Source organism: Papio anubis, chromosome X (assembly GCF_008728515.1).
Source record: "Papio anubis isolate 15944 chromosome X, Panubis1.0, whole genome shotgun sequence".
Lineage (NCBI taxonomy): Eukaryota > Metazoa > Chordata > Mammalia > Primates > Cercopithecidae > Papio > Papio anubis.
The window spans coordinates 52,346,290-52,634,647 of record NC_044996.1 but is presented as its reverse complement, the minus strand read 5'-3'; the positions used below and the strand labels follow the sequence as shown (position 1 = coordinate 52,634,647).

Sequence of the window (288,358 nt, the reverse complement as noted above, 5' to 3'; positions counted from 1 at the left end):
TCTCACTGCTGTAGAAAATCTCAGCAAACTTCAAATATGGGCAAAGTGGGAGATGGCCTCTGCAAAATGTTAATGTTTAATTATCAAATTGCTATTAGACTAAAGAAGCGGTTTGGGGAAGATGCAATGCAATTGCACTGTTAGTGACTTCAGTGACAATTGAATACTAAATTGGAACTCAAATGGGATTTTTAGTACAAAAGTCACCTTTGTGAGTCACAGTCCAGCTGGCCAAGGGTTACCCTTAAAGACTCATTTATGATTTCATTTTTCCAATGTGTACAATTTACTCAATTCATGAGTATCCTTGTTGACATGAAACACACTGAGTTTGGGTACACAAAATTAATCATTCATTTGCATTTAAAAATTCTTTCCAAACAATTCTTCCTAAGCTGATGTCATGAAGCTGATTGGACTTGTACCAAATACTGAAAGCCAATATTACTATATTTGTATGGAATTTCTAGAACTAGTGAATGCCAACTCAGGGATTCCTTATAATGTTTCTTAATATGAAGCCTTATCTTTGGACATCTGAAGGCCAAACCTATGAACCATCAATTAACATAATTTGACTTATCAAGACAAATATAGTAGTGTTTGAGGTAAAGGGTATATCTCTCAAGTAAACAGGCTAACAAAATAAGAAAAATATATTTAGCAAAGCTCTTGGTTTGGGTTCCCCCAAGAACAGATCCTGAGATAAAACTCAAGAGCAGTATGTTTTTTGGGAGCTGATCCCAGGAAATACCCACAGAAAAGTGGGGAAGTGAGGCAAGGAAGGGAAAGAAGCCAATATAAAAGGGCAACAAGAGCTCAATCTTGGTGTGGGACTCTGAAGAAATTTATTCCAACTGAGGACCAAGGAATTATAATATTTACCCACAAAATTCCCCTCAGACTTTGGTTGAAGGATGTTTCCAGGGCCATTAATTCTCTGGCACTTCAGGCTTGCTTTGCATCTAGGACAAGTGCTCCCACAGGCAAACAAAAAAAAAAAAAAATCCTCAGGCAGATAGTCAAGGGCATAAGCAGTCTCCAGGATGTATTGAGATGAGTGTCAAGAAATATGGATAGGGCACCACAGTGGCTGTTACACTCAAGCAGCAACATCAGAATAACCTGGAATCTTGTTCGAAATGCAAAATCTCAGGCACCACTTCATCTCCATGCACATTAAAATTTGAGAGGTGCTATGGTATGAGATACATAGATTAGATAGATAGATAGATAGATAGATAGATAGATAGATAGATAGATAGACAGGCAGACAGAAACAACCCCTCTCAAATAGAACCAACTACATCTACATGCTATTTTGAGCCAAAAGAAGCAAAAGAACAATCTGGAATTCTAATAAAGGAATCCCTTTTTGGTTGCCCACTAACATGCTTTGTCAGAGCCAATTAATCTAAAGTCCCACAAACATCAGAAGGGCAAGAAAGTGCCCCTGCAGATGCAGAAATTTCTATAGTTTCAATACCTGAAGGGTGTGGGGCTACTGCCAAGAGGCTGCCTAGGGTTTTAGCACCTTGTCTCCAAGCCGAAAACTAGTCAAGACCATCATAGTAAGTATTTCTTAATAAACTATTTCCATAATGATAGTTATTCTGATCCAAATCTGATTCATTTTCTTACGAAGTATATTAAAAATGCATCACAATGAGAAAATGTTGACCTGAGTACAAACTTAAAAGCAGCAACTGACATTGTTAGGCTCTTCAGGCTCCCTAAATAATCCCTCAAAGCAAGAAGAATGCTGCAGATCACCTAGAAATAATTGTCAATGCTAGGTCTTCCATATATATACAAGGAAGTTGGGGATGAGAGAAGGCTCTGCTAACCCATAGAAAGTGAATAAAGTCTAAGAGGGACTACAGTCTGGGAATTAGCATCTGGAAAGCATACTGAGTTAACAAGCCCAAGATCATGGGGTAAGAAGCTTCAGATGGAAGGTATCTGTTACATAGGCAACCAGCCACCCACAAGGAGGACACATCATACTGAAATCTGAATTGTAATTTCGGTTACAAACTTCAGTGCATTTTTCAGCACGTTTTAATTGCATTATAACACACTGTTACCTCTATAAGGAAACTATAAAATTATCATAAACATGACATATAACATGTATTGAGTATTTATATGCCACACGTATGCACTTGCATGCTTCCACTCTCATGTAATTCTCAACCTGATGAGGTGAGGTGCTATAATTAATTCCTATGTTATAGATGAGGAAACTGAGACTGAAAGAAGATAGGTAACACACTTTCCCACTGTTACACAATTATCAAATTGTCCAGTGAGGATTTGAACACCAAACCTATGGTGACTCTGAAACCCACACACTTATGCCCAAGACTCTTCTATTTCATTATAAGATATTCTCTCCTTTATTAGTGAACCAGTCATATTTGAAAAACCAGCCCATCACAAGTCAAAACAGGTTTAAAAATCATTGGACTACCATTGAAATTCGAACTGGAGGAGTTTCTTTTCTGCTGAGTTTGTTTTAATGTCAAAAGCAGATGATTTCTCCTCAGTGCACCTTCATCTCTGGATACACAAAACATTATCTATAGCAACATTACTCATACAAAATGTGGGAGATTAGTTGGTTCTACTACCTTTTAGGGGCTGCTCATTCCCTTCAGGCTTCAATATGTCATTTGAAATCTGGCCCTGGATTTAGTTGAAAAGGGCCTAAACTTTCATAGTCAACCAAGGGAAAAGATTGAAGTCATGAAGAGAGCACAAAGTACCCTGAATTCTTAAGTTTGGTTTCCTGTTCAGGTTTCCTGTTAAACTGCAGGAAAAAAAAAGAAAGAAAGAAATGCAGAGAGGTAACATAAGGGCTCTGAGGAGAGACCAGTAGTTCTACGAAAATCCCACCATGGAACATGTGTCAAAATATGCTGATACCCTAAAAAGTACAAATGTAAAATAATAGACATTTAGACAGAGTTTTACAGATTTCTAAATAGGGGAACATTAGCAAAAGAATTCAGGTAAAATAGATAAATTTATCTTTTGCTTTAAAGCCTTACTGACTCAGAACTTGGTCAAACAAGTTTGATTTTTTGAAACAAAGAGAACCAGAAAAAAGTGTGGAAAAGAGTTAGCTAAAGACTATAAGAAAGGGAAGGGGGCCAGAGGATCAGGTGGAGAAAGAGCAAAGGGGAAAAGAAGAATAAGTAACTGGAATAGTTGGGGCAGGAGGAAGAATATACTCAATTTAGTAGCTTTTAATGAAGTTGTCCAACATTTAAGTCCAGCAACATATGGTTAAGCAAAACATCAACTTATCAAAGTAAATACTTGTTACAGAATTATTATTATATATAAGGTATTCCGTATTTTTTTTAAATCAAGAAGAGTACATTAAGCAGAAAAGTGTTTGAGGGTATTTCAGGAGAAAAGTGAAACTCCCAGGAAACCTGATAAAATGAGACTATTTGTGGGGATGGGGACAGAGTTTAGAACAGAGTCAAGACAGAGAAAACAAGTCAGTAGCTGTTTCTGAAGAGTCAAAAGGCACAGAAACAATACTATAGAAACTTGACTTAGAAGTGCAGGTGGATTAATGGCCACATTCAGCATACTGCATGTGGCATTGCCTGTATTTATTTTCATGCTGGTAAAGGGTCCAAGTTACAAATCCAAAAGCCTCACAATCTATTAAGCCTCATGATCACTGCAGGACTGAATGCAAGAAGCATACACGGGCTCAGTCCATTAGCCTCCAAGGCCCCAACCACACCTAGACATCCCAGAATGTCTTGACTTTCCCTGAGGGGAACCTGGTAACAATGGCTCAGGCCCATCAAATATGTCCCAAAGTAACACAGGAGGCACTTCTCTGAATACAAACAGCACAAGATCCGCAAGTACTATTATTCTCCATTCCTCACATTTATCACCCTCTTGGAAGGCTAGTATAATTGAGAGTGTACTATTATACATGAATGCGTCTCTGAGATCAAAGTCCAGAGAAACCAGTATCTGCATTATTTTCTCTAGTGCTCACCCAATCTACCTGAGAAAGGGAACTTGTAAGTTTCAGCAACTTTTAAGTAACTTTCCAATAAAAAATTCAGGGGAAACGTGCTATTAATAATGATATCTAGTTTTATGGGACTGATGTAAGAACAGATGGGGCGCGGGTGTTCAAGGAAGCATCCGTGTGCAAGTGTGAAACTGCAGAGAGGTGTGAAGAGGCACCTCGTCTTCCCCTATGTAAGGGCTTCTGTGGGCATCTGTCACAGTCTCGTCTGAGAATTCACTGAGGAAACTTGGGAGTAGAACCCTCAGAGGGCACCTGAGGGAGTCCTGCTGCTTACTGGAAAAAAGAAAAAATAGAGAACCAAATCGGAGACAATCCCACAAACTCCCAGGACATTAATTGAGAGGAAGTGGAAAGAGAAACCAAATAAGAGGTGATTTAATGAAATTTGTTGCTTCCTTTAAACTCCAAAATTATCTGAAATGTTGAAGGCTTCAGATGCATCTGCCAAATGGAACCACATAGTGCCTGAGTGCAGGCCAAGCCTGAACTCTAAGCAATTTATATCAGTAGAAAACACTACAGTGAAGAGCAGCCATACTCTCATTTGGCCAGGCACTGTGAAGATCGCCAATACAAAACAGCATTTGCTCTATGAAGTGTCTTTAGCAAAACCAAAACCTTCCATCTTAAAGCAAGCTTATGGTCTTTTTAAAACTGTATATTATTTCATGGCAGCTTTGAGTCAGAGTAATTTGCCCACAGGTAAAATGGTTAAATGTTTTAGATACTTTATTTTTCTGGTTTAAAGGATATCAGAAGAAAGAAAACAAAAACCAAAAGGAAGGGAATTCTGAGAAAGGGACCAAACAATGTCCCCGGTTAGGGAAGAAAAAAAATCTTTAGCCATAGCTGGCTACAAAGTAGCCTCTAGAGTAGACACTGCATCCCAGTACCCTGTACACACATAGCAGTATCACAACTACTCTTGCTAGCTGTCCAGGGAACTATTTGGTTCAAAATAGTTTGATTCTACCAGTGCCCAAATCCATGATTGGCTGTAAAATCCAAACTGAACTCTAGAAATGGAAAAATTTACCTTGACAGCATAGGGCAATTTTGAAAAACTCAACAAATTATGGAACATAATATTTCTGAAGATGATAAAATACAAGAGGGATAACACTATTTTATATACACCCAGTATAAATGCATATCATCCAAGCATCTAAATTCATACTATCCTTGGCTATAAATAAGTAAAAACCAATATAAATAATATGTCAATTGTGTTCTAATGATCAAAATCACTGATGGTACAAATATCTCAAAATCCATAACTGGAATTAACGGGAAAATGCCCACTTAACAGTCCTATAGTTGACCAATGGCTGTTCTTAGCAAAGAAACAAGGTTACTCGAGTTATCATTTATCACTTCTGTGCAGCCTGGATTCCTAGGAATTCTCTTGGGAGTTTCAAGGGGCCTGTACATCATCAGCCAATTAGAAAGTGATAGCCAATTAAAGAGAGTTCAATCAATAACTTTGCTTTAAATCTGACCACAGAACCATTGTCTGTTCCTTTCTTTGGAAATAGGAATGATTGAACTCCCTTTTCCCACAGGACAAGCATGAGGAACCATTGCAAATCACTCTGCTCTTACATTCTACATCAATAGTTGCAATGATAATGATTGTGTTGGTTTATAGCATGAATATTGAACCTAGTGTTTTTCCAAGGAGGCTCTCACAAACCACTAAATCATTTCCCTACCTCACACTCGCTTAATTTAGAAGTTTTTGTTCTGGGCATTTGAGCAGCTAGAACATTTTAACAATTAATTACCCTAACCTCACAGTGCTGCCTTCCACTCTTATAGAAGACTCTCCTCTCTCGGGGATCAGGATACATGTTTTTCTACCTTTCTTTATGACTATCTTCTCTTTGCCCCTAGACCACATATCCACATTCTTCAAGGTCTTTGGTACCACACTCTCTGTCAGTCACTGTACCTTAACTCCAGTCATTGGCCTGTATGTCTTAGCCATGCTATAAGCCCAACCATATAGCCCACAGTTCCTTGAGCTCTTTCACTCCAAGGACTTTCTCCTCCATTTCATTTTAGAAACCTACTCCCAGGGCCACACTCTGGACTTCATCTCCGACCAGAACTGCTCCACTTCAGAAATCTTGAATACCAAATTGACCTTTTCTTGAGGACTAACTCTTGTTTATTAATCTCACTCCATGATTCTTACTTCGCCTGTTCCTCATCTTCTTTGAGTTCCACAATCCTATGACCCTTCTGTTTTGGTCGATATATTGGTCCATTTCTGGCTTCACTTCCTTCCTTCCCCAGCCTCAAGTTTACAATCCAATCTGTAAGCATTCTTTTGCCAATACCCTCAAATATACTGCCTTCTTAGGCGATTCTACCAAGACTATCTTGTAAACCTCTAGCCTTTATTCAATCCAACCACCTACTTTCTCTATTCCTACATTGAGGCATCTGAGCATGACTAGATTTAAAAATCATACAAATGTGTTGGTGTTCTGAAAAATGATTGTCTCCAAACTAAGGCATTAGTTAATTACTCCATAGGTGTCCAACAATTCTTCTAAATATCTTTGGTCCAAAATTCCACTTATTAAAAAAGGAGAGAATGGTTATTGTCTCTACATTTTCACCTCCTATTTCACCCTTCAGTCTGATACAATCTTACTTCTGCCCTTAGAAACAGCTTTAGCTTATTTTACTCATTATTCTTTTTTTTTTTTTTTTTTTTTTTTTTTTTTTTTTGAGATAGAGTCTCACTCTGTTGCCCAGGCTGGAGTGCAGTGGCAGTATCTCAGCTCACTGCAACCTCTGTCTCCCCGGTTCAAGTGATTCTCCTGCCTCAGCCTCCCAAGTAGCTGAGACTACAGGTGCATGCCACCATGCCCAGCTAATTTTTTATTTTCAGTACAGATGGGGTTTCACCATGTTGACCAGGCTGGTCTTGAACTCCTGACCTCAAGTTATCTGCCCACCTCAGACGCCCAAAGTACTGGGATTATAGGTGTGAGCCACCGTGCCAGGCCTGCTCATCATCCTTGAGGGCAAGAATGAAGGTTTCTTTGTCTCTCAGAGATAAAGCATAATAATATCAAAAATAGCGTAATGTCAGCGTGCATCACTGGCATTTTACTGAATAAGGAATGGAGACCAAAAGAAGAGAGGTGACTTTTCCAGAATGTGTGACCATTCCATGTGTTTAGGTATATATGTCAATGTTTGACAACAGATCAATATAAAGATGGTAAAATAAGGAGAATGGAACATTAAAAAGAGTCTTATACTTCATAGTTTGTGCTCTCAACACCTAGTGAGAGTGACCAGAGCTAGATTTAAAGAATGCAAGCATGGCATGGATACTGAGTCCTAATGAATCTGTGTGGGTCTTACCCAGTTGGAAATTCATTTTGCTTCACTCATCCATGTGATCAGGATCCAAATAATCCACTCCACTTTCGGGCTTCCCTTAATTCTTTTATTACTATAAAATTATTCCACTCCATCCACTCATTGACCAATAATCATGGAAGAGTATCCTGGAATACCTTACACTTTCAGCAGGTGCCAAGAGCAGAAACTATGAAGTATAAGGTTCTTTTTAATGTTTCATTCTCCTTATTTTGCCACTTTACATTAATCTGTTGTCAAGCATTGATATGTATGCTTAAGCACATGGAATGTTCACACACTCTGGTAAAGTCAACTCTCCTCATTTGGTCTCCATTCCTTACTCAGTAAAACGCCAGTGATGCACACTGACATTATGCCATGCCAGCCCGGAGCACCCTAAAGTTATAACTGTACCCTTTCCTTTATGTAAATGATACAAACCCCCATAGTCAGAGAATCATGCCTGGGAATGAGATGGCATAAGTTTCCTCTCTAAATCTATGTCAAATCAGCTTCTCACTGCATCTTAGAGGTATCAAAAGGCTTTTTCTTTGCGAAGCCATGTCAGAACTTTCTCTTTTCTCTTGGATAATTTTTCATTTAGCATTCCATTGCTTTAACTCAGCACACCATTCATTTAAGGGTCAACGGGCACAGGTACACTTTTCTTTAGGCAAGGTAAATTAAGTCTATTTATAAGCTCTTGAACCAATGAATTTTCACAGTAGGTTGCTCCAGAGTCATTTAGCTCAAGATTCTGTGTAATTGTGATACATTGAGACAAGTCTCTACTGAACACTGGGGTTCAGTACAAAGTGCATTGTAGTTGCAGGTGCTGATGTGAGACTTAAAGGACTGGACTGAGCCTGAGTGAAATTTCTCCCCAGGAAAGTGCCTCTCTAAAACTCTGAGTCATCCAAAGTTAGGAGAGTTTCAAAGGAAGCTCAGAGGGCGAAGAGTAAAAAATAACAGAGTTAATTAGGAGGGCTATTACCACAGGAAGCTTTGGGCAGGCAGAAACCCCGGTTAAACAGACTCCCAGACATAAATCACCAGTGCTTACCAACTACATAGGCAAGTTGGCAGGCTTTACAAAAGACATGGTTGGGTTCCCAAGCCATACCACTTGAGAGTCAGAAATGGTGTAAAATGAGGAAGCACGGTAGCAGCTGAGATAGCCAAATTGCGAAAGCAATGGTCCCCTGGAGATTCAGCTATGCGGAGCAGGAGGCAGGCAGCAGTTAAATCATTCTTCAGTGGGTGTTTGTGCCTCACGATTTAACAGACTTAGAATTGTACACATTTTTATAAATTTTCAATTCAGCCACTGGATTATGTTCTTCCTAATTTGGTACTTCAAGTGTTAGTTTCTCCTCTGGAAATTCCTCTGCCCTGTGACTGTCTACAGGGAGCATGACCAGAGGAGCCACCTGGAGGCAGATAGGCCAGCTGTAAACTCAGGTTTAGGATTCCAGGCACAGCCCTCTAGGAGATTACCTTCTGATTCATTTACAGTTTTCCCCAGACTAATACCTCTTGGGAAACCTGGGGCTGTCTCCTGCCCTTAGGCACTGTGTTGTAACTCCTAAAAGACAGCTCCTTTGAGCAGGTCTGCACTTGCTTTTGTGTCACTAATGGAGGACTGGATTTCCTCATGCCCTAAGAATCTTTTGGGAGGAGAGATGTTTGGGCCTCCCTCCTCCTCCCTTGAAAGTCCTTCCTTCTTTATCCAGGCTTCCTACACAGATTGTTTTCTCACTATCCTTTTCTAATATCCTCAACGAAACCTTCTCCAGCTACCTCAGCTCACATAGAATTCTTCCTCTCCTAAACAGCTATGACACTTAGGGAAGCAATGTGGCACAGTGAGAAAAAAAGAAAACTTTGGAGTCAAACAAGCCTGAACTTGAATGCCAGCTCCAGCATTCCCTACCCATGTAACTTTGGAAAAGTCGTTTCATCTCACTAAAGGTCAGCTCTCTTATATGTAAAGTGAACATAACCGCAGTCCCTATTTCACAGGGATTTATAAAGACTAAATAAAAATCACAGCAACCATCACTTATGTTGACAATGTGTTAAACTCTTTTGTAAGTACATTGCATATATTAATTCATTTATTGCTTTTTTATTGAACTTTAAGTTCTGGGGTGCATGTGCAGAACGTGCAGGTTTGTTACATAGGTATACACGTGCCATGGTGGTTTGCTGCACCCATCAACCTGTCATGTACATTAGGTATTTCTCCTAATGTTATCCTTCCTCTAGCCTCCCAACCTCCAACAGGCCCCAGTGTGTGACGTTCCCCTCCCTGTGTCCATGTGTTCTCACTGTTCAGCTCCCACTTATGAGTGAGAACATGTGGTGTTTAGTTTTCTGTTCCTGTGTTAGTTTGCTGAGAATGATGGTTTCCAGCTTCATCCATGTCCCTGCAAAAGACACGAACTCATCCTTTTTTATGGCTGCATAGTAGTCCACGTTATGTATGTGCCACATTTTCTTTATCCAGTCGATCATTGATGGGCTTTTGGGTTGGTTCCAAGTCATTGCTATTGTAAATAGTGCTGCAGTAAACATACGTGTGCATGTCTCTTTATAGTAGAATGATTTATAATCCTTTGGGTATACACCCAGTAATGGGATTGCTGGGTCAAATGGTATTTCTGGTTCTAGATCATTGAGGAATTGCCACACTGTCTTTCACAATGGTTAAACTAATTTACACTCCCACCAACAGTGTAAAACCATTCCTATTTCTCCACATCCTCTCCAGCATCTGTTGTTTCCTGACTTTTTAATGATCACCATTCTAACTGACATGAGATGGTATCTCATTGTGGTTTTGATTTGCATTTCTCTAATGACGAGTGATGAGCTTTTTTTCATATATTTGTCGGCTGCATACATATCTTCTTTTGAGAAGTGTCTGTTCATATCCTTTTCATAGGGTTGTTTGTGCTTTTTTTTTTTTTTTTTTTTTGTAAATTTAAGTTCTTTGTAGATTCTGGATATTAGCCCTTTGTCAGATGAATAGATTGCAAAAATTTTCTCCCATTCTGTAGGTTACCTGTTCACTATGATGATAATTGCTTTTGCTGTGCAGAAGGTCTTTAGTTTAATTAGATTCCATTTCTCATTTTTGACTTTTGTTGCCATTGCGTTTGGTGTTTTAGTCATCAAGTCTTTGCCTATGCCTATGTCCTGAATGGTATTGCCTAGGTTTTCTTCTAGCGTTTTCATGTTTTTAGGTCTTACATTTAAGTCTTTAATCCATCTTAATTTTTGTATAAGGTATAAGGAAGAAATCCAGTTTCAATTTCTGCATATAGCTAGCCAGTTTTCCCAACACCATTTATTACATAGGGAATCCTTTCCCCATTGCTTGTTTTTGTCAGGTTTGTCAAAGATCGGATGGTTGCTGATGTGTGGTGTTATTTCTGAAGCCTCTGTTCTGTTCCATTAGTTTATGTATCTGTTTTGGTACCAGTACCATGCTGTTTTGGTTACTGTAGCCTTGTAGTATAGTTTGAAGTCAGGTAGTGTGACGCCTCCAGCTTTGTTCTTTTTGCTTAGAATTGTCTTGGCTATGCGGGCTCTTTCTTGGTTTCATATGAAATTTAAAGTAGTTTTTTCTAATTCTGTGAAGAAAGTCAATGGTAACTTGATGGGAATAGTATTGAATCTATAAATTACTTTGGGCAGTATGGCCATCTTCAAAAAATTGACTCTTCCTACCCATGAGCATGGAATGTTTTTCCATTTGTTTGTGTCCTCTTTTATTTCCTTGAGCAGTGATTTGTAGTTCTCTTTGAAGAGGTCTTTCACATCCCTTGTAAGTTGGATTCCTAGGTATTTTATTTTCTTTGTAGCAATTGTGAATGGGAGTTCACTCATGATTTGGCTCTCTGCTTGTCTATTACTGGTGTATAGGAATGCCTGTGATTTTTGCACATTGATTTTGTATCCTGAGATTTTGCTGAAGTTGCTTACCAGTTTAAGATTTTGGGCTGAGATGATGGGATTTTCTAAATATACAATCGTGTCATCTGCAAATGGAGACAATTTGACAATTTGACTTTCGTTCTCTTGCCTGATTGCCCTGGCCACAACTTCCAATACTATTTTGAATAGGAGTGATGAGAGAGGGCATCCTTGTCCTGTGCAGGTTTTCAAAGGGAACGCTTCCAGTTTTTGTCCATTTAGTATGATATTGGCTGTGGTTTTGTAATAAATAGCTCTTATTATTTTGAGGTATGTTTCATAAATACCTAGTTTATTCAGAGCTTTTAGCATGAAGGGGTGTTGAATTTGTTGAAGGCCTTTTCTGCATCTATTAAGATAATCATGTTGTTTTTGTCATTGGTTCTGTTTAAATGAAGGATTACATTTATTGATTTGCATATGTTGAACCAGCCTTGCATCCTAGAGATGAAGCTAACTTGATCATGGTGGATAAGGTTTTTGATGTGCTGCTGTATTTGGTATGCCAGTATTTTATTGAGGATTTTCGCATCAACGTTCATCAGAGATCTTGGCCTGAAATTTTGTTGTTGTTGTGTCTCCACCAGGTTTTGGTAACAAGATGATGCTGGCCTCATAAAATGAGTTAGGAAGGAATCTCTCTTCTTCTATTGTTTGGAATAGTTTCAGGAGGACTGCTACCAGCTTCTTTTTTGTAGCTCTGGTAGAAATTGGCTGTGAATCTGTCTGGTCCTGGATTTGTTTTGGTTGGTAGGCTATTAATTACTGCCTCAATATCTGAACTTGTTATGGTCTATTCAGGGATTCGACTTCTTCTTGATTTAGTGTTCAAAGGGTGTATGTGTCCAGGAATTTATCCATTTCTTCTAGATCTTCTAGTTTATTTGTGTAGAGGTGTTTATAGTATTCTCTGATGGTAGTTTGTATTTCTGTGGGATCAGTGGTGATATCCCCTTTATCATTTTTATTGCATCTATTTGATTCTTCTCTCTTTTCTTCTTCATTAGTCTGGCTAACGGTCTATCTATTTTGTTTACCTTTTCAAAAAACCGCCTCCTGGATTCATTGTTTTTTTGAAGGGTTTTTCACGTCTCTAACTCCTTCAGTTCTGCTCTGATCTTAGTTATTTCTTGTCTTCTGCTTGCTTTTGAATTTGTTTGCTCTTGCTTATCTAGTTCTTTTAATTGTGAAGTTAGGGTGCCAATTTTAGATCTTTCCTGCTTTCTCTTGTGAGCAGTAAGTGCTATAAATTTCCCTCTAAACATTGCTTTAGCTATGTCCCTGACATTCTGGTATGTTGTGTCTTTGTTCTCATTGGTTTCAAAGAATTTATTTATTACTGCCTTAATTTCATTATTTACCCAGTAGTCATTCAGGAGCAGGTTGTTCAGTTTCCATGTAGTTTTGCAGTTTTGAGTGAGTTTCTTAATACTGAGTTCTAATTTGATTGCACTGTGGTCTGAGAGACTATTATGATTTCTGTCTTTGTATTTGCTGAGGAGTGTTTTACTTTATGTGGTCAATTTTAGAAAAAGTGTGATGTGGTGCTGAGAAGAATGTGCATTCTGTCAATTTTGGATGGAGAGTTCTGTAGATGTCTAATAAGTCCACTTGGTCCAGAGCTGAGTTCAAGTCCTGAATATCCTTGTTAATTTTCTGTTTTGTTGATCTGTCTAATATTGACAGTGGGGTGTTAAAGTCTCCCACTATTATTGTGTGGGAGTCTAAGTCTCTTTGTAGGTCTCTAAGGACTTGCTTTATTAACTTGGCTGCTCATGTATTGGGTGCATATATATTTAGAATAATTAGCTTTTCTTGTTGCATTGATCCCTTTACCATTATGTAATGCCCTTCTTCATCTCTTTTGATCTTCGTTGGTTTAAAGTCTGTTTTAACAGAGACTAGGATTGTAAATCCTTTTTTTTTTTTTTTTTTTTTTTTGCTTTCTATTTGCTTGGTAAATATTCATCCATCTTTTTATTTTGAGCCTACGTGTGTCTCTGAATGCGAGATGGGTCTCCTGAATATAGCACACCGATGGGTCTTGACTCTTTATCCAATTTGCCAGTCTGTGTCTTTTAATTGGAGCATTTAGCCCATTTACATTTAGGTTAATAGTTATGTGTGAATTTGATCCTGTCATTATGACATTAGCTGGTTATTTTGCCCGTTAGTTGATGCAGTTTCTTCATAGTGTCGATGGTCTTTACAATTTGGTACGTATTTGCAATGGCTGGTACTGGTTGTTCCTTTCCATGTTTAGTGCTTCCTTCAGGAGCTCTTGTAAGGCAGACCTGGTGGTGACGAAATCTCTCAGCATTTGCTTGTCTGTAAAAGATTTTATTTCTCCTTTGTTTATGAAGCTTAGTTTGGCTGGATATCAAATTCTGGGATGAAAATTCTTTTCTTTTAGACGATTGAATATTGGCCCCCACTTTATTCTGCCTTGTAGGGTTTCTGCAGAGAGATCTGCTGTTAGTCTGATGGGCTTCCCTTTGTGGGTAAACTGATCTTTCTCTCTGGCTGCCCTTAACATTTTTTCCTACATTTCAACCTTGATGAATCTGATGATTATGCATCTTGGGGTTGCTCTTCTCAAGGCGTATCTTTGTAGTGTTCTCTGTATTTCCTGAATTTGAATGTTGGCCTGTCTTGCCAGGTCGGGGAATTTCTCCTGGAAAATATTATGAAGAGTGCTTTCCAACTTGGTTCCATTCTCCCCATCACTTTCAGGTACACCAATCAAATGCAGGTTTGGCCTTTTCACATAGTACCATATTTCTTGGAGGCTTTCTTCATTCCTTTTCAATCTTTTTTCCCTGATCTTGTCCTTATGCTTTATTTCATTAAGTTGATCTTCAATCTCTGATACCCTTTCTTCCACTTGATCAATTCAGCTATTGATACTTGTATATGCTTCACAAAGTTCTCATGCTGTGTTTTTCAGCTCCATCAGGTTATTTAAGTTCTTCTCTAAACTGGTTATTCTAGTTATCAATTCATCTAACCTTTTATCAAGGTTCTTAGCTTCCTTGCATTGGGTTAGAACATGCTCCTTTAGCTCAAAGGAGTTTGTTATTACCCACCTTCTGAAGCCTACTTCTGTCAATTTGTCAAACTCATTCTCCATCCAGTTTTGTTCCCTTGCTGGTGAGGAGTTGTGATCCTTTGGAGGAGAAGAGTCGTTCTGGTTTTCAGAATTTTCAGCCTTTTTGCTCTGGTTTCTCCCCATCTTTGTGGATTGATCTACCTTTGGTCTTTGATGTTGGTGACCTTTGGATGGGGTTTCTGAGTAGACGTCCTTTTTTAGATGTTGATGCTATTCCTTTCTGTTTGTGAATTTTCCTTCTAACGGTCAGATCCCTCTGCTGCAGTTCTGCTGGGGTTTGCTGGAGGTCCACTCCAGACCCTGTTTGCTTGGGTATCACCAGCAGAGGCTCCAGAACAGCAAAGATTGCTTCCTGTTCCTTCCTCTGGAAGCTTCATCCCAGAGGGGCACCTGCCAGATCCCAGCTGGAGCTCTTCTGTATGAGGGGCCTGTCGACCCCCGCTGGGAGGTGTCTACCAGTCAGGAGGCACGGGGTTCAGGGACCCATATGAGGAGGCAGTCTGACCATTAGCAAAGTTCGAATGCTGTGCTGGGAGATCCACTGCTCTCTTCAGAGCTACCAGGCAGGGACCTTTAAGTCTGTTAAAGCTGCACCCACTGCTTCCCCTTCCCCCAGGTACTCTGACCCAGGGAGATGGTGGTTTTATCTATAAGCCCCTGACTGGGCTGCTGCCTTTTATTCAGAGATGTCCTGCTCAGAGAGGAGGAATCTAGAGAGGCAGTCTGGCCACAGCGGCTTTGCTGAGCTGCGGAGGGCTCCTCCCAGTTGGAACTTCCCTGTGGCTTTGTTTACACTGTGAGGGGAAAACCGTCTACTCAAGCCTCAGTAATGGCAGACACCCGTCCCCCCACCAAACTCGAGTGTACCAGGTCGACTGTAGACTGCTTTGCTGGCAACGAAAATTTCAAGCCAGTGGATCTTAGCTTGCTGGGCTCCATGGGGGTGGGATCCACTGAGCTAGACCACTTGGTTCCCTGGCTTCAGCTCCCTTTCCAGGGGTGTGAATGGTTCTGTCACACTGGCATTCCAGGCGCCATTGGGATATGGGGGGGGGGGGGGACTTCTGCAGCTAGCTCAGTGTCTGCCCAAATGGCCGCCCAGTTTTGTGCTTGAAACTCAGGGTCCTGGTGGCGTAGGAACCAGAGGGAATCTCCTGGTCTGTGGATTGTGATGACCATGGGAAAAGTATAGTATCTGGGCTGGAGTGCATCATTTCTCATGGCACAGTCCCTCATGGCTTCCCTTGGCTAGGGGAGGGAGTTCCCCGACCGCTTGCACTTCCCAGGTGAGGCATCACGCCACCCTGCTTCAGCTCACCCTCCGTGGGCTGCTCCCATTGTCTAACCAGTCCCGATGAGATGAGCTGGGTACCTTGGAAATGCAGAAATCACCCACCTCCTGCATTGATCTCACTGGGAGCTGCAGACCAGAGCTATTTCTATTTGGCCATCTTTCCAGCCTCCCTAATTCATTTATTTCAGAGGCACAGAGAGGTTAAGTAACTTCCCTGGGTCACACAGCTGGTGGGTAGAGAGAGGAGTTGAACCTCGGAATCTAGTAACCACAGCTCATGACCTTTAACCTCTACATTATAATGATATGCTATATATGTGAAGGATTTAACAAGGAGCCCCACAAATAATGGATGATCAAGAGGGATAAAGAAGCCCCCTACCTGTTTGTCCACAGGAAACCACAGTGTATACTATAGAAAGAATACAGACTTTGGAGTAGGAGGCAAAATTCCAGATCTGTTACTACCTGTGTTACTAAAACAAAGTCACTCTTCCTATCTCAACTCCACCTTCCTCATCTGCAAAATGGGACTGATCATAGCACCAACTTCATATGATTGCTGTGAGGAACTAATGGCCTGTGTAGATGCTCAGCAATTGCCTGTTTACTTCCTCATTGTTTGTATCTATCATTTGACACTTATGCTGCCTCAGATTGCTGCTTCTCTCCTGGTTTGTGGGTCCTATCTCTCCGGGTCTATGATAAGCCCTTAAGGACTAAGACCATACTCTAAGCCTCTTGATAACCCTTTAGCATAATGCTATGCCCATTAAAAGTCCTCATTAATTGAATTCTTAACCTCCGCTGGGCATGTACTCAGACAGGCACTATGCTATGTTCTCAAATGCATTATCTTCTTCAAGTCTCACAACTATTGTCTGTGTTTGTTGATGAATTTTATGTTTTCAGGCATAAAATCTCCACCGAGAAAAGAGACATGCCCTTTTCTTTCAGACTAATTTCAATGGGTGAGGATAATTTCAGAGTCTTCCAAACCCCTTTGTTGGCTAGTAGAAATAAAACTTCTTTTGCCCTCCCCTCTAGATACCCTTGACTTACTGAGATTTTCTAAACAATCGTCAGTGTTTGTGCAGGTGGGAGCCAAGTTCTTTTTCTGGGGTTCAGCTGCATGAATCACCTTGAGATTCTTTTCACTGGACCTTTGCCCTCAGCTCTTTTTCTCCCCCTTTTGTTTTATTCATCATATTCAAACCTCAGAGGACACGCAAGGCAGGGCTGTGTGACAATACTAATTCTTAGCATATGTGGGGCCAAAAAGAAAAAATTGCAAATTGTGTGTAAAGAAATTAACCCTGGAGCATTATCTGAATGGACTGAGGAGTCATAATGCAGACATGTTGAACCATGTATCTGTGCTTATTATTTTCATGATTGTGGCTTCATAATTGTTTCTGATGAAAAGCAAGGAAATGAAAATTCAACATTGAAACATAAATTAAAGGATTTACTTTCCCAGACAAAGGGGTGAAAATAAGTGGGTTTGCTGCTATTGAATTCAAAGAAATTGAACTCAGCTTCTCTCTGTAGTTCAAGTTTCCAGCAAATGATTTACAGTGTAAATGTAGCAGGGGTTTTTCCTGAACAAATGGTTGTGTATTGTGAATACGATAAATTAAGGATAATATTTTTCTTCTAAACCTACAAGTAAATAACTTCCCATCATGTTTCCCTCTGTACTGCAGTTCTCTTTCCATGTGTGGAATGTGTTGCTTTGGAACAAAATCGTGGAAACCAGCATCTATTCGAGTGGTGTGCAATCACAATGGGCGGAGGAGTGCAGTAATGCAGTGTGGTGCTTTAAATGAGTTCAGGTTAATACCACAACTTAGGAATATCAATTTATATTACTTACATTAAGGCTAAGCTATTGAACGTAGCAGTTATAGGTAGCAGGCATTGGAAGCCACACATCGAGCAAGATCTGCTTAAAGAGTCACCTGCAGTTGTTGTTTTTATCCCCTTGGCTCTGGATTGAGATGCTAAGTACCCATTACCAGAATAATCTAATCCAATTGTACCACTTCTAATTACTGAAACTGTCACCATTAATGGGTACCTGTGATCCACCACGCTCTTCAATAGACATTTTGCTTATCTTGCTGCATTTAATCCTTACGAGAACCATGCAAAGTAGACATTATGATGTTAACTTTATAGATTTGGCAACTGACAGACAGAAAGGTTAAGTAACTTACCCAAGCTCACACAGCTTCTAAGTTATACTGCAAAGATTGGACCAGATCTGTTTGAATGCAAAGCCTGTGCCCTTTCCAGTGTGACATGCTGCCTTGGCTCTACTGGGGCAGAGAAATGGAATGATCACTTTCAGCAGTACCCTTGACCTTCTGACTGAAAGAAGGTTCCACACCATCTCAAGAACTCCTTCTGCTCGGATTTGGTGGGAAAAAGACAGCATTATGGTTGCAATGTGGGTTTTAACATTAGATAAACCTGGAAGTTCTCCAGTTCTACCACTTGCTAGTTGTGGGATCTTAGATAACATACTTATCTCTGGGACTTGGTTTACTCACCTGAAAAATGAAGATAATAATGCTATGGCATATCCTACAGAAATTGCAATACAGATTAAGTGGCATCATGCATGTTAACTATCTGACGTAGTACCTGGCATATACTAAGTGCTCAGTAAATCTTAGCTATCATTATTAGTGTATTATATAATATCTTCATGTATAAAGTAAAGGATTTCGCTCTTTCTCCTCAACTTGAAGCTATGCCTGTCTTAGCACTCTAGCATAAATGCAACTGTGGCTGGTATTTGCCCCCTAGCACCCCTGGAAGCTATGTTTCAGCTATAAAGCATGGCAGTTGTAATATTGCCTCAGATGCTCAAAGATCTTTGAAAGTGCCACATCAGAGGAAAATCCTTAGAGAAACAAGGGTCTCAGATTTTTAAACCTAACATAAGATTTTTCTCCCAAAATAACCAAATTCACTGAATCAGCCCTTCAATTCACCTACCTTAGGCATCCACCCAAATTTCAGAATTCTTTCTTGTAGCCATGCTCCCTGAGAACCTCTTCATTGGGTCATAATCCAAACAGATATTTAAGTCTCCTCCACAATACCCTTTTAGGTTGCTGTTACAAAGAGCTGCTCCTTTTCAAACACATTGCCAAGAACCAAATTCTTAGGCTGACTTACTTCATTCTGTATAAAAACCTGAGTTCCTAGCCCTGATACTGAAATATTTAGTGTGCGTGTACAGCACAGTCATACCTAGCATTTATTTTTAATTGCCATAGGATTATTTTTGCTATAAAGCAACTGTACAGTTTGTATTTCAACAAGGTAAGCAGAAGCAGTGCTTAGAAAGAATGAGCTTCATCCCCAGGATCAAACAACTTAGCAAGGTTGAGTCAAATGGCCAATTTATAAAACTCCATTTCAGAAATGTTAAGGGAAACATTAGAAGAAAAGTAAAGTGCTGGGAAAGTGAGAGACCACTCTAATTTTATTACAGCTGCAACCATATACATTAAGCCTTTAGGACAAAGAAAAGTCATTTAATAATGCCACCCCTAAAAGCTGTAGCACGGTATATAACTAGCAATCTGTCTTCTATAGCCACTCCCTAGGAAAAAAAGAGGGTGTGTCAAATGACAACTAGTACCCTGAACTCAGTGGGAAGACCAAATGGACTCAACAGGCAATCTCCAACCTTTCACTCTGCTTCAGACTGAGGAGCATCCTCCAGTTCTTCCAATGTAGCAGCTTTCTCTCTCCTCCAGCCTTCACACGAACTGTTCCCTTTGCCTAAAATATTCTTGCTCTGCGCCATCATCTGTTTCACTCTTACTCACTTTTCTGATCTCATTTAAAATGTCACTTTCACCAAAAACTTTCCCTGACCACCCCCTCCCCACAACTCTGGGTTTGTTAATACTGCTTTATGTAACCAGAATGCTATATACTATCCCTGTCAGAGCACAGTTCATATCACACTGTATTATCATTGCTAATTTGTTTGCCTAATCATCCATTTTAAGCTGTAAGTTCAATAAAGCAGAGACAATGAGTTCCTTTTTCACTATTATATCTCAGTGCCTAGCACAGTGCCTAGGAAATAAATATTTATTCAATTGAATATAACTGTACTTGAACTTCCATAGATAAGAAAGCTGCCAAAATAGTAAATTTATGATTGGGAAATTTAACCTTCTTTGGCAATACAGTGTAAAAGTTATGAAATAGATTTTAGAGTCAGTCAACCAGACTATAAGCTTCACAAGGGCAGTTACCATAACTGTCATATTCTCTACTACATCCCTAGCCCATCGAACAGTGTTGAGGAATGATGAAAGTTCAGTAAATATTCACTGAATGAAGGAATAAATTGATAGCTCTCATTTTAGACAGTTTCTCCCAATCAGGAAAAGTTCATTGCCTTGGAACATAAGGGGATCCCCACCAGACCCTAACACGAAATCTACCTCCTCCATGGAGTTCCTACCTCCACTACCCCGACTTAACAGGAATCTTTATACCACACTGAATGAAGTCAGAAGGCAAACTTATAAAATGTGAACATTACTACAAAGCTTAGAAGAAATAGTCAATAGAATGGATGACCAAATCAAGATTCAGAATGATCTCAATAAACCAGAATAAAATGCCTAAATGAAAAAGATTCAATTTAACTGAAATATGAGCTAAGTCCAGCATTCAGGTTCAAAATATCAATTTTGCAAGTACAGCATAGGGAGAGACCAGTCTTGACAGCAGTTTGTGTGAAACAGACCTAGGGATTTTAGTTGGCCTCAAGATCAATATGAGCCAGCAGTGAGATCTGACTGCTAAAGATGCTGGTACAATCTAAAGCTACACTAGTAGAAGTATTTTATCTGCTTCACAAAAAGCAATTGTCCCACTGTACCCTGTTACAGTCCAACCATATGTGTGATATTGTTTTCAACATTTTAAGAACAACATTTACAAACTGATTAAGTTCAGAGTAGATCAACTAGAATGATGACAGAATGTAGAAAATATAGTATATAACAGATAGCTAAAGGACCTGGGGACATATACACTGAGAACAGAAAATCTAAGATCAAGGAATGTAGCAGCATTTCTAGGAAAGATGAAAGAAACAGGTGGTAAGGAGTGGTGAGGGGCATGTGTAATTTGAGAAAGTCCCATCAATACGTCAAATACACACACAATCTACCATACCCACGCCACATACATGGCTGAGGACTACCGTCCCTGAGGAAATAAACCAGCCAGCTGAATATTAGAGGAGGGCAATTCTAAAACTAATGTTATAATGCTATTATAGCTGAAGCAATATAACAATGCAACAGCTTCTTATGAGGCAGAGGTCCAGTATCATTGGAAATATTTAAACAGAAACTGAATGCCCACTCTCAAAGATACTAAAAAGCAAATTGTTTTGGAGTCAGATGTTGGAGAAGATGCCTTGAATAACCCCTCCATGTTGCAAAGATAATAATGATTCTATGTCCTCCTACTTCTCCTAATCCCTAAATCAGGAGTGTCCAAACTTTTACATTCTCTGAGCCACACTGGAAGAAGAAGAATGGTCTTGGGCCACACATAAAATACACTAACAATAGTTGATGAGCTAAAACTATCACAAAAAAACTCATAATGTTTTAAGCAAGTTTACGAATTTGTGTTGGGCTGCACTCAAAGCTGTCCTGAGTGGACAAGCTTGCTTTAAATCTTCCAATTAATTCTATTCCTCTGGCAATTAACATCCATTTCTTTGAATTGTATTATATAAGACCTTCATAAGGGTGAAATCTATGCTAGTTTAGAGGTAGATTCTATGGCCACTTGCAGAGTAGGCCTCCAAATGTATAGTGAACAAATAAATCCTTGAATTTATCTTCTGCACAGCAAAGGAAACAATCAACAGAGTGAAGAGACAACCTCTTGAATGGGAGAAAGTATTTTCACTATTCATCTAACAAGGGATTCCTATTTAAAATATACAAGTAGTTCAAACAACTCAAAAGCAAATACATAAATAATAATTTCATCAAAAATGTGCAAAAAATCTGAATAGACATTTCTCAAATAAACATATACAAATGGCCAAGTATATAGAACAGAAATGCTCAGCATCACTAATCATAAGGAAAACGCAAATCAAACACAATGAGATATCATCTCAACCAAGTTAGAATGGCTATTGCCAAAAAGACAAAAAATAACAAATACTGCCAATGATTCAGAGAAGAGGGAGCTCTCATACACTGTTGGGGGAAATGTAAATTAGTGCAGCCATTATGGAAAACAGCATGGCAGTTCCTCAAAAAACTGAAAAAACTAAAGCTAGAACTACCATATGATCCAGCAACCCGCTATAGGGTATTTATCAAAAAAAAAAAAAAAATGGAAATCAATATATCAAAGAGATATCTCACTTCCATGTTTAATGTAGCATTATCCACAATAGCCAAGATATGTCCATCAGCAGATGAATGAATAAAGAAAATGTGCTGGCCAGGAGCGGTGGCTCACGCCTGTAATTCCAACACTTTGGGAGGCCGAGGCAGGCGGATCACAAGGTCAGGAGTTCGAGACCAGCCTGGCCAATATGGTGAAACCTCGTCTCTACTAAAAATAAAAAAATCAGTTGGGCATAGTGGCAGGTGCCTGTAGTCCCAGCTGCTTGAGAGGCTGAGGCAGGAGAATCGCTTGAACCTGGGAGGCAGAGGTTGCAGTGAGCCAAGATCGTGCCACTGCACTCCAGCCTAAGCAACAGAGGGAAACTCCGTCTCGAAAAAAAATAAAATAAAATAAAATGTGCTATATTTACACAATGGAATACTATTCAGCCATAAAAAACAATGAAATTCTGTCATTCTTGGCAACATGGATGAGCCTGGGAAGACATTATGTTAAGTGAAATAAGTCTGGCACAGAAAGACAAATACCACATGCTCTCACTTACATTTGGGAGCTAAAAGAGGTCGAGTTCATAAATAGTAGAATTATGGTTATAAGAAGCTAGAAATTGGGGGAGGGAAGGACAGGGAGAAGTTAGCTAATGGATACAATGCTATAGCTAGATAGGAGGAATAAGTTCTAGTATTCTACAGCCCTACAGGGTGACTACAGTTAATACTAATTTATTGTAATTTTTCAAACACCTAGAAGAGATGATTTTGAATGTTCCCAACACAAATAATAAGTGTTTGAGGTTACGGATATCCCAATTACCCAGATTTGATCATTACACATGGTATACACAAATCTCTGCACCCCTAAATATGTAAAACTATTACTTGTCAATTAAAAATAAAAATACAAAAAAATAAATAAATAAGAGGGCCGGGTGCAATGGCTCATGCCTGTAATCCCAGCACTTTGGGAGGCCAAGGTGGGCGGATCACCTGAGAGCGGGTGTTCGAGACCAGCCTGGCCAACATGGTGAAACCACATCTCTACTAAAACTACAAAAATTAGCCAGTCATGGTGCTGGGCACCTGTAAACGCAGCTACTCGGGATGCTGAGGCAGGAGAATTGCCTGAGCCGAGGAGGTGGAGGCTGCAATGAGCCGAGACCATGCCACTGCACTCACACCCGAGCGACAGAGCAAGACTCTGTCTCAAAAAAAAAAAAAAAAAAAAAAAAAAAAATTAAGAGGTTTCAGAAAACTGAGTGTTAACATTTGCTGGAAAGACACTGGGTTTGGATTCCGAATACCTGGGTTCTAGACCCTGTTCAGTAACATATTATCTTTTGACTTTTGTCAAATCATTTGAAATTGATTAATCTCTATTTTTCATCTTCAAGGTAAGAATAAAAAATGTTTTCCCTGGCCATCCCATGGAGTAATCATTAATTGAGACAGTATATCATAAACTTTAAGATTTAAAAGTGTTTCATAACCTGTAAAGCACCAGGCATCATTCAACCCACTGGTGTATGAACAAATGGCTAACTACCTCTCTGGCAAATTTCTATTGCTATCAATATCACTATTACTCCTCATCCCACCCACCTCCAGTCTCACTCCAAGAACATGTAAACTTTCCAGTGGCTCAAGCCATTTGATACTTCTTCCTATGAGGCTCTATTCCTCTCCCTCCTTCTAAATACAAGTACAAATAACTTTTTAATGTTATTAAATCTAAAGGTGTTTTTTTAATTTTTATTTTAGGTTCAGGGGGTACATATGAAGGTATAGGTATCATTACTTTTGCACCAACTGAATAACTTTTTGAGTAATCGCCATACTGCTTTCCACAATGGTTGAACTAATTTACACTCCCACAAACGGTGTATAAGTATTCCCTTTTCTCCACAACCCAGCCAGCATCTGATATATTTTGACTTTTTGGTAATAGGCATTCTGATTGGTGTGAGATGGTATCTCATTGTGGTTTTGATTTTCATTTCTCTAGTGCTCGGTGATATTGAGCTTTTTTTACATATACTTCTTGGCCTCATATATGTCTTCAAAGGTCTAATAACCAACAACTATAAGGAACTTAAAGCAAATTTATGAAAGAAAAACAAACAACCACAATAAAAAGTGGGCAAAGAATGGGAACTTCTTAACAATGTGTTGAAAGAAAAAACCATTTGGTAATGGAAAATGGGTGGTTCCCCTACAGCCTTTGCAGCCTGTCTTTTAAGAACCTTCTTCACCACTATCAAAACCATTAGCCAGGCTCCCAATTTCCTCCTCCTATTCCTATGCTAATTAGGATGGCCATTACTGCATCTCCCAGTCTTCCCCTCCTCAGACAGCCCCTTGGGCCTCCTTTCCTTTCCTCTTCACTTTAGTAGCTGACTGACTCTGGCTCTCTTCTGAAAACTGTTTCTTGGAAATGCTGTGAAAAAAATTTTCCAGGCTGAAGTATTAAACACTGACAGCATGTCCTTTCTCTCCTCCTTTTCTGGGAGCTGTCCATTGACAGAGATCAAATGCCTTCTTATCCCAAAGGAATGAGCCACTAGGGGACAGGATTGTCATTATTTGATGACACACAGAGCTTTTCATGAAATTTTTTACATAGGCAACAATAGGTGAAACCGTCTTTGCAAAATTATGACTGAGGCAGTGAAAGAGATCTAACTTAACTGACTCTATCTTGCTTCTAACCTCCAAGCTGTCCTTGTTCATTCCTGGGCGTCAGCTGAACTAACTTTCGGTTTATAGTTTAAACAAAGATGGCAACAGCCCTTTCCCAAAGCAGACCTCCTTCCTGCCTGGGGACTAGGTTGCCTTCTTAGGACTAACATTTGCCACAAGATTGGAAATTATGGGTTTGAAGTCATGCGGCTGGAGGCTACAAGATTCCGACCCTCCCTAAACTACTCCTGAGATCAGTGCTTGAGATATTTTGCAGACCCTGTACTTGCTGGATCAGCTGGCACCACCCAGATCAATGAACTGGCTCATTTGATCTTGTGGCCTCCACCCAGGAACTGACTGAGAGTAAGAAGACAGCTCCCGCTCCCTGTGATTTCATCTCTGACCAATCAGCACTCCTGGCTCGCCGGCTTCCCCCCACCTACCAAGTTATCCTTAAAAACTCTGCTCCCCAAATGCTCAGAGAGGCTATTTGAGTAATAATAAAACTCCAGTCTCCTGCACAGCCAGCTCTGCATGAATTACTCTTTCTCTATTGCAATTCCCCTGTCGTGATGAATCAGCTCTGTCTACACAGTGGGCAATTTGAACCCCTTGGGTGGTTACATGGGGATAAACTACTCTGAAAAGAGATCCTCCCCTAGTGCATCTCTACTCTCTGAGCTCAGTCACCTTGGGGTTGTATCTAAGTATACAGGGTTGGCCACATAAGCTAGTCTTGGGTTTGAAAACTTTGGTAACTGAGAGCACCGAGATCCCAGTGATCTGTAGGTTGTAGTTTGAATAATAAAGTAAGGGCATGTGCCCCTTCAATTCTTCCTCTCTATGATTTTCTGAGATGAACATGGCACATGTAATGTCACCTGTTATGCAATGTAAATTTGTGAATATGAGGCTCCACATAGCAACAGGATTCAGTGAACAACTCTAAAGAAACACAAATATTTAAAGTGATGTGAAGAGGAAGTCTCACCAACAATTGCAGATTTTAAAAATTGTACTTGAATTTGCCCTTGGCAAGGTTTCATATTTAGACACTAATACAATTTAAACAATTTTCACAACCTTTTAACTTAAGAAATAATTCTTTGTATTTAACTTGTCCCTCTGCTTACTCTTGTAAAGTCAACTGAATAATGGAAGAATAAATTAAATGATGCAACCAGCTGTGTATCTCAAATCACATTCATCTCCTTATACAGACAGGGACAGTTCTAAACTTACATAAGTTGCTCCAGACAAATTTATTAATATAGAGTTTGTGGCAGCATCTGCTATAAAAAAAAAAGTTATGTTTTTTTAAAAATGTTCATAATATATGAACTCTCATGTCGAAAAATTCCTCTTCACTTTATGGTCTATTCCAGGACTGCAGAGAATCATCTACAGACTCATAAGGTTCACATTCTAGCCTCACCTCTGTCATTACCAGTTGTGGGATCCTAGGAAATTACTTTTTTTCGCTATGCCTCACTTTCTTCAACTGTAGAATGAATGTAGTTGGACTAAGTCAATTGTTCCCAAATAATAGTCCATAGACAGATACCAGTTTGTGATAAAACATTTATCAGTCCTTTCTGAGCAAAAAAAAAAAAATGCATTAATACAATGTAGTAAGGTTTTCATTAAGCTACATTTACTCAATTTAAAAAATTCTGAATGTGTGGCTTTATTGGTATAAAGTCCATTATTTTATGATACAGTGGTGAGGAAAACGGTAATTTTTTAAATAATGTCTCTACTTGGGAAAATTGAAAGTTGTTAAGTCTATATCAGCTCTCATGTTTTCATTTTTAAAATGGTTTTGGTACATTACAATCAAATGTCAATTGGATGGTATCTAAGATCCCTTCTAGCTTTAAAACTCCTAGGATTATACATCATGTAGCCCTTTCTTGCCCAGGCTTTGCCATTCTTTTAGGGCCACATTCAAAAGTTTTACCTTCAGAACCACTGTATTGAGCACTTACCTCAACAACAACTCCAAGAGATACTGAAGGAATCTGTTAAATAAATAAATAAATAAATAAATAACCGGTGGGTCTCCTTTATCCCCTCATTGCAAATCCCAATAATCTATAATCTGCAACCTCCAAATGTTGGCCATGTCCCATATTGAAGGTCTCAACTATAGCTCATATTACACAGACACACACAAACACACACACACACACACACACACACAGAGGGAGACAGAGAGAGAGAGAGAGAAAGAGAGAGAAGATTCCACATTTCCTACACCAAAAAGATTTGGGGATCCCAGTGGTTATGCCTTAAAATATTTCTGGCCCCAAAAAGTCACGTCTTTCTCAATGCTACACACTACCCAGCTTACCAGGTTTACCCAGCTTGCCCTCACCGCAGTAACCACATATACCTTTTAATCCACAATGATACACCACCTCACGTAAGTGCAAAGGTTTATGCTTTTTATAAACCTTTTCTATATTTTATCTTGTTGGAGTTATCCTATATAAACTGAGCTTACCAGACGAGCAAGACAGGTCACTGACATGACATGTATTACATAAAATCAAAGAATAGTTACCACTATCCCCAAAAAAGTCTCTATTATCCTGATTTAAAGTAGTCCTTCGAAAATGTCCCAGTTTACTCTCAGAGACTCAAAAGAGAAATAAACTTTTATTGTTTTTGTTTGTTTAAAGCACATTTTTAAAAACACAGCTCCAAGTCGAGTTTTTCCTGGCTTAGTGTTGAATCAAGTCTGGTTTTGCTGTTTTTGAGAACACGTCTCCCACAAAGAATTTCTAGAAAGTTGTAAGACATTAGCCTCCTGGCTGGCCAAGGAGTTTTCAAGACGAAAAAGAACATCAGAAACCTCGAATGAGGAAGCACTGGGAGTGAAATGGGCAAGAAAGGGATTCTCTGATGTCCTGTTTCAAAGACATTTGAAATGATCAGGAATCTCCTTCTCAATGCAGAGCCTTTGAAACCAAAGTTGCAATTCAGGATGGAAGCAGTATTAGGGGAAGGAAAAAAAAAAAAAAAAAAGAGCTTCCATTAATCACCCTGTTCCAACAGGGTGAAAAGCTAGTGACTAGGAAAGTTTCTTGCCAGTGACTTTGTGACCTGTCTCAACTTGCCATTCTTTGCTTCTTTCTGCCATACAATGAAGAAAAGAATCACCAGAATCAACAGAGTATTTTGTTGCATGGTAGCCCCACAGAATGGCAGCCAGCACAGTGCCTGACATATTGGGGACATTCAAAGTTTTGTTGCCTAGTCATGGACAGAGGATAACCATATATTTACTATTCAAACTGGGACGTGTTTTGAATGTGAAAGTTCCAGCTATTAGTTACTATTACATGTGGACGGCAAGTTTAATCTACAACTGTCCCCAGGCAAACCAGCACATGTGATCCCTGTAGTCATGAAGAATAGGATTCAGATGGTGGATTTAATTTCAGACAGTGCTGACTAAAAAGAGGCTACCGTTCGACTCTGGAGAAGTCAGGTGATTGCTTAAGGATGGCCAGATGTTCTCCAAAGAGAACTCAAGAATGTCTGAGCATGTCTCTAATTTTAGGTTTATGTTGTTTTTAATTATGTAAAACTGCTGATTAAGATAGACAACTGTCACAGCACAGAATTTAAAGTATGTAAACGATTAAACTGTATTATCATATTACCAAGAGTATATAACAGGAAAAAACTTTCCATTGGAGAGCCAGTGGTCTCAAGAGGACATGAAAATTGTTTCTCCCCCAGCAACCCTCCAAAACAGCTCACTCTACTGACAATAAGTTAACTTACACCAAGATGCATATAGCTCCTACTGAATGCCCTTGAACCAAGTCTTCAGGAACCCCATGATTAGTAGAGTTGAAGGCTAGGCCTTCCAACCCTTCTTTATAAGAAACTGAAAGGTGCAATGGATTCATAATGAAACCTCCATAGCATCTGACCCTCTCTCAGAATATGTCCAATAGAAATCTTTCTGAATCAAGAGACAGCCTACCACCTAGTCATGCAGTAGCCATTTTCCTAGCAATCTTTTCAGCATCCTCAGAAAAAAGCTTGTCAATCAAGTTGATCAGAGAATCTACTCTGCAAGCAAAGGCAAAGACCACTTGACCAACCAGCAGCCACTTGGCAACATTTCAAGGCTGGGTCCAGAAGAGCTGGAAGCAATTCAATCCTTGATTTTAGAATCAAGGAATCCCAACAGTTTGAACAAAATTGGGAGTGGTTTTTCCAGATCCCTCAGGGAGAAGACAGTGTCCCTGTTTGTTAACATCAGGATTTATGTTGTTCAAAGCCAACACAACTTGAGGATAAAGAAAAATGCACCTAGATATGTAAACCCAGTAAACATCCTCAGTTCTGTACTGCGAAGTGGATATTGGCAAAGAAAATCTTTAAATTACCCTCATAGCATGTGTCTCCTTGGCAAAGCACCAAATGTCCCTTTCTTCAATAGCCAAACTAATGAGGAAAAGATACATTCACAGATGGCAACAAGACCTGTATTGAGCTAATCATTATAATCCTCTCTCCCACAAATGCTTTTACCATACATCAAGCAACTATCAACATGCCAGAAAAATACCCAGAAGGTGAGTAGCAGAAGGAAATGTGGTCTGACTGGTCAAAAGTCTTGACAGTTATTGCTAAGTATTTAAGAGTGGGCTTAAACATTCATAGTTCCTAACCTTACATGTAAGGCCAGCTCCTGACTGACTACATAGTTTGCTAATTCTCCCCTCCTAGCCACTCCCTCTTCAAGTCACCTGGAGCTATACCAAAGCTGATAAGACTTGCTTATTTCTGATAAACTAAATACTAATAATATTACTTCTCTGTTGATTTATATTTTCCTTTTTAACAAGTTTTTTTGGTGTATAATAGTCGTACACATTTTAGGGGTATATGATATTTTGATACCTGTATATAATGTATAACGATCAAATCGAGGTAACTGGGATACTTATCACATCAAACATTTATCTTTCTTTGTTTTAGGAACATTCCAAACTTCTCTTTTAGCTATTTTAAAATACACAATAAATTGTTAGCTGTAATTTCTCTACTGTACTATCTAATACTAGAACTTATTCCTTCTACTTAACTGTATTTTAGTACCCATTAAACAACTTCCCTTCATTCCTCCCTTCCCCCTTGCCTTCCCATCCTCTAGTAACCACTATTCTACTTTCTGACTCCATGATATCCAGTTTTTTAGCTTTCCCCTATGAGTCAGAACATGTGATATTTGTCTTGCTGTGCCTGGCTTATTTCACATAACATAATGACCTCCAATTCCATCCATGTTGCTACAAATGACACATTTCACCTGATTTATGTAGTAATTCCATTGAATATATGTACCATATTTTCTTTATTCATCTGCTGATGAACATTTAGGTCGATACAATATCTTGGCTATTGTGAATAGTGCTACAATAAACTGAGTGCAGATATGATAAAATATTAGTGCAGGTACCTCTTCAATATATTGGTTTCCTTTATTATGGATGTATTATACCCAGCAGTGGAATTACTGGATCATATGGTAGCTCTATTTTTAGTTTTTCTGAGAGACCTCAATACTGCTCTCCATAGTGGTTGTACTAATATACATTTCAACCAGCAGTATATAATAGTTCCCTTTTCTCCACACCCTTGCCAGCATTTGTTATTTTTTCATCTTTTTGCTAATAGTCAACTTGCCTTTAAAGATAAGATTAACTAGAGTAGGGTTAGATATGGCACAGCCTGATTTTAAGGTAAATGTCAACAGAATGGCAGCCAAAATTCTACCTTTTTCAGCAACTCACTAATTTCTGTTAAGAAAGTTACTTTACCTCCTTATATTCTCTTCTGTACAATGGAAGCTTTAAAGTAGATGACCTAAAACTGCACTTCCAATATTGACAGTCTAAGTTAATATTAGTCAGAAAGAATATTTATCTATAGAGAAGGCTGACCCTGTTCACAAGTTTTATTTGTGTAGACACCCAGGACCACTCCCACCCCATATACACCAAAATCCATATACTTGGATGATAGTTTCAGCCATGCCACTAGGTCATCTTGGGTAACTCACTTAACTTCTCTGGGTCTTTCTCTTTCTCTGTAAAATAAAGGAATAAAATGTAGCAGTAATTTTCAAATGATATTCCATGGTGGCCTTAGATTGCACATCCCTATAGCTACAAATGCCTCGAGATCTGCTACTAGAGAAGGCAAGAGGAAAAACAAGAGGAAAGCCAGTTGTGTGAGACTCTTGAACATCTGTCCCTGTCATGACAGAACAGCTCTGCTTTCATCTATATTATATTTTTTGTCTGAGTAAAATTTCTTTTGAAAAGGGGGTTCACCGTGTGAAAAATAAAATAAAATCCATAGGACTATTTGCTCCCTGAGTTTTGTTTTACAAAGAGTAAGCACTTAGTATTTGTTAAATGAATGATTCTATAGTTCTAAACCAGGTGTTAGCAAGCTTTTTCTGGACAAGTTACAGATAGTAAATATTTTAGGCTTTGTGTGCCATAAGGTCCCTGTCATACTGCTCAACTCCGCCATTGTAGTGTGGAAGCAGCCTCCTTGGACAATACATAACCAAATTAGCACGGGTGGCTGCGTTCCAATAAAACTTTATTTATAGACCATGAAATTTGAACTTTATGAAATTTTCATGTGTCATAAAATAGTATTCTTCTTTTGATTTTTTTTCAACCATTTTAAAACATAAAACCATTCTTAGTTTACAGGTTATATAAAAACAGGTGGTGGGCCTGATTTGGCCCATGAACAATAGTGTTCTGACTCCTATTCTGAACCATCTGTACCCACATGGTATTAAAAAGAAAATCAGAAATAACCACACCATTAAAGGCCACGATCAGTAAATAAACTTAAGAAAAATATTTACTTACAGCTAAACTGATCTCTCCCTGATGTTATCCACAATACAGTCTGAAAAATGAAAGCACTGGAGTCAAACAGACATGAGTTCACAGCCAGGTCTGCTATTCACCAGCTTTGTGACCCAAACAATTTATTTAACCTCTCTGATCCTTAACTCCCCCATCTGTCATGTAGAAATAAAGGTCTTTTACATTCTGCTTGAGGGAATGTAGTACAAATTATTTGGAGAGCAATTTGGCAAAATCCATGAAAAGTATAACTACATCTACTCTTTCACCAGGCAATTCCACTGCTAGGAATTTAACGCAAAGATATATTTGCAAAGGTATGCCAAGATAAATGTACAACATTGTTCACTGAAGTCTTATTTACACTAGTACAAAAACAGGAAACAACCCAAATGTCCCTTTATAGGGGACTGATTAAATAATGAAATCTGTGTGTGATCACCTGCTATGTAATCATTAAAAGAATGAGGTAGATCTGTATTACAGGCTAAGCAATGAGGTAGATCTGTATTAGAGGCTAAGAAACTATCTTCAAAGAAGACTATTAAATGGTTTTTAAAAGGTACAAAATCATAAATTAATAATAATTGTATTTGTTAAATAATTGTTTAATGGTGATGATAATGTTCCTATTTCATAGCATTGCTATGAGGATTAAACAAGACAGTGCATGTAAAAAATAGTGATTTAAGCTTTTTGAGGGCAGGGACTTTTTAATCCTTGTATTCCCTGCAGCACGTAGCACTATTCTTGACACATAAAAGGGTCCTAAATAAAGTTGTAGGAGACAATGTCTTATAGATTAAGGGCATGGAATTTCATGTTAGGCAGACCTGGATTTGAATCCTAGTTTTGCCATTTATTAATTGTGTAACCTTGAACAAGTCAATTAACCTTTTTGTTCATCAAATTCCTCACCTGTAAACTGGGGGTAGGGAGTAGAATAAAATATATCTTATAAGGCTATTGTGAAGCTTAAATCTGATAACATTTATAAACTACCTCTCATATAGGCTTTAGTGGATATTCTCTATTTATGCCTCTATATCCATTCTCCACCTTCTCTGCTCTGCTCCAGGCCTCAAGAAGATATGGACTACATCAGTTGGGCCCCTTTGCCCTCAGGCTTTCAGGTGATTCCAACCAATGGGAGACACTGGCAAGAAATGAGAAGGTGAGAGGAGATAAAGGTCAAATTATCTGTTCTGCCCACTCTCTGCCAGGCTGTGATTTGGCAGTTCCTATCAGGTGGCCCTATCATTAAGGATCCTCTCTCCAGATTTCAGTAGCACAATTTTCTCCTCTTGTCTCTTCGTGCCGTTCCTACTATTGTTAGTCTCACGGCACTTCACCATCCCTTAACCCTGTTCATATCTCTATAAACACTCCCTTCATCAGTCTCTCTTCCATTGCCCTTTGAGCATGCCATATGTTTCCTATAGAACCATGACTAACAAATACCTTCTAAGTAAATATTTTTGACCCCAACTTTCTAAATACACATTTCTCAACATGCTGCTTTTCACTTCTCTAATCTAGAAATAACTGTCTCAAGATACACTGCAGGTCCAAATCAATCATCTTAGCAGAAAGCTCTTTCTCTGTCCAAACCTGAATGATCCTTCATTGAAGAATTAGCAAATATAACAAACCCCATAAAGTTTTAGCCTCATGTTTGCAAATGTTTGCAATTCATCTAAGCAAGGGAGAAGTGGGAAACCTGTCTACTAGATTTAACAGGAAACTCTTGGTATGAATTGGTTGACTCCTCTGAGGCCAAAAAATCTCTTTCCTTTATCTTTGGGAGTTGCAGTTCTGCTTTCGTGTATCTATGCACCAGGCCAATAACAACCTACAGCTACGTAACCCCTGAGCAAACTTTTAAAAGCAGTTGTTGATAATAGAAAAACCAGAGACCTAACATACAAAACTTATTGAAATTTTTATTTGTTTGTTTCCTTGCTTACTTGTTTGTGTAAGTAGGATAATGTGTTGGTAAAAAGGTGGGGAATAGATAAACTCTTGCTAATGACTGGTAAGAGTAACATATGCTATTGGTAAACCCTTTTAGGAAAGTGAAATGAAAAATAAGTATTAGCATTCAAAATGAGTAAGACATTTGGTACATTTGATTAAGTAATTTCTGAAGAAACAGCAACAAACTAAAATACATATGTACAAGAATATCCTTGCAAAATTATTTATTAAAATATCTCCAGGACAAAATAAGGAAATTAATTGAATAAAATATAATAATGCATACAACTGAGCATTACATAGTAATTTAAAAGTATATTCTCAAATAATATTTAGAGTTATTAAAAATGTTCATCATCACACATGGACATGGCAGGGAGAACCACACACACTGGGGCCTGTCGGGTACGGGGCAGGAAGAGAATCAGGAAGAATAGCTAATGCATGCTGGGCTTAATACCTAGGTGATGGGATGGTCTGTGCAGCAAAACCACCATGTCACACATTTACCTATGTAACAAACCTGCACATCCTGCACAGGTACCCTGCAACTTAAAATAGAAGTTGCAGAAGAAAAAAAAAGTTCATCATCTAATATTAAGTATTAAAAAATCAGGGCACAAAACTGTACCTAAAGTAGAATTTGAGTTTTTAAATCTGCATATATGCATATATGTGTATATATATGTGCATACATATATGTATATACTCCATATATGTACACATATATAGAAAGTGTGTGTGTATATATATATAGCAGCAGGCAGAATAATGGCCCCCAAAAAACGTTCACCTCCTAAACCTTGGAATCTGGGAAAAGGAACTTTGTAAATGTGATTTGGGTTAAGGAATTTAATATGAGAAGATTATCCTGGATTATCAGGTGGGTTCAATCTAATCATGTGTGTTCTTAAGAGTAGAAGAGGACAGCAGAAGAAGAGAGACAGAGGGAGATATGACTACAGAAGAGTGGTCCAAGAAATGAGGCGTTGCTGACTTTGAAGATGGAGAAAGGCGGCCACAAGTCAAGGAATGCAGACATCCTCTTGAAACTGGAAAAAAACAAGGAAATGGATTCTCTCCTAGAGGTTCTAGATAGAAACACCGTCCTGCTGACACATCAATCTTAGTCCAACTAGATCCATTTCAGACACATATATATACACATACTGAAAGGATACTCACTAAAAGGAAGTAACAGTTATCTCTGTTTGGTGTGGTTATAGATGGGTATGTTGCTCTTTATTTTTCTTTTTTCAATTACAAAATATTTCAGGTACAAAATAGATTTAGGTATAGATATATAGATAGTATATATTTGTATATGCATGCACATATATAAGTACACACACACACACACACACACACACAAAGTTTTACCAACCACCCCTTGGATATATTTTCCTAATCCATTGCTCCTTTCCTCCCTGCCACTCCAAATCTTAGCTACTTATTATCTTTATTTTGGTGTTTAATATTTTCATGTATGCTTTTAAATGTCTACTAAATGGACACGTAGTATAATCTAGGAACAATATTCAGTATTTTCATTTGTTTAACTTTATATAAATTACATTATAGTCTATGTATTATTTTACCACTTGCATTTTTTATTCAAAGTGTTTTGTCAGGCTTACTCATTTTCATACATATAGTTCTAGAGTATCCACTTTCAGTGACATTTCACTTTTGGTACCATGACCACACCACACCATTGTGTAATTATACCGGAATTTATTTAATCATTCTCTTGTTCATGTACATTTAGGATGCTTCTAATATTTTACTATTAAAACAATGCTTCCAAAATTGACAAATGACAATCTAATTAAACTAAAGAGCTCTGCACAACAAAAGAAACTATCATCAGGGTGAACAGGCAACCTACAGAATGGGAGAAAATTTTTGCAATCTACCCATCTGACTAAGGTCTAATATCCAGAATCTACAATGAACTTAAACATAATTACAAGAAAAAAAGACAAACCACCTCATCAAAAAGTGGGCAAAGAATATGAACAGATTCGTCTCAAAAGAAGACATTAATGTGGCCAACATATGTATGAAAAAAAGCTCAACATCACTGACCATCAGAGACATGCAAATTAAAACTGCAATGAGATACCATCTCATGCCAGTCAGAATGGCGATTATTAAAAAGTCAAGAAACAATAGATGCTGGAGAGGCTGTGGAGAAATAGGAACACTTTTACACTGTTGGTGGGAATGTAAATTAGTTCAACCATTGTGGAAGGCAGTATGGAGATTCCTCAAGGATCTAGAACTAGAAATACCATTTGACCCAGCAATCCTATTACTAGCTATATACCCAAAGGATTATAAATCATTCTATTTATAAAGACACATGCACATGTGCATTTACTGCAGAACTATTTACAATAGCAAAGACATGGAACCAACCCAAATGCCCATCAATGATAGAGTGGATAAAGAAAATGTGGTACATATACACCATGGAATACTATGCAGCCATAAAAAGAAATGAGATCACGTCCTTTCCAGGGATATGGATGAAGCTGGAAGCCATCATCCTCAGCAAACTAATGAGAGGTGACAATGTGCTAGCAGCCCTCATTCTCGGCACCTCCTCGGCCTTGGCATTCACTCTGGCAGTGCTCGAGGAGCCCTTCAGCCCCGGTGCAGGATCCACTAGGTGAAGCCAGCTGGGCTCTTGAGTCTAGTGGGGACTTGGAGAACCTTTATGTCTAGCTAAGGGATTGTAAATACACCAATCAGCACTCTGTGTCTAGCTCAGGGTTTGTAAATACACCAATCAGTACTCTGTGTCTAGCTCAGGTTTGTAAATACACCAATTGGTACTCTGTATCTAGCTAACCTAGTGGGGACTTAGAGAACTTTTCCATCTAGCACTCTGTGTGTAGCTCAAGGATTGTAAACACACCAATTAGCACTCTGTGTCTAGCTCAGGGTTTGTGAATACACCAATCAGTACTCTGTATCTAGCTAACCTAGTGGGGACTTGAAGAACTTTTCTGTCTAGCACTCTGCATCTAGCTAAAGGATTGTAAATGCACCAATCAGCACTCTGCATCTAGCTCAGGGTTTGTAAATACATCAATCAGCACCCTGTGTCTAGCTCAGGGTTTGTGAATACACCTATCAGTACTCTATACCTAGCTAACCTAGTGGGGACTTGGAGAACTTTTATGTCTAGCTAGAGGATAGTAAATGCACCAATCAGCACTCTGTCAAAACAGACCAATCAGCTCTCTGTAAAATAGATCAATCAGCTCTCTGTAAAATGGACCAATCAACAGGATGTGGGTGGGGTCAGATAAGGGAATAAAAGCAGGCTGCCCGAGCCAGCAGTGGCAACCCGCTCAGGTCCCCTTCCACCCTGTGGAAGCTTTGTTCTTTCTCTGTTTGCAATAGATCTTGCTGCCGCTCACTCTTTGGGTCCACGCCGCCTTTAAGAGCTGTAACACTCACCACGAAGGTCTGCAGCTTCACTCCTGAAGCCAGGGAGACCACGAACCCACCGGGAAGAATGAACAACTCCAGACGCGCCACCTTTAAGAGCTGTAACACTCACCATGAAGGTCTGCAGCTTCACTCCTGTCAGTGAGACCACGAACCCACTGGGAAGAACAAATAACTCCAGACACACCATCTTTAAGAACTAACACTCACCGTGAGGGTCCACGGCTTCATTCTTGAAGTCAGCGAGACCAAGAACCCACCAATTCTGGACACACTAACACAGGAACAGAAAATCAAACATTGCATGTTCTCACTCATAAGTGGGAGTTGAACATTGAGAACACATGGACACAGAGAGGGGAATAACACACACCAGGGCCTGTTGGGGGGTGGGGAGTAACGGGAGGAAACTTAAGAGGATGGATCAATAGGTGCAGCACACCACTATGTATACCTACGTATAGGTAAACCACACATACACCTATGTAACAAACCGTCACATTCTGTACATGTATCCTGCTTTTTTTTTTTAGGAAAAATAAAAAACAGGATTAAGAGAAAAAGAATTAATAAACACACACACATGCAAAGGCTCTGTGCCGTTTGGTGATCTAATGCTTCAGTGAACAATCTTAAAAACAAGATATCAGCACCTAATGAAATTTCTTAGGATGTGAACCCATCATCCAGTTAGAACTTCTAGGAGGCTTTGTTTACTCTGTGATGGGTAAATCGCCTACTCAAGCCTCAGTAATGGTGGATGCCCCTCCCCTCACTAAGCTCAAGCATCCCAGATCAATTTCAGACTGCTGTGCTGGCAGCCAGAATTTCAAGCCAGTGGATCTTAGCTTGCTGGGCTCCATGGGGGTGGGATCTGCTGAGCTAGACCACTTGGTTCCCTGGATTCAGCCCCCTTTCCAGGGGAGTGAACAGTTCTGTCTCGCTGGCATTTCAAGTGCCACTGGGGTATGATAAAGATTTTTAAAAAAAACAAAAAAAAAAAAACAAAAAAAAAACCTCCTGCAGCTAGCTTGGTGTCTGCCCAAATGGCCGCCACGTTTTGTGTTTGAAACCCAGGGCCCTGGTGGCTTAGGCACCCAAGGGAATCTCCTGGTCTGCAGGTTAGGCACCCAAGGGAATCTCCTGGTCTGCAGGTTGTGAAGATTGTTGGAAGAGCATAGTATCTTGGCCGGAGTGCACTGTTCTTCAATGCACAGTCCCTCACGGCTTCCCTTGGCTAGGGGAGGAAGTTCCCGATCCCTTGCACTTCCCGGATGAGGCAATGCCCCACCCTGCTTCGGCTCATTCTCCGTGGGCTGCACCCACTGTCTAACCACTCCCAATGAGATGAGCTGGGTACCTCAACTGGAAATGCAGAAATCACCCACCTTCTGGATTGATCTCGCTGGGAGCTGCAGACAGGAGCTGTTACTATTCTGCCATCTTGCTAGCCACTGCCTATTTGCCAGCTCTTCTTACATCTTACTCCCTCTTTCTGAATTCACTGTTGTTCATTATTTCAACCTCACTTTGAAGCCATTATTCAACTTTCTTCCGACTTCTATTGTTGCTGTTCAGAATTCTGCTGTCAGACTAGTCTGTCATTCCTTGCTGTTAAACAGTCCTGTTTCTCTGCTACCTTTTAAGCTCTTCTTTGTCCTTGATGCTCTGTAGTTGCACCATGACGAGTCAAAGTAAAAATTTATTTCTACTCTTCCTGCTAGGGATCCATTATACTTCCACAATGTGGATTCAATTCTTTACTCAATGCTATAAACTTCTTAGTCATTATTTCCTTGAATTTTGTTTTCCCCTTATTCTCTATTCTCTCTGTGTAATGTCAATCATATATATAATATGAATGTGTGCGTATAAATTTGGCATTTCATGTGTTTTTATTATAAATACACACACACACACCCCTTCTCTATGTCTCTTAACCTTAGTTTTGTTTCCCATCTATGTTTCATTCTGGTTAATTTCATCTAATCTCTTTCAGTTTAATTATTTCTCTTTTGAGCTGCCTCTAATTTGCTATGATATCTATTGAGGACTTTTTAAATTTCAATGTCTATATTTTTATTTTGGATATTCTATTATTTATAATCTACCTGTTTATATAGTTTCTTATTATTACCTTTAATGTTTTTCAGTCCTTTATCTTATTTCTGTCATGGTTCTAAACATTCTAACTTGATGGGACTCTATAGGATCGTTCTATTTTATGATATTCTTGGGATTCTAATCCTGCTTCTTATCATACTTCCGCATCTCATGGTAGCGCGGTTTTTGTTTCATTTTGTTTCGTTTTATATGATATTGGGTGGCAAGCTCTTCTTCAGCAGGACATTACATATAAAACTCTTTTGCAGCCTGGTTTTATCACTGTCCTGGAAACAATTCTATGTTGAATTTTTTGCCTTGCAGGTGCCTAACTAAACTCTGCAGGTAGTGTAAATTAAAACGCTGGACCTATGAGAGTCACAGACCTGTTGATAGAAATTTTCAGCAGAAACTTTTTTCTCACCCAGATCCAACACAAAGATAAGCTTCTTTGTTGTTTCTTAGTATTACGGCATGTATTTTTTTTTTCTCACTCACCATGCCTTAAGGTTGTAACCCTTCAAAGTTACGGCTTTAGGTGAGAGGCACTTTTCCTTACTCAAGGTTTTATCTCTTCTCCCCAAATACATGTTAACTATAAAAAAATAAATACATAAATAAGCTTTTAGACTGAGCCTGATACACCCTCTACCTCTTAGTCCATTTTGTGTTTCTGTAACAGAATGCTTGAGGTTGGATAATTTGTAATGAAAAGAATGTTTAGCTCACAATTCTGTAGGCTAAGTACAAGAAGCATGGTGGTGCCAGCAGCTGCTCAGCTTCTGGTGAAGGCTACATGCTAGGTCAAAACATAGTGGAGAAGGTCAAAGGAGAGGTAGTCACATGCTAAATGAGGGGCATCTTGGCTTTATAACCACTCACTCTGGAGAGAACTAACCCATTCCACAAGAACTAACCAAGTCTTGCCAGAGCGAGAACTCACCACCGCGAGAACTCACCACCGCAAGAACTCACTACAGTAAGAATGGCACCAAGCTATTCATAAGGGATCTGACCCCATGACCTAAACACCTCCCATGAGGCCACACCTCTCAACGCTACCAGTTTGGGGATTAAATTTCAACATGAGTTTTGGTGGGGACAAACTCAAATCATAGCAACCCCCTTCGAGGACATCCACATCACAAAATATGTGTTTACCCCTCAATTTTTAGCTCCCACTTTATTTCTGGACCCTAGAAATATTCTCCACTTATTTGAGAGATAAGTTACATATTTAATAGGTGGCTTGTTATGATTTATCTAACATTTCTAGAACCTTCCTAGAGCATACTCATAGTATCTAATTTGCATGAAGTCCTTCAATATTGTTAAAAAAAATTTTTGATTCATTTTAAAAGAAAAGCTAGATAGAAACATAAATGAAAGTTTAAAATAATACTGAAATAGGAAAGGCTTTTCTAATGAAGATACAAAACACAGAATCTCTGAAGAAAATATTTGACACATTTAGCTACATAAAAATTAAAACCTTCTGTATGGCAAAGAACAATTACTATTAAAAAGGCAGAAGACAAATGAAAAACTAAGAACAAATATTTGCTATGTTGTTGACAGAGAAAAACGGTTAATTTCTTTCATATTCAAAGAGCTCTTAAAATTCATTAAGAAAAACATATTAATAGATAATGTGTGGTTCACAGAATAAGAAATGCAAATCACAAGTAAACATACAAATACATATTCAACCTCACTTGTAATTAAATGCAAAATAAAACATGATATCACTTTTCCACCCATCAAGTTGTCAAAGACTGTGAAAATATCAATATCTTGAAAGCCATATATGGGTATATGTATGTGTACAAATATTATATATGCACAGAAAGTTTCTGGAAAACTTAACAGTGACTACTGACTACTACTGAGTAAGGATAGGTGGGAAAGGAAGAGAATTTTACTTTTCACCTTTCTCTTTAAAATTCGGATTTTAAACAATAACAAGAATTACTTTTGAAATGAAAACAGAAATTATAAGAAAAATAACAACAAAATAAATGCCAAAAGGAATAGGGCTGCACTGCATACACACATGGAAGCAAAGAGGAAACGAAGCGAGAAGGCTGAGATCTAAGCAAGCACTGAGCTACTGTGGTTTTTGGCTGCTTCTAGAGATACTGCCCAAATAGAGATGAGAGACAAAGTGGCTATGAAGCTACAGGCTCTTCAAAGGGAAAAGTAATGGCTAATTAGCCCATGCTTATTAGTATGGCAAAACTGTTGCCACATTCCATCCTGCACTGTAATTCATTGTGTTAATTTGACTATTTTCATTTTCATGTACATTAATTGTAATTGTGTTCTTTCAGTCCTTTTCTGAGGAATACAGGTGGCAGCCATCATCATTAGCTATTTACCAAGTGCACAGACATATTGAAAAGATTTGTTAATATAAAAAAGGAAGAAAAGAAAACAGACATTTGTTAGCAAGAATTATGTTTTCAGAAATTCAAACATGATTGAATCCCTTTCTCTTCCAGCTCAACCTGTAAGCCCTTAATCTCAATCCAAATGTTCAAGCTCCTCTAAGATATTGCCCTTTCATTTTCATAAAGCATACAGTACACAGGTTGAGAAGAAAGGGAAAAGCTTTGTCATCAAATTGGGTTCCAATCCAGGCTCTCCAACTTTCTAGTTGTGTGAGCTTGAATAAATTGCTTAAGTTATCTGAGTTCCAAGCACAGTTTCCTCATTTGTAAAATGGAGATTATGAAAGCACCTACAGGGGTATTAGAAGAACTGAACAAGACGACTAGCTTGTAAAGCACTTAGTACAGTGCTTGGCAAATGGTAAACAATCCATAAATGTGAATGACAAATCAATGGCATATTAAGGACCCAGAACCATGTTACGATGATGTAAGGGATATTCTCATCTTTTACAACGCTGTTGTGTAGAACACGCAAATTCCAAGCTTTAGCTATTGAAACCATATATTGCTGATTGGTAAGTACTCAGTCAACCTCACCCTCAAAATAAAAATGTTCAGCAGCCCGAAAGTACAAAGCTCCTCTTGTCAACAATGGGTCCACTAAGGCAACATTTTCAAAAGGTGGTGGGAGGGGACATCGTGGGCACGGAAAGAAAAGGAAATTCAGCAAGTGAGAAAAACCAGGCCTTCAGTAGGACTGAATAGTCCAAATCTACAACACTGATTATTCTCATGGCATATGATCCAAAAACAAGTCACTAATTACACTTTTACAGCTTCATAAAGCCAGGCCTACAACTATTTGATTTTGTTGATTTTCCATGGGCTACCCAGCCAGCCAGGTAATCCCTGCAGAACAGTAAAGGCCACCACTTCCACAGGTGTTTCCCAGAAAAACAAAAATACATCAATCAAGTGGCTTACACATAGAAAACAACTGCCTCTGCTGATGCTGGAGGTGGTGGTGATGATGATGATAATGACTACATCAACTGCTAATGAAATCCAGGAGTGTTCTTACAATGTCCTTATAACAAAATTGTGACTAGTAAAAATCTCATAGAAGCACAAAGTGTTAGAGCGTCAAAGGACATTAGGTCTCTTAAAGTGTGGTCTGCGGCTTACAGATATCAGAATTACTTGGGGGTGGGTACCTGTTAAAATGCAGATTCCTGAACTCACTTGAGTTCAGATATATTCATTTTCATCAAGCTTTCTGGGTGATTCTTACGTCTAAAGTATGAAAGCATGCCTTTAAAGACCATAATTTCATTTTTCAAAAGATAATCTTCAATTAGGTAGAAAGTTACCAGCCATGGAATAACAACAACAAAAAAACAACCATGCTTCTTGAAAGCAGGATAAGAAAAAAGCATGCGTGTAAAATCAGACAAATCTGTGTTCAAATTGCACTTGTGCTAAGTAAAGCCAAACTTACATGACCAACTAATTTTCAACAAGGGCACCAAGAGGAGACAACAGGGAGAAGATAATGTCTTCAATAAATGGTGCTCGAAAAACTGGATCTCCACATGCAGAAGAATGAAATTAGACCCTTGTCTTACACCATACACAAAAATCAACTCAAAATGGATAAAACACCTAAATATAAGACCTGAAATCATAAAATTCCTAGAGGAGAACATAGGGGGAAAGCTCCTTGACACTGGCCTTGGCAATAATTTTTACATATATATATTACATATTATAATATACGTATAAATATATAAAAATATATACATTTTTGCTTTTGGAGCCTGAGCTTTTGGTGTGTGGGATATATATATATTATATTGTAAAGCACGTAGTACAGTGTTTGGCAAATGGTTAACAATCCATATATATTATATTTATATATTTATAAATATATTTTTATATAATATTTATATATAAATATAATATATTTATATATAAATATAATATATTAAATATAATATATAACAATATAATATATATAATAATATATATATCTCTCACACACCAAAAGCTCAGGCTACAAAAGCAAAAATAAAGAGGACTACATCAAACTAAAAACCTTCAGCACAACAAATGAAACAATCAATAAAATGAAACGGCAACTTACAGATTGGGAAAAAAAATATTTGCAAACCATATATCTCATAAGGGATTAATAACCAAACTTTATAAAGAACTCATACAATTTCATAGTAGGGAAACAAACCCAATTTCAAAATGGGCAAGTGATCTGAATAGACACTTCTCCAAAGAAGACATAAAAATGGCCAACAGGTATATGAAAAGGGACTCAACATCATTAATTATCAGGGATATGCAAATCAAAACCACAATGAGACACCACCTCACACCCATTAAGATGGCTATTATCAAAAAGTCAAGAGACAACAAATGCTGGCGACAGTGTGGAGAAAAGGGAACTCTAGTATACCACTGGAGGGAATGTACATTGATGTAGCCATTATGAAAAACAGTATGAATGTTCCTAAAGAAATTAAAAATAGAACTGCTATATGTCCCAACATTCCCTCTTCTGGGCATATGTTCAAAGAAAATGAAATCATCATCTCATAAAGATATCTGCACTCCAAAATTCAATGTAGCATTATTTACAATAACCAATCTATGTAAACAACCTAAGTGTCCATTAACAGATGAATAAAGAAACTGTGGTACATATACACAACAGAATATTACTCAGCTTTTAAAAAGGAGATCTTGCCATTTGCCACAACATGGATGAGACTGAAGGACATTATAACAAGTGAAATAAGCCAGACATAGAAAGATAAGTATTTCCTGATCTCATAGTGGAATCTAAAATAAAACTCAAATATACAGAGAAAATAAAACTGGTTACCAGGGGTAGGATTGGAGGATGAAATGGAAACTCATTTCCTTCTCTGATGTAGATCAGAGGTTGCAAAGTAACAGATACATAGGATGAGTAAGTCTAGAGATCTAATGTACAACATGAAGACTATATAGTTAATAAAATTGTACTGTAATTGAGATCCTTGCTAAATTACTAGACTCTAGCTGCTATTGACACAAAAACAAAAACAAAAACAAAAAAAGGTAACAATGTGAGACAGTGGATATGTTAATTTGCTTCACCATTGTATTAGTCCATCATCGCATTGCTGTAAAGAAATACCTGAGACTGGCCAGGGGTGGTGGCTCACGCCTGTAATCCCAGCACTTTGGGAGGCTGAGGCAGGCGGATCATGAGGTCTGGAGATCGAGATCATCCTGGCTAACACGGTGAAACCCCATCTCTACTAAAAAAAAAAACACAAAAAGTTAGCCAGGCGTGGTGGCGGGCACCTGTAGTCCCAGCTACTCGGGAGGCTGAGGCAGAAGAACGGCATGAACCTGGAAGGCGGAGCTTGCAGTGAGCCGAGATCGCGCCACTGCACTCCAGCCTGGGCGACAGAGCGAGACTCCATTCCAAAAAAAAAAAAGAAAGAAAGAAAGAAAAATACCTGAGACTCAGTAATTTATAAAGAAAAGAAGTTTGATTGGCTCACAGTTCTGAAGGCTACACAGGAAGCATGGTGGCATCAGCTTCTAGGGAGGCCTTAGGCAGCTTTTACTCATGGCGGAAGTAAAAGTGAGAGATCTTACATGGCAGGAGTAGAAGCAAGGAAGGGAGAAGGGGGAGGTGCCATATACTTAAATGACCAGATCTCACAAGAACCCATTCACTATTACGAGAACAGCACCAAGGGGATGGTGCTGAACCATTCATAAAGGATCCAACCCCACGATCAAATCACCTCCCAACATGCCCAACCTCCAATACTGGGGATTACACTTCAATATGAAATTTGGGTGGGGACACAGATCCAAACCATATCAACCATAGGAGCCTTTTTACTATCTATATGTATCCCATAACAGTGCATTGTGTACCTTAAATATACACAATAAAATTTATTATTTAAAAAAACAAATTGTACCTGGGATACTTATGGTTTGGTCTTGGGTAAACTACTTAATCTTGTAACCCTCTGTTTTTCAGTTGCAAAAAGTATAGATGAGATGATCTACTTCATGGGATTGTTTCACAAACTGAATAAGATCATATGTGTAAAGCACATAGCACATATTAGGTGTTCAATGTTACTTCTTTAACACCATATGAGCTGAGTATATCTGAAAGAAAAGGAAGTTAATATAGTATATATTGTGTGCTCTCTATGTGCTGGTACTTTACATACATGTAAGCTTCACAAACCAGGGATCTTTGTTTACTTTGTTCACTGATTTATTTTGCCCACTGATGCCTAGAATAGGGCCTTGAATAAGGTACGTGCAAAATAAGGAATATTTGATGTAGACATCCTCCCTCTTCTCTGAGTCTCATGTCATCCTGGATAGTGAAAAGATGGGGATGTGGAAGGTTAGGGTAAACTTCAGGAATGGGGTAAAAGGAAAGGTTGTTGTACATATCATCCATAAGAAATAGTGTTTTTGTGTTATATATCTGGGGACAGCTATTTTGACACCTTGAACTAACAATATAGGGCCATAAATGGTTGGTGTCAAGTGTGGAGAGTAGACAGTTGCTTTAGGAAGTAACTCAGCAAGGCCTTGTGCAGAAAACTATATTAGGGCTTCGTCTTTAAACATCGGCCGAATTCGATAGAAAGGCAGTAGGATTCAATAGAAAGGCAGTAGGATTCAGATAAGCAGAGCTATGCAGGAATTCTCTCTACCACATCCATGACAGTTTGCCATCTCACCTCTATTTAAACTCTTTCAGGGACACAAAGGTCATTCATTACCTGACTAGGCAGCCCCTTTTTTTTTTTTTTTTTTTTTTTTTTTCCTGAGCAGCTCTGATTGATTCCTTTGCCAAACTAAGTCTGCCTCTTCATAACTTCAGACATTACTCTTATATCTGCCCTCTGCAGCTCCAAAGAATGTCTACTCACTTTCCCACATGGCGACCCTCCACATTTTAGAAGGCAGTTCTTCAGTCCTCCTGAGTCAGGCAAAAGTGAGGAAGACATTCTTTCCTTAAATTAATGTACAATATGCCCAAGCCCAGTAGACTCAGGAACATCCCCATCCCAGTGCAGCCCACCCAAAGGGGAAAGCATTTCTGAAAAAATAAAATAGACACAGAAATGGGCCTGGTAAAATAATCACTGCTAAAAACAGCAACTTGCTGGGTGGCCTCCAATTCAAAAAAGCAAGCAGCTAGCACAAATGTGTTCAAGTGAGGAACTGGGAAAATGGATCCATTTTCTCTTCAGCAATTATTCTTTATGAAATTGAAAAATCTCTCACAATCTTCCATATTATACACTAATTATTACCTGATGCTGAGGCCAGTAGAGGCTCCTTAACTGAAAATTCCTAAAGAAAGCAAAAGCCCCTCCCTTCCACCCATAGATGCATTTTCACTGTCTTGAGCCCAGGTTTATTTGTCCTAGGAATCTAGAGGAAAACTGGAGTGGAACAGATGAACCTGAAACATTCGTTTTCATGAGATGACAAGGGAAATAACTGCACTCACAGAATTTCACAGCAAATCTGACAGAATGTTGAGGATGTGAAGAATTTTACAAGAAATATGAACATTATCAAAAGTAGCATATTTCTGTGAAATTCTCTAAAATTCAGCTATACTCATCTTACAAAGAAATTGGTCACAACCTAATGAAACAGATTTTTAATCTTATACTCTCTCTATGCAGCTTTCATTTATAGTTTAACAGTTTTAGTGAAGAGCTCATATCACATGATTTACCAAGCAGATCCATATTTCCTAGATGGATTGTAGGTACTGCTTCTCTCCACAAACCAGCTGTATCCTAACTTTCCAACTGCAGCTTTAATTCTACTCCTTCACAAATCAGTCTGTTGGCCATGTTCCAAAAATGCTCAGTGCTTTCCTACCTCTTCAACTTTCCCTAGTGACTTCTTCCACCAGAAAAGTCTCGTTCTCTTGCTTCTACCTCTCTACACTCCTGGTTCTTTCAAGATCCAGCTCAAATTATTCTTCCTCCATGAACTGTCCATCATTCTTTCATCCCAGCCATTTCTGAGTTCTCACAGTAATCTATCTATCGTAGCGTAGGACTAAAGCACATTTTAGTATCGGAGGGAGAGGGACAAGATGATGCTAGAATTCAAGGGGGAAAACCTTAAAGGTCAAAAGCCAAACCAACTGCTACATCACAATGACCAAAGCTAGAATTAGAGTTAATGAATAGAATATATTTATTCAACAAATATCTACTGAGTACTCCTTATGCGCCAGTACTTATAGCACAAACAAAGTCGGGGGAGGAAGCAGTAACACCCAAGAGAAGCAAGCAGACATTGACCAAATAATCATACAAATAGAGACCACACAAACATCTTTTGCTTGAGCATCTGGATGGATGGTGGTACCATTTACCGAGTTGAGGAAAACTGAGAGAGATGTCAGTTGGGGTGGAACTCTGGGAACTAAAGAGTTCAATTTTGGTCACTTAGTTTGAGAAACCTGTGCAACATCCAGGTGGAGGTGTCAAGTAGGCAATTGGATATACAAGTCAGGGACTCAGAAGACAGGTCAGGGGTAGAAATAAAAGGAACAGTAAAAGTCAACAACTAGAAAGTCAAGAGACAGTTGAAAGCAAGTGAAATGGGGCCACTGCAACCAATTCTGTAAATGTCAAGAGTCTCAAAAGGTACTTTTTCTACATTGGTGACAGGCTTTGCAGGGTCAGAAGCAGAATCTCAAAAACAGCCAAGCCACGCTTATGGTGCTTATCATATTCACCTTTTCTTACCATTATATATGGACTAGACTTGTCTCAAATCTCCTATTAGACTTTGGTTGGGGATGGAGAGGAGGCCAAATAAATTCCACTCCTCTGAATTCTGAGCCAATTGCATAGTAGGCAAAAGAGGTCAGGCTGGTAAAAACTAAAATGTCACCTCTTTCACTGCTGAAGTCTAGAGTCAAGGGCATAGCTTAGATGGGCTTCCTAATTCTGAACCCCAGAATTTGACAGACTTAACCACCCAGTCACAAATGGCACTGGAAGTCAGCAAGCCTCCCCATGTGGGGACCTGCACCTATACGAGTTAAGGCATGCAGGAGCAGCCTAGAATGTGTGTTTCCTGCAAGGCTGCTGGCTCTCAAATGGAAGCAGAAGGGCACAGCTGAGCCTCACCTGCCTAGTACCTTCTCTCAAACTCATCAGTCAGAGTAGTCACCAATTCCCCCCAGGAAAGGAGCAGGTTAGAAGGCAGAGAGAGGCCAGGAGTGTTATACTGATGAGATATTACTCCATATACAAGCAAACATCAGGAGTGGGGAATACGTGAACCTCCTTAACAGACCTGAAGCTCCTGGGGGAAGGCAGGGCTGGAACTTTGTACCTCTGTGTATCTCCAAAGTACCCCTCATAGTGCCATGCTACAACAGATGCCAAATAAATACCGAATAAAGGAATGGTGCCAGAAGCACTGTGTGTATGTTATGGGCCTCCTTCATTCAAAACTCAGCTTAAAATTTTCCTCCTCAGGGAAGCCTTTTCTTACTGACCTTGCTTCAGTAGGTCACCTCTTCATTCTGGGCTTCCACAGCCTCTCCCTATTCTAGTTGCACCACATTAATTTGCACTTATTTGTATGCTGTTTCACAAATGTTCTTGTAAGTCATTTGCTATCCCCTTAAAAATACATCTTTGCTCACACCTGTAATCCCAGCACTTTAGGAGGCCAAGGCGGGTGGTGGATCACAAGGTCAGGAGTTCAAGACCAGTCTGGCCAACATAGTAAAACCCCATCTCTACTAAAAATACAAAAAATTAGCCAGATGTGGTGGTGTGCGCCTGTAATCCCAGCTACTAGGGAGGCTGAGGCAGGAGTATCACATGAACCTGGGAGGCAGAGGTTGCAGTGAGCCGAGATCACGCCATTGCACTCCAGCCTGGGCAACAGTGCAAGACTCCATCTAAAAAATAAAAAATGAAAAAAAAATACATCTTTGCTCAACTAGATAGCAAGCTCCCTGTAATCATGCATCCTATTATTCCCCCTCAGCTGTGTGCCTAGAAGAGTGAGGAACACACAGTGGGAGCTCAGACAGTGCCATGACTAGCATTGCTAATTGTTGAGGTTGTCAGTCTTCTTTGAGAAATGGAGTGCAGTAACCTCCAAGACAAAAGAATCTGCGCTGGGGCTCTGACTTCTGTACTGGATGCATTTCTACTGTTCTTCTGTACTAGGCTCTCAGAACAAGATTCCTCACCTACTGCCTTTTTCTATCCATCACAAAGGAGCACATAAAGAATGACAGGCTCCAAACAGACTGAGCTTCTTCCAGCCCTTTTGCGCTGAAGGAACACTCCACAGTGACAGGCTTTTGAAGGAGATGACAAAGAGAAGCCCCAAAATGAAAGCTGATGACAGAGATTTGTCTGCATGAAGTTGGTCTTACCTTAATTCCTCTGTGAGCTGAGTTATGGAGCAATCACAGGTCACACAAACTGATAATGCATTCGATAGGGCATTAAAAATAGCAGATAGGAAAAGTTCTAGAAATAAGCTTTTACTCCATTGGAATTCGTAGAAGACAGGACTAACCCAGCAGATATTAACTGAAATGCCAGCTCTAAAACTATGAGCCTTCTAATTCCTAGTCCCAAATTGACCTTGCCCACTGTAGAATGATTTGGCATATGCAAAGAGTAAATTAAAAATAAACTCCACAAGGAAGGTGCAGCTTCAACAGGACTTTGATATGAAAATATTTAATGGGATCAAAGTTCACGTCTTAGTGTGTCTATGCATCATGCTGCCAATGTGTGCTATGTATGTGTGTTAAATAGGAGAAGTGGGAAAGTGATTAAGGGCAGACTCGTTGTATATGATTGGGGGAGTAATTATTCTGATCTGGAAATATATAAAATATCACAGCTGGAAAACTTTAGCAAACACCAAATTCAAAACCCCTATTTTATAACTAAGGAAAATCAATCAAGAGGCAGAGAATTATTAGTTCTCAAACCCAGGCCTTTAATTTCTAATGTGTGTCTTTCTGCTCTCTATAAGAAGGGAACTTGTAGAGAGTACACTATTTAATGGGACAGTTCTCAACTGATATGCCCTTTTAATCACATAAACTGTAGTAATGATATATTTTCATCATTTTTTCCTCCATAGTAACTCCACAGCCACTATCCATATTATTTTTGCCATGTAAATTGCAAGACGGTACGCTGCATCTTGCCATCTTGCAAATGCTGAAAGGACAGTGACAAAATTATCTTTACAATTTCACAGAGCTCATTATAAACTCCAGTATTCGACCTTTGTTCTGTAGGTGATATATAAGATTTGACTTTAGGGTAAAAATTAACCCATCTCTACTGCCTCCCTGAATATGCTGTGTGTTTTCTTTACATTATACCTTGACTCCTGCTATTCCTTTGCCTGGAATATCTTCTTACCATCCTAGCCCATCCGCATCCGGATCTATTGCAGGCTGGTACAAAACAGTTGCGGTTTTTGCCATTAAAAATAATTTCAAAAACCGCAATTACTTTACTTTTTCACCAACCTAATATCAAAATTCTGGCTCTTTTTCATGGCACATATTAAGTATTACCTTTATATGGAGCCGTCTCTAATGCCAGGCTCTCAAACAAAACAATGCCTTTCTTCATTGAAGCTACAGAGTCCACCATGTATACTATCCTGAAGTATCTGTCACATTCTCTCTTTTATGGTGGCCATTCATTGTGGCAAACAATGTTGGTCACATACTCAACAACAATTTCCTCTACTTCTTGCTAAAAGAAACCTTGGTCAGAGGAGCAATGTGCTCAGTCCCAGAGAATGAATTATAATGTATGTAAGCCAAATATGATTATTCCATTTTCCTTTGCTGTACAATCTCTATTCCAACCTCCCTCACAGTAAGGGGTGACCATATGAAAAAATTCTGACCAATAAGGCTCAGAACTGTGAAAGGTCAGAGATCTTACCCTACTTATAAGCTAACAAGTTAGCCTGCCATAGTGATGTAATGGCAGAAAGCACACAGCTCCTGGGACAGAGACAAAGGACTTCACCACTCATAGCAACAGCAGTAACCAGAGTATCAGCATTTTCTTAAGCCAATTCTCCAGTCCCCAATTCCCACACGTTGATACAAACAGGGCCACAGGACACCTGCATACTCAGTGGATTATGCTACAGGAGAGGAAACCTAAGTATAGAAAACCCAAATATTTTTTGATAGGCAGTAAGCATGTTTGATATTTGCCCTGGAAGAAGGCATTATCTCTATCTTCCACAGCTATTTACTATATAGGCATCCTTGAAAAAAGTAGTCCAGAACAAAAGCTATCAGTATCTCTGTTCACAAGATGTGCTGAAATACAAGTGATGATTGTCTCTTATGTCTCCTAACAGAGACATAAGCAGAAATATGCTGTAAAGGCTTGTGTGATTTTTCTCCATAATAAAAAGAAAATGGCCCAGAACCAATATCACCACACACAGAGTCAACAGCAGGGCCTGCCCCTCAATTCTCCCCTCCTAGCTGCTTGTGGTGAACACCCACAGACAGGCAGGTACCCCAGCAACCACTAGCACCCTGATGCAGCCAATGAGCATGCACCCCACTGTGCTGCCACAATGGCTACTGCTGGCACATGCAACAAGGATGAAACCTGCTGTCATCACACTACAAAACACTTTGGCTCACACCACCCACCAAAGTGTAGTGACCAGTGCTCCAGGAGCACCTCAGCATGCCCCCCACCCCCACCGCTTCGAGGGCAGTGGATTCCCAATCTCAAGGAGCCAGAAAACAAAGTCAGGGGAGAATACAAGTCCCCCAGAGTTAGAGCATGCAGTCTAGGAGTTGGAAGATGAGCACTGTCCCCCTAAAATCTTCCAGAAATGAAGCCAGTCAGCTGAATTTACCTTATAACACAACCAAACCCTCAAGGTTATCAAATAAGATAAAAGAAAAAGAACCCATCCAAAGGTCAGCTGCCTCAAAGATTGAAGGTAGATAAGTCCACAAATATGAGAAAGAACCAAAGCAAGAACCCTGGCAACTCAAAAAGCCAGAATGCCTTCTTTCCTCCGAATAACTGCACCACCTGTCCAGCAAGCATTCTGAATTAGGCTGAGATGGCTGAAGTGACAGAAATAAAATTGAGAATGTGGATAGGAAAGAAGACCATTGAGCTAAAGGAATACATTTGAAACTCAATCTAACGAAGCTAAGAATCAAGATAAAACAATGTAGGAGCTGACAGATAAAATAGCCACTATAGAAAAGAATGTAACTGACCTGATAGAGCTGAAAAACTCACTACAAGAATTTCAAAAATGCAATAATAAGTATCAATAGCATAATAGACCAAGTGAAGGAAAGAATCCCAGAGCTTGAAGACTGTCCTTCTGAAGTAAGACAGTCAGATAAGAATAGAGAAAAAAACAATTAAAAATGATCTAAACCTCTGAAAAATGTGTGAATATGTAAAGAGACAAAACCTATGACTCATTGATGTCCCTGAAAGAGATGGGGAGAATGGAACCAACTTGGAAAACATATTTTAGTATATCATCCATGAGAACTTTCCCAAATCAGTTAGGCCAACATTCAAATTCAGGATATACAGAGAACCCCAGTAAGATACATCACAGGGAGATCATCCCTAAGACACAATCATCAGACTCTGCAAGGTCAAAATGAAAGAAAAATGTTAAAGGCAGCTAGAGAAAGGTCAGGTCGCCTACAAAGGGAAGTCCATCAGACTAACAGCAGACCTCTCAGCAGAAACTACAAGATAGAAGAGATTGGGGGCCAATATTCTACATTCTTAAAGAAAAGAAATTCCAACTCAGAATTTTACATCTGGCTAAACTAAGCTTCATATGCCAAGGAGAAATAAGATCCTTTTCAGACAAACAAATGCTGAGGGAATTTGTTACCAGCAGATCAGCCTTACAAGAGCTCCTGAAGGAAGCACTAAATATGGAAAGGAAAGGCCATCACCAGCCTCTAAAAAAGACACTGAAGGACACAAAACAGTGACACTATAAAGCAACTTCATAAACAAAACTTCAAGATGACCAGCTAACATCATGACAGGATCAAATCCACAAATATCAATAATAACCGTGAATGTAAATGTGCTAATTGCCCCCAATTAAAAGATACAGAATGGCAAGCCAGATAAAGAACTAAGACCCATTGGTATGCTGTCTTCGAGAGACCCATCTCACATGCAATGACACACATAGGCTCAAAGTAAAGGGATGGAGGAAAATGTTACCAAGCAAATGGAAATCAGAAAAAGGCAGGGGTTGCAATCCTAGTTTCTGACAAAACAGACTTAAACCCACAAAGATCAAAAACAAAGAGAAGGACATTATTACATAATGGTAAAGGGTTCCATTCAACAAGAAGATCTAACTATCCTAAATATATATGCACCCAACACCGGAGCACCCACATTTCTAAAGCAAATGCTTAGAGACCTTCAAACAGACTTAGACTCCCACACAATAATAGTGGGAGACTTTAACACCCTACTGACAATGTTAGACAGATCATTGAGTAAGAAAGTTAACAAAGATATTCAGGACCTGAACTCAGCACTGGATTACATGGACCCAATAGATATCTACAGAACTGTCCACCCCCTCAAAAAACAGAATATACATTTTTCTCATCGCCACACAGCATGTACTCTGAGATTGATCACATAATCAGAAGTAAAACACTCTTCAGCAAATACAAAGGAACTGAAATCATAACAATCTCTCAGACCACAGGACAATTAAATTAGAAATCAAGACTAAAGAATTCACTCAAAACCATACAATTACATGTAAATCGAATAACCTGCTCCTGAATGACTTTTGGGTAAATAATGAAATTAGGGCAGAAATCAAGAAGTTCTTTGAAACTAATGGGAACAAAGATACAACATACCAGAATCTCTGGGATACCGCTAAGACAGTGTTAAAAGGGAAATTTATAACACTACATGTCCACATCTAAAAGTTAGAATGATCTCAATTTAAGAAGCTAACATCACAACTAAAAGATCCAGGGAACCAAAAACAAACAAACCCCAAAGCTAGCAAAAGACAAAAAATAATCAAAATCATAGCTGAACTGAGGAGACTGAGACATGAAAAAACATTCAAAAGATCAGTGAATCTAAGAGTTGGTTTTTGGAAAAAAACATTAATAAAATATATAGACCTTTAGCTACACTAACAAAGAAGAAAAGAGAGAAGATTCAAATAAACAAAATCAGAAACAACAAGGGAAAAATTTATACTGACCCCACAGAAATACAAACAACCATCAGAGAATATTATGAACACCTCTAAGCACATGTATTAGAAAATCTAGAAAAAATGGATAAATTCCTGGACACATACACCCTCCCAAGACTGAACCAATAAGAAATTGAGTGCCCAAACAGACTGATAATGAGCTCTAAAATTGAATCAGTAATAAATAGCATATTAACCCAAAAAAAGCCCAGGACCAGACCAATTCACAGCTGAGTTTTACCAGATATACAAAGAAGAGCTGGTACCACTCCTGCTGAAACTATTACAAAAAATTGAGGAGGAGGGACTCCTCCCTAACTCAATCTATGAAGCCAGCATCATCCTGATACCAAAACCTGGCAGAGACACAACAAAAACAGAAAACTTCAGCCAATATTCTTGATGAAAATTGATGGAAAAATCCTCAACAAAATACTGGTAAACCAAATCCAGCAGTACATCAAAAAGCTTATTCATTACAATCAAGTAGGCTTTATCCCTGAAATGTAAGGTTGGTTCAACACATGCAAATCAACAAACGTGATTCATCATAAACAGAACTAATGACAAAACCACATAATGATCTCAATAGATAAAGACTTTTGATAGAATTCAACACCCCTTCATATTAAAAACCCTCAATAAACTAAGTATTGAAGGAACATACTTCAAAATACTAAGAGCCATCTATGACAAACCCACTGGATGTACAAAAGCTGGAAGCATTCCCCTTGAAAACTGGTACCAGACAAGGATGCCCTCTCTCACCACTCCTATTCAACATAGTATTGGAAGTCCTGGCCAGAGTAATCAGGCAAGAAAGAGAAAGAAAGGGCATCCAAAAAGGAAAAAAGGAAGTCAAACTATTCCTGTTTACAGAAGACATGATCCTATATCTAGAAAACCCCATAGTCTTGGCCCAAGAGCTCCTTCAGCTAATAAACAACTTCAGCAAAGTCTCAGGATACAGAATTAACATACAAAAATCACTAGCACTCCCGTACACCAAGAACAGTCAAACCAAGAGCCAAATCAGGAATGCAATCCCATTCACAATTGCCACAACAAATATATAATACCTAGGAATACAGCTAACCAGGGAGGTGGAAGATCTCTACAGGAGAACTACAAAACACTGCTCAAAGAAATCAGAGATGGCAAAAACAAATGAAAAAGCATTCCAATCTCATGGAGAAGAAGAGTCAATATCGTTTAAAATGGCCATATTGCCCAAAGCAATTTATAGGTTCAACAGTATTCCTATCAAACTACCAATGATATGCTTCACAGAACTAGGAAAAAAAAAAAACTATTTTAAAATTCATGTGGAACCAAAAAGGAGCCCAAATAGCCAAGGCAATCCTAAGCAGAAAGAATAAAGCGGAAGGCATCATGCTATCTAACTTCAAACTGTAGAACAGTGCTACAGTAGCCAAAACAACATGGTACTGGTAGAAAAACAGACACAAAGACCAATGGAACAGAATAGAAAACCCAGAAATAAGGCCACTCACCTAAAACTATCTGATCTTTGAAAAATCTGACAAAAAATAAGCGATGGGGAAAGAATTCCCTATGCAATAGATGGTGCTGGGATAACTGGCTAGCCAAATGCAGAAGATTGAAACTGGCCCCCTTGCTTACACCATATACAAAAATTAACTCAAGATTGAGTAAAGACTTAAACGTAAAACCCAAAAGTAAAAACTAAATTTAAACCCAAAACTAAATTTAAACACTTAAATGTAAAACCCTGGAAGACAACCTAGGCAATATCATTCTGAACATAGAATGAGCAAAGATTTCCTAATGAAGATGCCAAAAGCAATTGCAACAAAAGCAAAAATTGGCAAATGAGATCTAATTAATCTAAAGAGCTTCTGCACAGCAAAAGAAACTATCAACTGAGTGAACAGACAATGTACAGAGTGGGAGAAAATTTTTGCAATCTACGAATCTGACAAAAGTCTAATGTCCCACATCAATAAAGTACTTAAACAGATTTACAAGACAAAAAAACAAACAACCCCATTAAAAAGTGGGCAAAGGACATGAACAGACACTTTTCAAAAGAAGACAAACATGCAGCCAAGAATCACATTTAAAAAAGTTCAACATCACTGATAATTAGGGAAATGCAAATTAAAACCACAGTGAGATACCATCTCACACCAGTCAGAATGGCTATTATTGATAACTAAAAATCAGCAGATGCTGATGAGGTTGTGGAGAAAGTAATGCTTGTGCACTGTTGCTGGAGTGTAAATTAGTGCAACCATTATGGAAGACAGTGCAGTGAGTCCTCAAAGACCTAAAAACGTAAATAGTATTTGACCCAGCAATCCCATTACTGGGTACATACCAAGAGGAATATAACTCATTCTATCATGAAGACACAAGCACATGTATGTTCACCGCAGCACTATTCACAATAATAAAGTCATGGAATCAACCTAAACACCCATCAATTATAAACTGGATAAAAGAAATGTGGTACATATACACCATGGAATACAATGCAGCCACGAAAAAGAAAAAGCTCACGTCCTTTTCAGGGACATGGATGGACCTGGAGGTCGTTATCCTTAGCAAACTTGTACAGGAACAGAAAACCAAATACTGCATGTTCTCACTTACAAGTGGGAACTAAATGATGAGAACACAGGGACAGGTAGAGGGAAACAACACACACTGGGCCTGTCAGAGGATGTAGGGTAGGAGAAGGGGGAGGATCAGAAAAATAACTAATGGTACTCTACTTAATACCTGGGTGACAAAATAATCTGTACAATAAACCCCCCATGACAAGTTTGACTATATAACAAACCTGCACTTGTACCCCCAAACTTAAAACAAAATTTAAATTTAAAAATAAAATATAAAAATAATAAATAAATAAAACAATGTGATAGAGAAAACAAAAGAAAGAAAAAGAAAATGTTGCAAAAATAAAGCCCCTTCATTTCTTCCCTGTTTAGAACACTTGCTTGTGAGAATATGATGCTTACTTAATTCTTCTGCAACCATCTTCAAACTAGAGAAAGGCAAAAAGAATCCCAAGGATTCTACCCCATGCCCAGGGATTACGGAGCTGCTGAAATGTCCCTGGAATTACCTACTTCCAGGCTTACTGGTAAGTAATAATATAATGGCCTTATGGCTTAAACCATTCTTCATTGAGTTTTCTGGTATGTGCAAGCAAAAGTGTCCAGCCTGAAACATTTTTCATAGGTCTTATTATTCATTCATTTACTGAAAGCAAGAAGTATATCCAATATAATCATTAAGACAGACATAGATTTGAATTCTTAGTCTACAATTGACTAGCTGTAGTTTTAGATTGTCATCTAACTTCTCTAAGCCTCAGTTTTCATGTCTGTAAAATGAGTATAGTAATAACATAAGCTACATCAAAGAGTTTTTGTGATAATTAAATGAAAAAAATAAATGACAAGTACTTATCCTAACTCCCAGCACACAGTAAACACTAAATAAAAGATAGCTATTAATATTTGTCTGTTCTCTTATATATGGCCTAGGATAGAGCCATGTATAGAGTTGGAAGAATCTGTAAAATGAGTCATACAGAGTTACACAGCTTGTGACTTAAACAAAATTACTTCACAACTCTCAGGCCTAAAGAGAAATAGGAAGAAAATAGCTAAATAAAACCTCTGGATAATCTACCAAATTCATATTTGTCAATATTTTAAATTCCTAATCTTACTGTTCACTGAATATTTTTGAATACAAATTTTCTCAGTTATAACAGTAGTATATAGTCAGCGTAGAAAATTTTAAAAAAATACCAAAAAAGTAAAAATAAAAATCAGGAAAAAAATCAGTCATAGCACCACCACTCAAACTCAGTCATTGTTATCATTCAGTTGCATTTCCTTCCCTCCTTTTCACTGTGTGTTTACATACATACTTTTAAATATGATTGTGTTCACTCTATGTATAAAGGCTTGTACTCTTTTTTTCCCCAGTTAATACTGAAACGTAAGTATTTCTCCCATGTTATTAAAACCTCCTTGTGAACACATTTTTAATGACTGCCTGATAGCACATGTGGATATGCCATAATGAACTTAAACATAGTCCCACACTCTCATACACTTTGGTTGTGTTCAATATTTGGCTACAATAAATAAGTTACAATAAGCTTATCTGTGCCTAAAACTTTACCTACCTTATATAACTCCCTGAGGATATACAGATTCCCAGAAGTTGAATAATCACATCAAGGGGTATAAACACTGCCACATTGTTTGCCAAAAGTTGTACCAATTTATAGTCTGGCCAGCAACATATGAGTGCGCCTATTGTATCATACTTTCTTCGGCTCTAGGTATTTTCATTTTCCCTTCTTTACTATTTTGATTTGGGGGGGTGGAATCTCAATATTCTAATTTGCATTCCTTTGATTATCATTGAAGCTAAACATTTTTCCATGTTACCACTGAATCTTTTGATCAGAGATGCTGACATGTTATACACATCTTACTGATTCATACTTCCTTCATTCCTAGTCTGGAAGCAATCCCCAGAAGAAGGTGGCAAAAACAATAACCAGTAAAAGCCTCAGAGGTGCAAGTTAGCACCTAAATAACTTGATTTGATTGTACAAATAATTGGCTAGAGGTTCTCATTCTCACAATGGTTCCCTGCTTCCAGGTCTGCCCCTCATAAATATTCCAGTTACTGGCTCAGCTATATCTGAGGTGGGTAGAAAGTGAGGTACTTTCCCCCTATCTCTGGGTTTCATAAACATAACCTATAAATGGCTAATTAAAGAACAAGCAAGAAGTGCCTGCTTTGAAAACCTCAAATTAGAAGATGTTGCATAACAGGTACTTAAATCAGTCATCATGCTTGCTTTTAACTTTCCTTACCACTAAGAGGCTTCAAAATTTACAAGGAGTGCAGGACATATGTAAACCTATGTGCATTATGACCTGACATATTTCTCACACTTGCCTCTCACCCCACCTCCCTTACAGCCACAAAGTAGTCAGTGGCATGTCCTGAAGTATGATTTAAACTGACCTCACTGGCTCACCACTCTGTATCAGAAGACTTGGGGGGAAGGAAAAGATGTGCAGCTACTCAATGAGTGCTTCTCTTGGGTGAACGCCTGTGCTTTGATATTTAGGAAAGAGACCTCGACAATCCTTCCACCAATTCTGCCTGCATAGCATGAGAAATACCTTGCAGTTCCCTATAAAGTTGTAGGTGCCTACTAGTCAGGTTTGTCACAATGGCCATCCATCCTGACCCAGCCATATGACTTTCCTGCATGAAGAAGATGGCTGTGCCCCAAATGTCCCTGCATTTGAGGGTGTTTGACTTCTGAGAATCAACATGAGAAGAAAGTTAAAGCTATTTGGCATATGATGAAAAAAATTCACTTCTGCTTGATCCAGATTCCTTTTGCTTGGCTTCCAAAGTTTAACTGGATCCAAGAACCAGCCAACATCATTTTCCAAAGCAAAGACACTGTTGTGTTAGGTAGGCAACACAACAGATCAACATGACAGGAGAAACCACCGAACGCATTTTAAGATCCCAGCCCATTTGCACTTATCCAGCTTGACATAAAGTCAGCACAAGCTTGAATCTTCTTTGAAGCATAACGAGCATTCTTTTATGCAGCTCACTGAAATCAAGAGTGTGAGACTTATAATGGAGGTATCAAACCACAATCATTTTCAGGAATAAATCCCCATAATATATACTTGCTCTGAGGCTGCATTTCCTTTATCATACTATCTTGGTCTGACTATCATGTCCCAGCCCACTTTTTCTCTGAACAGCCCTCTGATTCACCGCTGGAATGTCAGATAAGGAAAAGCCAGGAAATTATGAACTCACCCTCCAGGAAGCATGTCGCAGTTGGACTCAAAGAGATGTAACTTCCATTGAGAAACCCATTTTTTGCCCTCAGTTGATAACCTTAACTTTCTTCTGTCTTTATTGTTAAAAATACAACTTTCTGTCCTGGTGAGAGTAGAGTGACTGGTTTGGGTGCCAGTACCCATGTCACAGAAGTGATTCTGTTTTGGCTTAACACACATATTCAGAACCAGAACTCAGTGTCTGGCACTTGCTTAACATGTAGAAAATGTTGAATTGAATTGAACTGAACCACATAAAACTGAATGGAATTAAATATAATTCATTTGGTTTGGATGTATTAAATGAGGCCTTTTCTTTCACATATATGACAGCCTTCCAAGTGTCCTATTTCAACCTTCCTCAAACAACCTGAGAATAACCAAATGACCAATAGAATATAGTATATATGAAGAACAAAGATAAAGCTAGGTTTTTATTTTTATAACGATAACCATCGAAGTAAAAGAGAAGGATAATTGCATAATTGGCACAGAAAGCTAAGAGCCTAAGGAAACCTTGGCTTTGGAAAGCATCATGAACAGGACAAAGTTTGTCCTCAGAACCAATGACCTCTCCATCCTAGGCTCTCCTATGGCCCTCTCAATCTTCCCATACTGAGTACTTTCATGGGATCTCTTCTACTCCTTTCCCCACAAAAAAAAAATCAATGTCAATAAAGGATGAAATGCACAGACTCATGCTAAGAAGGAAGTTATCAAAAAGTCTTGAAAACATCAGCCCTCTCAGTGATGCTTACATGTTATAAGGACTTAAAAGCTTATCTTAAAGGGGTAAAGTGGAGTATCAGCAGTCAACAGTTGGGGAGAAACAAAGTTAGAAATTTGGGGGTTTTGTTTGTTTTTCTCTGATTTGTTTTTTAATTAGGCCAATAGCTTAACCCCGTGGTTTTCAGCTCCCTCATGATGGAAAAAGTTTGTGGTTTACAAATCAGACAACTTCCCATGGAGGCTCTTCTAGTTAACTATCTGAAGGCCACCCAGACTGAATATCACTTTGGTTCCTTAAATTGTCTATGCTGTCTAGGCTGAGATGTTTGAGAGTGCATTTCTAATTGGTAGTGATGTTTGCAGTTGCTGGCAAGATAGCCTAATAGGAACAGCTCCAGTTTGCAGCTCCCAGTGAGATTAACGCAGAAGGTGGGTGATTTCTGCACTTCCAACTGAGGTTCCTGACTCATATCATTGGGACTGGTCAGACAGTGGGTACAGCCCACAGAGGGCAAGCCGAAGCAGGGTGGGGTGTTGCCTCACCCGGGAAGCGCAAGGGGTGAAGGAACTCCCTCCCCTAGCCAAGGGAAGCTGTGAGGGACTGTATCTTGAGGAACACTGCATTCCAGCCCAGATACTACACTTTTCCCATGGTCTTCGCAACCTGCAGACCAGCAGATTCCTCTGGGTGCCAACACCACCAGGGCCCCGGGTCTCAACCACGAAACTGTACGGCCATTTGGGGATACTCTGAGGTAGCTGCAGGAGTTTTTTTCATACCCCAGTGGTGCCTGGAATGCCAGTGAGATAGAACTGTTCACTCCCCTGGAAAGGGGGCTGAAGCCAGGCAGCCAATTGGTCTAGCTTAGCAGATTCCACCCCCACAGAGCCCAGCAAGCTAATATCCACTGGCTTGAAATTCTGGCTGCCAGCAAAGCAGTCTGAAGTAGACCTGGGATGCTCCGGCTTGGTGGGGGGAGGGGTGTACGCCATTACTAAGGTTTGAGTAGATGGTTTTCCCCTCACAATGTAAACAAGCCTCTGGAAAGTTCGAACTGGGCGGAGCCCACCACAGCTCCGCAGAGCCACTGTGGCCGGACTGCCTCTCTAGATTCCTCCTCTCTGGGCAGGGCATCTCTGAAACAAAGGCAGCAGCCCCAGTCAGGGGCTTATAGATAAAATTCCCATCTCCCTGGGACAGAGCACCTGGGGGAAGGGGTGGCTGTGGGCACAGCTTCAGCAGACTTAAATGTCCCTGCCTGACAGCTCTGCAGAGAGCAGCAGATCTCCCAGCACAGCGCTAGAGCTCTGCTAAGGGACACACTGCCTCCTCAAGTGAGTCCCTGACCCCCATGCCTCCTGACTGAGAGACACCTCCCAGCAGGGATCAACAGACACCTCATACAAGACAGTTCCAGCTGGCATCTGGCGGGTACCCCTCTGGGACAAAGCTTCCAGAGGAAGAAACAGGCATCAATCTTTGCTGATCTGCAGCCTCCACTGGTGATACCCAGGCAATTGGTCTGCAGTGAACCTCCAGCAAACTCCAGTAGACCTGCAGCAGAGGAGCCTGAGTGTTAGAAAGAAAACTAAAAAACAGAAATGAAGAGCATCAACACCAACAAAAAGGACATCCACACAAAAACCCCATCCGAACGTCACCAACATCAAAGACCAAAGGTAAATGAATCCATGAAGATGAGGAAAAACCAGCGCAAAAAGGCTGAAAATTCCAAAAACCAGAACACCTCTTCTCCTCCAAAGGATCACAACTCCTTGTCAGCAAGGGAACAAAACTAGACAGAGAATGAGTTTGACAAATTGACAAAAGTAGGCTTCAGAAAGTGGGTAATAATGAACTCCTCCGAGCTAAAAGAGCTAAAGCAGCATGCTCTAACCCAATGCTAGAAAGCAAAGAACCTTGAAAAAAGGTTAGAGGAATTGGTAACTAGAATAACCAGCTTAGAGAAGAACATACATGACCTGATGGAGCTGAAAAACAGCACAAGAACTCTGTGAAGCATACACAAGTATCAATAGCAAAATCAATCAAGCAGAAGAAAGGATATCAGAGATTGAAGATCAACTTAATGAAATAAAAGGTAAAGACAAGATCAGAGAAAAAAAGAATGAAAAGGAACAAACAAAGCCTCCAAGAAATATGGGACTATGTGAAAAGACCAAACCTACATTTGATTTCTGTACCTGAAAGTGATGGGGAGAATGGAAACAAGTTGGAAAACACTCTTCAGGATAGTATACAGGAGAACTTCCCCAAACTAGCAAGGCAGGCCAACATTCAAATTCAGGAAATACAGAAAACACCACAAAGATACTCCTCAAGAAGAGCAACCCAAAGACACATAATTGTCAGATTCGCCAAGGTTGCAATAAAGGAAAAAATGTTAAGGGCAGCCAGAGAGAAAGGTCGAGCTACCCACAAAGGGAAGCCCATCAGACTAACAGCAGATCTCTCTGCAGAAACCCTACAGGCCAGAAGAGAGGGAGGCCAATATTCAATGGTCTAAAAGAAAAGAATTTTCAGCCCAGAATTTCATATCCAGCCAAACTAAGCTTCATAAGTGAATGAGAAATAAAATCCTTTACAGACAAGCAAATGCTGAGAGATTTTGTCACCACCAGGCCTGCCTTACAGGAGCTCCTGAAGGAAGCACTAAATATAGAAAGGAAAAACCAGTACCAGCCACTGCAAAAACATACCAAATTGTAAAGACCACCAACACTATGAAGAAACTGCATCAACTAACAGGCAAAATAACCAGCTAGCATCATAATGACAGGATCAAATTCACACATAATAATATTAACCTTAAATGTAAATGGGCTAAATGCCCCAATTAGAAGACACAGACTGGCAAATTGGATAAAGAGTCAAGACCCATTGGTGTGCTGTACCAAGGAGACCCATCTCACATGTAAAGACCCACAGGTTCAAAATAAAGGAATGGAAGAATATTCACCAAGCAAATGGAAAGCAAAAAAAAGCAGCAATTGCAATCCTAGTCTCTGACAAAACAGGCTTTAAACCAACAAAGATCAAAAAAGACAAAGAAGGGCATTACATACTGGTAAAGGGATCAATGCAACAAGAAGAGCTAACTATCCTAAATATATATGCACCCAAAACAGGAGCATCCAGATTCATAAGGCAAGTTCTTAGAGACCTACAAAGAGACTTAGACTCCCACACAGTAATAGTAGGAGACTTTAACATCCCACTGTCAATATTAGACCGATCAACAAGACAGAAAATTAAAAAGGATATTCAGGACTTGAGCTCAGCTCTGGACCAAGCAGACCTAATAGACATCTACAGAATTCTCCACTACAAATCAACAGAATACACATTCTTCTCAGCACCACATCACAATTATTCTAAAATTGACCACATAATTGGAAGTATCACCACTGATCCCACAGAAATACAAACTACCCTCAGAGAATACTATAAACACCTCTATGCAAATAAACTAGAAACTCCAGAAGAAATGGATATATTCCTGGACACATACACCCTCCCAAGACTAAACCAGGAAGAAGCTGAATCGCTGAATAGAGCAATAACAAGTTCTGAAATTGAGGCAGTAATTAATAGCCTACCAACCAAAAAAAGCCCAGGACCAGGATTCATAGCTGAATTCTACCAGAGGTAGAAAGAGGAGCTGGTACCATTCCTTCTTCAACTATTCCAAACAACAGAAAAAGAGGGACTCATCCTGATACGAAAACCTGGCAGAGACACAATTAAAAAAAAGAAAATTTCAGGCCAATATGCCTGATTAACATTGATGTGAAAATCATCCAAAATATACTGGCAAACCAAATCCAGCAGCACATCAAAAAGCTTATTCACAACGATCAAGTCGGCTTCATCCCTGGGATGCAAGGCTGGTCCAACATACGCAAATCAATACACATAATCAATCACACAAACAGAACCAATGACAAAAACCACATGATTATCTCAACAGTTGCAGAAAAGGCCTTTGATAAAATTCAACACCCCTTCATGCTAAAAACTTTCAATAAACTAAGTATTGATGGAATGTATCTCAAAATAATAAGAGCTATTTATTACAAAACCACAGCCAATATCATACTGAATGGGCAAAAGCTGGAACCATTCCTTTTGAATACTGGCACGAGACAAGGATGTCCTCTCTCACCACACCTATTCAACATAGTATTAGAAATTCTGGCCAGGGCAATCAGGCAAGAAAAAGAAATAAAGGGTATTCAATTAAGGAAAGAGGAAGAGAAATGGTCTGTTTGCAGACGACATGATGGTACATTTAGAAAATGCCATCATCGTAGCCCAAAATCTCCTTAAGCTGATAAGCAACTTCAGCAAAGTCCCAGGATACAAAATCAATGTGCAAACATCACAAGCATTCCTATACATCAATAGAGAGCCAATTGTGAGTGAACTCCCACTCACAATTGCTATAAAGAAAATAAAATACCTAGGAACACAACTTACAAGGGATGTGAAGGACCTCTTAAAGGAGAACTACAAACCACTGCTCAAAGAAATAAGAGAGGACACAAATAAATGGAAAAACATTCCATGCTTATGGATAGGAAGAATCAATATCACGAAAATGGCCATACTGCCCAAAGTAACGTACAGATTCAATGCTATCCCCCTCAAGATACCATTGACTTTCTTCACAGAATTAGAAAAAAACTACTTTAAATTTCATATAGAACCAAAAAAGAGGCCGCATAGCCAAGACAATCCTAAGCAAAAAGAACAAAGCTGGAGGCATCACGCTACCTGACTTCAAACTATACTACAAGGCTACAGTAACCAAAACAGCATGGTACTGGTACCAAAACAGATATATAGACCAATGGAACAGAACAGAGGCCTCAGAAATAATGCCACACATCTATAACCATCTGATCTTTGACAAACCTGACATGTTATAAAACAGCAATGGGGAATGGATTTCCTACTTAATAAATGGTGTTGGGAAAACTGGCTAGTCATATGCAGAAAACTGAAACTGGACCACTTTTTATACTTTATACAAAAATTAACTCAAAATGCATTAAAGACTTAAATGTAAAACCTAAAACCATAAAAACCCTACAAGAAAACCTAGGCAATACCATTCAATACACAGGCATGGGCAAAGACTTCATGACTAAAAGACCTAAAGCAATGGCAACAAAATCCAAAATTGACAAATGGGATCTAATTAAACTAAAGACCTCCTGCACAACAAAAGAAACTATCATCAGAGTGAACAGGTAACCTACAGAATGGGAGAAAATTTTCCAATCTATCCATCTGACAAAGGGCTAATATCCAGAATCTACAAGAAAAAAACAAACAACCCTATCAAAAAGTGGGTAAAGGATATGAACAAACACATATCATCAGAAGACATTTATGAGGCCAAAAAACATGAAAAAAAGCTCATCATCACTAGTCATTATAGAAATGCAAATCAAAACCACAATGAGATACCATCTCACTCCAGTTAGAATGGCGATCATTACAAAGTCAGGAAACAACAGATGCTGGAGAGGATGTGGAGAAATAGAAACGCTTTTTTTTTTTTTTTTTTGAGACGGAGACTCGCTCTGTCACCCAGGCTGGAGTGCAGTGGCCGGATCTCAGCTCACTGCAAGCTCCGCCTCCCAGGTTCACGCCATTCTCCTGCCTCAGCCTCCCAAGTAGCTGGGACTACAGGTGCCTGCCACCACGCCCGGCTAGTTTTTTGTATTTTTTAGTAGAGACGGGGTTTCACCGTGTTAGCCAGGATGGTCTCGATCTCCTGATCTCGTGATCCACCCATCTCAGCCTCCCAAAGTGCTGGGATTACAGGCTCGAGCCACGGCGCCTGGCCAATAGAAACGCTTTTACACTGTTGGTGGGACTGTAAATTAGTTCAACCATTGTGGAAGACAGTGTGGTGATTTCTCAAGGATCTAGAACCAGAAATACCATTTGATCCAGCAATCCCATTACTAGGTACATACTCAAAGGATTATAAATCATTACACTATAAAGACACATGCACATGTATGCTTATTGCAGCACTGCTCACAATAGCAAAGACTTGGAACCAACCCAAATGCCCATCAATGATAGACTGGATAAAGAAAATGTGGCACATATACACCATGGAATACTATGCAGCCATAAAAAAGGATGAGTTCATGTCCTTTGCAGGGACATGGATGAAGCTGGAAACCCTCATTCTCAACAAACTAACACAGGAACAGAAAACCAAACAACACATGTTCTCACTCATAAGTGGGAGTTGAACAATGAGAATACATGGACACAGGGAGGGGAACATTACACACCAGGCCCTGTTGTGGGGTGGGGGCCTAGGGGAGGGATAGCATTAGAAGAAATACCTAACGTAGATGACGGGTTGATGGTTGCAGCAAACCACCATGGCACGTGTATACCTATGTAACAAACTTGCACGTTCTGCACATGTATCCCAGAACTTAAAGTATAATTAAAAAAACAAAGAGTTAGTAGTAAAGTAAACCAAATATATCCTTGAATTGCCTTATTCTCTTACCCCACATAATCTAAGTTGTGCACTTGGCAATCCCCCACAGTAAACTGGTTCCTTTGTCTACTCCCAAAAGGCACTTACTCTATTTAGACTAGATAGAATGAACTCTTAGCCATAGCTAATTTAGGGATAGGAAAATTGCCGACGAGTTTACTCTTGAATGTACTCTTGAATAGGAATCGAAAGAGGAAAAAAGCGGTGAAAAAAGAGGAATTTTTTCTTACAAAAAGATGAGGAAAAACTCACTCTTCCTGCTAGTAAGGCTTACTACATAGATACAGTAATCAAGACAGTGTGGTATTGGCAGAAGGATAAACACATAGGTCAACAGAACAAAACACAGAAGCAAGAAATAGACCCCACAAATATGCCCAACTGATTTTGACAAAATGCAAAAGTAATTCAATGGAAGAAGAATGGGTGCTAGACTTCTCAACAAATGGAGTTATAGTAATTGGACAACTATATATCTATTGGCAAAATAATAACAAAAGAAAACATCTTTGGGATTTAGGGCTAGACAAGAGTTACTAGACCTGACACCAAAAGTATGGTCCATAAAAAGAAAAATTGATAAATTGTACCTCATCAAAATTAAAACCTTTTGTACTGAAAAAAAAAAAAAAAACAAGCAAAAACAATGTTCACGTAAAAAGACAAATTACATACTCGAAGGAAATATTTGCAACTACCTATCTGACAAAGGGCCTCTATCCGGAATATATAAGGAAATTTCAAAACTCAATACTAAAAATACAACAATTCAATTAGAAAATGGGCAAAAGACAGGAATAGACATTTCACCAAAGAGAATATAGAGATGTCAAATAGGCACATAAAAAAATGTTCATTAACCATTATGGAAAGGACAATTAAAACCACAATGAAATATTACCACATAGCTATCAGAATGGCTACAATAAAAAATAGTCACAACACCAAATGCTGGCAAAGATGTTAATAAACCAAATCACTTATATGTTGCTGATGAGAATGTAAATTGATACAGCCACTCTGGGAAAGAGTTTGACAGTCTCTTGTAAAACTAAATTTGCAACTGCTATATGACCCACAAAGACCTGTGCACTAATTTTCAAAGTAGCTTTATTTGTAATAGTCAAAAATTGGAAACAACCCAGATGTTCTTCAACAAGTGAATGGTTAAACAGACCAAGGTATATTCATATTGTGGAATACTACTCTGCAAACACAGAAGGAATTATGAATACATGTAACACCTTTGGTGGGCCTCAAGGGAATTATGCTGAGTGAAAAAGAGTTTACACATGTTATGATCCCATTTATATAACAATCTTGAAATAATGTAATATATAAATGGAAAACAGATAGTAGTTGCCAGAGACTAAGATTTGGGAGGGAGGGCTAACTATTAAGTGGTAGCAAGAGGTTGCCTTGACGTAATGGAACAGTTCTACAAATTGTTTGTGGTGGCAGTTACATGAAGCTACATAAGTGATAGAATTGCATAGAACTACACATGCACAGTAATACACACAAATGAGTTCATGTATAACTGGTGAAATCTGAATAAACTCTGTAGATTATACCAATGTCAAGTTCATGGTTTTAATAATGTACTATGCTTATGCAAGATGATAACATTGGGGACAGAGGGGTGAATAGTGCATGGGATTTCTCTGTACATTTTTCTGTAACTGTTTGTGGATCTATACTTATTTCTAAATAAAAAAGGTAGAGGTAAAAAGCCCGATCTCAACATGGGTGCGCTGTTGCCTTTTAGTGTGGTATCCTGCCTGCTAGGTTCCAGGAAGAAGGCTGGCTATGGCAAGCATTAAGTAGGCAAGTCCCTTTGCAGAGACCTAACCTTGGACTCTCCCTAGGACTGGACACTAGCAGCGGCAGGTATTCCTGGCCTTGGACTTCTTTCTTGCCTCTGCTAATGCTTGAGATGAGGGCCGGATGCAATCAAATACATGGGCTGTAACTGATTTCTTTGGAGTCCTTGATACAGAAAGCCTGGCAGTGAGAAGAAGAAACAGATCTCACAGGATAGTGTGAGAACTAAGAGAGTAGAAAGGAAATGGGTCTTGGGGAGAGGGGAGGGCAGGCATCAGGGCACTTCTCTGAAGAAAAACAAAATGTTTGGCCATTGCCCTTTTCAGAGACCAATCAAAATAAGAAAGAGGGCAGAAGCAGCCTTTCTTACTAAGTTGCTTTTAAACTGCAAAATTCTATGCCTGGCTGTTCTACTTGCTAGTTTCATCTCTTGTGATGTGAAGAAAGAATGAGTTTTTGCTTCACTGAAGATTCTACTTCTAAGTTGTGTCCTTAAGGTATTACATGTTAACAAAATGTTGACAGATCAGACAGCATTTTTAAATGCTTCTTCCTTTTTTCTTTTTTTTTTTTTTTTTGGACTATGCTTTTTTTTCTTAAGCAGAAGTACTGCTAGCAGCACCTTCAGTGTTCATTTCATCAAAGGACTCTCTAAACATATCATGTATTTATTGCATCTTTGGGAGTAATAATTTTCTTCCCAGCTTTCAAATTACTACATATTTGTTACTGCACCACTGAGGGAGGAGATCATTTGTTATTAGTTCCTTGTCTGACGTGAAACATTTAATTTGAACTGAAACCACTGCACAAGAAAATAAACAGTGCATTTCATACGCAAAAGTGTCTTCTTCCCTCACTGTGAGGCAGTGGGAATCATTTTGACCATATGGTGGGTGTTTATCATCAGATGGCTCATAAGCATGTCTGCTGTCTGCCTCCATTTTCCCTTCAGACCTGGGTACTGGCTCTTTTTCAAAGAAGCCAGGTCAGCTTGCTTTCAAACAGAGCATCTAAACTCTGGAAGCTCACCAGAATTCCAACAGGAGATTTTTTTTAAATAACGATGACAGGACCACACCACTCTCAGGTCTGTCAACAAAACTCTCTAGGGGTAAGGCAGTTTAGTGAAATATTTACTTTCTTGGGCTCTGAAGCCAGGCTGCTTGGGTATGACACCCAGTTTTGTCACTTAAGACCATCAGTTTGTATGCAAGTTATTTAAACTCTCTGGGCCTCAGTTATCTCAAATGCAAAATAAGGGTAATATTACTTAAGTCATAGGGTTATGGTGAGGACTAAGTAAAATTAATTATGTGAAAAAATTAAAGCAAAGCCTGGTCATAGTAAGCACCTGATAATGTTAGCTATTACTGTTTCTGATGAGCACCCCTATTCTTAATATCTGATAAGAAAGCTAGGAGTTATTATAAGCTGTTCTTACCACCTTGAGCAAGAGCTCAAGCCACTGTTGATAAAATCCCAAACACCACAAAAAAAAAAAAAAAAAAAAAAGAAATCTACAGAAGAGAGGAAAAATCCCAGGGCCAGTTTCAAAGGAGGCTCAATACACAGCAGGTTCTATCTATTTGTATTGCTTAGAATCAGAAATGTCAAAAGTGAGTGAAAAGAACTCTTTGAAGAAACTTGATACTTTCTGTTCGAAAATTTTTAACACACAAACATGCGTGTGCACAATGCCAAAGAGCCTTGATATTCCAAACTTTATGTCCAAATATTTATGACCATCAACAAATTACTAAAATATGCACAAAGACTTAGGGGAAAAAATCCATCATCCAAATGATTAGAGCATTAGGATATGTGACTACAGACATACGACAAATACAGCAAACACCATGGTATTCCTTCTTATACCCAAATCCAGATCTGATGACCCTGGTTTTTATGCATCTGTAAATTCATACGAATTGCATTTTTAGCTCTATTGGATGAGTTAGATTTATGGGAATGCTGTTACCTTGAAAAATATATGTGGCACTACTTGGCTCTTTAGATTAAAATCTCATTGCTGTTAAGCAGACCCTTCAAACTGCCCTGGTATTGAAGATTGCCACATGTTGGATGAATTTAGGGGCTATAGAAAGAAAAACATATTGGACAGGGCTCTGAGCTCTCTCATTTCATATGTGAAAGAAATCACGGTATACCTTTTAGTTCTTCCCATGGCACCTAGCACAGTTCATTCAACAGAATAGGTGGACATTCAAGATTTTGAGGCTGTTAAGTAATACAAAGTGAAGTGCCCTGTAACTCCAGGAGAGTTTATACATATTTAAGATGTGATATATAATATTATTGCCAAAGCACTTAATTTTATTGCTTAAAAATTTAAACACACACACACACACACACACACACACAAAAAAAAACCTCTTATTTCCAGACACAAAAGGGAGAGTGATGAAAAGTCTTTTACTTACAGTAATTTTTTGATCTCTTCTGGTTATTGCTTATTTTTTTCACTACTCATATTAATCTTCTTTTATTGATGCTCAACTACAAATCATATCTCTGTGTTTATTATGGCTTATTCATAACTCTCAATGAAACATTATTTGATAAGTGAGCATGAATCACTAGCCTCTTTTATCTAAATCTATCCCTCTACATATTTCTAGTGTCCATTAGCCTATCAGACACCGGTACCAAGCCAAATATATTAAATATATGATCCTTTCCTGTTAGAGATAGAAATGACACTTCAGCATAAAGTTTGAGAGTCCCCAAATCACATTTTACTGCCATTTTTAAAATATACCTACTATATTATGTTAAATTTAACCCTCAGAATACTGCTACCTGTCTTTAATTGAGGCTTTTAAAAAAACTCGCTACATTGTTAAAAGCCTCAGCTTTTTTCACTTCCAGCCACAATAGTAAGTTAATATAATGGAAAGTTACTAACACAATATTCTTTTAGCACGGCCCTGTCACATTATAAGATTTTACTTTTAGATCTTTGAGCAATTTAACACAGTATGGATTTCATTATCTTAAGAGAACTATTGACCAAAAAAAAGGTGGGGAGAAGGAAGAACGAAAGCGTACTACAATCACGAGGCTAATGGCCTTATGTGAAAAGAAACTTTGCAAATGCTTTTCCTCTAAAATGAAACTGCTCAAAGGCCAGACTGATTGTTGAGGGAAGAATGCTACCATGGTTAGAAGGAAGTGAGTTAATTGACCTGCTAGGTTATATCCTAATATGATAGCCATGAGTTTATCATTCAATTCTTACTAATGTATCCACAGACAAATGGACTGTGATATTTACATGTACACAGTACAGGGGAAACATGTAACTATCTGAGCCATGGGTCTCTTAACAAAAAATTAGTGTTGACATTGACACCTGGGAAGGTTTTTTACTCAGAAGACAATGTGTACTCACTTGGCATTTGCAGGTTCAAAGCTGCTAGACAAGGAAATACTCAGAAAGCAATCTGGTGAGGTGACAAACTTCAGTCTCCAATGCTCTGTGAATTTTCAGTCCACCCCACTTCCATCTGCTAAAAGCATAGCAGCCCCAGCTATGGCCCCGCACTCTGCATTGAGAGCAGATGTTCTCTCTGGAAATAGGTTTCTCTTTTAAAGATGAACCATCAGACTCCATTATAATCTATTCTCCTGTCATTTGCTTTGTTATACTTTTTGTGCCAACAGATTGTGAGGCAGCACACATTTTAAGTGAAGCTCTGTAAAACTGCTAATATCCAGCAATAACTATCAATGCTCAACTGTCACATGATAACTAGATATGGATGTAAAGTTGGCTAACATTTGCTAAGTGGCAAATAATTATTTCATATTCATTTTAACAAATGTGGTCAAGAATGAACTCATTATTAGGATAGATATGAAATACAGTTTGTGTGTAATTCTGTTATATACCACTTTCTAAAGGGAAAATTGTAAAGGATGAGTGGCAAGGATACTTTTTAATATTCTAGTCAATTGGCCTGTGAAATCGGTGGCAGTGCGATTGAGTTTATACTTTCATACCCACAGGCATGTGCGTACACACACATGCACACAAATACAGAGAGAGAGAGCACTGAAAAAATAAGTAGCTCTCCTAATTTTTTTTTTTTTTTTTTTGAGACGGAGTCTCGCTCTGTCACACAGGCTGGAGTGCAGTGGCCGGATCTTGGCTAACTGCAAGCTCCGCCTCCTGGGTTCACGCCATTCTCCTGCCTCAGCCTCCCCAGTAGCTAGGACTACAGGCCACCTCACCTGGCTAGTTTTTTTGTATTCTTTAGTAGAGACGGGGTTTCACCGGGTTAGCCAGGATGGTCTCGATCTCCTGACCTCGTAATCCACCCGTCTCGGCCTCCCAAAGTGCTGGGATTACAGGCCTGAGCCACCGCGCCAGGCCTAATTTTTTTTTCAATATTGACTTTTCCCTCCTTTAGAGACTGTATCTAGAAAAATTTGCTTTGGGTGCTAGGAATCTAAAGTAGTAAAAAGGTAGATAACTTGCCCAAGGTCACTCAACTGGAAACAGGGAGTAGACTGGATTTGAACTCTGGTCTGTATAAGCCTAAAGATGACAACTTTAGCCACCATACCATACTGCTTCTTCACCCAGGGAGCGAGTGCCATTTTTGAAATGTCCTACAAAATGCTATTATGAGGCCAGGCACGGTGGCTCACCCCTGTAATCCCAACACTTTGGGAGGCTGAGAAGGGTGGATCACCTGAGGTCAGGAGTTCAAGACCAGCCTGGCCAATATGATGAAACCCCCGCCTCTACTAAAAATACAAACATTAGCCAGGCATGGTGGCAGCACCTGTAATCCCAGCTACTCAGGAGGCTGAGGCAGAAGAATCGCTTGAACCTGGGAGGCAGAGGTTGCAGTGAGCCAAGATCGCACCACTGCCCTCCAGCCTGCGCGACAGAACAAGATTCTGTCTCCAAAAAAAAAACTGCTATTATAAAAGCAGCCTTTAGTACCATCACAAACCTAGCTGACCTTTAGCGACATTGGGTCAGCAATAAAATCAGAAATGGAACAGCTAATTTAGTTGGCCTTTCAAAGCTCTCACAGCAAAATACCTAGCTCCTACAGTGTGAACACACTACCAAAGATCAAGAAATGAGACTTTTGGTTTGAAAGTAAGTGGGAAAGAGGGCTGGGCATGGGGAGGTTACAACGTTGTTATTCTGTATGCAGGACTCTGTGTTCATGTATTTGTGTAATGTATTACCAAGGTGGTTAAGGACATGGGATGTGGAACGTGACAGTTGTTTCACGTATAAAATGGAAATCATAATGTTATCTATTTTAGGGGGTTGTTAGGAAGTTGAAATGAAAGAAAACATGTCAAACTCTTCACACAAGGACTGAAACATAGTAAGCACTCATAGGTGTTAGCTACTGCTATTTTTGTTGTTTTACAATGATTAATTTTTTTGCCTCTCTCCCCAAATAGTCCATGAGCCCCTAAGTGCAAAGACTCATATTCCTCTTTGAAAAGCAGTAGAACGCAACTGTTAAAAGCCATTTATAGAACCATACTACCTAGGTTCAAGCCTGGCTCTGCTATTTACTGCCAGTGAGATCTTTACCTCTCTGTATCTGTTTCCTCATTGATAAAATGGGGCTAATGTTAGAATCAATCTTATAAACGTGTTATAAAAATGAGATTATAAGTCCTACAAGGACATAATTTTTGTCTGTTCTGCTCAACAATATAACCCCAGTGCCCAGAACATACCTAGCACACAATAAGTGCTCAATACCAATGTGCTGAATAGTTACACATCAGGCATTTAAAATAGGCCCAGGTACTCAAATAGGAAAAGGTTAGCTATTATTATCACATGTACCATCAGAGCCTAGTACAGTGCTTAGCACAGGTTAGGCCCTCAAAAAATGTTTGCAGAGTGAACAAATGAATAAATGTCCCTCTAGTCTGAGTTAGCTAGGCATTGTTCATCAAAAATTATGAAGTGAAGTCTGATCTTTCATGTCCACGGCTTCCCTTACCTGCATCACATACTGTGTAAATGCTTTTAGTATTGAGAGGTGACAGCGTGCTGGCAGCCCTAGCAGTCCTCGCTCACTCTCAGCGCCTCCTCGGCCTCGGCGACCACTCTGGCCGCCTTGAGGAGCCCTTCAGCCCACTTGCGCACTGTGGGAGCCCCTCTCTGGACCGGCCAGGCCAGAGCTAGCTCCCTCTGCTTGCTGGAAGGTGTGCAGGGAGAGGCGCGGGCAGGAACGGAAGCAGCGCAAGGCGCTTACCGGCCAGCGCAAGTTCCGGGTAGGCGTGGGCTCGGTGGGCCCTGCACTCCGAGCGGCAGGCCGGCGCTGCCGCGAGGGGAAGTGAGGGACTTAGCACCCGGGCCAGCAGCTGCGGAGGGTGCGCCGGTCCCCCAGCAGTGCCGGCCTGCCGGCGCCCTCCCCTTCCCGCGCTGTGGACTCCTGCTCGGCTGAGCCTCCCCCACGAGCGCCGCCCCCTGCTCTGCGGCACCGGGTCCCATCAACCGCTCAAGGGCTGAGGAGTACGGGCCTGCCGCTGGAAACTGGCTGGGAGCTCCGCCTGGGAGCTCCGCCTGGGGCCCTGGTGCGGGATCCACTAGGTGAAGCCAGCTGGGCTCCTGGGTCTAGTGGGGACTTGGAGAACTTTTCTAGCACTCACATCTGAACATCTGAAGAAACAAACTCCCAGCACACCATCTTTAAGAACTGTAACACTCACCGCGAGGGTCCGTGGCTTCATTCTTGAAGTCAGCAAGACCAAGAACCCACCAATTCCGGACACTTTTTTTTTTTGAAACAGAGTCTCGGTCTATGGCTGGGGGAGTCTCACTCTATCGCGAGGCTGGAGTGCAGTGACGCAATCTCGGCTCACTGCAAGCTCCGCCTCCTGAGTTCAGGTCGTTGCCCTGCCTCAGCCTCCCGAGTAGCTGGGACTACAGGCACTGGCCACCCTGCCTGGCTAATTTTTTTGTATTTTTAGTAGAGACGGGGTTTCACCCTGTTAGCCAGGATGTTCTCAATCTCCTGACCTCGTGATCCACCCACCTCGGCCTCCCAAAGTACTGAGATTATAGGAGTGAGCCACCGCGCCTGGCCTTAGTATTTTTTTTTTTTAATAAGGGGATGAAATGAAATAGAATATTAAACATGTAGGAGATCTTGCGGATCCACCATTTAAGCCCTCCATTTTGCTCATGTATTCTATATTCATTCTGTATTTTTTAATTTTGTTTTTAAAATTTTATATTTTTAATTTTTGTGAGTACATAGTAGGTATGTATATTTATGGGTTACATGAGATATTTTGATAGTCATACAATGTAAAATAATCACATCATGGAGAATGGGGTATTCATCCCCTCAAGTATTTATCCTTTGTGTTACAAACAATCCAATTACACTCTTTATTTTAAAGTACAATTAAGTTATTATTGGCTATAGTCACCCTGTTGTGCTATCAAATAGTAGGTCTTATTTATTTTTTCTATTTTTTTCTACCCATTAATCATCCCCACTTCCCACCCACTCCCCACTATTCTTCCCAGCCTCTGGTAACCATCCTTCTACTCTCTACCTCCATGAGTTTAATTGTTTTGATTTTTAGATCCCACAAATAAGTGAAAATATGCAATGTTTGTATTTCTGTGCCTGGCTTATTTCAACTAACTCAGTGATCTCCAGTTCCATCCATGTTGTTGCAAATGACTGGATTTCATTCTTTTTATGGCTGAATAGTACTCCATTGTGTATACATACCACATTTTCTTTATTCATCCATCTGTTGATAGACATTTACGTTGCTTACAAATCTTAGGTATCGCAAATTGCTGCAGCAAACATAGGAGTGCAGATATCTCTTTGATATACTTATTTCCTTTCTTTGGGGTATATATCCAGCAGTGGGATTGCTGGATCACATGATACCTCTATTTTTAATTTTTCAAGGAACTTCTTCCAAACTGTTCTCCATGGTAGTTGTACTAATTTACATTCTCACCAGTAGTATACAAGTGTTCCCTTTTCTCCACATTCTCAACAGCATCTGTTATTGCCTGTCTTTTGGATATAAGTCATTTTAACTGGAGTGAGATGGTAGCTCATTCTAGTTTTGATCTCCATTTCTCTAATGATCAATGATGTTGAACACCTTTTCATGTCTGTTTGCCATTTGTAGGTCTTCTTTTGAGAAATGTCTACTCAAATCATTTGCTCAATTTTTCAGTGGATTATTAGATTTTTTTCCTATAGAGTTGTCAGAGCTCCTTATATTTTCTGCTTATTAATCCCTTGTCAGAGGGATAGTTTGCAAATATTTTCTCCCATTCTGTGGGTTTTCTCTTCACTTTGCTGATTGTTTCCTTCACTGTACAGAAGCTTTTTAACTTCATGTGATCCCATTTGTGCATTTTGGGGTTGGTTTCCTGTACTTGTGGGGCATTGTTCAAGAAATCTTTGCCCAATGCCCTAGAGACTTTCCCCAGTGTTTTCTTATAGTAGTTTCATAGTTTGAGGTCTCAGATTTAAGTGTTTAACCCATTTTGATTTGATTTTTGTATATAGAAAGAGATAGGGGTCAAGTTTCTTTCTTCTGTATATAGACATCCAGTTTTTCCAGCACCATTTATGGAAAGGACTGTCTTCCCCAGTGTATATTTTTGGCACCTTTGTCAAAAATGGGTTCGCTGCAATTCTGTGGATTTGTGTCTCTGTTCTATATTCTGTTCCTTTGGTCTATGTGTCTGTTTTTATGCCAGTACCATGCTGTTTTGGTGACTGTAGCTCTGTAGTATAAATTGAAGTCAGGTAATGTGATTCCTCCAGGTTTGTTCTTTTTGCTCAGGATAGCTTTGGCTATTCTGGGTCTTTTGTGGTTCCATATAAATTCATATACATTTTAGGACTGGTTTTTTTTTTTTTTCTGTTTCTGTGAAGAATGTCGTTGGTATTTTGATAAGGATTGCATTGAATCTGTAGATTGCTTTCGGTAGTATGGACATTTTAACAATATTGATTCTTCCAATCCATGAACATGAAATATTTTTCCATCCTTTGGTATCCTCTTCAATTTCCTTCATCAGTGTTTTATAGTTTTTATTTAGAGATCTTTCACTTCTTTGGTTAATTCCTAGGTATTTAATTTTATGTGTGGCTATACTAAATGGGATTACTTTTAATGTCTCTTTCACATTGCTCACTGTTGGCATATAGAAATGCTATTGATTTTTGTGTGTTGATTTTGTATCCCAAAACTTTACTGAATTTGCTTATCACTTCTATGACTTTTCTTGCGGAGTCTTTAGATTTTTCCAGCTATCAGATCATATCATCTGCAAACGAGGATAATTTGACTTCTTCTTTTCCAGTTTGGATACCCTTTCTTTCTTTCTCATTTGATTGCTGTAGCTAGGACTTCCAGTACTATGATAAATAACAGTGATGACAATAGGCTTCCTGGTCGCGTTCCAGATCTTTCAGTTCTTCCCCATTCAGTATAATACTAGCTGTGGATCTGTAGCATATGGCTTTTTATTATGTTGAGATATGTTCCTTCTATACCCAGTTTTTCTGGGATTTTATCATAAAAGCATGCTGAATTTTATCAAATGCTTTTTCAGCATCATTTGAAATTATCATATGGTTTTTTCTTTCATTCTGTTAATATGATGTATCAAATTGATTGATTTGTGTATGTTGAACCATACTTGCATCCCGGAGATAAATCCCACTTGATCATGATGAATGATCTTTCTAGTGTAGTGTTAAATTTGGTTTGCTAGTATTTTGTTGAGGAAGCTTACATCAGTACATCAGATATATTAGCCTATAGTTTTCTTTTTTTGATGTGTCTTTGTCTGGTTTTGGTATCTGGGTACTACTAGCCTCATAGAATGAGTTTGGAAGTATTCCATCCTTCTCTATTTTTCAAATAGTTTGCTTAGAATTGGTAGAAGTTCTTGTTTAAATGTTTCTTAGCATTCACCTGCTAAGCCATCAGGTCCCAGGCTTTTCTTTACTGGGAAACTTTTTATTACAGCTTTGATCTTGTTACTTCTTATTGGTCTGTTCAGCTTTTGGATTTCTTCCTGGTTCAATCATAGTAGCTTCTACGTGTCTAGGAATTTGTCCATTTCGTTTAGATTTTCCAATTTATTGGTATACAGTTATTCATAGTGGCCATTAATGGTCCTTGGAATTTCTGCAGTATCATTTGTAATATCTCCTTTTTCATTTCTGATTTTATTTATTTGGGTCTACGCTCTTTTCTTCTTTGTTAGTCTAGCTAAAGGTTTGTCAATATGGTTTAACTTTTCAAGAAACCAACCTTTTGTTTCATTGATCTTTTGTATTTTTTTCATTTCAATTTCATTTATTACTTCTCTTTTCTTTATTATTTCATTTATTCTACCAATTGTGGGTTTGGTTTGCGCTTGGTTTTCTAATTCTTTAAAATGCATTTTTAGGTTGTTTATTTGAAAATTTCTTCTTTTTTGATGTACACACTTACAGTTATAATCTCTCTTAGTACTTGTTTTTGCTGTATCCCACAGGTTCTGGTATGTTGTGTTTCCATTATCAATTATTTCAAGAAATTTCTCAATTACCTTCTTAATTTCTTCATTGACCCACTGATCATTCAGGAGCATATTGTTTAATTTCCGTGTATTTGTATAGTTTCCAATATTCCTGTTATTAATTTCTAGTTTTATTCCATTGTGGTCAGAAAATATGCTTGATATTATTTCAATTTTTTGAATGTTTTCAGACTTGTTTTGTGACCTAAAATATGGTCTATTTTTGAGAATGATCCATGGGTTGAGGAAAAGAATGTGTACTCTGTAGCCATTGGATGAAATGTTCTGTAAATATCTATTAGATCCATGTGATCAGTAGTACAGATTAAGTCCGATGCTTCTTTGTTGATTTTCTGTCTGGAGGATCTGTCCAACACTGAGTCTCCAGCTATCATTTTATTGGGATCTACCTCTCTTTAGCATTAATAACATTTGTTTTATATATCTGGGTGCTCCAGTGTTGGGTGTGTATATATTTTAAATTGTTATATCCTCTTGCTTAATTGATCCCCTTATCATCATGTAGTGACCTCGTTTGTCTCTTCTTAAAGTTTTTGTCTTGAAATTTATTTTGTCTGATATAAGTACTGATATAATGTTATGATTGGTAAGTAAGGACTTACTCCTGCCATTTCGTTATTTGTTTTCTGGCTGTTTTGTGGTCTTCTCTTCTTTTCTTCTTTCTTTCCTTCCTTTCTTCCAATCCAGATTACCAGAGTGATGTTCTCTGGTGATATGATTTAGGTTCTTGCTTCTAATTTTTTGTGTATGCATTGTATGTTGTTTTGAGGTTACCATGGGGCTCACAAATACTATCTTATAACCCATTATTTTAACCTAACAACTTAACACTGTTTGCATAAACAAACAAGCAAAAAGAAAACTAATAAAAATTCTATGCTTTAACTTTGTCCCTCCACTTTTTAACATTTTATTGTGCTGTTTCTATTTATATCTTATTGTACTGCCTATGTCTTAAAAAGTTGTCGTAGTTATTATTTTTGATTGGTTTATCCTTTGGTTTTTCTACTTTGGAAGAGAGTAGTTTACACACCAGTTACAGTGTTATAATATTCTGTGTTTTTCTGTGTACTTACTATTACCAATGACCTTTGTAGCTTCAGGTGATTACTTAGTGTTCATCAATGTCCTTTCCTTTCTGATTGAAGTCCTCCCTTTAGCATTTCCTGTAGGACAGGTCTGGTGTTGATGAAATCTCTCAGTTTTAGTCTGAGAAAGTCTTTATTTCTCCTTCATGCTTGAGGAATATTCACGCCACATATACAATTCTCAGGTTAAAGTTTTTTATTTTTTTCTTCATCACTTTAAATATGTCATGCCACTCTCTCCAGGTCTATAAGGTTTCCACTGAAAAATCTGCTGCCAGATGTATTCGAGCTCCATTGTATGCTATTTGTTTCTTTTCTCTGGCTGCTTTTAGGATCCCGTCTTTATCCATGATCTTTGAGAGTTTGATTGTTAAATGACTTGATGTAGTCTTCTTTGGGTTAAATTAGCTTGGTGTTCTATAACCTTCTTGTACTTGGATACTGATATCTTTCTCTAGGTCTGGGAAGTTCTCTGTTATTATCCCTTTGTATAAACTTCATGCCCCTATCTATTTCTCTACCTCCCCTTTAAGGTAAATAACTCAGATTTGCCCTTTTTAGGCTATTTTCTAGATCCTCTAGGTGTGCTTCATTGTATTTTATTCATTTTTTGTCTCTTATTACTGTATGTTTTCAAATAGCCTGTCTTCAAGCTCATTAATTCTTTCTTCTGCTTATTTCTGCTATTAAATGATTCTGATGCATTATTCAGTATGCCCATTGCATTGTTCAGCTCCATAATGTCTGCTTGATTCTTTTTAATTATTTCAATCTTGGTTAACGTTCTCTGCGTTATGTTGAATTTCTTCGAGTTTCCTCACCTCAGCTCTTTTGAATTCTCTATCTGAAAGGTCACATAATTCTGTTTCTCCATGATTGGTCCCTGGTGCCTTATTTAGTTCATTTGGAAAGGTCATGCTTTCCTGGATAGTGCTGATGCTAGTAGATGTTCTTCAGTTTCTAGGCATTGATGAGTTAGGTATTTATTGTAGTCTTCACTGTCTGGGCTTGTGTGTAGCCATCCTTCTTGGAAAAGCTTTCTACATATTTGAAAGGACTTCGCTGCTATGATCTAAGCTGTATCTGATTTAGCAGGCACCCCAAGCTCAGTAAAACTGTCATTCTTGCAGACTCGTAGAGATACCACCTTGGTGATCTTGGACAAGGTCTGGGAGAATTCTCTAAATTACCAGGGAGAAACTCTTGTTCTCTTCCCTTACTTTCTCCCAAACAAATGGAGTCTTTCCCTCTACTTCTCTCTCTCTGTTCTGAGACGACTAAAGCTGGGAGTGGAGTCACTCAAGTACCCCTGTGACCACCACAACTATAACTACACTGGGGCAACCTGAAGCCAGCACAGCACTGAATCTCACCAAAGACCTGCTGTAACCACTCCCTAGCTACTGCCTATGTTCACTCGAGGCCTGTGGATCTATAATCAGCAGGTGGCAAAGCTAGCCAGGCCTGTGTCCTTCCCTTCATGGTGGTGAGGTCCCCCAGAAGCACTGCCCAGCAGTCAGGGACTAGAGTCAAAATCCTTACAAGTCTACCTGGTGTTCTATTGTACTGTGGCTGAGCTGACACTCAGAGCACAAGAAACAGCCCTTTCCATTCTTCCCTCCCCTTTCCAAAGGCAGAGGAGACTCGCCCTGTAGCCACTGCCACCATAGGCCATGAGGAGTGCTCTCAAACTAACACTGATGTTCCTTTAAGGCCTAAGGGCTCTTAAATCAGCTTGTGGTGAATGCTGACTGGCCTGGGACTCACCCTTCAGGGCAGTGGGCTCCCCTCTGGCTCAAGGCAAGTCCAGAAATGCCATCCGAGGGTCAAGTCTTGGAATTGGGGACCCCCAAGAGACCACTTGGTATTCTACCCCACTGTGGTTGTGCTGATACGTAAGGTACAAAACGCGTTCCCTTTAATTTTTCCCTCTGCTCTTCTCAAGCAGTTTTGCCCTGTAGCCAGCACAGCTGGAAGTGTGCTAAGTCTCACTAAAAGCTTGCAAGTCTCAGAGGCTCACCCAAGGCCATCGATGTAGTACCTGGGTGTTGCTGCTGGTTATTCAGGGCCCAAGGGCTCTTCAGTTAGCAGATGATGAATGCTGCCAGCACGGGGTCCTTTTTTTCAAGGAAGTGGGTTCCTTTTTCACCCAGGGTATATCTAGAAATGTTGTCTGGGAGCTGGGGCCTGGAACAGGGGCCTCAGGACTCTGACCAGTGCCCTATCCTGCTGTGGCTGTGGTGGTATCCAAGATGCAAGACAAATTTTTCCCTATTCTTCTCTCCCCTCCCCTCAAGCAGAAAGAAGGGGTCTCTTCTGGAGCTGTGAGCTGTGCAGTCTGAAGGTAGGGGAGGGGTAATGCCAGCACTTCCTTATCCACCCCAGCTGGTGTCTCAGTATGTCACATCCCCTCCACCCCCAGTCCTCTGTCTCTGGGCCTAGTTCAGCACTAGGACTTGCCTAAGACTTGCAGTCCTTATGGCATAGACTACCTTTCAAGTTTAGAGACACAAAGCACTGTAGCCCTCAGTGGAGAGATTTGCAGAAACTCAAAATTTCCAACTCCTGGGATGGGTAATTCCCCTCTGGCTAGGGCTGGTTTAAATGCTCCCTCCGTGGGTGGGTGCTGGCTAGGTTTGGTCCGGGTTTCCTTTCTGCTGTAACAAGACAGCATTGAGTTCAGTGCCTCACAATTGCTGTGTTCTTCCTCCCCCAGTGCCCCAGAGTTGCTCTCTGTACCATGCTGATGCTGCTTGGCCTCGGGGAGGGATGGCATTCCTGATTCAAGACTGTTTTCCTTATCTCTTTAATGCCCTTTCAATAATATAAAGTTAAAACCAGGTACTATGAGTGCTCACCTGTTTTTTAGGTTCTTATGAAGCTGTTTTTTCTGTGTAGATAGTTGTTGAATAGGTGTCCTTGCGGGGGCGGATGACAATTAGTGGAGCCTTCTATTCCACCATCTTGCTCCGCCTCCCGCCGAAAGTCTCATTCAATAACTTTTTTTATTGAGCACCTACTATAGAATTGACTTGACCCTACAATTAGTAGCAGGGCCTACAATGGTGAGCAAAATAGTTATGATCTGCTCTCATAGAGCTGTGGATCTTATAGTCTAGTCATTTCTTTGTAATTCATTTTCCTCATCTGTAAAATTAGGAAGCTGAATGATTTCTAAGGTCCCTATCAGTTGAGAGAGAAAATATAGCATGCTGCTTAAAATCATGGGTTTTCAAATCAGGCTGCCTGTATTTGAACCCCTCTTCTTATACTTGCTAGCCATTTGAACCTCAGCAAGTAAAGGGTCTCCACGCCTCAGCTTCCTCGTCTGCAAAGTGGGAATGATAGTAGTAACTATCTTACTATCATGTTAGGTGGACTAAATGAGAAAATATGTGTATATATATATATATATTCCACTTTGATAATGCCTGGTGCACACTAAATGCCCAATAAATGGTGGTTAATGCTATACAAGTTCTGTCACTCTATGACATACAATCTTTAAGTCCCCTTATGGGAAGTTGCTCCTTATAAAGTCCCACCTTGACTACAGAGGTTGAATAGCGCCAACCTGCATATCACACCTATTTTTCTGAAATTTCTTTGGATTCCACTTCATTTTAACTGAGTTGTCAGATTAAAAATTAGAAGGACTTGGCCCTTGCTAAGATTTCTTACCTGAAGCACATTGCCAGGAAGCATCAGCACCCCCAATCACCACTAAGTGGCAAACCAGGAGTGTGTGTTTTTCCTCAAAGTTCCAAATGTGCAATTCTCTTTCTCACACAGTCCTGGGAAAGGAAGCCTTCTTGTGCTCACTGCCTCCTCACTGAGGCTACTGTTTTGATCATGTTACTCCTTGGTTTATCAAAGCCAGCTGCAGCTTCCTCACAACGTGTTGGGAGAGATTTAAAACACCTTCAGCTGCCTTTGGAGACTTCAAGAGGGATTGGTCCAGGTCAAATATTTGACTTGCCATCTGAAAACAAGTAAGTGAAAAACTACCATATGCTCAACTCAAGCTCCACCCAGGTGCAGGTTCTGGAGCCAGCCCAGTCCATACCACCACCACCCCCAGGGTGAGTCTATGGCAAACGACCATGACCCTCCCTGATATAGCTTCATTAGAGTTCTTTGTGTCAAACTAGCTATTTTCTAAGCAAAATCATACCAGCCTTTGTCAGTTGGACCCCTTACTGGCAACAATTACCAACTGAAAAAATGAAAACGTTTGTAGGTACTCCTTCTTCTCACTCACCTCCTCCAAGAACTTCTGAAGCACTCTTCCCCGTATACACACACCCACACATATCCAGTCACACACACACAAACACACACACAATTTTTTGTTCCCAATGCAATCAAGGTGAGGGATAAGAGTGATGAAGATGGTGCAAAGTTAAGCTTGACATTTATTCTCTGAGGAAACACCACAGGAAACTGTAAAGACCTTACATCTTTCAAAACACATAGAGCTTGAACTTAAAAAAAAAAAAAAAAAAAAAAAAAAAAAAATAATAATGAAAAAAAAAAAAAAAAAAAAAGTAAGTGAAAGGCAACTATTGGCAAAGTAGATTACTTTTCTCATGGATTTCAATGATAAAATATAGCATTGAATTAGGATTTCTTCAAAAGGAAAAAATCCCATGTAGAATGAATGAACTGAGCGAAAAACTTTGAAGACAAAGAAATTAGCCATAATTGGCAACCCATAGCCTCTGGGAGGTTGTGCTCTACCAACAGCTCAGCCTTTTCTACTTTTCTTTAATAGAATTTTCCCAATTCTAAAATGTATCACACCTCCTCTGTCTAGCCTCCGTTGTTCTTCAGTCTGTAAAATCTGGAGTTGCCTCCTATTTCTGGACCAGACTCTACTCTGGGTCTTCTGATTTCAGAGAGATCAAAATGTCAAAATTCCAAAAGACAGAGTCTAACTCAAGGGTTCTGCTTCTCTCTTTATTCTCTATGAAATACAAGCCCCAGATGTATTGATAAGTATTAAAGTTGTGTGATGGGGACATTGCATTTATCATACTATTCTCTCAATACTATATAGATTTGAAATTGTTCATAATAAAGTTCAAAAACTCAAGGCACAAACAATTTCCAGATACTACCTAGTTTGCTTCCAGCCTTCCACCAACAGGAAGGAATTCTGAATTTTCATCTGCCAGCAGATAGTACTGAACCCCAAACCTGGGCATCACACACTTGGTGATTGGAGATCAGACAAGAGAGGGGACTTTGCCTATAGTCCGCTCATGCAGGAAGCATAGGTCCAAAAAATGTATTGGGCTGTTCTGACCCATTAATTTCCTTTCCTGGGGCTGATTAGAATTTCTTTTCACCTCAGCTTGGAGAAAAACAACTATCTCCTTAATCTATACATATTTTTTTAAAGTCCATTATTTCACAATGCTGCAAAACAAGTTACCTTACACGGACATAGATAAAGTGAAAAGCCATGGTGATGAGTTAGTCTATGTAATCAGAAGCACCTGATATTGAAAATGGATTTAAGACACATTCTCATTCTCTGACTTTGCTCCCCCACATGGCCCTATTTTTATTTCTCACAGTTATCTTTCCTCCTCTCCCCACTGCCTATTCTCTTTTACTCACCAGGACCTTGAGCCTCTCCACCATTTTGCCACATTTCTTCCCTCTTTCTAGTCTTTATCTTCTATTAATATTAATAACAGCATCTGTGGCTGCATTGAGGCAGTTAAGAATGTAATAGGATCACTTCTTACCTACTCCAAGGCCACTACCCTCGTTCAAGCTACTATCTTATCTAACCTGGATTATTGCAGCAACCTCCTAAGTGGTCTCCCTGCCACTGAGCGTTGAATCTGCACATTCCTTTGGCAGTATGGCCATTTTCACAATATTGATTCTTTCCATCCATGAGTATGAGATGTGTTTCCATTCATTTGTGTCACCTATGATTTATTTCAGCAGTGTTTTGTAGTTTTCCTTGTAGACGTCTTTCACCTGCATGGTAAATTATATTCCTAGTTTTTTCCTCAGCTATTGTCAAAGGGATTGAGTTCTGGATTTGATTCTTAGCTTGGTCTTTGTGTATAGCAGTGCTACTGATTCGTGTACATTGATTCTGTAACTTGAGACTTTATTGAATTCTTTTACCAATTCTAGGAGTCCTTTGGGAAAGTCTTTGGGGTTTTCTAGGTATACAATCATATCATTGGCAAATAGCGAGTTTGACCTCCAAAAATAAGAGGTGTAATATTTAAAGGGGACATTGGTGTGGAACTAGTCATGATTTGGGCCTGTGATTATGGCATTGTGTGATACTGAAATGTCTCCAGTTAGAGCACTTACTACCTGGGGTGGAGGGTACAGTGCTCTGCATTCTGTAAACCAGGGAACCTTTGTCTGAGGGATGCAAAAAGTCCCTGGAGTTGTAAGCAAAAGTATTTGTGTGTGCTTCTCCAATGCTAAAATTTAGTAGTTGCAACAGATACCATATGGTTCACAAAGCTTACAGTATTTATTATCTGGTCCTTTGCACAAAAAGTTTGCTGACCCTTGGCATTCAGAGTTGCATAGAATATATCAGTGCCTTTCAGGTAGTAAGGATAAGTATTGTTTGTGAAATGTTCATCTCAGTTATGAGCATGTGACACTGAATTGAGATGCAAAATGCATTTCTTAGTATGGAAAGCAAACAAAAAATTGAAAATCACTCTTGTAGTCTATGTTAAGGGATTGGATTTCATCTTAAGAGAAACCATTGTTGGGTTCTGAGCTGAGTTGTGATTTAACCAGTGTTGTGTTTTAGCAAGATCCCTCTGGCTACAGTATAAAGAATATGATAAAGAGAGGCAAGGTGAGTAAGAGACAGATTAGGAGACTATTTCCATCATCCAGATGAGGGATGCTGAGGCCTGGGCCACTGTGGTAGCAGTGGGAATAAAGAAACTTTATCAGATATTTTTGGAAAAGTTCCTGAGTATTGATTTAGGGGCATAAAATACCTCTGTCTTGGTCTCTGACAATATCCCTATTTTTCTGCTAAAAGGGAAAAAAAGAATGCTAGAATGGCACTGGCAAAGCATCTCAGGGTTTACCATTGCATTTAACTCAGCTCTGACATCCAAAACCCTGAGAACTATATCCCAGTCTGAGAAGTGCTGGACCACTGAGGCAAATTAGGAAAACTTCAACAACAAAATATTTTAAATGGCTTGGTATTTAGCCTCTCTATATAGAGGCCTCCTTTGGAGAAGCTGGTCTACTCATTACGAGAGACTTTATGCATGTAGTTGGGATCATTCCTCCCCTCCCTTCCCATTTTTTTTTTTTAATCTGACCTCACTTCTTAGTTTAGCTCCGTGTCAGATCCCTTGCTAACTTAGAAGGGCCAGGTAAAGGTCCTTTGGGGGCCTATCAGCACCTCTTCAACTCCACTTGCACTATGAGGCAAGCATAAAAATCAATCCCTAGGCTTCTGATGGCCCAGTGCTTACAGCTGATTCAGCCACATTTCCCAGCTGATCGTTCCACCCTCTGATCTCTTTCCTCGCAGTGGCCTGGGGTTTCAATTTCTTTTTCAAACATGCCTCCCCTACCCACTACCACTATAACCTTGCCTTAGCCATCAACCTCCCTCACCCTCAACTAACTTTCTGGATCTAAAAAAGTAGCCAAGACCTGTTGCTAACATATACTGGGATTGACTCCAACTGTGCTGACCTGTAACACACATGAATACATCCTTGACAGATTGCTTGAAACCCAGAGGGACAGATGAATATAGGGTTACCAGACCTTCATTTCAAGGGCTGTTGACTAGCTAGAGTGCACAGACTCTAAAAGGAGTCACAGTCCTGCCATGCATGACTAATGCAACTTGAAAGGCAGGCACTCGGTAGAGAAGGAGTAGGAACATGCCTAGGAGGCTGATCAAAAGCACCCTAGCCTGAAAATCCCACTGCTGCAATCACTTCTTTGGGCCATGACATTGGTTTCCCAAAGATCTCAGTTAAAACGTCAACATGTCCTCCAGGATGGATAAATGCCTTAAGACATTAGCACCCACTATTACTACTCTAGCCAGGAAGAACTTATCATGTTGGTTGCTGATCCCTTAAGAGTAATTGAAAAGAATAGTAATTCCTAAGTAGACAAACATGGATTTGAATCCTAGCTCTGTCATTTAGTGTTCCTGTGGCCCTGGGCAAAATCCCCTAAGCTCTCTGAGTCTCAATTTATTTGTATATAAAATGGAGATATCAGTATTTACTACATAAGTTGCTGTAAGGATAAAATGGGATAATGTTTGTAAAGTGTCTTGCATATAGTAAGTGCTCATGAAAAGTCTTAGTACCTTAAGCCCTAGCACTCCCCACTCTGCCCAGGTCTTGAATGTCCGTGTTAAATGAGTTGCCCACCAAAAAATAGTAAATGGATGGAAGTGTCAGATATATACAAGCAGGTTATTTTTCAACGTGTAGAAAGGTTAAGACCTGAAACTCTCAAGGAATACCTCTCTGCTCCCATCCTGGAGAATTTTGTTCTCGAGATAAGAGCTTGAGTGGTGGCAGTGCATTCAAGGTATACCTCTCTAAGGCATGTCCATACCCCCAAACCAAAATAATAAAAATGGTTACTCGTATCTTTGTCTCTGGAGCAGCTATCATCTCCTGTTGGAGAATGCCCTCTTACATATCAATTCCCATCACGGTTTCTTGACTTCACACACAGCATGTCAGTGACATATGTAAAATGTGTCACAAGCACTTTGGATACTTTTAATAATGTATTTTGTTTTGTTTTATAAATTTGAATCGATTTGAGGTTATGCCTATAATCTTGCCACTCACCCACACTTAGGCAGAGTTACTGGTGGTGTCAATGACCTTGGATATGCCTGTGTTGCATATGTAAATGCCCTTCATCATGTGAGACTTTGTTTTTCTCTTGCTCATTCCTTGGAGGATCTTATTTTAGGATGGAGTTGCCATTTCCTTTCCAGCCCCTACCCCTGAAAAAAAGGTAGTTGAAATGTGGTCAAAGAAACATTTTCTTTGTGTTTTTGGTGTGAACTAACTCAGAAGCACTCATATAGCCTCCTATGACTTAATGTGCTCCAAGTCAGTCACAAAGCAGCCTCCTTCCAATATGCCTTTATGAACATCTGGGAGTCTGCGTGAACATCTGTACATACATCAGTATGTGTGACTCCATGTGTCCCAGCATGTCTGTGCTTGCATTCTGATGCAACACCTGTTAAACTATAGTACCAAATTGCTGGCTATTGCTGTGACTTTAGGGCTAATTCTGGAGAATAAGATGCAATCTCAATTTAATACAGGTGGATAGAGATAACAGGAAGATGGAGATCCAGGGAGACAGTAGATTTCCTTGAGATCATTTTTAATTGTCCGGAGAGAATAGGTCATGCTGAAGCAATTTAGCCTTTAACCACTAATGGCACTATTTGGAAATGTTCTGCCATGCTCCTGTTTTTCCTCTACTCTTGATTTTTTTTCTGCCAGTCGCAGGCAGAATGAATACTTACAGTCCAAGTGCTAAGTCCCAGAGAATAATGGCTTGGATAAAGAAAGCTTGTCAGGGTTTTCTCTGCAGCCTTGTTCTGTGCAAAGTCAGAGCCTCTCCTGTTGCTTCACTTTCAAACCTGAAGGCATCAAAGGGGCAGCCAGGTCATCTTTGTTTTAAACTCTCTTTTCCCCTGCTGTCAGCCTCTACTATTTCTCACCTTTTTAAAAATTAATTCTTCAGAGAAGTCTCACTGTGAAGTTGCCCTGAAATGATTTATTTTAAAGAATGGCTTTAGCACTCTTGTTTAAAGTACCATCCAGGAAAGTCTTTACCATTCCAGATATGTTTGGGTCTCCCTCCTCAGGCAACGGTATTCACTGGGGTAGGAAGGAGAGGAGGTGCTTAGGAAATAGCTGGAACCTGCTGGAGGAAGAGCCCACCCCCCCACTCTTAGTTGGAGGTCGTGAATGCTGTGAAATGGAAAAGGCAAAAGGATCCCTTGGGGTCTGAACATCAATGACTCCACTAAGGACTGGTGACCTCTTAGGTCTAAGAGTCGCTTCCCGCGAGCCAACAAACACTCTCTGAAACACATTCCACCAGACACTAAATAATTTTTCCATAATAGCCTTTAATACTAAAATGCATTAAATTTTTGAAGCAGAGAAAACACATTTAAAGGGGGAAACAGAGAACCACCAGATAAAAGGAAACAATGTGGCAGATAACACCATTTGAAACATAACTGTAATAATTTAATAAAGCTGCTTTATCATCTTCATAAAATAGACAGTGGTGATTCTTTTTTGTCTTTTTTTCTTTTTACAACGATTCAATCACTGTGAAAATGTACATAACATACAGATCAGCATATACAACAATTTCATCTTCATATAATCAGCAACAGAGACTGCTTAATGAGACATACTGTACTTGCATCCCTCTAAATTTCCACCCTGGTTTGACAGGTAAACAGTAATAGTGTCATCAGGCTCATTCCCCTCACTAGAGGAGCGAAGGCGTAAGCCTTTTGCAACTAATACCTTAGCATTCAAATAGCACAAGGAGGTATTTGTTGCTGATTTCTAGCTTGAGCTAGTCTGGCTCTTGGTCATTAAAGTCTGTATCCTAGCCTTCCTCAGCTGAACGCCAGCCAGTGCCAGTAAAAATCTACTTAACCAGTGCTGTAATGGTGTTAGCTGGTTTGTTTGCTAAGGTTGACAGCAACTTTCAGTTAGTAACAAGGTCCTCTTGAATTGCCAACACAGCTGGATCAACAGTCAGCATCATCAGTTTTCCCTAATGACCTACAATGCTTTCCAATCAAGATCAGGTGTTTGTGGGTTTTTCTTTACCAAGAGCGCCTTCCAATCTATATATCAGACAAGGTGGTAAATTTTCTTTGTTTCACAAAAGCAATATGATTCCTATTTGAAATTAATTCACTTTTGCACAACAAGTGACCCACGGGCCAATTCCAGCGGCACAAGAAAACAAAGAGAGCTGCAACAACTTCATTAGGACAATGTGTTTTGCTCTGGAATATTTCATTATCAATATAAAGCCACCCGGTCCCAGCCCCACCCCCACACATCCCCTTTGAATATTACTTTGTTACATACTTAAACTAAAGAACAACATCTCAATACACTTCAGTGTCAGCAGATACAATTTGACTCATGAAATGACACCCTTAAATGTAATTTTACCAAGAAGGCAAACACTAGGACTGTATACAATGGATTTCTTAAGCTCATTTATGCCAGTTTTTCAAAGTCAATAAGGGTCTTCCTACCTGGGGTAAAGAGCCAAGTGGACCAAACTTGTCAGAATGCTTTGGGGGAACATTCAACATCAAAATGATCCCCAGAAAGTGGATTGGAATTCCAGCCAAAACTGCTATTATGTACAATAATAATCCTTTTCCACTCTGGATGCCCAATCGAGCTATCCCCTTCACCCTGCCTCTCCCTAAATTGCCCTTTGTCCTTGCTGCTTCAAGTGGACCACTTTTGTTTTGCTTTTTTTAATATGATAGGGCTATAGGGAAAAGTCAGCTAAACTCCCTTCATAAAATCAGTCAGTCATATGCTGAAGTAACACTATCAAGATGATACTCTGGTAGGTTCCAATTTTCAGAGACCTAAATGGTATTTTTTAAAAATATTTTTGATTAGAGATCAGTGGATCACTGAGTGAACAAATTTGTCTAAATGAACACCTTAGGTGCAATTAGCTCTATAAGGCAGGTTTCCACTACAGAAGTGGTACTCGAAGTACGGTCCCTGGATCAGCTGCATCAGTATCATCTGGGAATTTTTACATATGCAAAAATGCAGACCCCACCCCAGACCAACTGAACTGAAAACTCAGGGAACTATCAACCTGTGCTTTAACAAGCCCTCAACCTTTAATGGGCAACTGATTCATAAGTATTTTTGGACCCCACCCCCAGAATTTTTTATTCAATTGGTCTAGGTGGGGATAGAGAATTAGCACTTCTAACAAGTCCCCAAGTAATGTTGTTGCTGCAGATCCAGGAACTACACTTGAGAACCACTGCTCTACAGAAACTGCAGGATCCTTTGGGGGCCCATTATCTATTTCAGCAATAAGGTGGGCCATAATTTACTCTACTGGCTTTAAGAGGATCAAAGGGACGGTAAGTTTAATTCTGAACAGGTTCACAGATTAGTCCCTAAAGGGAAGAGAAAAAAGGGATTCCACATGCCATTGCCCCCTTCTCCTTTGTTATGTTGTATATCCCCATATTTGGAGGAAAGCAATCAATGTAAACCAAACCCCTTATTTTGGATGAAGAAGTTTACCTGTCTGGGGAATTGCCAAAGCAGTTATCATTAAAGTATGTCACACTTCAACACCAACTCCTCCTTAAAAGGGATATCAGAATAAACGGAATAGAACTGCCTAGGACTTAGGAACCAAAATCACTCCCTTGAGTTTACGTGTGCAACATGTTTAGAGAACGAAAAGGAAGAATATTTGGCCCTGTGGACCTTGTAGCTTTTCACCAGACATGCCAAAAAGGAGAAGGTGGGGCGGGGGGCAGGGGAGTGGGGATACATGAGCCAAAGGGAAATTTAGGATCCTTGCTCAGAATGCCTATTTGCAGGTACAGCCTGCCTACAAAACCAGTTTAGTTTACAAAGCCCTCCTAGTATGCACTTGTGCTTCTGAGAGGACAATTTCTTAATGAGAGGAATTCTCTGAACATGCTCAGTGAGGTTTGGAAGCCAAAAAAAAATCTGACTGCCCACTGAGAACAAGGTATTTGGATAGGGAAGAAGGATGGATCTATAACTTGAAGATGAATTATGAAAAGAAATGAAGAAAACCCAAGAGAAAAGCAAAATCAATGCCAATGCCACTCTAACCATTTAAAACTTGGTTGGTAAGAGGCATGGCAGCCAGTGGCTTCTCTGGCTCAACAGCCACGTGACAATTAATGTTCCCACTTTCCACAATCTTTTCTGCTCCCTCGTTCCCACTGAGCATAGCAAGAAATACACCTGTAGAAAACTGTAGAGTCTGACTTCAAAGTGACCTTGAAATGGCAGCTAATAACATATCAGGATGGATCAGGGTGAGAAACAGTCTAAATTCTATATAGGCAGCCATCATAACTTAAAGGGGAAATTTAAAAAAAATTTTTAATGTGTTAATCAAATAGTCACTTGCAAAGAGAAATAAATACTTAATTCAAAATCCACTACCAAAATGAAATAAATCAGACGGAGAAAACTGTATGAGAGGCAATGAAATGAGGAAAAATAAAGATGTTATGGTAATTCATCCTTAATTGTGTCAGTTTCAGAAGGAAATTTGCAGCCACACCAATATTTTGCATGAGGTAGTATTCAGCACTGAATAAGAAATAAGGATGGATTTGTAGCTTCATTATAAGTTCTTTTTCAGAAACGTTCTCCCCTACCTAACCCCATCCCTACTGCCTTACCCACCCCCTCCCTCAAAACCCTTCTCCCTCCCATAAAAGAAAATACTCCTAGTAATGTGTAAAGCTAGGAACTCAGGCAAAAATAAGTAAAACATTCAAAAGAGCTGACTTATCTACCTAAACTTAAGAAAATAAATCCTCTTTTGCATTCTAGTGATCTAACCTCTAGGCCTTCTCTCTGTGTACTCTTGAATTTCAAAAAATGAAACAAATGAAAACAGAACCATAAAACTTGTTTCTCTAGAAACAACTCTCTTAAGACCAAGGCAGAACAAAGGTGACATATTTCTTTAGTTTATTTTTAAATAATGAACTCTTAGGCTGCAAAAATACTATGTTGGCTAGTGAATATTAATAGACAAAAGATAAATGGGGGAGTTAGAGGAATGTTAAAACAGAAAAAAAGGATGTACAGTTTAATTTTAAAAGGGTGTATTCCTAGCCTACAGCAAAAAGAGTTGGCTAAATCTAAAGGATTTTTATTTTAATATTTTCTTGTTCACATTTTTAATCAAAAAAGTATTAGTCATAAAAAGACGAGTTCAAGTGTCTGAGTGTCTCCGTTTAGAAGGCACAGTAATGGGATTAGCGATGCTGTTACCTGTTACCTGTCTTTTCCAAAATGTACACTTTGTACTGCTTACTCTATCCCTATGTATAAGCCTAAGATACAGAGCAACATGGAGTTCTCAATTCCAGCCCATGACGTGCTTTGCAGTCTAATTCTAATCATGATTGGGAAACACTGAATCAGGAAGTGTGTGTCTGAAGAGATGCTAATTTAGATCTTAAAATAGATTCAGTCATCTTCAGTTTTAGATGATTGGAGAGAGGGAATTTCTAAGCCTGGAAACATAACTTCAGGAGCAACTTTCCTGTTCAGGGCCTGAAAATTTAAAAGATGGATGTCATAAAACTTTCAGCACAGTATTTCTGACAACTGCAAATTAGAGAGCAGCCTATCCAAAAATGACTTTCTGCAATGATCTATCATGGACCTGGGCAGACCACCGAAAGGCAGGAAAAATACTTTGCAAAGTGGTGAGCAATCACTACATGAGTTAAAAAACGTGAGTATTCTCCAAGTACTCAATCTATATGCGTGGTGTTGCTCATTCATTTGCTGTCTCAGTTGTTTGCACTGTTTTTGTCTGTAGTTTTATTATTTTTTTAAGAAAAAGAAAACACCAACCTTTAAAAGCCTTTTGCCATCACCACACACATAGCAATTTGCAATATCAAATACAACAATAGCACAGCTAGCAAAAGGGTTTTTAAAGCAGGGGTGTCCACAGCAAAGTAGCGGCATTGGGAAGTACTCGAGCTTCAGAAACAACCTTTTGGGGGCTCAATTTCACATCACTGAATCAATGAATAGTACACAATAAATGACCATTAACTTGTCTACACTACAAAAAACAGTGGCGAGCTTATTAAAGGTGTCCAGAGCTTTTTTTTTTTTTCACTTTTTGCTTTTTTAAATGTAATCCTCCACAAACAATGGTAATTTATATTATAATTTTGACATAGAAAAATATATAAATTCAAACACTTAATACATAATACTTTTCACAACTGAATTTGTCTCTGTTTCCCCAACATCAAGGCCCCATGAACAACTCAAGCCAAAGCTAATTTGCTCCAACTGAACACCCCTGCCGCCTGTTGAAACAAGGGATTGTCACGGAATGATAGTCACCTATAAACAATACATTTAGGAAAAGCTCTGAAATATAGCCACTCAAGAACCAACCATTGGTGAGCAATTAAAACAAGAAGCTCCTGCTTCTTCACTAGCCACTGTGGTTTCTTTCTCTTCTTCCCGGAGACTGGTTTAGAGAACGATATCCTTCAGACGCTTCACACCAGGGGACTCTTTGTGGCGACCTTCCTTCAGAATGGGGTTGACCTCGTGCATGACTTTCTCGCTGTCAGCTCCACGGGGCTCAGCTTCAGAGGGACGAGCAGGGCCATTGTTGACATTGTTGACATACTGCTCCAGATCACGGGCCGGGGGAGCCAGGGCAATGGTGTAAGACACGGAAGGCTTGGTGGGCAGAGGGCTCTTGAGGTGGAGGGGGGAGGTGACAGGGCTAATCGCCTCACAGCCATTGCCTGCCTCCCGGATAACGCTGCTGACCTTGGGGCTGCAGATGGTCACATCGACAGTCCTCTTGCCTTTCAGGGTGGGCCTCTCCTCAGCCGGGTGGTCGCTGACATCTTTCCCAAAGGTTGCGAAAGTCCGTTTGGTGGGGCCGCAGTCGTCATAAGCCTCAACATCAGCAGCAGTAGCTTCAATAGACAGCGCGATGATGTTCCTCACATGCTCAGGGGACTTGGAACGGATGGGCATGGGGTTCCGGGGCATCCAGCACCTGTCAGAGTGGCCAAGAATCCGGCATTCTTCCCGGCAATGAAATCCTTCATTCTGATCTGTTTGGGAAAAAAGAAAATATCAATTTCATCAGCTTTTCCCAGGAATCATTGTTACTCCCCAGTGCTCTGGTTTCTTAGATATCCACAGGCCCTTCTGGGAAATGGCACTTTTAGGTAGTCCTTTATTGCCTTTTGGGACAAGTGTGAAGAATTGGATTTTTAAAAGGCTGTAGATCTCCCTCTATGTACATCCTTTTTAAGGTTCCCACTACTGACAAAACAAAAAACCTAAAGGGAAACACATTATGATGAAAACACATATATATTCTAAAGTTCATCTGGAGTGTCAAGGTGCTGAGAGTCAGCATTTTAATCAACAGCTCCTGCTAAAAATCACCTATGTTTGAAACTGGATTCAGCAGATGAGGGAGCGGAGGCAGGGAAGGGAATCCAGGTGTCAGTATATTTAAGAAGCCTTGGCCATATTTTTGAACAACAGCACTGCCGAACACCCTTCCACTCTACCCATCACTGATACACAGTGCTTAATTTAAGTTTAGATTGATACCCTACTCTCTGTGAAAGCCCAATCACACCCCTTCTTTTTGACCACCAGTCCCACCGGCCAATCTCCTCACTATGCCACTTCCATGACTTGATTTCCCATCAGAAGGAATAAACTGAGATCCCTTCTTTCCAGCTGACCCATAAGCTTCAATTGGCCCTATGCAAACATCAGTCACATGTTGGGCATTGTTAATTAGACCCAACTAGCCATCCCTCCTTATCTTTCTTATCTGCAGTTTTGTTAGAGAAATATTTCTTAAAGAAATCTTTCATGGATTATTTTAACTCCATCCTGGAAGATCTCAGCAGTTACAATTCACAATTATTGGGGAGACATAGATTTATCTTTCCAGGTCAGGTTCACTAAGGGTTAAAGTTTCAATTTGGCTCTCAGAGAGGCTTACTACACAGGCTTTACCAAGGCATGGACCCAGGGTTAACTTCTGCCTGTCACTGGAAAACTGTTAATCTCAATGTTTGTTTTATAGCCTCAGTTTTCCAGATCTATTTATATTTATGTTACATTCTTGCAAGAATTTTCATTAGGATGACCTAATGAAAATTTTCATCGCATTGCACAATGCATCAAAATAGGAGCAGCTTAACATTTACAGAAAATATATATATATACACACATATGTATATAGAATATATATATTTATGCTGTGACTGATTTTTTGCAGGGGGAAGATGTCTGCAATTCAGAGTCTTACTTGGCATCAGTCTGGATATAACACACCTTCCTTGTATACCTGTATTTCTATATTTTTGGTGTTTTTTTGCTTGCTTCTTCATTGTTTTTAAAGAGTAAATGGCATAGCAGAGCAACGTACTGCTATGCCTCATTCATCAAAGGTTCTTTGGTGAAGGGGCACAAGGCAGAGGGCTCAAGGAATAATGGTTGAATTGGCTGTACACTTCATTATTTGGAGGAAAGACATTAGAAGCCTGTTAAATATCAAGGACTTAATCCAAGCTAAATCCAGCTTTCAACACAATTCTGGGCATGGCCCTTGACCTCATTTAAGCTACTTAAAAGCAAACTAAAGACAAGATCTCTTCAGTGTACCTGGACATAATTTGCCAATTTATCTTTAAGATGGGCACTTCCATCCCCCTTTCAGTGCTGGGGAACGAAACACTCAGAATTTTGCACAGTGGAACCAAATAACAAATGAACAACATGGCAAACAGGAAAAGTGCCTTCCACATAGATAGGACAATGTTTCTGCAAACTCCAGCACAGTTCCACATCAGGCTGCATGGCCACTTCTGCAAAATGAAAGGTCAAGGCCCTTTCTCTGCCCCTTCCCTGCAAACTCTCTGTGTTGCCATCTGATACCCTATTATCATTCAACATGCATGTACCTGGGAGGCAGAAAATATGAAAGTAAGGGAAGCATTTTGGGATATACTTGAGAAGCACTTTGTGTAGACTAAACAGTATGAGTGGAAGAGTTAGTTGATCTACTTTTAATCAGTTTCCTCCAAATATAGTGCTTTCCACAGGAGGTCCCAAGATCCCTCAGGTAGAACGGAAGTCACATCTTTAGGGTTTCTCAGTAAGCTGTGTTTGCCTCTTCATCTCTTCTGAGGCCTATCTGGTAACTTTCCAAATAATACCTCTAAAAAATTAGTGAAAGTGTTTCAGGGTAGAGAGAGTAAGCAGTTGCAGGTGAGGGAAAAGTTCAATAAATTATTTCCATTTCTACAAATCAGAGTAAAAATCCCTGGAAGCCAGCAAAAAATGTCCAGAAGGCTATAAGATCTCTGTCCTTTTTGTCCCTAACTGAAAGGCATAAAAGCATAAAGACCTAACCCTTGAGCCCTGAAACCATGGACATATGATCAACTAAGAAAAGAAAATCCCAGCCAAGATTAAGACTGATATTTCATGCCACTTGCTCACACTTCTAAAGCAGAACAGTAGTGAAGTACAATTGAGTAGAATCTGCCCAATGTCCTCAACATGAAGCTCAACATTTCTTTGAGTTTTTTAATATGAAGTGACTGTCCTCTAATTTTGAGGTTCAGTTTTTTTCAACACCATTCAATAGGAGAATGCCACCCATGTGTCACCCTGAATCCGAGTACGGTGCTCCTTCCCTGTACTAGGCTGCCTCAAATGAACAGCACAAGGAGACTTGAATCCCAGAATACAGGGAGGGAGAATAGAGAGCCCAGAGACAGACACCTCCAAGATCTAATAAATCTAGGAAGACCAGAGCAGGGAATTCAATCTTCTCTGAGGCTTCTCTGCATAGACAGTACTTGCCTTCAGCTGACCCACTGTCTAAATGAAACAATCACTGTTGGGAAAAGGGAAATGTAGACTAACTCAGGACACACCCAACAATGCAATCAGTCTAAGCTTCCCCACCAAGCTCACTGAGCCTACCTCAGCTCCATGTGAGCTGGACTCATATGCAGTTTTCTCAGATTACTTATGTAAACTTATATGCACTGCCCTTACCTCATGCAAGTGAAGACTTGAATCTAAGAGATTCTTTTACTCACAATGTCTCATCCTTGGCTTGGATCTGATACCTATATACTTTTTTAAGTCCTTACCAAGGGCACCGAGTTGCTGTTTCTTATTTTTGTGTTTCAGATATTTTGTCACATTTTTGTCTATACAGTTACAATGAAGTCTAACTTAGCTTAAGTATGTTTATAGCCACTTTATATATGAAGTAAAAATGGTTAATATAGACAGGCAGGAAGAGCATCTCTGCCCAGCACAGGGTAATTTACATTCATAAATATACTGCAGATGAATTACCTTTCAAAAATCAAAATTTCAGTTTAGTAAAGAAATTGTGTAGTAAATGTGAGAAAGTCACAATACAAAGCCCCTTAAAAGTAGCAATGAAGACAGACCAGATGTAAAAAAATAAAAATAAAAAAGACTACTTCTGTAACTGTATAGGACTTGTAAAGATTATGTGCCAGCCTTCATGTAGTTTAGTGGCTGGGAAGGGAGTTATGAGACTAGAGAAGAACCATTTTGTAGCATCACAAACTGTCAAGGTGCTGGCTCCAGCTTACATAGAGAGGTGGGCTAACAATTCACTAATTTCCTGCTAAGATTCTTCTTATGAGCGTATTTGTGACTTGATACTTTGCTACATTTTTATCTGAAAGTTCTGACCTGAACCTAGGCAAAGCAAAATATGGCATTCTAAAATCCACATGTAGTTGTGGAAATTCATGTATAGATGAATGAAGGCAGGTATCTTTAATTTAAACATAATCATGATTAGGGTTGACTGATGAATTTGTAAATTGCTTTTCCCTGCTTCTGAAGTTGTTCCTAGGATTTGCAAAAGAAACAAGAAAAAGAGAGTGCATAAATTTGGAAGAGGAACATAGATCTTGAGACCAGAGAACTCCTTAGTTCAAAACAAATCTGATTATTTTAGACCATAAAAAAATACAGAAAAAAGTGAAAGTTTCTTCAATCCACATGGTAATAAGTATTTGGGGGTCGCAATTTGTCATCAGGAAACTTGGTGAGAGAATCCCAAAACCCCTGGCAAAAAAAAAAAAAAAAAAACTAAAGCATCAGTCTTGTCAGGGTACAAGAGGCAAAAGAGGCAGTAATACAGTAATGACTAACTCATGATGGATTAAGGAAGTAATTCAAACAGAAAAAGACCAGAATATGTTATTTTGTGCAGATAATAGCAAAACTTTATGCAGCAATTACTACTCTCCTCAGGATATGAAACTGCTGTCTCCTCAGATGTGGGCAAACAATGTACTTCCACACTAGAAAGAGCCTACCCATGGTCCCCACCAAAGTAATAAAAGAAAATGATGAAAACCTCATTTCAGGCTTTGCTAAAACTTTCAAAGTCCTGGTGGGATAGATGAGCTAAGAGGCTCTGCTGGGCTTGTATAGATATCCAGTCACAATGGATGTGTTCGATAACACTGGCAGTTCTTTACTGTGATTCAGAGTTCGGGTGTATTAACTCAAAGATCCTAATGATCACAGACAAAAATCCAACACTAAAATAGTTCAAGGTTACAGTTACAAGAGCAATATGTTTCCTCTTCAGAAATAATCTGCAATCAATGAAGCAGAAAGAAAAAAGTTAAAGTGAGTTCCAGTTCCTGAGAGCTCAAGTAGTTGGCTACTTCTAAGTGGCAGCAGTAATAGAACCAGCAAGCAAGTGATGTGCATATCAGAAAAGCTTCCTGAATTGTACTCTTATACATCTACTTAGCTTATTCTGCATCACCTCATGAACAAGACAATCTGTAACCAAAGAAGGGCCATTTTTTTTGTGAGATATAATGGAAGAGATTATGGCAATGATTATGAAGAAGTTTAGTGGTGTTAAAATTGGTCACATGTGCCTAATCAAGGAAATATAACTGTTGAGAAGTCCACCTCCCACCCTTGACCTATCTAACACCTACTCGATGAAGCAGAGATAACTAATTACCTGCCAAATATCTTTATCTGTTTTTGTTAAATAGAAACAAAGCCCCATTTCTGTTAGGGATGGCAATGTGCTCAGCTAAAAGAAACTACATTTCATAGGCTCCCTTGTAGACAAGGGTGGCCATGTAACATAAGATTGGACCAATGTTATAAAGCAAGATGTTAAGAAAATTCCTTAAAAGGGGAGAGCTGACTTAGGTAGGAGACTATTTTGTCTTTATTCCTTCCTGCTTTGTCCTGTCTGGAATGGAGACATAATGGCTGGTGCTGCAACATTCGTCTTACCACCATGAGGCAACCCTGAAGATAGAAGCCATGTGCCTGTGGGTGGCAGAATAGAAAGATATAAGGACCTTGGGTTATTAAAGATACTGTAGAGCTACCCTCACCAGACTTGAACTTCTTTAACAAGAGGAAAAATAAATCTCTTATTTAAGGCATTGATTTATTTTCTTTAGTAGGAGAGGGGTGTCTTTATTACTAGCAGTTAAACACAATTCATGATTAATACATTATCCCTGAAATCTCCATTTAAATTTCACTTCCCCAGGGAGTCCTTCTGTGATCCTTTAGACTAAGGTAGATCTCATAGCACTTCCCTTTTATGACATTCATCACATGCGTAATTACAGTTGACCCTTGAACAACATGAGTTTGAAATTGCATGGGTCCATTTACAGGTAGATTTTTAAAAATAAATATGGTCAGCCCTCTGTATCTGCAGGTTCTGCATCTGTCGCAACATGTGAATAGAAAATACAACTTCTGTGGGATGCAAAACCCTCAGATTTGTAGGGTCAACTTTTCATTTATCCACAGGTTCCACCAGATTCCCCAGGGCAAACTGCAGGACTTGAGCATGCACAGATTTTCGTATCCTCAGGAGTCCTGGAACCAATCCTCTATGGATGCCAAGAGACAACTGTACTTGTTTAATGTCTATATTTTCTGCCACCTTTTAAGCTCTAGATGAGCAAAGATTACATCTATCTCAACCTAGCAAAGCGTCCAGCACAGAGCTGTCAATTAAACTGTCAATAATAGTTCAATTTAATTGAATGAAAAATGCACAGAAGGAAGGAAGAATCTTGGTCAACACCCCAGATACTGTCCGATCCCAGATACTGTGCAACTCCTAAAAGTGGAAATAACTATTTTATCATAAACACTACAGAAACCTACAAAGTAAACTATGTAGCTTTGTCACAGGCAGTAAATTTAGAACTTTTGAGAAACATTAAGTGTCCTCTTAGCCTCTGTGTGGTTTCCTGCACACTATACACAGGTGTTAGAGAGATCTAGTACTGAGAGATCTAGTACCCTCTAACATTCAGTTGAAAATACATTTGCCATAGATCTGCAAGTTTTCTATCCTAACAATAGTTAATAGTGCTCTCTCCTGCACTATTAGTGATCCCATCTCTGTAACTTAACAAGGCAAGTAGGGCAGCAACGGGCTCAAAGGAAAAGGAAGGAAATGGAAGAAGGAAGGAAGGAAAGAAGGAAATAAAATATTGCCAAGGCTTTAGGCATTTTATTTTGGTTTTGATATGATTGATACCTTGAGGATTGGGCTTATTTGAGTGTTTAGATATCATATGGAAAATATCTGTTACGTATCTAGCAAAAATTCAATATGGGCATAATGACAACTTCCTAGAGCCCTCCCAGGCTGTAATGTTGCACGGGGCTTACAGTCATATTCTAAAGTAAAAGTTTAGCACAAAAAAAAGATGATATTCCATCTGTAAAACATTCAAGGGAACACCAGTGAAGGCTGAGATATTTGTAGACACTCATGAACCAATGACACCAAGCTATCCTGTAGTCACTCTAAGTGACAAGAAGTACATCACAAATTACACTACAAACAACTACTTGTCTCTTTTTCACTCCCTTCTTCCCTTTTTTTCAGCAATTTTCTCCACTTTTGGTTGTTCCCTAAAACTTTCTTTTTGTTCTCCTGTTTCCTAGCCTCCTCCTTGTTAGCAGCCCTCCCCTACAATGCTATGGAATGACAGACATCAGGCAGAAGGGAAAGGATGCCAGCACTGATTGGCATTCAAAACACTGATGTGGTATTACTTGACAGATGCCAAAAAGTGCCATCCAAGAACCAGCCCTTGTAGCATGGAGAAAAATTTCCACATTTTTCATTAATCTGGATACATGCATTAAAAAATGCCTGTTAAAATAAGATGACCCAGCATCCACACTACAATACTGCAGCTGATACACTCTGGAAAGCATCACCTCCTGGCTGGAGGCCAATCAACACAAAACCAGTGCACTAAACAAAAATACAGCCAAGGACCCTCACAGAGTCCACTTCACTCTCCTGCTACCTCCACTGGAGCAGGTGCCAATATCCATGACCGAAAGACCTGAAGCGAGATCATGTTACAGGACTTTCTGCAGACACTCCCCAGTACCAGCCCATAGCCTGGTAGCTCCACTGGATGGCTAGACCCAGAAGAGAAAGAACGATCACTGCAGTTCGGCTCTCAGGAATCCCCATCTCTAGGGGAAGGGGGAGAATACTACACCAAGGGAGCACCCCATGGGACAAAAGAATGTGAACAGCAGCCCTTGAGTCCTAGATCTTCCTTCTGACACAGTCTACACAAATGAGAAGGAACCAGAAAAACTATTCTGGTAATATGACAAAACAAGGTTCTTTAACACCCTCAAAAGATTACACTAGCTCACTAGCAATGGATCCAAACCAAGGAGAAATCTCTGAATTGCCAGAAAAAAAAAATTTAGAAAGTCGATTATTAAGCTAACCAAAGCGGCTCCAGAAAAAAGGTGAAGTCCAACTTAAATAAATCAAAACCATGACACAAGATAAGATATGAAAGGAAAAGTCTTCAGTGAAATAGATAGCATAACAAAAAACAATCACAACTTCTGGAAATCAAGGACACACTTAGAGAAATGCAAAATGCACTGGAAAGTCTCAGCAATAGAATTGAACAATAGAAGAAAGAACTTCAGAGCTCAAAGACAAGGTTTTTGAATTAACCCAATCTATCAAAGAAAAAGAAAAAAGAATTTTAAAAAATGAACAAAACCTCCAAGAAGTTTGAGACAATGTTAAGCATCCAAACCAAAGAATAATGGGTGTTCCCAAGGAAGAAGAGAAATCTACAAGGTTGGAAAACATATTTGAAGGAATAATCGAGGAAAACTTCCCCAGCCTTGCTAGAGATCTAGACATCCAAATGCAAGGAGCTCAAAGAACACCTGGGAAATTCATTGCAAAAAGATCATCACCTAGGAACACAGTCATTAGGTTATCTGAAATAAAGACAAATAAAAGAATCATAAGAGCTGTGAGGCAAAAGCATCAGGTAACCTATAAAGGAAAACCTATCAGAATAATAGCAGATTTCTCAGCAGAAACCCTACAAGCTATAAGGGATTGGGGTTCTATTTTTAGCCTCCTTAAACAAAACAATTATCAGCCAAGAATTTTGTATCCAGTGAAACTAAGCTTAATAAATGAAGGAAAGATACAGTCTTTTCAGACAAATGCTGACAGAATTTGCCACTACCAAGCCAGCACTATATGAACTGCTAGAAAGAGCTCTAAATATTGAAACAAGTCCTTGATATACATGAAAATAGAACCTCCTTAAAGCATAAATCTCACAGGAGCTATATAACAATAACACAATGAAAAAAAAAAGGTATTCAGGCAATAAATTGCATGATGAATAGAATAGTGCCTCACATCTCAATACTAATGTTGAATGTAAATGGCCTAAATGCTCCACTTAAAAGATACAGAATGGCAGAATGAATAAGAGTTCACCAACCACGTTTCTGCTGTCTTCAGAAGACTCAACTAACACATACGGACTCACATGAACTTAAGGTAAAGGGGTTAGAAAAAGATATTCCATGCAAATGGACACCAAAAGCGAGCAGGAATAGCTATTCTTATATCAGACAAATTGTAAAGCAACAGCAGTTAAAAAAGACAAAAAAGGACATTACATAATGATAAAAGGATTAGTCCAATAGGAAAATATCACAATCCTAAATATATATGCACTTAACGCTGGAGCTTCCAAATTTATAAAATAATTACTACTAAACCTGAGAAATAAGATAGATGGCAACACAATAATAGCGGGGGACTTTAATAGTCCACTGACAGCACTAGACAGGTCATCAAGACAGAAAGCCAGCAAAGAAACAATGGACTTAAACTATAACCTACAGCAAATGGATTTGACAGGTATTTACAGAACATTCTGCCCAACAACTACAGAACATACATTCTATTCATCAGCACATGGAACATTCTCCAAGACAGACCATATGATAGGCCACAAAACAAGTCTCTATAAATTTAAGAAAATAGAAATGATATCAAGTACTCTTAGACCACAGTGGAAAAACTGGAAATCAACTCTAAAAGGAACCCTCAAAACCATACAAATACATGGAAGTTAAATAACCTGCTCCTGAATTATCATTGGGTCAACAATGAAACCAAGATGGAAACTGAAAAATTATTTGAACTGAATAATAATAGTGACACAACCTATCCAAACCTCTGGGATACAGCAAAAGCAGTGCTAAGAGGAAAGTTCGTAGCATTAAATGCCTACATTAAAAAGTCTGAAAAGGCAAAAATAGACAATCTAAGGTCACACCTCATGAAACTGCAGAAACAAGAACAATCCAAATGCAAACCCAGCACAAGAAAAGAAATAACCAAGATCAGAGCAGAACTAAATGAAATTGAAACAAAAGAAATAATACAAAAGATAAATGAAACAAAAATCTGGTTCTTTGAAAAAAATAAATAAAATTGATTGACCAAGATTAACCAAGAAAAGAAGACAGAAGATTCAAATAAGCTCAATTAGAAACAAAATGGGAGATATTATTACTGATACCACAGGGAAACAAAAGATTATTCAAGGCTACTATGAACACCTTTATTATGTGCATAAACTAGAAAACCCAGAGGAAATGGATAAATTCCTGGAAATATTCAACTCTCCTAGATTAAACCAGGAAGATACAGAAACTCATAACAGATCAATAATGAGCAGCGAGATTGAAATGGTAATAATTGTCAACAAAAATAGTCAGACAGATTCATAGCTGAATTTTATCAGATATTCAAAGAAGAATTGGTACCAACCCTATAAACACTATTCCACAGGATAGAGAAAGAGGGAATCCTCCCGAAATCATTCTGTGAAGCCAGTATTGTCCTAATACCAAAACCAGGGAAGGACATAACAAAAAAAGAAAGCTACAGACCAATATCCCTGATAAACACAGATACGAAAATCCTCAACAAAATACCAGCTGGCCGAATCCAACAGCATATCAAAAAGATCATCCACCATGATCGAGTGGGATTCATACCAGGGATGCAGGGACAGTATAACATATGCAAGTCAATAAATGTGACACATTACACAAAATTTAAAACAAAAATCACATGATCATCTCAATGGATGCAGACAAAGAATTTGATAAAATCCAACATCCCTTTATGACTAAACCCTCAGCAAAATCAGCACAGAAGAGACATATCTCAAGGTAACAAGAGCCGTCTATGTCAAACCCACAGCCAACGTTATACTGAATGGGGAAAAGTTGAAAGCATTCCCCCTGAAAACTGAAACAAGACAAGGATGCCCACTTTCACCACTTCTATTCAACATATTACTGCAAGTCCTAGCCAAAGCAATCACACAAGAGAAAGAAATAAAGGGCATCTAAATTGGTAAAGAGGAAATCAAACTGTCACTGTTTGCTGATGATATGATCGTATACCTAGAAAACCCTAACGAGTCATCCAAAAAGCTCCTAGATCTGGTAAATGAATCAGCAAAGTTTCAGGAAACAAAATCAATGTACACAAATCAGTAGCACAGCTACACACCAACAGCAAACACACTGAGAATCAACAAGAACTCAATCCCTTTTACAACAGATGCAAAATAATAATAATAATAAGGAATATATTTAAGCAAGGAGGTGAAAGAACCCCTACAAAGAAAACTATAAAACACTGCTGAAAAAAATCATAGATGACACAAACCAATGGAACCATATCCCATGTTCATGGAGGGGTAGAATCAATATTGTGAAAATGATCATACAGCCAAAAGCAATCTACAAGTTCAATGCAATTCCCATCAAAACACCACCATTATTCTTCACAGAACTAGAAAAAACAATCCTGAAATTCATATGGAACCAAAAAAGAGCCCACACAGCCAAAACAAGACTCAACAAAAGAACAAATTTGGAGACTTCAGAGTACCCGACTTCAAACTATATATAAGGCATAGTCACCAAAACAGCATGACACTGGTATAAAAATAAGTACGTAGGCCAATGGAACAGAATAGAGAACCCAGGAATAAAGGTAAATACAGCCAACTGATCTTCGACAAAGCAAACAAAAACATAAAGTGGGGGAAAGACACTCTATTCAACAAATGGTACTGGGATCATTGACAAGACACACGTAGAAGAATGAAACTGGATCTTCATCTCTCATCTTCTACAAAAATAAACTCAAGGTGGATCAAGGACTTAATTCTAAGACCTGAAACCATAAAAATTCTAGAAGGTAACATCAGAAAAACTCTTATGGACATTGGCTTAGGCAAAGACTTCATGACCAAGAACCCAAAAGCAAACACAGCAAAAACAAAGATAAATATATGGGACTTAATTAAACTAGAAAGCTTCTGCACAGCAAAAGAAATAATTAGCAGAGTAAACAGACACCCCACAGAGAGGGAGAAAATCTTCAAAATCTATACATTTGACAAAGGACTAACATCCAGAATCCACAAGGAACTCAGACAAATCAGCAAGAAAAAAACAAACAATCCCATCAAAAAGTGGGCGAAGGACATGAATAGACAATTCTCAAAAGAAGATATACAAATGGCCAACAAGCATATGAAAAAATGCTCAACATCACTAATTATCGGGGAAATGTAAATCAAAACCACAATGCCATATCATCTTACTCCTGCAAGAATGGCCATAATAAAAAATAATAAATGTTGGCCTGGATGTGGTGAAAGGGGAATATTTTTACACTGTTGGTGGGTATGTAAACTAGTATAACCACTATGGAAAACAGTAAGGACATTCCTTAAATAACTAAAAGTGTATCTATTTGATCCAGCAATCCCACTGCTAGGTATCTGCCCAGAGGAAAAGAAGTCCTTATATGGAAAAGGCACTTGCATACTCATGTTTATAGCAGCACAATTCACAATTGCAAAAATATGGAACCAGCCCAAATGCCCATCAATCAACAAGTGGATAAACAAAATGTGATGTGTGTGTGTGTGTGCACACACACACACACACCATGGAATACTACTCAGCCATAAAAAGGAACAAAATAATGGCATATGCAGCAACCTGAATAGAATTGGAGACTATTATTCTAAGTGAAGCAACTCGGGAATGGAAAACCAAACATTATGTGTTCTCGCTAATAAGCGGGAACTAAGCTATGAGGATGTAAAGGCATAAGAATGATACAGTGGACTTTAGAGACTCAGGGGAAAGGGTGGGAGGAGCGTGAGGGATAAAAGACTGCACACTGGGTAGAGTGCACACTTCTTGGGTGATAGGTACACCAAAATCTCAGAAATCACCACTAAGAACTTATTCATGTAACCAAACACTACTTGTTCCACAAAAACTATTAAAATAAAAAATAAATTTCAAAAAAAATTTTAAAGAGGCACCACTATCGAATTGAGATTATCAGATTTTTTTTGGTCACATAACAGAGCCCTGAATGAGGGTATCGAGGATAAGAGAGTTTTGATGGGATTAAAAACACTAGAAATGTCTGGATGTGGAGATGCCTCAGGAAGGATGAAGGATGGGGATGGGGTGTGGGAACAAAGTTCCTGAGACTGGCAAAGGGATGTCACCAAAAGAGAAGATAGAAGAAAAAAGGCCAGCCCTGATTAGCATAACTTGGCATTTTCAGTATGGCTGACTAAACAGCAGAAATTCTGCAAAGTTTAGTTTTGGTTTGAGATAAGGAGAATGGCTAAAAAGACTGATGAACCCCAACCTTGTCCTAGATCATTTGACAGATCAGCATCAGTTAGCAAATGTCACCCAATATTCGGCCTCTGTGATGCCAAATGGCACATAGGCCTCTCCCATCATTCACAGGCTATGCACCTGAAATTCACTTAACTCCCAGTGCAACATGAAAATAGATTAAAAAGATGCCCCTTTCAGAATTCAAAGCAATTGAATTATCTTCAATGGAATCTTTAGTGCTGAGCTGGTCAAACAAAGTTAAAACATATTGAAGTATAAGTGCTTGAGAATTTAATATTTATGATAGATGAGAGTGTGGCGCATACAGTCATAAAATCCAAGTTGCAATTTGGGCAATCACAACAGTTCCTGGAGTTTTCATTTTTGTATTGGGGCTCAATTCAATTCAATCCATAAAGAAGAGATTTCAAGATGTATATAAGTATAAATCATTTGTGCTGATACATGGGGAGCAAGGAAATCAAGCAGAAGGCTGCCTGGAAAATTGAGACTAAGAAATAAGAGGTGCTGACAGTGACTGAGATAAGCAGAGATTGACTAGACTGGAATCTTTGTATTTTGGCTTCTGTGAAGGAGAAAATAATCTGACAAAGTGCTGGACTTCATCTAGGTGCTTATAAACCATTTGAAAAAGCAACTTTATAAATAAATATGAGGTGACACAGAAGGCCAATGAACTATTCCCCAAAAGGTAGAACACTGAGATGCTACAACTCTGAACAACATAGGACCGTTTTTGAAAGTTTCATATGAAGATGCCCACAGAATTAAGTCCCTCAAACCTATATTAGTGGGATACCTACAACATCTTGTCACTTCTCTGAAGAGTTCAAATCAGTTATTTGACTTGGTGTAGATTAAAAAGTCAGGCACATTCTACATGTGGTTATACATCTAGGATGACAGAGCCTTTATTAAAAAAAATAATAAATAAATAAAATAAAATAAAACGTCTTTAGAGACAAGGTTTCACTCTGTTGCCCAGGCTGGAGTGCAATAGTGCAGCCATAGCTCATTGCAGCTTCCAACTCCTGGACTCCAACAATTCTCCTGCCTCGGTCTTCCAAGTAGCTGGGACTGCAGGCTAATTAAAAAAAAATATTAGAGGCAGAATCTCACTATGTTGCTTAGGCTGGTCTCAAAATCCAGGACTCAAAGGATCCTCCCACTTCAGCCTCAGGAGTAGCAGGGTTTACAGGAGAGAGTCACTGTGCCCAGTCACAGAGCCTATCACACTTAAAGAGTAGTTCTGAACCTAAAGTTATCTCCAACTTGGTTTCACTCTTTCGTGGAAAATAAGGAAACTGCTAGCAGATCATCAGCTTCTGAAGAAGCCACTTTTACGATGGTCATGAGCTTCTAGGAGAATACGTAGTGAAGATGGCACACATAAGACTGACACAGAAAGCAAGAGTAGACAGAGCACATTGGCCAAGAGAAAAATCTTCCCTTTTTTTTTTAATGAAAACTTACTATTGAATGGAACAAAAAAGGCACCCAGCAGCTGGTGTTCCCCTTAACAGGAACTGACACTTCCTTCAGTCAAGTCCCAGGACATTCAGTTTTGTAGAATAGGCCATACTACACATGAGTCAATGAAAAATGTTGCAACTGTAACTACTAAATTCCTTAAAGGTTCTTGACTACCAAAATATTCCTAGGACTGGGTGGGGAAGCTAAGAAACAGCTTTAGTAAATCTCCAATCACTTCTTCCACATTTGGAAAATAAAGAGCTCGGTAAACCAATCACTGTCTCTTGTAATGATTCAAAGGGATAGTGTGTGTGTTTTGTCATCAGCTGGGTATCACTAGAAATGATCCTTGGAAACAAATATCTATTAATTAATATCCAGTAACTACCTCGGATGGACTATTCATTACCAATAGAGGCATCATAAAAAACGTCTAGCATTATCTTGATGTTTCAGTGTAACTTAGGGAACCATCTGGAATACTGTAGTTGTGATGACACTGCTTCTGGGTACAGCAAACAGCACAATCATTAAAAAAATTCATTTCAAATATCTTCCTGGAAGCTAATAAATTTTACAGCAGTTTTAATCCTTCCTTATTGCAACAAAGAAAAGCTTAGCTCCAGACAAATTAAAAGTAAATTGATAGCCTTAGGGGACTCTACTCAAATATCAGTTTTCCATGTTAGAAATCTTTTTTCCTAAAACATTGAGAGAGAGAGAGAGAGAGAGAGGAGGAGAGAGAGAGAGAGAGAGAGAGAGAAGAGAGAAGAGAGAAAGAGAGAGAGTAAAACATTGAGTGGGAGAGCAAGGCTGATGATGGAGACAAAGGGTGTAAAAGGGGCTAGAAGCCAGCACTGTATATGAAAAGACAAGCAACAGAGGAAGAGTGAGAGGCAGCCCAAATCATTAAATCCTTGTTTGCAGAACCAGGTAGAAATCAACTTAAAATAAAATGCAAATGTGTCACTGGGGCACAAGCCTAACATTTGTGCTGGAATTTATGAATAATAGCTATGAATAATGAATACCAAAATTGAAGGGATCAAACACCACCTTCTGTGTTTACTTGTCATTATCCATCTTCCATGGACAATGCTAAATTTTACTCTTTTGCCCTTTTCTTTAAAATTTACTTTGAATGATTCTTTTTCCATTTGTCCACTTAATTATACTAGTCAGAAAAAATAAGCTATTTTCAGGGTGTTGCCTCAAAAGCAATTATACAAATTCAGAAGAAAGGCTAATTGATGTATTGTTTGAGGAAGTCTGATAATTTGAAGGCACCCTATGCTTGTCCCAGTACTCTTATTAAGAAGAAAAGGTTCTTTACACCTTTCAGCACATGAAGATTACAATATAATCCTCTGGCCTCCAGCTTTCCCAACTTGTCTTTGATAGAGAGAACGGCTCTTCCATCTGAAGTTTCAGAGAAGTCTTGGAATCTATCTGGGCCACAGCTGTGAGGACTTTTTCTGAGTTGACTCGAGCCTTTGCACGTAGGAGTAGCAGAAGGCTCTCTGGTTGAGATGACCTGAATTAAGACACTCAGACACAGCTCTATAAAAATCTCTTTAGGAGCTGATGCATAATAAGCCTGGATCATGGCCACAAAACCACACACACACACACACACACACACACACACACACACACACACACATTCACCACCACTACCACCAGTCCTCATCATCCTTAAGATGCATTTTCATTCACAAATTAATGGAACAAATCAAAAAATTACTGAAAACCAGGCTGGTAAATTTAAATGCTCTGTCCATCTTTAGATCATGTATCTTTACACTCGGAATAATGTGTTTTTCCAAAACATTGCATCTCCTGAACTCCAATTTTATTGTGTTTTCTACTTGTTGGTTAACATGCCAGTTCTTCATGACTGGGTCTGGGAAACATGGGGTAATGGAGAAATGCCATGCTGTGGTGGGGGAAGCCCTGAGGAGTCTAGTTCTGTGTAGAGACAATAAGACAACACTGGGAGAATTTGAAGCTCCGTTCAAGCCTGCATGATTTCCATTCCAAGATTCCAATTCGGCAGTTATAAGAGGAAGAGTGCACATATGTTTAATATAAGATGTTGAACTCTAGCATAAAAATATTCTAAGAGCAAATGGAAATTATTAAAGAAAAAGACTTCTTTGGCTCTAGTACTTTCTTATTCCCTTAATTCCACTTTGCAATCTTTTTTTTTTTTTTATTTGCTTTCACAGTTAGTGAACAGCAAATAATCTGGTCTGCTATTAAAACTGCAGATAAAATAATCAGCTTTGGCAAAATGCAAACAGCACCTAGCTGAAGAGCTAAGGATCATCATTTGCTCATATATTAAGACATGGTACAACTCCTTTATCTATCCTAATGGCCCTGGATGGGTCGGTGGTGGGAAGGGAGGTAGAAAAGGGTTGGAAAGGACAAGAGAGAGGGGCAGATGCAGAATTATATTTTAAAACCTCCTGCTGGAATTCAAAGAGTCCTCTGCTGTTAATCTCTCTCTCTCTCTCTCTCACACACACACACACACACACACACACACACACACAAAGTCTACACAGAATTGTAATGCTGACACAGCTTCCTGAATAAGATGCTTATAGGACACTAATAAACAAGGACATTGACGAATGGTTTTATTCTCCTGGGGAATCTTTGTCCCCCTTCTTCCAGAGTTTATGCAAACTAAAAAGTTTATATTTTTAACACCCTGTTGTGCATTCCGATATGGGAGGTCAGCAGTATTTCAACAAAGAAACCACTCATGAGTAACGATTTTACGGAGACAAGAGTGGGGAAACGAACTGCTTGAAATGAGTCTAATTCCTTGTGTGATGGCTAATAAAAAGAAACATCTGAACACAGTGCTTGAGAAGCATTTTTGTACTGTTCAACAGACTGAAAATAATACCCTTTTTTCTGGTCTGCATTACCATTAATAACAGCCTTCTCTTCTGGTCATGTGTGTTTACAGAGGGAATAAAGATTGATACCAAGAGCTTGCCTTTTTTTCTTCCCGACTCAATTAGACACAGACTGTCCACATGATATTTTTAGCACAAACTAACTTTGATTTTTAAAAGTTAAACGAATAATAGTCTCTAAATATTTCAGAAATTACTTGGATCGGTGAGGAAGCTAGAAATTTTTCCAGGTAGCTCTCAGAAAAAGTAGTTTAGAAAGTAAAAGGTTATGCTCACATCTTGCCTTTGTTTAAGGAAGTTCTTGAACTCTCCTGAGAGGAAATCTTCCATCTGTTCTATCCACTTTATCTTGACCACACCCGGAAGAATGTCCAGGGTAGGAAAATAGAAGAGTGATTGTGCACTAGATAGAATAATCCATAAACTGCAGGTTGTCAGCTCCCCCAGTGTATTTAAGATTGAACTGCCGTTACAAAATTTCAACATATTCACAAGCATTTCATATAAGAAGGGTCCCCTGGAGTTCAACGAACCTTTAATTCCAACTTATAAATAATAAGTGCTCTCATGAATTCATTCCCACTCCTCTTCTCATCTTGTCTCCATTCCATAGTGTTCAACTCATCTCTGCCATGACCAAAATAGCCTCTCACTTAGTTTTATACAGACCTCATCTCTCTTCCTTCAGTTTTGTGGCTTTCCCTCACCACAGCAAATCTTTCTGCTTAGAAACTCATACCTCCAAGGAAGCTACAGGGAGGCAATCAGAGACAATGGCAGTGGCCAGGACTCTGCCAGAAAATCCACTAATATGGAAAAGGCCTGGTCTCTGGGGCCTTTCCTCCTTCCCAACAAAGAACCTTGAGAGTAAGCCTGACAATTCTGTAGGGCGGGGCACCTATTATTAGAAACAGCTGTGCCTGGAATTTCCTTAGTAGGGTATGTTATCAGCACCCCTTACAAGAAAAACACAGAGAAGAGTATTAACTGTACAACTACATAACATGCACACCCTATAAAAGAGCCCACATTTCCCTATTAGGAGAGTGAATGGTTAACATGTACTATAAAATAAAATTTCAAGTCTTATATGTCTCTCAAATTATGAATTTTGTGTTTGCCCCACCAAAAAACCAACAGGGTATTCAGTAAACCATTCCAACTACTTGCTCATTAGAAACTCACAGCCTAATGTAACATTGTTCCTCTCCTGTCCTTCATGTCAGGATTGTTGGGCCATCAGCCAAAACCTAGAGAAGTAAGCTTCATCTTGGTGAATTGGGATCTCTACTGTCAGATACAGTCAGCCTGACTAATGGGAACCACAGCTTGCCAAAATCTACAGCCTCCCTGTCTGTTCCGCCCACCAAATATGCTTAGAAGTCCCATGGCACAAGCCCAGCAGTTCACATATCCTAATCAACTATCAATAGTTTAAGTGTAAGTGATTGTGGATGAAGTGCAAGCCAAATGTGTTTCCTTTTTAGTTGCAGGAATTCCCGTGCTATTATGGCACCCATAATATTCATATCTAATGATTCAGACAAGCATCCATGAGCTAAGTGTTGTGGTATGTACATGCTACAATGCACATGCTACAAATACAGAATTCAGTGAAGCACTAATAGGCTCCCAGTCTCAAGTTCCAGAGGTACCACATGGGCAATATTGACAGGATTACCCCCCACCTGTAGTTGAATATGATGGAAGATGGAGGGGTTCCCCTATACCCTGCTGGTACTCTGGAGGCATGTTTCTGCCTCTTTGGGCTACCAGAACTAGTGAACAAAAGAATGCATGTGTGTACATCATAGACTGGAAATCTCTAGTGAGTCTCTTATCACTCTGACCATCCAATATTGCATCAACAGTAATTTATTGAATTTTCCTCTCTTTCTGTTCTTGAACACTTTCCATATGATTCAAACTCAGTGCTTTATCAGCCTAGCATTTCTCTTTTTCAATCCAGAGCTCCCCATCCTATAAAAGAATATTCTGTCTCAGAGACATTTTGAAGTGAGCTTCTCAGAAAAATAGTTTTTCAACAGCCAGTTGTAACAGGAACCAATACTATTGATTGGGTTATTCCTAAATGCATTAGAATCCCCAGCACATTCAAAAGGTAATGCTTTGTTTTCTTCCTTGATCAGGACCATGTCTTGACATTCATATCCAGTAGGAAGCCAAGTACCTTTGTGTTAACTATCAATGATACTCCCCCAAGAATAACCTGGAGAATCTAACAAAACAAAACCTGCTATATCATCAGAAATCCCATCCTTTAGGGCTCAGGAATATGTATGCCCATGTTCCTCTTTAGATAGAACAATTACTAGATCTAAGACTCTACTGAACTGAGCAGAGCCAACACTGTACATAATTGTGGGTGGAGGAACAAGGACAAAGGAATTGGGTGATCCATAATATTTGTATTTGTTATGAAGAAATTGCATTTCCTTCCATAATAACAGTGCTCCTTTATTAGAAGTCTTTAGCATTACTTAGCTACTCATTATTTAAACAAATCTCAAGAACAAAATTGAGTCCAAATATTAGAACAAATCAATCTTTTACAATCAATACAATATTTCTCTACTCTTGCTTCAAGTGACCACAAAAAAGAATCAACTGGAATATAAATGCAGCTACAATTTCAATAGATATTTTATTGGATTTTTTCTTGTCATATTTAGTATTTGGGGATTCCTTATTTTGTCCAATGTCTTCCATTTCTTTGTTTCCTACTGCCATAACTGGAGCCTATTTGAGGATATAATTTTAGATTTTTCTAGCCCTTGCCTAGTTCTCATCCCCTACCGATAAGAAGCTATAAAACAGTATAATTAACTCCAGCTGCCCCATCTTCACTTCTGACTCTAGGAGCTGAGCAAGCCGACTCTGCAGGGTGTGGACTGAAGTGGGTGGAAGAATGTCTGGCTCCAGCCCAGCTATGGTGTGCCACTCCTAAATTGCAATCCTCCCCCATTATACAATACTTAAGTTCTGCAAGCATGTTTACACAGCTGGAACTGTGCAGACCCTGAAAATCATGCAAAGCACAGACTAAGACTGCTCCTTGCTTCATTCTGAATTTAATCCTATTTATCTAAAGAAGAACAAATGAATGCATCAAATTCCCAATGTTGGGGTAATGGCTGCTGGGAAAGAGAATGAATGCTCCCCTTCTGAACAGAATGTTCATTGTCATGATTGCAGCAACCCACAGGTGTGAATCATTCTGTCTACTAGTAAGTAAGCAGCAGTCAATAAAAGTTCAGTCCAAAAGGAAAAAAGTAGTAACAGAAAACACAACCATCCACCTCAGAAAACAATTCATTGTATCACCACATTAAAAAACAAAACAAAACAAAACAAAAAAAACCTACTTATAGTGAAGAGACTAGTGCTACCTGAGTGAAGCATGGTTTCTAACCATACTTGCCTTGAGAGTGTGGGTGAGTCTGCTCTCCCCACCATGGACGCCCCCCCTCCACCCGCCCTGCTGACCCTGAGTCTGTCCTATTCATGCTCACCAACACCAAAGAGAGCCTCCCTCCCCCACACACATACATAGCTCCCTCAGCTCTGAAGGTAGAGAAAAGATAGAGTGTAAGCTTGGTCCTAAGCATTTGGCAAATATCCCTACTGATGACTTAAAACTACAGGGGCTGGTGAAGAAAGTTTTTAATACTGCTAAGTTTTGAGGTGCAGAAAAGCAAAGGCAAACCTTTCTGCTGTAGCACTGTGTCCAAAGGCTAACTTCTCTCCAGAAAGAATGAGATATGAGCCAGATCTACTGGAGCAACTCAAGACTTCATGTGTTCCTTGCCAAAGGGAAGCTTACTACCCAGCAGCACATCTGAAGTTAGCTCTTCTGAGTGAAGTGTACATGTGAAAAAGGTACCATCCTTCTCCCAGAGGCAGTGCAGCAAAGAGTCTAAGACTATGGGGTCTGGAGCGAGACTAACCTTAGAGTCCCAGATCTGAGACTTAATAGCCCTATCCTATAGAAGCTACTTAAAGTTACTCTGTGTGCTTTTTTTCTATTCCGTAAGTCAGGACTAATAGCACTGATGTTCATAAGGAATTGTTGGAATGATTAAAAGAGAAAATGCATGTAAGCTGAGCTACACAGTGCCTGGCACTAAGGAAAAATTCAATACATGTTAGATAGGTATTATTATCCATCAAGCAGCTCTAACTCTCTGGGATAAATGGAGTCCAAGCTAGCCTTATCATTTGACCATGTAGCCAACAATTGGTGGGATATAAGGGAACTGATGCTGGGAAAAAGACCGTATCCTAAAGACATCACCCCATCAGGCTGCATTGGTGACCCAAATGCCACCATTAGGTATTCTTTTGGATTATCATCACATTAAGATACAAATACTATTTGGAAAGAAAGAACAGATCATTTTAACAGGTCCCTTGAAATAATTAGGATCTCGGGGAAATGGAACATGGACCAGGTAAGTTTTTATGGGGAAAGTAGGAAACAAGGAAAGACTGGGAATTCAGGGCCCCGACCAGAAAGGTTAATGGTGGCAGAAACTAAGAAAACCCAAAGAGAATATTGAATGCCTGTGCTCCCAAATGGAGAGGAAGGTGCAGGCAGATAGATATAGTGGCACTGTATAAATAATTGTGCCAAGGGCTGGCGCTCACATATACCTTCTGAGAATGTGAGAAATATTCTTTCCCTCTGTGCTTTCCTTTCCTCCTAGGCACAGAGCTAATTCTGGCTCTCTGTTGCAGTAGATCTCATCATTTAAGAAGAAAAAAAAAAACCCTACACATGCAGAATGCATTCCAATTTTAAAAATAGACCTCAGAAAGGAAATATTGACAAGAAGCCTAATATGCTAAGTATATGGAATTAAATTGAATGAGGCGTTTGGGGTGGGGAAGCAAAAACGGGCTGCACCACACACATTTGGAACAGCACTACTAAACCCACAATGCTTTTGATTGATTAACAGGGAGCATAATGTGAGAGGGGAATTGGAGTGGAGTGGAGAAGTTGACTTGATATCTTAAGTGTAAGGGACACATATGATAAAAGGAAATCCCAACAATTAACAATGGATATGAAATCATAAAATTAAAGGCTGGAGGAGCAGATGAAGTCAAAGTACATGAGGAAAACCAGCAATCACTTTCTTAAATACTGGTACATAAGACTCAAATGGAACAGGCAAAAGGGCTTTTCAGAAACTGAAGTGGAGATCCTGTGACAAATGAGGGCTATTTGATTCAGGAACAAAATAGACTGAGGATCTTCTTATCTTCTATTTCTCCAGCAAAACCACATCAGGGACACCAGGCTAGGTTCTCTTCGTAGATCAGCATCTCAAAAGGCTGAACAATGAAATCACTTGAGATAATGAGATAAATGGAGCTCTGAAAGATTGATAAATCCTCCACTTCATATGAATTAAGTCCCCAGAAGACTAAAAGGCACTAAAGGCAAATTGGAACAATTCTGGCCATGGGATTTGGTAGTTCCATCACACAGGAAATGGGCTAGTAGTCCTGAACTAATGGCCAGCTAAAAAATCAAAGGAAAGAGCTAATCATTCCATTTTGGGAAAGACAGAGGCAGTTGCCAAAGTATCAGAGGAGGAACAGCTGTGTTCTTCACTTAGGGGAAAGACCTCATTAAGTTGAAAATTGCTAACTATTCAGAAATGGATGATTCAGTAAGGGAGAAGGAAGATGAGAATATGAATTTGGTGTAAAGGAAAAGAGGACCATTTCCACGAAAATACACACACTTGAAAGCAGAGTTAAGCTAAACATGTGCAAACAAAAGCCTAAGAGAAGGAAGGAGCTCAGAATGTTTAACAAAAGCCAACATCACCAGTGTCTCATCCTCATTCCACTTGCCACAACAGAAGGATTATTACAGCCCAAAGCCCCAGGAGTAAGAGTCAGATTTCCCACCTTGCCTTGGTCTTTAGAAATACACAGGAAAATCCAGCCAAAATGCCATCCACTTTCCAAACAATCTTTCCATAGTAAATATACAACAAACAGTAATAGAGTATTACCAATAATAAGCACCTATAAGTCATTCCAAGTCCAAACTCTTCATTTACAGATGAAAAAAATTGGAACCCAAAGAGAGGAAGCAAGTTGCTTGAGATCACACAGAGTTAGTGGCAGTTCCAGGACCTGAATCCAAATGCCTGAATCAGGGCTTTTCCCCTTTCCTATGCAATAAAAACCCCAATTAAAAGAAAAAGGCAATAAGAAACACCTCGATAACTATTGGGATGTTAGGAGTAATAACAATGTGTTTAAACAATGTGGAAAATCGTTTTTGGATCATTTTTGAGAAATGACAATCACCAAAATGCCCATATAGTACCACAAAGAACTAATTGATCTTGAGTGACTGGGCCTTAGCACACTTGCAGTCCAATAAGCCAAAAAGAATAGAGCCATCTGATAAAACTTTTGAAAACATCCTATCTAAAACAGCCCAGATCAGCGGAAATGACAAGAGGAAAAGAAGCTAAAAACTTGCATTTCATCAGGCATTTTTTTTGAAAGAAAAAGTTCTTTTTTTTTTTTTTTTTACTTTTTTCTCCCCATAAGTGATTGGCATACAGGTGGTATTTGGTTACATAAGTAAGTTCTTTAGTGGTTATTTGTGAGATTTTGGTGCACCCATTACCCGAGCAGTACACACTGCACCCTATTTGTAGTCTTATATCAATCACCCCCCACTTCCACCCATCCCCCACAAGACCCCAAAGTCCACTGTATCATTCTTATACCTTTGCATCCTCACAGCTTAGCTCCCACATATCAGTGAGAACATACAATGTTTGGTTTTCCATTCCTGAGTTACTTCACTTAGAATAATAGTCTCTAATCTCATCCGGGTTGCTGCAAATGCTGTTAATTCATTCATTTTTACTGCTGAGTAGTATTCCATCATATAAATATACTATAGCTTCCTTGATGGGCATTTGGGTTGGTTCCATGATTTTGCAATTGTGAACTGTGCTGCTATAAACATGTGTGTGCAAGTATCTTTTACATATAATGACTTCTTTTCCTCTGGGTGGATACCCAGTAGTGGGATTGCTAGATCAAATGATAGTTCTCCTTTAAATCTTTAAGGAATTTCCACACTGTTTTCCATAGTGGTTGTACTAGTTTACATTTCCACCAGCAGTGTGGAAGTGTTCCCTGTTCACCGCATCCATGCCAACATCTACTGTTTTCTGATTTTTTATTATGGCCATTCTTGCAGGAGTAAGGTGGTATCACACTGTGGTTTTCATTTGCATTTCCCTGATCATTAGTGATGTTGAGCATTTTTTCATATGTTTGTTGGCCATTTGTATATCTTCTTTTGAGAATTGTCTATTCATGTCCTTAGCCCACTTTTTGATGGGATCGTTTTGTTTTTTTCTCATTGATTTGTTTGAGTTCGTTGTAGATTCTGGACATTAGTCCCTTGTCAGATGTATAGATTGTGAAGATTTTCTCCCACTCTATGAGTTGTCTGTCTACTCTGCTGACTGTTTCTTTTGCCATGCAAAAGCTCTTTAGTTTAATTAAGTCCCACCTATTTATCTTTGTTTGTATTGCATTTGTTTTTGGGTTCTTGGTATTGAAATCCTTGCCTAAGCCAATGTCTAGAAGGGTTTTTCCAATGTTATCTTTTGGAATTTTTACAGTTTTAGGTCTTAGATTTAAGTCCTTGATCTATTTTGAGTTAATTTTTGTATAAGGTGAGAGATGAGGATCCAGTTTCATTCTCCTACACGTAGCTAGCCAATTATCCCACTGCCATTTTTTGAAAAGGGTGTCCTTCCCCAACTTTATGTTTTTGTTTGCTTTGTTGAAGATAAGTTGACTGTAAGTATTTGGCTTTATTTCTGGGTTCTCTATTCTGTTCCATTGATCTATGTGCCTATTTTTATACCAGTATCATGCTGTTTTGGTGACTATGGCCTTATAGTATAGTTTGAAATCAGGTAGTGTGATGCCTCCAGATTTGTTCTTTTTGCTTAGTCTTGCTTTGGCTATGCAGGCTCTTTTTCGGTTTCGTATGAATTTTAGTATTGTTTTTTCTAATTCTGTGAAGAATGATGGTGATATTTTGATGAGGACTGCATTGAATTTGTAGATTGCTTTTGGCAGTATGGTCATTTTCACAATATTGATTCTACTCATCCCTGAGCATGGGATGTATTTCCATTTGTTAGTGTCTATGATTTCTTTCAGCAGTGTTTTGTAGTTTTCCTCATAGAGGTGTTTTGCCTCCTTGGTTAGGTATATTCCTAAGTTTTTTTGTTTGTTTGTTTGTTTGTTTGTTTGTTTGCAGCTATTGTAAAAGGGGTTGAGTTCTTGATTTGATTCTCAACTTGGTTGCTGTTGCTGTATAGAAGAGCTACTGATTTGTGTAAATTAATCTTGTATCTGGAAACTTTGCTGAATTGAAAGAAAAGGTTCTTAAATATCAACATGAGCAAGAAATCAGCAAGGCTGGAGGGAAGGAAACTTGAAGACTCAAGCTGTTACTCAATTGAAGTGTTTTGGTCAACAGAATTACCAGTGACACAGAAAACACAGCAGGCCAACTCAAAGAGTAAAATGTAAAACACACACTGAGAAGTCAATATCTATACAGGTGCCAATTCTGTAGACATACCTGGGTACTATCAAACATGCTTCTGAGCTAGTTAGGCACACCAGTGATTTGCTTCCATCTCATAATAATACTTCTGACTCCCTGATCTTTCTGGCTTTACTGCTATAATCTGCTGCTGTTTCCCTAATCAACATCTCTTCCAAACTCGAGGCAGTAACCGTTCCATAACAGGAATTAAAACTTCCTGTCAGTCTAATAGCCTTTGAGATTTCAAATGGAAAAGCAGAACAATGCCCTGGAGTCACATAATATATCCAGGAAACACAAACTCTCTTCTGATACTTGCACTGCTTTACAATAGATCATTTCACCTCTGGAATCTGTAAAATAAGGTAGATAAGAACTGCCCTGGGGATCAAACATTGGTAGATGGCATCTGTTGTTTGGTAATGTTCAGAGAAATAAATTGATCAGCACTTATTCATTGAGGGTCTTCCTCACTCATGGTAGTATACTGTGAATTGTGTGGAAGGAGAGAAAAAATAGTAAAGAAGGTAACTTTGCCAAATAAAAATAAGCCATAAAAATCTTTAGAAGGGAAGACTGAACCACTACAACCAAAAAAACAAAAATTCTCATTCAGTGTCATTAAAAATTATTTCTATTCTCTGTAAAAACACAGTGATGAATGAGAAATTGCCTAGAGGGTAAAAGGATAGAATTAGGCCAAGCAGAAAGGGGGGAGGGTTGGAGAAAGAACTAAATAAGAAGCATCAAGGAAAAAAGTGTGTGTGACGAGAGAGGAGGAAGAAGACAGACAGAGGAGGAAGACAGAGGAAAGGAGTTTATATAGTAAAGTTAGCAGTTTACAACTGGCTCCAACGATGAAAGGACATCAGATTTGCCTTACAGTGTTAAGAGTTTAAGAAGAACAGACCAACTGTGAAAGGTGTGACATGATGGCCAAGGAGAAGGAATCTTCTTAAACTTTAAGAAAAATGGAGACAGTTATCAACTAGAAATAGCCACCTTGCTTAGGAAAGGAGGAACAACCAGACAATTAAGTATGCTGAAGAGTTACTTAGTCCCTAACACTAGAAGTTACAAGCCCCTCACTTGGTCGACCTTCACTTAGTTTTTAACAATAATTTTTTCTGAGCTAGGCAAGTGACCTGCTACTTGTTTGATTTTCATCCCATGCTTCATGGCATTGCCACTGAACAGCATCCAAAGAAGGAATGCCAAAGGGAGGAAATTAAGATGAAAGAGCAACTACCCCTCAAAGCAAGCACACCATACCATCTGTTAATTTGAGTGTGGCACCCATTACAGATCCATTGGCAAATGGCTGTGTGCTCAGGAATCTGAAAAGGTTGTACTCAGAACCCAAAATCAGAATAAAAGAAGCTCAGAAGTTGAAGGGTCTTAAAAATTATCAACTTTCTCATTTTACATTTTTAAAAAATAGGAAAAAAGCAAATTAACATGATATAAACTCTGTACATGGGTATTAAAGAACGCCAGGTAAAGAAGAGATCAGGACAAACTGTTAGTCAAAAGAGGCTGCTTTCTGGGACTTAAATTTTGCTTGTAATTTTAAAGACAGAAAGAGATGTAGATAAACAAAGAGGGGAGACAGGAACTCAGGGAGAATGTTTCATCAGCATCACCTTGCCGCTACTCTTTTTAAGTGCCTACTGTGGAACAGACACTGTACTAAGTGTTTTACATGCATTGTCTCATTTAATCCTTACAACCACCCTACAAGGCAGGTACTACCAGTATCCTCCATTCTGCAGATGAGAAATCCAAAGACTGGACTGGACAAGTAACTTGTTTATAGGCTATGAATCTGTGGAATATGATGAACACATAAAGTTCCCAATTCTCAGGTCAGGTCAACAGGCCAAGGAAGAGAAGGGCACAAAAAAAAACAAAAGCAAAAACAAAAAAAACAGCAAAACACCTAGCCATCCGATTCACAATTATATTGTACTAAGAAAAAATACTATATATATGTATACATATACACACACATATATACACATACACATACATATATATACATACATACATATACATATATATAGAGAGAGAGACACACTTTGATTATTGGTCTTATCAACGTTAATGCAACATTGCTCATCATTCCACCTGTAAATATACGAATTGAGACTTTGAGAGGTTAGTGACTTATCCAAGTCTCTACAACGAACAAACAAAAGAATGAAAACTACAATTCTCATTTCCCAGTAGGTCACATGGCATTAAAGTATTTTAGGGACTATGATGATCTTAGCATTTTCTGTACAGCACGTGGATTTAGATTTTGGGGAAGCCCAAATGTATGCAATTCCAGTTACATTGTTCATGGAATGTTCAAACTATAAAAGAAAGTTTATTTTCACAATGAATCTGCCTTTTTCAAAAACACAGTGCTTGCCTCTGTGTTTTGTTTTTTCATATCCCTAATTCCACACAGTTCTATGTGTGTACATGTCTCCCCGAGCCCTGCTTTCCCAATAGGATGTTGACAAACACAAACATGTCACGAGGTCCCTTACAAGCAAAAATACTTTATGCAACAGAACTGTAGGTTGCTATACTCAACACCATATTATCAGCGAAGGTGGGCCACCTGGCTTACATTAATATAAGACAAACAGCTCTAAGCAAGGCAAGGGTAAAAAATATTTTTTCATTTATCAACTGTGTGTCTGAGTGGCTCTCTCCTGGGAGTTACAGAGAGAGAATTTTATAAAGGGCTTTGGTTGAGATTTTTTTTCTATCATTAACAAATTCATTTTTCCACTACAAAATGAGGCCAAAATCCAAAGGCACATAAATTCCCATCATTTCTCAGATGACATGCTCCCTATGGACCTGCTGGAAGCTCATTCATATGGCAAGGAGATATGACCTTTCAGGTAGAGCTGAGCATTTTTCAGTCCGTTGTTAGAAAAAAAGAATAGAAGGGATTCTTTGCAGCGTGGCTTTTTTAGAAAAAAAAAAAACTAAAAATGAAAAATGCATCTCCTCATTTATTTTTTAATGAAAGTCTGGGCATGCAGTGGGAGAGAAAATAAAGGAATCAAAATGATGTCTACCACCCATTAGCCATTTAAGAACCATGAAGCGAGAGAGGGAGAGCAGGGAAGAGCAGCAGGGATTCTGGGGTTGGGGTATGCGGCTTTTGATACAGGGCAGGCAAAGTGGAGTCAATGCCTCCAGAGAAGAACCAGGGTTTCTCTTACCTCACAGTAAGTGCTCAAGAATATGTATATTTTGCAATGTAAATGAACACAACCTCTTTTCAAACCTTTGGCAGACATCTTATAATTTCTCAGAGTCTGGGCTGATTCAGAAAAATGATTTGATAGTAAAGGCAGCTTTCCAGCATCCAGACATTTCACAGTGAGTAAATCAAATTACTTTCTTTGGACACCAATAGCTCCGGCAAACTCATGAGGTTGTGACTCCTTGGCACCCCATTTCTATGCATTTATCCCCTCTGACTCTCCCCTCTGAGACTTTTAAAGTTCAATATTCTAGAAACTATATTCTTCCCTCCACCACTCCTCTCAAATAATAAGCTTAGAAACAATCTAATAGCAACTATTTACAACTTAGTGTGAATTTGAATAAATGCCTTTTCTCTCCCCATGGACTGCTTGAAGTGTGAACAGTAATTGTAAAATGAAATGCCTCACTTTCTGTTAAAGGGATCACAGATAGCAAACAGATGGGGGGCTTTGGGTGGTAGGGTACCTGAAATGCTATAAAGTGGCCATTTCACTGACTCAGTCCCCACAATAACACTTGCTATGTTTTGGGAACTTGCTATATTCCAGGAAGTACTTACCTGGATCTTCTCACAACATTCTGATAGGTAATTTCTATCATTACTCCCATTTTGCAGTTGTGAAAATTGAGGATTCAAACAAATAAGGTCAATAGCTATTAAGTGGCAAAGATAAGCATGAAACTTAAATCTGTCTTATTTCAAAGTCTGTACTCTTAGCCACTATGATGTTCTGCCTACCTTTGTATTTACAGGCAGACTAATGATGTCAATCTTGAATATAATGGAGTAGAGTGGAAATAGTTGTACTGATTCATTAGGACTGGCTCATATTAGTTGGAGCCTGAATTGATTGGACACTATCTGTCTGGAAGATTCCAATGATAATTAGAATTATTAGGTTTATCAATGTACTATCTATTAGCTAGATAGTAGATGTAAAAGGAAATCTGGATTATAGCCCTTATGTCCCTGCCAATCTCAGTTTCAACCATAGATATTTTTATCTTATTTCATTCTCTCTTATCACCTCATTCTAATTTTTCTGAACCTTTCCCCATTAGCCAAGATTTTGATTTTGATCCTCAGTATAGATGGCTGTCATTTCTCTATTGACCATTTGGAATTCTATGCTTGTCTCTCCCTTTCAGTGTTGCTGTAAGGGATAAACGATATATTGTAACATGAGTTCCATATCACAATGATTTCAGGGACTTTTTAAGACTTTAAACATTCCATATTGATGACAGTGAAAGCTTAAGATACCAAAGGGGCCCCAGGTAACGCTGCAAGAAGAATATTGGATTCTGTGCCTGCATTTCTGGTATGAATATTTTAATTTCTAAAGGATCCTAGATGACTAATATTTGGCTTATGGAAGAAGTACCTCTTTGCTAAATCAAATAAAACAATGTCCAGCTCTGCAGATCTCACTTATTTAATAGACAGCCAATTCCTCATCTAGAGATTCTGTCCCCTAGGATCATGTAAGTCATTTGTGCTAGGTAATTTTTATTTTAAATAAATGAGAGAAATGAGGCACTAAAAGGTGCTATAGACAGGTAAACAAAAGCACAGGATGAACACATGGGTCCAACATGCTTAGAACACTTATCTCATAATGCTCTTGTTCTGGGTGTAAAAAATATGAAAGAGGAAATGAGATGGGGGACTAGAGCAGGAAGGCATGCTGCTCCTCCATCTTCATCATGCAAATATAATAGTTTGAATGTTGAGTGGACCCATTTGATAACTTATTTGGAGCTAAACAGCATGTCAACTTAGAAGACTTTTCCTTCTCCCAAGAGTACAAAGCTCATTCCTTGGCTCATCATCCCCCAGAAAGGAAGCAAAGCACACATCTAACCCCCTCAGGCAATCAAAACAAATTCACACCAAAGGAGGAGGCAGACAGGCAGTCTGGCAGACAGGGCTACAGCGTGGGAATGGGTACTTTCAGACAGTCGAAACATAACGGTGGTAGAAACATCTGCCGCCTACTTCAGTACCACCGGAATCTGGAGAGTATTATAAATTATACCAACTACAGAACCAACTTTTCCTGGCATTTTAATTACCAAAACATTACAGATTAATTATCCAAACTTTACTTAAATGGCAAGTCAGTCATTTTCCTTCATGAGGGAAAAGGCCATACGAACAGGAGCCTTAAAGTGAATTGTGTTTCTTTGAAAATTGTATTTTAAACCGAAGATCTAGAGCAGATAGTTTTATGGGTCTCTAATTAGCGTCACAAAGGAAACACCAAAAGGTTAATAAGAGATGGTTAGTTGGAATGGTGGTTTCCTGGTGCCAGCTCCAGCCGCTCAGTCTGTTTGCAGACTCATTAGCTGCAGATTGATTATCAGCTGAATTCAGCAAGTGCTCACTTGCTGTTTTAGCAGAAGGCTAGTGTGATTTGATACACCTACCCTCCAGCTAACCAGGGTCCAACAATAAGGTAATACTTTCTACAGTCAAGAAAAGAAGGTTTTCTTTGACTTCAACTTCAGTTGACATCAATTATAAATCTGAAAGTGTTTGATGAAGCTGATGGAGGCATAATGAAACCTTCTAAATTGACAGTTGGCACAAACAAAGGTCTGGCTCTAGGTCGTTAAAATCCACTTGTGCATAGACACTGTATTTCCGAATTCTCATTTTGTCACTAAGCAAAACCATCCACTGAAGAAAACTCAAACTTAATAGAGTACTCACAGATAGTCACTAAACTTCTAAAATGTACAAACAGTGTGATGAGGATTGAGTCAAGCAAAAGAATTTCAACTTTAGGCTTCACTCTGGACTGTGCTATAGATTTGTGTTCTGACATTAATAGAGTGTTTAAAATTTTGGTGCATTTGTTTTTCTTCTAAAAAAATGGAACAGATATTTATACACAGCATGTCTCCGGAATGCAATGGCTACTTGAATTAAAAGAACTAAAATTTGACAGGGCGTGGTGGCTCACGCCTGTAATTCTAGCACTTGGGGAGGTCGAGGTGGGCAGATCACGAGGTCAGGAGCTCAAGATCAGCCTGGCCAACACAGTAAAACTCTGTCCCTACTAAAAATACAAAAAAAATTAGCCGGGCATGGTGGCGGGCACCTGTAGTCCCAGCTACTTGGGAGGCTGAGGGAGGAGAATCTCTTGAACCCAGGAGGCGGAGGCTGCAGTGAGCTGAGATCACACCACTGCACTCCAGCCTGGGCAACACAGGGAGACGCTGTCTAAAACAAACAAACAAAAAAAGAACTAAAATTTCTGGCTAGTGATGGTAATAATAAGAGTTCCACAAATTTAAAACAGTTCACGTTTGCATATGAATGATGGTTCAGCGTCAACATTTGACTTGCTTTGGTTTATCAACAGTGTGCAACCTGACTCTTACAAGCTGGAAGCATTTTTTTTTTCAATAAGCTGATTTTTAAATTAAATTAAAGTCAAAACAATTCTTTTGCTTCACCTCCCAGATTAGAGCAACTGACAGCCTCATTAATGATTAAAAACAGCAGGTGGTGATGCCTTGGAACAGTTTGACCAGCCTAAATATCTTGAAACATACATCATTCCTCTTTTCCTTCTTTTCCATGTATTAATAGAACTAAATATTCTATTGTTTACACAGGTTGGAAACTCTACAGAGGCCGAAAGAGGAGGAAAGAAAGCAGGTTGTCAAACATTTATTATTATGCAAGAAAAGGAGAGAATATATGAGCTTAGAGATGGAAAGGCAACCACAGAAATTGGAAAATATATCTCTGGCATTGGACTTGGACTTGCAAACTCATGACTTGGAAGCTGCCTTGCTGCAATGAACTAAGAGTACCAAGTTTCTCCAAATTATTAGAGTACTGTGTGTCTACAGATTTCCACTTAAAAAGGAAGCAATATTATAAGTTATATTTTTATTCAAAGCAGATTACATTTGCAGTCCTGCATTACTTAAGAGTCTAGGGACTAGACCATAAAATTTAGAAAGACCCTAAGGCTTAGCTTACTAGGGACAGAGGAAGATAAACTTGCTTTTAGAGTTCTAAAATTCTAGAGCTCTTTAGCCAGATTGAATATTTTCCTGTTAAACTAAGGCAGTAACCTAAAGAGTCTTATTTGCCATTGAAATTAATATTACTAAGGTTAAAAAGAACTAAACTAATGATAAAACAGGGTTGTCTGTTATTTCAAATTTAATAGTTTGAATTTTTGTTGTCTAAACTGTCGTGAAGGATAATGAAGTACAACTATTGTTTCTGATGACTAGAGACACTCAAAAGAAAAAATTATTTGTCATGAGGCCACCTCAATGTAACAAAACTTTGAGTAACTTCAGGCACAAAGAGTTCATTTTCTGATCAATTCTTTTGGCCCCTTCCAGATTCACTGCCTTTCAAATCACCTCTTCTACACACCATCCTACACACACTTCCAACCACACATTAGATCTCTGAATGGCACATTTTTAAGTGAAGTCCAGTGTTTACTACAAAACCTAAAATCCTACAGCACCCTTCTGACATAGACACCTGCACACACACACTTACAGTCCCAAAGGATTTGTTCCAAAACAACTCTGGAGACTGATATTTCATGATAATCTCTTTAGCGCAAACTATGAGAACTGCTTTATATTCTCTCTACATGGCAGAATGATTGGTTTACAGGGTTCCATTTTGTCCAGTTGCAAAAGAGTCTGTTTTGTCTATCCACTGTGAGCTTTACAAGTCCATCTAAGACCTAAGCCTAGATTATGTGAGATCTTTGAAAATATCCCCAGAAGAAGAACCTGTGTGTGATCCCCTAAAAAGCAACTTTTCTGATGTTCCTAAAAAGGGAAGCTCAAACCTTTTCTAATTTGGTGCTTGATGATTGATATGGTTTAGCTCTGTGACCCCACCCAAATCTCATCTCGAACTGTAATCCCCATGTGTTGAGGAAGGGACCTGTAATCCCCACCTGTTAAGGGAGGGAGGTGATTGGATCATGGGGACAGTTTCCCCTGTGCTGTTCTGATGATGGTGAGTGAGTTCTCACAGGAGCTGATGGTTTTAAAGTACAGCACTTCCTCATTCCCGCATTCACTCTCTCTCCTGTCACTTTATGAAGAAGGTACCTGCTTCCCCTTCTGCCATGACTGTAAGTTTCCTGAGGCCTCCCCAGCCATGCAGAATAGTGAGTCAATTAAACCTCTTTCCTTTATAAATTACCCAGTTTCAGTCATTTCTTTATAGCAGTGTGAGAATGGAGTAACACAACGATTTTTCTAGGCTGGAGTTTTACTGGGGATGAGCCTTACAGAAAGAGAAATGAAAAAAGACTTTCTTGTCAAAAAGCCACATTTCCAAAGTGGATGTATCAATTAAGCTTTCCTTGATGCAAAGTATACAGGGCACTGAGCCATCTGATACTAACAAGAGACCAAAAATACCTTGGGCAAGTCCTGACCCTGGATGACAAAAAGCATCTATCATAAAAGAGGAAAGCCATCTCACAACTGTTTTGTCCACACAATAAATAAATGACACAAAATTTTGGTATTGTTGAAATTGCTTTTAAAACTATGGGGCCAGGGCATCAGAGAAATGCAAATCAAAACCACAATGAGATAGTATCTCACACCAGTTAGAATGGCTATCATTAAAAAGTCAGGAAACAACAGGTGCTGAAGAGGATGTGGAGAAATAGGAACACTTTTACACTGTTGATGGGACTGTAAACTAGTTCAACCATTGTGGAAGACAGTGTGGCGATTCCTCAAGGATCTAGAACTAGAAATACCATTTGATCCAGCCATCCCATTACTGGGTATATACCCAAAGGATTATAAATCATGCTGCTATAAAGACACATGCACACGTATGTTTACTGCAGCACTATTCACAATAGCAAAGACTTGGAACCAACCCAAATGTCCATCAATGATAGACTGGATTAAGAAAATGTGGCACATATACGCCATGGAATACTATGCAGCCATTAAAAGGGATGAGTTCGTGTCCTTTGTAGGGACATGGATGAAGCTGGAAACCATCATTCTCAGCAAACTATCGGAAGGACAGAAAACCAAACACCACATGTTCTCACTCATAGGTGGGAATTGAACAATGAGAACACTCGGACACAGGAAGCAGAACATCACACACCAGGGCCTGTTGTGGGGTGGGGGTAGGAGGGAGGGATAGCAGTAAGAGATATAACTAATGTAAATGACGAGTTAATGGGTGCAGCACACCAACATGGCACATGTGTACATATGTAACAAACCTGCATGTTGTGCACATGTACCCTAGAACTTAAAGTATTAAAAAAAAAAAAAAAAAAAAACCTATGGGGCCAGGGGTGGTGGCTCACATCTGTAATCCCAGAACTTTGAGAGGCCGAGGCGGGCGGATCACCTGAGGTCAGGAGTTCGAGACCAGCCTGGCCAATGTGATGAAACCCCGTCTCTACTAAAAGTACAAAAATTAGCTGGGCATGGTGGCACAGGCCTGTAATCCCAGCTACTCAGGAGGCTGAGGCAGGAGAATAGCTTGAACCTGGGAGGCAGAGGTTGCAGTGAGCCAAGATCATGCCATTGTACTCCAGCCTGGAGCAAAACTCTGTCTCAAAGAAAAAAAAAATCTTGATTCCAGTCCCTTAAACTGGCTATGAATGGACTTAATTCCCCACATTTATTTCATAACAAAAGGATTAAAAGGAAAATAAACAGAAAAAAATACAAATATTCAAAATCCATGTTTAGACTTATCATTTCCCATCCTGATAGAGTTTATGGCTCTTAACCATCTTATGACAGGACAGAAATAATGTTAGGCTGGGAGCGATGGCTCATGCCTGTAATCTTAGCACTTTGGGAGGCCGAAGCAGGAGGACTGCTTGAGCCCAGGGGCTCAAGATCAGCCTGGGAAACATGGCAAAATCCTGTTTCTACCAAAATAAATTAGCCAAGCATGCACCTATGGTCCCAGCTACTCGGAAGGTTGAGGTGGGAGGATCGCCTGAGCCCAGGAGGTCGAGGCTGCAGTGAGCTGTGATCGCACCACTGCAGTCCAGCCTGGGTGACAGAGTGAGATCGATCTCAAAAAAAAGAAAAGAAAAGAAGAAGAGAGGGAGGGGAAGGGAAGGGAAAGGAAAAAAGAGAGAGAGAGAGAGGAAGGAAGGAAGGGAGGGAGGGAGGGAAGCAGGGCGGTGGGGGGAGAGAGAGAGAGAGAGAGAAAGAAAGTCCGTCCCACAAACCAACTTGATTTGTCTCTCATCTATAACCCTATTGGCAGTGTCCCTACTTTTCATGGCCTACAGAAGTTGATTTTTTATGAAGCAACTGGAAAACATTCACCTAGCAAATCACCCAAATAGAGCATAATTTTATCTAGCATACAGTGCTGGGGCCTGGCTTCCACTATTCCTCCAAACAGATCCCATTACACCAAAGGGTCCTTTTAAATGCATTTTGGTTTCCAGCTCAAAAAATCTTAATTATTTTCTTCACCGATCCTATGTAGTCTATTCCATACTGGACCATTTTTGTTACTGGGCCATAAACTACTGGAGAATGAAATTCTTAATTGTTCATTGGGCTCCCTTTACATATCCTGCATCCTCTATGTTTTCAAAATGCTTAGAAATGTTGAAATTCTTAATGTCAACTAATCAAGAACAGCTTTGGCATTTATTTTTTGATGAGTAATGAATTCCTTACCACAGGCAGTTTTCTGTTGTTATTCTTGTTTTCGTTTTGTTTGTTTGTTTGCTTGTTTTGAGACAGAGTCTTGCTGTGTTGCCCAGGCTGGAGTGCAGTAGTACAATCTCGCTCACTGCAACCTCTGCCTCATGGGTTGAAGTGATTCTTGTGCTTCAGCCTCCCAAGCAGCTGGACTTACAGGCACGTGCCACCATGCCCAGCTAGTTTTTGTATTTTTAGCAGAGACAGGGTTTCACCATGTTGGCAAGGCTGGTCTTGAACTCCTGGCCTCAAATGATCCACCTGTCCCAGCATCCCAAAGTGCTGGGATTACAGGCATGAGCCACCATGCCCAGCCCACCACAGGTAATTATTAGTAATAATAAATATTAAAATAACTTTGAATATCAGACAACTAAAAGTTCCAAGTAGATCGGGAAAACACACATGCACGCACACACACTATGTAGAGAGAGAGAAAGAAAAAAAGCATAAATATATATATAGAAAGAAACAATGTATTGCATATTTCAAGATAGCTAAAAAAGAGGATCTTAAAAGCTATTACCACAAAGAAATGATAAATGTTTGAGGCTAGATACACTGTTTTGAAATTCATGTGGTTATTTCTTCCCCAGTTTTGCTCATATAGAGACTTTTAAAAATGTCTTCATCCTCTTGCAAATATATCTAGTGAAATGTTTAGTTACTTGAACCCAGGAATGTGGGTCTAGTGTACACTTCCAGGGCATGATTCCTATAAACCCCAATCTCATATCAGGATTGCATATTTAAGTAAGAATAATGGGATATCCACATCATCAAAAGTGGTTATGCAAAGAAGCAAGGAGGAGCCAGCTCCCAGCCCCCAGCCCCCAGCCCCCAGTAAGCTCAGAGATAACCTGGATAGGAAGAAATTCAAGCCCCGTGATACCTGTGGTGGTGAATCATGCAACAAACCCATGAGCCTTCTGCACTCTCTCACCACTCTACTTGTCAATCACTCTTTTTAGAGACTCTCTGCGGGAACCGCATAACATATATATAACCAATGTGTGTGTGTGTGTGTGTGTGGTAAAAAGCAGTGTGCATGTGTTTTCCCTGAGATAGTATATATATACATATATATATATATATATACATATATATGTGTGTGTGTGTGTGTGTGTGTGTCGGGAAACACAATATGCTGTGACACAATATGTTACATAGATATGCTATAACACAATAGCACAATGCCAAAAGAATACTAGAAAAGAAATTCTGACAACAGGGAGGTTTCCATTAGTGAAGAACAACTTTTTATTCTAGTGATTATTTTTCCAATAAAATGTAAATGTTGCTTTAGAAAAAAATCCAATTATGTGGTACAGCAGATAACTGGTTTTGAAAAAAAAGAAAAAGTTCTACCTGTCACCTCTCTTCCTACCTGCCCAAAAACTGCTGAGACTGAGAGAAAAGATAAAGTTTCTGGGCATCAGAAAAAAAGGGGTACTAGGCATTGAGTGCCACTGACTGCCTCTAAACCAGCAAGGTAAGTAGACATGTCAGACATGTCAGAGATTAAACTTAGCATCCTACAATGACATTAACCAAAGGTGAGTAGGAAATTCAACCTCACAACAGGTGGATTAAAAATATGTCTACCAATGTGATATGGTCCAAATTAGAACATCAAAGGAGAAATATTTCTTGATATTCCCATTGAAAAGAACATCTTGATTATAACAGTCTTTTCGTATTGCTTCTCTTGCTTTACTGGTACAATATTCACAAGATTTTTAATGACCCCAAAATCTATTCTTATAATTTTTTAAAATAGAATTATTCATTTCATCATTGAGCTGGCCTTGCTCACCTCAGTAAATCCCAGATTACCAAAAGCAAAAAGATGACAACTTTTATAGTCAATAACAGCAGTAGTTGAAACACTCAATTGCCAGAGCCAGGCACATAGTGGGCATTCAAAAATATTACTGAGTAATGAGTGAAATATATCTGTCTGTTCATGGTTTATTCCTGCCTAGTATACCAGAGGCAGGATGAAAGCAGCTGGAAGTCACATATATAGAAACACTGTGTACACATTCCTGGGTTCAAGTAATTAAATTTCACTAGGTATATTTGCAAGAGGATGAAGACATTTTTAAAAGTCTCTATATGAGCAAAACTGGGAAAGAAATAACCACATGAATTGCAAAACAGTGTATCTAGCCTCAAAGATGCTAATTCAGGTCCAGGGGGATCTAATCAACCGCTTTGTTCAAGTAAAGATAAAACTTTTTGACAGCAAATGCTATTCTGATAAAATGGAATTTTCAATTACTCTATGAACATCTGGCCCATGCTACCCTATCTGGAGCCCAGCAGCACACTGCTTTGCAATGACACGAAATAGTCTCCATTGAGAACTCCCTATTTTGCCAAGAGACTAATTGAAATGAGTGTTTCAAAATTCAGTGAGGTAAGAGGTGAGTCGGGGGATAGATAAGAAGATAAAAGAAGGGATGTTCAGTCATGGAATCATAATTTATTTAAATGGCTAGAGAAAACAAAATTACACATTGTTGGTAGAGTGTTGAAAGTGTAAACATGTTAATACACCTGTGGTTGACACTAGAATAAGCATAGTAGGCAGCCTACAGAACATTTTCATGGCAAATTTGTAACAGCAGTTGCATTAGGCACAGATCAAGTTCTTCAAATCCATGTTATACAAAGCGAGCATGTTAAATGCTATTCAGGTGATGAAACTAGTAAATAAACAAGTCTACTAAAACTATACTTCCAGAAATAAAGCAATCATTATATTGCACTTGGATGCATGTGATATGAAAAGCAGATAAATCTTACAAAAAAATTCTGTAAGTTGCTTCCATTTGGTATCAGTCAGCATGGAGGGAAACCAATTCAGTGTTGTAGTGAACTCCAAATAGGGTGCATATTAGAGCAATTAGAGTCATCTTTTCATCTGGTGAATTTATAATCAATAATTAAAATCATAAGGAAAGAGGGAATGAGTGTAATTTGAAACAAAATAGCTGAGCTTGGGACTAGTGTACACTTCTAGAGCATGATCCCTATAAACCCCAATCTCATATCAGGATTACAATTTAAGTAAGAATAATGGGATATCCACATCATCAAAAATTGTTATGCAAATAAGCAAGGAGGAGCCAGCCCCCAGCCCCCACTACTCAGCTCAGAGATAACCTGGATAGAAAGAAATTCAAGCCCCGTAATACCTGTAATCATGCAACAAACCCATGAGCCTCTGGCATCTCTCACCACTCTACTTGTCAATCACTCTTTTTAGAGAGTCTCTATAGGAACCGCATGAAGGCAAAATTCTTATCCCCACCAGAGGGTGGTAATTTTACCAGGTAACTCAGACTCCTTCAAGCCAAATAATTCCCTCAGGGACAGAAGGCATCAGTTAAAAAATTTGAGTGTTGACTCCCAAGCTCAGCACCAAAGTGCCTCAAGAACCAAATCAAGTGGTAAAATCTGCCAATGACAACACTTACTTGGTCTCAAGCCACTCAGAGCTATTAAGAGACAGTATTCCAAAAAATGCCATTCTACAATACACCAGTAAAAAGCACAGGATAAAGAATTCTCTATCATCTTCTTTTCGGGGAAGCCATAACAACAAGAGCTGAATAATAAGGACAAACTGAAACGTATTAATTCATGGGCATTGGATAACAAATGAATTTGTAATTCAGTCAGCTGGCAACCAGGAAATTCAACTTAGCCAGTCCATCAACCAACTGACCTCGTCTTAGGCATGTCAAGAGAAACACCAAGATTGACAGTAATCCAGAAAGCAGAAATTCCTGTCATTCTCTCTCATTTCCACCCTCACTGAGCTCACGAATGTGTCTGGTTGGACAATCAAAACACAATCCTTCTGGTGTCTATACATAGTAGGGAGACTATAGCTTATAACAATGTAGTGTATATTTCAAGATAGCTAAAAAAGAGGATCTTAAAAGCTATTACCGCAAAGAAATGATAAATGTTTGAGGTTGCTGGATATACTAACCACCTTCATTTAATTATTATATTATTATATAACATATACATGTATTGAAGCATCACACTGTACCCCACATATATGTAAAATTATGATATGTCAATTATAAACAAAATAATAAGTAAATTTAGACATTTTTAATAATTGAAAAAGAAACACATAATACAAACTTCCTAGTGACTAAAATACCTTGCCATTTGAGTTCAAAAGTCTTCTAAGCCAGGCGCGGTGGCTCACGCCTGTAATCCTAGCACTTTGGGAGGCCAAGGCAGGTGGATCACTTGAGGCCAGAAGTTCGAGACCAGCCTGCCCAACACGGTGAAACCCCGTCTCCACTAAAAATACAAAAATTAGCCAGGAGTGGTAGTACACATCTGTAGTCCCAGCTACTCGGGAAGCTGAGGCAGGAGAATCACTTGAACCCAGGAGGCAGAAGTTGCAGTGAGTAGAGACTGCACAAGTACACTCCAGCCTGGGTAACAGAGTGAGACTCTGTCTCAAAAAAAAAAAAAAAAAAAAAGTCTTCTAGATAGTCTCCTTCCTTTGTTGAATATAATATTCTCCTTCCTTCATTAAATATAGTGATTCTGGGTTCCCACCTCTAGGAATATTCTCAGAGAAGGGTTATTGAAAATTAAGGAATTCGGGCCCTTACTCAGAGTCACAAAGCACCCTTGTCATTCACACCGATCATACTTCTGCTACAATAAAATCTTAAGGATAAATCCCATAGAAACTTTTGGCAGTGTGGAAAAGCACAGGGCCCAGGTGTCTCTTAAAAAGAGGAGCAAATATAGTTTATACCTTTACCCCAAACACAGGCAACACAGTATCAGCTCCTTGAACAACCCATTCCTGCTCAAAGGAAAAATTAACCGATGCACAAAATTATCTTTATTTTGAAAATTCTGAGATTCCCCTTCAATCATGTGTCCACATATGTGCAAGGAAAGATGCAGTACTAATATCCAAATTAGAAAAGTCACAGAGAGAGCTACAGACATGAAATACAAGGTGAGCCAAACTCCCCAAAACAAAGGTGTAAGGCACACTCTTCTTGGATACATTTGGCCCAACTTTGGAGTGGTTCTGGCAGGACTACAAGAAATATCAGGATCAGAGTTAGCCTGACAAATTCACTATATTCTTTACTCTGCTCCAGTGACACCTACACAAACCTCAAGAATAGTTGCTCTGGAACTCCAAGAATTTCAGAACACTTGGGTTTAAGATTCCTATCACAGTGTCAATGAACCAAGGGGATTGGGGACTAGTTTTTTTCTCCTCAAGGAATTCTTGAGATTTTCAGTACAGGTCTCAGTCCAGTGCAGATTCTATTTTCCCATCTCACCTTTCTAAATTGGTAATCCTTTGAAGCAACAATACCATGTTACCCTGGGACAAATCTAACTAAAATGGTTATAAGATGAGGCATGCATGGTGGATCACCCAGTGACTGCCTTTCAACCACTGTACCTTAAGATAAAATGTGATATACTTATTATGCAAATGCAGACTCGAGATAGTAAAATGCTATGAAATATTAATTGTTGGAATTGTTCCTCTTTTTTGAGGTTGCAGTCATCAGTCCAAGTGAACTGGTGATGGAATATGTGTGGCAAGCCTGAAGTTGATTTGGGACACACAAGTATGATCACAGAAAGCTTCAGAAGTAGTAGGATATCACAAGGGAGAGACTGAGGTGTAAACAAGGCCCAAATTCTTTTTGTACCTAAACTTAGGCAATCACACAAGTTGAAAAGAACTCACTCAAGGGTTGCTTCAAGTGGTTTAACCACTGCTGGAATAATAGAAAAAATGAAGATACACACATGCAAATCAAATAGTAAGAAACAAAACGTGAAAGTGTTACCAAAATGACCCAGCAAAAAGTGTGTGTGTGTGTGTATGCATTTGTGTGTGTGTAAAAATCATCATCTTATATGTAGGAGGATCTTGGAGTATTGCCACACATCTCCTTTAGAATATTCTCATTATTGATTATGCCAAGGACACAGATGTAAAGTGAGGTATACAAGGCAAATTGGGTTATGTGGTCACTCTACCTATATGGCGACTGGTGGTCTCTACTTTCAACCCAAATGACTAAGCTGAAATAAAATTTAGGTATGCATTCACAAAAAAGAATACTCTTATTATCCAATCTACACACACACACACATACATAAATACATATATATGTAATACATCCAATTTGTAAGAAACACTCTCTCAGAAAAAACTAGCTGCAGTTCCCTCATACTGTTTTCCTAGAGAAATGTGACAAAAAATTAAAACAGATGTTGTTCTAACCACGCATAAAGTGAAAATCAATTATGACTATTTCCTTTCCTGGAGTCATTTCATTTTAGAGAGCATCTAACTAAAACCCTTTCTTGATATAAATGAAAAAGCACTTCTTTGAAACACACAACTACTAAATGATATATATCAGTTTGCATCCTGTGACATACTGCTAATCCTCTGAGTATTAAATTGCCTCTGTTTCAGTTATATAAGTGTTTAATTTTTTTCATCTTGAGTCATAGTGAGGTTTCCCAGAAAGTGTATTATCTCTGCAGATGTCACCACTCACCAATTAGGGAAGGCAGCAGTGCACAATTCATAGTGACCTCTCTATATAATAGACTTTGACACTTGGGTCTGCTGGGGATGGGATGGATTAGACAATTTAATAGAATCTACAGTGACTAATTGTTTTTCCATGAAAAACATTTTGTTTTGTAGATAGTGCATTTTTTTCCTTTGATTTCCAAAACCAAAACAAAAGCATTTAATGATGTTTACAGTGAAATGAAACAGCTGAAGACCAGCACATAATCACCATATTTTGTTTTCTCATCTTTAAGTCTTTTAGCAGTAGGGCTTCCAGCTGAGCTTGAGTCTAGCTTTTTCTCAAGACATAGCCAAGCATTCTGAAGCTTCACTGAGCCTAACCACCAAGTTGAATTCATATTTCTTAATTGAAAAAGACAGGCTGTTTGCATAGCATGTTAGCATCAGTAAAATATTGAAAATGACATTTGTGCCCAAGTCCATCTAAACATTCTGCCTTAGCTGAACTCTGCTAATGTTTTTATACCCTGGTTTCTGCCTAGCAAAGTTTTAAATAGTGCCTCTTGATAAAGCATGTGTGGCTGAGTTCTGAGTTCACAGAAATAGACTCTTTTTCATACATGAGGATGCTACTCCTGACATGTGCTTTGAGGTACCTTTCACATTAATGGAATATTTTACATTGACTCAGCCATGTTCTCTTACCCTGGTCTCCCCTATGACTAATGGCATGGTTTTGTGTGGAAGCTAGAGGGAGGGATTTGGCATAGCAGCCCCATAGACAAAATGGGAAGTTTAGTACTTTCTATCCTCAGTAAATAGTACACAATCTGCAGTCAGAGAACAGAGTCTCACTCTGGGTAAAGCTAACCAGTCTGATAGGGAAATAAAACCCACCCCGTTGGTCTCATTAGTGCTGCGTTCTATGCAATTCAATTGATCAGCTGAATTCATGTACTAAAGCAAAAAGAGGCATTTATTCCTGGAGAGAAGGCATCTGTTCATCTCCTATGAGCTCAGTGTAGTTTTATTGAAGAAAATGTATGCAATATGTACATGTAGTAAGCTTCTGAAGTGCCTGAACATTATACAGACCTAGAGGATCCACTTAGGGAGGGCAAAGAAGAATCTGGCTAGGTGTCAAGACATCTCAAAAACCTGTAGATGCTGCTGAGGTGTGAGCTCTGTAGACACCTTGATAATACACTCATTAAGCAAAGTAGTATAGTGTGCCTACAAACATTTTGGGTTCTTTGGAGTCGACTGTTGCAACTTACATCCAAACAGTCCTTACCATGGTCAGGCATCTGAGATCCCATGGAGGTCACACTGGTGTTCAGCACATCATTGACAGCAGTATCACAATACAGGCTCCGCTGCACATCATGCTCACTGTCAGTTTGGTCACTCTCCTCATGTCCACTATCCTTCAGGCTGTTGCCCTCTAAGTCCTTGAAGGTGGAGCTGCTGGGTTGAAGAAAGAATGATAATTTACGACCGTGACAGATCTGATTTTAAAAATCTTTCTGAGCCAGGATGATGTCAGCTCCGTAATGAGGCAAACAGTGGCTAGATTGCCCAACAGGGTAGGAATAAGGCGAAGAGAAATTTGTGTTTAAAGATAATAAAACTTAACATTGCAGAGAGGTTCCCACTATCGGATGCTGATACAGCTAACATTTTCATTCACTTATCTTAAATGCATCACTACAGACAAGGTGGAAGAAGTTACATTTCTAAAACTGCTTCTAAAGAATGTCCTCATTTCAGAAGGCTTTTTTCTCTTCTTATAAAATCAAAGTAAAATAATAATAGCTAGTGTTTACTGAGCAATTACTATTCATGAGGCACTGTTTTAAGTGTTTGGCATTAATTAACTGTTTAAATCATCACAACTGTATAAGAGAAAGGTGCTACTAATATTCTCATTTACAGGTGAAAAAAAACCAGAGGTACATGGAAGTGAGATAACTCGCCCCAGGTCACACAGCTGGTAAAAAGTATAGCGGATCTAAGACTGAAAACAGGTAGTCTAGCTTCAGAGCCTGCCTAGAAATTTAACCACTATGTATATTGACTCCTAAAAGATGTCTACTAACCAACTGTAAAAAGCAAAGGTAGCAGAAATTGAAGTAGTGTAACTAAAATAGGAAGGATTATCAGGATCAGAGAACCCAGGTCAGTTTTATCTGAGAAAAACAGATGAACATATTCAAAGAAAAAGAGGAGAGTCAGTAGCTGAGCATGGAAAGTGTGATGTTTAATTCTGTGAGTCAACTTGACTGCACCATGGAATGCCCAGATAACTGGTTAAACATTATTTCTGGGTGTGTCTATGAAGGTGTTTCCAGAAGAAATTAGCATTTGAATTGGTAGGGTCAGTAAAGCAGATAACTCTCCCCAATGTGGGTGGGCATCATCAATCCACTGAAGGACTGAATAAAACAAAAATTGAGAAGGAAGTTGAGTTTGCTCTCTGCCTTACTGCTTGAGCTGGAACATTAATCATCTCCCGCCCTCAGTGCTCCTGGTTCTCAAGACTTCAGGCCCAGACTTGAATGTACACTATTGGCTCTCTGGTTCTCAGGCTTTCAAACTACACTTCCATCTTCCCTGGTTCTCCACCTTGCAGATGGCAGATTATGAGACTCCTCAGCCCCCATAATCACATGAGCCCATACCTTACAATAAAACTCTTTCTACATATTTATAGATTTAGATATGCCTATTGGTTCTGTTTCTCTGCAGAACCCTAACTAATATAGAAGGTAAGACAAAAGTGAGAACCAGAAAGTGAGCACTAATACAACTCTGAGTATAGTTATATTAAGAACATGAAAACTTTCAGCTCAAGTGTTGATGTGTAAAATGATTCTTGCATTTATTAAATCAATCTACCATCCAATGCACTAAGCATGCAATCCAAGAACTCCACAACATTTCTCATGAAATAGAGAAAAATGCATAAGGTACAGCTATAGGGCATCCATCTGCTATTTCTAATACTTTGTATGTCCTGACAGAATCCACAGCTGTGCTACACCATGAACCATAAATTATGCATCTGAAATACCTAGTGGATGGTGAATCCATTCCCTAGTCGGTGAGGAAGCAGCAAAGGCACACTCAAGAAAATGTGTTGTTGCCTCAACAAGGAAGAGTGTTATGTTTGTGAATTAGAACAAACCCTAGTAGACCTACTATGCCTCTGAGAAAAGAGTCCTGTGGAGATGACACTGCAAACTCACTTGATCTGCTCAACCTTGGACATTCACAGGCCTGGCTCTCTGAGACCGATAAGAAGATTCAGTACACATAATGAAGAGCTATGCCATGGACACAATGGATACATTGTCACTTTCCACACTTGGTCAAGAAGAATCACAGCAGATTTTTAACATATGACCAACCTAGATGTAGAATGCTTGCTGACCTGAATATAAAAAGTAAAGATCAGGAAGGCAGTAACTGGAAAGCCATAATTATAAGAAAATGAAGAGCAGGAGAGAGTGAAGCATTGACCTGTTAGCTAATTATTTTCAGAAAGAATAACTGGGCATCAACTGCACTAAAATTAAAATTACTCAATAGGCCAGCTCATTCAGCTCCTTCAATTTATGTCACACAGCTAACTCAGCCTTATGGACCCACCAGGATGCTGTTCTTTAAAAAAAAAAAAAATTATCTTACAGTTCTTTAATGGTCATGATGGCCAATTGGAAACACATGATTTAAAGTGTTTCACCATTTCTAGCTTTATGGCACATATGATGGAGTTTTCTGTAAATACTGTTATAATCCCACAGTTTAAATAGATTTAAAGTTTGTTTTTTAGAAATTATTCTCTGTTTTGTGAGGTGGGTGCCTGCCTACAAGCATCCATGTACCTCTGGAGGAAGGCAATGACCTGCCTGGATGATATTCAGGTAACTCCATTTTTATAACAAATATTTAACTTTCCAACCTGTATATTTTCTGGTGTCTGAAAATTTCCTTAATCCACAACACAAATTTGTCACTTTAAGCCAGAGGATTCAACTCTGAATTCAGCAGCTGTTGAAACTTGCTTGAAACATATGATGGTGAGGGGTCTAGTATGGGGGCAATGTAACTAACCAGCCCTTTGAACAGGGCTTCCCAGTCTTGGCAATATTGACATTTGGGGCTGCATAATCCTTTGTTGTGGCTGTCCTGTGCATTATAAGGTGTTTAACAACATCCCTGCCCTTTATCTACTGGATGCCAGTAGTGACCCCCATTTAAGGGAAAAAACCAAAAGTGTCTCCAAAGAGACATTGCCAAATCACCCCACAGTTGAGAACAACTGCTCCAGGTTCTTTATTTCTATAGCAGACTGCAGTGAACAGCCTGAACTTGGAGTCATTAGGAGAGGTAATAATCTATAATCTGCCACTTCATCTGTGTGACCCTGGACCTGATATCTAATGTCTTTAAATCTCAGTTTCTTTATCTGTAAAATGTGTTTGCTAAAATCCCCTTCACAAGGCCATTTAGAAGACTCAAAGAGACACTGTACATGAAGTACCAGATACACATAAATGCTCCATAAGTGGTTATTGTTTAATATGATCATTATTCTGTGTAGTCATGTTTTCACTGAGTTACAATTAAATATTATGTCCATAGTTTTTATAGGATTGGTATAGAAAATTTATATTTAAGGAACTCTTCTATATCTTCTGTAAACAATAGTCACATACTATTAGGTTAATTTCTTCTAACATTAAAGAACAGAAAATAATAGTTCTCCTGTCAAATGGCCATCCTTCCTTTAGTGAATAATGAAAACTATATCACTTGATGTACTTACTGCTTTGTCTTGATTTCTCAAAAACTTCAACATAAATGTAATGTTTAGTTGCAGTCAGTTACCTCCCTGGATGCCAGGGATGTCTACCTTACTTCTCCTAATTGGTTTTGCATCTGCCTTTCAAAAATTTGATCATCTTTTTTATAGGCATCTGAATGTTATAAACAACCTCAGAGATTTTGTTTTTTTAAATAGAAATGATGGAAATAATAAAACAGTGAAGGATTAGCTACTAGGATGTAAGGGACTGGTAGTGTGAACATGGTAAGTTGTGTAGTCTCAGAATAAAAAGCAAGAGGTATAACAACTCCCCAAAACCTTGAAATAGTTAACTCATTTAAAGATTAGTTTGCCCATCTGACAAACTAAGCACCACTTACACTGATCTTGTAAGAGCATTTAGTGGTTTAATGAATGGATTTGTGTAAGGCAGTTTAAGACCCAGTGAGCAAGATGCCGCAAATTGTAAAACAGCCTGGTAAATGGCTACTCACCCAAAACAAATAACAATTTATGCCAGGCATAAAAAATGCTGATTTCACTTGCTTTATTACCTGCATACCTCTTGGGAGATGAAGGACTTGTAAAACAACTTTTGTGGGACAATAAATTAGGGGTTCCTGTTTCCAATGATACTGCAAATGCACATGTTTCTATTACTGCTCTGGTGGCCAACAGAAAGACAGATATGTTTGAAAACACCTAGAACAGGGTTCTGCACCGAAGAGTTACTCAGCAGATGCATGATGAATGAACATCACACAAATTCTGACCCATATTTACCATCTGAAATATTAGAGCTCTTTTCCAAAAGACATAAGAATCTGAATGGAAACAGGTTATATCTTACAGTAGGTGATACCACATACCCAGGGAATGATATCTGAGGCTAAGAATGAGAAAGGAGTGAGAATGAAGATTATTATAACTGTGTTTAAGTAATACAAGGAAAATCCTAGAGTGGTTTCTGGACCACCTGTATCACAATCACCTTGGGAACCTGTTACAACTGGAGGTTCTCTAGGGATGGAGCTAGCATCTCTGCATTTAACAAGGCTTCCAAGTGATTCCAATGCACATTAAAATCCAGAAATCACCAGCTTAAAGAGAAATCTAGTGCTAGTCTTTAACAGAAAAATGCTAAGGTTTTCTTCAATTCCTCTTATGCATTCATTCAATAAACATGTACCAAGCATTTATTATATACAAGGCACCATACGAGATGCTGTAAAAACCCCAGGACAATTTGGGTGGAAAAGAAAGCATTGTGCATGATTTAGGAAGCCAAAGCTCCTAATCCTTTCCACACTGAGTCAGTGCTTTGTTCATTTTCTATTTCATTTTCTTTGGGCCACAGCCTTATGCCCTGCTTGATATTGTTCCCAAAGCACTGTAGGAGTGGATACCAGACAGCAGCCCACAAAACGGGCATGAGGAAAGAGTGCTGCAGCAGGGACAAAGTACCACTGCTGGCTTTCCTTGCTCTGAGAAGACAGCAAGAAACAAACAGAGCAGGAAGGAAGGCCATTCAGAAGAAACTCTGCACTGCCATGATTTGTTAATCTGGGGTCCTCACATAAGCCTCCTTGGGTACACCTGCAGATTGCAAGTGACATTCTGAAAAAAGAAAGAAAAAAAAACCTACAGAAATATAATGCTAGATTCCTTGGTGCATAACATTATGGGAAGCCCGTCATATCACTTCCTTTTCCCAAGGCTGAGCTCCTTTCTCAGCCTTGATTTGTGCCTATGAGAACCCCCTTGCCCTCTGGCTTTCTGTTGCGTTTAGCCAAAGGAAGACACCAGCAGGAGATCAGAGCAGGGGAGAACAATGATATCAGGATATTGCTTGTCACTTCATGATGACTGGATCCCTTGGCCAACCAGAAGTCACTGTTACTCTCAAGTCAGTGTTCCCTACATGCTCTCTTCCCTGGTCCTGTCTGAAGTATTTTTAGTTCCTCCAGTGCCATAATACTGCAGTATCCCTTGAGGTTCACTACCCATGCCCAAGCCTTTGTAAATGGTCCCCTTTGTAAATAAACTTTCCTCAAGCCATTCCAATTTAGGTGTGCCAACTATTTCATGTAGGAACCCTGACTGATGAAGGAAAGACCCAGAGATGGACAGTGGTGGCTGCTGTTCAACTACTCAGGGTAGATAGAGGTAAAAGAGGAAAAGATGCCTGTATGTAAACAGTCTGGCTAAGAATGCTAACAACTGCTAAAGAATGCCGAAAAGAAGGGTCCAAGAAACATCCTTGAATAAGTAGAAAGTGAATAGAAGAAGAGAACACGGATAGAAAAATAAGTTCTCAGCCGGGCGTGGTGGCTCACACCTGTAATCCCAGCACTTTGGAAGGTCAAGGTGGGTGGATCATTTGAGGTCAGGTGTTCGAGACTAGCCTGGCTAGCATAGCGAAACCCCATCTCTACTAAAAATAAAAAAAAATTATCCAGGCACGGTGGCACATGTCTGTAATCCCAGCTACTCAGGAGGCTGAGGCAGGAAAATAGCTTGAACCCAGGAGGTGGAGGTTGCAGTGAGCCGAGATCGCGCCACTGCACTCCAACCTAGGCGACAGAGCAAGACTCGGTCTCAAAAAAAAAAAAGAAAAGAAAAGAAAAAAGAAAAAGAAGTTCTCAAAGTTAGCCTGAAATTGTATTGGCATTCAAAGAAACAGGGACTTGATAGTAAAATTAAAACTGATAATCAGATTCAGAATTTCCTGGCCAAGAGCTTTTACCACGCATGTAAATGGATCTTCAAGAAACCACATACAGCAAAACCCCTTTCAAACATTGCTGTGAGCTATTTGAACAAGCTTTGCATGACTTTATCACCTGGTGTTAGCCACCACTCTCAACATTTTCCTCACATTTTACATTTAACACAGTTGGTCCCCAGAACAGCATAGCACACAAGATTCCCTGTATCTTTCTAAGTATTATGCTTCGTCTATACTCAATTGACCACACAAATTCCAAGGCCTTCAGGGTTTCCCAAAGCCCTCACAGTTCTCTTAACAGAACCCTGGCAAAAATGCATGTGTCCCTGAGTTTTCAGATGTTTCCTCTTGATCAAGGTGGTCCCTGCTTTTATTAAAAAAAAAAAAAAGCTATCTTTGATTTCATGAAAAATCAGGAGACTTTTTCACCAAGAGTCCATTAAGTCTCGGTTGTGCCTTTTGTGAGTATGTGTCTATAAACAAAAAACATAAAATAATTAACCAAAATCAGAAGTTCCCAGTAAGTCTCAATGCTGCTGTGGAAATGCATGTATCCCCAAAGCCATTAATGTTTAAACATAAGTTTTTATCTTATCAGTCTACCTTGTAAATTGGATAGTCAGGACTGATGTAAGATGCAAGGGTGCCTGGGAGTCTTAGCTTTCTTCCAGGCTGTGACAATCAGACTCATATTATCAGGTTTTTAATTTTATTTATTTATTTTTCTTTTTGGTAGAGATGGTAGGGGGTTGGGGGGGGGGTTGCACTATTTTGCCCAGGCTGGTCTCCAACTCCTGGCCTCAAGCAATCCTCCACCATCAGCTTCCCAAAGCACCGGGATTACAGGCATGAGTCACTGCGCCCAGCATCATGTTATCTGTTTAACCTGGCTATAGAATTCCCAGGTACCCTGAGTTAGCCCAAGGGACCTGTGAGGCTAAGGCAAGTCACTGTTTTTATCAAAGTTTTAAAATGGAGCTTTGAAAGTAACAATCCGGAAGCAGAAAACAAAGCAGGTTTCTGCTATAAAGGCACTCTAATCAGTGCACATAAGAGGGTTATTTTTTTCTTTCTAAAACAAATTAGTCAGATAATTTTGAATTCCTCACCTTTTGCTTTTATTCTGTGAGCCAGGAAAATATTCTAAATGGATTCCTCCCAACCCCTCAAAAAAAAAAAATTTCTCAACTGTGCTTTCACTGATAATACAAGGGCTACCCATTTTCAGACAACTAATGATCGTCACTTAAGGTCACAAGCAATTCCAGACCAATACAGATAAACTTAGCAAGGTTTAGGGGTTACTGAAGCCTCATGAATTAAATTAGACATGAATGCAAGTTACCTGAAGCTTGTTTATTCCTTGAAATCTACTCTTCTGGTGATGTAACTTTATGGGATTAGAGCCAGCAAAATAATAGAATTTGCAAATCTTCTCTGCTACAGCTCTAACATACCCTGCTTGCCTCTCTGTTTCATTTCTATTATTTTAACAAACATACTCAGAGTTCAATTTTAGCTGCAGAATAACCACTGGACTATGTAAGCGATATCTACATGAAACAGCAATAAAGGCATCATTTGAATGGTCAGGACTGGTCTTTCTGTGCAAGAGGTTATCTTCTTTGCTCAGTTTCCACCTTTTAGAGGGCTTCCCAAACTCCTTGTCCTTCTCCCATTGGGTGTAGCCCACTGCACCAGATGGGATCTTTCTTGGCAATATTCAGCTCTGTACTCAACATCTATTATGGCTCCTTGGATACTAAATTATGACCAACCAATCACATAAATCTCAACTTTGTTTCCTCTGAAACACTTCTAAATATTTTAAGAAGAATCAGGCAAATTTCTTTTTCTCTCTCATCTAGAAAGGAACGGATTAGCTTCTGTCATTAAAATATCCTTAAAATGATTTCAAAGTTGTTGAAATAGCATCAATCTCAAAACTCATGGGAAGTTCTACATGCATAAAATTTTTAAGGCTTTCCTTTATTTAAAGTGAAGAGCAACAAGAATTTTGGTATCAACATGATTGTGAAAGTTTTCTACCGTATATTTCTAATATCACATTAGAAATATTAGAAATAATATTAGAAATTAGAAATAATATTAGGAATATTAGAAATAGTAAATATTTGTAATATCGGATTTCTGTCACTAGATAAAACTATATTTTAATATAATCCCAATTTTATTTTTAATTTTGAGTGTTTATACATACATTTTCATACCAAGAAATATAAAATGTCAACAGTGATTACCTTTGATTGATGAAATTACCAGTGATGTTTATTTACTTTTTTATGCTTTTCTCAATTCTCCAAACTTTCTACAATAAGTAGGTTAGACATTCATTTTAAAATCCCCCAAAAAAATACGGTTTAAAATTTTTAATCTGTTTTGCTTTTTAATGTTAAATCAAGCTTAGTTGTAGCAATAAGCAAGCAAACCAACATACCTTTTGATTAAATGGGCTCGGCTATTCACGTAGTTGGAGTCAAAAGAATAGTTTTCAGTCTGCAATGAGAAGAAAAAATTAAAAAGTTACATAGATGATTCATAAGTAGATTTCGAACTATCCTACTTAGAAGGAATTTTTCTTCTGGGCCAAGAAGCAGCGAGTGAATTGGAACCCAAGGCCACAGTGGAGCAGCAGCCTCTGCCTCCTTCAGGCCCTAGGGGCTCCTGGAGGCAGTAGCTCCCCACTGCAGACCAGGACAGCCTTGGCATAAACATTCCCTAGAATATGACTGGCTACTGACCATGCGGCCACTTACCGAGAAGAGATAACGTGACCTACAATCCTTACAGAAACTAATTGCTTCCCATTCCCCAGTGGAGAAAATTCTATGCCCATCAAATTGACTGGAAGTTCAAAGGTATTTTTATTAGTAGTAGATAATTAACATGTTAAAATATTTATTCCAAAGATATGGAAATGCAGGCAAGGTAATCCCCCACTGTGGATTTAAACTCCGCACTTCCCTTTGTTTCAAGACATTTGCTCAGCACTGGTTATGCAGGAAGGCCTTTGTTTTATCACAGATATAAAGGCAAACAAGCATTATGCCTAAAACAGGGTGAAGGGCATTCCACAGGGGGTGCCAAAGCCTTTCATGTGAAACATGAAGTTTGCAAGCAAACCCCCGTCTCAGCTCCTATCATTAGAACACCGCTGTTTAATCTGGTTACAGCAGACTGCTGGAGCAATGGCTTTATAAAAGCAAATGCAGAATACCTGCCAGATGAAAGAGACGGAAAAACAGCTTATGATCACCCAGAGGTTGGGAGAACTAGAGGGGAAAAGCCTTAGAAGGGTGAAATCCAGAGAAAAGTCAACACTAAAGTAACTGAATGTCCTGGTAAAGTGATCTCACGCCCAGCACTAAAGTACCACTCTTCTTGTACCATTGTATAATCCAGAAACTACCCAAACACATCTCCCCGAACCTCTTGCCATCCCACTAGAAATCTCCACCATTCCCACTATTCCTTAGGAGCCTTCTGAAATTACGTCAACTGGGAGTGTGTGGAAAAGGAAACACAACTGCTATCTAGCAAACAAAATAGCAGATTCCTCTCAGACCTCTAGCTGTCAGAAACTAACTGTTCTAGGCTCCTAGATGCAGCCCTTGCTTCCAAGGAGCTCACAGTTTGATGGAGAAGAAAACAGAACAAGCAATAGCAGATCCAGCTACCACATGGGCACCAAACAGCCAGCAGTCAGAGTACAGACCCCAACTGCCTACAATAGGTAGTAACGGGGATGGTGAATGTGTGAGAGAGAGGAGGAGACAGTACTTCAAAGGAAACTAAATCCCAACATTGCCCTGCACTTACTCAGGTGTGTTCACAAACCCACCCATGCCCCTCATTTGAAGATGGACTGTGTAATATCTACTCACACTGCTTTTGTCTAGAAGTTTATATCCCCTTTTTAATGTAAACCCAAGCAATTTTTAATGCTATTGGAAGCATGGGTTGGGAGATTAAGAATCAAAAGGGTTGGTTCCTTTCTGGTTTCTTTAGAGAGTGAATGCTGAAATTGTCACAAACAGGATTAGGAGGCAAAGTTGAAGCTGTGTTAGAAATACAATCCAAGTATTTGCTGGAAGAAGTTTATCCAACAGTCAGTCAACCAACAAAGATGTTTAATTGTTGTACCAATATAACAGGTAAAAATGATGTTGGTTAAATGTGTTCATCTATGGTATTCAGTACAATATATAATTTAACAAGTGGGAAGTTCACCACCCCACAAAAATTATGCTACCCTGTGGATGTGGTTTGGACCTCTGTCCCCACCCAAATCTCATGCTGAATTATAATCCTCAATGTTGGAGGTAGGGCCTGGTGGGAAGTGATTTGATCATGGTGGCGATTTCTCATGAATGGTTTAGCACCATCCCTCTTGGTACTGTCTTCTCGATAGTGAAGGAGTTCTCGTCACATCTGGTTGTTTAAAAGTGCGTAGTCCTTCCTCCCCATCTCTCTCTCTTGCTCCTCTGGCCATGTGATATGCCTACTCCCCCTTAACCTTCCATCATGATTGTAAGTTTCCTTAGGCCTCCCCAGAAGCCAAGCAGATGTCAGCATCATGCCTCCTGTACAGTCTGCAGGACTATGGGCCAATTAAACCACTTTTCTTCACGAAATTACCCAGTCTCAGGTATTTCTTTAGGGCAACTTAAGAATGGACTAATACTTCTGTTAAAACCCGGAACTGATTAAGCACTCAGCAGTTCAAATATTCATTTCACTCTGCGATCTTAATCCCTGTGTGCTTCAGTTTCCCTCTCTGTAAAATAGGGATAATAGAACATGAATCCGAAGGAGAATTTCAGCTGCATTTATCAGACCCATAACAGGAATGGCGGGAATCCTGATCCCCTGCTTTATTCAGAACCTGCAACTAACTCCAAGTAGGATCAGGAATTTGACCTCATTCAGGCAATAAAATAGTGGCACATGCATGTTCCATCTCATCTTCCAAACTTACTAAACCATTTTTTCAAGAAGGTTAGTAAAGAAACAAAAATACAAAAAGGAAATCTAGAGGATACTGGCTTTGCAGGAAAAGGATAAGCAGCAACCCAAGCTACTGTATTTAAAGAATCTGTCTTTACTGCCTTTAAAGAAGACAGTTCTCAAGTAGAAAATTTTCCATATCTTTGCATATGAAGGCATGGAACCTGTGTGCACTGTGCATCAAATATGAAGCTCCATGGTGACCTGACCTCCAGGCATGGTGCCAGAGCCACATGTTCAGGCAAAAAAAGCAATACTATGCACATTTTATCGCTAATGAAAATACTACTTCTTGGTCCTAATGCCATAATATATCTCATCATGAGAATTCCCACTCCCGGGCACTGAGTTGAGAAGAGACAAGTCTCGAGGGCTTGTTTGTAATTACCTTAACACTTCTTCCCCCAAATACAGTTCTGTTAACCTTGGGCAGATGTGCCAGGCATGATTTGCTACTGTAAAGAGGAGAATATCATAGAAGCTTATAACCTTCCTATCTTTCTTCCTCCTTTTTTAACTCCAAAGGAATAAACCACCCATTCTTATGGGTCCTGACCTTCAAATGAAAATATATTCCCCCAAATCAAAACAAACCATCATGGGCAGATGTCCCATGCTGCATCCTAATGCAATTAGTAGCGCTAGTCAATGTGGCAGGTTCCTAGAACCGATTTTCCCAGAATGGATGGGGCTATGCTGATTCATCCATTGTCTTGTGCCTTTGTAATCCGTCTCAGGTCTCTTTGTGAGGCAGCTGGGTTACAGTTATGGGAAAAATCTATGCAACAGAATTATTCTAATTGGACAGAATACACTATTCTGGCCTCATTAGTACTACATTCCAAACAACTGAGTTAACTGGCCATAGATGGGCTATTATATTATGGGTCTATGTATACTGACATCAAGTGTTCTAGCTCATACTGGTTCGAGGTGTATGCCCAAACCCAACTCCTGTGCACTGAGAGAGTATATTTTTTCACACTTCTGGTGGAGCAAAGGATGAGATTCAGATCATCCTGAAGAAGGAAATATTTTCTTAATGAACAGTTTGTATGTCTTAAGCCAGTGGCTCTCAGCCCTAACTACAAATGAGAATCAACTCAGAATCTTCTTGTAAAACATAAAAAATAAAAATACTGTCACCAAGGACCCACTCCAAGAGATTCTGAGGTAATTAGCCTGGAATTGGACCCAGGCACTGGGTGGTTTTTTTAAAAGCTTTCCAGGAAATTTTAGCGTACCTCCAGGGTGGCAAATAACTGTCTTGAGCAAAGGACTGGCCACAGGCTCTGACCTAATGTGCTGCATTTTCTAAGGCAAGCCCAGTTGTTTAGAAGATGTCATTTCTTTTGTCAGATTACCTACCAAGGTCATCTCAATATAGGATAAAGAACCACAGAAGAAATACATTCTTTAAGATATAATACAAAAGCCTTTTTTTTTTTTCATGAGTGTATTGGCTCCTACTTAGCCTTATTTAATCAAAATTTGCTTGACATTATTCCAATACCTTCTCTAAGTATACTAAATGGCAAACAACATGAAACATTTGAGAGAGGAAATTTTCTCTAAATGTCACATTAATTTCACTAGGAAATGTCCCCATTTCTAATGAGACAGGCAGGTTAACACAAGAACACAGCAAAGAGATAAGAACAACATTTGCTTTGGAAAAACCTAATTGTGACATTAAAAAAATGAGTCTAGAGCAAACTTTTTTATTTCATCTCAGTGGTAAATAAGAGTCACTTTCTTATTATTTAGTATATTTATCACAAATTTTTTTTCTTTTTCTTTTTTTTTTTTTAGTAGAAACGGGGTTTCACCGTGTTAGCCAGGATGGTCTCGATCTCCTGACCTCGTGATCCGCCTGTCTCGGCATCTCGCTCTGTGGCCCAGGCTGGAGTGCAGTGGCTGGATCTCAGCTCACTGCAAGTTCCGCCTCCCGGGTTTACGCGATTCTCCTGCCTCAGCCTCCTGAGTAGCTGGGACTACAGGCGCCCACCACCTCGCCGGGCTAGGTTTTTTTTTGTATTTTTTAGTAGAGACGGAGTTTCACCATGTTAGCAGGATGGCCTCCTGACCTCGTGATCCGCCTGTCTCGGCCTCCCAAAATGACAAATTCTTTTTCTAATTTGAATTCTTTATCCTTGGGTGTAACAGTGAAAGCAGGTGTCTCACTTGACCTAGGTTTAATAAAATTTTGATTTTTAAAAATTCTCAAACAATAAATAATTCTGGACAGCTCAGTTTCCCAGATAGCTTAGGGCATTCTCCTTTAAGATCTAAAACTTTGATTTAAAATCCTAACCATCTGCCTTGTTTCTGAAACATATCACAAAGTTGTCCTCCTTAAAACAGGGTATAAAAACATAATTTAACCACTTATTGGTTACTTAGGAGCATCTTTATAAATGTAAATTATTACCCCATGCAGGTTTTGCCTGTATACTCAACAGCCCCAAACTGCTGTGGTTTTTTTCTCGTCTTTAATTTTTAACATAGGATCGTCACCAACCTTCCATCAAACATAGTGTTTTTAACTTTTCAGTGCTGTTGGTATATCAAAAGTAGCTTTTCTTCCATTTCAAGTTTGACGCTTTTACTCTACTGTGTTCTTGGAAACTATACAATTATATTTGTGTCGAGAAAAAAAGAGTTGCAACGTTCTGCATAGAGAGCTGAGATGTTGCAGTCCTAAGGGGGAAATTACATGATCTTTAATATAGGGATTTTTGTGCAATGTTTTGGTTTTCGTTGTTTGTTTGGGTATTTGTTTGTTAGCTGCTTGGGAGCTTTATTTGCTTACTACTTGCTGTTCTCAGCTCTCTTCTGGATATAGGAGGATTCTACTAAGACGTTTGGGTGGGGGATATGTTATTACATTTCTACGTTAGTAAGTCTGGCATATCAGAAGTCAAATACTTCCACTTTGTCAGGCCCCCAAGGTACCAGAGAATGCCCTACTTTAATTGTCATTTTGCATTACTTTTACAGTTCACTGAATCGTGCCCTAGTCTCTAGAAGAGTGACTGCAGCTCTCTCAGCACCACGTTTATCAGCAGAGAGACTTCGACCCTAAGGAGAAAGAAGCCCAATAAATGCAGATATATCCAGGACTAGACTCTTTTTCCAGTGGCACAAATCCCAGGTCACTATACCAAGCAAAAAAAAGGTTGTAGACACTGGGATTAAAACAGAGGTTACTCAAATCTTTAGATTTTCATTTGAAAATGAACGATACTTTTAAGCTACACTTTTAAAGTCCCATCAAGCTGAAAAGCATTATAACTGTAACTTGCTACCTAATTTTTTAAAGGTTTTAAGTCTTAAGTCACTTTAGCAATCAAAACAGGAAAACTGGAATCCCATATCAGATATACAACCAAGTGATTATAAAATGCTACTTCTTTTTTTAACTACTGACTTCCAATAATGATAATTGTGTCCATTGACCCATAATGAAAAGACCCATAACCTTTCCTAAAGCTGGTTGCTGTTTTAGATATTCAAATGGCCATCTCCTCACAAAGATGGTTTTTGGAAATGAGATAATAAATAGTTTTTGCCTACTTCCTATCCCTGACACATAAAAATGAATATGTAAATTCTATATAAAAATAAAGCTGACGTGCCTCCAGCTAGAATGTATATTCAAAGACTCATCCATCCAGACAGCAGCAACCGAAGCAGGAATTAGTGAAGGTGGAATAAAAGGCACCATCCCCAGCTGCCAACATTACAAAGTTCATATTTGCCCTGAACTAGAAAACATACTAGGTAAACTCCTACTAACCACTTATTGTCAATCGTATGCTCCCCACACACCCCAGCCCTAATTCAAATTCATTCTCTCTCTCTCTCTCTCTCTCTCTCTCTCTCACACACACACACACACACACACACACACACACACACAGTTTGACTACAGAAAGCAGTGTGGTGTAGTGGGGACAGCTGGATTCTCTCCCTAGGATTGTCATTAACTTACAGATGACCTTGGATAAATCACATTAACCCTCTTGAGGCCTTAAATTATCTATCTTTAAAATGAGGAGAATAACCAAAAGGATTCCATGTTGCCTTCAAGCTCCAACAATTCTAGCCGTCTAAAACAAAGTGATTCTCAATTTATTCATTTATTTATCCAGTAAGCATGAACCAAACCCTGGGAATTAAAAAAAAAAATAGCCTGAACCTTCAAGGAGCTCACAAACTAATGGATCTTTTACCAGAGATGATCAAAATGTCAGACATTCAGGTAAATACACATATACAGACTGGCACCTATGTACCTGCAGATACATGCATATACTTGTACGCAGGCTACTGGAGTGCAACTTGGAGAATTACACTGCTACTCTGTAGAACTAAATAACACCCTAATGGCTCAATGACTGTAGGTGACTCATATAAGAGAATCTGGCCCTCATATGTGTCATATGTATATAACCCACATCATAAAAGGCAAGAAACCTCCCTATCCTATCAAATAGGTTATACAATTCATAAAGTTCTTAGAAATAGCTCATATATCTGTCCTTTTGGCTCCATTTCCACAGCCTTCATCACCTTGTGCCATTGTTTTCTCACCTTCATTTGTTCTACCTCATTCTGCAAAATGCTGTTTGGATAATCTTCCTCACCCATTATTTTCATCACATCACTTCTCTTTTCAAGACCTTACAGTAGCTCCTTGTTGCAATTAACATTAAATCTAAATGAAGTCCTTAGCTAAGCAGTCATCCAACACAAGCCATCTAATTCCCCTCATTTCTAATATATCTCCATCATTGATCATCCCATATTGCTTAGCATTTTCTCAGCACTTTGTATACAGACTGTACCATGTAATTATGCATTTCCTCAGGTTCTATGATTATTTCATGTGTAGTGTGTCAGTTCATCTCTCAACGGGACTGGAAGCTCTCTTCTGAGGTCCCTGTGCCATCTGCCACAATGCTAGACATTTAGCATGTGTTCGTGTAATACATCAATGAATGATCAGAGAAGAGATGGAAGGGATTAAGAATGAGGCTACTTATCACAATTAAGGAAGGTGACCAAGTTTATTAGGCCAAGGTGGTTCTACTTCTTCAGAAAGCATCCACTCTGCACACTGCCTTCTGTAGTTACAATTTGTTCACTGTTATCATTCCCAATTACTACCTTATAAATACACAACAGCCTATATATAACTAAAAGGGATAAGATGACACAGTTAGGTGCTTTCTGTCCATCTAACTCCATCAGTCCCACCACATCTCTGTGAATGGTGGTGACAACATATGTTAGTGTTCCCAAACCCAAGTAGATAATGTTTCTGTGAGAAGACGAGGGTTCACCAGAATGTAGACCTCTGAGTCACAGATTGACAGTGTGGCAGCTACTTTTCTACAGGTGGTAAACAACTCTAGCATCCCACTGACTGTCAGGACAGGGCTATCAATGAGAAACACAGGCCATGTGGTTAACATTCAACAAACTAAAGTGAAAGAATTCCCCTCGTCGCAGCCTCTCATCATCATTCCTATTGTTTCACTGGCACTAATGATGTGGTCACCCTACCTAGAGGTGGCAAAGATGGCTTAGGGAAAGCATTTTTCTTTGATCTCATCTTTGGGTCAAAGTTATGCCTTTAGAAGAGCAACCCAGTTGTGAATATCACTACAGAGGCCTCCTTGAGAAACCTAGCAGCTGTCTGCAGTAATCCATACAATTCAAAGCCTGCTGAAAGACGAGCCTAAACACCATACCACAAAACAAATACAAGTTTCTGAATAAGGCCCTTGACCCTTTTCTAAGTCCTTTGTGGGCAGAGTGCACTCCGAAATATTATCTGCTTATAGAAAGCTCTCTGGAAGCAGTTAATGCCTATTATATGTACAAATGCAAAATCAACAATATCTTGGTATGAGTAAGAGTACCTCAAGAGCAAATAAAATGAAAAATCCAGTCATGTAAGTCAAACTATTTAATCCCATGTAAACAGAACTTAATGGAGAACCAAATAGCTCTCAGCCACATTTGCCAGTGGAACAAATTCTGGAGTCCAATCACCCTCCTGAACATGTAACAACAACACATTAAAGCTATTTTGCAGGCACAGAGTGCCTTTCATCCCCAAATATCAAAGCACTTTACAAGCAAGTGCCAACTGTTATTTCCCCTTTAAAGAGCCATGAAAACAAACACACAGGTTAAGTGCTACAGCCACATTAAGTACTAACTCAGCTAGAGCATGCCGCAACAAGGACAATAAGAGAAACCCCAGGAACACCGTTCTTGGCATTTTCTGCTACTGGGATAGGAAGCAATCAGAAAACAGTAACATCAGGGAAGTGATTAGCCCGCTTCCTACCTATGTTTATCTGAGTGATTTCCTTGGCTCATTCCAGTGAAAGGGTCAGGGGAGTATAGTCCGGCACTTAGACAAAGGAAAAACTTGGCACACACTAACTGGAAATCATTCTCCAGACCTAGCTGGAGGGCCTAGTCACAGAGCCCAAGGGATCCAGAAGTGAGCCACTTTGTTCCCCGAAACCTTGATGACCATTTTGGTTGCTCTTTAGACACGCTGGCAACCATTGTTAGAAGGTGACCTAAGATGTAAGATTAATAGTCATGATGGTGGTTTCAATTTTAGAAGCTATGATTTGGTAAAGCTGGTCCAACTGACAATAATAAACCCATATAGGATCTCCCACAAGAGGGTTGGGCATTGTGGCTCATGCCTGTAACCCCAATGACTTGGAAGACTGAGATGGGAGGATCGCTTAAGGCCAGGAGTTCAAGACCAGCCTGGGCAACATAGTGAGAGCCCATCTCTAATAAAGAAAAAAATATACACATATATACATATACATAATATATACACATATATGTACACACATATAAGAGAGTGTGTGTGTGTGTGTGTGTGTGTGTGTAATCTCCCACAAGCAATGGGATCCAGGAACCCACAGTATGAGCTCTCCTGGATCCAGCCTACCTTTGAGCCCTTCTGGCCCAGAGAAGGACCCTCTGAACCTGAGCTGGACCATTCCTTTCTGCTAAATTCTAGTATATCAGTGCCTCAATTCTCTGCCACTTACCAGCTACAGAGCCCTGACTGCCTGCAGAGTGTGCAGAGTACAAGTTCTATTGAGTAAGCTTTGTCAGCTGAAAAGACTTTCAAAATATTTAGAGAAAGCGGCGGGTGGCCGTGTGCCTTTGGGCCAAAACAACACCCCCAAATTCTGTTCCAACCCCAATCCCATTATTTATATTATGTGCCACTAAAAACCCAGTTGCCTCTACAAGCTTATTTAAGACTGAAGGAGCAACAGCCTTTGGCATATCATTCTAAATTCATTTCCCTCGTACCAGCTTGTTGCTCAAGCCCGTAAAATGTTATCATGCTGACAAAAAACAATCAAGTGATAGACCATCTTGGAAATAGTGAATGCATTAACGTCTAATATTGATGTTTTCTAATTAGATACAATACAATAGATCATTTTCTTGTTTGTGATCAATGAAACCTGCCATAGTTCTCTTTTGTTGCAGATATTTTGATTACTGCCTTGGCAGACAGAGGGGTGTCTCAGTACACTGAAATGAGTAGAGTCAAGGATATGAACACACAGCATTCACTTATATTTACTGTCACAAAAATATAAACAGATTATTTATTTCTGACCTTTAAGTACTCATTTCAGATTTAATGAGGCACAATAAACATTTCCCAAACTCAGATTCCATGGTTGCTTAACACTGGCAGCCCTCTAATTATGACTGTAGTAAACAAAGGGCATTTGGCTCTGTTGAAATTATTAGGCACAGAAGGAAACCCACAGGAGCCTCCAGTTTCTAGCAACTTAAACAAGCATTGCAGCAAATCAGCGTTGGAGGCAAGATAGAGCTTACACTTTGGCATCACTTCATAAACTGTAACTGGGAAGCAATAAGAAGATGACTCAAAAAATAATAATAGATATGTTTACTCATTCTCTAAAATGTCCCACCTGTCCTTCTCCCAAATCCTCACAGTGCTTCTCATTTTATTTGGGAAGGGGGATGAGGAGGGATGAGGGCAGGTTAGAATTTGATCTGATTTAAAATAGAGATTAACCAAAAGGCTACTATCTGACATGAGAGTGCTGGCAACCATGCACAGAAAGCCACAATTGCACTTCACAAAGTGGCTAATATTATCAGCATCTTGAAACTGCCAGAGTATTAGAAATCTGTAATGCAGTTATGCAAGGCACCGACAGAACAATTACTAAAGCACCTTGTATTTCTATGAAATCTTTTATCACAAAGACTTCCAGAATGTCTAACTGGCTGTTATAAAAAGGGTTCATTTCCCCCCACAGCTGAAACACAATAGTCATTTTGCACCAGTAACAGTAAGCATAAAAAGATTGCAAAAGAGAGAAAAACTACTAAACCTCAGAAAACACATAAAGAAGAAGAATGTTTTTAGATAGGGAGAAAACAGACACCCAAGTTCATAACTGGGGCTGAAGGTAGCTACATTTTCTCAGATCTCATGGCACAAAATTGAAGAATTTTCCCACTCATGCAGCCAGCAAGACTTCCATGAGGTGCTGAATGACCGTCATGGAGCAGATGCTTCCTCTTAATAAGAATTAGCATTTGAAAATGGACACAATACACAAAAACTTGCCTTTTCTTTTTCTCAAAGCCTTTTAAAAAACATTAACTATTTAATCCCCCTGCTGCCTTTATGAGCTAAATAAATATTATTAACCCTGTTAATGGCATTACAGAAGAGGTCAAGAGACTTGCCCTCTACTACACAGAAGCATCTAGCATCTGCAACTAGAATTTGAGACTCTTCATGCCAGGTCCTGTGCTCACACCACTAGGCCACACCTCATTAGGATTCTGGAAAATGCACTGAAATCAAAGTAAATAGGACTGCCTGACTAGGTGTACTATTTGGGCGAAAGAAAATACACTAGCCTGCTTAAACACGACAGGTTCAAAGGCAGTGAACACAACCAGAGCAATTTCCTCCTGCAGGCAGATTAAGAAATGAAATAATGAGGGGAACACCTCACTCTACCTCTGCTATCAGACTCCCAGCAGCAAAAATCAGGACCAATTTTAAACTTAACTGTCAAAAAACAAAAGTTAACACTGTCAGAAACATAACGCTGTACTATGTCAGACAGCATACTCCTCAACCAGTGTGGCTGATGTCTCCTTTCCTTTCCCCACATTGTTCTCAGCTTCCTCCCTCCACAGCTCTCTCTTGGACAATTTTTCAAATATGTTTAGAAACCTCTTTCTTCTTTCACTCTTATGTACACACCTTTCTCTTGAAGGAAGCTTTCCTCATCCTGGTTGGCTCAATACCTGTGTCTATTTGATAACAAAGAAACATTTTTGTGGGGGCTAAACCAGTAGAAACAGGTGTGGTCAGTCATTTCTTAACTCTGTGTGTGTGCGTGTGTGTGTGTGTGTGTCTATATATAGTTATATATACATGTATTATATATAATTTTTGTGAGGGGGAAACAATGATGTACCTTTGTGTACAGATATTTTTAAATGTTGGTTCCTGGTAGACCCAGCTTCAGTTAGGGTCAAAAGTTACTCTGGAGATTGTTTCCTGCAGATGGCTGTAAGCTTTGAAAAAAAGCACATAAGAAAAAAAATTTAAAGAAAAATCCTACAAAGCTTCCAATCACAGAGCCTTCAAGATGAAAACAGAAAAAGTTCTTACTCGCTGTGTGACCTTGCAGACATCATGGAGCCTCTCTGACTAGATTATTAGAAATAATCTATAAAATGGAAATAATATTGGCCGGGTGCGGTGGCTCACACCTGTAATCTTAGCACTTTGGGAGGCTGAGGCGGACGCATCACCCGAGGCCAGGAGTTCGAGACCAGCCTGCCCAACATGGTGAAACCCTGTCTCTACTAAAAATACAAAAAAAGTAGCCAGGCATAATGGTGGGCGCCTGTAATCCCAGCTACTGGGGAGGCTGAGGCAGGATAAACACTTGAACCCGGGAGGCAGAGGTTGCAGTAAGCCAAGATCACACCACTGCACTCCAGCCTGGGTGACAAGAGCGAAACGCCATCTCAAAAGAAAAGAAAAATGGAAATAATACCTGTCCCAAATACCTTCTAGGGGATATTTTTTTTAGGACCAAATGTACAACCACTTTCCAAAACTGTGAATCACCAGACAAATGGCAAGTCTTCTTATCAGATCGTAAACTTGATTTCTTCTGAATATTTATTTCTATGTCCAACTAAACTCCCACTGAATATTGTGAACAGTTTTCTTTCTGACGTTTCCTACTAGGATATTTTATCTCAGTCTCCCTTTATCTATGCTATCAGAAAAAGAATAATGCGGTGAAGAGTTGTGTTTTTGGCATGGGAAGTTTTATTTATATATATATATACAGGCATATAATATATATTCTGTACATGATAAATGTATTATGTATAAAATATATTTTATATATTATATATGCTTTATATATATTTTATATACCCAACTTCTCTAATTGCTGATTCAATAGGAATACAAGGAGCCTCATCTACCACAGCAGACCCTTTAGGTAGAATGTGCGTGCGTGTGTCTGTGTGTGTGTGTGTGAGAGAGAGAGAGGGAGAGGGAGAGAGAAAGAGAGCTAACACTCAGCTTAAAGAGTTGAAATGACCTCACACCATCTGAAATTACGTGAAAAGCAAGATTTCAGACATTTTAAAAGCTTTTATAAACTAGTTTTCTTTGACCCATTTTCTTCCTTCATTATGACTGAACTGTCACAGAGTATCCTTTCTTTATGGCAGGGTTGGGGGAGGGGAGTGAGGGAACCTCATGCCATGGTTGAGTAACACACATTAGCATGCATAATTCAGAGCTGTCAGCTGGAAAGGAGCCATTCAAGGGCTAGTGTAGTATTTGGATAGGAAAACAGGGTTAAAGGACAGGGGCAAGTTGACTGAAGCTTTCTATGATCCAACTCAGGACTTCCTTGGAGCCTGACTGTGGGCTCACACTACCATTCCTCAGAGGTGTGCTGTCCAATAACATAGACATTAGCCACATGTAGCCAGTTAAATTTAAATTCACAAAAATTAAACTACATTAAAATTTTAGTTTTTCAATCATAGTAGCCACATTCCAAGTGCTCAGTAACCACATGTGGCTAGCATGTCCTGGACGGGGCAGACATAGAACATTTCCATAATCACAGAAAGTTCTATTAGACAGCAGTACCTTAGAGAGAAACCGGAGGCTTGTCACCCAGGATTTGCCGGTTCTGAAATGTTACCTAAGAAAATATAAGGAATATACTTACCTCTATCACATCACCTAACACATTGTGTTGCTTAGTTATATCTCACCCCCACTGGGTCGGAGAACTCCTTAAGGGCAAGAACCACATCTTTAGTATTGGTATCTTCAGTGTCTGTCACTGTTCCTGGCACTGGCTAAGTGCTCACCCACTGTTAGTTAACTGATTAACAGCTGATAGTAATCTCTCACCTGTTTCTTTCATAGATTGAATCAGAAATGCAAGGTTTGCAAAGCTCTTTTAAGAAAAGCTGCTGTGCTTCCTAGACTCGTATTTGTTTCAACGTTTCCCAAGAACTTAGTAGGAAAAACTGGCTTAAGTCAAAAACAAACTAACATTCTGTTTCCCCATCCCTCTATGCCCATCTCTTTCATTTATCCAAAGTATCGCTTATAAACCTAAAAAATTAGAATCCCATATTTATTAACATAAAAATGCCAATGTGTAATACACATAATATTGAACATGATATAATCCACACCTTCAAAGAGTGTTTTACAATCTAGCACAATGAGAAACACCTGTAGAACTGTGTATCTCAATGGCCCAATTTTAAAAATTATTTCTCAAATAATACCTTGCATTAATATAGCAATTGTTTTTTTTACAGAACCTTGACCTATGCTCCCTTCTAATAACCACAACAGTCTGAAGATATATATAGGCAAAATACTCCTTTCCCTTTTTAACAGATGGAAAAACTGAGGCCCAAAAGTTTCTGAATCCATGATCATAGCCAATTACTGGCAGAGTCAGAGCAAGAACCTAAGACTCCTTCTTTCCAAACCAGGGGACCTTCCACCCAGTCTAAATTTATAAATAGTAGAAAATGGAAGCCCAATTGGCTCACTTACTGCTTTTGCTTTCAATCTATAGTCCCTTCTGAGATCTATCCTTCATAAATTAAAAAATACATTTTTATGCAATATTAATTATTTCTTCAGGTCATGGTAGAGCCTACAGTAGCTTTATTGCCAAATGTAGTCATTTGCAAAGGTTCTTGAAATCATTACTGCAACCTGACAATGCTATGCTGTCCACTGAAGGCTTTGAAAAACTGAAAAATTCCCCTTTGGGCTCATGAACAATCACAGAATATATATCCATAAAGCATTAAAATTCAATATGACCTTAGAGTTCATCTAATCTATAATCTCTCTCTTGCACACGCACGCACACACACACGATATTTTGAAGATAAGGAAATGGGCCCAGAGAAACTTACAACCACCGCCAAAGCAACGCAGCTGGTTATTAGAAACTCAGGCATGGGTTCAGAACTGAGCTCTTCTGACATTCTCTCTACTTGCCCAGCTCCTTCTTGTTATTTCTCTTAAGAAGTCCTGGAAGAATAAAATCTAATACTCAAAGTCTTGTCAACTAAATTTCTCATGGGAGGAAAAAAGTGAAATTTAGTGTAAATGATGTTTGTAGATCACATCTTGTCAATACTCTACCATTAAGAAAATTAATTGTTCCTAGGGATACCGCAGAAAGAGGATGTACGATCCACCCAAGGAAATAGACTGCCTTTAGCTGAGTGATCCAGAGAATATTGAATGATAAAGCTCTGTGAAATATGGCCTCATTCTAGCAAACAACTTGCTTTGTTGCCACTTAAATTGCTCATCTATAATTGCTAGAGATAAACTGCAATCAAAATACAATATCTTCTATTAGTTTTGCCCACTGGGGATTGTTTGATCATAGTGAAATTATCTAAAAGGTAAATTTTCTCATTTTTACTGCCTCAGTGGAAAGAAACTTGTCTGGCATTAGACCACCAAGGGGAGCTGGAACGATGACAAGTATTGCTCCCTGGTGAAGGGAACTTTTTTCTTGTCTAAATAGTACTGAGCAACTAACTCTAACCTTCTGCCTTTGCAACTAACAACACCTAAGTAGAAAAGGGAAAATCTGTTCTGCTCACTCCCTGAAAGCATCCATCTCAGGCTTACTTGCTTTCCCGTGTTGGAGTCATACCTTTGCGGTTCAGATTTCAGTAATTCATATTTGGTGATCATTTGGATAGAGCTAGGCTGCTGTATCTATTTTTATAAAGGTTTGCTGGGCAAATTGTGGTATCAACAAGGTTACAAGGAAAATGTTTAAAGAGAATAAATTGTTTTTAAGCACTCTGGAAGCAATTTACAAACAACAAATATGTTAATTGCACATCATTCTTATTTATTCATTAAAACAAGTCCAAGGACTTCTACTTGGCAAAACTTCCTGGCACAGACTTTATTAGTCTACTTCTTCTTATTCTATGAACTTGAAAGTAATAAAATTGAATTTCTTTTCTATCTGTAATTCTGACTGCCCTACTCCCAAATAAGTCTCAATTTGACTATGCCATATAAAGCATGAGTAAAATGAAAAGCCATCAGCCCTGGGTCAAAAGACAAAAAAGTCACTGAAGATCCTGCACTGTGTTTAAGACTTCTCTTTGCACAAGGTGCAGGCAACCAGTAATGAAAAGGGGTAGATGGAATCGATGAGAAGGGTAGAAGAAAAAGGCAAAAATAGATCATTCAGAGGCTTCCCCACAATTGAAAAGCTTTGCCTCATGCTCCCTAGCTGTCCTCGACTGACTGTTGCAGAACAAATGACAGCTTGTACAGCTCAGGGCTGAAATAACTTAATTCAATTCAGCAAATACTGTTAAGACTATGTGTCAGGCCCCATGGGAGATGCTAGGGATCTGGAGATTAACCAGATTCCACTCCTGCCCTCAAGGAGTTCACATTTCTAGTGTCGGGGACAGTTAAGTGGAGAGACAATTATAATGCAGGGTTGTAAGTGCTACCACAGTGGCATCTGAGTCAATTTGTGTTACTATAACAAAATACCTGAGACTAGGAAACTTATAAAGAAAGGAAATTTATTTATCCCAGTTCTGGAGGCTGGGAAGTCCAAGATCAAGGTATCAATAGATTTGGTGTCTGATGAGAGCTGCTCTCTGCTTCCAAGATGGTACCTTGCTGCTGTATCTTTCTCTGGACAGGAGGAACATGGTGTCCTCACATGGCAGAAGACAGAAGGACAAAAAGGTGCTGGTCCCTGGAGCCATTTTATAGGGCCAATAATCCCATTCGTAAGGGTAGAACCTTCATGACTTAATCACCTTTTAAAGGCTCCATCTTTTAATACTATCGCATTGGGTCTCAGGTCCCCAACATATAAATTTGGGGAGAACACCAACATTTAGGCCATAGCAAGTGGTATATACAGTGTGCCATGGGAGCACGGAGGAGACAGCAATGGAGAAGAAAGCCTCCATTGGTAACACATGCCATCAGAAGTGCCCTCAGACTATATGATCTAAGGGGGATAGAACTAGGGAAAATATTTGGTTTGGGGGAAGAGTTTGCTTCTCTCTAGCTGTAATTTTTGATTTTGCAAGTTACATATAAATGTCAGGGGAGAGAGAAAGAGAGAACATAAGCCATGCTTAATAAAATCAAGCAACTTCTCTACAACCACAAATCCAGCTGGATTTGGGTTGGCTCTTCTGTAAAGTTTGGAAGATGAGTTACATTCTGTACAAGTGCTAGAAAAATCAATGTCCGAAGGGGTAGCTAATTAAACCACAGAGACTTATTTTTTGAGCCAGTAAAGGTTTTCTCCAGTGGTCAGATGTTCATGAATTTCAAATTCTTTTTGCAGACTTTGCATAAAGATGAGTCCTGAGACAAGTCGACCCTAGCTTGGATAGCCTCTGAAAACTGGCTCTAGTCCCCTTGTCAAGGATAGGAAAGACAGACTGAGCGCCTTCTTCCTGCAGCAGCCTGTAGGTGGAGACCTTCACTTTCCTGAGCAGGTCAGTCCCACTCTCTGTCAGTCCTATGAATAGAGAATATACCATAAAACTTCCACACTTGGTGGGGAGCAGAGACAGCTTTCCTTTCACCATTTATGGACTTCAAGGATGTGGATTTTATGCTTGTTTTCCTCCTCTCCTGATTGCTCGACATTGTGCCTTTTCTCCAAAAGAAGCTGAAAAGTTACTGAGTCACCCTTCTCCCTCCCAGGAGCTGCTGGACCCTGAGTCCCTTCCTGTCTCTCCCCAACTAACTGTGTGCCATCCCTAGAGGCCTGACCCCATTCAGTGCCCAAAAGAGGAAGAAAGTCACAAGAAGAAACAAGGGAAATCTTGGCTTGCTCAGAAACACAGTCTCTACTCTGAGAACGATGTTTTTGTGTCTTCTCTTCCTGGATAAGAGGGCCTGAAGGGCTCTGAGGCCAGAGTCTTTCTGTCCACCACAGGCCTTAAGCCAACAATGTACATATTGTGTTGCTGTGCAAACAGGGTTTACTTTTATCTCTTCCCCCCAAAGTTTTATCTGCTGTGCTTTGGAAAAGTAAATCAATAAGGCATGAGCAGATAGACAATTAATAAAAAAAAAGGTATGAATGACCTCTCCCTAGGTGTTCTTAAAAGAATAAGGTGGTCAACCATATTATAAAATTTGCCTTTTGAAATTTTATTTTCAGAAGTCAATATTTCTTCTGTCATTTGGGCATATTATTATTACTATTATTGTTACTACTATGACAAGTGCCTCTTGGAAAAAAAGCCTATAGCACCAGTAAATTTCAAAATTTCCCACTACGTGTTCATCTTCTCAATATTCCTAAGAGGAAATCAAGCCACATCCAAGGTTTTTCCAAGATATTAACTCCTTCCTAACCCCACTAAAGCATACCACTACAAAGCTGCTAAGGGTCTCAAGAAGATGGAAGACAGCATAACAGCCATCAGTCCATCTTTTCGAGGAACCCCACCTCTGTCAGTGGTGAGCATCTGGTTTTTAATGATGAGAAGATTAAATACAGAACACTCTACAAAGGGAAGGGAAATCTCCATGATCACCCAAGGATCAGTCTTTGGCCTTATACCTAAGAACGAATTGTCCTTGCTGAGTATGTGAAAGCTGTTGTGCTGGTCAATTAGCTGGTCCTAGACTCAAATACTATAAATATTTGTACTCAACATAACTAATTAACAAGCCAAACATTAAGAAGAATGTTTCATGCTTTTGTGAAAGTTTAGTCTCTTAAATTCAACACATTTGCCCAGTGCAGATCAATGTTAAGGCTGGCTTCATACAACTCTTTACCTCTCTCATAATTAAGCAGTATGAATGTTGTTCCACAAGTGACGTGGTCTCCAGGCCGTTTATCAGTCTCTTAACCTCCCTTGAAGCTCATTCTAGTGTGTCAGTGTTTCACGTAAAATAAGGCATCCAGAATTAGACATAATTATCCAGATGTAGTCTGAACAGCAAAGAATTCAGAGGGACTAATACCTCCCATAATCAGAAAACTATACCTCCTTAATGAGGCCTAAGATTACATTTGTTTTAGCGGTCCATTTAACTTCAACGTGATTCCCTCATAACATATCTACCCTTCCCAAATATTCCTTCCATTTCGGCATCACCAGCTCCACTCTGGATTGGCATTGGGCTGGAACTTCCAAAACCACCACCAGATAGGCAAGCAGAGCCACTGAAGGAAAAGAGGACCAAAAGGAAAAGTAACAGTCCTCCCAAACAAAAGAAATTCTACTGGAAAAGAAAGGGAACAGAGCAATTAACAGTGTTACCAATGCACACAGATGTAGAAGGAAATTTGGGGATTACCAGATATCGTGGTAGGGAAAAGAATATCACAGTTATGCCTACTGCATTCTTCATTCGTAAACAACTAATTACTTCTGCTCACAAAAGTAACACCACATCATACATAAAGGCAGAAATCAGCATAAATAACCAAACTGTTGCCTACTTGAAGAATAAACTGAAAGGAAAAAAAGTTCTCTAAAACTGTATTCTAAAGCTGTCTATTTAGACTTTATTGAAAGTCAAACTCTCCTAGACGTATTTTTCCCTGACCTAGCCTTTTGTTCTTCTATGCCCCTCCCCTCTAACCTCTCTGAACGATTAAGAATTTGGTAAATATATTCAATTATTCTAAAGGTGCCAAAACTCTCATTTCAACTTGTTTCCCAGTTAATGTACCATAGCAGAGAATGAATCGCTATTACAAGGAACTAAAAATAAAAATGTTTCTGAGTCCATAATTGGCTTGTCTTGCTGGACTTTTTACGGAGCCAAAGTACCAGTTCCAGACTATTAGCCGTTGGTTAGTAAGAGAATAATATAATATATTTCATCATTAAAATACTTCGCTGTCTACCACTTAAAAATTAAAAGATGCATTTTTTTCCTATCATCTTTCATTTTTAGGAGGTTTTGAAGCTTTGGAGGCACAATGAAAGGACAAGAAAAAACAAATAGGTACTCTGCTCTAAAAATCAGCCATTACCTTCATTAACATTTTCCCTCCTTCTAAGCCTGTTTTCTAGCAGTTCCACAATACACCACATTAAAAGATCATTTGTTTTCCAAAGAATACAACAGTGTGTGTGTGTGCATGCACGCGTGTGTGTGTGTGTGTACGCGTGTGTTTAAACTCAAATGCCAGTAATTGGCTAGGTTGGAGGCTAAAAGTATCTCATAAAATTATGGCAATCAAACATTTGAAATCACAAATTCACAGATCCCTAGACACAGGTTAAACCAAACGAGACTTGTGGCTTTGTAATCATGTCATCGTGGTCCTTCCTACTAGAATCCAGGGATACCAAATGTTTGGTGGTCCATCTGTGGCCTTTAGCTTAATAGAATTAGTAGCTGTGTATTGGCCTCCATATGTAGTATGTGCTAGTACTTTCTATTACTTCCATCACACTTATCACAATTGCAAGTAATTATCTGTGTAATTATTTTTTAAACGTCTATCTCCTGTACTATACTTTGGGCTCCAAAAGGGTAGCGGCAAGTCTGTTTTGTCCTTAAATGTGTATTCTGTACCTGGTAGGATATAAAGGTAGGTAGAGTAGGCATTAATGAATGAATGAACCATCTGCTTTGCTGGAGAAGAAAGTTTGTGTGTGAAGTGGTAAGAAATAAAACTGGGCCTCATTGAAGCCTTACCTAACCACCCTATTTAAATTTGCAAATTTCCTCCAAAATGCATTATCTTCCTTTTCTACTTTTTTTTTTCCATAGCACTTATTTTCTAAAATACCATATATTTCACGTATTTATTGTGTTTATTATCTCTCTTCCCCTACTAGAATGTTAACTCCATGATGTTAGGAATTTTTTTTGTTTGTTTTTGTTTAGTTTACTGCTGTTCCTGGAACCCTGAAAACAGCTCCTGGCACAAAGTGCTTATCAAGAGAATGAAGGTCCTTCATGGACGAGACAAATGACTATACACACACACACAAACAAAAAAACTTAAAAATACTAAATACATGATATCATGGCCCATTTAATAACAACACATCAAGAAATGGAGGCCAGGCACAGTGGCTCACACCTGTAATCCCAGCATATTGGGAGGCCGAGGCAGCTGGATCACTTGAGGTCAGGAGTTCGAGACCAGCCTGGCCAATATGGTGAAACCTCGTCTGTACTAAAAATACAAAAATTAGCCAGGTGTGGTGGCGCACGCCTGTAACCCCAGCTACTTGAGAGGCTGAGATGGGAGAATCCCTTGAACCCAGGAGGTGGAGGCTACAGTGAGCCAAGATCGTACCACTGTACTCCAACCTGGGTGACAGAGCAAGACTCCACGTCAGAAAAAAAGATAAAAAGAAATGGGTCTATGTGTGTCAGTTTTCAGCTTCCTAAGATGTCAGAACCTGATCCTGATCTCTGACTTAGTAGGACAGGGACACCTGGAGGACCCTAAACCACTCCATCTTCCATATATGCCGTGCAGCTTCCAAGCACCACCAAGCCACTTCTGCAATAGAAAGCCTTTCTTCCCTAACAGGGCAACTGAAAGTAAAATAGAGGAAGCTACCTTCTGATCATGAGATTCCAGTATGACATGGGAAGAAAGTGCCTTGGCACTTTTTCTAATGTATTAATCTAACACTCTCTGCTAAAAGCTTTTTACCAGAATTTCCCCCAAACTTGAATTTTATGGGTCAGCCAGAATGCTGGCACTGACCTAGAAATCTCAATTGCCGAACAGGCAGTGAAACAAACAAAATAAATGGGCATTTCTATTCAATAGAAATTTGGGGCGTGAGCAAGGCATCTGGAATTAATAAAGTACTAAAAGCCTCTCGCTTTTTGGGGGAAACTCTGTTCTAGCTGGTGTAGAAGAAAGGAGACTCTGAATCAGAGACTTGAGGTTTAAGACCTGCGATCTCAGAAAAATACTTAACTTTCACATACTTTAGTTTCTTTATCTGTAAAGCTAGGATAATGATGTTTCCAGTGTCATAGAGTTGTTGGGAGGATTAAATTAGTTAATATATGAAAAGCACTGAGCCCAGAAACTGACAAAGATTAGATGTTTAATTAACATCCTCAGTTCTCTTTCTGCCTTGTATCACTTCTCTTCTTCTTCTTTTTTTTTTTTTTTTTTGATGGAGTCTTGCTCTGTCGCCAGGCTGGAGTGCAGTGGCACGATCTTGGCTCACTGCAACCTCCGCCTCCGGGGTTCAAGTGATTCTCCTGCCTCAGCCTCCCAAGTAACTGGGACTACACGCACATGCCACCACGCCCAGCTAATTTTTGCATTTTTTAGTAGAGGCGGGGTTTCACCATGTTAGCCAGGATGGTCTCGATCTCTTGACCTCATGATCCGCCTGCCTTGGTCTCCCTCCGGATTACAGGCGTGAGTTATCTCCCCCAGCCCCCTTCTCCTAGTTTTATGCAGGAAATGGAGAGAAATTGATGTGCTGTTTAAACCATTACAAAAAGTCTTAAAGTCCTTTTGTGAACATTTACTCTGAAAGAATCATCTCATTGGGGGAAATCAGTTTCAGTTTTTAACCTCTCCCTTTCTCTCTTCTTTGCACTAGAATAAGAAAAACAACTTAATATGCTGTGATGCACAGAGAAGAAACTTGGACTTTTACTCTTCACTTTTTTAAGGAAGAGAAAGAGAAAGCTCTTCAGAGCTAGCCTATTTTCCTTTCTTTGAAAAAAAGAGCAAAACCACCATCAGGCAATGTTAGATGGTCCCTAAGGCATTAAATTAAAAAAGGCCTCCAACAAAATTAAAACTTGGAAAACCTCAGAGGGGCAGAAATGTGGGTGATAAAAACTCACAATTTCCTTGTGAGGGAAGAATAAGAAAAAAATGATACAATGAACAGGCTGCAGAGCAAGGCAAGAAAGTTCTAGATGAGCAAAAAACAAAGCAGGGCTCTGCTAAAAGTAGAAGCCAGAGGGACGGTCTCTTGGGAGTTCTCACAGGTGACTAAAAGGAAAGCAGCAGCCTCGGGAAACTGACTATTTAGTTCCTCTTTTTAACTACTTTTTTTCAGTATGGCTTGTGCTTGCTGACTCTGAAACATCCAAAAGTAGAAGAAGGTCCCATAAAAAGGAGGGTTTCTCTAGGGGAGCACCTTTGGAGGGTAGGTAGCTTTCACTAATTTCATAAGTAGCTTTCTTAGCAGAAGGATTCAAGCATTATTTTAAAGTTTACACCCCTCACCCTTTTGATAATGCTGAGGCAATATCTTGGGAAAAGGGGGACAAACAACAGTTATTAATTACCCTGATTAACCCAATTCATAAGACATATTTGTATGGCTGCCATGACAACTGCTTTGACTAACTTGCCAAGAATAGCTTAGCTGTCCATTCAAATAAATCCCTGATAATTACCAGTCTAGTTTACTGGGCTTCTGTGATAATAATAATTAGTGCTACTGTGCAAAAGGTCGCACTAAACAATTTATGAATGATGCATTTTGCATGGTGATTATGTGAGTCACAGGCAATGTACAGAATGTTTGCCATTATGCTATTAATATTAATGTGAAAGGGGGTGGTTAGATTTCAGGCAGTGACTGGCATTATGGTCTTTATAGCTAAAAATGAGCAACGGGGGAAAATGGAAATTTTACTATTAAATAAGGCATGTCCAAGGAATCATAAGATACACTATAACTCACTGTTTCTCTGAAGCCGTAATCCATAAATTATGGTTACAAGTCTTGGATTCAAAAGAAGATGAAATATGAAATATTTGAGTTATGGAAGTACATGTCTTGGTAGGAATGTTTGTGAAGGTAGGAACATGCTACATTACACATAACAGGAGCTCCGGAAAGGTTTGGGGACAGCATTAGGGAAGAATAAAGTCTGTGTCTAGATGTTCATATTAAGCCCTGTATGATTAAAGACAAGCCTCAGAAAAGAAAACCTCCCTGACTACTGGTGATAACCATGGTCAAGAAAATAGGGCATTTCAATTGAAGATCAACATGTTATTCTTCTAATGAAATGGTGCTATGGTCCAAAGGCTTTGAATAGCAACACACCTTTGAAAACTGAGTTCTAAATGCTGCTGTCACTTTTCCATACTAATAAAACCTCTTTATGCTACACAATTAGATTAGAAAATACAGATATCGGCCGGGCGCGGTGGCTCACGCCTGTAATCCCAACCCTTTGGGAGGCCGAGGTGGGCGGATCACTCAAGGTTGGGAGTCTGAGACCAGCCTGACCAACGTGGGGAAACGCCGTCTCTACTAAAAATACAAAATTAGCCGGGCATGGTGGTGCATGCCTGTAATCCCAGCTACTTGGGAGGCTGAGGCAGGTGAATCGCTTGAACCCAGGAGGCGGAGGTTGCAGTGAGCCGAGATGGCGCCATTGCACTCCAGCCTGGGCAACAAGAGTGAAACTCCGTCTCAAAAAAAAAAAAGAAAGAAAGAAAGAAAAGACAGATATCATACTCTGAATTTTAGACACACAATACATATGAGTAGTTAGAAAAGATTGGATAGATAGCAAAAGCATTGGTCCTGTGACCTCTTTCCACTTTGACTTACTTTTGGTTCCCTTCCTTCCAGGGATTTTTTTTAAATGACGCAATATTTTGTTGTTAAAGAAAAAACTTAAACCGAAGTCTGGGTTTTTATTGAATTCCTATAGCAAATAGCTTTTCTTATTAGCTAGGTCTTTTTCTAAACTATTTTCTTTTTAAATCACTGTCATTTCAAGCTTCAGACTATGCTAGGAGTACTGTTCACATCAAATTAGAAATTTGGCATTAATGAAGTGCTCTGGTTGAATTGGCAGAAAGGGATAAAAACACATCCCTTTGTTGCCAGTAACTTAGATTTTTTTTATCTACAGCAAATACAGAGAAGGAAGATTCATTTATGATGAGCAATAACTGGGATTCTACAGTAAAGCATCCGGAACAGTGCCTGGCACATGTTAAGCATTCAAGGAATGAGACGCTACATGAAGAAGGTATTAGGCAATATTTACACTATTGTGAGACACCAGATTGTGAATTTCCAATGAAGTTGAGAATGCTGAGCAATAAAATAACAACTGGTAATGCCTTCTCCACTTTGTTGCTTGTGGGAAACCATGACTCACTCCACTTTGTATTACTTTTGGTTCCCTCTCTTTCCAGGGGTGAATAAAATTGCACAGTATTTTGGTACCAAAAGAAATACAACAGAGATAGATCCTAGTTTGTAAGTAATGTCAAGGCATGTTAGAGTGCAGTCTACATAGGAATGTTTATTTCTCTATGCCTAATGGATATCTCTTAGAATTATATAATTTCTAATACTGTCTTAGGTCTGTATGAAAGCAGGGTTGTTAAGAGTTTAAGAGACCCAAGAGTTTTCTACCAACTCTACCAATAACTGCATTGGAACCTGGTAAAAGGTTTTTTTTTTCCCCCCCCACACACAATTGTGTTTTTAATGTCTTTTTTTCCCATTATGGAACAGAATGGTGGCAATAATGGCATTATGATGAATATGTTGCCTTCTAAGGTGCTTTAAACATGCCAGAAACTAAACTGTTTCTAGGAAAAGAGTAAAACCAATACTTAATCTTTGCGCAAATAATTCTTCATCTTATGCACTGCCCTGCCCTGGATCCACCCCAGTAGACTGTAAACTCTCTGAGGGCAAGGATTATTCAGCACCCATTTTGTAAACTCTGCAGTATCTAGCCCAGACTCTGATGCATAGGTATTCAATACCACACAGCTCAGGTAAACTGAATCTGGGCAGATATGGCTAAGGCACTGAAGTGTGAGGTCAGAGCTTTGGAGAACTGTGTGTCACAACATGTGCAGGAGAAGTGAATCTGCAAGTGTGTAATTAACAACCCAGTGACTGCTGATGAGAAAGAGAATTCGATACTACGCAGCACTGAACACAACTTAACAAGCAGCAACTCATGTAAGAGAACCTAATACTCTACACATTGTGGAGAGGAAAATCCTGAGAGGCAGTGAGGTGAAAGGGAATCTAATCTTCTATGAATGGAAGGCAGTCTAATAGGGTTCGATGTGATTGGAAATCCAATGTACTGGTATAGAAGGAAACCCAATACGAAATAGTGGTGAAGAGGGAATAAACGTTGGTGATTAACCAGACTGGTCACTGGAAATTTCCTTTGTTCTAAAAACACAAAACCAAGCTGGATAAATATTCAGCCCAGGATTTCAAGTCCATTGAGAAAGGGCAGAAATGACCCTGACTATACAAACACTATTCTTAAGTTGTTCATTTATACCACACAAAACTAAGAAGTAGCCTGGGCTCAACTCCCAATCCTGCTCTCATCGTACAGAAGCCAACCAAGAGAAAGCAAGCTGGCAGTACCACTTGCTCCATCAGAAACAGTTACTGTGTTAAATGTCCTTTGTGTTTAGATTAGTAGTGTTTTGCTGGCATGGAAAGTAAGAATGTGTCTATTGGGTTCTCCGGCTAACATGCAATCTGCCTACGTGGATCCTTGAGATAAGGGGGAACCCCAGAGCCCCAAAGGGAAAAGCTGAAAAGTATTTTATTGAGTAATCATTCTACTTTTAAAATAACCTGTTCGTCAATACAGCTCTTTTTCAAGCTCACTAACAGTAAGGAAATTTACATGAAAAATGGCCTTTAGGAGCCATCAGTATTATTTATGAGACGCTATAACTGTGCCTGATGCTTTACAATAGGCAGAATATGCTAAACTAAACCTTGCCTGTTCTTCATGTGTAGTTATTATGAGACTAGTTGGTTATAAAACACCCTGCACTTGTATTAACGTGCTAGCCAGTATAACCACCACCAGCCAAGCAATTCTTTCTGTCACTGGAATCGTTTGAACAAACTACAACAAAAGTCAGGTTAAGACATCAGAAGGAGATTAGCACTGGGGCAGATAAACATGAAGTGTGTGGGCTTTTGTCAGAAGACTATACTAAGCTGCACACTTCCTCACTCCCTGCAGCTGGGCCATGGATGTCTTCTCTGATTATGTCATTGACACAAACAAGTCTCCCTTTTCGTCAGCACTGCCATATCAAGGCATCTTTGGAGCAGCTTAAACTACAGCTCTCCTCTGCCTCTCACATATCATCCACACAGCTGTCACAGACAAACATGGATCGCTCTCTGCAGCCAGAGATGTGGGAGGCAGACAGGCCACAGCTGGATTCTCTGACCTTGGGCAGAGTAAAAAGGGCACACAGTTAAGAGGAGACAATCCTCTCTGGACTTTAGCAAGGGGAAAATTCAATGAAGAAGTCAGATTAGGGAAGAAGATGAATCGCCCCCTGGCCACATCATCTTCATTATTAGGACATGTCAGGAAGCAGGGCAGCTGCTATCAGGACAACAGTCCGGGGAAAGCAAAGAAGAGGAACCCAGACTGTCTGCTTTGCTATTGGCAAAACGAGTCCTCCCCAAACGAGTCACGTAGGGCACCAGCAACTCTGAGATCTGTCACATACACACACACACACACACACACACACACACACACACACACCCCATTTCCTCCCAGCTCTCAGGAACACAACTTTTTTCCCTTTATCTAGACAGTAGCTTTTGCCCACCTTTATAAAATAGGTAAGGAATGGTTGCCCTTGATGGTACTATTACAAAGAGAAAACGCCAGGATGCATCCCTGCCTCTGAGGAATGTAAAGATGAAGAGATAAAGACAATGAAATTACCGTGGCCAAGTTGAATAAAGGCTGGATTTTGATGCATCTATACGCCCTCTGCTGACTGTCAGACAGAACGTCAGAGAAAAAAAGTTGGAGCAGAAAGGAAAAAAGAAACAGATTGGAAGCAGAAAATAGGGAAGGAAAGACGCCTTTCTTCTCTGGAGACTGCTGTCTGTTTATCCAGAGGGAAGATAAAGAGGAGGAGGCCCTTGACCTCCTATTTATCAAGAGTAGCCAAGAAAGAATATAAAATGCTAAATATTGCCTTAACACTACTCTGATTCTATGTTATTAATGTGACTAGATGAACCTTGCATGCCGTAAAAACACTATCTTACTGAGCTGCATCTGCACACCACCCATTGACATTGGTTGGGGGTGGGAGGTGGCATAGACTCAAAAGGGCCATCGAGCAGTAACTGGAGGAATGGATTTGAGCCACAAACCATCCATCTGAAGCTGACTCCAGGCTGCTTCTTTCTTTACTTTGAAATAGATTCTTTTCATGACTGCTTTTCTGAAATGAATTTGCTTTTTCCAGAATTCATGGTAGACTTGGTGTGTTACCACAACCACTACCTCCTCTCAGCCTCTTTCCACTTTTTAAACCAATGGCTATGTGTTGGATTCAAGACTTTGGCACTCAAATTCAGACTACCTTGGTGGGGGAGGGGTGGGAAATGGTTCCCTGAGATTAGGCCAAGAGTTTAATGTCAACAGCCAGACATCCACCATTTTCCTGTCCCCCACCTTTTTGCCTCACAACTCCTGTTCACCCTTCAAGGGTCAGCTCAAATATTACTTCCCTTCCCCCAGACTAGGTTGAGTTTCCCCATTTTTCTCTTTCATAATAATATGCTCTTTTCTTTCATAGCATTACAATTCTATATTGTTGGTGTTTTGTCTCCCCACTCCATGAAGACAGGGGACTATGTCAGTTTTGCTGACCACTATTTAGTCATTATCTAGAACAACACAAAGAATGGCGTAGATACTGAAAAAAAATAGCATAGAATGAAATAAATTAATATATCCATAGCAAAGCAAACTAAACTATTCAACAAAATGAGTTGCTAGTATTGAAATAACACTTAAGAAAGCATTTTGAAACACTTCCTCCAAAGTCTCTGTTCTCTGATTCTTATTCCTCCCAAACCCCCAGATATATTCAGTTACTTCAAAAAGTGCTGGCAGAAATTTTATGCCACAGCCTGCTTTCTGCTTCAATCACCTTTAATTTTGTTTTCAAATTCCAAATGAAAACCCGTTTCCCTGCTACAACTTACCACTGCAAGTGCTTACACTATGTTTATTTAATTTTGCAAACCAAGGAATCGATAAAACATTGTATTGATAATATAATTTCATTGAATCCTGCAAACAGGCCATCAGCTGATACTGAACCAATTAATATTGAATTCTATGTAGTTTCATTTGGTCTAATAGTCACATATGATATTTACAAAGTCCATTATTCAGCAATAAAAAGTCCCAAGATTATTTGATGTATTTCTGACCTTTCTGGTTCTAAGCAATCTTTTTTTGTCCACTTTGAAATATTACCTATAAGGCATTTTACAAAACTGTACTCTGTGAGCAACATAGAAGGTCTAAGGCCAAAGATAAATATTATTTGTAAACACCTCATCTTAATAATAGGTGACTAAACATGTAATATTACCTAGCCTACAAATGTTTAACATTGATGAGAAAAAACTGGAAGGTCTTGGTTTACTTGAATTTCACATACCTGACTTAAAGATGAGTTAGTGCAATCCACCAACAGAGACATTGAAAGTCTTCCCTATAGGATATGCCTGTGATAACAAAAGACAGTATAGTCTGACAAACTGAAACCCCAGTAAGACCAAGCCTCTTGTGGCCATTGAAGATAGCTTTTTTTTTTTTTTTCTCTGCTACTCAATGACAGGGAAATTAAATTTCATTTGAGGTTAATGCTTACTTGATATGCTGTGGAGGGAATTTTTCTCCCCTTGGTTCTTTACTTACACCAAAAGAAAGCACATCCCATGGAACATTTTAGGCAGACTGTAAAGGTTACTGGCACAATGAATATGATACACTTCTCTCTGCTACATCATTATCAATCATTAAATTACCTTAGGCTTGAACAAGAAAGCAAGAACAAAGTAGGGGGATCTGTTTAGTGCAGAGAACCACTTCTAAAATTAATTTAAAAGAAACTGTCCACCTGAAATGAATCATTAGATAAGCCTTGTATTTTGCACATTTCACAATGGTTGGGATGATGTAATATGGGCAATTACACACAAGCAACTAGAAAGTTGTCGTCCAAAATAGCTGCAGCACAGCTGAGGTTTACTCTGGGTCTGTGGTTTATAGCAAAGCAACAACCTTCCCTACACACACAGCCATTACAAATTCAAAGGAAACCCTGAGCTGCATTTGGATATCATTTTAATTATACGTGCATGGATTACAACTCGATAAGCTAGAGAAGGAAAATAATCAGCCTGTACTGAAATAAACAGAAAGCAGTTAGTACTCAACTGCTGACTCTATTGGGAACGATATCTAGTAATTTTTTTTTTTTTTTTAAAAAGCAAACTGGTGTCTCAGGGCTGTATACAATCTCATTAAGAAACAGACACAACCAGCTACCTATTATTTTCTTGGCAATGGTTCACTTACAGTGAGACTCTGTTTGGCAGAGTTCACATATTTTACATTCAGGTTAAATATTATAATAGATAGTTAAGCTTTTGTTCTCCCCCTCCCCAAGCCGCCTGGCACTTCCCTAAAACTCCCCACAAGTATAAATTTGTCCACAAGTGGCCAAAGTGAAATTGGAGTCCCTGCCCTAAGCCACTACATTTCATCCCAAAATTGAGAAAAGAGTGTAAGATATTCTTGGATAAGAGAAAGAAGAAGCTGGTTTCCAGGGTAGAAGGAAAACATGTCTGAGACAGAGCATAGTCCTGGGAACATGATCTCAAAAGTTCCTCACCATGAACTGGCTATTTAAAATTCATTTGTAAGTCACTTGCATGAAAGAAAGAAGAAAAGGCAGTGGCCCTGAAACAGAGCCCAGGTCTGCGGAAGCAGCAGGTCACAGGAGAAGAAAGGCTTGGGGCAGTATTTATTAAAGTGCAGGTCACAACCCCAAGCCAGTGGTCCATGAAATTGCCATCTCCAGAGCTTCCTAGCTAATGGAGATACCCAGCACAGAGTCATGCAGGAGAAAGGTTGAAAAATGCCAGATTAAGGCCTAAATTGATATCCACTGACTCTGGAAAGAAAATACTAAGGGATAACATCAGAAAAGGGCTTCTGGCTCTCTGGCCAGCACATCTAGCTAACTGTGATTCATGTAGGACCTCCTCCCACTTCACATTTGAACTAGCGATGGGTGCCACAGTAAGAAACAATGAGAAACTCTGAAGAAACCACTAAGGAAAAGAATAAATACTGCAATGTAAAAAGGAATTTGTGTAACTAAAAGCAGAAAAGCACACTGAGGTGGAATTTATTTGCAGTAACAGAAAAGAGGCAAATGGAAGTTTTCTTTAATTTCAAAATTCAATTGTGTTGCCCTCTACAGTACATTGCTAGGGGCAGTAAGAATCTGACTGCCTCCTTCCAGAGTAAGAGGCACAAATTAGATATTTTCCTAGTCAAAAAGAGATCAAAATAATAATAGCTACCTAACATTTACTGATGGCTTATTATGTACCAGGTGCTTGAACATTCACATTGAATCCTCACAAGAATCTAGGAGGTAGGTCCCATTACTCTTATTTTACAGATAAGAAAGCTGAGGCACAGAGGAAGTAATTTCCCTAAAGCCACTCAGCTCCTGACTCTAACTTCTAAAAGCAAAGATGCAATAAATCAAAATAACTATTACATGAACACTCAAGTGACAAACCGTATCTAAGAAAACATGGAGGGTTCAATACAAAATAGAGACGCAAAAGTCAAGAGCTCTCCTATGTACTCTGCCAGCTTTGTCCGATTAGAAAATGTAATGGAATAAAGAGCCCACTCAAAATAACAGCAAAACTATTAAATAGAAGTAATCTTAACAAAAAATGTAAGGAGAGCTATGTAAATATGCTGATAACATTAGAATGAAACATGACTAAATGGAAAGATGTCATATTTCTAGATAAAAAGCCTAAACATTATACGCATGTCAATTCTTCCTAAATTTATCAGTTTGGTACATTTTCAATCAAAATCCCAAGATAATCATTTTTGAAACTTAACATGACTCCAAAGTTCATCTGAAACAACGAACAGAAAAACTGAAACTCTTTTTAAAGACAAAGAATAAGGAGAAACTAAACCTACTATCTATTAAAATCTATTATAAAGCGTCAATAATCAAATCAGTGTGGTATTGGTATAGGAGTAGACAAACAGATCAGCGAAAAATAAATGAATAGCCCAGCAAAGGGCCTAGTCTCTGTAAAAACTCAACATGTTTTTCAGAAGCACCAGAAAGTTAAGGTGAAGAAGAAATAAACAATAAATGGTACAAACTCAACCAATTAACCATCTAGGAAAATGTTTTTTACATCATACTTCCAACTATATGTCAAAATAAATTCCTAATGAATTAAAAATGTAATGTAAAAGTGAATTCATAAAAATACTGAAAGAAATGTTATATATATAATCTCTTTGTTGGTAGAAAGTTGAATAGCTTAAAAGCAACAGAAGAAATCACAGATTAAAGCACTGATAAATTTTTTTTCAAATAATGATTCCAAAACACTGTAAGTCAAAAATAAGCATAAACAGTTAAAAGTCATACAACAAACTGAAGAAAAGTATTTCCAATAAATTAAACAAGGGATTTACCTTAACATATATATTAGTAATCAAAGAAATACAAATTTCAACTAAAATTAGATGCCCATTTTCCATCTATGAAACTAATAATTCTCCTTCCCACCCCGTCCCCTGTCCTCTCATTTGCCATTCTCCCAACAGGTCTCCATTCTAATTAATTTTGTATTTATTCTTCCATACAATTTCATGTATTTATATAAACCAACAAAATATATATTCTCTTTTTCCCACCTTTTTTCACGGAAATAATAGCGTGCCCTACACTTTTTTCTGAATCTTCATTTTATTTAGTTAACAATATATTTAGAGATTTTTCATATCAATATATAAAACGTTCCTTTAAAAAAAAATTTCTACTGACAGACATACACATTGTTTCCATTTTTGCTATTTCATATAATACATCAATGAAGAACCTTATATATACATCATTTTTCATGTGGTCAAGCATATCTATAAGATTAATTCCCTAGAAGTAGAATTGCTGGGTCAAAGTGTACATGCATTTGTAATTTTGAGAGATAATGTCAAACTGCCCTTTACGGGACTGGTACTAATTTACACTTCCAGGCCGGGGCCTGGTGGCTCACGCCTGTAATCCCAGCTCTTCGGAAGGCGGAAGTAGGCAGATCACCTGAGGTCAGGAGTTCGTGACCAGCCTGGCCAACAGGGTGAAACCCTGTCTCTGCTAAAAAATACAAAAATTAGCCGGGCATTGTGGTGAGCGCCTGTAATCCCAGCTACTTGGGAGGCTGAGGCAGGAGAATCGCTTGAACCTAGAAGGTGGAGGTTTCGGTGAATCGAGATGACACCACTGTACTCAGACCTGGGTGACAGAGTGAGACTCTGTCTCCGAAAGAAAAAAAAAAATTATACTCCCACCAATAATGCATGGGACCGCCTGTTTTCCCACAGCTTCACCAGATTGGTGGTGACGTTTAAAACTATAATAATGTTTTGCCAGTACAGTGAAATGGGCTTTCATACACTGTCAGTGGGAGTACACATTGCTACAACTTATCTGGGGGAAATACCACTTTTAAAAATATATAAACCCTCAGATAAAACAATTTCACTTGTAGAGAACTTATTACAGGCAAACAATCAGAGATCACAAAAAAAATTTATATATAAGGATAGTCGTCATAGTGTTATTTATATAAAACAAAAATTTAAATAACCTCAAAGTTCAATACTAGCAATGGTTTGAGTAAAACTAAACCCTATCTATAGAACAGAATACAATTCGGCCACTAAAAAATTGCTTATAAATATTCCGTAATGACATAGAAAAAATGTTAGCTGGGCATGGTGGCTCATGCCTATAATCCCAGCACTTTGGGAGGCTGAGGCAGGCGGATCGCTTGAGGTCAGATGTTTGAGATCAACCTGGCCAACATGGCGAAACCCCATCTTACAACACAAAAATTAGCCAGGTATGGTAGCAGGCACCTGTAATCCCAGCTACTTGGGAGGCTGAGGCAGGAAGATTCTTTGAACCTGGGAGGCAGAGTTTGCCTCCCAGAGTGAGCTGAAATTGAGCCACTGTACTCCAGCCTGGGTGACAGAGTGAGACTCCGTCTCAAAAAAAAGAAAAAATGTTATAACGTAATGTAACGATGAGAAAAGAGAAACAGAATAATCTCAACTAAAATTTTAAAACATTAAAACCATGGACATTTTTCTCATTAATTCAACAAACATTTATTGGGCATTTATTTAGTCATGACATTAACATATGTGTTTTCAAAAATACCAACTCATTGAGATTAGCATTGGTTTCAGGGAGCTTTTGTGTATCTACATCTCCCTACGTGGCTCTATCTCCCTCATCGGCACTGGTAAACAAGAACATTTCAGTCACAGCATCCCATCAGTTCTGTTCTTGGGACCTAGCAAACAGCAGCCATAGGAAGTGGAGGGTGGGAGCTAAGGGTACCTCAAGGCCTTTTGGCCTATCCGGGGCCCATAAGCAAGTTCAGAGTCAGGCCTTCACACATATCAAATAGAGCATCGTGTGCTTAATAGGGCTCTCTTCACAGCCAGTCCAAAACCCTCACTGATTGGCAAGTGTAAATAGAATTTGAATGCAATAAACAAAATTCCTTGCTTTCGATCTTCTTATCACCTTCTGGGGTTTTATATTAACTTTCGTGCTGATATGAATTTACATAATATTACATAAATTTTTATCAGCTAGAACATTCTGCTTTATCACATTAACTTTTTCCAAATCCTGGCTTAACTGCAATTAAATATTTTAATTTCATGGAAATTCTTTTCTAATCCAAACAATCTCATCTTTAAGCCATCTGAAGAGAAAATATGAATCTTAAGTTGCTCCATAATCAAGTTTCAAACATTCTCAATACTTCTTTAAATGAAGACTTTTACTTTAAGGAACTGAACTCTAAAGGAGGCTGGGGTGGGAGGTTCCCTCAATTTTTAGACCTTTGTTTCATTTCTATCAAATGCTCCATGCTATAACATGAAAACCTTGTAATTTGAATTTAAACCCGTCTAGTTAAATGGTTGCACATATAAGAAATATAGTCCTGCTGAAAGTCAGTCTCCATTTATCCAAGGGACAGACTACAGAATTAGGCCACAGACATTTTCCTGTAGCTAAGATTTCATTTACAATCAGAGTGATGTTGTACACGGTTCTCATGCATTAGCTATGGGGTGGAGAGTGAAGCATCTTTGTGAGTTTTTTTTTTTCCATGAGAATTTTCTTTACAATATCTAAGTAGTTCTGATGTCTATCTACACAGGGCCACTGAATTAAATATTTTGCCCTTAAGTGTGCTGCTTAGGATGTGAGAAGTTTATACAGCCATCAATTAAAGAAGTGTTCCAAAGGATGCTGGCTTTTGTATTTATGCTGTCCAAAACTAGCCTACTAGATGAGGAAGCAATCAAAAAATTTGCCTTTCATAAAAGGATTGAACCCATTCTACTTTGTTGAAAAAAGAACAAAACTAGTGCATTTAGTCAAGGTTGAATTTAAAATTTTTAGCATCTCAGTGATCACCAAATCACTGACTCCTTCTTCTTTGTGTTCCAAATGGTTGGGGCTATCATGTTGAAACAGGATGCTTCAAAGCCCAGAAGCAAGAACATGAAATCAAGTACTGGAGAATACTAAAAAAGCACTTCCCTCCAAATTGGCCATTTGGTACTGAAAAGGGCACTGAAAAAAATGTATTTTGTGAAAAGTGGCCCTTAGATAAAGCCTATATCATTTTTATAGTATTAAATATCTGTATAAGTTGCAGTTAAATTTTACTATTTTAAAACCTCTCATTCTAAAAATAAAATATGTGAACTAGATGTCTAACACTGATGAGACAAATCTACTTTTACAAGAGTATACATACGGGCAAGAAGAATGAAAAAGGAAACAAACATTGTTCATAACATTATTTCTCACATTTAAAAGGTAAACTGTAAATAAAAGAGTAATTTTTAAATGTAAAACTTCATACTTGTTACCTTCTGAGAGAGACCTCCAAGAGAAGAAAATTAAGAAGAAAAAATTAATATGATCTAATTGGAAAATGAAAATAAGGAACATTTTGGTCTGCCCCTCCTCGGAATAACTGATAAAAACTGTCTAAGCCACCTTTTTGGCCCTTAATACCTACTGCATAGTATCACGGTTAATTTAAGTAATTGCTTTTCTGATGTCAAAAATAATACGTATTCAATGTAGAAAATTTGGAAAACTAAAAAAGTATACTATTTAAAAAGCAAAAATTGCCTGACTTCCTATAACCTGAGATAACTGTTTTGTTTTTGTTTTTGTTTTTGTTTTTTTGAGACGGAGTCTTGCTCTGTCGCCCAGGCTGGAGTGCAGTGGCCTGATCTCGGCTCACTGTTAATGCTTTGCTAATTTTCTTTCCAGTCTTATGTGTGTGCATATGTGCATGTGTATGTGTGTATATATATATATATATACACACACACACATATATATACACACATAATTGGATTGTTTACATATTATATGTATTTACATATTGTAATATATTTAAACAATTTGAATAACTAATATATGCATATATTAAACTGGAATTAATCTATGTATGTTGTTTCATTTTCTGATTTTTTCAATTAATATATATTATACCGTATTTTCATGTGTAATTAAATATTCCTCAAAATATTATTCTACTGGCTTCACAGTATTCTAGCATATCTATATATCATAATATATTTAGCTATTAACATATTGATGATATTTAAGATATTTCTGATGTCTTATCCTCATAAATTATACTGAGATTAACACCTCTGTACATGAATTTCTATGCTGATCTAAAATTATTTCCTTAGGATAAATTCCAGAAGTAGAAATATTAGATATCTTAGGGCTTTTAATGTGTATTGCCAAATTGCCCCCAGGAAAGATTATATCAATTTTTAAAATTATATTCCAGGTTGCAATGTATCATAACCACACCCTTGCCATCACTGTTATTTTTTTAATCTTTGCTTATTTGATAAGTACAAAATGACACCTTACATATCAAATCATTGTCTGTGATTCCCCAGAGGTAACAGATTGGTGAGGAAATAGTTGTGAAGACTTTAACTTTTTACACATTCCTGTGTTCCTTGATTTTTTAGTAGTAAGTATGCATCATCTTTGCAATTAAAAATCAATAGCAGTTCATTGCTATTAGTTGATTACTATGGTTGAAATATTTTTATATATCTATTGGCCGTTTGAATGGCCTCTTTATTAATTATCCATTTGTGTTCATTTTACATTTTTTATATTGGGGTGTTTGTCTTTTCATTGTTTTGTAAGAGCTCTTTATATATAAGGGTATTGTTTAAAAGTCCTCTTATTCAAGATGTCTTCCCTGACCTTCCTAGAGCAATCCTCGTTCTCGACAAAACATGTATGCTTCATGCTTCCTTATTTTTCTTCGTATCACCATTTGTCCATAAAAATGTAAACTCAATGGAAACAGAGATTTTTGTTCACGGTTGTATCCCTAGCACCTTGAATAGTGACTAACATGTAGTAAGCACTCTATAAATAACTGAAGCATTAATTAATGAATTAATAAGCACAGGTTCTTCATAGAAGGAGAACAGAATGGTGGTTGTCAGGGATTGTGGGTGGGGGAAACAGGAAGATATTGGCCAAAGGATACAAAGTTTCTATACAAGATAGGTTCTGGAGATCTAATGTACAGCATGGTGACTATAGTTAACAATGCTGTATTGTATTCCTGAAATTTTCTAAGAGAGTAGATCTTAAGTGTTCTCACTATTTTAAAAAATGGTAACTATATGAGGTAAAGGCTATGTTAATTAGCTTGATGGTGGCAATCATTTCACAATGTATACATGAGTCAAAACATCAAGTTGTACACCTTAAATATACACAATTTGTATTTGTCAATTACACTCCCAATAAAGCTGAAAAACAAATTAATAAATATAGGTTCTCTGCACTATAAATTTAAAATATTTTCCCAGCTGATAGTGAGAGCTGCTGGTATTTTTCTTTGTGCTCATTTTCATTGTTTTTATGCTCTTGAAGTCCTCTTCAGTTTCAAAATTAATTGGATATTTATTTATATTTTCTTCTAATAATTTTATTATTTGAGTTTTCATATTAACTAATAAATGTGAAATTTATTTTTGTCATATAGTGGGAAATAAAATCATATTTTTTCCAATTGTTAACCAATTACGTGGCACCATTTAGTAAATGATCCTTGCTTTCCTCATTGACTTAAAGAAAACGTGTTTAACTTCTATCTTGTCTCCTCAGTGGCAATATAAACTACAAGGTGAGGTACCACTTACGCTTTCTCTATGTCCCTCTGGGCTGAATACAGGCCTGGTCAGTGAAAGATGATCTATAAATATTTGGTGGAGGGATGAATGGATGGATATTTTCAAGCTAAAAATTTTTTTTTAAAGAGCCTAACTACTAAGCAGTAAGTCCACTCACTAAAGTCTGGAGGCAAATCATCATAGAGGGCAAGGTTTGACCCAGAATAAATGAATACTCTCTAACAGCAGGGCACTGTAACCAGTATAGAGCTAGTCATCAGTAACAAAATACATTTAATAAACACCTGACACTGTCCAAAAGAAATTGCATAGAGTTGATCCTACCATCAAGGAGCTCCTAAAAATTATTGTTTAGGGAGCCTAGGGTAGAACAGAGCTTCCAAGGGTGTCCCCTCCGACTGCCCCTTCCCTTGAAGTACCAGTAACTCCCTGAAAGAAATAGATTGCTTTGTTACAGAAGGTGCCCCAAATCCTGCTGGATGCAGTCCATCAGCCTCCAACATGCATTGGGTTTAATAATTCTGGAATCAAATCTAGTTTAAAAGAAAATCTACCTCATTTTTGGCTCTTAAGTCAAACCCCAAGTGCCAAGTATATATTGATTCTGTAGGGCTCAGTCAGCCTCCTATGGCCTGAAATTAAAAATAACAGCAAGAACAAAAATACATTTTTTTATTGAATTTTGGCTCTTTTCTTATAATCTATAACAAACAGCAAAATGAGCAGAGCCATGGTGGGCTGCCTCTCATGCCAACAAATCCCACGAAGAGAATGACAATCAGTGAAATATATTGTTAAGCATGAATAGTAGCTAAAATATTTATCTCTGTTGCAAGGTATTAAGATGAAAAAACTCTCAAAGTGGAAGCTTCAAGCAATTGCATTAGAAGTTGCATAATTTGGTTAGACTGACCTTAGAACGGAATAAAAAGCTGCTTATTTCCATAATGTTGGCCTTCAACTGTATAAAAGGTTAGATAATTTATCATGATATACAAAACAGTTTTCAAGAATACCCAACTTAAAAGGAGATCTCGGTGACTTCCAGCTCTGTAAATTTTTAGGTACAGTGATAATCGACATAATTTATATTTAAGTGAATTTGTGCTCTCCTGAAAGGTCGTTTGCCAGGCAAGACACGTGCATCTCCTATTCATCCCTAAAACAAGTACAGACCAAATGAAGCAAGGTTAGAATACCCATTGCTGCCTTTATGGCAGAACTCGCATTGGACAGGAAGACATATTTGAACAGAGAGGCTCTGAGTTTTGGCATGCACACTCACAACCCAGATTATACACAGAATATGCTGTCCTCATTGAAAGCTAATGTGCTGTACCTATTGTGTCACCTGCCATAGCTAAGTCCTCTGTCTTCAATATCACCTACAGAGCAACCATTGTCATCACATGGACTCAAACTTTAATGCAGGCAGCTATATGAAGCCCTTCAAACCAATGCAGCAAACATTGACACATTTACACCTAGAGCTGAAAGACAACTTGGAGATCCCCTAACCCAATCTCTTCACATATTGTTGCAGGTTTGGTGTAGTTCGGCATTTCTCTGGAATTTTCAGAATTCTCTATGTCTTGGGTTCTGATTTCCCTAGTAATAACAGGTTTCAACAAACTAAAGCTTCTTTTTTACGTGGTTGTTTCATCTGTTTTGCTAGTGACCTCCTCCCCTACCTCAGAATTGCAGATTTCTAGATGGTTATCTTTGATGATACAGTCACTTGGGCTCACTCACACACTAGAGAAAACTGTCCTGATAGAGTTTGCTAGGCTCAAAGAGTGAGGAGAGCAAAGTGTTGCAAACATCACACATATTTATTTGATCCCATACTTCCAAATATGACACCATGCACAGCCACAAACCTTTACAGGTACGGATTTGTCTCCACCTTCCATGATCTCCTCTTGAGGGTACCTGGTGATCAGATGTGCAAAAACCAAGCCCCGGATGTCATTCCAACAATGCCCAGTGCCATGGTATTTATAGCTTACCAGTTTTATAAGGTTTTGCTCCATCAGGCCACTACACAATGCAGAGTTTTTGCAAAGGCAGGTTAGCTTTCTTTCCGTTTCAGGAAATTATTATATTTTTACTGCAACAAAGCACACCTCTTTTTCTATTTCTAAAGAATTACCAGTAAAGGCAAAATTAGAATGAACTAGAAGTGTAAGTACACATATGCCATTAGTAAGTGCACAAGCCACATAGAAAATTGGTGTTTCATATGTAGTATTTGCGATTTGTTTCCAAAGAGCCATAACTATCATAAAATTATTTTGCAATTTTAAAATCAGGCAAAATCTTCACTACGAAAAAAACCAATATTTAGTACTAATACCATCGTCTTCTCTCCTCTAAACTTTTAGGAACAAATGTTACCATTAGCATACTCCATCACTCAAAAGTCTATACTTGAAAAAATGGAAATGCACTAATTAAAGAAATGATCAGTACAGCAAGCTCATAGTCGATGCCAATCTTATGAGTGCAGTGTGTCTGTGTCCTTACTGTGGCCTCTGTGCCTGGCTGCACAGAGGAGGAAATCAGTCTTCCAACAAGCCATTCACCATTACCTGTAGCCATATGCCTCTGTTCATCCCTGTATCTCCAGAGCCCTGCCTCCTTCAAGTATGTCAAGTTTCAAATATGAATGCTAGATTATGGACCTTTTTAGTTATAAAAAAGCCTCTTAAAGGTTAAGCCAATCCCTCTGAACACAGTTTGACAGGGTCTCCCTGTCCATTCTTCTCACTTAGAAAAGATACGGTTTTATAGCAAACGACCTGTATACATAGGCAGCCCAAAGCAGACTCCCTCAAGCCAAGAGAATTAAAGAAGAGGAAAGCTTGATACAGAATTGTGCCCAAAAGAAACAAAAAGAGAAAGCAAGCCTCAGAAAATAATTTCTAATAAATTGAAAATATGCACTATAAAGTATTCTTAAGCTGAGTTGTATGCACAGCAATGATTATTCGGCTGCTTCCTACTCACCGAGTTCTCAATTAAAAAGAGTCTCTGAGATATCTATCCTTGAGCTATATCAAATTGGGGTGTCATGGTCTCACATTTGGGGGATCACAGCCTGCTGTGACTAAGCTTATGAGCATTTCCTCAGGGAGACAACCAGCAGAATGTCAAAGAGTTGGGAAGGGGGCTCTGAGGACCTAATATCATAGACATGTGTACAGTCAGCCCAGCCAGTAAAGGCTCCATCATCACAGAGGCAAAAAAGTGAATGAGAGAAGCAGATAATGTTCATTTTATTCCCTCCCGCTTCTTTCTCTCTCTCCTTTCCCCCCTCCCTCTCCCACATATACATACACACACACACACACACACACACACACACACACACACACACACTCTCTCCCCTGAAGAGGGATCTGGCCTTTGGATTGAACTTTTCTTCCTGTCAGCTTACACAGGGAATCCATTTTGCTCAGAAGAGCAAACTATACAATCTGAGAAGAGGTGCCCTTCATGCTCTGGAAATCAGATTTGGGAGCGAAAATAATCCAGAAGGCAGAGACCGCCAAGGCCAGTGCTGGTGGCAGTGAGGGAGAGCAGCTTGCCACAGAACAGCGGCCAGATGGGGCCCAGTGGGAGAAACTGAAAACTGGCCACCCTGGCACTCAGAGACTTAATGGAGCATCAGAAGACTATGCACATCAAGGCAGTGCTTAAGCATCTGACATTAAGAAGCCGCAGTGCAGCCAGGCGTGGTGGCTCAAGCCTATAATCCCAGCACTTTGGGAGGCAGAGGCGGGTGGATCACCTGAGGTCAGGAGTTCGAGACCAGCCTGGCCAACACGGTGAAACTCTGTCTCTACTAAAAATACAAAAAAAAAAAAAAAAAAAAAAAATTAGCCGGGCATGGTGGTGCATGCCTGTAATCCCAGCTATTCAGAAGGCTGAGGCAGCAGAATCGCTTGAACCCAGGAGGCGGAGGTTGCAGTGAGCCGAGATCACACCACTGCACTCCAGCCTGGGTGACAGAGCGAGACTCCGTCTCGATAACAACAACAAAAAGAAGCCGTGGTGCTAGCCCATGAACAGAGCTCAAGGAGAACAGAGATTTGACACCAAGCTTCCTGCCTGCTTCAGTCCCAAAGGGTCTGCTCAAAATTCTGTAGGCAGTTGGTCCTAACATGTGTCTGTCAATTTGTCTATCTCACTCTCATTCTCATTTTTCCCCCATTCTGAAAAGTGATTTTTCTCCCTCCCCAAATACTGAATTTAAAGGAAAGTCTAAGAGAGCTCTTTCATTTTCCAAAGTAATTCCCAGGCTCTACCCAATACAGGAAATCCTCACTGACTTGGGGAGCTTTCGGAATCTGAGACGGCAAAGAGGAAGCCATCTCTTTTCAGGAACAAGCTCTAGAGGTGAAGACAAAAAACAAAACAAAACAACAACAACAAAAAAAACATTCGTGATGGGCTTCTGTCCTTTGAGTCAAGGGTTTACAAACAGTGGAGAGAAAAGGATGGGAAGGTGGCAGCTGTCATATTTTATTTCATTTTTTAAGAATCTGGAGCAAATATTAAATGCTAATACTTGTTAAATTTCAATGGCTCGTACCCATCTTTTCTGGACACTATATTTTAAATATTACATAGTTGCAAGTTGTTTAATTAAGTAAAATTCAAACAGGAAGGCTAACCAGTGAGGATTCAAGGGCCAGATTTCAATCAAGGGAAAAATGAATTGGCCCACCTTTCAAAGGTTTTGTAAATCTTGTCAATTTGAGGAATCTAATTTTAAGCAAACAAGATATGTGAAAATCCAGACTTACAAAAGAAATCAGTTAGGAGTTGATTATTCACATTATATAAGGACTCTTCTTTATGAAAGGATCCACCACAGGCTTTCTTTAAATACAGAATTCCACTGCTGTGATTAGCATGGGGTCTAATTTACAAAACAAACACTCTTAGGCTGACCAGCTTTTCAGGAACACAGCTACCATTGAAAGCATACCCGCAGGTCCTCCTGGAGAGTCCTGTCAGGTTTTTCATTAAGTGACAGAAAACGCTTGGAAGCTGCACCAGAGGAACTACTATGAAGCAAAATGGAGGCTTGTTTGGCTGCAAATGTTGTGTGCCTGGGTAAGTCATTTGCCTTTTCTATTTTCATCACTGTAGAGTGGAAACACTGGTCCATTCTGACAGCTCTTCTAGAAATGCTGTGGAGCTGTGTGGTCCTAACCAATATGCCTAATGATAACAAGTAAGGTTTCTGCATAGGAGCTCAAGCTCCCGGAGTTGGCGGAGTTGCTGTCCCCACAGCTGCAGGAATTTTCTTCATCATTCCCCTAGGGGGCACAGGGAGGTGCTAGCAGCCTGGGTACACCGACCAGAAGCTGAGTGACCCCACTATGCAGCCCACACAAAAACCACTCTAACTACACAGCAGCCAAATAGGAAATGTAACTTGAAGAGCATTTCCCTCTGCAAACAACTGATCCTCTGGGATTTTCACTTCAAGCCTCTCAATTGTTCGAAGTAAATGAGGCTCACATCAAAGGCCAGCCAGTCACACATCAAGAAATCAAGCTTCTTCTCCGTGGGGGAAAATGGCTGCTCCAGAGCCAGCCTCCCACCTCTCACACACAGGCCTCTTGTAAAAACGACTTTATTTACCCACATCTGAGACACTCGATTCAACCAAGCTTGGCCTCCCCTAAATCCTGGAAGCTGAGGTACACATGCAGAGGGGTCAACATCTGAAACTTGAAGCAGACGCCTAAAAGCCACAGCACTGCCACAGCTGAAAGACTCCAGCTTTGCCAGGAGGTGACTTCATCCTTTTTTAGTTCCCTAATTCCTGACTAGCAATCCCCTAAACCCTTAGCTTCTGCCCTGGGCACAATAAGCTCAAGCCACAGCACAGGCTGGGGCAAGGTTAGGGAGAGAGAGGTCTGCAGCTCGCCCCACCTTGTAAGTCTGACTGACAATCAGAGAAAAAACCAGGTGGAGCCACCTGGACCCAAAACAAGTGGTCCTCTGATAAGGCGAATTCCAAAGCCTTAGGGCCCTCTCTGGAAAATGTCCTGCCTCCAGCCCCTTAGGGAGAAAAAATCTCAGGATCATTAGCAAGAGCTCTGGCTGAGCTCAACTTTAGCGAAGGTGTACGGGGAGAGAGGTGATCTCTAAGGTAACCAGCTAATTGCCAATAAGGAATGATAATAATAAATTAGCAGATACTAATGTAAACTAACTCAGTTCTGCAGTTCTGTGGCAGTTGCATGGAGACAACAGAGGAACAGTTTATTCTGGAACACATCTTGCAAGCCCATCCCCGCTGGGAAACTGGCTGTCTCAGCTAGAGGTGAAACACGCCAATAAGATACAATGTAGGCAATGGGTGGCCCTAGAATGACTGCTGGTAGAAATGGAGTCCTTGATTTTTGAAGAAAACTGAAATGAGAATGCTTGAAAAGATGTGGGCTGAGTTGTTTTTCATTGCTTTCTCCTGCAGGGTTATTTTGACCCTTAGGGATAGGACTTAAACGATTATAAGACCCCGCTGTAATAAGGAAACAAACAAGATGTGCACTAAAGGGTTTGTTGGTTTGTTTTAATTAGAGGTGATGCTTTGTGTCATTTCCATGCTATCCAAACCAGTCTTATTATACCTATTATTTTTTAGCGCTTTCTGAATCTACTACCTGATAGGTTTGTGGCTGTCTAATTTAGCCCAGAATTTCATTTAAGTCACTGCAAATCTCTAACTTTAAAACTCTGTTTTAGGAACTAAAGTGTACTGGACTATTTGTTTTAAAAGCCTAACTAATGTTTTATTTTCATTATTTCCACTAAGATGACCAGGCATTCAGACTTTTTGTAGGATAATTGGAAGCATTCAATTTGGCTACCACACACATTCTTGTTCTGCAAACTCTTCCACGGCTACTACATCGCTACTTATGAAGACTGTTGCATGAGTGACTATAGCAGAGCATGCACACACAACCCTTAGATGCCTCATATCAAAGAAACTACAGTTTCCTGATGAAAGGTAGAAAATAGAATTCATGATTGAGATTGAAACCAAAATTTAAATCCCTACGTAACTATGACTGTAATTCTCTAAGTTTTTACCTCCTATCACTCCGTTAGAACTGTCAGCTCAGAAACATTCAACATCAGAAAACTAAAATTTAAAAATACTGCACAAAAGACACTGGGTGTTTGGGCCATTTCACCCCTCCTGGAAGCAGGAAGAAGTCTCACCCAAGTCTCCATTTCCAGTACAAGCAATGAGTTGCATTTTTTTCCTCCAATAATGACTGGACCCAGGTGACAAAAATGGTAATGCAGCAACGCTGTTGTACAAAGGAATAACACTTTCCAGCATCCAGAGGCACCAGTAGGCATGTCTCCATTCCATAAGACTGGAAGAAAAAGTATTTGCCATACTAAGGAGCCTCTCAAAAAACTTGGACTATTTTTAGAAAGATCTTAGCAAACTGATAAACCTACTATTTTTCTTCTCCATTTTCCTTCTTTTTCAACCTCCTTTCCTCTCTCTTCACTCTTTTCTACTCCCTCATACACACACACACACACACACACACACACACACACCCCGTCTAATTCATTCACATATACACTAAGTCTATGAGTAAAATAAACCAGGATACCAAGGAATGCAAACCTCGCCTTTCAGTTTAAAATATGTAAAAGATACCTGACATCACTAATTCTACAAAAGTCTTCAGTAAACAGCAAAGGCATCCTCCACTTTGCCCCTCAAATTTGTGTACAAAAACCACAAAATCCACACAGCTGATTTCCCAGCCAACATCAGAGGACAAGTAAATAATGATATACAATTCTACACAAGATTATCTCTGCAATACTGTAAACTGAGTTCCAATTCTTGACTAATGTTCTATTCCCTTTACCTTGTCTACCTAACCGCATTCAAAGTCGTATTTCTATTAGCTTCTAGAGCCAACAATGTTCAGATGTGGCTAGGTTTGGACACTGATACAAGAGCTATCTTCCATTCAGCACTAAATTTTGAGGGTTCAATGGCAAACCTACATAAAATGTAAGGCTGCCATGAAAGGAAGAGAAAGGAGTTCTTAGGAGTCTACAAAGCGACAGGTGATCAGAAACTATCTTGTACTGCTTGCCAGTGAAATCATTGTGGGTGAGCTTAGCTCCCCAACTAGACTGTGAACTCTCTGAGGGCAGAATTTACGTCTTGAACTTATTTGGAATCTCCATGGTCCCTGCCACACAGCTGAGCACATAGTAGATACTCCAACAATGCTTACTGACTTGATCTAATGCCATGGTGACAAATTTCAAAGTGTGATAGAGTACAGCTAGCATACAACAGGTCTGAGTGGACTCGTCTATAATCCCTTTGAGAGTAAGCCCTGTAACTGGATCTACAGCTCATAAAGGGAATGGGTTTGACACAGGTAATCCAACAGAGGAACCTACTAGGTAGTGCCCTTTTGTCCCAACCTGGAGAGTAAGAATGTAACATGTGCTCAGGAATAGGATGTTATTCTGAATTGAAATTACCTGTTTACTTGTCTTTCTGTAAGCTCCCTGGGGTCAAGAAACAAGTGTTTTATTATTTTTGATCCTCAGGAAATAGTACATTATCTGGCACATTCTAAATGTATAATAACTGGTAATGGGATAAATTAATGAACAAATGAAAGAATTATTTAATGAAATAATATAAAGAACAATGTAAGTAACATAATATGATTTAATAGAGAAATTTCTATAGAATCTTATATTTGCCACATCATAGCACTTATCATTCTGTGCTATAATTGCTTAATAAACGTTGCTTTCTTGAATGGATTAATTAATTAGGGAAATATAAAGATAATGTAAGAAATATATCAAGATGTTATTATCCTAGCAATGGAGAATATCCCATTGCACCTTATATTAGCATTTATTACTCTATATTGCAAATCACCTATTTACTTGATTGTCTCTCACGTTAGAATGTGCATTTCTTGTCTTTTTCATCTCTCTAATGCCAAAGCCTGGAGCAGTGCCTTACAAAGAGTAGGCTCAACAAATATCAGTTGAATGAATGAATCAATCATCCCTGCTCTTCTATAGATTTCATTGAACCTAAGTATTCCACCAAGTCCAGTGGCCTTTGGTATAAAAGAAAATGAGAAGTGCCATTTTCCCTATGCAGGGCATTGTGACTGATTCAAGTTAAATGGCCTGGTATATATTTGGCTGTAAGTGGGCCTCTCTCCTTTCTGAATGGGTTTGCCAGTTGAATTCTCCAGGAGGGACTAAATATTAGAAATACACACAGCCTCACTATGTCTAGTACACACTGTCTTGGCCCTGACCAGCTGTACACACCAAAACTGTGTAATTTTGTTAACCAAGGAAAAGCATCTGGCTTTGTGAGTCAGAGACAGGATCAGAACTGAGATTTTAAATGGCTTTTCTAAATAATTGAAGCAATATTTTGTTTCATTCAGCCCATGGAAGAATCCCAGAAATGATACTAAGTCTTAGGTAAACCAAGCAGATGTAGTCATATGTTTTCTGTCCTCTCCATCTATTTCATAGACACCAGAACTCACATTTATCTAGTACCTTGGAATGATTGCTTAAGTGATCACCAAGTCCTCCGGATTCAACTCTTTTGTCCATCTCCACAAGTAACAGTGCTGTTACTTGTGAACAACTGAACCCACAACTTTGGCATCTTTCACCTCTACTGTTTAAATGATCAATATGAATAGTATGGCCATAACACTTTGTAGGACTTACCTGTATAGAAGCAGCCTAAATTCCTCTTTGGTTACAAGTGCCTAGGGAGACACAATCAGTAGTGCAAGCCATTGTAACACTGATTCTCCAACTGTCTGATGAAGAGGTCTACTCTTTTGGGGACATCAATGAGTTGGACCTCCTACACTACACAAGTCATCTTGGAAAAACTTTGCATGACAGGTATGCCCGTTTTGTAGATAAAGAAAGAGTCTTAGGTTCCACAGCAAGCAGTGATCCCTGGCTTCAAAATCATGATCAATCTGATTCCCCTACACACCACTACCTCTCACTTTCTATTGCTGAGCTATTGGTGATCCACAAGTAGTCTTCCAAGTAGTCTACGGTCTAGGCCTTAGTAGTATTCACTAACATTGATAATTATAACTAAGTTTACCTAGCACAATATTGGACTTTCGAAAAAAATCCTTATTTATAGAGTTATAAATAGAAAATATTGGTGCTTTTGTTGCTGGCAGAATACCATCAGTTACTCATCAAAAGCACTGGTGTTCGGCCCCATTAATTCTGATGAGAATTATTGTTCAGGAACTAGAAGAAGCAATCAATGTAAGTGGTCCTAAGACCCCTTATCCTACAAAATTGACACAAATACTATGAGGCCATTTTATGTATGCATCATAGCCTGGGTATGTCAGGTTGAATTACTTTTAAGGCAGGAAGGTGTCACTGAAATCACATTTGCCAGGGAATATGGAGTCCTTCAGTCTGGTCCTCCCTCTCTTGATGACCAGCTTTGTGAGTCTGAGTAAGTCTCTTAGCATCTCTGGACCTCTGTTTCATCATCTACTGAAGGGCAACCTATCAAGATACCTGATTGTGAGGATCAAACAAAACAATGTTTGGGAAGGTGCTTTGAAAGATGTGAAAGAGATCTCCAAGTGTGCAGTATTCTTTTCACTGGTAGCTTGGAAGAGGACATATGCCTTCCAGGGCATCAAATTTCTAACCAAAGAGGGACTTAAGCAATTCATGGAAAAATGAAATCAACTTAAGAAATGTTATTTATAGCCTTCCACCCAGCTACCCACCAGCCATCATCCATATACCACTCTACTGCCCTGAAATATTTCAATAGCCAGCAAACATCTGACCACATCACATTTTTAAAAATATTTCTACTTAAGCCCAGCACGGTGGTAATCCCAGCACTTTGGGAGGCCAAGGCAGGCCGATCACCTGTGGTCAGGAGTTTGAGACCAGCCTCACCAACACGGAGAAACCCTGTCTCTACTAAAAATACAAAATTAGCCAGGCGTGATGGCGCATGCCTGTAATCCCAGCTACTTGGGAGGCTGGGGCAGGAGAATTGCTTGAAGCTGGGAGGCAGAGGTTGCGGTGAGCCAACATTGCACCATTGCACTCTAGCCTGGGCAACGAGAGAAACTCTATCTCAAAAAAAAAAAAAAAAAAAAATCTACTTAAAATCATTCATTCCTAGTGAAGAGAAACAGAGCTAACTCGAATGCATAGATAATTCTTATTCTCTTTTTTTTTTTTCGTTGTTAGAGACGAGGTCTCACTATATTGCCCAGGCTGGCAAGCCGATCTGGAATTCCGGGCTCAAGGGATTCTCCTGCCTCGGCCTCCCAAAGTACTGGGATTACAGGTGAGAGCCACTGCAACCAGTCAACTAATTCTTAAATTTTCAGCAATAATGACAGTTTCAATCTTCTCAACCATCAAATGTTACCACTAGAACTGCTAAGAAATGGCAAAGTGGCTTTTTAATTTTTTGCTTTGCCTCCTTTTAACCAGTCCATCCATATCTCACCAAAATGCTAGAGAACAGTGATGTGACGAAAGAAAAAGCAAATGGGGGCTTTAGGAGGCTGAATCACTCTCACACTGGAAAACTGGTCCCAGGGCATTAGAGGGTTTCATCCATTTTCAACACTACTTGATGACTCTTTCTAAGCCACTTTACTGGCATACTGGTACTGCTGGCTGTCAAGCATGCTATATTTGCAACAGGTGGAGCAAACTTGAGTTATGCCAGGATATCACACAGTGATTTCAAGGGTTCAGACTCTTTGAGTTGCCAATTCCAACACCCACACCTACACAAAGGCCCAGTATGTTGGGTTACCATTTGCTCCAAGAAGCACTGGTAGCAAACCCTTAGTATGAAAATAGGCATAAGCAGAAAAATTCCCCCCACCCCTGCCAGAGGATGTGCCAGCACAGCAGCTTATGGTATCCAGCAAGCAGCTAAAGAAGGAGGTCTGGGAGAACCTCACAGAGCCACTTAGCTGCACTCACCTCAGGCAGAGGCACACCGTTGATAATCAGGTCAGGCTGCTGGGGCCCCTGGCTGTTGAAAGAGTGATGGTAGATGTGGTTAGCACTGGTGTTGCGGGTATTCTGGTTCTCCACATTCAGGAAAGTGCTCTCAGAGCGGCGGCAGCCCAGAGGCAGCGTCTGCTGGTGGTAGTCAAAATAGTTGAGGGACGAGGTCAGGGAAGAGCAACTGACAACGTTCATCTTGTCTGTCTCCTCCACATCCCGGGGTACCAGGCGGATGTCATTCTTACTGATTTTTTTCTTCTTGCTTGATTTCTTTTGATGCCCATAGGAGTACTCAGCAATTCTATGTGACAGAAAAGGCAGCATGAATCACTAACACCCTCCCAAACCATGCACTGATTAATAAACATTAAGCACCCCAGAGGGTTGCACCCCATTTCTGCTCCAGCTCCTTATTCTGGCGCATTACATCATCGGGTTTCTCCCTGTGCTTTTTACATGGGAAAACAAGCTGAGGGCCATAAACTTTTCATATTAAACATAGTAACCTCCCACCAATCCCCCTAAAAAAGTTTCTATACTTTGGATTTGGAATTTTTCATTGTGAGTGGCCTGTGAGCACGGGTGTGGGGACAGGGAAAGTTGAGCCTATGGGAGAGAAAGCATGAAAATGCTCAAATCTGGAGCTTCCCTGGAACCAAAAGGAACTCCTAGGTGAAATACAAAGCAAGTCACCAAAGAGGAGATAGAGGAAGATAAAAAATACCCGCCTCCCCCCCTCCCCGCTTGCCAGTTCCTCCAGGCATTTGCCATGTGGCACACGCCCTCAGTCGGCTTCCTCTATGACTCACTTGATCAGTTTTGGACTGGGGTAGGAGATCAGACCCCATTCTTTCACGTCTCCTCCACACCCTCCTCCCTGCCCTAGCCCAGTTCCCTTTTACTCTCCCCCCGACCCCCTCCTCTCCTAGAAAAATCTAATAGCCAAACCCATTTAAATGAGGGGAAATGCCTTTTTACCTCTTTCCCCTTAGGCTCACTTTCTCCTCTGTCTTTTTGTCTTGCTCCTCGCTAATGGGAGAAACTGAGATGCAATGCAGACACTTGCTGTTTTGTCCTTTTATAAAACAGCCGAGGAGACAAGTGATGGTTAAACAATTACTGCAAAGGAATTTAAAGGTTAGTGCATTCAGCATCCTTCTCCATTCAGGTGTACCTACAAGCAGCTGTGCTGCAACTGGAACATAAAGAGCTCAATTTAATTAACACTGACACAGACCCAGCAACGTGCACCAAAGACACCAAGCATTAAGAGACTTATCAAAAGAAATACATTTAAATGTAGCCAGATTCTCAAAGTCATTTGTTACTTTGCACATAATGATGCAGTTTATTTTTTGGAAATTCGATTTCTGGGTAATAATCAGCAAAACAATAGGGTTAATAAATAATACGGGTTGATCTTTACAAGGGAAAGACTGTGCCTTATTTTCACTCGACAAAGCTAATTGTCTGAATACAAAAAGGGAGCCCAATTCAAGCAGCAATTGCAGATCATCTCGCAAGTCTCATAAATGAATGCATTTCAGGAAGAGGTTCTGCAGAGGCTTAGCAAAAGAAACCTCTGCCTAATCACATGGAAAGACACACTCCTGAACTTTAGGTCTCTAAAAAGTCTGAGCAGATAGGGAGACTGCACATCTACAGAGGCAAAATCTTGCTCTGTCCCCAGGATCTACCTAGAGCTAAGCAATTGAGTTCCCCTCACCCCTTCGCTCTGTGCTCAGGCAGATTTGCAGTGATGGCAAACTGGTACTACTGGGGTTTGGGAGCAGATAAAATCCCCAAAACCCTAGTACTAAGGTTGATTTTCTATTCTAATCTGTTTACAGAATCAATGGGAAATTTTAATCATTTTGTTTACCCAAGATGAGTAAGTTTGGCAACGCCCCATCAAATTATTCAGCTGAAGCATTCATTGTGCAGCCCTTTCTGTATTGACCAATTATTTAATTATACTGTACTTCATTAATCCCAAACCATCACAGGAAACAGAGTGCTTCACAAAATACACATTTGGGTGAAGTTGGAGAGCACTGAGATTTACTCTTTTTTTTCAATATTTGGATGCTCTCCTCCTGTTTAATCATCTCCTTGGCAAGTTCTCAGAAAGGGCTCTCACTTCTACTCATACACCACCAAGAGGTGGCAAAGCCTTCAAGATCTTTATTTCAAGCTAATTTCTTTTTCATCAAGGAAAGCATCTTATGCATTTACTTCTATGCTGAGAAAATGGCTTTAAAAGAGTCCTCTCCATAATTATCTCCATATAAATAAAATTTTATTGACCCCACATTTTTCTCCTATAAAAATCGCCACTAGCAGTCACAGGTTTGAAAGGTAAGAGCAATACTAATTTCCATTTCTCCCATCTGAAATGACTTGGTGCTGAAGGAAAGAAAAGTCATGGCCATTTCACTAGTAACAGGATTAAAGCATTTATGAGGCATTGCAGCTGCTCTTTTATGGCACCTGATTGATATTCATGTGTGGTTAGCATTTGTCTACTAACTTGTGTAACGCAGAGAATAGTAAAAGGGAAACAATAATTGCATGGCTGTTACATATTCAGGGGGCTCTGATTCACAGAAGTGTGCATTTCAGACGGTGTCAAATACAAACTGAACCAGAGGAACATATTTTGACTGATTAACATGCAGACACAAATGGCACAAAAGACACACTGATGTGTAGGTGTGTGGAAAGCACACACACACCTTGGTTGTAAATAGCAGCATCATTCATTTTCAGCAAACTAAAGAAACAACTTTTTTCAACTGTTTCGATGAGACACTGCTGGAAAAAAAAATGTCATGTATTATTCTAAATTGGATTCTAGGATTTTAGAAATGCTTAGACTTATGTGCTCTATCCAAATGTAAGAAAGGGGTTCAGTAAGACCTTCTAATGTGCTTATCAGGAAATCTTTTTTAAAAATACTGTGCTTCCACATTCCTTTTTTTCCCTTCTCCTCCCCCTTCTATCCCTCTCTCCCCCCTCACATACACACACACACACACACACACACACATCCTGCACATACTTCAAGAGAAACTGTAACACAATAGCCCACAGTGACATCCACTGGTAGCAACCAGATCTTAATGCCACAACACAGCCTCACATTAGAGGAAAGCATCATCAACGCTAGAAGATTGCTATTTTTACTGAAACATCTGGATGCAAAGTCTTGTTCCTCATTGGGATGTTTGGTCTCCACACTACCAACCAGATATTTGAAAACATACAGATGCCTGACAGAATTTCACTTTATATAGCCAGATGTTTGGGGACTAGATAAAAACAAGCCAAGAATAAACTAAAAACCACTAATCACCTGCATCTCCACACACTCCTGTTCTCTCCTCCCCCTAATCTCCCTTTCCCATTTTACACTCCCACTCCCAGTCTCTCTCCAGAGTTCATCACTGCAACAAGACAGGGTAGCTGCCAACACGCCCTCTCCTTTCATTCAGTACCTGTCCCAAAAACACTGTGCCCCAGACACCAAGTTGTGGTAGTTGGCGGTTTTCCTAAAAACATGAACAATCTCTCTCTCCCTCTCTCTCTCTCTCTCTCTGTTTTTCCTGCCATAACTTCATGGAGACAGCTATGCAAATTTTAAAATGGTAATTGCTTTTCTGCTCATCATCATTATGTGACAGAATCCATTCAAACACTAAATGATTGTCTTCCAGCAAATTGTCAGATCAAAAGAATTGATCAACTTGGACTGCCACAAACTTTTCACCCTACAAAAAGAAGCACTGCAAGTATGCTGCATGCATTTAAGTAGGAAACAAAAGCACCAGGATTTTCACACAGAGACACAGATAAACACACCTTATTCATCCAAGACAAAGAAAGAAAACTTGGCTTTACCTGCAGTTGTAGGTCCGGATCTCTTTGTTGTCTCGCTTGCACTTGATTGCCACGAAGATCATAGTTACAAAGAGGATGCCCGCAATGGAGCCCAGGGCAATAATGAAAATCAAGGACAAGTTCACAGAGCCCATTGACTCTTGGGCATCGAGAGCAGGGGACAAGTATATTAGGACGAGAGCAGAGGCAGAGAGAGATGTCTTGCCGTGGTCGTGAGCCACCACGATAAGCTCATAGGAGGACTTGGAGCTCTCCCCGAAGGTGCGGGTGGTTCTGACTTCGCCGTTGACCTGGTCTATTTCAAAGAAGCCGCGGTCGCCCTCGGTCATGTCGTAGGTGACTCGGCCATTTTCGCCCTCATCGTAGTCTTCTGCCTTGACAACAGTCACCAGGTAGCCTATGCCAGAGTTGCGGGGTATGTAGACTTCGGCAGTGCCGTTAATCAGAGGTGGGGCTGTGATGACCGGGGTGTTGTCGTTGACGTCGAGGATGATGACCCTCACCGTAGCGTTGCTTTGCAGTGAGGGAAGGCCGCCGTCCTTGGCCAGCACCTTGAATTCGAACGCCTTGGTCTGCTCGTGGTTAAAGGATCGCAGCGCGTAGATGTCGCCTGAGTTTGGGTTGATGGAGACATAGGTGAAGACAGGCATGTCCCGCACCTGCGACGGCACGATCTGGTAGGAGACACTGCCGTTGAGACCCAGGTCGGGGTCGCGAGCAGACACAGAGAGCAGATAGGCGCCAGGCGTGTTGTTCTCCTGCACAATGACCTGGTAGTAGGGCTTGGAAAAGTGCGGGTGGTTGTCATTTTCGTCAGTGATGAGCACGGTAAAGGACTTGGCACTCTGCAGCATGGGCACGCCGCCGTCGCGTGCCTGAATTGTGAGGTTGTATTGGTCGTGCTGCTCGCGGTCCAGCCGTCCGTCCACCAGAATAGTGGAGAAGCTCTCGTATTCCTGCAGTCGAAAGGGCACATTGCCCAGCAAACGGCACTGCACACGTCCATTGAGGCCTGAGTCGCGATCAGACACCCGCACCAAGGCGATCACGTAGCCCGGGGGGGCGCTCTCGCTGACCTCCACAAGCTCACTGTTGACTGACAGCAGGTTGATGACCGGCGGATTGTCATTGGTGTCCAGCACGCTGACGGTGACCTTGCAGTGTGCCGGGATGGAATTGGGCCCCAAGTCCTTAGCCTGCACGTCCAGCTCGTACACGTGCCCCTCTTCGTAGTCTAAAGCGCCAGTGACAGTGACCAGGCCACTGTGCGGGTCGATCTGAAAGAGCTCACGCGTGCGGTCGTTGACGTAGCCATAGAAGGAGTAGACCACCTGGCCGTTGGTGCCCTCGTCTGGATCGCTGGCGTTGAGGCGGATGACGGGTGTGTTGGGAGGCGAGTTTTCTGGCACGCTCACCGAGTAGGTGGACTCGCTAAACACCGGGTTGTTGTCATTGGAGTCGGTCACCTTGATACTAAGGCCAACGGTGCCCAGGCGCGGCGGGTCGCCACCGTCTAGCGCAGTGATTCGGAAGCTGTAGTGCGACTGCGTCTCGCGGTCCAGGCTCTTTTCCACCACGAGTTCGGCGAAGCGCGAGCCGTCGCCGCGCGTCTTGATCTCCAGGCCGAACAGCTCGTTGGGCGTAAGCTCGTAAGTCTGCACGCCAAAGCTTCCTGAGTCTGGATCGTAAGCGCTGTCCAGCGGGATGCGCGTGCCAGGGCTGGCTGCCTCCGAGATCTCCAGCTCGATCTGTGCTGCCGGAAAACTGGGCGCATTGTCGTTCAGGTCCTTGATCTCCACCTTTATCACGCAGATTTCCATTGAGCTGGACATGACCTCGAGCGAGATGATGCACTTGGGGCTCTGGCGGCACAGCAGGTCACGGTCAATCTTCTGCTTGGTGACCAGCAGGCCAGAGCTGGGATTGATGTCCACTAGGTGTGGAGCCGAGTTGGACACCACGCGAAAGGCCGAAGCCTGCCGGGGGTCCAGCGCGAAGCCCGCCTCCCGCGCGTCCTTGGCCACGTTGGCAATCACCGTCCCGGCGCGCTGCTCCTCTTCTACTGAGTACTTGAGGTTAATGAGGGCGGCTGCCTGCGTCCATAGTACGGCCAGCAGCAGCAGCACCGGCAGCAGGAGCGACTCCATGGCTGCGCGGGGCTCTGCCTGGCCTCGCCTCTCCACACCCCTCCGAGACCGACGCCGTCGGCGCTCCAGCTTCCCGCCGGCTCGGGCCGCCTGTTGCGCGCGCCCCGTGGCCCCGGAGGCCGCGGGAGGAGTCCCGCCCAGGGCGGCCCGGCGGCGCGCGGGGGACACCCGCGGCGGCTCCAATGCTGAGGTTGCGGCGGCCGCGGCGGGGGCTCGCGGGGGCCCCGGGGGCTCCGAGGGGCCAAGGGAGCGCCGCGCGGCCCCGAGCCCCCTCCCTCCAGCCCGGCTACTCAGTTTTCCCCCTTCAAAGTTAGCCGGGCGCGACTGTCCGCAGCCGCCCAGGGCTGCGGGTCGGGCAGCGTCTGCGCGGCCTGGAGGACGCGCCGCTGAGTCCGGATAGTACTTGAGGCGAAGGCAAAGAGGGCGGAGGAGGCGCAGCCCTTCAGGCACTGCCCGGCCCGCCGCGGCGCACCGGCACTGAGGCTGGCGAACTCGCTGTCTGTGCACCTGGCATGCGCAAAGACCTCCCCCCAGTGCTCCCGGTTCACTGCGGAGAGAGTACCCGCTTGGAATGCGCCCTCCGCGGTCTGGGGGGGCCACACTGGCCTCTTCAAGGCCTGTTCGGGAGAAAGGGGGTGTCACAGGCGGGAGTCAGTTACTGGCAAGCGCCGCGGGCACCCGGCTATAGGGTTGAGCCGGATGGCGGTCCCGGGGCCAGCAGAGGAAGGGGGAGGGGAGAGAGGCTGCCAGGGCTTGAGCGCGCTCCCTCGCGCTAAGGCTGGCTTCGGAGGGCTTGGGGGCGCGTCTGTCCAGGATCCGAGGTGGGAGCGGAGTTCCCCCCACAGAGCAGTTGAGGGTCTGCGGGCGTTTGCGTCTAGGAAATCAAAGTTAACAACGCAGCCCGACCCTCCACGTCAAGTTTGTGGAAACGGGGAGGTGGCAATTTGTCCAAGAAAATCAAAGCCCCGGTCTTTCTAATGGTCCGGGGTGGCGGGGAATGGGGAAGAGGGAAGGGGAGGCAACAACAGTACCGGCCAGGAGAGGCGGGGCCGCCGCCGTGGGTACCGGGTGCTTCTCCTCTCTCCGTTTGGGCTGGGGTGTCGCTCCAAGGGCCGCCGCCGCCGCCGCCGCCGCCGCCGCGGGAGGAAGCCCTCCTAGCTCAGTTGCATGTCGCTCGGATCCGCCTCAGCAGCTGCCACAGTCGACGATTTTGTCGCCGCCAAAGTTTACTTGCAGGAGAGTCTTGATTTCATCTTCCCGGAGAGGCGCTGGCCGCGCTGCCTTGGGCTCCCTCCCTCCCGGGCGCTCGCGCACTCGGGAGGTCTGTCTCGCTTTCTCTGTCTGTCTCGGGCTGTGTGTGAATGTGTGAGAGAGAGAAGAGTGTGTGGTGTGGGGAGTGTGAGTGTGGAGTATGAGCAAGCAGGAGGCAATGGGTTTGGGGTAGGAGGTTTAGGATTTCGGATGAATCCGCTCAGCCGGAATGCCGCGGAGCGCAACGCGCCAAGGGCCAGCACCGGGCTAGGGACGCGGGTGCCAGTGCCTCCCGGGCAAGCCGGGCATGGTGCACGGGAGCTGTGCTGCCGTCTGTGCCCGCTCGTCCGTCTCCGCGCTGCGCCAGCCGCCGCCGCTACTGCTGCTGCTGCTCTTCCCGATGCCGCAAACTACTGGCCGCGGAGTCTGGAGAAAGCCAGAGAGAGCTCGAGCTGCCGAGCCCGGCTACGCCAGGCGCTGGCCAATCAGCGCGCCGCCCAGCGGGCTCCAGTCTTGGGGGCGGGGCCAAGGGGGGGTGGCGGGGGGTGGGGCCAAACGGAAACTTACACACCGGCAGGACCAAGTGGTACCCCGGCCCGTAGAGCCCTGGCGGGATTCAAGGGAGGACGTACAGACAGGCCAGGCGGGAGCAATAGGGCAGGAATGAGCAGGGAGGCGATGTGCTGGGGCTGCGGCTGAGCCTCCCCGGGAACTGTGCGCTTCTCATGTTTGCAGAGATTTCAGGAAAGATGAGGATGTTATGATTCTCTTGTCGTGTTTAACTCCCTCACATATCTTCATATCTTGAATATAATATCTATATTGTAATCATATATATATATATATATCCCTCTCTTTCTTCTTGTCTCTTCACCCTAAAAATGTGTCTGTTTTTGTTTGCCTCTCTTCTCATTCTCCGGTAGTGGAAGGAAGAAAGGGAAGGAGAAAGCGCCCCTGAGGTGGTCATTCATCCAGCTTTTGGCCGGTGCATCTTCACATCAGGCGACAGCCACGGCCGCCATCCCCCCCGGACCGTCACCCCCATCCTTCCACCCCGGGCAGACGCCACACTACTCTCTGCCCGCTGCACTCCCAGCAGGGCCCCCTGGTTCGGTTCGCTCTTGTCTGTTGCTTGTTAATCAAATGGGATATGTGGCACAGAGAATGAGCTGCGGAGGGGGCTGGACACATTTCATTGCCCCTCACCCCACCCTGTTGGAGAATTTAGCTCCCTATAAATAAACTCTACGTTTGAGAAGAGCCGGTGGAGCGGACGCCGCCGCGCCGCGCCGCGCCAAGCCAGCAGAGCTCAAAGCCGGGCAGGAGCTGTGGGGCGGGCGCGCCATACGTGTCCGCTTAGGTCGCCGACAGCTGGGAGCCGGCGCCGATGTGCAGGGCGCCCCAGCCTTCCCGCGGGGTCTCGGTCCCAGTGGGCTGCCAGCTCCACTTGGGCGGCGGTGGTGGCTGCGGCATGTGCCAGTACTGGGAAGCGGGAGGCCGGCATGGCCAGGGCTGACATCAAGCTCATCCTGCCTTGTGCACTGAAGGCTCCCTGGGGGCAGCGGGGCATTCCTCCTCACTCGGGCTCTGAGGCTTTTAATTAAGGTCGCCGGCGGCGAAGAATCAAAAACATGCCCGTTAAACAAGTTTGTTTTTTTTTTTTTTTTTTTTTTTTCCTCGTAGAAGGTGGGGAAGCTGCTTCTGAATTCACAATTCTTGGAAGAGTAAAAATGTCTTCTGAGTGAGTCGTCTCGGATATTTGGGAGTGGGATAAGCAAACTCATAATTAGCCCAGCGACATTGGCTCGAGCCTGTGGACTTAACATGAGAGTCACTTTTGCCCTCTAAAAAGCGTTAAACAAGAAAAGGAAACCGGCATTTGGACACATAATGGGTTTTCTCAAAACTGCCATATTTTAGTGGAGAGCAACCCAGCTGCTTTTTAAAATATTTTTCCTTCCAAGAAGAGCTACTTTAGCAGCCTTTACCTTGGCGGTGGGAGAGGGGAAAGGCAGCTTCCTCCTACAGAAAGAAAGTATTTCGCGAGTGAGGTTGCGATCCCCTGAACGTGCAGCCGAGGCCAAAGGGAGAGCATAGGGAGCCTGATCCGCTTTCCGCGTGGGGGTCGTTTCACTGTTTCACGTTAGGATGTGATTCGGCCCAGAAAAACAGGGAGAAAACCGATGCTTCTGCAAGGAGTATCATTTAATTTTGGTCATTTAGAGCTGCGGGTGGACACCAGAATGGTGGCTCAAGGGAGCCCGGTGGCCCTCCCGGTTTTCTCCAGACACCGTTGGAGAAATGGGCAAGTAGTAGAGAATGACAACATGGCAGGCAGCGGTGGGCGCACCTCGCGGGCTCCGCGAAAGGAAGGGTTCCATTTGATTTATCACAGTTATTTACCTTTGATGTCAGAGCATGGGAATGAAGTGCATCTTGGTCTAATTAAAAAGGCCTAAAAAGGCATTTGAAATGGGTTTGCTATCTGCCGGGATGTGAATTCGGCGTTTGGCAGCTTTCTAAAATATTGCTTGGACTATTTAAACAGAACAATTAGCAGCATGCTAAAATGTTTGCATGCTATGCTTAGAAGCTTTTAGCTGTAAACTTTAAGGCGATCTGTTCCCCCTTTAAGTTAAAAAAGGATGATGCTGCTTCCTTGTGGCGAAGGCTGTCAGGAACCCACTGATCAATAAAAGTAAACTGGCGCCTCCACGGCTTGATTGAGCGGGAGCAAAGAGTCTGAGTAGTAGTCTCGGCCATTAACAATCCCCCAGGTAACGAGAAATGGAAGAATTACTCAGGTAAAATGATTAACATTGTCGTAGGATCCGAAAAGATGCACACAACAAGATAAGAAGACTGCAGACCTCTTACCTTAGGGAGTGCTAATAGAATGTCTATATTCTGCTGTCTTTTAAAGATAAATAGGAGAATTCAATTCATGTACAATGTCATTACCTTCGTAATTGCAATCACATTGTAAAGACATGTTCTGCATTTGCAAAGACAAACGCTCTTTGCTAAGGCGATGCCACCGTGTTCCCAGGTTCCTGCTCGCTGTTCACACTCTAGGCACCCCTCTTTTCCAAGGAGAGCAAGCATCCAAGTACTTCCAGCTACCAAACCACTTTTGCACAAGCCAGGTGCTGAGGGAGGCAGGGGCGTGTGCCTATGCTTTCCTTCTTTCCTATTATCTCCTCCCCACCCCTAAGCTCAAAGTGACAGTTACACAGCCTTCCCCACCCCCACACACAAGATAGCTCTTCCACCCCCCAGTCTATTTCTACAGATAATCCTAACAACAGCCTTTGCCCTCAGAATTTCTTTTTTTCTAATAGGCACACTTGATCATTACACTCCAACAATGCCATTGACTAAATGAGTAGCCCAAAACACTTTCATGATCAGGAATTTATTAACTAACTGAATAAAATCGTTCTGCATGTAGATAACAAAAACAAAGTTCTCTCCGTTTTAGCTTCCCTTTACTTCAATCCTGAAGGGAGCCACGCCTCCTCAGCCTCTTTAGAGACACAAGAGGGACATCTAGTGACCATCCTCAGTATTTTTTATCCAACAGCTACTAAGAAATACTAACTATGGTGCTATGCCGCCTACAGCTGCTCTCCAGGCCAAAGCAGCTCCACAGAGGCCAGCATCAAAATTGGTAAAGAGATTTTTTTTTTTTTGTCTTTAAAATGTCATCCATGCCACTAAAATCATGCTGAAAGGCAATAAAAGAAGACCAAAATGGGAGAAATCTTAAACCAGTATGTGAAGCTAATTCTTGTTCTCCTAAGATTGATAAGGGTAGGGTAAAAGATTTTGTTCAGAAAAGTAAAAAGTAATGGTAGGAACCAAGATACCAGTATATGAGGGACTGTAACTCTGAGAAGTTTAAGGGAGCTTTCTGAGATGTGTTTGTTTTGTTCTGTTGTTTTAGAGACAAGGTGTCATTCTGTTGCCCAGGCTAGAGTTCAATGATACAGACACGGCTCACTGTATCCTCAAACTCCAGGGCTCAAGTGATCCTACTACCTCAGCCTCCTGAGTAGCTAGGACTATACAGGTGTGCACTGTCACACCTGGCTCATTTTTTTCCATTTTATTTTTTGTAGAAATGGGGTCTCTCTCTGTTGTCCAGGCTGGTCTCGAACTCCTGGCCTCAAGCAATCCTTCTCCCTTGGCTTCCCAAAGTGCTAAGATTACAGGCATAAACCACTGTGCCCTAGCCTGAGACGTGTTTTTTTAAAAAATGTTTGCTTTAAGCTCAAAAGAGATTAGCCTTCAAATAACTCCAGTCTCTCTCTTTCTCTCCTCCTCCTCTTCCTCCTCCTCCTCTTCCCTTTTGTCCCCTTCTCTTTGCCCTGGCTGCAGAAAAGTGGGTCATCTTCTAGCTTGGCTTTCATTGCATATCATGGGGATCCCATTCCACCCAACTAGTTTGACCAGCTGCCTGATGAGTTTCTCTTAGAAAGAAAAACTTGATTTTAAAATTAGCAAATTCAATCAAACTCCTTCTGACTGTATATCTGATCTCCTTACTTAGGTTACAATGCCCAGAGAAGAGAATATCAAAGAATGAAAATGGAGGAAATGGCAAAAAAAAAAAAAGTGTCATTATTAAAGTTACCACCTTTTTTTTTTTTTTGAGAGGAGTCTCAGACGTCGCTTCAGGCTGGATGCAGTGGCCGGATTTCAGCTCACTGTGTCTCCCCAGGTTTACTTCATTCTCCTGCCTCAGCCTCCTCATGGCTGGGACTACAGGCGCCCGCCACTGGCCCCGGCTATTTTTTTGTATTTTTTTAGTAGACGGGTTTCACTGTGTTAGCCAGGATGGTCTCGACCTCCTGACCTCGGATCTCACTGGGCTCGCCTCCCAAAGTGCTGGGATTACAGGCTTGCCTCACTACCGCCTAAAGTCATCTTATTTAATTTTTACAATATCCCTGGGAGATAAAGACACTTTGCAGATGTGGAAACAGAGTTGCAGAGCAGTTCAACGATTTTCCAAGATGACCTCATTACACAAAACTCAACCACTTCCCTTGTGAGATCAACAAGTGTTGGCTTTTTGTCCAGCATTGTGTTAAAGATTGATAATTTTTTTAGTGGATCCTGCCCTTGTGTAGTTTAATATGCAGTTGATTAATTTAATAACAGCATGTATTTCTACGTACTATAAATTTTCCTAGAGGAGAAACTAGGATGGGATATATCATGTTGACAGATTCCTAAAATTCTGTTCTCTTCTGCCCACGATGATTGCCCAATTTCTAGATAGTCCTTACCTCCCTTCCCGCCTCCCCGGCCACTATCCCAGACAGTATAAGGAAAGGCATCAACAGCAGCAATCGGGGATGTGGACCTGCTGGGCAGGGGTGGGGTTATCCTGGATGCTGTTTCTAACCCTTCTGAAACACCAAGAAAACTAGGACAGAGGCCAAGAAAAATGTTTGAGGTCCCTCGCACTTTTCCCTCTCTTCCTCTCAAACTCCACCCCCTTTCCTACCCTGTGACAGAGGATAACATTAACAGCAGGGAGCTGCAGCGGATAAACAAAGTAGAGAAAGTGTTCCTTAAGTGCTGAAATTGTTCACCATGGCCCCAGTGCCTGCCTTTTCCAAGAAACACAAGAGATGAGTGGGACAGTGGAGAAAAAGAGACTGAGAAAGTTATTAATCACTTCATGTCTTCCCATTTTGACAAGGCCAGCATCCTTGAACAAGTTATGTCCAAACTCCCTCCATGCCTTATCCCCTCCCTCTAGGAATGGCACTTCCCACAGGACCAAACCCCTGCTGCTGCCAAACTCATAACTGTCCCTAAATAAGCACACATCATGGGGACCATTTAATTAGCAAACGCTAAATCAGCAGATACATTTCAATAAATGACACTGCTCTCTAACACCTTTTGTACTGCCCTGCAGTGATCACCTATGATGTTTTGACAGCACCATTTGGGCTGTCAGCATTATTGCCTCAATCTTTTCATGTGAATGTTCTCCAAGTGGACCCCAAATGCTGGTTTCCTAGGTGCAACCTCATGTCAGCTGTTACTCCCCCCATCACCACTTTTGAAAACAGAAAGCTCTCTCTTCAAAGGCACTCTGATTAAATCACGGCCAGCCTTCCCACTGCTGACTCCCTCATCCCAAGGAGGAGGGTAAGGGTGACATTCCACAGCTCCCCAGAGGAAATGCTTTTTTGACAGCTTGAAAAAAAAAAAAAACTATCACCAAATTGGAGACCTCAAAAACCATTGAAATATGAACCACAATGATACAAAGAATACGTAATTGAAAGTGAGCAGACTTTCACTTGGGATGCACTGTTTTAGGCCAAGGCCAAGCCTTTTTTTTTTTTTTTTTTTTTTTCCTGTACTTATATCCCCAGCCTCTAACGCTGCAACCTAGTAGGTGGATCCCAGGCACCTTATAACTTGTGTAATTCCCTCAGATTGGAGCTTCTGATTAGGGCTCAGCTTTTGACTCCCACCCTAGGCTTCTCTCACAGTCTCTTCTGCTATTTCTGAAGCAGTACAAGTGGGGCAAGAAGAAAGCAGAACTATCACTGAAAGGAATGGTTGAGGGTTAAAAGAGCCCTGGCCAAAATATCAGCCCTACAGAATATGCCCTGAAGATCAGCTTTCCAAATTAAAAAATAAAAATAAATACCTGTCTGGTTGCTTGATCTTATAGGAGGCTGAGTTCTTTTTGGAGATATCCACAAGATTGGAGAAAACAAACCAGATCTTTTAAGACCTTGAGATATACAGTACTGGAGCTGAGGTGAGTTTGTGAACTCCACACTATAGTACCCTTTTGCATTAAGTTCAAATGAACAGTAATAGTCAGAAGAATACAAAAGTCAGTCTGATGAGCCAGTTTCCTGGGCTTCTCTTGGTATCTTGGGCAAAAGATGATCTCTGTGAGGCACCAAATCTGTTGTATACTCTTTAGTTCTAAGTGACCAGGCTGGGCCTAGATTTGCTCTTGGTTCCTCCCAAGCTTCTCCTAGAACTCAGGAGAGGCCTAGCATAGCTCCCTGGGAGTTCCAGCTGCTCCACCAACTGATTTTTCACTGAACTAGGAAACTCGCTACTTGGCTAATGTCAACTTAAAAGGGAAAGAAGGAAACTAATAAACATGAAGAATTGCCAGTTTGACAGCTGCAGTTACATTACCTGGGCTAGCAATATAAGTACCAAAGGCATGTCACGTATGCCACTAACAGCACAAGGCACAGTATCTGTTCAGGTTGACAAGCCCTGGGGCAGTGGAGAATAAACTGAAAGAAGGAGATCCCAGAAGGAGGCAGAGAGAGCCCCACAAAGGGGACAGATAGAGCAGAAGTAACAGAAAAATCATTTTAGCAGCATGGAAGTTATGTACCTTTTTATGAATGAGAAGAAAACAATGACTTGCCAGCTGGGAAAACATCCTGTTTTAGGGTCCAAGAGTTTGCATATTGGTGCACTGGACTTGGGGGAAAGCCTATTAATTTGTGTCTGTTGTCTCCGGCTGGAGCCAGAATGGCCATAGAGGACCAGTGACCTTTCTTCCAAAAGCTGGGAGTTGAGAGGGTTAGGGAGAGTGTCCTGTGTCACAGGAGATACCAGTTGGGCTGAGCTTGGCTGATCTCTTTTAGCAAAGATCACAAAATGCAGTGACATCAGTAGCAGGCCATATCCACCCAGAGATAGCAACCTAGGCAGCAGTGATCAAATTAAGTCTTGTACCTACTGATGGGTTAGTAAGAAAACTAATAGTCATAGAGGACAGTGGGCCCAGCTTGAGGCCTGTGCAGCTCTGCGTGCTCTCTGCCCGGGGAAATGGTGGAACTTGAGAAAGCCTCGCTGTCTGGCTGTGCAGTTTCATTTGGGAGAACAGGCAATCAGTTCTGGAAGCCTGACTGAAGAGAGTGGACAGAATGATAGCTCAAAATGAGATCCATCAATGACTTTGTTGCAGCCCCAGCCAAACAATCAAAAGCAAATAGTCAGCTTCTAAAATCAATGCTTCATGAGATGATGAGCCAGCCAGCCGAGTTCACATGGGGGTGGGGTGGGAAGGAGGTTATGGAGGGAGGATAGAAAAATTCCCTCTTTCAAGCCACCCACCAAAGCAAGCAGCTGCATTTCCTTGAAACAGCAGATTTGGTTCCTAGCAAAATCAGAACTGCAGTCTCCTAGCAAAGCAAAACAAAGGAGCAGGGGGCGAAACAATTTTGAAAACAGGAAGGCGTTTTGGCAACAATCACAGAAGGGCTGGTAAGCCATTGTGCTCTTGGGATCCATCTGCTGAGCTCCAGAACATCTTCCCCCCACTCCACCCCCACTCAGCGCTCAGATTGCATGCTTAGGGTCAAGAACAGGGTCATTCAGGAAGAAACGGTAAAGTGGAAAAGACAGACTCAGCCTCAAGATGTGAAGCAAGAAAGTCCAGGCCTGATTTCTTCCATCCATGGAGGATGCGGTGAAAGACACAGGCAAGCCCTTCCCATTCTTGGTGCCATTGCAGGGGAGCAAAAGTTGGCTTGATAAAGTTAATGGAAAACACATTTAAAATCAGCCTAGAATTTCCTGCTGTAAGACACCTTTAAGAGAAGAATAGTGACTGCATCTTTAAGGACCTGAATAATTTTTAGCTATTAATAATGTTGTTAGTCATGCAATATAAGTGAACGCTAGCAAGGTAATCAAATTGCTTGCTCTATAGCAGAGATCAGGGTAATCTGGAAAAGGAAACAGAAAGTTTTTCTTCAATGCAATGTATATGAAGACATCTTCCCCAGACCTCTGTTCCTAATGTAGAGAGGATAGAAAGTCATATAGTTATTTTTAATAGAACAACAAACTTGATCTCATAGTCTGTGAAACCACCATGTTAAAACCCCAGCAACAGTAATCACCTACAAGTGTTAAAAGAGAATCCATAACGCCCAATTTCATATCTTTTATTGTACATTTCAAGAGATTCATGCATGGGCCTCCCTTTCTTTATAACTCGGGGCTCTGAATATTACTTAGTGGACCATTAACCTGTTCTAATACAGCATTAGATTTTTTTAACCAAGGAGAGTAAAATAAAGATGCTTAATTTAGTTCTCTTTTCCCTGAGAAATAAATAGCTGTCACACATCCAGAACAGCAGGGTTCATGAACTGCTTTGGAACGTGGAGATCAATGAAATCTGATCCTCTCTTGAGAAAAGGAGCTCCACGTAGAGTTTAACCAAAGATTTCCTATGATAGGCAGTCCCTGATCATCAGGAAGCCTTTGAAGACCCTCCCAGGTTTCCTGTTCAGTCTTATTTGATCTCCAGTGAACATTAAAATGATTGTAAAGCAGTTTTATAAATGTAAATTATCCCATAAATGCAAAATAATTATGTCCAGCCTAGGCAACTAATTTCTGGTTTCTGGAAGTTCCCATGGATCAGTCTAAAATAGACAGTAGACATAACAGGATAATTCAACCTCTGAAGCAGATTTATTTGTAAGGGTGGTGGTTATGATGATGACTATCTATTTCTTCTTTGTTCCTTCAATTTCTTATTCCAGTAACTAATATTTGCACATAAAAGGACTGTCATGTTCTGATACATCTTTATGTAATATAGATCTCTTGTAATTATTCATGAACCTAACTTCAGTTTTTGGCTCCATTTTAAGCCAACAGGAAATATTAATTGCTTTCTCAGAAAATATTAATTGATTGCCTACACTTGATGCATAAGACTGATAATGCATAATAGTGTGAAACATGGATTGTGCCCTCCAATTGCTTACAGTCTAATTATGGATATCATAAAAGGAGAATTAAAAATACAAGGATGTATTTTTCAGGTGTCAGAGCAGCAGTGCTCAATATTGGTACAACCCAAGTTACAAACGGGTGACTGATGACCTAGAAGCTGTGGGATGCCTTTCAGGTGAGGGAAAGGGTGTTTGCAAAGGCACATAAGCTTCAGTAAGGTGTGTTAGGAATGAAGAGTGCAATTTGGCTCAAGCACTTACTCCACAAACACCACTGAAGTGCTGTGCTGTAGTTATTAAGGGCACAAGCTTTGGGGCTAAATGGATCTGAGTTGAAGTCCTGGTTTTACCATTTCCCTAGTTGAATGACTTTGAGAAAATTATATAATGTCTATTTATAAAGTTGTGGTATAACATGAGTTGATGCCTGCAAAGGGAAATGATACCTATACAGTACTTCATGTTTTACATGCCTAGCACAGAATAAATAACTCAATAATTTTTAGTTGTTACATTTTCTGAACACCACAAAGTTCCACATACAATTCAAGGTGCCAGTCTGCTACTAAAGAAGAGAAATCCTGTGCCCTCAAGGATCTCGTGGAAGGATTGTATAGTAGAATAATGGGAGTTGAGGTTAGAGAGGTAGGTAGAGGCTATTGTGTAGAGCCTTGATTGTTAGATTGAAGGATTAGAACCTTATTAAGGTCAGTGAAGTCATCTAAGGCTTTTGTAGTAGGGAATAACTAAATATCATTTTTATGATTTGTGATTTTTAAAATTTCCAAATAATGTCAGGTTGGCTTCCTCAACCTTCCTCCACTTTGCCCACATTTTAGATTATGTCACTAATTCTTACACAAGTCAAATTCCAGTATGACATTTACCATAACTCTTACTCTTAACTAGAGTAAGCTCAGAAGCAAGGGCTCCTAAAAATGGGTAGGAACACTGAGATGGGGGTATTGCAAGTAGAGGAGGCTGGTATCAGCAATAGCAGCTGGGTGTCCAAGTCATTGTGTTCAAGGAATTCATCAAGTCCCAAAATGTTTCATGGAAGCAGAAGATAGGATATGTCAACAGAAAATTTCAGTCAACAAGCACAGGTGGCGTCTTTGTTGGTTCTAGGACATCTGGCCATCTGTGACAGACGGTGCAGTGAGCAGGATTTATGACTTGGAGGCTACACAAACAGCTAGGGTTCATCTCTAACACACTTCATGCTAGAGTAAGGTATCTTTACAGTTTACACAACACTTCAACTTTTTTTTTTTTTTTTTTTTTTTTTTGAGACAGAGTCTCACTCTGTCTCCCAGGCTGGAGTGCAGTGGTGCGATCTCGGCTCACTGCATGCTCCACTTCTTGGGTTCACGCCATTCTCCTGCCTCGGCTTCCCAAGTAGCTGGGATTACAGGCACCCGCCACCACGCCTGGCTAATTGTTTTGTATTTTTAGTAGAGACGGAGTTTCACCGTGTTAGCCAGGATGGTCTCAATCTCCTGACCTCATGATCCACCTGCCTCGGCCTCCCAAAGTGCTGGGATTACAGGTGTGAGCCACCGCACCCAGCCAACACTTCAATTATTTAATATGTTTGTACCTTTATAATTTTGGTACCCTAGTCTACATCATCAATAGCTTGGATGATTGACAGGATTTGGGTCCAAACCTAGGGGTAGGTCCCATTAGTAGATCTAGCTGTCAATAGCTGGAGAAAGCAAAGGCACTAGTGAAAAAGAAGGGCTGATGTGGAAAACTGTTTGGAATGTGTTGTCCTGGCATTTTGTTTGTAGCAAATATTCCTTAAAATAAAATGCTTCATCAATTTGTATCTAAGAGTCTTTTTGTTATAAAGAGATTTTATGGCAATGGGAGCTTGGGGTAATAAGATTTATAATATTTGAGTTGTTTAGGGAAATTTTCTTAAATTATCATTCATTCACTTGGCAAGTATTTACTGAGCTCTTGCTGTGTGCTAAGCACTGTGCTAGGCACCAGGGAAAGAAGAATTAACAAGACGACCATGGTTTCTGCCCTCATGCAACTTTCAGAACAGTGGAAGAGAGACAACAAACAAACAAACAAAAACAGAAAAACTGACACCTACAACAATTTTAATTCATAATAAATGACATGAAAGACACAACCCAGGCTCAAATTATAGTGATAATGGTGATAGTCAGGCACTGTTCTGAGTGCTTTATGCACCATCACTAATCCTCATGATAACCCTTTGAAGTACATACTATTATTATGCCTATTTTACAAGTGAGGAAAGTGAAATGTAGAGAGGTGAAAGTAACTTGCCTTGGGTAACACAGCTAGTGGTGGACAGAACCAGGGAAGTGATGCCTGGCTCTGGAGCATGCTTTCTTAACCACTATACCAAAAAAAAAAAGAGGTCGGAGCAACCGACTTCAGAGCACATAGTCAAGGAAGGCCTCTCTGAGAATATCTGTCACATTTAATATGAAACGTAAAGACCATCTAAGGCAGTCTACATTGATAAGAATTCACTAAATGCCAATATATGGCCTGTCAAATAAACCTGATTTTCTTCAAGATATTTCCTGGAGATTAGACCAAGAAGGTTTTGGTAAAAGCAATAAGTGCTTTTCCAAAAGGTTACACAGTGTAAGGAAAAGACAGTGTAAGGAATGCAGAGGTTAGTATCAGACTTAGTGCTAGAAATGAAAATGATTAATTCTGAGAACTCTGACAGTATAACTGTAAAACCATGTATTGCAATGATTTGCATTTTCTTGGGAACTGAATGTCTTGGAACAAAACTCTCCTGTGTATTCCCACAATTTCTACTTCTGTCAGATCTTATGACTGCACCAGAGGTGTGGTGTGTTCCACACTTATAACTTATCTCTCTTTAGGTCTTTCCTTGGCATAATGAAAATTAAATGTGTGTCTCAGAGCAGCCAGATGATCAACACTACCAACCAACCTCTTTCATCTGAACACAAAGCAAGCCTGACTTTAAAAGTGAAGTCAGCAAATGGTAGCTCTCTTGGTGCTCTCCACACACTTGTTTTAGGCCTGACACATGGACCAATTCCAAAGTTCAGAAGGCCACACATGGTTGGAATGTATGCATCCCTCCAAAATTCATATGCTAGAGCTTAAATTCCAATGTGAGAGTATTAAGAAGTGGGGCCTTTGTGGCGGGTGATTAAGTCATGAGAGAAGAACCCTCATAAATGGTATTAGCAACCTTATAAAAGGCTGGAGGGAATTAGCTAGTTGTTTTTTTCTTTAGCATCCCTTCTACCATGTGAATACACAGCATTCTTCCCCTCCAGAGAATACAGCAACAAGGTACTATCTTGGAAGCAGAGAGCAGCCCTCACCAGACACTGAACCTACCAGCACCTTGATCTTGGACTTCTCAGCCCCCAGAACTGTGAGAAATAAATTTCTATTATTTATAAATTACCCAATCTGTGGTATTTTGTTGTAACAGTGAGAGAGGAGAGTTCCCTTGACCCCTTCACAGGACTTGTGACAGGGGTGTGACTCGTTTACTCAGCCTCCAAGCTCAAACCATTTGCAGGAGAGGGAGCATGCAGGTGAGCAGGTGCAGGAGCCAGGGCGAGTGCCTTCAGGTGCCAACCAGTCTGCAGCAGTGTCTAGAGGTTGCACACAACCACTGGAGCCCCAGAGGGTGTGAGTTACAAACAATGCTATTTTAGCTTTGCCATCTGTGGATAGCTTAAGCGTTAAACAGCTCAGATGTAAGGATGTAAGTGTGGTGTATGTGGAGGATTCTATTGAGTGATAGAGGTGTCTCAGTGGGATGGGGAGCTGGAAAGGGAATGGAATGGGAAGTTCTTCTCTGACTGTCCCTGGCAAAACTCCTCTCGACGTTCAGACACTTCTTTTCTCTCCTTCTCTGCCATGCCACTCTGCTCCTCTGCCAGTGGAGCTTGGGGTTTCTATGGGTACAGGGTAGGCGGACCTGGTGGGCCAAAAGGCAACATTCAGGTAGAAAAACAGGGATGTGAAGTTCTCATTTAGGGCCACAGGCCCAGGCTTGAGGGTGAAACCCTTGCCAGGGCCCCGCCTTTTTCCACCTAGTATTCGAACAGACTAAGATAAAAACTTACCCATCTTACACTAGATTTCACGTATCTATAAGAAGGTAATCCCAGACAGGCATGGTGACTCATGCCTGTAATCCCAGGATTTGGGGAGGCCAAGGTGAGAGGATCGCTTGAGCCCAGGAGTTTAAGACCAGCCTGCACAGCAAAGTGAGACCGTCTCTACTAAAAATAAAAATAAATAAATAAAAATAAAGGTAATTCCTACTCTCTCCTTTAGCACAAAGATCGTAGCAGATCAAGCAGTGAAGTTCACCTTTGTCTTCTGCCAAGAGTCACAATTAAAGTCTGCTATGAAAATAATCTGTGGTTGTCCCAAACCAGGAACTAGCAGTGCAGATGAAACCAAGGAGATAAATAGCAAGGTTCTCAGCACAGGTTGGTATTAGGAAGACAGAGCAGCCAACCAGCTTTCCAAAACTTCTTAGGTCTTATAAAGCATATATAGCATATAGTATATATAGTGTAATTAACAAGGAGGTCCTCAGTCTCTCGATAGCTATATGTCCTCAGACAAGAGGTTAACAAAGAGAGTTGGACTGCAGTTGGGCCGCAAGATTAATCATGCCCTAGCACTGGTCAGACCTAGGTTACTAATGCACTGTTTTATTAATCATAATGGATAGCTGTGGCTAGTAGAGTACAAGAAACCTGTTTAAAGATTCATCACTGCCAACCTTGTAAATTTCATCAGTAGCCCAGAGACCAAACCCTATTCCATATCAAGCACTCCCCAAAGAATCAGGAAGCTTCTGGAGAAAAGGATTTTTCTCGGACAAGAGAATAAATTCAGCATTCTGTCTGTAAATGAATAACTGCTAAGAGTGAGGTAAGGACAATACCTGCTGAAACACTCCCCAACCCCAGGTGGTGGCGGCACAGCTCTAGCTCCAGAAGCTGAGGCTACTTCACTCTAAGCCTTGGAGCAACTCAGTAGTTACAAATCGCTGGAATCAAAGGAGAAATCTTAAGTCACAGCAGATGACCAAGTCAGACTCGGGCTGTAACTGAGGTTCCCTCAAGCTTGTCCCTGCTATTCAGACACAACTCCACCAGAGTCCTTGGATCCACTGACAGGAGTATCCTGGCTGGCTACTTCACCATGTTATCTGCACAAAATAGGCCCCAAAACGTTTTCATGCCACTCAGAAGGCCAACGATGGATCTGGTCTGTTCTTTTGTAGGCTTCTGCTTCAAAAAATAGTGTCCACAACAGAGATTGGAAGGCTGGGAAAGGAGAGAAATGTGGGAGAAAGACAGAACAGTTCTCCCTTTCTTTGGCTGTGCTACATTCTTCCATCTCTAGTTCTCAGCCTAGGAAGAAAAAATGATGTAGGGCCTCCCAGAATAGCTATGACCTACTCAAAGTGGTTGGATGAAGTCAAAGCTACAGAAGAGCTGAAATACCATCTTCTTTTCCTCTTTACCACCCAAAGTCCTCATCTTACAAAGGATGTGCTATTCCAGGCATGACTGGAAAGTGGAGACAACTCATGCCAGGGATGGATATTATTTTCCTGTAAATTGACCTATTCCCTCAGCTTGGTATCACAGTAATGACAAAGGTAAAGAAAGGTGTACAAAAAGGCCACAGGCAAAATTGACATATGTACATATTCAGGACTAAAATTGATTCCTTGAGTATTATAGAGGAATAATAGTCATTATAGTTCTTATTCCTAGGGAATTCTATGGGTTTTTGTTTTATAAAATACTCTCACATACACTGTTACATCTGAGACTCCCAACAACACTGTGGACAAGTTGTAGAAAAACCATTTTGCAGATGAGGAAACTGAAGCTCAGATGATTAAGGGACTTGCTCAAGATCTCTCAGCTAGCAAGTAAACAGAAGCCAAGACGCAAACCCAAGTCTGTCTGACTCCAAATTCAGCCCTTTTTCCTATACCTGTTGCTGTGGCCTGAATGTTTGTGTCTCCCCCAAATTTACATGTTGGAACCCTAATCCCAATGTGATGGTATTCAGAGGTGAGAATTTTGTGAGGTAATTATGGGTGGAGCCCTAATGATGGGATTAGCGCTCTTATAAGAATATACATGAGAGATGTGATCTGTCTCCCTGCTATTAGAGGACAAAAAGAAGGCAGCCATCTGCAAATCAGGAACGGGGCCCTCACCAGACACTGAATCTGCCAGTTCCTTGATCTAGGACTTCCCAGTCTCCAGAACTATTTTTTGTTCTGTAAGCCACCCAGTCTATCCTCTGTTGCTTTAGTTGCCTTAATTGACTAAGATACCTGTGATTCCCAATCTTCATGAATATAAGGACCCCTGAAATAGTTCAAAATATTTCAACCTCCCACAAAAGGGTTGTTGTTCTTTTTTTAGCCCCTGGTTTAATAAAATGAATCATGACATGAAGCCAATTTTAATTCATTAATGCTTTTATTTATTCTTGAGATAAAGTCTCTCTCTGTCACCCAGGCTGCAGTGCAGTGGTGCAATCCTGGCTCACAACAACCTCCACCTCCCAGGTTTAAGCAATTCTCCTGCCTCAGCCTCCCAAGTAGCTGGGATCACAGGTTCCCGCCACCACGACTGGCTAATTTTTGTATTTTTAGTAGAGACAGGGTTTCAGCATGTTGGCCAGGCTGGTCTTGAACTCCTGACCTCAAGTGATCCACTCACCTTGGCCTCCCAAAGTGCTGGGATTACAGGCATAAACCACCGTGCCCAGTCAATTCATTAATGCTTTTGAATGAATTTATAGTTTACTTACTCAAACCCTAATATTCATGTAATAATATTTGTTGAGCACATTAATGCTTTTAGTCTACAGATAATGCTTAGAAGATATATATATATATATATATATATATAGAGAGAGAGAGAGAGAGAGAGAGAAAGAGAAAGAGAGAGAGAGAGAGAGAGAGAGAGAGAGAGAGAGATTCATAGGCCCCGAACAATAGCTAGGAACCACTTCACTAAACTACCAGGAAAGGAGAATTTGATTCTTATTCTGACCACTAAATGATATAACATGGTGACTAAATACTTAGGCTTGGGAATCAGACTTTCTGGGTTCACAGTGGTATCTACACTAAGGTGCAGATACCTGGTTCTGATAACTTACTAGCAGTACTGCCTTGGGCAAGTTATTTAACCTTTCTGTCTCTGTTCTCTCTTCTTTAAAACAGGATAGTAATGACACCTACTTCATAAGGTTGTGGAAATTAAATGAATTATACACTAAAAACAATGCCTGACACATGGAAAACACTTAAAATGTTGGATATTATTATCTGCTACTAACCAAATGTATTATCTTTATTTGATCGTTGGAACTGTCTTCAGTGATTTCAACTGTAAATGGAAATAATGATAGCTTAGTTTCCCTAAAGCAAGTGGCTTACCATGATATCATGAAGTCTCCTCCAACTCTAAGATATATGGTTCTCAGACCATCACCAGCTCTTCGTAATAACAGGACTGCTATTAGATTCAAGGATCCATAGCAAGTAAATCTAGAATCAGAGAAACCCATGAAAACTCCACTAATTCAGAACAACCCAAACAATATATGTGATCTGGTATGATCTCATCCTAATTTGATTACATCTGCCAAGACCTTATTTCTAAATAAGGTCACATTCACAGGTTCTGGGTGAACGTGAATTGGGGGTGCAGGGGCACTATTCAACCCACCATACCTGGGAATGTCACTTGATTTTCCCATGCCTTAGTTAATTTATCAGTAAATTGGCGATCATAACTTTGGCCATGTCTATGACACAATTATATTCCTTTTGGGAAAACCATTTTTACTTGTAGAATTTTGTAGCCACATTTGTGATTCCAGAGCTAATTTGAAAGATGGGGAAGTAGTTTTTCCACCCTTCCAAAATATAGTTGGTTGCTTCTTACAGGAGGTACAGTGAAATGGAAGCAACACCATTACATGCTACAAAACTATAGGCTGGGTTTTCATAAACCAATCATATATATATATATATATATATATATATATATATATATATAATTATTTAATATAAATAATAGATGTGTCAGAGGTAGCCACTTTTGAAAAATAAAATGTGCTGTCCTTTAAATAGAAATAACCCCATCGAGCCACAATCAGTGAAACACACACTTTGAAGTGTTTTTCCAGAACAGGAGTTCATCCAAACACCCTCCCGCACACACACCCACCACTTAGTCCCCATAGCATAGACATAAACCCAAGGCCAGAATAAGCCCAATCTCAGGCTGTTTCAAGTAGCTCCCTGTGTATTCAAGACTCATTTAGCAAGTGATTACACAGTATACTGAGTCCTGTGCAATTTCCCTGAATCATACATAGATGGAAATACACCAGTAAGTTTATCATTATTTGAGGCTAATCAACAATAAGCTTAAGGTTAAGTTGAATAAATAGAATGTTATTGGTTATAGTTTCCTTGTGCTGGAGGCTTCACAGTTTTCTACTTGGTTCAGTGAAGTTGGTTGTTGGTGTTGCATGTGCTCTTGTGGAAAGAGGCGTACCTCCCATCAGCCATACTTTTACCACCACTAAAATGAAAAGAAAAGCAACACAGAGAACAAATCAAGAAATACCCCTATGGGCTAATCCCTGAGTAGTTTCCCTTGGGCCCTCTATGTACTTACTGATGGATTGTTTTGCCACACTAGAGGACTGAGAAAATCCATCGTCTCTTTCAGCTCAAACCACCTACATCTCAGTAATAGCTTTGCTCAAAGGAAAGGAGAATTTTTTCATATGAAAATTCGGCAGCCAAGCAAAAATTTTGGTAGACGTTCCCCAAACAACAGCTGGGTGTCAAGCTACACCTTCAAAAAAAGATGTGATTTTGATCACTTTGGGGTGTTAGAATGATCCTCTTCTTTGACTAATCAGATTGATTTTTCCAATTAAGAATTAAGAGGGAACCAGGCAGCTAAGACTATTTAAACCAGTCTGCAATTGGGATTTCTCTGGTTCTTTCCAGAAAGAAACAGCCAGTTTGAATGATGACATAGGCTTACTGAGGTCAGACTTGAACACCTGGAAAGGAGATGTTTGTATGGAAGTCTCTAAAATATGTTAGAGAAAGAAGTTGTGAGATTTGGAATATGGAGTCTCTGCATATATAGTTCAAGAGGTCTCTCTGCAGAAGTAGTCTGTCTCCCCTGAATCTGTTAGGGTCAGTGTTACCTACCATAACTAGATTATCAATTTTACCTAAAAAATTAAAAATAATTTTATATTTTCTATTTAAAAAGTAAGAGAGTCATGATGTCAAAATCAGATTTTTGGACTTGCTACAGTTTAGTATAATTTTCACTTTTGAATTACATAAGTTGAAGAGTTGATATTTCTTGATTCACTGAGGATTATAGAAAAAGTACAGGATCAGTAAGGAAGAACTATAAACTTTTCAGTGCTTAGAACCTCTAGGTGTTAATCTGACCAGGAATGAAGCACACGGTAAAGAGATGCTTGGGAGCATTGTTAAAGGATGTCTGAGGAAGAAGGTTAGGAAAATCTGGGGGTCCGGAGTTTAATGATTCTTGCTACAAACAAAGGCGCTTTCCTGTTGATCCTACCAGAAGCCTTGTGTCTGTTTACAGCAAGTTAGTTGGGCAACTGAGGTGAGACTCTCAGACTAGTTTCCAGAGAGCAGATGCTAGTGGTGAGCCCTGTTTACTAGGCCATGGCAGGTCTGCCAAGCAGAAAGACCCTGTGGAGAGGCTGTGGATTGCAGACTTACGACTGTAGCTCTTCTGAGATGGTCCAGGACTCCAGAGCTGCCAAGCAGGCACCTGCTGCCAGCACTGAGATTAGGAGAGAAACCAAGCAAACAAACATTCTCATCAACCAGTATTTAACCTCCTGTTGCTGGGAGTTGAGATTTCTTGATTCACTGAGGATGATGGAGAAAGTACAGGATCAGTAAGGCATGAGTTCTATACAGGCTAATGCCAAAGAGGTTAGAGTTTCCTCTCTGAAACAAGCCAGTACAAAGTGTATTCAACCTCACTGTGTGATTAGGGGTCACATTTCAGTCAGTCAATCATGCAAATGAAACTCGTTGAAATTCTGCATGCCTTTTTAAACAAACAGGGACTTCAATCTTCATCCCAGCCTCTTGCCTGAGTCTATATTAGACAAATATGGAAATCCAGTTCAGGATTTTACTTCCACTGTCATGCGCTGAAGCATTAACTCAAAGACTTGGCCCAGCAAGACAATTCGATCCCTACCTGAGCCAGTGCATTCACTTGAAATAATTTAGTAGCAGGGGCTTTCACCTCCGGCAAGCATAGGTAAATCCTGGATTAGCAGTCCTTGTCATTCCTAAATGGACTGCACATCTCCTGCTGCTGGGCCTTCATTAACAAACCACTGAATAAACTGAAGGGAAATAAACAAGTCTCTTGTCGCTCACACATGTACTCGCGACCTCCTCCACTTTCTTCTCTGACTACTTCTCTTGCCTCCTGGGATTCTCACTTCATGCTGGGATCTTTGAAGAGTATTTTCCTCAGTGCCTTTTTACTCCAATAACACGTCCACTTCTTTTAGCTCTTCTCTCTTCGACTCCTCTTTCTTTGCTCCCCAACTGCACAATGTCATCATCTCCCATGGATTTCTTTTTTTCCTCTGTCTACAGTGACAATTCATACTCAAAAATAGAGCTCTCCCATTCTCTACCTTTTGCCCTCCCCTCCCAACATGAATAGCCCTAAATAACAACCCATGCCATTATAGACAAGGAGATCAAGGCATGTGTGATTCACAATACCTTAACCATACTCAAAGGACTGGACAGTTCCATTTCAAAAAGGATCATGAAGAAGGAATTGACATGGGCAGGTGGGCAAGAAGGAGTCCTGAGTTTGGTGCCAGCTGAGTGACCTTGACAATTTCATGATAGTTTCCTACACTTCTGTGTGCCCATCTGTTAAAAAAAAAAAAAAAATACAAACAGCTACTTGATCATTTTATAGGAGACTTACAAGTCAGTTATACAAGAAAAAAACTCTAGAAAAAACATAAAGAACTCCATAAATCCCTCTCTGGAAAAGTGGGAAGAATAGTGAACATAGGAGTAAGAAGCTGCCAAATTGTGCCCCCACAAATCTGTCCTTTACTCGCTTCTCTTCTCTCTCCATTCTCTCTTCACAAGTGTATGGTCTGAATGTTTGTGTCCCTCCCAAAAATCATATGTTGAAACCTAATCCCTAATTCAATAATATTAAGAGCTGGGGCTTGTAGGAGGTGATTAGCTCATGAGAGTGAAGCTGTCATGAATGGGATTAATGCTCTTATAAAAGAAGCACAAGGGGCCTGCTTGTTCTTCCACCATGTGAGGACACAGCAAGAAGGTGCCATCTATGAGAAATGGGTCCTCACCAGACATTGAGTGTGCTGGTGCCTTGATCTTGGACTTCTCAGCCTTCAGAACCTTAAAGAGATAAAATCTGTGTTGTGTATAAGTTACCCAGTTTAAGGTATTTTGTTATAGCAGCCCAAACGGACTAAGACAAGGAGATCACTCATAACTAAAATTTTAATCATTGTGCTGAGGACTTCTAAATCTCGATCTCTGGGCCTCACCTCTCCACTGAGCTCTGCATTTTTATATCCAATTGCATACTTACTGGGTATCTCATATACACTTGGATATCTCATAGACATTTCATAGTTAATTTACCCCAAATCTTCTTCTCTTATTCCTTAATCCATAAAAAGAGTAATTATCCACCCAATTATCATAGTCAGAAACGTGGAGATTAGCCCCTCCCTCATTCCCATCTTTATTCAGTCTACCACTGTAACATAAGCATTTGTCCCTTTCTCTCCACCCACACACTACCAGTCTAGCCTTGGCTAACATCATTTTTCACTTGTATTACTGCAACAATCTCCTAATTGGCCATGAACCCTCAACTTTGCTTATAATACTCCGTATACTTGTCAGTGTGCTTCCCCCACCCCCTACCACCCCCCACCATTCCATTCTTCTTTCCTAGACAACTAGTCAGGCACTGTGTTAGGACCTTTACATGCATATTCCCACTTCATCCGTACAACAACCCTTTGAGATATGTACTATTATTGTCACCATTTTACGGAGGAGAAAATGAAAGCTCAGAGAAAAGGAGTAATTTGTTTAAAAACAAACAGCTAATTTAAATTCAATCGTGGCCAGGCGGTGGCTTACCACCTGTAATCCCAGCACTTTGAGAGGCCGAGGTGAGTGGATCACCTGAGGTCAGGAGTTTGAGACCAGCCTGGCCAACATGGTGAAACCCAGTCTCTACTAAAAATACAAAAATTAGCTGGGCGTGGTGGTGGGCGCCTGTAATCCTAGTTACTAGGGAGGCTGAGGCACGAAAATCACTTGAACCCAGGAGGCGAAGGTTGCAGTGAGCCGAGATCACACCACTGCACTCCAGCCTGGGCAACAGAGTGAGACTTTGTTTCAAAAAAATAAACAGGCCGGGCGCGGTGGCTCAAGCCTGTAATCCCAGCACTTTAGGAGGCCGAGATGGGTGGATCACAAGGTCAGGAGATCGAGACCATCCTGGCTAACATGGTGAAACCCCATCTCTACTAAAAAATACAAAAAACTAGCCGGGCGAGGTGGCAGGCGCCTGTAGTCCCAGCTACTAGGGAGGCTGAGGCAGGAGAATGGCGTGAACCGGAGAGGCGGAGCTTGCAGTGAGCTGAGATCCGGCCACTGCACTCCAGCCTGGGCGACAGAGTGAGACTCCGTCTCAAAAAAAAAACAAAAAACAAAACAAAAACAAGTAAAAATAGATTCAATCGTACATCTGCCAGACTGCAAACTCTATATCCTTTCTGCCACATTACACTGCCTTCCTTTTTCTACCATTATATTTAGAATTATTCATAAGACTTATTTGGTCCTTTTCTCCCTCCTAAACTGTGTTTTGCCTGTAGGCACCATGTTGTTCTGGTTTACTACTATATCCCTAACACTAAGCACCATGCCCAATGTCTAGTGTGTACTCAATATGTAATCGCTGAATAAAAATAATGACTGACTGCTGGGCGTGGTGACTCATGCCTGTAATCCCAGCACTTTGGGAGGCCAAGGTGGGCGGATCACAAGGTCAGGAGATCCAGACCATCCTGGCTAACACGGTGAAACCCTGTCTCTACTAAAAATACAAAAATTAGCCAGGCATGGTGGCAGGCGCCTGTAGTCCCAGCTACTGGGGAGGCTGAGGCAGGAGAATGGCGTAAACCTAGGAGGCAGAGCTTGCAGTGAGCCGAGATCGCGCCACTGCACTCTAGCCTGGGAGACACAGCGAGACTCCATCTCAAAAATAATAGTAATAGTAATAATAATAATAATAATAATAAGTGACTAAGATTCACTAAGGAATGCTCTCCACAACTTCACACATCTCAATTTTTCCCACCTTACAGTCTCACTGGGGCACTACTTCACATATTGTGCCCAATATGAGGCCTGGTTTGGAACTATAACCTGGGAAGAACGTGTCAGGCTAATTCTGCTGATTCTCCACTTCCCTTACAATAGCCCAAGACACTTGTAAACCTGCTGGGTTTTCTTGCTAGTAAAGCCCTTTCTCAGTCCGAGCATAGCCAGGAATGTGGCTGAGATGGTAGGAGTCCCAGCTCTCAATAAGATTGGTGGGGTGGAGATGGGGGTTGAAGGATGATTTACTTTTACCCTGGACAGCTTCAGAGGGTATGACACTATGCCTTTCTGAGCTCCTCAGTGAAAATCAGGCTCATCAAATGTTATACATTTCTAACCAATAGAATTTGGCCAAGAGCCACTCATTTTGTTTAATGATGCAGCACATGCTCTTGGCACTTGAACTCTAATAAGGACTGTACAGGCACTTGGCAGCACACGTTCTATCAAGAGGTTTTGACAACTAGAAAACAAACAAAAGGACAATTTAAATGTAACATCACATCCACTCAGACTGTCACTCAAGTGCCTACCAGTGATCTGACACCAAATCAATAGTATTATGGTTCATTGAAGTCAGATCAATGGCTTCACAAAGTTTCAGAGCAGCAGTAGCAGCACAATAGCAAACTTCATGTCTCCTGTCTATTATTACAAAGTAGGTAATCACTGTCTGACTTCTCTGAGTGCCAGAGCCTCAGCACACTACTGCCTGAAGACTCTGGGATTCTAATTGAGATGACTGGGTATGCTGCCATGCCATTTTCTCCTCACCCACCACCTCCCTCTATCCTGCATCCTTCTGCTCCAGGAAGGAGTTTGCAAAGGATTTACCCCACCCCGACCCAAGAGCCAGGAAGAGTCCGTTGTACACAAGCTCTGTGAGGAGCCACCACAAGAGTGCAGATTCCCAGGGAAAAGACTACTTTTTAACGCTAGCTCAAGCTTGGAGGGTTTCAAGTGTCTCTTGGTCTCTTTATTATTTATGTATTCAAGTTTGCTTGACCTTGTGACCCATTAAGAGGCTTATCTTTTCAACTAGTGGAGGACCCTCTCCCAATTGCCACTTTTCACACTTTTCCATTTCCCTATGCCCCCAAAAGCTAACACTTGGGAGTGTCAATTTTCTAGAAGTTTCTACAGAGGAGTTTAATCATTTGAACAGCTTAATAAGGATTATACAAATATAAATCCCCCAAAAAATTACACAAGGAAAAAGCACGGGTTCTAAATGCTCTCAGTACTCTAGAAAGGGGTACTATAGGAGTCTAATAAGGTTGAAAAGCCTCTAGTCACAGGCCAGAACAGCACTAGATGGGTGGGTCAGACAAGGGGTACATCGATTTGAGAACTCAAATGAATTTCTCCCCCGTGCCAGAGCACCTATTGCACTCACCAACCTAGCCAAAGGCTTGCACATCAATGAGATGAGGATGAATTATTGAAAAGCTTCTGTATAAAATGCTGTACTCTGCCATTTCCTACAAATCAAATTATCGAGGGAGATATTTGATTGTAAACATATTTAGAAAATGATTTCATTGTCATTCGGTTGGTTTTGCTTGCTCCCCCACCCTTAAATTTCATTTGCATTAAAGTGCTACAAAGTTAAAAAGGTCACACACACACACCCCCAACCAGGAGCTTGCATACAAGCCACAGAAGCAACTAAATTCAATCAGCAAAAATGAAAACCTATTATAAGCAATAGAAAAACCCTTTAAATCATGCCTAACATGCTTAAAACAGAATTGTCTCCTCCTTACCCAAGTCTCTAACACACGGTTATCCTGAAAACAAATGGCTGTTTCTTTAAGACGGAGAGACCTAAATTCTATTTATTGTTTTTGAGATGCAGACCTAATGTGGTTAACCAGGTTCCACTGTTAATTCAAGAAGATCTCTATTTCAGTTGCAGTTCACTTTCAGGGCCTCCTGTCTCTGGAGATAGAAGTGTGACCCCACCCTGCTGGGTCTCAAGTAGGCTGCACCCATAGGCACAAAAGCTCACTCAGCCTAGGCTGAGCAGATTGTTTCCTACTGCCTTGGGCAGAATAGTCATCAGAAAATGAGGCACCAGATGACCCAAAGGCCAAATTGCTTCTGTTGAAAGACTTGCCTAATGGCATTCAACTAGGATGCCATTGCCTAAGGGAGTGCTCATCAATGCCTTTGGCTCTAAGCACTTGAAAAACAAAGAAAACAATGTCTTAGACTTCCCTGCTCTGAAATATGGTGACAAGGAGAAGAATCTAGTGGCAAGGGTGAAGGATGCATTAATTCAATATTCATTCTTTGTTCTCAACAGCTATGTATTGAGTGCCTGCTATATGGAAGGTATTCAGTGAATTTAAACCAGAATGGTGAAATCCCATCATCAAATTTCCAGAGCCTTTAGACTCAGTCTCTACTTCAAAAAAATGACAGTAATGCAGGTGAGTCATTGAGGTGTCAGAGAATTTGATCTATTAGAAATGAGCCTCTGGACAAGTGAACTGGTAATTGATTTAGCATGTATTTATTTATTGCTCACATTTTACAAAGAATTGAACTAAGCACAGTGACCAATGGAAATGGGGGTGGGGAAGGATACAAAAGAAAGGTAATACATGGTTTCCCCCTCAGGTTGGTTGAGATGACAGTGGAGATACCAGGAAATAACCAGAGACAAAGCCCAGTATTAATTCATTTGGCTCTGTTTGAACTGCAAGTGAACAAGATTATTTGGTGTTTTAAGTTCAATTATTCCTTCACTCATTCAATGTTAATTGAATGCCAGTGCACCCATCACAATGCTAGGAAACCTAGGAAGATAGACATAACGGTTTATATAATAATAGTAACCATTAAGTGAGAATCTACTATATACCAGGCTCTGTGCTAAGTGCCTTTACAGGATCTTTTGCATCAAATCTCTCAAAATCACTGTGTTTCCAATGATCTTGTGTGTAATAATGTATGGAGGTCACTTCTAGGCACAGGAAAAAATATCATCTGCTAACTAATGGTTCCTTATGTGTAACAGAACAGCTCCCTGAGAAATATAACCTTAGGAAAGGTTATCATTTTATTATTGTTTCTCGTAATTATTATATTCATTGTAATGATGGTCACAGGTGGGACCATCTATTAATATGCCAAATGCTGTGTTAGTGGCTTTCCATATATTATTATTTTCATTCTGCACAACCACTTCATGGATTATTGCTATCCTTATTTTACAAAGAAGGAAGCTGAGGTATAGAGAGTGAAATCATTTGCCTAAGACTCTGCAGCTAGTAAGTGGCAGAGTCAGGCTTGAAACTGACTTGGCTGCCTCCAGAGTTCTTTCCATTACCCTCACTTTAAGGTTGCTGACTTGAGGTATTTCCATCGTGGTGAGGAAAATGAGACCCATCCAACAAACATGTTAAATATGTGATTGTGGGCATGTCATCTAATGACCCAGTTTCCTCCGATAAAAAGAGGAGAATAATACCTACCTTAACAAACTTGAAGGGTAATTGTGATAATCACATGAAATGTTTTGGAAACTTATTTGTAGAGCATTGCAATTTATAAAACAAGAAGTAATATATGCAGTAGTCAGCATGAGATTCAGTTATTCCAATAGCCAGATACCTAGCTGACCTTCTCTGTGTATTTTTTCTTAATCTTTTAGTAGTAAGACCCCATACTCTAGCCAAAATAAAGAAGTCTTGGGGCCTTAACATTTTCTGTTCCCTCTGCCTCAAATGCTCTTCTTCTAGAACATTCCAGGCCTGTGATAATCACCATGAAGAAAATAAAATTGTAGTGTATCACCCTTCCCTCCCTTTATGTTACTGCTCTTTTTTTTCATGGTTCTTATCGCTACCTGAAATTATCTCCTTTATTCCTTTATTTGTTTATTATCTGTCTATCCCCACTCACTGGAATATATTCTCCTTGAGAGCAGCAACTTGCCTTTCTTTGTTCACTACTTTCTGTATCCTCAGTTCCTTGACTAGGGACAGGAACATAAAAGATGCTTAGCAAATATCTGCACAAAGACTGTAATTGTTACAGTAGGTAGCTAGTCAGGCATGAGCGGGGCAGGAGAGGGCTCTCCCTCCCACCCACCAAGAATGTCAGGCAATCATCAGGTGATGGTCCAGCAGTTGTCACACTGCCTCTCTAAAATAATAATAGGTCACAGCCAGCACCAGGGAGAGGCAGTTTCCTAACAGATAAAAACACCTGAAGTTGGTAATCAGCAGCTTTCAGGAATTGGGCAAGTGGGATCGAGCACGCACATTAAGAGGCAAAATGGCAGAGTGTGACCTTCCAGGGGCATTCCACAGGAAAAGGGAAGAAAGCCTTAGGTGAGATGCGTACAACTCCAGTAAACACAATGTGCATACTCGCCTCCCAAGTGCAAGCAGTGCACCGCGCATGCAGGCGGCTCACCCTAAGGGAAGAATGAAGGGAAAGGGGCGCAAGATGCCAGAAGTAGGCCAGCATATATTTCTGAGGTTCAAGGTTAAACGGGGCACTTGACGTCCAAGGTGCCCACTTGGTTCTCTTCCAAGTGTACATTCCTGCTGCAAACCTGTATGGAGTTGCCGCCACTAACATATTTTGGTGCCAAGTGACTCGGATATTTGCCACCAATAACATAATAACAATGCACGGCAATGAAACAAAAGGCATTACAAGACTTTATAATATGAGGAAGTCCAAGCATAAGAACTAGAAATTCAAAAGAGGAATCAACTATTCTGAGCTGGAATAGACCAGTAAAACATCAGATTGGCATGCACTCAGAATTCCTCCTTGAGGATTGGGAAGCATTTGAATGAGTGAAGGGCAGCTAGGAGGACAGGATGAATGGTGTCAGGAGAGGGTAAATGTAGGAGGAAATATGCCTTGTGCCAAGAATAGTGGAGGGCCCAGCCAGCTGGAGGTTGACAGGGTACAAAAGTTGGAAATGTACGAAGTTGTGGGCAGATAATAGAGATCCTTGAGTGGCAGGTTAAGAAGCTTGACATTTAAGGAGACTTTTGCTAGGGAAAGCAATGAAAAGTGATTTTTAAAAACAAGTGAAATAGGAGTTGGAAGACAGAGACACTACTATTTTATTTTTTTTATGGTCATTATCACAGGCGTGGGAGTCTTTAGGGAATGGCATTTCAAGCAACAAGAACAGTAAATGTTAAGGACTCAAACCTTTTTCTGGTTATAACATGGGCGTCTTACTACAAAGTGCTTCCGTCGCCTTCCTTTCACAGGTGTTGATCCCTAGTAAACATCTTGTACTCTAAACTATGCCTCCGCTTTACTATATCACAGATTCCTTTATATACTGTCCCCAAAATAATCCTACAAGATAGGTATTATTATCTTCACTGCACAAACGAGGAAACTGAGGTTTCAAAAGATTAGGTAACTTACCCAAATATACACACCTAGGAAGGGCCAAGCCTGGAGAAAGCAATTATTTGGCAGAAAAAGTGTCCTCCCATGCACCATTCTCTTCCCCAGCTTGTCTTCATGCAGAGTTGATTACCTAAGGTGGTGTTGCCACGGACCAAAACCCCCACCCCCAAATTATCTCTGTAAGGTACACAAGATCCAGACAATTGTTACTACTTTTACTTTCTTAGAGTTACAAGTCAAATGTGCTCAGCTGGAGTAATTCTTCCATTTTGATTTAAGTGGACTACATCCTATGTCCCTCGGCAAAACAAGTTCTCAGTATAATGGCTAAATCCATCTTCAGACTCTTGAAACATGCCCTTTTACAAATCGTGGCGAAGAGGTGCTGCATGCTGCATTTGCACCTCCTTATGAGGCAGCTAGTTAATATTATGTTATTGCAGAATGTAGACCCTTTCCCAGCAGAAACTGCAACTGAGCAACCACTGCCAAATAAGGAAGAGCCACTGCAGTCCCTCCCTGTGGGTGCTGTTCGTTTCTCTCAATCAGGAAGACTGTAATTAACTGCATGGATATCATCAGAAAATGTCTGAAAAGAGGCCTGTAAATTCAAGGAATGTGAAAGGGGCCAGAAGTAATAATAGAATCATCTTGGATATATATTTAGAAATGCTGAGGAGGTTTGAGGTGGTGAAAAACAGCGAATGTGTTAAAGTTTTAGAGATAGATACTCCACCAACAGGAACAGTGTGTAAAGCAAAGGAGGGTAGAGGAACACTATGGACCCTCTTGGTTGTAAATTATCTCTACCAGTGGGTTGTTCTTGCCGTTGTTGTTGTTTATAAAGTGAAATCAATTTTAGGCAGGTCCTGCTAGCAGAAGTATTAACACAGTGTGGGGAGGAGTAGTAATTCTTGGCAAAATTTTATATTATTCTTATTATATTATAAGTGAGAGTCAGTTTTTTCCAGTCAAAATGCATCTATTTCATTTGTTTGGCTGTTTGCTACAAGAGGTCAGTGGAACATGGAATTCCTTTTATAAAACCTTACTTTTAGAAAACGTAGCTATTCTAGGGTGTGGAAGGGATTCCAAGTCTTACGAAAGGAAACTCAGAGGCAGATGAACACAGCCCAAGATTCTTTTGCCTACAGCATAATCGAACATGCTTCAGCTCCACATTGGATCATTACAAAGGTGACTTCTACACTTTCCCTGGAATGAATTAGACGACTTGATTAGCGTTTCACTTGCCTCTTAAGCCTTTAAAAGCTCAACAAAAACATAACAGATATTGTGCATATAAGATGTGCATTAAAATAAAAAGGAAAATTGTTAAGAAATTAGCTGTAAATAGCTCCCAAATTAGTTCCTTCCAGGTAGAAACCTAGTCTCATTCATAATTGTATCCACCACAGGGATTAACATAGTGCCTGGCACCGGGTAGGTATTTGATTGAGTTTCTTATAATTGAATTGAAAAGGGTGTATAAACCAAGTTGAAAGGAATTAATGGAGGCAATTCATTGTAAACATATTTAACCGAGGAAGTTACATCCTGCCTACACCTCGGGCACCAAGCTGTTGATCTCATGTGGCTGTCTTAATTTGAGAACTAAGGCCACCTACTTTTTCCTATTAACAGAAAGGGTAGCTATGCCAAGCTTTATTGCTTACCTCTTCCCCAACACAGTGGTTCATATCATAGGGCTTTTAATGCAAACTCTTTTTTTTTTTTTTTTTTTTTGAGACGGAGTCTCACTCTGTCCCCCAGGCTGGAGTGCAGTGGCGCGATCTCGGCTCACTGCAACCTCTGCCTCCCAGGTTCAAGCGATTCTCCTGCCTCAGCCTCCTGAATAGCTGGGATTACAGGCGTGTGCCACCACGACTGGCTAATTTTTGTATTTTTAGTAGAGACAGGGTTTCACCATGTTGGTCAGGCTGGTCTCAAACTCCCGACCTTGTGATCTGCCCACCTCAGCCTCCCAAAGTGCTGGGATTACAGGCGTGAGCCACCGTGCCGGGCCGCAAATTCTTTTAAAAGCAGAAATCTGTCCAGTTTCTGGCAACAACTGACTCTCTTTTTTTGATATGGAATCTCGCTCTGTCGCCCAGGCTGGAGTGCAGTGGTGTGATCTCAGCTCACTGCAACCTCCGACTCCCAGGTTCAAGTGATTCTCCTGTCTCTGCCTCCTGAGTAGTTGGGATTACAGGTGCCTGCCACTACCACGCCCAGCTAGTTTTTATATTTTTAGTAGAGACTCCTGTCTCTGCCTCCTGAGTAGCTGGGATTACAGGTGCCCACCACCACCACGCCCAGCTAGTTTTTGTATTTTTAGTAGAGACGGGGTTTGGCCATGTCGGCCAGGCTGATCTCGAACTCCTGACCTCAGGTGGTTCACCCTCCTCGGCCTCCTAAAGTGCTGGGGTTATAGGCGTGAGCCACCATGCCCGGCCAACAACTGATTCATTTTAAATGATCAAATCTTGTGTGTAGTTACATGGTGTAACATTTTTCAAGCAAACTGTACTGCTGAATTCTTTTTTTTAGTAAATGCAATTTATCAAATATTGGTTGCCAACAAATATATCCCAATGTTGTCTCCTCAGTCATTCCTATTTTAATCTTGAGGGCTCTGCTTTTACTAAAATGTTTACACAAGTCATAAATTTGGCCTCAAAACATGTTTCTTGGTAACATAAATTTACCCATTTGGATGCAATAGAAAAATCAAGAGGTAGTTTGTTCCTAAAATTTGGCCCAGTATCCAATAAGAGATTAAAGAATCCTGGGCTATTGATGTAGAGGAGGCTCTGCACTCTCACTCTGCTATTGGGACTACTACGCGTCACTTCCCTCCTGCTGCACTTGTAGGAATAATGAAAATCAAACTGTCTATGCCAATTAAAAAGCTAAGTTTTAAAATGCAAGCTCTCTTAAACTTTTTTATTATTGTAAAATAACACAGTTTTAAAAATTAATGTACAGAAGGCTTTAAATTGAAAAGCAATTCCCTCCCCACACCACACTTCAGACCACCACCAATCCCCCCAGTCTCATTCTTCAGTAGTAATCAGTATGAACAATTGATTAGATATTCTTCCAGAAATTTTTGATACATATACATATGTACATACATATGTACAATATGTATATATTTTGATACATATACATATGCACAATAATTGTGTTGCACGCAAATAAATAATATCATACATACTGGTTTACAACTTGCTTTTTCAACTTATACATCTTGTATATCTTTCCCAATGAGAACATATATAATATCTCATTCTTTCAGCACCTGCATAGTATTCCATAATTTATAGTCAATTTAACTGGTTCTCTATCTATGGATATTTGATTGTTTCTAGTTTTTTGCTACTACAAATGATCATCCTTGTACATATTTCTTAAAGTACATGTGAGAATTATTGGATGAAAGATAACATGTGGAAATGTAAAATAGTGCACCCACTTTGGAAAACAACCTGACATTTCCACAAAAGGTTAATTGTGCTGTTGTCATATAACCCAGCAATTTCACTCCTAGGTATATATGCAAGAGAAATGAAAATATATTTGCAGGCAAAAAGTTGTACACGAATGTACATGCCAGCATTATTCCTAAAAGCCAGAAAGTGAAAACAACTGAAATGTCCATCAACTAATGAGTGGATAAAGTAAGTGTAGTTTATACATACACACAACTTCATTATACATACAATGAAATATTCCTCAGCCATAAAAAGGAATGAAGTACTGATTGATGTTGAAACATGGATGAACCTTGAAAATATTATGCTAACTGAAAGTTTACATATTGTGTGATTCCATTTATATGAAAAGTTCACAATAAGCAAATCCATAGCCAGGAGTTGGTGAGAGGGTGGGAAGTGGAGAATGAGCAGTGACTGCTAATGAGTATGAATTTTCTTTTTAGAGTGATAAAAATATTCTAGAATTAGATAGTGGTGATGGCCACATAGCCCTGTTAATATACTAAAATACATTGACTTGTACACTTTAAATGAGTAAATTTTGTGGTATGTGAATTATACCTCCATAAAGCAGTTTCTGAAAAAAAGGTAACACGAAGCCTTTGAAAGAAGGGTCAGTCTGGAATATATACGGTCCATGGGAGTACTTTTATCCTGGGATATTCCCTACACACCCAGAAAAACTTTTTCTTTATCAATTTCTCCCACAAGACAGTTAAAATGTTTTTCCTCATTTCCTAAAGGAAATGTCTGCATTTAAATTTGAAGAGAAAAAATTAAATCAAAGATTAGCTTTCAGAAACAAGCTTAAATGTCTTTTTTATAGTTTCTGTGTTGCTTTTTTTTTTTAAATTATAAAAGTAGCACATACTCACTGCATGAAATTTGGAAAAGACATAAAATCCTGAAAAGAAGAAAGTAAAGATTATCTGTCATCCTACTACCCAGATATAATCATTGTTAACATTTAAGTGTATCTTCTTCTAGTCTTTTAATATACTTTTGTGTATGAAATTGAGATTATACTCTGTATACACAGCTTGGTATCTTACTTTCTTATTTTAATATTATGATATCATGAACATTTTCTCATTTCAAAACATGATTTTTAATGGCTACATAATTTTCTATTCTATGCCTATACCATCATTTATTTAACCAATTTCCAATTTGAGGGTATTTAGTTGTTTCCAATTTTTGCTGCTTCAATCGTTTGTGTAGCTAAATCTTTTCACACATCCATAATTATTTTCTTAGGATAAATACCTAACAGTGCAAATGCTGGGTCAAAAGATATGCACATATTAAAGCTTTTGGTATGTATTCTCAAATTGCCTTTCAGAAAGTCTACACCAATTAATACCTCCACTAGAACTGTATTTGAGTGTCTGTTTTTGTCTTAACCAGGCCAACACCAACCACCTATGGTTATTTGTTTTTATTTTTTTTTTTTTTATTTTTTTTTGTTTGAGACGGAGTTTCGCTCTTGTTGCCCAGGCTGGAATGCAATGGCACGATCTCAGCTCGCTGCAACCTCTGCCTCCCGGATTCAAGCAATTCTCCTATCTCAATCTCCCGAGTAGCTGGGATTACAGGTGCCCACCACCACGCCCAGCTAATTTTTTTGTATTTTTAGTGGAGATGGGGTTTCGCCTGGCTGATCTCGAACTCCTGACCTCAGGTAATCCGCCTGCCTTGGCCTCCCAAAGTGCTGGGATTACAGGCGTGAGTCACAGCACCTGGACTGTTTTTAATTTTTTAATCCTTGTCAATATAATGTGTTAGGCATTAATGAAGCACATGATTTCATTGTTATTTAAAATAGTGTCTATCGGACATTTTTATTTTTTTGTCTTGTGTGTGTGTAATGGTTTATCTCCTTTGTCTTTTTGTCTGTTATGATGCTTGTGTCTTAATCTGTAACAGCTCTTTATATATGAATAATATCATAATACTAAGTATTTGTCTATCATATACACTTATCTTTTAAAGAGCATCTCCACCCTCACAGTACTATTGTACTTCCCTGGAGTCTTTATGTCTTCATCAGGGCAAGGTTTTCCAAAATCCAAAGAGGAAAAAGGATGGAAATATTCCTTTTCCTTTCTTTGGTGCACAAACTAGAAGATATAAGGAACTCACAAATGATCTTAAAAATAAATGGACCACGTTATTAGAAAAATAATTCAGTCTCCCCATGGATCCATTAATGGCATCTATAACACCTTTTCTCTCAACTCTCTCTGGGCACCTAATGCCTGTTCTAAATCAACAGGCTTAGTGGCTGCAGGCTTGCCTAAACCTCCCCTTTACACCAACCACTCAAGCTGAAGCTTTTTTGATAGTCCTGGGCACTTTAACACTTGCTGGTACTTAAAGAGCAAACTCTAGAGATTCTAATCACTAAGTCTAATCACAATGAAAGGAAAATTTTCACCAAAAAGTTAATAAAAGAAAACCATTACCAAGTCAAATGGGATCCCATTCTCTTAACCACCTGATAATGTGGATTAGACTGTTTCCAAAACCTGACTTCGGAACCACAACTATGATTAAGGGGGAGAATCTGTCCTTACCACCCAAGAGGGAAGAGCCCTTGGGAGCTCCATAGAACATGCTCATTTCTGAACCGTGTATGGGCCTGGAGTACAGAGGGACTTGGCTTTCTTACATTTTGTTATGGTTTTAGGGGCACCTAATGGCCCTGAGGTTTAAATGTCCTTTTGTGATCTGCTATGTACTGAATTGTGTCCCCCCAAAATCCATACATTGATTCCCTAACCCCCGTTCCACATGTGATGATATTTAGAGACAGAGTTTTTGAGAGATAATTAGGTTTAGATAAGTGAGGGAGTGGCCCTCAAAGGAAGAGACACCAGGGCTATCTCTGCCTGCCAAGTAAGGTCATAGCAAAACGGCCACTGTCTGCCAGCCAAGAAGAGAGCCCTCACCAAGAACCAAATTGGCTAGCACTTTGATCTTGGACTTTCCAACCTCCAGAGCTATGAGTAAATAAATTTACATTATTTAAGCCACACAGTCTATGGTATTTTGTTACGGCAGCCTAAGCTGACTAAGACATGTCCACTGATTAATGCCTGAAATCCTACCATGAGTATAGACTAAACATCTAGTGTTCAGTTCAAATACAAGCAACTACATAAAGGAAGTTTCATAAGTCATAGACACCTCAGTCAGAGTGAAGAGTATTTGGCTCCTTCCACAGGCATAGGTGTGGGAGAGGCCCAGGGAGTGGAAGAGAAAACAACTGTACAAAATGTCTGAGAAGGGTAGATGAAGGGGATACTACCACAAAGCAAACTTGATCAGTTAATAAATCTGCCCAAGGCCAGCAGTGACAAGAGATAACTGCAAATACTACCCCCATGTTGCTTCAACAGGCACAAGTGAGTAACAGTTTTTTCTTAACAGTATTGCCGAGTTTGTGTCCTTTGTAGGGACATGGATGCAGCTGGAAACCATCATTCTTAGCAAACTATCACAAGAACAGAAAACCAAACACCGCATGTTCTCACTCATAGGTGGGAACTGAACAATGAGATCACTTGGACTCGGGAAGGGGAACATCACACACCGGGGCCTATCATGGGGAGGGGGGAGGGGGGAGGGATTGCATTGGGAGTTATACCTGATGTAAATGACAAGTTGATGGGTGCTGACGAGTTGATGGGTGCAGCACACCAACGTGGCACAAGTATACATATGTAACAAACCTGCACGTTATGCACATGTACCCTAGAACTTAAAGTATAATAATAATAATAATAAAATAAAAAATAAAATAAAATAAAAAATTTTAAAAAAAATTGCCAGCTTTTACTACCTTGCAGTTTCTTTTGTATTCTTACTTCAAGATAAGCTAGCTTCCAATTTGGATTTTTGTTTTAAGTGTAATGAGATAATCTGCCCACTTTTAAAGCTGTTCACACTTTGCAATATGGGTATAAAATCGTTTTAAGCATTCTAAAACATATTTTCATAATCTCAGAAGTGGAATCCAAACACAAATAAAATGCTAAATTTTGTTCAAAAAAAAAAAAAAAAACCAGTATTGCCATTCAAGTGCTCCCTTTGACCTAGACAAGCCTCCTCTTCACCCACTGAGGCAAGGAAACAACACAGTATCTAAATGTATCTTATAGCTTCATAACAGAATCTTGTCACATAGCTCTATCTATGGGCCAGGGACAGTTCTAAGTGCTTTACATGTATTAACCCATTTATATTTCACAATCACCCTATTGGGGTAACTATTATTATATTCAATTTATAGATAAAGAAACAGATAAAGAAGAGGTAGAACTGAGATTTAAATCCAAGTGTCAGGGGACTCCAAAGTTCATATTCCAATCCATGCTCAAAGGTCATTTGTCCATTGCTAAAGAGATAGCATTCAGAGCATTCAAGCCAAAGCATCATCATTACTACTCCATTTCTGATTTGGTGCTACATCTTGGGTATTCTTTTAGAAGTTATTGAAATGGTGGCAGGGAAGATGAGGAGAAGCTTTTTGAAAGACTTAAAATGGTTGGAAGCACAAACTTAGACATCAAAACAGACTTGGAATCATGTCCTAAATCTGCTACACACTAGCTCCATGAATTTCAGCAAGTTACTTAACATCTCTGAGCTTCAGTTTCTTCCTCTGCAAAATGAATTTAATAATAATAATCTCTACTTCATAGGGCTAATGCGAAGATCACATGAGTTAATATGTGTAAAAGACTTATTACACTACCTAGCACTTAGCAAACACTCAATAAATATTACTTAAATATATTATAAAGCTGGAGAAGACTTCAGGGCTGCACTAGAGTTTCACTTCAGTTTGATATTATTCTGAGTAGCAAGAAAAATACAGAGACACCAGCCCCACCAAGTGGGGCAAAGCCTCCTCTTGAGAAAGGGGGCCAGGCAGCAACTGCTCACAGAGCCAGACTCAACAAATGGCAGCTGCAGTGTTGACCAACAGCACAATTTGTATACTGACAGGAGAGGAGGGAATGGGAGCAATGTCCTACTGAAGAGTAGCTCTGTCTTCTCAGTCACACCCAAAAAGTATACCCTTCAAAATCAAGTATAAAGCTGTCAGACACTCTTCGTCTTTAGCTTATCTTATTTATGAGAAGTTTGTTTATAAGGCTTAGGAACTTGAAACCCAAATTTAGTTTCCTTATCTTCAGATGATCAAGAAAAGATAACTAAAATAATGTTTATATTCACAGATAAAAATTCTAATTAATTCATAAACACAGAGTATGGTATATTGTAATATAATGGCCAAAGAAAATAGATCCAAGTAGACTTCAGTTGTTGTCAGTTATAAGTTGTGTGACTTTAAACTAGTAACTTAACTTCCCTGAACCATTTCCTATAAAATCAAGGACAGTAGTGGTTGCTACAGGTAGTAAATAATATGTTGGATGTGAAAGTGCTTTGCAAACTCCAAAGGATATACAAATTGTGATATGCTAATAGAGTCAAACATATGCAAAGAAAAAATACTAAAAATTAAAATTGCTGCAGGAGTAGTTAAAAACACAAAAAAAATCACTGAATTACAAATCATGTATTATTCATTTATTATTACCATTATTTTGACTGACAAGGTTTTAGGGAAAGCAGGCAAATGGCAGCGAATGAAAGAGCATATAGACCTGTGGAGAAATTCTCAAGAAAACTTGTGGGCAGTTTTTAGGACTGTAGATGGCACTAGCTCTTCAGAATGTCTCATTTCTCTGTAAAATACATGGCTTCTCTTTTTCTTGATTTGGGGTGGGGAGAGGATAAAGGATTACCCACGATGAAGGGTTCTCCAAGACCTCAAAGGAAAGAAAAGTGTATATAGGCACGTTCTAAACTGGAAAGGACGAATACTGCAGCCATGCTGACTCTTCCCAGAATAAATCCCACTCTTACCTCTCTGGATCCCTAGCCCCAGCTGAGCCCAGGCAGCCAGGGTTGCATTACTGCCATATGGACACTAGGGACACTCTCAGTGTCCTCCTAAATTTATAGAAATTAGTGTAACCGAGGAACTTTTCTCCTTAGCTTTTCTGAGATAGACTAAAATTTTTGAAAAGTGACCTCGCAGAGAAGCTAAGAAAAAAGAATACTGAAATAGGCAAAGCAATTAAAAAGCAGAGAGACCAATGAGTTTAGAGAGCACTAATTTTCTGCCTCTGCTCTTATAAACTCTTAATTACATAACTTGGCAGTTATCTACTAAATTTTACATGAGCATATTCTCCAGCTGAGCAGCTCTACTTTCAAGTCTCTATCCGCAGAAATTCTTGCACATGAGCAGAAAGAGCCATTTATAAGGATTCTTGCTGTAATGTTTGTAGTGTCAAAAGAAAGAATGAAAGAAATGGAAGGACGAAGGGACAGAAGGTGAGAAGAAAGGAGAATGCATAAAAGGGGACCATTTACGTCAACTGGCTTATCCAAACAATAAAATATAGAATGCTGTTCAATCATTTAAAAGGAGATAGATCGGTTCATACTAACATAGAAACAGCTATAACACATATTGTCGCGTGAAGAAAGTAGGCTGTAAAACAATGCATACAGGAGGATATTATTTATGTAAAAAACCACAAAACCAAGCAAGATAGATATAGCTATAGACATATACATATATATAGTTAAACTCATATACAAATTTCTGAGGGGATGCATATCAAATTAGTGGTGGAAGGTAGTTCAAAGAGAATTTTTGCTTTATCATCATCGGGTATTTTTAAAAATGAGAATGTATTTCATATACTTATATTTTCCCTTTTAATTTAGAAACATAATTGTAACTTCCAGCCACGGGAACCCAAGGTGGCTTATGATTGGCACCATAACAGCCCAAAGCCATCCTCCATCCAGTTCCTGTAGGCTCAGATTGTCCACTCTGGTCCAGACTGCATCCTACTTAAGAATGGCAGCCTCAACCGCCTTTCTAGAGTCTTCCCTAAGCTTTGGTTGGAATTTCCCTTTCTGTTGGTCTTAAAAGCATTTATTCATTCACTATTTGTTCAAATCCAGCAATTAATTTTTGAGTGCCAACTATTTGCTACGGGCTGAGAGTAAAATTATAGATAAAAATAAACATGGTCCTTTTTTATGATCCAGAACTTAGAGTCAATGTTCTTGAGTGGAAAGAGCTTGGACTCAGTGCCAGGGTTCAGTTTCATCTCTGCATCACTTGGGACAAGTATCTCAGTGTCCTCATCTGTAAAGTGGGAAAATAATGCTACTTACTTGCCAAGGTTGAAGTGAGGATTCAATGAAGTAGTGCAAGTAACTCATGAAGAAAAGCACCTGGAGTATAACAACTGCTTGAAGACTGTTAACCTCTCCCCTTCCTTCTTCATATTTTCCTGCAATCAACTTTTTAAAAGAATATTAGGTGGAGCTGGGCCAAGATGGTGGACTAGAAGCAGTGCATGTGTGCCACTCTCACAGACAGAAAACAAAAGGTTAGTGAATACTGTCCCTACAGCCTGATCATCTGAGAAACCATGTTGGGATTCATTAAGGTAGGAGGGGAACACAGAGAGCAGAGAGGAATGAAGCTGGGCCCCACGTTGCCTGGACTCAAAGTGGAGCTGGGGGAACCTCTCCAACATAGGAAAGGGTCAGTGAGTGAGATCTCCCAGGGGGATTCACATTCCCCACAGGGACCTGTGCAAGACTGGGAACAGGATAATACCACTGGTTCCCCCGAACTGTCCCCACACCGTACTTCTAGACTGAGGCAGAGAGCCACCTGGATGTTTTGCAGGGGCAACTCTCGAGTCCAAAGGGACCTCTACAAGCCTTAGGCCCCAGAGCAAACAAGCACTGGTGCCATAGCATCAGTAGAGGCCACCGTTGCCATGCCTGGGAGCAGTAACATTACTTCACCACCCCCTTGCCAGAAAGGGCTCAGTACCAGCTTCCAGGCCAGTGGTCCCACTTTTGTTTGAACCCAGCCGGCCACTCCACCCAACTGCACCATTGGCAGCCAGACAGGCAACACTTGCTAGAGCTTCCCGCACAGTAGCCTGGCTTCTGTGTGAACTCAGCCAGAGCAGGCAGCTTCCAGTTGTCCCAGGAAACAACTGGACAGCAGAACGTACAACCCTACCTGCCCCCACCACTGGGAACCAGGAGGGCAATGCCTGCTAGAGCTTCTAGCTCAGTGGTCCTGCTTCTGTGTTAATTCAGCGGAAGTGTACAGCTTCCTGTTGTCCAGGGAAATACCCGGAACACACAGTACATGGCCCCGCCTGCTCCCAGGCACCATAGTCCTCCTTCTGTGTGAACTCAACCAGTGCTCACAGCTGCCTATTGTCCCAGGAAGCATCCAGACATCAGGGTAGGTGACCTCACTCACCCCTGCTGCTGATAGCCAGGCAGGCAATGCCTGCTAGAGCTTCCAGCCCAGCAGTCTCGCTTCTGTGTGAACTCAGCTGCAGGGTGCAGCTTCCTGTTTTCCTAGAAAACTCCCAGGTGGCAAGGCAGGCATCCCCACCAACTCCTACTGCCAGTAGCCAGGGGAGCTATGCCTGCTGGGGCTTCCAGCCCAGTGGCCCTTCTTCTGCCTGAATTTGCCAAGGGGTGCAGCCATGGAAACACCCAGACAGCAGAGCAGGCACTGCACCCACCCCCACCTCTCATAGCTAGACAGGCCAAACTCACTAGATCTTCCATCCTAGTGAACCTGCTTCCACCTAAACTCTGCAGGCAGGCACAACCCTGTCTCTTCCCAGGAAGCACACAGACAGCATATTAAGGCCTACTTGGCAAGGATAAGGCTTGTCTGCCAATTGTGTCCCCTGTGGGGAGCCCCATGGACCAGAACACCCCAAAAAAGAAACACAGGCACAGAGACAGCAATCAGAGGGGGCTCCTCCAAGATGGAGGAGTGGACTAGAATTGAAGCTAGTCAACTGAACCCACCTTATACGATAATCAAACCCTCAAGGGTATCAAAAAAGAAAACAGAAAAAAAAATTCCATCCAAAGGATGGCAACTTCAAAGACTGAAGGAACATCAGCCCATGCAAATGAGAAAGAAACAGCAAAAAAGTCTGGCAACTCAAAAAGCCAGAGTGCCTTCTTACCTCCAAATGGCAATATGAATTCCCCAGCAATGGTTCTTAACTAGGCTGAAATGACTGAAAAGTCAGAAATAGAATTCAGAATATGGACAGGAACAAAGATGATTGACATACAGGAGATAATGGAAACCTAATCCAAGAAATCTAAGGATTACAATGAAAAAATACAGGAGGGGATAAAGCAAATGACCCTTATAAGAAAAAACAAACTTGTCTGATAGAGCTAAAAAACACACTAGAATAATTTCATAATGCAATCACAAGTATTAACAGCAGCATTGACCAAACCAAGGAAAGAGTCTCAGATATTGAAGACTGGCTCTCCAAAACAACTCAGTCAAGCAAAAATAAAATAAAAACAATAAAGAAGAATGAACAAAACCTCTGATAAATATGGAATAACATAAAGACACCAAATCTATGACTCATTGGCATCCCTGAAAGAGAGGCAGAGAAAACAGGCAACATGGAAAACATATTTCAGGATATCATGCATGAAAATTTTCCCAGCCTCACTAGAGATGCCAACATTCAAATTCAGGAAATGCAGAGAACCCTTGCAAAATACTAGAAGACCATCCCCAAGACACATAGCAATCAGATTCTTCAAGATCAATATTAAAGAAAATAAGTCAAAGGCAGCAAGAGACAAGGGATAGGTCACCTCCAAAGGGAATCCCATCAGGCTAACAGCAAACCCATCAGCACAAACCCTGCAAACCAGAAGAGATTGCGGGTGTATTTTCAGCATTCTTAAAGAAAATAAATTCCAGTCAAGAATTTCATATCTAATCGAACTAAGCTTCATAAGTGAAGGAGGAATAAGATGCTTTTCAGACAAGCAAATGTTAAGGGAATTTATTACCATCAGACATGCCTTACAAGAAGCACTTAAGGGAGTGTTAAACATGGAAAGGAAAGACTGTTACTGGCCACTACAAAAACACACTTAAGTACATACAACAGTGACACTAAAGCAGCCACACAAACAAGTCTGCATAATAATGAGCTACTAACATAATGACAGGATCAGACTGCACATATCAATACTAACATTGAATGTAAATAAGCTAAATGCCCCAATTAAAAGGCACAGAGTGGCAAGGTAGATAAAGAAGCAATGCCCAATTGTATGCTCTCTTTAAAAGACCCATCTCACATGCAGTGACACCCATAGACTCAAAGTAAAGAGATGGAGAAAAATTTCCAAGCAAACAGAAAACAAAAAAAAGGCAGGAGTTGCTATTCTCATTTCAGACAAAACTGACTTTAAACCAACAAAGATTAAAAAAAAAAAAAAAAAAAATCAAAGGAACATTACATCATACTAAAGGTTTCAATTCAGTAAGAAGACCTAGCAATCCTAAATATATGCATCCAACACAGGAGCACCCAGATTGATAAAGCAAGTTCTCAGAGACTTATGAGAGACTTAGATAACCACACAATAATAGTGGGAGACTTCAACACCTAAATTGGCACCTAGGGAGTGGAGTACTGCTATAAAGATAACCTCATGTGGAAGTGACTTTGAAACTGGGTAATGGGCAGAGGTTGGAACAGTTTGGAGGGCTCAGAAGAAGATAGGAAGATATAGGAAAGTTTGGGACTTCCTGGAAACTTGTTGAATGGTTTTGACCAAAGTGCTGACAGTGATGTGGACAATGAAGTCCAGGCTGAGGTGGTCTCAGATGGAGATAAGGAACTTACTGGTAACCGGAGCAAAGGTCACTCTTATTATGCTTTAGCAAAGAGACTGGCGGCATTTTCCACTGCCCTAGAGATTGGTGGAACTTTGAACTTGAGAGAGATGATCTAAAATTGGAACTTATGTTTAAAAGGGAAACAGAACATAAAAGTTTGGGAAATTTGCAGCCTGACAATGTAACAGAAAAGAAAAACCCATTTTCTGGGGAGAAATTCAAGCCAGCTGCAGAAATTTGCATAAGCAATGGGGAGCCAAATGTTAATCACCAAGACAATGGGGAAAATGTCTCCAGGGCATGTTAGAGACCTTCACAGCAGCCCCTCCCATCACAAGCTGGGAGGCTAGGAGGGAAAAATGGTTTTGTGGGCTGGGCTCAGGGCCCTGCTGCTTTGTGCAGCCCAGAAACTTGGTATCCTGTATCCCAGCCAGCCGCTCCAGCTCCAGCTGTGGCTAAAAGGGGCCAAGGTACAGCTCAGGCCATTGCTTCAGAAGGTGCAAGCAGCGTGAGAACAGACTAATACATATGGAAATACCTGGATGTCTAAGCATAAGTTTGCTGCAGGGGTGGAGCCATCATGGAGAACCTCCACTAGGGCAGGGCAGAAGGGAAATGTGGGGTTGGAGCCCCCACACAGAGTCCCTACTGGGGCACTAGCTAGTGGATCTGTGAGAAGCAGGCCACATCCTCCAGAACCCAGAACAGTAGATCCATGAAGAACTTGCACTGTGCACCTGGAAAAGATGCAGACACAACACCAGCCCATGAAAGCGGTGGGTTGGGAGGGGGCAGTAGAGGGCTGTAAAGTAGAGGGCTGCAAAGCCACAGGGGCAGAGCTGCCCAAGGCCATGGGAGCACATCCTTTGCATCAGCATGCCCTGAATGTGAGACATGGAGTCAAAGGAGACTATTTTGGAGCTTTAAGAGTTAATGACTGCCCTGCTGGATTTTGGACTTGCATGGGGCCTGTAGCCCCTTTGTTCTGGCCAATTTCTCCCATTTGGAAAGGAAGCATTTATCCAATGCCTGTACCCCCCCTGTATCTTGGAAGTAACTAACATGTTTTTGATTTCACAGGCTCATAGGTGGAAAGGACTTGACTTATTTCAGCTGAGACTTTGGACTTGGATTTTTGAGTTAATGCGGGGATGAGTTAAGAGTTTGGAGGATTGTTGGGAAGGCATGATTGTGCTTTAAAATGTGATGACATGAGATTTGGAAAGGGTGAGGGGCAGAATATGGTTTGGCTCTGTGTCCTGACCCAAATCTCATCTTGAATTGTAATCTGAATTATAATCCCCACATGTCAAGGGAGAGACCTGATGAAAGGTGATTGGATCATGGAGTCAGTTTCTCCCCTACTGTTCTCATGATACTGAGGGAATTCTCACAAGAGCTGATACTTTTGAAATTGTTTGGTAGTTGCTCCTTCATTTGCACTCTTTCGTTTGCTCTTCTCCTACTGCCTTGTGAAGAAGGTGCTTGCTTCCCTTTTGCCTTCTTCCATGATTGTAAGTTTCCTAAAACCTTCCCAGCCATGTGGAACTGTAAGTCAATTGAACTCCTTTCCTTCATAAATTACACAGTCTCAGGCATTTCTTTATAACAGTGTGAAACAGACTAATACAACACCCCACTGACAGTTTTAGACAGATAATTAAGACAGAAAACTAACAAAGATATTCAGGACCTGAACTTTACACTTGACCAAATGGACCTAACAGACATCTACAGAACTCTCCAACCAAAGAATAGAATATACCTTATTCTTATCTGCACATGGCACATACTCTAAAATCAATGACACAACTGGGCATAAAACAATCCCCACCAAATTAAAAAAAAGATCATACCAATCACACTCTCAGACCACAGTGCAATAAAAATAGAAATCAATGCTAAGGGGCTGGGCATGATGGCTTATGCCTGTAATCTTAGCACTTCGGGAGGATGAGGTAGGAAGATCACTTGAGATCAGGAGTTTGAGACCAGCCTGGCCAACATGACAAAAGCCCTTCTCTGCTAAAAATACAAAAATTAGCCAGGCATGGTGGTGCATGCCTGTAATCCTAGCTACTCAGTAGGCTGAGGTGGGAGAAGCACTTGAACCCAGGAAGCAGAGGTTGCAGTGAGCTGAGATTGCACGACTGCACTCCAGCCTGGGCAACAGAGCAAGACTCTGTCTCAAAAAAAAGAAAAGAAAGGAAAGAAGGAAAGAAGGAAGGAAGGAAGGAGAGAGGGAGGGAGGGAGGGAGGGAGGGGGGAGAGAGAGAGAGAGAAAGAAAGGAAGAAAGAAAGAAAGAAAGAAAGAAAGAAGAAAGAAAGAAAAAAAGGAAAGAAAGAAAGAAAGAAAGAAAGAAAGAAAGAAAGAAAGAAAGAAAGAAAGAAAGAAAGAGAGAGAGAGAGAGAAAGAAAGAAAGGAAGGAAGGAAGGAAAGAAAGAAAGGCTAAGAAAATCACTCAAAACCATACAATTGCATGGAAAGTAAACAACCTACTCCTGAATTACTTCTGCATAAATCATCAAATTAAGGCATAAATCAAGAAATTCTTTGGAAGTAATGAGAACAATGATACAGCATACCAGAATCTCTACGACACAACCAAAGTAGTGTAAGAAGGAAGTATATTTATAGTTTTCTTTCTTTTTTTCTTTTTATTTAATTTTTATTTTAAGTTCAGATGTATATATGCAGGTTTGTTATATAGGTAAACTTGTGCCATGGGGATTTATTTTATAAATTATTTCATCACCCAAGTATTAAGTCAAATACCCATTAGTTATTTTTCCTGATCAAGAGGGACGTTTATAGAACTAAACACACAAATCAAAAAGTTAGGTCCCAGATTACCAACCTAACATCACATGTAGAAGAACTAGTGAAACAAGAGCAAACCAACTATAAAGCTAGCAGATTATAAGAAATAACCAAAATCAGAGCTGAACTGAAGGAAAATTGAGACACAAAAAAAATGATACAAAAGATTAATGATTCCAGGAACTGGTTTTTTGAAAGCATTAATAAGATAGATAGACCATTAGCTACACTAATTTAAAAAAGAGAGAAGATCTAAATAAACACAATCAGAAATGACTAAGGTGATGTCACCAACTTCACAGAAATACAAAAATTCTTCAGAGACTCTTATGAGCACCTCTGTGCACACAAGCTAGAAAACCTAGAGGAAATGGATAAATTCCTGGAACCATACAGCCTCCCAAGATTGAACCAGGTAGCAATTGAATCCCTAAACAGACTAATGAGTTCTGAAATTGAATCAGTAATAAAAATCCTACCAGCAAGAAAAAGCTCAGGACCACATGGATTCATAACTTAACTCTACCATATGTTTAAGGAAGAGCTGGTACCATTCTTACCAAAACTATTCCAAAAAATTGAGGGGAGGGATTCCTCCCTAACTCATTCTATGAGGCCAGCATCATCCTGTTACAAAAATCTGGAAGAGACACACACAAAAAAAGAAAACTTAAGGCCAATGTCCTTCAACAGCACATCAAAAAGCTAATCCACCATAATCAAGTAAACTTTATCCCTGGGATGCAAGATTGGTTTAACATACACATATCAATAATTGTGATTCACCACATAAACAGAACTAAAGACAAAAACCGCATAATTTTCTCAAAAGATGCAGAAAAGGCCTTTGATAAAATTCAACATCCCTTCATGTTAAAAACCCTCAACGAACTAATCATTGAAGGAACATACCTCAAAATAATAAGACCTATCTATGAAAAACCCACAACCAATCACATGGAATGAGCAAAACCTGGAAGTATTCCCCTTGAAAACCAGCACATGATAAGGATGCCCTCTCTCAACACTCCTATTCAACATAGTATTGGAAGCCCTGGCCAGAGCAATCAGGCAAGAGAAAGAAATAAAGGGCATCCAAATAGGAAGAGAGGCAGTCAAACTATTCCTGTTTGCAGATGACATGATTTTATATCTAGAAAACCCCATAATCTTGACCCAAAAGCTCCTTCAGCTAACAGACAACTACAGCAACGTTTCAGGAAACAAAATTAATGTACAAAAATCAGTAGCATTTCTACACACCTATAACATCCAAGATGAGAGGCAAATCAAGAATGCAATCCCATTCACAATAGCAAAAAATAAATAAATAAATAAACAACTAGGAGTACAGCTAACCAAGAAATTGAGAGACTGCTAGAATAAGAATTACAAAACACTACTGAAAGAAATCAAAGATAACACAAATAAATATTAAACCATTCCACACTCATGGATAGGAAAAACCAATATTGTTAAAATGGCCATACTGCCCAAAGCAATTTACAGATTTGATGCTATTCCTATCAAGCTACCAATGACATTCTTCACAGAATTAGGAAAAACTATTTTAAAATTCATATGGGACCAAAAAAGAGCCCAGAAAATCAAGGCAATCCTAAGCAGAAAGAACAAAGCTGGAGGTATCACACTACCCAACTTCAAACTATACTGCAAGGCTACAGTAACCAAAATAGCATGGTACTGGTACAAAAACAGACACATAGACTAGAGGAACAGAACAGAGAGCCCAGAAATAATACCACACACCTACAATCGTCTGATCTTTGATAAATTTGACCAAAATAAGCAATAGGGAAAGGACTCCCTATTCAACAAATGATGCTGGGTTAACTGGCTAGCCATATGTGGGTTGAAACTGGACAACTTCTGTATTAGCCCACTTTCATACTGCTATGAAGAAATACCCAAGACTGGGTAATTTATAAAGAAAAAGAGGTTTAATGGACTTACAATCCCACATGGCTGAAGAGGCCTCACAATCATGATAGAAGATGAAGAATGAGCAAAGGTATGTCTTACATGGCGGCAGGCAGGAGTCCATGTGCAGGGGAACTGCCCTTTATAAAATCATCAAATCTCATGAGACTCATTCACTATCATGAAAACAGCACAGGAAAAACCCTTCGTCATGATTCAGTCACCTCCCATTGGGTCCGTCCCACAACATGTGGGGATTATGGGAGCTACAAATGAAGATGAAATTTGGGTGGGGACACAGCCAAACCATATCACCTTCCTTACACCATATATAAAACTTAATTTGAGATGGATTAAAGACTTGGATGTAAAACTGAAAATTCTAAAAACCCTGGAAGAAGAAGAAAAAAAAAAAAAAAAAAAAAACCCTGGAAGATAACCTAGGAAATACTCTTCTGAACATAGGACCTAGCAAAGACTTCACAATTAGGACACCAAAATCAATTGCAGCAAAACCAAAATTGACAAATGGAACCTGGTTCAACTAAAGGGCTTCTGCACAGCAAAATAAACTATCAACAGAGTAAACAGACAACCTACAGAAAGGGAGAAAATATTTGCAAACTATGCATTTGACCAAGGTCTAATATCCAGAATCTACAAGGAACTTAAACAAATTTACAAGAAAAAAGCAAACAACCTGTGAAAAAAGTGGGCAAAAGACATGAATAGATATTTTTCAAAAGAAGACAACATGCAGCTAACAAGCATATGAAAAAATGTTCAACATCACTGATCATTAAAGAAATGCAAATCAAAGCCAAAATGAAATACTGATACGGTTTGATCTGTGTACATAACCAAATCTCATCTTGAATTGTAATCCCCATAATCCCCACTTGTCCAGGGATGGACCTGGTGGGTGGTGATTAGATCATGGGGGTGGTTTCCCCCATGCTGTTTTTGTGATGATGAGTGAATTCTCATGAGACCTGATGGTTTTATAAGTGTTCGTCAGTTCCTCTTTCACATGCTTCTTACCTGCTGCCATGTAAGATATGTCTGCTTCCCCTTCTACCATGATTGTAAGTTTCCTAAGGCCTCCCCAGCCATGCAGAACTGTGAGTCAATTAAACCTCTTTTCTAATAAATTACCCAGTCTTGGGCAGTTTTTTAGAGCAGTGTGAGAACAAACTAATACAGATAACATCTCACACCAGTCAGAATGGCTATTATTAAAAAGTCAAAAAATAACAGGTGCTGGCAAGGTTGCAGAGAAAAGGAAATGCTTATACACTGTTGGTCTAAATCTAAATTAGTTTAGCCATTGTGGAAAGCAGTGTGGCGATTCCTCAAATATCTTAAAACAGAATTACCATTCGACCCAGCAATCCCATTGTTGGGTGTATACCCAAAGGAATAGAAATCATTCTAGTATAAAGATACATGCACATACATGTTCATCACTGCACTGTTCACAATAACAAAGATATGGAACCCACCTAAATGCCCATGAATGGTAGCCTGGATAAAGAAAATGTGGTACACATACACAATGGAATACCACACAGCCATAAAAAAGGATGAGATCATGACCTTTGCAACAACATGGATGGACCTGGAGGCCATCATCCTAAGCAAACTAACACAGGAACAGAAAACCAAATACCACATGTTCTCACTTATAAGTGGGAGCTAAACTTTTAGTACCTATGGACACAAAGAAGGGAACAATAGCCACCAGGGCCTACTTAAGGGTGGAGGCTGGGAGGAGGGTGAGGATTAAAAAAAACTCCCTATTGGACTATGCTTATTACCTGGGTGACAAAATAATCTGTACACCAAACTCCCACAACATGCATTTTACCTATATAACAAACCTGCACATGTACCTCTAAACCTTAAATAAAAATTTTAGAAAAGAAATAATCAATTTAACAAAAAATTTTAAAACAAAATAATAATAGTTATTATTATAGCAAACATTTATTTAGCTTTTAATTATATGCCAGGCACTATTCTAAGTGCTTTACACCTATTAGCTAACTCCATCTTTTCAACAGCATGATGAAATAATATCCCATTTCCAAATGATGAAATTGAGACACAAGTTAACTAACTTGCCCAAAGTTGCATAGAATTTCAAGCCAAGCAGTCTGACTCAAGAGTCTGTGTTTTTAACAACTATTCTTCATTTTCTCATAAGTATCTCTACGGGTATGGGCCTCTCTTCCCCCTCCTCCATGATCCATCTATCTTTGTCTTCATACATTCAACAGATATTTATTGAAGACCTATGATGTGCCAGGCACTGTTCTAGGCATAGTACCATAGAAGTGAACAAGATAAAGTTCCTGCCACCATAAAGAATGTCTAAGGCCGGGCGCAGTGACTCATGCCTGTAATCCCAGCACTTTGGGAGGCAGAGGTGAGCAGATTGCCTGAGGTCAGGAGTTTGAGACCAGCCTGGCCTCAACATGGTGAAATCCTGTCTCTATTAAAAATACAAAAATTAGCCGGACATGGTAGCGGGCACCTGTAATCCCAGCTTCTGGGGAGGCTGAGGCAGGAGAACTGTTTGCACCCGGGAGGCGGAGGTTGCTGTGAGCCGAGATCGTGCCACTGCACTCCAGGTTGGGTGGCAGAGCAAGACTCTGTCTCAAAAAAAAAAAAAAAAAAAAAAAAAAAAGAATGTCTAGTAGGGCAGTTGAAAGTTGAAGGCGGGGTGGTGGGGGGTAAGAGACAACAAATTAATCTAAAATGTGTTATCATGTAGTCATGTGTGTTTTGAAGAAAATAAAGTAGGAATAGGTCTTATTCACTTTGTCTGAACCACAGTTGCTAGCTACATATCAAGGCAGTTTTTCTTCTTTAGAGAAAGTCAGGTTTGCTGTTTGTTGTTCTAGGCTCCCAGGAGGTATGTGACTTCTTGCCTGCTGGGATAGATAATAGAAAACTGCAGTTTGATCTCTTTCATAAAACCAAGCTCCTGAGAAGCCTTCCTACCTCGTTTTTATTTGGTAAGAGCCATTTACAGAGCAAAGATGACCGTATACCCTGAGGCTGGAGAAAGTTCAGGTCTCTCCCAGCTAGGTTCTCAGTTCTTCCCCTTCAGGGCCCTGCCCCAAGGGAATAATCTCATAACATTCCAACTAAGCTAGTTTGACATTACCAAATATTTCCAACATCCAGGAACCATTCATTTCATACTTGGCTCTTGAAGCCAGGGCACCCTGCTATGCACCAGGCATTGTATCCAGAAAAGCAAGTCAAGACAATTCATGCAACAAACCCACCCCATCCAAAAACAAGTCCATTTTAGGTATCAGCAACTGTCTTTGGTGTGTGCCCAGACGCTGCCTCTCATAAACCCATTTCAAATCCCTTTTCCTTGTTTTCAGACCTGCTTGATCCAGCAAGTCATTTTGGTCCAGTCATCTGGTTCTTCCCCTGAGCACCCTCTCTCTCAGAAGAAACTGCTATTAAGAGGCTCTCTGGTCCCTGCTTACAGCAAGCTCCTTGTTAGATCTTAGCAATTAAGAGCACAGGTTCTGGACTCAGAACTTGGGTTAGACTACCAGCTCTGCCACCATGGCTGTGTAATCATAAACCCCAGTTTGCTCATGTGTAAAATGGGAATAATAATACTTACCTCCCAGGGCTACTATAGGAATTGAATGAGATAATGCATGTAAAGTACTTAGCACAGTGAATGAACCATTAAAAAATGTTGATATCCTTCAGCATCCTTTTCTTGGCTTCTCCTCTTCTCACTCTTTGTTTGGTCTCTAAGAAATCTTATCTACTCCACAGGTTCAAATACTGCAAATATGTCAATGGCTCGCAAGTTTTACTACAGCCCAAAGGTATATCTGGAGTTATTCAAAATGATGGTCAACTATGAGATAAGAAGCATGGCCAGAATGATGTAAGGAAGTCACCACCCCACTGCCTTCCTTGAGAAGGTATTTCTATCAAAACAAAATCAGCTGAACTAAACAGTTTGCACAATAAAATAGTTGATTTACAATCTAGCTAGCTCCTTATCTCTTCACACATCAGCAACTAAGAATTTGCAGATACACATTAAATAGCAAAGACATTTCTAACTAAATGCTCCACAAACACCTGACCTCACCACCAATGAGGAAAGACCACCTAGTGGCCAGCACCTGTCTTTCTAGACAGGTGCTGCAGACATGCCCACCACCACCACTGCTGCTATACTTAGCCACTATTTCTCTGAAATTCACTATCACCTCATGGGTGCCAGGCTTCTGAATTAGTACATATATATCCATACCTGACTCTGGGCCTTTGGTGACTTTCAAGACTCCCTTCCTAGCTTTGGAAACTTGGCTTTCCTGCACAAGTTTTAGCTCTGCTCATATTTTTGGTTTTAACAACTCTACATTTACCCTGGCTCCATGGATCCCAACTCATCCTTTATACAAACTCCCTATCAGAGACTGAGGGCTTGATATCACTTTGCCTAGATCCCATGGTTTCAATGACATCCTGTCATCCAACTAGGGTCAAGAACATGCATATTTTTATGTGACATTGGTGATGTAGCTGGAGATCTTGCCCCACCTGCCCCCTAAGAATTCCTCAAGTTAATATTGGAAAAGAAACTTTGCTAGCATACACTTTGTATATGCTTTACCAGGCAGTATCACATCTGCCACTCTAGAACTTCTTGGCTTGCCAAAAAGGTAGAAATGGCTGGGCTTTGACCTACATCTAAATCCCCCATCACAGGAGAGGGAGCCATTCTGAGCTCCCATGGAACTGTATGTAGGAGGCTGTCACCCTCAGCTAATTCTTGAACTGAAAAACTCAATTGCCAACCCAACCAAAACTTGCTGTTGAGACAATGAGTACCCTCTGCAGGATAGCCTACTGACCCATTCAGTACAAACTGCCATTGAGCTGCAGTTACCAACCATCACAAACTCCCAGTTCTCATTCTCAGCTTCTGTTCAGTAGAGATCTATGCAATTTTCTCATGGAAAATTGCACCTTGAACTTTTCTTCCCACTATGATCACCAGCATAGCCTATAATCTAAACTCCTACTTTTCCTTCTATCTTAGCTCAAATAGCTCTTCCCTGACTTCCCAAATCTCCCCCCAATCCCATTGTAACATGCTCATTCATTGCACTTACCAAAATTACAATATTTACATTTGCTTATAAATGTACCGCCCCATTTGTGATTCAACCACTAGAATCAGAATGGGAATGGAAACTATGAAGGGCAGAGACCATGCCTAGTTTTGCTCATTCTATATCCCCAGCACTAGCCAGCACCAGTCACATAGTAGGGACTCCAATAAATATTCGCTGACTGAATGACATGAATGAATTACCATTATGGATCACTTCTTGCTAATCCTTGAGCTTTGGAACAACTTTGCAGCCCAGATCTTCACAAAGCCAGACCAAAGGGGCTTATAATCTGGCCCAGCTTTCAAAGAAGGCTACAAATTTAAGACTTCTTTTTTTTTTTTTTTTAAACAATCTGCAGTTTTTAAATCATTTTATTTTCTTTTTCATTCTACTTTTATTGTAAGTTCAGGGGATATATGTTCTTTTCAATCCAGCTTCAGTATGAATACACAGTCATATTTTTCAGCTTATACAGTGCCCCTATTAGCTTTCAGTGGTTACTGAATAAAGACTTTCCTAGTATGTTCTCTTGTAAACTTTAGTACACTAGGAACTACATTTCCCACAATCCTCTTCCCTGGATGGTACTTGCTTGTAGTTGGCCAAAAGTGAGGTTGTACAAGATTTGTAAAGCAGTAGCCATTACACTAAAAAATGCCATCTTTAGTTATAAGTATTGAGAGACAGAAACAGAAGTGTAGACAGGTTCCAGTTTCTCTTCACTTTTTCCTGCTCCATCTTTAGCTTTTCTTCCTATTAGTCCTGCTGACCAACAGCAACCCCAGGCCCACCACCAGATGCTTCACTGCAACCTCGCAGAAGCAGTATCACCATAGAAAGCCAAAAATCTTGCATCATTTTCTACATCATCCCTGCTTCATGACCTAATGTTAGCAGCCTGATATGCCTAGCTTCCAGAATTTCCTGTAAGCTCCAACTCTTTCAACCTCATGGGAGCTGATTAGTGACCTTTCTGGTGATCTTTGAACTCCTCTTTGTAGACCTTTATTTTCCTCCTGCAATATGTTCCTCTCACAATTGTAAGAGGTCTAATTCTTTAAAAAATCTCTCATACCATAAAACTGCCCTCCTGATTGAATTCTAACTAATATAAGATCCTGCACAAACTTCTGAATTGAAGCATTACTGGCTTTCTAAAAAATACATAGTGTCAGAGTACTTAGAATGTTACTCACCTTACCATACATTCATTTCCTGTACTTCCTGTCTCTCCCATCTGCATTTTCACATCTCAAACGTGAGAAACTTTTAAATCCACTTCCTTACTTTCACTCTTTTTTTAATGTTTTTTAATTACCCAAGTAATACATGAATACTTCTATACAGAAGTATAGTTGACACTCTCTGTTCTATACTACTCCCCAGAAGCAACCTCAAGGCTGACAGTTTTATGTACATTCTTCCAAATTTTTACCTATGCATTTGCAAACACATAGTTTGAGATGTTTTATCTTTATAAAAATTGGATTTTACTCTATACATTTTATGTGACTTGCCTTTTTTAATCTAAAAAATATCTTAGCGATTTCTCTATGTCAGTAGAGACAGGCCTATCTCATTTTGTTCCTGCTTCTGAGTAGTATTTCATAGCAAAAAGATATGATAATGTATATAACCCTTTCACTACAGATGGACATTGAGTTGTTTACAATCTTTTAAAACTATAAACATCCTTGTATAAGTCTCCTTGTTAAGATGTACAAGCATTTTTATAAGTGAATTTGCTACATCAAAGTATATTTGCATTTTAAAGTTTGACGGAGTAGAGCCAAATTACCCAACAACATGGCCATATGGATTTACATTCCCACCAATATGTATAACATTATCAGTTTCCCACACACACAAACCAATTCTACATTTTATCAATCTTTTTAATTTTTCCTAACCTAATGGGAAATATATATATCTTATTTTTGTTTCATTTTGAATTCTTTTGATTACAAGTGAAAAATAGCATCTTTTCATATACTCATTAGTCATTAGTATTTCTTCAATGAATTGCCTAATCATAGCTTTGCTTATTTATTGAATGAGTTTTTTGTCACCTTCTTATTGATATGTAGAAGCACTTGGTATATTATGAATGGTCATTGTCTTTTACATATATTGTAAATATTTTTCCAGTCTGTTTCTTGTGTTTTCGTTTGTTGCACATGTCACAAATTCAAACAATTGTAAGAGTCAGGAAGGTAATTTAATTTTGTAATGCTCACTAGGTTCAAGACAATAAAGAATAAGGCAAAAAAATGTCCACACAACAGTTTTAAATACAAAAAAATATTTAAAGCTCTGTGCAGAAAAAACTGTGTTGCATATATGAGCCACCAGTTTGAGACCTAGCTTTTAGTGACTTTTTGTTGTTGGTGGTGGTGTTCAGAGGTTTTTTACGTTTTTGTTTTTAGTTTTGTATTTTATGTTGTTGAATATGTTACTGTTTCCCATCATGGTTTTCCTTTACGGTTTCTAGGTTTCCTTTAACATCATGCTTATCAAGCCTTCATTTTCTCGTATTTTAGTCTAAGACTTGATATTTTATGTTCATTTCTCAAATCCATCTGGAATTTACCTTGGATTATGATAGAGAACTAACTGTGTTAAATTATTAATGTTTGTCTCAACATCTTTTACTGAAGAATTCATCATGTTCCACTGATATAAAATGTCACACTTACCACATGATAAATTCCAATTTTTTAAATGAGTCTATTTTGAAATTCTTCTCTGTTTTGTCAGTAGCCTATTACATTCCTAAGCCATATTCACACTGTTTTAATTATTGTAAATGTATGCCATATTTTGATATCTGGTAGGGAGAGTCATCTCCCATTTTTCCTCTTTTCCAAAACATCCTTGGTAATTCCTGCCCATTTTCTTATTCCTTCTTTCTTTTTTTTAATGTTTAAGTTCAAGGATACGTGTGCAGATTTGCTACCTAGGTAAACTAGCATCGCGGGGGTTTGTTGTAAAGGTTATTCCACCACCAGGTATTAAGCCTAGTACCTGTTAGTTATTATTCCTGACCCTTTCCCCTTCCTTGTTCGATCTTGGGAGGGTGTGTGTGCCCAGGAATTTATGAATTTCTTCTAGATTTTCTAGATTATGTGCATAGAAGTGTTCATAATATTCTCTGCTGGTTGTTTGTATTTCTGTGGGGTCAATGGTAATATTGCCCTGTCATTTCATTTTTTTTTTTTCTTTTTTGAGACGGAGTCTTGCTCAGTCTCCCAGGCTGGAGTGCAGTGGCACAATCTCAGCTCACTGCAACCTCTGCCTCTTGGATTCAAGTGATTCTCCTGCCTTAGCCTCCAGAGTAGCTGAGATTACAGGTGCGTGCTACCACACCTGGCTAATTTTTGTATTTTTTAGTAGAGATGGAGCTTCACCATGTTGGCCAGGCTAGTCTCAAAATCCTGACCTCAGGTGATCCACCCACCTTGGCCTCCAGAAGTGCTGGAATTATAGGGGTGAGCCACTGCGCTTGGCTACCCTGTCATTTCTCATTGTGTTTTTTGAATGTTCTCTTTTCTCTTCTTCGTTAGTCTACCTAGTGGTCTATCTATTTTATTATTTTTTCCGAAAAACTAGGTCCTGGATTCATTGATCTTTTAAATGTTTTTTTGTGTCTCAATTTCCTTCAGTTCAGCTCTGATTTGGGTTATTTCTTGTCTTCTGCTAGCTTTGGGATTTGTTTACTCTTGGTTCTCTAGTTCTTTTAGTTGTGATGTTAGCTTACTAACTTGAGATCTTGTACGATGATCAAGTATTGCGTTCAGGTCCCGAATATCTTCTAGTTTTCTTCTTTGGTGATCTGTCTAATACTGTCAATGGGGTGTTGAAGTCTCCTACTATTCATCTGGTTATCTAAGTCTCTTCATAAGTCTCTAAGAACTTGCTTTATGAATCTAGATGTTCCTGTGTTGGGTGCAAATACATTCAGGATAGTTAGATCTTCTTTTTGAATTGAACCATTTACTTTATGATGTAATATCCAACTTTCTCTTTTTTAAAATCATAATTGACTGAAAGTCTGTTTTATGTGAAATTAGCATAGCAGCCCCTGCCTTTTTTCTGTTTTCCATCTACTTGTAGATTTTTCTCCATCCTTTTACTTTGAGTCAATGGGTGTTGTTGCATGTGAGATGGGTCTCTTGAAGACAGCATACTGCTGTGTACTGCTGCTTTATCTAACTTGCCACTATGTGCCCTTTAATTGGGGGTATTTAGCCAATTTACATTCAAGGTTAATATTTGATATGTGCGAATTTGATCCTGTCATCATGTTGTTAGCTTGTTATTATGCAGACTTGATCGTGTGGTTACTTTATAGTGTCACTGGTCTATGTACTTAAGTGTATTTTTGTGGTGGCCAGTAATGGTCTTTCCTTTCCATATTTAGCACTCCCTTAAGGACTTCTTGTAAGGCATGTCTGGTAGTAATGAATTCCCTTAGCATTTGCTTGCCTGAAAAGTATCATATTTCTCCTTCACTTAATGAAGCTTAGCTTGGCTGGATATGAAATTCTTAGTTGAAAACTGTTTTCTTTAAGAATGTTGAATATAGGTCCCCAATTTCTTCTGGCTTTAAGAGTTTCTGCTGACAAGTTTGCTGTTAGCCCAATGGGGTTCCCTTTGTAAGTGACTTGCCCCTTCTTTCAAACTGCTTTTAGCATTTTCTCTTTCATTTCAACCATGCAGAATCTGACGACTATGTGTCTTGGGGATGGTCATCTTATTTAGCATCTTGCAGGGGTTCTCAGCATTTCCTGAATTTGAATGTTGGCCTCTATGGTGAGGTTGGGAAGATTTTCACAGATGATATTTTCAAATGTGTTTTCCAAGTTGCTTGGTTTCTCGCTCTCTCTCAAGGATGCCAATGAGTTGTAGATTTGGTCTTATTACATACTCCCACATTTTTTGGAAGCTTTATTTATTCTTCAATATTTTTTCTTTATTTTTGTCTGACTGAGTTATTTCAGAGAACTGGTCTTCAAGCTCTGAGATTCTTTCTTCAGTTTTGTCAGTTCTGCTGTTAATACTTGCAATTATATTATGAAATTCCCATAGTGAGTTTTCCAGCCCTATCAGATCAGTTTGGTTCTTTCTTAAAATGACCATTTCATCTTTCATCTCCTTGATCATTTTATTGTATTCCCTACATTTCTTGGATTGGGTTTCAACTGTCTGCTGAATCTCAGTGATCTTCACTTCTATCCACATTTTAAATTCTATTTCTGTCATCAGCCTGGTTAAGAACTACTACTGGGGACCCAGTGTGAGCATTTGGAAGTGAGAAGACACTCTGGCTTTTTAAGTTTCCAGACTTCTTGCGCTGGTTCTTTCTTATCTGTGTAAGTTAATGGTCCTTCAGTCTTTGAAGTTGCCATCTTTTGGATGGTTTTTGTTTTGTTTTGTTTTGTTTTTGCTTTTATCTTCTTTGATGCCCTTGGGAGTTCTACTGTGGTATGAGGTGCATTCAGTCAACTGGCTTTGTTTCTGGAAGGTTTTAGGGGGCCAAGGCTTAGCTCAGCAATCCTGGGCTGTGTGCTTTAACTCTGGGGGCAAGGCGGATACCAGGCCCCTGGCTTTGTTTTCTGGTCCCTTGGGTTTAGGAATCTGCTGCACTGGAGGGGCTAAGGTGTTCCTGGTCTGCTGGCCACAACACTCTGTTTGGTGTTGCTGGCCAAAGTGCTTCATTAGGGCAGCGGCAGCGAGATCTGTGTTTGCTTGCATGTGGCAGCTGCCACAGCAGCACAGCAGGGTTCCTCCCTGTCGGCTGGGATCAGGTACCAATGGGAGTGGGCTATGGAGTTTCATTGTTTGCATCTGTTCACAGTGCCAGCAGCAGCACAGAGTAAAGCCTTAGGTGCTCTGTTATATGCAACAGAAAGAAGACTAAGACAGATTTTCACCTCTGGTTAAATTTACTCCTAAGTATTTTTTGATGCTATTATAAATGGGATTGTTTTCTTTATTTCTTTTTAAGATAGTTTGTCATTAGTGTATAGAAATGTTATTGGTTTTTGTATGTTGATTTTGTATCCTGAAACTTTACTGAATTTGTTTATTCTAACAGTTTTGTTTTGTTTTGTTTTGTTTTTTGGCTGGAGTCTTCAGGGTTTCCTATATATAAAATCATGTTATCATGTTATAAACAAACAGAGACAATTTCACTTTTTCCTTTCCTATATGGATGCATTTTATTTTTTTTTCTTGCCTGATCACTCTGCTAGGACTTCCAGTCCTATGTCAAATAGAAGTTACTAGTGTGGGCAATCTGACATTTAAATGACACATCAACCAGTGGACCAGGATAGAAAGCCCAGGATAAGCCCATTAATTTATGCTCAATTTACTTTAAATAAAGGTACCAAGAATAAACAATGGGGAAAGGATGGTTTCTTCAATAAATGGTAATGGGAAAACTGGATATTCACATGCCAAAGAATAAAATTGGACCCTTAACACAAACCATATACAAAAATCAACCCAAAATGGATTAAGGGCTTAAATATAAGACCTGAAACTGTGAAACTACTAAAATAAAACATAGGAAACTACTAAAAGAAAACGTTTGTCTAGGCAATAATTTCTTAGATATGACCCCAAAGGCACAGACAACAAAAGCAAAAATAGACAAATGGGATTGCATCAAACTAAAAAGCTTCTGTACAGCAAAGGAAATAAATTAACAGATTGAAAACACAGGCAGCCTACAGAATGGGAGAACATATTTGCCAACCATACATTGACAAGGGACTAATACTCAAATACGTAAGGAACTTAAACAACTTAATAGCAAGAAAACAATCCAATTTAAAAATGGGCAAAGCACGTAAAAAGACATTTCTCAAAAGAAAACATATGAATGGCCAACAGATATATGAAAAAATGCTCAACCTCACTAACCATCAGAGAAATGCAAATTAAAACCATAATGAGATATCACCTCACACCTGATAGAATGGCTATTAACAGAAAGAAGAAAGATAATAAGTGTTAAAAAAAAAGATGCAGAGAAAAGGAAACCTTTGTACAGTGTTGGGGAGAATGTAAATTAGTATAGCCATTATGGAAAACAGTGTTGAAGTTCACTGAAAAACTAAAAATAGAATTACCATATGATCCAGCAGTCCCACTTCTGGGTATATATTCAAAGGAATTACAATTAGTGTCAAAGAGATATCTGTACTTTCATGTTCATGGCAGCTTTATTCATAATAGCCAAGATATGGAAGCAGCCTAAGTGTCCATTAATGGATGAATGGATAAACAAAACGTGATATACATATATAATGAAATACTGTACCACCTTTAAAAAGAAGGAAATTCTGTCATTTTGCAACAACAGGGATGAGTTGGAGAATATTATGTTAAGGTGAAATTAGCCAGGCACAGAAAGATAAATACTGCATGATCTTGCTTACATGTGGAATCTAAAAATGTTGAACTCATAGAAGTAGAGAGTAAAATGGTAGTTACCAGGAACTAGGGGAGGGGAATGGGAAAAGGGGAGATGTTAGTCAAAAGGTACAAAATTTCAGCTGGATAGAAGGAATAACTTTTAGTGATCTATTGCACATAATGGTGACCATAATTAATAATAATGTATTCTGTATTTCGAAATTGCTAAAAGAGGCCAGGCACAGCGGCTCATGCCTGTAATCCCAGCACTTTGGGAGGCCGAGGTGGGCAGATCACCTGAGGTTGGGAGTTCAAGACCAGCCTGACCAACATGGAGAAACCCTGTGTCTACTAAAAATACAAAATTAGCTGAGCGTGGTGGCACATGCCTGCAATCTCAGCTACTCGGGAGGCTGAGGGAGGAGAATTGCTTGAATCTGGGAGGCGGAGGTTGCGGTGAGAGGAGATTGTGCCATTGCACTCCAGCCTGGGTAACAAGAGCAAAACTCCATCTCAAAAAAAATTGCTAAAAGAGGATATTTTAAAGTTTTCATCAAAAAATAATAAGTAGGTAAGGTGATGAATATGTTAACTAGCTTGACTTAATCATTCCACAATGTATACTTATATGAAGCCATCATTATTGTACTCCATAAATATATATAATTATTTGTCAATCCCAAAAAAATAAAATAAAATAGAATAAACAAACTCCAAACTAAATTGCAACATTACATGTAAATATTAACCCATTTTGCTTCATACTGTCTGTTTTCCCCCCAGATCCATCTCCTGACTTCCTAGCAGTATCCTGGGAGGATGACCTACACAGACTGCTTCATGTGAAGTGTCCATGGTTTTTAGTTTCCAGTTGGGTTTGGCAAATGGAAGATAATGGTAGGAGATCTGAGGTAGGAGGAAAGTAAGGTCAGGGCACTTACTTTCCCTCAAACATTCTCCTCTCCTCGGCCAGGCTATAGCTTGGGTAATGATTGTGTTTTTCTACCTATGATGACGGTACCTATCTAGTTGGCCCTCTCGAACAACTGTAGGTCTCACTTGGTTCTAGTAACCACTCCTCTTGTGCTTCCAGGCCTACCAGTAGTAACAGCTTCCTACTATTGCTATGCTTGGGCATCACACTATCCTCTATGGATTCTTTAACTCTGCCCATAACTCTATAAATAGTCTTGCCATTAAACTATCCCTAGTTAAACCATCTGAGTATGCCATCTTTCTCCTGCTGTGATCCTAATCATTACACCAGTGGCAGGATCATGAAAATGAACAGAATCAGATTCAGATTATTTTAATGAGAAAAATGGAACTGTGGAAGAGAGCCATCTGGAAGACACTATACTTCTGGAGGTATGCAGCTGTCAGAGATAAGATACAGAAATAGGAAGGGAGCAGATAAGAAATACCTCAGCTTCTCTCTCCTTTTGCCCTCCAATCTTCTGCCAGTGCCACCCATTGAAAGAAATATTGAAAATCAGCCATGAAGGGAGGCTGGGGAACGTAGTCTTCAGGAGTCAGTCTTTCAAGGCCCACAGTAGGCAGAGAATGGCTCAGGTTTGGGAGCAGAGAAAATCTAGCACAGCCCACTAGTCCCTCTGAGAGGGAAAGGGCTTTTTGCCTGCTTTGTCAACAGCTGTATTCCCAACACCTATAGTAATTGTTGGCATATGTAGGTGCTCAATAAATATTTGTTGAAGGCAATGGAGGTATAGCTATGAAGTATTAAGGGGAAAAGTTTGTAAGTCAAGAATTCTATACTTAGAGAAATTGCCTTTCAAATGAGAAGGTACAAAAAGTTTCTCAAATATGCAAGGGCTCAGAAAATATATTAGTAATGGATTCTTCTTGAAAGAAACTGTTTAGGACATTCAGGTTAGCCGAGAGATGAATTGAAAATAACAGAGCAATAGTGAAGCAGTTGTGGTTTAAAAAGAATAATATTTAGTCACTCTTTCTAAGAATATATCCTAAGGAAAAAACACTAACATACAAACAAATATTTCTGCACAAAAATGTTTATGGCAGAGACTACTAGCTGTCTCCCAATATCTCTTTTCTCTTTCCTCCATAGCAATAGACCTGCCAGGGACATGGCTGTCCAGCTATACTACAGTTTCAAGCTTCATTTTCTTGTGTATGGCTGTATGATTAAGAAATGCAAGCAAAAGGGTGCATCTCTCCTGGGCCAGATCCCTGGGCGTACCTCCACCCTGCTCTATTTCCTTTTCCTGTGATTCTAAGCACGTATGTTCAAGTGACATCACTTGCAGCAGGGCTGGTAGAAGACAGAAACGATTTTTAGCTTTCTTGGATTGGGTTGCAACATACTACTGGAAGTCCTGGCCAAAGCAGTCAGTCAAGGGAAAGAAAGAAAGGGCATCCAAATAGGAAGAGAGGAAATCAAACTATCCCTGTTTGCAGATAACATGCTTATATCTAGAAAACCCCATAGTCTCAGCCCTAAAACTTCTTAAGCTGATAAACAACTTCGGCAAAGTCTCAGGATACAAAACGAATGTGCGAAAATCACTAACATTCTATACACCATCAACTATCAAGCCAAGAGCTAAATCAGGAATGAACTCCCATTCACAATTGCCACAAAAATAATTAAATACTTAGGAATACAGGTAACCAGAAAGGTGAAAGATCTCTACAGGAGAACTACAAAATACTGCACCCCCCCAAAAAAATCAGAGATGACACAAACAAATGGAAAAACACTCCATGCTCATGGAGAGGAAGAGTCAACATTGTTAAAATGACCATACTGCTCAAAGCTATTTATAGATTCAAGGATATTCCTATTAAACTACCATTGACATTTTTCACAGAACTAGAAAAGGTATTTTAAAATTCATATGGAACCCCAAAAACAGCCCGAACAGTTAAAGTGATCCTAAGCAAGAAGAATAAAGCTGGAGGTATCACACTACTTAACTTCAAACTATAGTACAGGGCTATAGTAACCAAAACAGCATGGTTCTGGAAAAAAAAAAAAAAACAAAACAAAACCACTGACACATAGACAAATGGAACAGAATAGAGAGCTCAGAAATAAGACCACACACCTACAACCATCTGATCTTTGATAAACCTGAGAAAAACAAGCAATGGGAAAAGAATTCCCTATTCAATAAATGGTCCTGGGATAACTGGGTAGTCATGTGCAGAAGATTGAAACTGGACCTGTTCCTTACACCATATACAAAAATCAACACAATATGGATTAAGGACTTAAATGTAAAACTCCAAACTATGAAAACCCTGGAAGACAACCTAGGCAATATCATTCTGGACATAGGAACAGGAACTGGCATAGATTTTGTGATGAAGATGCCAAAAGCAATTGCAACAAAAGCAAAAATTAACAAATGAATCTAATTAAACCAAAGAGCTTCTGCACATCAGAGAAACCATCAACCAAGTAAACAGACAACCTACAGAATGGGAGCAAATGTTTGCAAACTATGCCTCTGAAAAGGTCCAACATCCAGCATCTGTAAGTTACTTAAACAAATTTACAAGGAAAAACCAAACAGTCCCACTAAAAAATGGGCAAAGAACACAGACACTTTCAAAAGAAGACATTTATATGGCCAACAATCATATGAAGAAAAGCTCAACATCACTGATCATTAGAGAAATGCAAATCAAAAACATTGAGATCCATCTCACACCAGTCAGAATGGCTATTATTAAAAAGTTAAAAAAATAACAGATGCTGATGAGGTTGCAGAGAAAAAAGGAATGCTTATACACTGTTGGTGGGAGTGTAAATTAGTTCAACCATTGTGGAAGACAGTGTGGTGATTCCTCAAAGACCTAAAGGTAGAAATACCATTCAACCCAGCAACTCTATTCCTGGGTATTACCCAAAGAAATATAAATCTTTCTGTTATAAAGACACATGCATGCGCATGTACACTGTAGCACTATTCACAATAGCAAAGATGTGGAGCCAATCTAAATGCCCATCAATGATAGACTGGATAAGGAAAATGTGGCACAAATACACCATGGGATACTATGCAGCCACAAAAAAATGAATGAGATCATGTCCTTTGCAAGAACATGGATGGAGCTGGAGGCCATTATCCTTAGCAAACTGATGCAGGAACAGAAAACCAAATATCGCATGTTCTCACTTATAAGTTGGAGCTAAGTGTTTAGAACACAAGGACACATACAGAGGAAAAACATGCACTGGGGTCTACCTCAGGGTGGAAGGTGGGAGAAAGGAAAGGTTCAGAAAAAAACTATTGAGTACTAGGCTTAATACCTGGGTGGCGAAATAATCTGTACAACAAATCCCCAGGACACAAATTTACCTACATAACAAACCTGCACGTGTATCCCTGAACTTTAAATAAAAGTTAAATTTTTAAAAAAGAAGACAAAAATAAATCTGCATTTTTTAGTGAATGTGTTAGGAAGAATCACGACCTGACTCGGATTTCATGCCATTACTTGAGAGAGAAACAAATTGCTCTCTAATGTTAACCGTTACATTTTAGGCAGTCTATTTGTTACAGCAGTTCAACATCATTGATATTAGGGAAATATCAAAACAATCTAACATAATGGAACGTCCAAAAAATAGAAAATGATGCAGTCCTCCTAAAGCATGTTTATTCATAAGGGCATTGGGAAATGCTTGTTACACAATGTTAATAAATCAAGGCTGGATACATATATATACAGTATAAGGTCAATTATGTAAAGAAAAATACATTGATTGTAAAAAGACTACAAGGAAATAGACCAATATCCTTTTAATAGCTGCCTTTTGATAGTGAAACTATAGGTCTCTTTTCATGATTTATTGCTTGATTTATTATTTTCTGTATTTTCCCAATTTTCTACAATAATCATAACCTTATAATAATCATAATAGGCCGGGCACGGTGGCTAACACCTATAATCCCAGCACTTTGGGAGCCCGAGGTGGGCGGATCACGAGGTCAGGAGATCAAGACCATCCTGGCTAACACGGTGAAACCCCATCTCTACTGAAAACACAAAAAATTAGCCGGGCGTGGTGGCAGGTGCCTGTAGTCCCACTTACTCGGGAGGCTGAGGCAGGAGAATGGCGTGAACCCAGGAGGCAGAGCTTGCAGCGAGCTGAAATTGTGCCACTGCACTCCAGCCTGGACAACAGAGCGCGACTCCGTTTCAAAAAAATAAAAATCATAATCATAATGATTTTATGATTACAAAAAAATCAAGTGAAACCTTGAAAAAGACTATTAAGATTACATGGAGACATTGACAGTGTTTAGGATATGATGCTATGAGAAAAACGCCTGACTGTAAAGTCTATGTTTATTTCAGTTGCAACTATGTAAAAAAAAGTGTATGCATTTGCATGCAGACTAGAAAGGGAAATCTAAAAGTGAAAGTAGCTCCTGTGTTAGAGAGCTTGCAGATGATTTTTTGTTCCTTTGTTTGAAGAGTTTTCCTTCAATGCAATCATAATGTTGTTTTATTCCAATAAAAATATGACACACACTTTTTAGCCTAGTTCTTTATTCCCAAATGTTTACACTTCCCAATGTTTATTAAACTAATCACTGAAATTTGAGCTTCAGCTGCATGTGAGATTTTTTGGGATCAGCTACCTCAAGGGCTACAATCTAGACTGTTTCATCTTGAATTTATTTCTCAAATCAATTTATCCTTGAACCAATCATACCACCAGATTAAAGGCAGTGTTACTGAAAGGACAGGAAGAAGCATTGCTGGTGATGAGGTATGTATTTAACCTAAAATCCTCCTGGCTATTTACCTCCATCTCCTTTTCATGTTGCTACTACAGTTTAGTTTAGTTAACAGTTCAGGACTGTTTACAAGTTAACAAAAGCGATGATGCAGGAGTGCCAAGTATTCTCTGGGAGCTGGTGATGGGCTTTTGGCAATGGCACATCCTCCTGCAACACTGGCCACTTAAAGTCTATTAGTGGGGTGCCACAGACTGAGTGTGTTACTTGAAAAGGAGTACATAAGTCTGACTGCCTTTAGCATATGTTCCTCCACACAAGCACTCCACACAGTGTAAAAATGCTGCAAACACACTGAGATTTCCCCTGCACTCATCTGAACTCTGTGACTGGCCATTTGCTACTCCTCTGCATCCAGTTGTTGGTCCACCCCAGCTCTGCTGAAATGAAAATCAACCAAACCTTTTTTGATCAAACAAGCTAGAAAGATAATAATGAAGGTGGCTGTGGTATCTACTTGAAGAAGAAGAAGAAACTTCAGACCTCTTTCAAGTTTGCATCTTGATTGTGTGACTGCTGTTCCGCTACAGAGCAAGGCCACTGCCCAGCTGCAGCAGCAAATCTTCCCTGCCAAGGCTGAAGAGGAGTTCAGATAAATGACACCCCAAGAGATTCAGCATGTGCTAGACCCTGATGCTGGAGATCGGTTTTTCTTTGTTGTCATCCTTTTCCCTCTCAAAGGCAATGCTAACATGTCTCTTTAATTAGCAACTGTTTTTGTGTACAATCCTGGCAATGTCTCCACTAGGCACAAGAGAACTTACCAAAATAGATAGTGGTTTTGAATAATCTATGGATCGTTGGATATAATCCAGTAATTTGGAAAGAGGAACATCTGATCAAACCAGGCTGATCAGAAATTGGCATTTTTGACAGAAAAAAATATTCTGTGGGTCATTAAGCTTTCAGGGAAGGTCAAAAGAACTGCTAAGTCAGAAATACTACAACTTGCCTGCAATATATCTGCAGCCCTTTGAGTACTTCCCATATGCACAGTGCTGACATGTCAGATAGCTGAGAGTACTAGCTGCTTGAAGAAGAATCTTACCATTGCCTTGGGATAAATTTTCCTAAAATTCCCATTTGATAGGGCTAGTCATCCTTAGCAAAACTGTAAGGTCAGTCATTCGGCTTTCAGATTTCCAGTCTCTCCTTTTTTACCCTCCCAGTACTTACTACTCCCACTTCAAGCAGGCAATTCTTTTGTGCCATATCTTTGCAAGAAAAACTGCTCTCAAAAATGATCTAACACTTCTGTAAAACTGTGACTATGGCCTCTGTTAGGAAGGTTGGGAGAGTCAAAGAAGCATTGTGGAATGAAAGGCTCTGTCTCCTTCTAAAATAAATTTAGTCATCTGCCAAAAGGTGGGATAAGTAATATGTTTTTAGGAATGTGACCCCCAAAATCCTCCCCCTTGGGCCTCAACATTTCTGGCTAGAGCAGATTTTGAGGCTGGAGCTAATCCTTCAAATACAAAACCCCAGGGGCCCCGGACAAATTGGTCCAGCAGTATTTCATCATCCACTTCCTTTTGGGTGAGCCTCAAGCTCTAATGGAGTTCTGGAAAATCCTGGTCAATTGCCCCTTGTGTTCATCAGTTTGGAACTGTTGCATTGACTAATCCATTGGTTATGACTTGGGTCTAACTTTGGCCAATAAACTCTCCTTAGTGTAAAGAATCTAACTCTAAACTTAAATTCCAGGCAGAGACCCATAAAAATTGATTGCTTGGCGTTGAAAATATATTCTCCCTGGAAACTCAAAACAAGGTAAAGTCATCATTGACAGGGTGGGACTTGGTCAAGGTGAAGAGCAGACCTCGAGACAGGTTTCACTGTGCTCATAAGTTTCCAGCAAGTCCAAAGTAGTTTACAAGGAGAAAAAAAAAAAGGAATATTCCATCTTCAGCTCTCACATAGGAAAGACACTTTCCATGGTCACGTTTCTCTCCCGAGACTGCAAGCTCTTCCAAGCACACCACACCCTTGCACTATGCAGGCCAGTTAAATTGAGATTCCTTTAAGGTCCCACGAGGGTCTAATCCTGCCAAGATTTTGCAGTGGAAAGTTTCAGATGTTTCTATTTCTGATCTAATGGCAAAGCCCCCCTTCCTTCCTTTCTGTCCCCTTCATGCACCTCTTTGCTTTTAGTTCTGAGTGGAATAAAAGTCTGGAGGATCTCTTCTTGCCCACCTCTAGATCCATAGGAGTGATAGTAGCAAAGAGTAGGTGTTTTTCTTGTTTTCACTCATATGAGCCTTCATCATCTTACAGGCTATTTCCCTCTGCCTCATCTCTGTTCCTAGAAGGTAATTTGGCCCCAAGACTCTTCTTGCCATTTCACTTTCCCTTTCTCTAAGTGCCTTTAACATCTCTCCCTCCCCAGCCTCTTTATCCTTCCATCAGTCTGCTGATCAATTCTACTATTCCAAGATCGCAGACCCTTCTATAACTCATTCCTTTTCACTGGTGTCTTCAATACCAATAATAACTGTTCCTCTGCCTATGCTCAGGGATTTCCATGATTCTGCAGGATCACAAAAAAAGTGCAAAGAAAATTAGTCAGTGCTTTAGGATAGTTATTTAGCCTGAACCATTTCTACAAGAAGACATTTTTACGAGGAGAGGCCAAGGGCCTTGACATCTTGACCCCTAAGAGCTCCAAATCCCACATGGAGTGACAAAAAAGGAACTCAGCTCACTGAGGAATTCAGCTCACTAAATTCCATTAAACTCTGAATCCTCTATGAACTCAGATCTGTGAATGTTCTCTTTTAACACAATGCCTTGACTAAGATCTCCAGGGAAGGCCAATGTTGACATGTTTTAAGAAAGTTAGTGAGAAGTAGTGATAAGCATTTGTCAATCCCCTGCTGTGTTTGTGTCATCTGCTATCTTGAGTTCGAGAGAGAATCCACAGGCTTATGACATCTTGTCCAGGGCATTGCTCATCAGAGAGCAAGGGGAAACTCCCTCTCCCAGTGCCTTGTCCTATTGAGACTGAGGTGTACCATTGTTCACCCTCCCCAAGCAGCTCTGTTAAGAGAACTCCATCTGGAAATGAGTTTCTTTTTTATGTATTCAGATGTGTCCAGACACACTGGTAGAAATGAATCACACCCTTTCTAACTACCACTATGCCCTAAATGAGGAATCTAGACTAGAGCTTGCTGAGGGGCTAATTGGAGGCACTACTCATGTGATCTGTCCTTACTCTAAACTGCCTAGTAGGAATAGTTATCCTTGCCGGAGGGAGATTTACTCTTCAGAAACTGTCTCTGGATTACTCAAGCATAGGAACACGAGGGAGGAAGTGCTGTACATCAGAATCATCTACTGACATAGTGCTTGAGTTTGCCATTCAGAAACAGCCAGAAATCTTGTCCTCTTTCCCACTCTGAATCACCCACCCGAGGAAGTGGGAGTAGTGGAACAAAGGAGAGAGCCTCTTATGTAACTCCTTTGATGACACAGGAAAATATCTCCAGAAGAAATTTTAAAATTCAGGAAAACTAGACTGTGACATCCCAAAATAAAACAGTGAGATAAAAGGTTAAATATAAAATGGCACTCAGAATACATCCCATAGGAAATTGAAGTGATCTGATTGCATATACCTACTAGCATATGAAATTCATGTCCAAAGAGGCCAATTACAGTACTAAAGGGAGTCATCAAAATTGACAAAGAAGGTAGTGACTGAAGAGGGGAGTCTTTTGGAAAATAGTAAATACTAGTAAGGAAGGAACTGCCCTTGTCAGGACACAGGCAACCCCCATAATGACAAATTCAGTGGAAACCCCTCTGCCTTCTTACATAATGGCTCAAAAATATTCAACATGCTTAAACACTTCCACTTTATTGATATCCTTTACTTACTTGGCTTGCGTGATACCACACTCTGCTTGTTACTCCTTACCAGTCTCCTTTGCTGAGTTCTTCTCTTTTTGCCCTCTAAATATGATAGAGCCCCAGGGTTTGATTCTAGGCCTTCTTCTCTTGAGAGGCAATAATAGTAGAGCAGTTAAGAGAATGAACTCAAGCCAAACTGCCTGGTTTTGAATCCTATCTGCTACTTACTTAGTGTGAAACTGGAAAATTTGCCTAAGTCTATCAGTGCCACAAATTCCTCATTTGTAAAGTAAGGAGAGTAATAGCACCTACCTCATGGGGTTGCTGTTAAGATTAAATAAACCCGGCCGGGCACAGTAGCTCACACCTGTAATCCCGGCACTTTGGGAGGCCGAGGCAGGTGAATCACGAGGTCAGGAGTTCAAGACCAGCCTGGCCAAGATGGTGAAACCCCATTTCTACTAAAAATACCAAAAGTTAGCTGAGCGCGGTGGCAGGCGCCTGTAGTCCCAGCTACTCAGGAGGCTAAGGAAGGAGAATCGTTTGAACCTGGAGCGTGGAGGTTGCAGTGAGCCAAGATCGTACCACTGCACTCCAGCCTGGGTGACAGAGTGAAATTCTGTCTCAGAAAAAAAAAAAAAAATTAAATGAATATATACATATATATTATATTATATGCTAGGTACTGGTCTAAGTTATATATATCTAAGTTTTATATATAAATTATATATATATGTTTATATATATATCTAAGTTTTATATATATATAACTTAGACCAGCACCTAGCATATAACCACTATTTACATGTTCAGTATTATCATCATTATAATCATCATCATTACTATCATCATTATTGTTATTGCTGTTATTCTCTTTTCTGTCTACACTGTTGCTTAGGTAATATAATTCATTCCCATAATCTTAAATACCATTCATAGGCAAATAACATAAATTGACATCCCCGAACTCTGACCTCTCCCTTGACTTCTGTATTAGTCACAGTTCTCTAACGAAAGAAAACTAATAGGTTGGATAGATAGATAAACAGATAACAAGAGATTTATTATGGGAATTGGCTCATGTGATTATAGAGGACAAGAAGTCCCACTATATGCCTTCTGCAAGGTGGAGAACTAAGAAGTCTGGTTGTGTAATGCAGTCTGAGTCTGAAGGCCTGAGAGCCAAGGGAGCCAGTGGTGTAACCCCAGCTCTAAGGTTAATGTCCCAAGAATCGAAGGGCCACTGGTGTAACCCGAAGTCTAAAGGCCCAAGAACCAGGAGCTCTGATGTCCAAGGGCAGGAGGAGATGGATATCCCAGCTCCTGAAAAGAGAGCAGATTCTCGCTTTCTCCATTTTTTGTTCTATCCGGGTTTTCAATGGGTTGAATAATGCCCATTCATATTGGGTGAGTGGGGATCTTCTTTACTCAATAGACTCATTTAAATGTTAATCTCTTCCAGAAACACCCTCACAGAGACATTCGGAAATAATGTTTTACCAGTTATTTGGATATCCCTTAACATAGTCAAGTTAACACATAAAATTAACTATCACAACCTCCAAAATCATATATCCAACAGCCTATTTGACATCTCCCCTGAGACAGAGTAGGCATTTCAAACTTAACATGTCTTAAATGTAACTCTTGTTTTTCTCTCAAGTCTGCTTCTTTCTCAGCTACTCCTATTTCAGTAAATATACCATCATCCACCTGGTTGTTCGAATCAAAAGCTAGAAATCATCCTTGATTCCTCCATTTTCACCATCCCCAATATCCAATTCATTAGCTAGTTATAACAGTTCTACTTCTAAAATATATCTCAAATACAGCTATTTCTCTCCATCTCCACTGCTACCACCCTAGCCCCAGCTATCGTAATTTCTCACCTGGACTACTTCAATAAGCTTTTAACTGGCTTCCCTTCTTCTATTCTTGTCCCTTAAAATCCAGACACTATGCAACAAAGTGGACTCTTAAAAATATAAATCACACTATGCCATCCCTTCACTGAAAACCTGTCTATACCTTCCTATTGCATTTAGAGTAATACAAAATCTTTAACAGGGACTGGAACACCCTTGTTCTGGCATCTGGCATCCACCTGCCTCTCCAACTTCATTTCCTACCCCTCTCCACCTCACCCATTAGTGCCAGGATCCCGATCTCCTTCCTCTTCTTCGAACACCTTGATCTCTTTCTAAACTCAAGGCCCTTATATTGACTATTCCCTCTTCCTGGAATGATCATCTCCTGGCTTTTCATGTGGCTAGCTCCTCTTCATCCTTCAAGCCTCAATGTCAGCATTGCTCCTCAGAGACCTCTTTTGACCATCCTATCTAAATAAAGTAGTCCTCCAGTTACTCTGTATTTACTTTATAAATGCTATATATTTTTTCACTTGTTTACTCATTTATTTGGTTTCCCTTCCCTCACTGGAATGTAACTCCATGAGGTAGGAACTCTATTTTGTTCACAGTGTTTACCTGACAAATAGTATAGTGCCTAGCACATACCAGGTGCTCAAAAATTATTAATAGTTGTTGAATGAATGAATGAAACCACTCAGCACCCTTACTGTGCTAGGTGCTTTAAAAACATGATCTTCTTTAATCCTTAGGATAAGGCTTTGTACTATCTTTTATTCCGATTTCACAAAAGAAGAAACCAAAGCTCAAAAAATTGTGTAACTTGGCCAGGATCATACAGGCAGTACCAGGATCCAAATCCGGGTCTTCTGATTCCAAAAGCCTTGTACTTTCTACGTCAGCAAAATTATTTATTTATTTATTCATTCATTTATTCAACATGTATTAAGCGTCTATTTTGCACCAAACACCTAGCATGCCACATCCTAGGGATAAAAACATGAATAAGACACCACTCCTGCCCTGCACAGAATCTTCAGTCTAGTTGTGAACACGACAAGTAACTGGGTAATTACACAAGTGACAATAAATGCTACATTAGCTATGCTAGGGAAGAGAGAGGCAGTCGTGTGTAGGCTTTAGAGTCTGAATGCTTAGGTTTGAACTCCAACCTTACCACCTCTTAACTGTATATCTTTGGGCAAATTGCTTAACCTATTGGTATCTCAGTTGCCTTATCTATACAATGGAAATTATAACTGAGCATCTATCTTATAGAATGATTGTTAGGATTAAATGAATTAATACATGTAAAGTGCCTGGCACATAAGAAGTATTCAATAAATGTTACATGTTGTTAGTGGTGCATAAGAGGGAGAACAAGGCCAGCAAAGCAGAGTTTATTAAAAGCTTCCAGAGGTGGTGAAGATGTCTGAGCTGAGCTTTCCAGAAATACTAGATATGGTGATCAGCTAGGTTTAGAAGGTAGAAGACTGGGAACAGCTTGCCAGGTAATGGGAAAGCATATACAAAGGTAATTTTCCTGCCAGCCTGCTTCAGGCCCGTCAGCCCTATCACAATTTATTCAGAAACCTGACACCGAACATTGTTCTTTCTTTAGGCCAAAATGGCTTTCACATATATCATGTGATTACAGTGATGCTCCCAGAATTTCAAAGACATATACAATGAGGCTGAAGAGAGAGGCAGAAGTGGCGGGAACTCTGGATAGGCTGGTGGCCGTGGAGAAAAGGCAGGACATGATGAAAGGCATCCCTTATGCCCTGGTCTCTGTCCAAATGCCTAGTGGCTGGAGAGGACAGGGAGAGACCCATAGAAGAAACCAGGTCCCAAGAGAGAGGAACTACTGCTAAGTTAAACAGTTAGGGACTGGTAAAGAAAAGATGAAGAGAGCTGGAAGCAGGACAAATATATAAAGCAAATTTAAAACTCCACAAAGTACTCACTCCCAATCACAGCAGCTTTATGCAGTTTCCCAACGTCCTAGCAATCATCTAAAGAATTTCTTTAAATCATGTTTGCCATGCAGGCAGCCCGCTGAAAAGAACAAGTCACTGTGTTTGGTTATAACTTTTGTAGAGACATTTCTTGAGGAGCCCAGTAAATAGGCCAGATGAAAGACTGCCGGTGGGCCAAGGAACCCTGCCCTTGGCTTCGGCCCACATCAGAGAGTTGAAAAGGAAAAGGAAAGGACCAGCCTGCTTTCCAGTTTGTAACTCTGGAGAGAGGCAAGGCTGATGTTTGGCACTCTACACTCACAAAGAGAATTTTTAATGTCTCATGATGCCTCTTGCTTGACAAAATCTGCAGGAATTGGCCAATGCAATGTGACATTTTGATATCTAGAATCAGGACATAATTTCTTCATGGAGTTCTTGTTCTATTTCTCTGGGATGTGGCAGGGTTTGATGATGATGTTAACTGCTGTTTGGGGCCTGCTTTGCTTTTTATGCATTCATGATTACAGTCTGTAGGCAAACTTTGTAGCAGTTCGTCACCTTCTGAAAGCAGTCAGTGGAGCTGAGGGCTATGGTGGGGAGGAAGGAAGAAGCACACAAGCTTACTTTGTACCAAAGACTTGGAAGTCCAAAGTAGGATATTAGAAACCATCTGCTCTCTGGGGAAGAAAGGTCTACCTGGAATGGGCATGTGAGTTCCCAAAGTCACACAGTTAGTGACAGCACCCTGATCTGGTTTCAATCAGTGTTTTGTTCAGCCCAAGGGAAACATTGGACTGAATTTTGTTTCTTTAATATAGCTAAGTATGGTGGGTTTTTTGAAAAAAGAAAGCTACGTGAGTCATGTTAATTCTCTTGGTTTTGCTTCAATGTATTATGACTCTGTCAGGAGGGTCCAGAGAAAAGAATGCGATTTCCCATGCCAACGGGTTACCAACCTGCATGATTTGTGTGCCATAGAAATTTCCAACATAGCTTAGAGTGAAATTCAAAAGATTTAAAACAGCCTCCTTAACTATAAAACAAACCAGTCCTTTATTCATTGCCTTCCTAAGCCTTTCAGCATCAGCATGCCAAGGGCCTTTGAATGGCCCTCACATTCCTCAACAGGTCAGCCAAATTCACTTGCTTCCCCGACCCCTTGCACCCCCTTCTCTTTCTCTCCCCTTTGCAACATGTCCCTAGCTGCCACTCAGTGCCTTGGCCTTCCTCCAAACTGTTCCCCCTAAGCAGTATCCAGTGGATCCCCATTTGTCCAGACACTCTTACCTTAATTTGTTTTTTTATCAAGCACTTTTTCCATGCCAGGTACTGTGCTAGGTATTTTACACATGGCATATCGCTTAATCCCATAAGTTCCCTCTAAGCCTCCTGCTGTCACCCTTAGCATCCAGGAAAAACTTTCCCATCCCATGTCCCATGCTGTCAGAGCCCTGCTTGAGTTGCCAAAGTAACAGCTAGTTATCTGACAAATTAATCTGCGCTAAGATGTTAAATGACAGCCCTCAAATCACACCTATGTAGACATCTGTAAACACATATATCGGCCTGTTGGAAACCTATGGTTTGCCCAAGTGTCTAATTCAATACTCTTCATAATAATAATACCCTCTATTTCTACAACTTATAAAATCCCTTTCACATAATTACTGAATATTATCCCTTAGCTGAGCTAAAGTGTTAATGAGGACTTCATCTGCTACCATATAATACAAAGTCATATTTCAAGGTGCCCTTAGCATCACTAACCCACAGTTTCTTCTCAGATCCTGGCCATGCTCTGACAAATCTTGCTGGCTGACATAGAAAGTCAGAATATCCAGGCAATCTAGGGGATGGGGATAGAGACAAAGGCAGTAACAGGAAGGCCAGGAAAGTTGGGAGAAGTGCCGAAAAGCAGTCTCCTAACTGTCCCACAGCCTAATCCTATAGGGGTCTGAACCTCAGACCAAACCACCAGCCCAACCACTCCTGGCAGCTGCTGCAGCCCAATACCAACTCCCACTCCAGACTGAGGAATTCTACTTTCATCTCCGTTTTCTCCTCTGTCACTAGCACATTCTGGGGTAAGGAAGCAGACTTAACTAAAGCCTCACTTCTGGGCTTCACCAAGAGCCTAAAATTTGTGGTTTTCCCATCAAAAAGGCTATTCCTCAAGGCTGCTTTGTGTCCCCCAATAACACCACCACTTGTCTGACAGTGGAGCTTCCTGAGGGTGAGGCAGTATCTCCTCAAGTAGGTTAACACCTGCTGAGAAGAAAGGGCAACTGGAAACATTAAGATTAGATATCAGAATGGCAGAACTGAAAGAAAATGTTGAGATCATCCAGAACAGTGGATTTTAAACTTCAGCATGTACCAGACACCCCTGGAGGACTCATTAAAACACAAATTGCTGGGCCCTGCCATAGTTTCTGATTCAGGAGGATTCTTTCTAAGTTCTCAGGTAATGCTGATGCTTCTGGTTCAGGGAGCACACTTTGAGAACTGCTGCTCTAATCTATTCTACACATTACACAGATAAGGAAATTGAGTCCCAGTGAAGAGAAATAGCGTGTCCATCTTGCTGATTTTGGAAACTAATAAGCAGATTAGTAACTTTCCCAAGGCTATACAACTAGTAATTGGTACTGACTTTTAAACCCAGGCATCCCAATCCCATCTCTACCCTTTGTTACATTACAGCAACCTCTAAAAGTATGGATTTTACGTTCTATGTTTGAGTCCTGGCTCCACCATCTCCTAGCTATGTCACCTTTACTAGGTTACTCCATCTGTAAAATGAAGGTAATAATTGTACCTATTTCCTGGGGTTATTGTGAGAATACAATTATATATGTGATAACACATATGGGTGAACACTTAGCCTCGTGCCTCTTTATAGTAAGTGCTCAGTAAATGGCAGTTGCTATCATCATCACAGTAAAAGTTGTTTTTGTTGTTAGTTGAGGAAGGCTGGGGGACACACTTTCTCTTGGCTTCATGTTCCTAAGTGGAGAAACATCAATTAATGTAACACTGTTGATCTCTCTTCACCCTCATATTTTCCCTTCCTCAGGAAGAAGGGTATTCTGATTGGTAGATCTGGAAACAGGAACAGGCTATGTGCAGCCAATAGGGATCTATCTGCTTTTAGAGGGAATGAGCTCTGGTCTACTCTGTGCTATAAAATCCCCCTTGCAGGCTAGGCCTACAGTTTCCTTGCATTTTCTATGTCTAGATGAGTATCTCTGCCTAATTCTGGATTAAGGAGTAAGAAGCTCATTTGGCAAACACATTTAACCCACTTTCCTTAGCACTTTTATCAGAAATGAAGCTCTCTTTATTTCTGTCTGCTTTACTTCTTTGTCTTGGTCAGTTCAGACCTGGAGAAAGAAAAGTAAGGGTGTTATTTTTTGGGCTACCTGAAACCTCTGCATTATTATTGCTCATTCATCTGAGTTAGTGGGAGAGCTTTTTCTGAACTTAAGTCTCCAAACTCCCACTCCAGTGCTCATTAACTATCCTGGCGTTATTATATGGAAAAAGCCTTCAGGGCTGCATTTCATTTACTTCACTTTTTGTAGACTTTTATTGAGATATATATAGAAGAGTGAACAAATTGTAAGTACAGAACAGTGAATCTTCACAAACTGAATACACCCGTATAACCAGCACCCAGATCAATAACCAGAATACCAGAAGCCCCCTTGTGCTCCCTTCCAGACACTGCTCCCCTTATTTCCTTCTATTTTTAATAGAAACATAAAACCTTTCATCAGTGAGCAAGCTATTTACATGTCCTACCATCACAAAGTCTTCGGTTGAATAAGGAAATCAAATCAGCCCTCTCAGTCTTCGTTTAAATAAACAATCTCCTCTCCACAAGCTGTGCAATTCGAGCATCATGTAAATGCTTCCAACATCATGTAAATATATGCTGTGCATTCACTGGAATTGCCTAGGCAAGATTCAAAGCCATGCAAACATCTTTTCTTCATTTTCATTGGAAGTTGCAGTTCATTCAGGAGTGACAACAGTAGATAGACTAGGAAATAACCTCAAGCACCAAGGAAAAGCAGCTAAGGCTCCTTAAACTGTGGAGGTGATGAGGTGGAAGACTACTGAGGTTTATGGGTAGTCCTACCCACCTCCTTGACCTTCCAGATCTTGTAGTCATGCATATCATCCCTAACCCCACATCCTACACACACACACACACCCCTCAGATTGGGTGGTAATTGCTTGAACTGGAACTTGTGTCATGCACAAACGGACATATAATTAGGGCTTTTATCATGAAGAATATTAATTACTTAAACGCCATCCAACTCAGAGTTAGTTAAGATATCAAAATAGGATCCTAAGTCACTGAGTTCATTCTCACAAAATCTTTCCATTAAGACAAGGGTGGAGAAGGCAGTTAAGAGCACTAATGGTTCACCATCATCCTTATAATAAAACCCAAACCCTTCATTTCATTATGACCTGTAAGCATCTACATGATCTGCTCACAAGCTGTCTAGCACTCTGAAGTTTCTCTCTCTCTCTCTTTCTCTCTCAATCTTTCTTTCTCTCTCTCCCTTCTTATCCCTCCCTCACAACCACCCTCCCCCCACCACAACCACCCTCCCCACACTGACCCTTTCTCCCCAGTTACCCTGGCTTCCTTCCTTTTCCTTGCTCTTTCTTTCTAATCTTCACAGACTAGCTTCTGAGTCATTCTAGATGCAACTTAGATGTCACTTCCTCAGAGAAGCCACCTTAGACCACCCCTCAATCAATTTCTCCTTATTTTGTCTTCTTCAAACACTTATGATTATCAGAAAATTACACTGCATTACTTGTGTACTCCTTGATTATCTGTTTTCCCCACTAGGAGGTAAGCACGGTAAGAGCAGGGATTTCATCTAACTTGTTTGCCACTGTACCCCAATATATAGAACATTGCTTGGCACATAGAAGATAAACAACAAATTTCCTGAATAAATACATGAATGGTTTTAAACTATGTAGCCTGAAGTTTCCA

At 39.9% G+C, this 288,358-nt stretch overlaps 1 protein-coding gene across 4 annotated transcripts; it reads right to left on the bottom strand.

Moving 5' to 3' along the window:
- Positions 1-94,010: 94,010 nt before the first annotated feature.
- PCDH19 (protocadherin 19) lies at positions 94,011-208,286 on the bottom strand. 4 transcript variants are annotated; one of them, XM_017954249.3, is made up of 6 exons: positions 206,072-208,286; positions 203,150-203,290; positions 202,145-202,472; positions 151,481-151,539; positions 142,758-142,930; positions 94,011-97,793 (listed from the first exon to the last, which is right to left on the bottom strand). In XM_017954249.3, exons 1-6 carry the CDS (start codon positions 208,216-208,218, stop codon positions 97,195-97,197), a joined length of 3,447 nt encoding a protein of 1,148 aa, XP_017809738.1. In that variant the 5' UTR covers positions 208,219-208,286; the 3' UTR covers positions 94,011-97,194. The 4 variants fall into 4 exon arrangements, with proteins under 4 accessions (XP_017809738.1, XP_017809739.1, XP_009196179.2 ...); XM_017954250.3 differs by having other exon boundaries at positions 142,758-142,927; XM_009197915.4 differs by lacking the exon at positions 203,150-203,290.
- Between the last annotated feature and the right edge of the window lie 80,072 nt (positions 208,287-288,358).

Excerpts from the sequence above, each read along its gene's own strand:
- PCDH19 (XM_017954249.3), bottom strand. The coding sequence starts at position 208,218 with ATGGAGTCGCTCCTGCTGCCGGTGCTGCTGCTGCTGGCCGTACTATGG. Across the intron at positions 203,291-206,071 it reads ATCCGGACCTACAACTGCAG|TAATTGTTTAACCATCACTT; the intron begins GTAAAGCCAAGT and ends ATTCCTTTGCAG. Across the intron at positions 97,794-142,757 it reads ATCTCAGATGCCTGACCATG|ATCAGAATGAAGGATTTCAT; the intron begins GTAAGGACTGTT and ends TTTCCCAAACAG.